Consider the following 288,358-nt stretch of genomic DNA (forward strand, 5'->3'; position numbering starts at 1 on the left):
TGGGCAGGAGAGCACACAATCATCTGAGTTATTTTGCTTGTCAATAAACCTGTTCGAAACTGGACTTTGACTGGTCGTGGTTCATTCGTGCCAATAGAACCCACAGTGACGGGAAAGATGCATGTCACAGAAGTATTCATTTTCACTGAATGCAACAGCATGTTCTGTGAATCACAGGTGGACAGCACAGTTGTTTTGGAGCGATGTGCTGGGGAGCTGTCACCACGGTAGTGCAGGCAGGTAGGATGAAAAAAAGAAGGTGAAAAAAGCCTTCCTCTGCTGTGGGGCTGAGCTGTAATGCAGTACTAGAGAGAAGCATGAGGACGAAATTGAACTCCATTTGAGATAACACATCCCACCCGGAGCTGTGATGCAGCTATGGAGCACATTCAGCCTCACATATTCAGACTGTGCAATGATTTATGCCCAGATGTCCCCGGTTGGCAAAGTGCCTGCCAGCACTGTCTGCATGAACTGCCCTGGACTGCTTTCTGATTTGTAAATGTTCTACCAATCCGTGCGGCATTTTAGCGCAGTTGATCTGCTGTATTTCAGAATAATTATGTATATAACATTGGCTAATTTAATACCAACCAAACCACTGGTTCCTGTTTGAACAAGTCCTAGTTACCATTGCTTCCATCTTTATTTATCAATTTGTCTTTTATTATTTGGTTTTACACTTTTGAAAATTATAAATATTATGAACTGATAATTTGTCTCAGGTTTTTTTTTTTTTTTTTTTTTTTTTTTTTAATTATTCAATACATCAGACCTGGTTATCCTGTACACCATTTTTTTTTTGTAAATGTATGTATGATTGAATAATGCTAGGGGGCACTGAAAATAACCGATGTTCACAATGACAGCTTTTCATTTGAAGTGAAAGCCTTCTACAAAGACTTGTATGCTGTGAACAATGCTAAATACCTACTGTGGTCTTTCAAAGATAACCCATCAAAAGGCTTCACAACTTACACCTTTTTCTCCACTATTAGAACATTCAAATAATTGGCAGTTACTATTTGAGAGAGGTTGCTAAATTACTACTGTCAGATGAATGGCCTAGCTGACAACAGATGGAACTACTCACCGCTGGTTTTACCTATGTGCCTCTCTATATGTCTTTATGTATGTGTAAAATAAATATCTGACTCATAAAGGCCACACCACAGTCTGAGGTATTTAAATTCTCCAGACTAATCTAGTACGGGACAGTTGACTGATGAAGTAGCCTATGGCTTCTTGCAGGACCTATGAATAATTTAATAGAGTTCCATGTTTAATAGGCTCTGTAATGGAAGAGGAGTGGTACTACTTATGGTATTTCACAATATTGTTTACCAGGCTTAGGTCTTGCACTAAATCATTTTGAATAGTTGTTGGATACCATTCCAAATCTTCTTTTGTCCGTCTGTCCATCCATCCATCCATCCATCCATCCATCCATCCATCCATCCATCCATCCATCCATCATCCATCCATCCATCCATCCATTTATCCTCGCTCGATTCACCAAACACTGCAAAAATGCAACATCTCTCCAGCCTACTTAAGGCTACATTTCCACTGCTTCATATTTTCATGCAACCAGAGATTCATGGGTCCCCTCATCTGCTGGAAGTAGCTTATTCACTGGTGCGGACTGATTTATACACCGGATAGAGGAGAAAACATTCACACACAATACACTTTTGCTACATGGCCCTTTGTAGTTGTTGGTGAGGAAATGGAATCCAGCTAGAAGCAATTGTAGCACTCTGACACATTGACTTCTAGAATTTATTGTTCTATAAGCTACACAGAATGTAACATAATAGAATATAAGTCATGTAAAGCAAAGGGTTGGTATATTGTGTGAATTTTGTCTGTGAATAGGCAAGAAGAGATAACGTGTGGAAAGCAGGTAGCGCTAGGTGACTCACTGATATTAGAACTCTTACCAACTGGAAAAAAAAAAGGCTTTGGGAAAGACTGATTCTGCAGTTTGGAGTGTGAGATGCTGAGGTGTGCTATTTGTAACTTAATTTCACATTGAACCACTTCATAGTTCTGACCTGACGCATGTCAAGTGACTCTAAAGACGAAATACAGTATTTGTCTAAGACATAAAAGCACAAGTCAGATGAGGAAATTATTGTAAAAAGATGCAGGCACAGGCAGCCTAAATTAGGTTATTCAGGTTCAATTGCTTCACTTCGGTTTTTCAGGAAGACCTTGTGTGAAAATATTGGGAATAACTTAAGCAGGTTGTAAATTCTCCAGTCAGAAAGTAGTAGTTTCTTATTCCCAAACGATGAGCGATCATCCACAGAATTCAATGAAAAGCAGCTCAGATGCTACTCGCAAAATGGCACTTGTTATTATAGCGCCACCATGAGATCAGTAGATGTCATTTTTGTGGCCTGAGGGAACCTGGTGGTTTGGTTGCTGTAGCTCAAACGCTTAACACTTATTAAATAATAGTTATAATATTGACTGTAAAATATTTCACTGCAGTAGCAGTGGCAATTTTTTTTACAGATATGTTTGTTTTTGGAATCCTTGCAAATGACAATTTATAGTACACCTGAAAGGATTTTCTATCGATTTGCAAGTTCAATTCAGTGAAATTGATCCATGAGATATTTAGAAGGAAAAGACAACAAAATAATCTTGACAAGTTTCATTTTATTCTCACCTCTGTTTTGTCCCCAGTTTAGGAATCTAACATAACCAAATAAAGGCTTATAAATGAAATAAGCATTCTGCCTTGAACTATTTCTTTCCATTATGTCAGTGTAGGACGCTGCCGTCATTCGTTTTTATCTGAGAAGCAGAAAGGTCACAGATGTATCATTGGCAGTGTCAAAATGCCCTCTTAGGTTGTCATGACACCGGATGCTAAATACAAACCACAGTCTTTCTTTTATGTCATTCTGACGACAACAACAGGGTCTTGCAGCACATTGTTGCAGCCCACGCATAATAACATCGCCAGCAATGTATCACTCCCTGCGCACATATCGATCACGCCTGCTCTCAGTAGCAAAGGTTAAATTTGATCCCATTGAGAAGACCTCAGGTCATCTCAAACACTCACAACCATATTTAAGGGCAAAAGATTAATAACTGCTTTATCTGTTGAGTCACTATGATTGGCATGTCACAGTGAATGCATTATGCATTTTATTTGTTTTTATATCTTTAAATTACATTTCAACATCTTTATGATCCTATCTGTTTTATGTGAAACACTGTATGTGATTTTTTTTTGTTGTTGCTGTGAAGCATCATGACCTGCATTTCTTCTGAAAGGTGTTTTACAAATTAAGTTTATTATTGTTTTTATTATTAAATTGATTTTTTTTAACCTTGCACCAGCCTGCAGAGTACATTATAATGTCCTGGGAGTGTTTGATTTTAGATTTAATGAGCACACAGATTGTATTCTCCAAAATGTAACCTGTACTGTCTCTGGGATCTCTCAAAAGTAATCTGTTGTTATAAAAATGTAAGGTGTATATATTCAAAGCAGAATGTATTCTTTTGTTAGATTGAAAATCAAGTCCTTCAAGAGTCTTTGACTCTTATTGCTCATAGAAATCCAACTCTGTCCATACGCATACAGTACTAAAATACCATATACATTCTGTATATTCACCTAAACACTAAATATGCATGCGGGAAGCATGGAGCAGTGGGAAACATTGATTTTCATGAGAAAATATTCCAAATTAGAACGCCTGATCAACATCAGGACCTGTGTTTTTGTAACCACTGGAATGTGTATTTGCAATTTCATCATCAACCTAAAACTTGAGCAGAAAATTAAATATTTTGTAAAAAAATTTGAGGAACAGAAAGCAGTCATATGGAGTCAAATTTGGGGAGTAGCCGTGGTGGGGAACGATGACTGTGTTGTTGAAGGAGAGAAAATCATGTGTTTTCAAAGCGTTGTGAGCGGGCATGTTGTAATGCTGGATGACCCAACTGCCATTGAATATTTTCCATTAGACTCCTCAGAAAATCACAGTGGAATTTGGTATTCACAGTTTGAATCTGAAGGATGAATCCATGGTGTGCAACCCCGTAAATGTCAAAGAAAACCCATTTTATTATTCTCCTGACCTGACCTGACCTGACCTGACCTCTCCCCAGCTAGTAACAAGAATGCCTCTCAAAAGACCTCGTTTGGCTCATTGCCACACTGCTGTGGGCTTTGGAAAGCATTCCAATGGTTGCTGTGTTTGACACAAAATGTAATGTGTGCTCTCTGTCCACGGTGAAATTGCAAATTTGCACAAACAAATTGTCACAAAAACACATGTAGCAGCGGTGCTGATGTTGATCAAGTGAGGTAACTTAGTCATGACGGTTGGTACTTCTCCCTGCTCCCGGCCCTGCTCCTGGCGCTTTACTGTGCTTATCTCCATTTTTGCGCAACAGTTCAGGTCTCTGAAAATGTTGATCTCACTTTTTCTATGAATTTGTTTTTTTAATTTTGCCAACTAGCACATCATTTGTCATCAATATACCTACTTGAAATTATATTAGGGAATTGTGAAATTCAGTTCAGTTTTTAGAGGATTGAAAATACACTTTTTTACTTTTAACTATAGACACAAAATGATTAAAATTGAATAAAGTGAAGTAAAATGAGAATTCAAAGTCACGTTGGGCACTGGTCTCAACGTTTCAGTGGTTTATTTTATATTAAACCATTTTAATAATTCATCAAATCAAACTGATTTGTACTAGATTTTAGATGCATGTTTTAATGCTGCGACTTGTACTTCAATACTTCTCAAACATGCACACGCACGCACGCACGCATGCACACGCACACACACACACACACACACACACACACACACACACAAGGTTGGGTAGGAAAGGATCCCCAACTGAACTTGTTCAAATCCTCTACTGATCTTTTCCAGACACCCCTGCGTCTTCACAATCCAATCCTTAGTTTGACTCCTCTGCACCTCTGAGAGTGCTAATCTTTGAGTTTTACCCCCATATTGGTCAGGGTGACTTTAAACATCCGGAGGCTCTTGAAAAAACACCTGGCCACCTGAAAAACAACCTCCAGAAGAAATATCCCAACATGACAGCTTTTATTTTGGTTCAGCAACCTCAGGGATAGCACAGAGTCATGCCAGGTCTCTTCACACATGCTGTGATGTGGAGACCTGGCATGAATTTCCCATATGTAGGGAGCTTTAACAGGGGCAATCCTCTTGACCATCTGGCATTTAAAGCAGTGTACTCCCTCACTGACTCAAAAAAAGGGCTCCCTTTTTGATCAAAACGGCTTTAGAAATCCAACTGTTTCCATCTGAAAAACACATCAAATCTCAAAAAATATGTTAATTGCTTTGAACCCTACAGCTAAAACAATTCCATGCATGGCTTAAGTTTCTGAGAAAATCATCTCGTTTTATAACGCATCTGATGCTCACCATGGTTGATTCCGCTCCACAGGTAACTCAACAAAAATAATACAGCGCTTATATACAGCCTGTACCCCATTGACGGAACTCAAAACAGCCACACTGCAGTATGTTATCAGTCATTTATTTACTACTCTCAGTAGAAAACATAAAAACACATTCCAACAGATCAGAGAACAGTGACAGGTGCCAGAATTAGCATCTTTGCAAGATATTTCGTGTTTTAGCTATTGTAGTTACGTAAACAGAGGTCTCACAAGGTTACCCTGTCAGCCACATAAAGACAATTAACAAATCAGCCTGCTGATAACTTTGATGTATTGAAGGATTTATGTCACCGTAAGACAGAAAAGGCTCTCCATGAATTTATTTTTAGAAAGTCTGTTTACTCATTTCTTTTGGAGTTCTCAGTCAAGGAAAGCAGTGTGGGATTCTCACATCAGTGGCTACATATGCTCCACAGAGATGCTTTTGAAGCACCACTACTTTATTAATGAAAGGTTTAGAGCCAAAATACATTCTCGCGCTGCAGGTCTTATAAACGTTTCAGACCACTCAGGTTGGCTCGGACAGGTTTGCCAAGCCGTTATCATCCCAGGGAGTCAAATACTGCCGTTTTGTCACATCCTGCTGGCATGTCAGAGATACATACGAGGTACTTTAGGCTTTGGCACCAAAAACAATATGGTTAAGTTTAGGAAAAAGACCAAGGTTTAGGTTAAATGTGACAAGTGACTAGTGACAAGTTTATGTTACTTTATGTATGTTACATAAGGGAAATACTTTTGTTTTATTTTCTTCTTTAATTTAGGCCTCATATTTTCTGCTCTAAAGACTGTACAATTACACCCACTGTATGTTATTTTTATTCCATTTTTACGCATGACGTAAAGAACGTTAATTTTGCTTTTGGTTCGAAAGGTGCTAAACAGATCGACGGAGTATTCTCTACACGGAAATGTGAAAATAAATATATACTTTAAACATGCATTCCTACACAGGTAAAATGAGAAAACAACTATAAACAAAATGGATGGAAATATTGTTTTCTATCAGCTTATTAAGCTTTTAAATTAGTTTTATGAAAATAAGTAAAACTCCCAGTAGCATCCCCCAGAAACCATCCTACTAATGATACCCAACTGGACCACAGTGATTTTCAACCCACTCACCAGCAGTGACCAACTGGAATTTGCATCCTAAATTATCTGTGTTCTCACCATGAACTCTTATATAAATCGCTCCTTTCTGTTTATCTTTCTCTGAGCAGCACACAGCATCCGAAATAACTGAAGAGCACACCTCAGCTGCAGCAGACAGAGGGCTATGTGACCATTCATCACCACTAATAGGTCATAGTTTGCACCCTGACGTTGGGCATACATCACTGGTCAGGCAGAAGGGCCAGGGAAAAATAGAAGAGGCTTGATGGTATAGTAGGAGTCTGTTGAGATTAGATTATGTGATTTCATTCACAGGCAGACTGAGTCTAAAAACATCTAAGAAGAACTGGCACACCTCACTTCTTTTTGTTTTTAAGTTGCACAGTATGAAAAAGAGGAAAATTAACTTGACAGATGTGGATGAAGTCCAAGGCAGCTCAGCTCTACAGAATATATGCTTGTCACAGAAGAAGCTTTTCAGGATTATTATATGCACCAAATTCACCTGGGTTGGGGTTTCGGAAGAGCTTAAACGTGTGTGACACATGGTCAGGCTCTTCTTGAAGCGAACCCATTGAGTTTGGTGTTCTACAATATTTCTCCCCTGCAGTGGCCTGTGGCTTTCTTCAAAGTGCTGTCATCTTTTCTTTTCTCTACTGTTGAATCAGATGAATACAGTTACCATCAAGTCCAAGGTCCCATTAAATTAATTCACTGTATTTATTCTACTGGATAATTAGGGTGACATACAGAATTTGTCTTCTGATGTGTATCATATAATCAGATAAATTGGAGAAGATAAACTCGACAGCAGCCTGTGCCTTCTAAACCAAATGATTTATGTGACTTCAAAACTGCCCGTTTAACTGCGTACCTCAGATGGAAGGGTACCTTTTTCCTCACCTTGGATTAAGGATTCTCTGTGTTGATGATTGGCTGAGCCCAGCTTGTATTGACATCCAGACAGGTACCTGCGTATTATTAAGGTTTAATAAGACTCTCCACAAAGTTCCTCATTAATAGCTGCCCACAGGGCACACTCGAAACCTTTGCATAGAAAGGGAAGAGAGCAAGGGAGCAGCAAAAAAGAGTGGGTGGGGTGACTTGAAAAGCGTGAAACGACACTTTCATATGGCTCTACTGTTAGAATACTAACAAAGCTGGACACATGTACGTACATGAATGCACACTACACATTTGTAAGCCGACACAGTCCTTCTCTGCGCTGCGCAGTAATCGACTGCCTGTGAAATTTCAATTCAAATGCCAACCAATTACTTCAATTCAAAGGAAAGACTTTGAGACTCTCAGTCTAAATATTTGAGCAGAGGGAGCAAGTGGAGTTTTTGGAGTAAACACATTCTCTGTTAAAGCCTGGTAATGTAAGGGTATGTTTGTGTGTATGTGAGAGTGCACAAGACTTAGGACTTAGAAATACCGTAAACATTAAATCAAAGGAAAGAGTTGTAAATCTACCCTCCAGATACTCACTAACTGCCGAACTCTAAAAAAAACCAAAACATCAACTGCACAGCTTCTGAAGCTCGCAGTAGCGGAACTTTTTCTGTTGATCATGTTCTTGTGTTTGATTTTGAAATTCTGGGCATTTTTCTAACCCTAGAAAAAAAACAAATCTGACTGTTAACCAGTTTACATTCTGAAGATTAATTTAGTCTTTTATTTAGAAAATACTCAACGCTCACATATCTCTAAAATAAACCTCCACCTACCCTCTGATCTAAAACGTTTTATGGTTGGATTACCGGGGAGGCTTTTTGGTGATGTGCACTGAGAAAGCGTCCCTGATTGTAGGGTGAAGGGAAATATTTCAGGAGTAAACACACCATAGGCCTTAAAGTTGAGGGGGAAGCACTTAAAAAGCTCTTCTTCTTGGAGTCTGAGATGCGTGAAGGGTAAAAACATGTCATGCAGTTGAAGTGCTGGAGTGTAATAAAGACAATTGAAGGTATGAACATGTCCATTTGACATTTTGAGGGGTAGGGGCGATCAGAAATAGCCACATCCCCTTTGTGTCTGTTATGCGTGGGAACTGGTGTTTCACAGACACTATAGGGAATCATTCCCTTCAATAACTCCGCATGTGAAAGAAGAATGAGTTGCTCAAAGGAGAACTTACTATTTAATACTGTGTATACTGAAGACAGTTTTTATATATAGGCAGTACTGCTCTAGGTGACAAACTGCTTGAAAAGGCAACTCATTCACCTTCTTTCTAGGCATGCAGAGTTTGCTAATTAGCCTGATTTAAGTAAATGACAACTGAAAACTTAACTCAAATGCAGACACAGTCAGGTATAGATTTAAATAAATTTAAAAAAAAAAAGGTCTTTTTCACCTGCAACTGCTATGTTGTCTAAATTCACAAAGGTTAATTTATTACATTCTGCTGGGGGTTGAACGGTTCAGAATTTTTTTGGGGGGGGTTTTGTTTTCACGGTTTTTTATTAGGTTTTTTTTTAGGTTTATGCATTTCATGTAATTGGCAAAATAAGTTAACAACTGTTTGCCTTCACAAAATTCTGGACAAGAACATGAATGCTGAACGGTTCAGAATTTTTTTGGGGGGGTTTTGTTTTCACGGTTTTTTATTCGTTTTTTTTTAGGTTTATGCATTTCATGTAATTGGCAAAATAAGTTAACAACTGTTTGCCTTCACAAAATTCTGGACAAGAACATAAGGAACATAAACATAATTCACTCTCAAATCTTAATTAAAAGAATCGCTTTTCTAATTAGTACAACCCTAAAACATAGCTTTGCACTTTTTGTATAAAAAAAAATGCCAAGATTAAAGACATAGAGGCCATCAGCAGCCGGGGGATGTGTCTCTCTTAAGAAGGGCGTATTTGCAAAACAGAGCTTTTTATCTCCCACTCTGAAGTGATGCAGTGGGCAGTCGCAGTTTGGTAACTGTCATTATCCCTGGAGGTCTATCAGCCTTGAAGGCTGTGTTGAAAAAGATTCGTTGACAATTCCTTGTTGTGTGTGTGTTCATAAAGTTTGGGAATTACTGTGCAGCTGAAGTGTCAGTATTATCATGTGCTAAAGTCCCACATCCTCCATGACTGCATAGGGCAACACATGTTTTGCTATAAAATCCCAAGGGCTTTAGTTTTCAATGAATCTGCATTGAGCGGCTGTTTAAATGCTGTGGAGAGAAGTTGCTTTTTCCTACCCAACTCTCTCCTTTCACTGTCAAGGGACACACTGGGGTGATGTTTTTTTTTAAAATGATTCATCATATTTGAAGCATTACCGGTAGCATATCAACACATGTTGCACAGGGCTTGCAAAGCAGTAGCCGTTTTATACCACCACACTTTTTTTTTCCATCATCATAGGTAACACTAAACCTGTAAAGCTCCCAAGTTATTGGTGAAATGCTTTTTTTTTTTCTAATTGCAATTAAAAAAATGTTGTCTTCGCATTGCTTATAGCATATTTCTGTTGAACCGAACAAAACAGACCCCAATCCTGACCAGTAAACTGAACTGGTTGGATTTTTTTACTTGAATCATTCTACCCTGTAGACTCCACTGTATGTCCATGTTTGTTTTACAGCCTTTAATGGCTACATCTGTTTTTGTCGAGTTGAAAAATAATTACAAGGCGACGCTGGCTTAGAGTGCATACTTTATGATGACAAAATATAAGACATGCTGTATGACAACATTACATACAGTACATACTACTTTTTGAAAGGAATATGTGTTTATTCTAGGCTAATACATGTATATCCTTTACCTCCCCTGCAGTTTTTTCCCCCCTCCCCTTAGACTAAATTTCTAAACTAAAAAAAAAAAAATGAATTGTGAGAGAGAGATATTACACGCTATTAAAAAAAAAGCAACGACAAAAAATGTCTTTAAATAAATAAATAAACCACCCTATAACTTTCTTCATTGCGATGGGGCTTTAGTCTATTCAGGGGACAGACCATAGATGCAATGTTGTCAGACGGGGTTGAGACTGGAGTGCATAGAGTGTGTAGGCGTGTGTGAATGACAAACCAGAAAGTGTTTGTTTTTAAAATGTCCTCTCCATCTCACCAACTGAGTAAAATATAGTGCGATGCCAGTTTTGCTGAGAACGTCTGGACATCACATCTTGAGAAGACCGTAGACAGAAGAGAGAAATGTCATGCGCATAGCTCACCTGAAAAGGCCAACACTATTTCACTGCACTTTTCTTCAGATCAAACCCTCATAAGAGCACCAACATTATAACAAAAAGCCCTTTTGACAAAACAATGTGTTATTCCTTAACCTTGTATTACCTGAAATCAGTTTAACTTCTGAAACGTTATTCCTTGCTCTAAAAATCCATCTGATATTATCTATTCTTTAATTTAAAAGAATTCTGTTATTATAATTCTGATTACAGAGAAGTTTATATGAATAGAAAACATGAGAACAAATTTAAATCTCTCAATTAAATCTGTAGGCACGTGGTAAGGACCTCTCAATCGATATTTTCTTCTTCCTATCAGTTCCGGGCGAGTGAGCATGGTAGTGGCATACTATTAGATTATTACAAAAGCAAATCAGTCAGCAGAATAAATGTGCTTGATAAATATGAGTCTGGCTAAAGGGAATTAATAACCGCGGCAGAGCATTACATACAGTAGAAGCGGAATTTTCATCACTTTTGCCCCGTCAGTTCTATTTGTGTGCAGAAATCTGTCTGCTTTACTGATGGCTGGTTGTTGTACATCATAATTCCAGCAGACATTGCAAAGAGGGTAAAATTACTCTCTGAAATTATCTTGAATGTCTGATATTAATACTTTCTAACAGAGGGTAGACAAATGTAAATATACACGCGCAAATTATTACTTCAAGGTTTATACTGACTACTCACGGGTCATTAAAGACTTCAGAAACTTGCCTTGGTCCCTGCCACTGTGGTGAAACTGTAGGGTGCAGGCATGTGCACTGTAAACCAGATGTGTGCTTGATCAAGATGAATTTCTTTATCTGTCTTCCATCGACAAAGACATGGAGTGATCAAGCACAGAGTTGTATGCTTTTCAGGGCGCTGTGAGACTGAAAGTGACTGGGAAGCCGGGGGTTTAAAAGAGCTGAAATGGCACGGACAAAGCACAAAGAATCACAAAGTATAAGTAACATCTTAACTATTGACAGAAGCCGCCTCCTCTATTTTCAAAAACGCACAGTGGCAGCATGTTTAACTTGATTTTCCATTAATTTAGCTGACAAGCAGTGTAATTTAAAATTGGTGAAAGAAACATTCTATTTGGAAAACACAGTTTTGTTAACTGTCAGGTGACAATGGGTAATTTAAATAGTGGCAGTGCTTCATTTTATTATGTTCCATAGTTCTACACACGATGATATATGTCTAAATGCCAATACCCAACCCTACCTGACCATTTTGCTAAACCTGAGACAAGGTCTAAAATGAGCTCTGACTAACACATTTAACATTACAAAACTCTCCTATCACTATTGATAATCAGCTGAAGCTTAGTGTTAATTGAGTGAGCAAGTTCAGTTTTAACAGAAGACTGCTTTGATTGAAGGATGAGGGTCACATTATTCTACATTTTTGTAGTTTTAACAAATCACACGAAAAGTTCAAAACCAACAATGTAGTAATGCATCGTATCCTTACTGCTAACTTAACCTTACAACACTAGTTCATAAATACATAGCTAAATAATACAAATAAAAAGATAACCTAACTAATTTAGTTTGTGGCCCAGTCAAATCACTTGTATCAGTGGGTCGAGTTTATTGTTGGTTTTGGTAATTGGCTACAATAAAATAAAGATCATCACCAGTCTTATACTTTAACAGTAATCCTGATTGATGTACACATAAGACAATAGTAGTACATGCAGAGAATGTACTGCTCTATAAAAAGGTTTTTCTGACATCTGTACTTAAAATATGCCAAAGCTTGCAGAGAAATGGTAACCAAAGCTGCTCGACTCATGGTTTCCTACACTGTGTTCAAAGGAAGTTGAATAATCTATCTAAAGGGTCTTATTTTATCTATAGGGAAAGTAATTGAGGTCAGATAGTATAGTGCAGTCAACATTACTGTGTCCGCTACTTTTTGTAACTTCAAACACTGACTATCAGACTATAAAACACAAAATAGAAAGTACTGTACCTGAGGTCAAACACATTAACAGAATATGAATTTGCTATGCAAGCTGCCTGGGTAAGTAATGTTTAGGCTTCAGGGATACTACAAGGCTTTCTGATTAAATGTGCTCATGCGTTGTGTCCCTGTTTCCACCATACAGACGAGGACTTGGTTAATAAGAATGCACTGCCACTCTCTTGCTGATTCTGTGGATAGTGTGAGACAACAGTAAATTTACATTCGGCGGTGGCAGATGTTGTCATACGCTTAACTTCACTTAATCACCTCTGCAGAGTCATGCAAAAAAATATCTTATCTCGATCAAAGAATGACACCTTCTGTTCCCCAAACCAAAAGGGACGCTTCCTTCCTTCCTTCCTCACCGATGGGAATTATTTGTCTCTGACGTCTTTCACTGCTTACTGCAGACTTCCTGAAGCCAGACACCTAACTGGGCAAAGATTTAATGACTAAATTTACATACATGCAGTCTGTATTGATCCACATAAGATCCCATACTCAGTCAGCAGATTCTGAATCACTACCATTAACATTAATGTCATAACATGCCACTTTCAGAGACAACCCTGTAATAGCACCACAAACAACTTTAATAGCATACTCAGCTTTTAGCCATTTTACGTACAAAACAACCTGCAGTGTTGTCATCGGCTCACATGGTGTAATATGAGGATCCTATATAAAAGTGAAAGGATTTTTGTTTTTTTAATTAGGTTTGTTGTGCTGGACTTAATTTACAAATCGCACAGTGGTTATGGAACAGAAAATGTCCAGTGGTATCAGTCAATATTCATTTTTTGCGACTTTTGAAGTGGATTTTTCTTTCTTACCCCCATTAAAATTTAAATATGTTATGGAGCCCAACTCCCCTTAAAGCTCCAGAAAATCAAATTAATCACTACTATGTAAGAATTAGAGTTTATGGCCAAGCCAATAGAGGTGAACCATGTCTGTAATTGCCATATAATACTGAAGCATGACTTGTTGGAAGTGAAATGTGAAAACTGCTTTGCCATCATTTTCTCTCATATATGTGATTTCATGCAAATGTTCTAAACCCTTGGAAAAAGAGGTAATGGCTCAGTTTGTATAATGACTTTTTGTGCCACATTTCATTACTGGAGATAGGAGGTGGCTAGTGCCGTTAGGGCCTTAACAGCACATAAAGGCTCAAAGGTTAGAAATCTTAAAATATTTTATATTTGATAAAAAAAATAGTTGATGCTTGTACAATGGGCATGCTTGTGACTGTAAAAATGTATTGCTGTTGTTTACCTTAAAGCATATGCATGCCATAAGCACATTCTAAAACAAAACAAAAACATGTTTTCCTTTTTACCTTTGATAAAAGCCCATTCTCACTAGTTTTCTGGCGGTCCATCTCAAAATATTGCCATCATTAAATGGAAAATAAGCCTCAAGAAGCTGTGTTTTTGGAAGCGTGTTTGTTTGATTGACATGCCTGTGGTGCAGTCAGGTTTCAGCTATCGTTGGGGGAGGATGTCACATTTAGGTTTTCCAATCAGATTGAGTCAGATCCACTGCTATTAATCCTTCCCAGCTTGTTGAAATATGGTCACTTCTGGCTCCAAATTACTCTGAACTAGCAAAATGGTGACTGCCAATACCTGAACTCGAGTCTTCATAACGGCAGTTCCAGTGGGTGACGTCAGTGTTGGTTGCCGCTTGTTTACAAGCGAACACCAAAAACTAACCATTCACATCATCAGTTAGCTTGTTTTAGGATGGCCACGCCCTGCTGGCGAAAAAGTGAATTGCAATCTTTTTTTTTTTTTTTTTTGTCAAATCCAGGTGAATATGATGTTTGATTGCAGCGTTATATCTTGCTTAAGGTAGAAATCAAACAAGCCAGAGTCATATTATTCAGTAGTTCATCTACACTTTAACAATAGCATCATGTGGACAAGACTTTTCATGTTTATCTAATTTGTGTCTGAAGGTGTTTGTTTTGTCCATCGTTGTGGGGAACACCCTGTGCAGTGTAGCTGTTTAGGCAGTGGCGTACATTTAAAAAAAATCTCTCTATCTCTCCTCTGGTCAATCTGTCAGGTTGCCTGCTTGTGTCAGGCTGTCGTGTGGCAGCGAACGTGTGAATGACTGATCGCCGTCTGAGGTGCGTAGAGGAGGAAGTGCTGCCAAGACCGACCCCTCTGTGGCAAAGGCAGTAGTCGTGCACGTCAATCAGAGCTCCCCGTGACCTTGTGTCAATTCAAACAGCTCCACTGCTGTAACACAGAGAACACGCCCATTCCTCCACAACGGCCAGCAAGGAGGAGGCTTCTTACAATAGATTAAAGTCAAAGGTATACGGTCTGTTTTACTTCAACTCCCTGATTACATGTTTTACATATTACAAAAATACGACCCTTTCCGTCCACAATTCAAGCACACCGCTCCCCATTTATTTAGCAGTTAATTCAAACTTGAAATGATGGCTCGAGGGTGCAGCCCTGATAGCAGTAATTAGCTCTCATGACCACACATTTTGCTATTTGGTGTTGAAAACTTGTCTCCAGAAGGACAACAGTTGTTTTAACCAGCTTAAAAACCATCCAGGCAGATTTTACATTGATATAACACATTTTGTTGCTTCATTGCTAATGATCCCAGGAGGTCACTACTTGAGCATCGTGCCTTTTTAAAAAAAAAATTATCATTAACATGTGCTTGTAACAATACATAGCAAAAAACCAACAACAACAATTGTGGCATAGGCAAGCAGAGGAGCATGAGGCTTTCAGAACTACTTCTAATATTTATGTTATTGCACAATCATTGATATAAGATTTGCTGCTGGATGATGATCCTGATAATAAGTCAAACTTAACTGCCACACGTAAACCCAGCTGCTGTGAAATGAACAAAACAAGGTTGCTTAGCAACAACAGATCACTTTTTTTCCCCAAGGGAGAGCAGAAATATTTGTTTTTTTCAAACAAACCCAAATATATACCCATGTTAAAATTCATTCAAATGTTGCTCTAATCGTTGAATACACGCAATTATAGCATAAAATACCAAAGGCGAAAACGTGAGACTTGGGGACTTCTGTGTATACTGTAGCACTCCTTTTTATGCTATGTGTAATGTTTAGAAATATAGGAGAAAGTTTAGTTCAGACACTTTTGGGGCCCTGTGGCCTTTTAAGGCCCTGGATGAGCTCCACACCGACCCACACTCCCACCTCTACACCTTTTAGGCAGCAACCAGACGGAAGCCCTTAGCTTTGGATTAGATTTAAGAAACCAACAAGGTTTGAGATCAGCTGCCTCCATCACTTCCCTTAACATGCTGGCATTATTAGACAAAAGCCAATAATATGACAGTGTTCTCTTCCACACTTATGGATTACAACACAACAGCAGCTATCAAATGATCTAATATAATATGATATAATGTGTGGCTCTGTCCCAAAATTATATTGTACAGTCATTGGAAACTGCATAAACCAAATATTGTAATTTTTCACGTTATTTAGTAAGACACCATTGAGCTCAAACACACTGTACATACCACAATGGACTTTACAGTGCGACAATTGTTCCAAAGTTCGCCCCTCCCAGTTTTTTATGCCTCTGTACTGGCGGCAGATGTAGCTGGAGGTTTCCGGGTGTCTGTCTGCCCTTCCATCCATCCACCGATCCCATTATTGTGAACAAGATATCTCAAGAACACTTTGAGAATCTTTAAGTCTAAATGTTACTGTAACCTCACAAAACACATTTGAGGCCATAACTCAAGAATCCATGTGCTAATTATGACAAAAAATTTCACATAAATGTCGAATAGGATGGAGTAGGCAAGTGATGACATTTTATATCCAAAAGGTCAAATGTCAACTTCACTGTGACATCAAAACGTTCTGTAAAAACACTTCTCTTTTCTGCTCATTATTTATTACCATAACTCAGAACAACAGCGGAAGGAGAGATTGTGACCAAATTTCACATTTGATTCGATACTGAATTGGTGACCCTAATCTTGGTGTCCACCTTGAACAAACGATGATTGTGTAGATCTTTTGTGCTGCCAGGTTGGAGATTTGTTTGAAGCATCCATGATTTATATTTGTAGCTTTTTTGCAGCAACATCTATATTTTAAGCATTTATCTACTTTTAGTCAGCTTTATTGGCAAAGCATTTGAACACACTGAAGGATTCCTTCAGACTTCACCACATATATTATATGTCTGGGCAGATGTGGACATAAACTGCAACTTGAGTGGTTGGTGGAGGCATACAACTCCAAGGCACTAATTGTAGTTTTTAACGACCGTGTAAAGCAAATTAAACAAACAACTAAAAATGAAACAATTAAGAAGAAAACCAAAGGAGCCAAAGTTCAAACAATGGCACTCACAAAAATAGAACCCTGTTTCTAAAAAAAGTTGGGATGCTGTGTAAAAAAAAAAACTGAATGCGATGATTTGCAAATCATGTAAATCCAGATTTGTTTTAAAATAGAACAAAGACAACATATCAAATATTGAAAGTGAGACATTTTTGTCAGTTGTCTGCTCCTACTGTTTGCTCCTCTGTTTTGTCCCCAATCACCTCTCCTCATGTTTTCTGTCTTTCCCCTGTCTGTTTGTTGTTGTGTCCCCATGTGTTCTGTGTCCTCCTCTCCCTGCCTCCTGTCACCTCCCATGGCCACACCCCTCACCGGTCTCAGCAGCTGCTACCACTCTCCCCAATCACAACCTGCAGGTGGCTGATTCCACTGATCACTTCACCAGACTATATCTGCCCTGCCCCTGCAGTCATCATGTGTCGGTCCATACTGCGAGTTCCTGCTAGTCACTGCAAGTTACTGCTGGATTCTGCCAGTCACCCGTCCGTCACCCGTCCGTTCCTGTTCCCGTGGTTGTGGCTGCTCCAGCTCCGGCTCCTGTCCCTGCTCTTGTTCTGCAACCCGGTTAGTGCTCTCAGTAAGCTCTACTGGACAACACTCCTGTCCTACCCGCTGTCCGTCCACCAGTCCTGCCAGCTGTCCTACCCGCTGTCCTGCCAGCTGGCCTGTCAGCTGTCCTACGAGCTGTCCTGCCAACTGGCAGGACCGGTGGACGGACAGCGGGTAGGACAGCTGACGGGACAGCTGACGGGACAGCTGGTGGGACAGCTGGTAGCTCGTACCAGACTGTAGGTACCACCTGTGTTCAATAAAAACTGTGTTTTGAACTTGTACCCGAGTCTGTGTGCCTGCGTTTGAGTCCTGTTACACCTCACCTCGTAACAATTTTATTGTTTTATGAAAAATATATGCTCATTTTGAATTTGATGCCAGCCACATGTTTCAAAAAAAAGCTGAGACGGGGGCATTTTTACCAGTGTGTTGCATCACCTCTTTCTTTTACAATACTCTGTAAATGTTTGGGAAGTTAAGTGTCGTACTTTTTGTTTCATAATGCAGTAATGTCTTCAATCGGATTCTGTTTATATTTTCATTTTACATATTGTCCCAATTTTTGGGGGTCGTACACAGTTGTAACATTTTTACAAAATAAAACAATAGGATTATAATCCTCCAATAGGATAATAGTTGTCCAACACTGATCAGTACTAATAAACGACATATTAAGATTTTTCAATAAATAAGTCTTGGGAACAGAGACAAAAATACAATAAATAACGCTAAGTAAAGAAAGTCTGATATCAGTTTACTTTATACAGCAGCAACAGACTCAAGATTGGCATAGGGATTAGTTGACATGACTTGAAGGATATAATCCGCCGTGATGGATGTCAGGGCAGTTAGGTTAGAAAAGTTGTGAGCAAGGGAGCGTGAAAGATGGACAAGGTCCAGCGTTTCTAAACAACCCATCAAGAGAGGTAAGGCAAGGAACCAAAAATGACCCAAAACCCTCTCTGAAGGGAGGACAGACAAATTCAAGACTGTGATATTGTGAGCATGAATGTATGTCTCTAAACTTTCAAGACCTACAACATACATTAGGATTTAAGGAAAATGGGAAAATGGGAGCAATCTTTAGTGTTGATGGCAATATACAGCTGAGTATCATTTGCAAAAAAGGGAAAATTAACAGTAAGCCAACTCTGTTTCAAAAATGTTGCCTGAAACAATTAACACTATGTTCGATCAAGTGGATTGCATTCATACATTGGTATATTTAAAGGCAATTTATAATTACATTGATCATTGTTGCAAAAGAGTAGCTGTAGTTGTACAACTAAATAAACCAATACAGTAAATACAATACAGAAGTTTACTACGTGGCATATCTTACACTTGCAAGAAGTGAACCAGTTTCAAGATCCAATCCTTTTTTTCTGATAGAACTTTCTGAAGAGGAAATAAATGTTGAACTCACCCTGGCTCAAGTTGATGTGCTTCACAGACCCTGACTTGTGCTCTTTTCACTATATTCAGCAGTTTGGGTATTTTAAGATTAACACATGAACATCTTTCAAATTCAGGCTGCCAGCTTTGGGTTATTGCAGTTAAATTATGTATTCAAAAATTCAAACAAAATTGTTACATTCACACAAACCACATGGGAATTTGAGAATCAGGAGCCAGTGCAATTCACTATGGATGTATGTGGCATATGTGACCCTGATATATGAAAATCTAAGTGTATGCACAGACTTAATAGAAGGGTTTGTCCATTTGTGAGCTGGAGCTCTGGTGTTATGAACACCAAATGCTGATATTTCTTCCTTATACATTCTTAAGAGCTCAGTGAAAAAGACTGGTATGCAATAAATTGCCTCTGCATTACGAACAAGCCCTCCTATTCACACACACACACACATACACAATGTAATGCAATGCCTTGGTAATATTATATGACTAAAGAAACTATCTTTGGGAAAATAACTGGATTTTACCCCCCCAATATAATGTCTCTGAGGGGCGTAGGGAAAGATTAATGGGGTAAATATGAAAGACTATTTTTAGGTCTCCTGGACTGCTTAGCATTGAGTCAGCCTGGGTGCTGCTCCACAAACTGTGGCAAACTAACATCAAATCTGATGAATCATGCTTCACTTCTTATATCCGTGTTGAATATGCAACTTGTTGATTGGTGTCTTCTCACTCGGCTTCAAAGCTTTGTTTCAAACTGTGGAGTTGTTATTCAGCATTGTTTAGGTGAATGAAAGGCTATAAAGAGGTGCAGTGACATATAATCTGCAGATAGTTTCAACTGGCATGGTTTCTTTGAAGAAGATCCTACTGCCTGCAACGAGATAGAATCAAATCAGCAACGATTATCAAGCCATGGTACTTTACAACCCCTTCTGGGGACTGTGATCTAGCTTTGGGCTATGGGAGTCTCAGTGATATCTGAAAGCCTTTTCTTCCAACATGCGGCACAGGATGAACAGACGGATAGCAGCTGATATAGTTCAGACGTCTGTCAAATGGGCAAGATAACCAGGCTTGCCTGTAGCCTGAGCTAAACAGTGGGGCAGTGTTACTTGATATGCATTGTTTGAATTAATTGTATTGATTTGTGGGAAGCAACAATGTTTTATTGATATATATATATATATATATATATATATATATATATATATATATATATATATATATATATATATACACACACACAAGGATGTTCTACTATGAAGCAGGAGTAATGCTTAGGCTTGATTTGTCAAGAAATCTTTACACATTTAAGCACATATAAATGCACCATATCCATAAACCATATCCAACAGGACAGACAATAAAGGGCCCAACTCAAAATGAGGTCTACTGAACAATAATGCAACTAAAGCTTAAAGATAACTAAACACACCTGACCTATAATGGAACACAAGGGGTATACATACACCGAGGCTAACCTAAGATAGCGACAAAAAAGGGTATTTTCAAAAATAATGTCTAATAAGTCTATAAGTCTTAACACAAATTATCAAAGTAACTATCAAAGTGATAAGATTGACAAATAGAGATTAGCTTTCTACATAATTACAACACAAAGAACTTCTTATTTTAGAATTTTCAACAGTGTTCCCCTCCCTTTATTCCAGTGTTGGTCTCTTCCATTTCCTGTTTGCTGTGCTTAAGAGGCCAGCTGTCCCACAATCATGTTCTTTATTGGGAGCTTGGCAAGAACACAAAAGGTGAGTATTAAATGCGCATTAAATACACAAAAGACGGAATTTTTACTCAAATGTGTCCAACCAATTTAGAAAACAAGCTGACCTGAATAAAGTATGTAAGATATGAAAACAAAAGACCTTCTTTAGTCTCCATTTATTTGGAAATGTTTGCGTGTGCCTAACTTCCAAAGTAATACTTACAATGTTGGATATAAGCAACTGGAGCCACGACATAGATTTATAGACCAACAGATGCACACACCATATTTCAACTGTTATGTGGTGTGTCAAATAACCTGATATGTTAACATAACAAACTGAGATGGTGAATATGCTTAACCCTATACTTGCTTCTATACTGAGATCTGCATGTTAGCATTGACATTGTAAGTATGTTAGCATGCAGATATTGCATTGTTTTCTTCCCTGTTTTAAAACCCATCTTTTTAACTGAACAACAAAATCAACAACAACCTGTGAATGTTCTCAATCATCCAGGTCATGGTCAATCTAAGACTAAAAAGTCCAGTTGCCTTTGGATAAATTTAGATACATGCTAACATTGGCTTATTAAAACTAAATGTGTGGGTAAATCTGAAAGAAATATCATTAGATAAACAGTTTTGGGTAATTAACAGAGAATAGATCATTGGAATTTTGTCATAGGATCACCAAAGTGATTGTAATTCATCCTGATGGCAATGTAAATTGCCTAGGCCAAATTTCATGGCAATACTTCCAGTTGTAGTAATTGTTTCTGTCAAATCAACAAAATATGAACCTCATAGCATTACAGAAGCAAAAGTCAGAAGATCACCAAAATCAGCAGGATTCTTCCTGTGGGTACCACAGATGTCTGAACCAAATTTCATCACAATGTAACCAATAGTGTTGGAGCTTATTTTCAGTCTGGACCACATTGTTGGACTGACCAGCCAAGATTGTCATCCATGGCTAAAAATAGCAAATGTATACAAGTTGTATATTATACAGTATACGCGTGTAAAACAACTAGCTAACATTTATTCAGGACTTGACTTGCCAGCTTGCTTATTTTGAGAAGCATGTTCAAGACACATTTTTAGTTTGTATTTGCAACAAGGTGCAAGTAAATGAACATGTGGGTCACAATGACCAATACATATAATTGTTTTCAAATTCAGTGCCGACATTTCAAAAGGCATCAGCATGTTCACAATTAATAGTTTAGGTCATAACCCTAAATTGGCTGAAATACATTTCCAGGTGGCAAAGACAGTGATCAGTATTTTAAGCAAATTAAAGTTAGAAATGACTCGGCTTCTCTCAGAGAAGGTTAGAACGAGTATTCATCTCAATGAGTATTTTATGTACAGCCCAAATGTGCAATGTATATAAAATAATAAACTTTTATTCACAAAACATTAATCTAGCACATGATTTGTTTGTAGATCTGAGGTTGACAGTCTGAAACCTTTAAAGAATGGAGGAATAGACTTCTGGGAATTGCAACAGACATGAGTAATGTATGAATATTAACAAAGCTTTCAGAAGTCAGATCAAACTGAAGAAAAGTAAAAAAGTACAAAAAAAAGGGGGTGCCGTGTGAAATGTAGTGTTTTCAAACAGAGCTTTGTCTGTTCTACTTTATAGATACCAACGGGAGAAATAGTGGCCAGAACTACCATAAAATAAACCACCATGCTTAAATGCATTGGAGAGAGCGAATGCAAGTAGAAGGTACTGGCTTGAAACGCACATCGTAAAACACATGATGCACTATTGATTTGGGCCTCCGGTTGCTCTTCTCTGATCTCTGAAAACTGAGAAGTGTATGTCTGGCAGGTGTGCTGATTTTAACCTGGGGCCTGCAGCTAACTTCAGCATGGCTAAGTAAATACTTCAGCACAACTATAGAATATAACTAGACAGAGGAGCTGAAACTCAAGGTTACTTTTGCTTCACTTTGTATCAACATCAATTTATTGTCTTAATCTCTCATGGTATCTCAATCATTTGCTGTTGCTTGATAATAGCAGCCCTTTTTATGTTTGACCTTTAGGGCTAAATTGTCTGTTGCTAGTGTCTGCTTTATAATCAGAATCATGAAGCCTACTGCTGGTTGTACTTGATTGAAAATAATTGCATGTACTTTTAAATTACAATATTTGTAAGTAGGTTAATGGTCAGAGCTCTGTTTCTATTGAGCCGAGTTTTGTGAATCGGTAACTCTTTTTATATTCATTGCAAGTGTGTTGTTTTAATGTATTTTTATCCACCATGAAAACTGGCCTGCAGGGATAAATAAAGTTTATTGGATTTAATTAAATTGAAATGAAATGGCCCTGCAATGGCTAGAGTGAACCTTCAATAAGCCAGGGCCTCTCTAATTTGATGCACAGCACAGACAAATCTTTAATAAATTAAAAAAAAAAAAAAAAAAAAGTAATGGATTTGGTGTGTTTGTGTTGGGCTGTAAGAAAGCAGTATTGCTTATTTCTTAATATTGGCAAGCTTTTGGTTTCAGGTAAACATTGTCATAGTCATTGACCCTTTTTTTCTACACTTGTGCTCTTTAATACTTTTATTATTTTCATGTTTTGGCATTTTTTCCCTAATATTTGTTAATCTTACCAGTGGCTGCATCATACTATCAACCTTCAGTTGGCATCTCTGCTTATGCTTTATTTATGCCCTGTTTGTGTACCTTTTCATTGCCTTGATTGTAAAGTATTTTACAAAAGTAAAATAAAAACATAACAAAAATTTCTTACTGTTTTTCTTTTTACCAGATTTAATATGTTTTCCTGATTATCTAAGAGGGATGCACATTTTTTGCCTGAAATTGCTCCTTACAGGCACTTACCACACCTGCCTTACATACATATATTAGTAGTTGCTCAACTTCTTTGTGTCATATTCAAATAGAGAATTTGAAATGTATGCTGTACATTTTTTAACATTGCTTCTAGACTTCTTTGTTGAGCACTGTGGCCACCCAGTGGGGGCTCACTGGGGAGAAAAAAAAGTCACAATTTTCTGTTATCACTATATGCTTCCTATGCTATCATGAGAAGAAATTCTGTTTGGTGGACTGAGTTGTGTGAATAACTTATACAGTCCATGAGGCTGATATGGAAGCAGCTTTAAAGCTGCTTTTACCCACAACTGTTATTTTTGGGAAAAGAAGGGACATCCCCGAGGTGCTGATATGGGATCATCTTTAGAGCAGTACTCTCCTACATTCTTCTGTTTGGAAATGAGGAATTGTCCATGGGGCTGATGCGGGATCTGCTTTGAAGCAGCTTTCCTACAACCTTTCTTTTGGAAATTAGGAGTTGTCCGTAGTGCTGATTTTAGATCAGCTTTGAAGCTGCTCTCTTCTCCGGTCCTCCATATGAAAATGACGAGTTGTCCACAGGGTTAATATGGGATCAACTTTGAAGCAGTTCGCCTAGTTGGTTTGGAAATTATGAGCTGTCCATGGTGCTGATTTGGGATCAGCTTCGAAGCTGCTCTCTACTAAGCTGCTCTCTACTACTCTAAAATGGCGAGTTATCCACAGGGCTGATCAACTTTGAAGTGGTCCTCTCCTATAACTGTTTTGGAAATGAGTGCTGGTGCTGATTTAGGATCAGTTTTGAACCACAGTCCTATGTTTGAAAATGAGGTCCATCGTGCAGATTCGGGATCAGTTTTGACCCACAGTCCTCTGTTTGAAAAGGAGGAACTGTCTGTGGTGCTGATTTGGGATCAGCTTTGAAGCTGCTCTGTATTCCTGCCCGCCATTTGAAATGGTGAGTTGTCCACAGGGCTGATATGGGATCAACTTTGAAGTAGTTCCTTTCTACAGTCAGTTTGAAAATGAGGAGCTGTCCATGGTGTTGATTACAGATCAGTTCTGAAGCAGTTTTCCAATGCAGATGCTTCAAGCTACACAAGATCAATTTCACAAGTTGCCTTCTGTGTGTTACCTGAAAAATTGTATTGCAATCCAAGCGTGAATGCGCTGTAGTCTAAGCACTGCTTGCAGCAAAAATCGCTATAGCAATGAACTAGAGAAAGCTGACCCCTTTCATTTAGGTTCACCAAAAGTAAAAAAAAAAACAACCTCTGTCAGCCATTCAAATATCTTTCCTTTTTTCTGCACTGCAATTAGTGCTCATTCTTTCTTAGATACCGTTCTTCTGTGCAACTGTGCTCATGGAAATGATGGAATTGGCTTTAACAAACTCATATTGCTGGTTCAAAGACTCATTGATCACACACAAAGCACAGTAACTGTGGGACATTTAAGTTTTTCACAGTGGGTTATTTGAAAATGACAAGCTGTCCATTGTGCTCATTTAGGTTAAGCTTTAAACAGCTCTCTCTCTTTCAGTGAGCTATTACAGCTCTCTCCTTTAGTTTTAAGGAAATTAATTGTCCAATGAAGCTTATTTAGCAGCGGGTCAGGTTTTAACCCACTGAGCCCACTATTACAACACAGTTTGACACTCATAGCTGCTCTGTAGTGAACATGTAATCATGCTAAGTTGATTTACAAGTGCTTTAAACCATGTTGTTTAGCTGAAAAACAAAGTCGGGGCAACTGGGTTTCCACTGGTTGAAATCGTTGAGACTATTGGTTTTAGAACTGTGAAAACACAATATTGAAAATGTGAGCATGACTGGAATCACATGAAGAAATGGCAAAAAAGTACTATAACTGTGGGAGGGAAAAATGTTTTCTTTGGAAGAAAAGGTATTTCTTCAGTGACCTTTGACTCGTATCTTCCTTTAGAGTCATTTCCAGCTGGAAGTGTAGTAGTGCTGAAGTGTCCTTCTAACACCACTGTTATCTACGGCCCTTTTACCTATGGTCCCTAACCCCCCCCCCCCCCCCCCCCCCCCTTGCTCTCGCTCTCTTTCTCTCTCTCTCTCTCTCTAGCTGGCATGTATTGATCTGCTGCTGCTTGTGTCTTACAGTACTATATCTACAGATATTTATGTTTGTAGCTGCTGGTCTCCGGTTCCCATTATGGGCTTGAGTGATAGGCACGGGCAGTGTTTCAACACCTCGCTGCTGAGGAAAAATGTAATATTCAAGAGACCTGTTCTTAGTCAGCACTTCCACCCCAAGAGCTGGCTGTGTAAAATGACCAGGGACAGCAAGTATACTGAAGCATAGCATAAAGGCTTAGGCACGGGGGAAAAAAATGATTACAAGGCAAGACATTAATTAAATATCTTCTTCTAATATATGTTGCGGCTATATATCAAAAATATTTAGCTGCAACAAATGTTAAACCAAATCAAGTGTTTCATCTATTTTAGATGCATTTAACATTTGTAATCCTTACCTCATAGAGATCAATTCTTAGTCTGAAGTGAAATGTGGCTTTTTGGCAAAATACATCAGATTAAAGGGCATTTGCAGCACATGTGTCAGCTAATGATGTAGCATGGAAATCAGCATTTAATTCAATTCAACAGTCGTCACAAGTTAACACTGTTCATCTAATAGCACCACAATGGACATTGTCAAATAACCTTTTGGAACTCCTATTGCAATGTGATTATTTCTTGAAGTTTAAAAACATCATATAGATTAAAACAATAATTGTGTGTAATCCACTTGGCTAATATAAAACCTCATAAACTCAAGTTTCTATATGAAATCTCTTGTGGATCTACAAGTTGTACTATTGATTTGTAACCTGCCAGTTCCTGCCTGGGATTGCCATTAATGTAACCTTTCCTTTTTTTTTTTTTCACTCTCTTTTGGCCCCCGCCTCCTCTTTCTCGCTCTCTCTGAATCTCTTTACCTCCATTTAGCACCTCTCTGTGAACAGCTTCTGCATGCTGGCTTTTAAAATCCTTGATGGTGCAGCAGCTTCCTAACCTTTCTAACCTTGATGACTGAGCCTCAGAGAGAGACTGGTTGTGATGCTGGGTTATTCCGCAGCAGAACCCTCTTCCTCTCTCTTTGTCTCAGCCCTTCTCATGCTTTCATATTCTTATCTTTTGTCGGTCACTTCATATTTTACGCACGCACGCACGCACGCACGCTGATTAACACGTGTATTACTTCGAGGAAGCAGGCATAATTGACATTTTCACTTTCTCAAATAGAAAATGAATCTGAATAACACCTCCAGACAGTGCACCACAGTCCACTCAAGCCATTCTTCATACCCTGTTTCTGTTGTTTTCTACCACTCATGCAGGTCATAAAAATAGGACTGCGTTTCTCCACTGCAGCTGAAAACCATGATGTTCCCTCCATTCTGCACTCTCTGCACTGATGAGAGTCAATGATTCAACAATGTACTTTCGCCACTACACAGAAAATCACAACCTCCACTTCTGTATGGGTTTTCCACCACCAAGGAATACATCTGCATTGTGGAGTTGAGGAAGGCAAGCGAATGATAAAATAAAAATTGAAAACAAAACAGGCTGCGGACTGTAAACGCTTCTTTGTCCATGCTGTCAATGCCTTTAGTTCTCAGTCATGGATTCGCTTTGTGTTTCAGCGCCCTCTTTTTGTTCTCACACAAACAAAAGCATATGATTATCTTCTGTCTGTGGATTGTGTTTGTTTAAGGTGCTAGTTTAAGGTGAAGGTACCCTTCTGTTTATCTCTTCCTTGTAGTGTTTACACACCTTTTCAAGCTGACAAGCTTCCATCTTATAAATTCAAAGACGTTTGCTGTGTATAGAAGTATCAGGCTATGTGTTGTCAAAGAGGAGGGCAAAACAAGTCAAACATGTCTTTTTATTTTTTTTTTACTTTTGTTTCTAACGCTCCCCACAACCTCTCTCTCTCTGTCCATCTCTCCAAACCCCCCCCCGCCCCTCTTTCATTCTCTCTCGTCCACTTCATTTGTAGGTTCCCTCCATCACCACCAGGGGCTTTCCACACCGCGCCGTGCCGAGAGCGGCTTTGCCGTTCCTCTCCCTGCACTTCTTCGGAACGGAGACTCCAGACGCGCAGCGCGGTGGCAGACCGGCACAGAGCGTCTGCCCCTCTAAATTTTTTTGGTCATATATATCTCACAAGGAATCGTATACCTTTGACTCCGGAAGAACCGGCAAGTTAGACACCCGTCACCGCATCCCTCTGCAACTTGTCAAGGCAAAGGCGTTTGTTTCCGCCGCACGATAACAAAGGTAGGACTTTGAGGATGTTTTAATTCAATGGGAAAGTTCACTGTGCGCTGGCATGCTCGCGTAACATACAACTCCACTGGACTTGTATAATGCCTTTAGGCATTGCACTGTGGGAGTTTTTAGTGCTTGCAATAGAGGGACATTGCTTTTATGCAAGACAGATTTTTGTGTGCTTATTTTTGTGTGAGCGTGTTTGGCTATGGAGAGGCGAAACGAGTACCTTTGCATTTTATCAGACCTTTGTTATCGTTATTTCATGGTTGAATACTACCACCTAACTTGTTGCCACTTGTAACACATTTTAGATCCGGTTAGTGCAGTCGGTAATGCGCGCTGCGCAGGAGACCGTGACTCCGATCACATTAAATCGTTTAGACCTTAATCAGACTACTTGTAATGATTGTACGGTTTCAGTAGCAGAACATAGTGTCCGACCGGTTACTCGCGCTGTGACAGGACTGTGCAGCCTTTATAGCGTCGCATACATTTATTGTAAGATCTCCAACACTGAGACTGGGCAGCTATAGTACAATGTGCGCATTCATTTCGTGTGACATGACTATTTTCCAGTGGTATGTCCGAGCTGTCTGTAATTATAAAAGTAAATATTCACACCAGCGTACAACACCAGCACCGACTTTACTAAATGAAATTCCAGGGGTGTAAAATGAAGACACGCACCTCCTGCACAGTGAGGTGGGTTTCCGAGGACTGCAGCCACTTGATGCGCCAACAGGATGGATTTGGGGAAGTTGGTTGTGATCCACTGAGCACTAAAGCCATGCTCTTGAATAAATGCTGACTTAAAAACATACATCCAAACAGTTTAATCAGAAAACAATATATTGGAATTGTGTAATAATCTCGCCATAATCCTTCAGATGCGGTTGTTGTAGATTAAAACCTCATTCTCATTAGAGAGAGTATAGAGCTACAAAAGACAGTCCGTTGTGCTTTTCTTTTTTTCTTTCTTTTTTCCTATTACCATCAATTACATTGGTTTTGTCATTTATATTTCATATTTTAATCATCTTTGAATCTTCATGTGGATCTAATGGATATTCACAGATCAAATTAACATCAGCAGGAATTTCTATCCTGTTTGTTTAACACAGTTTTGCTGGACAAGATCCAAATTTTGCGCAACATGCACATCTCAGCAGTTACTGATACCTGGAAATCTGCTTCTCTTCCTCTCAACCTTTTCATTGTGCTCTGTTGCCTCTAATTTCTTTTAAATTGACGTATGTTACTCAACCACACAATCTGTTTGTTGACAGTTATGACATTTAGATTTGGTTAAATATTATTTGACATTTGTCAAGCTCATAAAATAGGTGCTGATGAGGCAGGCGAATGGTAGCTCGTGCATGCATCACAGAAAACTAAATAGCTTTCCACAATCTCAAACCCTGTTTTCCTACTTCTCAACCACAAGATTGATAGAATTCTCTACATCCCAGCTTAATATTTGTTTTGTAAGAAGGCATATCCTTCATCTTTGTGGTTTCTGGATGAAATACAGCTTACTCCCAACAGGAGGACTTGTATGTGTGTATTTCATATTGCAGACCGTGATTTGTGACCTCAGGGTTACAATACACTTTAAACTTGAATATTACTCGGCGACCTTGGCTGAGGTTAGAGATGCTTAAGTTTACTCCGTCAAGGTGTCTACATTCTTGACTGTGTGTATCCTTGTGGACGTGAGCGAGTATATGCTTGTGTGTCTTTTTGAGACCTCCGGCTTGCCTCAGTTTACCATTCATTCTGAGCTAATTGGTGCTTGGGAAAGTTGGGAAAGAGAAATGCCCGTTGTCCCAGTATCCGATCAATGACTTTAATTTTCCAATTAGATGCTGATCTGTTCAGGAATCTGTCAAAGGGACAGGCGCTCTGAGTGAGGACCATGACCTTTATTGACCCTATATTTGGAAAATTGATTTTGGAGGTTACATCATAGGATGAACATTTGTTGGTGTTGAGATCAGCAAAATGTCAGGCAGAATTAAGGAAGAATTATGTATTCTTACATTATGTGAAACATTAATCAGGTGCCTCTCTAAATTTATGTTGACATGAAGTTTTCAAATCCCGTTGCAGTGTGATTACATCAGCATGTGTTGGTTGTGTACATTTTTTTTCTTTATCTTTAAACCCTCTCATGTATATAGCCACTGTGCATTGTGACATTTGTTAAAAGGCAACATTTTCAACTTGATTGACAGATATAGTCATGCACGCATATGTGTATACACAAACAAATCCTAATAGCTAGTAGGTGATACAGAATATGAAACATTTTCTCTATGAAAAGAAGGAAAAATAATACATTTGCTATCTTGCTGTCCATTACAGACTCGTATTTGCTTTGTTTCCTGGACTCCTCATTTATTCAGTTGGTGGTCTAACCAGCGTGTACATTACAAGGGCCATGTAGCAGTAACCCAGATGGCAGAATGGGCTGATTGTGATTTATGTACCAAAAGTGAATGCATTACTGTGAGCTTCTGGAGTCAGGGCCAATTCCAGGCAGGCATTTTCACACATTTTTCAACACACACAAATCATAGACGTGCAAGATGTTGGCTTACATGTACACAAAACTTTGTGTGTGTGCACAGTAAAAGCTCTATCTCTGACTTTGTCCCCCCTTTTCCCCGCTGTCTGTGTCTCCTTTTTTTGTCTGTCACACACACACACACACACACACACACACACACACACACTGCAGTTCTGAAAAATCGTTGAGATGAAGCAGTCCACTGTTGTGAGACATTGATTACCGTTTACCAAGCTGGCGCATAAATGTAGTGTTAAAGGAGAGATGGCTTGGATAGGAAGAGAGAGAGAAGAAATGAGTGCTGGAAAGAGAAATAGAAAAGAGGCAGAGAGATGGCAGATATGTGGCAATAAAGATGATATACGCAGGGGTAAACCTGGGGATTTTAATGGCAACAGAGAGGGGACCAATTAGGTCAACTAATTGATTTGGACTTGTGGTTAGGTGCTGTGTACAATCTCCCTCTACACACAGACACACACTCACAAACACACGTTTCCACAGTTGCACTCCTCACTTCTCACACCTGCTCTCTTGTCGGCAGTCAGGAATGGTCAGCCCTTAGTCACTTCATTACCCCCTCTAGGCAGGGAGTGCATCAACCATATTAACGCTTGAGCTCTGTGATGGAATCACTAGGTAGGTGGAGATAGAGAGCTGAGGGCTGTGGACAGGCTCCACAGTTGATTTTCCAGCCCTGTTTGCACCTGATTTCAGGGCTAGGGTAACAGGCAGCACTTTGATCCAACAATTTTTTTTTTGAGAACTGTGGCTTTGCTGAGAAAATTCACCAGTTTTTTTATGCTTTGACTTGTGAGGAAATGGGATAAAAATACAGGTTTTTTTTGTCATTGTCGGAGCAGTGTCAGAGCAAACTAGACAGTACCTGTCAGCAAGTCAATAATGCAATTCACATCAATGTCATGTTTAAACACCGGTCATTCAACTTAAATGTAATTGACATTTTTGGGTAAGCTTGTTTGCTTTCTTGCAGAGAGCTAGATGATTGGATTGAAGAGTCATACAACTCCCATGTTTTTATGCTAAATACAATACCAGAAGGTGATAAGCTTATTTTACCTTCCAAAGACTGAAAACGGGGGGTAACAAAATGCCTGAGTCTGACCATAGGTCAGAAATACACTGACTAGCACCCCAATTAATTACTAACATCCTCATTATTTAGTTATTTTAGTATTATTTAAAATGTTTTAAACATTTGATAAAAACATTTTGTAGTTTGTAGTCCTTTCAGTCAAAAATCAGAAGTTTAAACATAATGAAAGTCCGGCCCCTTGTGTATCCTCAAATTCTGTTATTTTCTGACATTTAGACAGTTCAAACCACCACACAATTAAATCCCCAGCATTTTTTCAAATGGTTCATCTGGTATATCGGGTGGGTGCTTTTGATGGTTTTGTTGATAGTGAGAATACTTTTTTTTTAAAACAAAAACTGGGAGGCCATTACACTGGATAGATTTCTAAAGGTCGCACATATACAACAAAGAACTACGCATCAAGAGCAGAAAATGGACACTGACAAGATTCAGACAGATGCTGAGTCCATCTGTTCATATGATGCAGTAACATCTGTTATGGGAGCAGGCTCTAAAGCCATTTAAAGCCAATGAAGCTCAGTTGAATGGAGAATTCAGATCAAATCTGAATACATGCTTTTAAATGTCTTGTTAATGAAATTGTACATATGGGCAGTGAATTAAAATAGAGACTTTTAAAAAGACTAAAGGAATTGCTGAAATATGGACATTATTTTTCTATCAAAACTGTAGTAATGTAGAGGATCAGAAGACGAGCAGATATTACAGGCATTTTTTTAAACACTGAAACTTTATTTCAGTGTATATGCGGTATAAATATAAATATTGAAGTGTGTTGTGGAACACAGTGCTAAACCATTCTGAATGCAATGACAAACATGTTACAGTTGACGCACAGTCCATTGAAGATAGTTATAGATTGGTAGTTAATGGTCAGTTCTCCTAGTGTGCTTGTGTTTGTTCGGCGGTATTTCTACCGAATGTGCATGAATCCCATCTCTGGCGACGGGATCCTGGTGTACTGAGTGCGCGTTCGTTGCTGGTCTGCCGATCTATGTTTGTGCCTCTTGCTCTGGAGTGGGAAGAACAACTGCTTTGTAAACAGGCAGTTCTTCACCTGGATGTCACGGTTCACAAAGACTCTTCCTCAGAGTCTGCCATAACCCCACTGGCAGAGCTTATGCGGTGGTGTATTTCTGCATCAGTGTCGGCTTTGGAGGGATGAAGGCTGCCAAGGTAGGGAAAGTCATCCACATTGAGGCTGAAATATTTGATATGTATTGAGACACACAAATGCAGTGAATCACCACACACATGTGCGCACACACACATATACACAGGATTTTTTTTTTTCCTATGGAAGAGATTAAAATGAACAAAGGATTAGAGGTGACGTGAAGAGAAATAAGTTATCATATTGTTTTGTTTGCTCTTCTCAAATTCATGCATGCAGCCCAGTGTCAGAGGAGGCTTTGAGGTCATTTTGAAACGTAAACAGTCTACTCTCAGTAGACTTTTTTCCCTGCTCAGTAAGTAACTGTAATGTCAGTAAATATGAATTTCATTCATTTTGACAGGGGGATCTCAGATTTTTTTTCAGCTCTCTTATCTCCATTTATCTACTGGCAGTATAAGGTGACATTTTTGCAGACTGAAGATGCTCATTGACAATGAGTGTCCCTGAAATTAGATTTATGATGGGCTGTCAGTATCAAAGACTTACAGAGGGAGTTGGTAACAGCCATACTAGAAAGGACCTCTTTTTGTAGTTTAGATGGCCTACAAACTAGACCATGAAATGCTTCATTATTACAATATGCTTTTTTAATAAGTTCTCTTAAACAGAATCATTTCCAGATGATAGAGTGGCAGATAGGAATACCAGATGTCTTACATTTGTGGCTGGAAATGCATTTATTAATATTTTATGAATAATGCGTGAAATTGAATTTTCAGTGGTTTCAAAACAGTGTGTGTAAGTGAATGAATGATTGTTACCTAAGCTCCTTTTCCACGACTAGTAAAAACTCAGCTCGACTGTATTGAACTCTCTTTTAGTATCAGGTACTCTTGTGGATGTAATTTCCCCCTCAATGTGATGTGTTGTTACTATAGCAATGCCACATGAAACAGTCGTGACGCCATCTTAAGCGCCACACGCGCACACACTAAATCATTTTCACTATTTCAATCGCTAGACAACCCCTTAATTGAACACAGTATGGTTCTAAGGTGAATACAACAAATAATTGTGGCTGCTATAGTACTAAGTTAGTGAAGGGAACCAAATGTCACGCACCGAGTGATGATTTTCGATGACAAATCAGGGGTCACATCCTCCTCTTTATCTGCTCATCTCAACTGGAACCTACCTCGGGTAGTACCAAAAATACTACCTGATAATATTTACCACTTTTGCCCCATTGAAAACCAAATAAAGCAGAGTAGAGTTGAGCTGAGATGCTACCGGCGATGAAAATAGGGGTTAATAGTTAAAACTGCTGCTCAGAGCGAGAGGGATCTCCACTCCCGGGTATCATCCAATTGCCCCAGTCAACCGCTATAGTTCAAATCCATGTGTGTTTGGTTGATTCAAGCCTGCAGATTGTCCATAGACATGAATACGAGTGCAAACAAGTGTCTGTAAGTCCATCTGTGAACTGGCAACTTGTCAAGGGTATTTTCCTGCCTTCTGTGCAATCTATGCTGGGACAGGCTCCAGCACCTTCTAACCCTGAGCAGGAATAAACGGATAAGACAATGGATGAATGAACAAATATTAATACAGAATTTGTTCATAATTTGTCAAAATTACTCTTCAAAGCTTTTCAGTCAGTGTCTGGTAATGCAGCCTAGCAACAAGCAGTTGGCTCCAGTGAGTGGCCAATACAGGCTTTGGCTACTTTTCTTTGTCTTTGCCTTTCTCTTGCTTTTCTCATTCTCATCTCTCTTTGGCAGGATTTTAATCTTGTAGCTCATGCATACTTCTAGCATAATGATGTTTGGTGTGTCCCATGGAACTAATTGTCAAAAGATGGTTATATTTTGTTTGTGTGGTTTGTCAGAAGGTAAAGTATCTTAAGTGATTTTTTTTTTTTTTTGGAATGAATAAACAGTAATTTGTAGAAGTCATAAAGGTGATGCAAAGTGGATTAGATTGTATTGTGTCACATACCATAGTTACAGCAATGGTCAATTTAGAGATCTGTCATAATAAAGGAAACGTATGAGCGGCTCATAAAGGGTCTTTTCACTGTGTGCTGTGTAGCTTTAAACATGAGGTGATGAAAAGTGTAACATGACAGTATTTGTGCAATTCAATTTTTGTAGAACTCTCAAATTTTTTTTATAAGGCACCCACACTTTTACCATTTACACTGAAACAATGTGATTTCTGGTGCGTGGCTTTACAATACATAACTGAACTAATAATGACACTGTAGGCAGTGTTATCAGTTTGGTGGCCATTTCCTCTCCTTTAATTCAACAGCAATTATCTAGGAATTTATTAAAGGCCTAAATATACATGAAAATGGCTGATTGCTTGTAGAGCAGTGCAGTGTAGCCTATATATGTTTATTTCACCCCAAATAAGTATTTACCCATTCAACTGCAGTTTTGTCATTGTTGTTCCCCAGAAGTCAGCCAAACTCTGCCATGAAACCATGACGTCACCCATTGGTTTGTGAACTACGGTTTTGAAGCCTCAAGATTGACATTTTTGCCGTCACCATTTTGGGTGTTTGGAGTATATTTGGGCGAGCTGGGGAGGAGCAAGCATTTGATCTGACTCTATATGATTAGGAAGCCAAGGAAACAACCCCCACCAACCTACAGGGGAAACCTGACTGCACCACAGGCCTGACAATCAAACAGACACGCCCCCAAAAATATATAATTTTAAGGCCTAATATCTGATTATTGACGTGCATATTTTTTTAGATTGACCACTAAAAAACTAATTGGAAGGAGTGACTAGCTAATGACACTGACTTGAAGAAAAAAAATATTGATTTCATGAGGGAAGTTCAATAAGAGTCTATGGAGCCAGGGCCTTTTAGGAGCCAACTCCTAGTAGCCTTTGGTGGTATTACACGTCAAAGGAGTCTCCCGTTAGTTTTTTGGCCCGAAAGCTACGTCCACTTTTATATATAGCCTATAGTAAGGTCTCATGTTTGTTGCCACACTTCCCTGTTGTGTGATTAGCTACTAGTCACTGTTTTGCGTGTCATAGAAATACAGTTGTGTATTGGTTGCATTATAAAAATATTTGCCGCCATGTGAGCCGCCGAATAAAGGGGTTAGTTGTGCAATGAGGCACAGTGTGCAATACGATACGATATCTTACACTGTTATAATCTATCTACAATAGTTTCAGTGTTTCTGGACTGACAGAGAACAGCAGGTGTGTGGTAAGTGGCAGCTTTAAGAAATGTGTCTGCAGTCTGCATGGTTATCACTTCCTTCGGGCAAAGTAATAACTCTTATTCCAGGCCTTTTTGGGAATCCTTGGGAGTGGAACTAAGTTGTTTTCCAATGTGATGCTGTTGGCACCTCGCTGAGGCATAATGGAAAAGACATACTAAAATAATTGTGGATAAAGTGATACTGAGCCATTGAAGCAACTTTCTGTCAGGCATGAGAGAATGACTGCTTCACAAAGTATAATGTGATGCAGGAATAGCAGGTTTGATTGTGCAGTAGAATGTTTCTCTGTGGGAAAGCAGGAGATTATTGAATAGTTTAGGTATGAGTGCTTTAGTTGGTGTTTGCTCACTCTAATGCTGTTTTCTCTTACTACCACCCACTAGCTCAAAAACACCAAAAAGGATAAAATTTTTCACGTTTTTATGCGTTTCCTGAATTATGCATCGTAAATACACTCTTGGGCACAGTTGTACATTCTTTCTAATGCTATTATCTTTTTTCTGGCTAACACATCTTTACACTCGTGCAAAAAACAGACATACACCAACCTGCGGGCTGAAAAGTGCATTAGCATGTATGCACGCACAGATACACAACTCACACAGTTGCTGAAAGGTTCAAAACAATTATTCTATTTTCTGACTTGGGTAAACAATTTGAAACTTTAACATGCATCGGCCAACCAATTTGAACTCAATTGAAACATTGCTTCAAATAAATACCCTTTACTGCCCTTAGAAGCCATTCCTTCACAAGAAAATCTTCATGGCCATCAATATGACTCCCTTCAGGCTTCTCTTTGTGATGGTACCAACATGCACTGGGGTCAGTCTGCTTGAGTAATCGCCCTGCATCACCGATTATGATCAGGAATCCATCAGTTGAGCTGTCTGTGCTGGACAACAAAGCCTTCAGCTCAACATACCAGACAAATAGCTGATAATACTGAGTTATAACTCATTTTCTCACCCTCTCGGTAGGAAAACCATAATCTCTGCAAAACCTCATAATGTAGCAGCATTCAATAATAACCCGCAGACATGCACCCAAGCATGTGTGACAAAACTCTATTGTTAAGAGGTCATGAAATTTGTATATAATCCTTACGGTTTCCTTGGAAGCAGACTATGTAAAACTTGCATAAAACCTAAAATTTCAATTATTTCATAATGTTTCAATACTGTAATTGTTCTGTGAGTGTTTGATATTCTCGAGTGACTATACACAAAAATCAATGCTACACAAGCTGCCTGAAATGTCACTGAAATTAAGTTAAATTAATGGAAATTGACGTGTAATGTGGGACATTTTAGCAGCTTTTGCATTCAGGTCACTGTAATTAGATATGATAAGTAAACTCCTTTTGCCTTTTCCTAAATGAAGGGGCTTTGAGATAAAAATGCTCAGCTCTTACATTTGGAAAGTGTGTCCATTACAGCACCTGTTCTGTAATAACAGACATTTTAAGATGCCCTTTTCTCTTGTGTGTTGACTCATATCTTCCTCTGTATTTTTTGTCTAGATTTCTGTTCTCTTCGTGTGCTCCCAATCTCTCTCCAGCTCATCTCTGACTTCATAATTCTTCTATAATTTGTCCTTTTCTCTATCTCCCTGTTATCCACATTGGCTCAGCAGTTAGAAATGCTGCTTTACAACAAGAGGAGTTCAATTGTGTCACCCGGCCTAGTTCTTTCTGTGTAGAGTCTGGATGTTCTTCTGTGTGCATGGGTTTCCTACTAGTGTTCCACTTTCTTCCCACAGTCCAAAGACATCCAGGTGAAGGCACCTGTTAAATTCCCTGTTGGTATAAATGTTTTCTTTTTTTCTTCTCTTTGTCTACTTTCTAATGCATGCTGGAATATGCTTCAGCCCCACAAACCCTGAGCAGTAGAACCTTTTTAGAAAGTGGATGGATGAAGTGTATTTCTGCTTCTTTCTATTGGTTCTTTTGGTCTCCTGCAACAACCTGCAACATTACCAAGATCATCAGCTCTGCTGAGCTTAGACCATCATTTGTCTGCTTAATGACCACTGAGGTTGAGTCCCAGTAATGACATATTAAGGTTTATTCCACTGTCCAATTTAAGCCCTTGTGAAAGAGTGGGGCCAATGATTTTGTCTGCCATTTAACCGCCGCTGGTATCCCTCCTCTTTCCAACTATCACACCTCAAAATGTAAAGTCTGACCTGTATTAATACCAACCATTTCTAGTTTCTTACTTAGTGTGTATGTTAAAATGTGTATAGATGTTACTGCATTTATTTAACAAACTAGCATGCATTGCTATATTCACTGGTGACCTATGAGCAGGATAACAATTTCAGAAACGGTGGTAGTCACAATATTTTGCTTCAGATGTAAAATCCAATCCAGTCAGTGGCAGATTTCAATTTAGTCAAATTTGGATAACTTTTACTCACTGTGTTATGCTTGTTAAGAGTATATATGAAGGTAGTAGTATTTAATCAACATTAATATTGGTAATTATCAACTCTGAATAATATTCTTTCCTAATTTAAAGGGATTAAAATGTAATTCTAATCACTCCAATCCCCAATGTGCCCTTTGTCCATTTGATATATTAAAATGGATCATTGCATGCAAATTCTTGTGAAGATTGCATTATTTTTGCAATGTTATATAACTGACATTAAAGTTACTTATTAGACAATTTGTAAAACAATTTTTTTTTTTTACCAGGGAGAAAAAAAAGGAACAAGGGAAAAATTTGGGCAATGTATGAGACAGTATGGCAAAGGGAAATAGGGTGACAATAAACCAGTATGGAAATTGTTCACAACAAATGAAGTGGTGAAAGAGAAGGTAACGGGAGTAGCTTCAGAGAAACTGTTTTTTTCCCGACTCTCCCCATTAATGCTTTTGAACATTCTGCCGTATTTGAAAAAGCCAATTTTCAATCGAAAGAACATTTCAAACTTTAATGTAGATGTATTGATAAAGAAGTTCAAACATAAACACTAGCTGCTCTGGGGAGACACAAATGGGAGCAATGTTTTATATATATATATTTTTAAATATTACTTATACTTATTAATTTGTCTGTTTTAAAAACATGAAAAATAATAAAATATGAGTACAATTAAGGACAGCCAAAAAGCCCAAAAAACATTTTCAAACAATTATCTGACCTACACAGATTTTATAATTTTTTTCAAACAAATGAGCAGTTAAGTCCCAATGTCATAATCACTTTGTAGCAGCACTTCTTTGTTTTTAAGGTAATAAAAAGAAACCTGACAGGAGGAAAAAAAACAATATCTGAATCAGATTGAATCATACTGATGATTCCTTCAAGTAAGTATTTTTTTCAATTCTACAAAAAACCTTAAATCTCTCTGAGGCTCTGCCAACGAAGTAAGTAAGGCTACAAAGCAGATCTGCCAACACATTTTGGAAAGTTCCCTCTGCAGTGAGCTGAGGCTCTTTTTGCAACAAAGTGTTGACTAGCCTCTAAAACATAGATAAGTTGAACTTTTAGACGAAGATTCATGGCTGTGTGATATGAAATATCTTTGAACAGCCGCCATGGTGGTGTCATTTTGAGCAGGAATGTTACTCTCTTACAGGAACTATGCAGCCTCAGAAATGTTCAATACTCCATATAAAGTAAATGGTACTTCACTTGTACTTATACAAGGTGATTTTTGTTGTTGTTTTAAACCACAGCTATCTAAAAAGCCCCGGTGTTCATACATCAAAAGAGGATGTGTCATACTCTCTATTGTCCTCTTGAAGTGGATGGTGTTCGGCTGGAAATTAAAGAAGTGGCACAATATTACCACAGTGGTGCCTGCGACCATAGCGGTAAATCTAAACCGTAGAACGGCAGTGCAGTCTGCTATTTTTTACGTAGTGCATCTATTTATATAGTGAGAGCTCATTTAACAATATTTTAGGAGACCAGGCTCACATATGAATGAGCAAGTGCATATGCCTCTGACAGCACCAGTGATTATGGCTCTACCAGCTTAATTCACTGAATATCCTCAGGAAATTATAAGCTTCAGTGGGTTATGTGGTGTAAGTGTTTGGGCGTATTTATGTATTGTTTACACATTGCTGAATTTGCTGTGCTCACATTATCTGTCTCAGAGAATTTATGATATGAAGATGTCACATCTGTTTTTAATGGTGCACAGCTGCATGCACACATATCAGTAATCCAGGGGCACACTGGGATTTGTACTGATAATACATATCTTTGCAAAGATTAAACCCCTATGCGTGCATGTGGCTGTGCGTGTTGTGGATGTATGTTCGCGTGCACACCAGAGTTGCTACAGTTCTGGGCCTGTGTCTCCTTTTTGTTTCTGCAGCATAATGGGCTTTGTAAGATAATACCCAAGAGACATAACAATACTTCTGAGCTAGGGGATTGTGAAGCCGTCCCAGTTCGCAGCGTCGCTTTGGCTCCAAGCATCAGCTATGATTGGAAAAGCAGGGAAACCTGGATTTACCAGCAAATTATATTAATCGCTGCTGTGGTCCTCTTTACTTCATCATCTCCTCTCTCTTCAATCACTTTGCTCTCAGTTTCTAAGGTATTTCCTCTGCACCTTCTAATTCACTGCGACAATGACAGTAAACGTCAAACTAGGTTCACACTCTGCAACATTTTCTTTATTTCAGCAGAAAAGAAAAGAGACCGTGGCAAGATTTAGCTGTGTACGCTACTAGTACTAGTAATGCACAACCTTTTCTTCCTTCAGAAAAAAAAAAAATGCTGGACCCCTTCATAAACTGTATATAAAGGTGGACGTAGTTAATCGGTTTGACAAGTGAGACCAATGGGGAAGTGCCATTAAGTGTAACACCATTGGCTGCTGGGTATTGGCTCCAAAAAGGCTTGGGCTACATAGACTTCCATTCAACTTCCTCATGAAATACCAAGTCAATTATTTTTTTCCACAAGTCATTATAGTGTCATTTTCAAAAGTCACACCTTATTAGTTTTCTAGAACATCTAAAAATATTGCCATCATTAATTTGCTATTACATCACAAAAAGCCAAATATGGTCTCTTCTGACTCCAAAATATAAAATTTCATAACTGCAGTTCACAAACCAGTGGGTGATGTCATTATTGGTTGATGCTTGTTCCACACACATTGAAAACACAAGTTACACAATGATTTGAAAAGTATTTGATTTTACCCTCATGAGTATAAGCTTAAGTGTTTTCAGGCTCCAGTCTCCCATTTCAGACCAGCACCTCCAATCTGCCAATCTTTAGAAAACCTTGCGCTTACTTAAATGTTGGCATATTTTTCCATCCTTTTGCAAGCAGAAAAAATACAGAGTGCAGGTATTTGTCAAATCAAATTTGCAATCAGTATCATGTATATCTGAACAAAAAAATTAAACATTCAAAGTGAGTCAAAATTATGGGCTCTACCAGTTAGCAATCAATTGTTTGTTTTGCTCATTATAAAAGCACAATGTGTAGCAAGACACTTGAGTACAGACTGCCTCAATCAATATTTCAGTTTAGGGCTCCACATTTTAACACAACTCGACTCCTGAGCACTGGTATCAAGAGTCCAGCTGCGTCTTCGGCCAGTAGTTGGGGTGGCAGTTAGGTTCAGCCCGCGATGAACTGCTGCTGAGTCAAAGTTAAATAGAAAAAAAAAATCCACCAGTGCCAGCAGTTTGGACTATGTTGTTATGTAACTCAGTGCTATGCGTTTATAAGTATGAAATAAGTGTTTCCCATGTTTATATGGTAGATAAAAGTAGCTTGTATATTGTTAGCCGCCAACAGAAATTAGAGCAGAGGTGGTTTTAGAAAACAGTTTTTCAGACCCTCACCTCCTTGTTAATCTGTTGTAATCTAAGTTGACCTTTAAGATATATCCATGTTTTGTTTTTGTCCATACAGTATGTATGTAGGTCAAACTTAGCCATTAGCTATGTTAGCTTCCAGCTTTAAAGAGGGTACAAAGGTTTACAAACTGAATGATCTGCCAGATTCAGTCTATTATATTTTAAGGATTATGTCAGTGACCAGACAGCAGAAAGTAATACAATATATATATATTACAATTAACCTATATTACAATTAAAAAGATTAATGTTGAAAGTTGAAAACATGGTCCATTTAATCAGCTATCTACAGCTGAGGAAGTGGCCTGAAAATGTAATAGTGCTGCTAAACAGTGTTGTGCTACTCTGTTTAACATCACACTTTATACTGTTATTCAGTGGGATAAAAAAAAAAATAGGGCCTGTTTTTTTTTCTCGTTACAGGTTGGAGTCATCAAGTCTGCTTTCCTTTTCACAGCCTATTTGTATTTCCACCTGTTACATCCATATTTAGTTCAGCTTTATTTTTAACTGTATTTATTGACCATATAATCATTGCAACTGGAAAAAGACTTTGTTGCAGCCCCAGAAAAACATGGCATGCCAATTTTGATGAATGTGAAGCAATGACAAACTGATGTTAATATACAATTTGAATCCTGTGGTATTTTTGTGTTGATCATTTGCTAAAATGCTTCATCTAAATTAAACAATGCCAGTTTTCCGTTTCTCTTCAAGAAAGAAACATTTCACTTCACCTTGCTCGTTTGATATCGGAGTCACTTTGCTTTTAATTATTTAGGTCATATACTACTTTGCAAGTTCAGGTGAAGACTTTTCACTTGACTTCACACATTTTTTTGTTTTAAATATAACCATGAATATCACTTTAAACAACTAGATGTATAAATGATGGCTTTGGCACTGAGGTGTATCAGGCTCTTCTGGTAATTGCTTTGCTATGGGAGACGTTGCACTCTGGAAGACATTGAAATAGATAGCATAATTCTTTTTTGTGAGGGATGCACTGTTTATTAGAGATCTATCAAATGAGATGGGTATTACACAGCAACTCTACAGTCCCTGGGTTTATTTATCGCCCTAGCTTGATGCTTCTAGAAGGCCTGTAATAGAACTGATAAACAGGACAATTATGCTTGGAGCTGCTTTAGCTTGTATTGATAAGGACATTTGCCACTATAACATAAACCGCCTAGCCTTCATTTCACATGACAGGTTGTAGTTCGTTGAACCAGCCAGTTTGCTTATGCAGCCAATTCGAATACTAAAGAGGCAGACAAAGAAAGGTGATATCACCAACTAGCCCTTAAGCCTGTTGGTTGTCCAGATTTTTGTGTTTGAAGCTTTAGTTTTAACCGCCCAGTCTGCATTTCATCCATCCCATTTTTGTTTTAACAATACAGTCACGGAGCCTTTCCTTCATCCCCTTGTCTAACAACCGACCTCTACTTCCATTGTCCGCCAATGGCTCAGTGGCCAGCATTGTCCCATCACACTGTGTTTGGGTTTTAGTCAAACCTTTCAAGTGTACAAAATCTGTCAGTCAGATAAGCATTCATTTTGCTTCAGAAGTCACAGGACCGAAAAATCTTCTCACACCAATTTGTGTGTGTGTGTGTGTGTGTGTGTTTTTCAGTCCAGCATTCAACAACAACTAAGAGATGGTAAACAAACAGTAAAGTTGACATTTTCAATCATTCTCTCACTTTCAAGTTTGCATGTACTTTTGACACTATAGGTGCTATCATGTGTATAAGGCATTTGATAGGAAAACACAATGAATGAGAGTTGCAAATCTGTTATCATTTAGTGTTTCTAAAAGTACAGCTAACGCATGTCCCTGTTGAATCTCATCCTATGAGCTCCTTGCTCATCTGATCATGACTGGACAAAGCGCTTGACTGTCAAATTATGCTCTTTCCCATCCCATTTCATTCTGTCTTCTGCTTGCATGTTTTTGCTTTGTAAGTGTAGTTTTACGTGTTATCTGATGTTGGTGGCTTCTTTTCACGCTGTGCATTGTTCTGGCTTCAAGATTGTAATTACAGTTGGCAAAAATGAAATGCTTTTCAGTGAAATATTGTCTTGTAAGCTTTTAGACAGACCTTTGCTGTTGGTTGCAAGACTGACTTGAATTAGAAATGATACGCTCCTCTTGAGTTGACTGAACTTGAAAATGTATTGGCCACCTACTCAGACTCGTATGGACTTCAAAGAGCAGATTTGTTTGAAAGGTACCCAAGCTCAAATCTCCAAAGTGAAGTAGCATAATTTTTGCCTTTTATCCCCCATATTCTTCCATTGCAGTATTGCTGTTGGGGATGTGATTTGACAGACAGGTTCCAGCTATGAGTCGTTGCCCTCCTACCTGCATATTTAGGGAGGATTACCTTGCATTGCAGGTTTTATATAAAGTCTCAGTAATGGATTCTCAACTCTGGATATGTGCTCATTTGTGTGTGTATCTGTGTGTGTGCGTGCTTCTAAAAATGTGCAATGCAAAAACAATGAAACAGTGTGTGTGTGTGTGTGTGTGTGCGCGCGCACTTACAAAAATGTGCAATGCAAAAACAATGAAACACTGTGTGCGTGTGTGTGTGTGTGTGCGTGCGTGCGTGCGTGCGCCTGCGCGCCTGCCTGCCTTTGTGATGTCTGAAAGGTTTCGGTGTCCATAATGACTGGTCTGTCAGTCTGGATGGGTGCACATGCACCTGTCATAGTCCTTTGAATATGCTCGCTATTGCCAGCAAGATAAAGCAGAGTTTCTTGGGGTCATTTTTGTTTGCTTGTAGCAGTAATAATGCTCTACCGCACATCAGGTAGTGGCTGGTTCCTTTGCCTGGGGAGTATGCATGATGCCTGTGAACACATTTTGTCGGCTCTTCTTGACTCATCAGAACTTGTATCCTATACAGAGGTGATAGCACTGAAGCCAGATGTGTATTAAAGAGGCAAACCAGTCACATATATTGAAACAGCCTCCAAGAACTCACCACAACAGGTGGTTAAATTAATCTCAGCAATCTGGAAATCAGATGAATACACTTGTGTTCCTTTGGGTTTTTATTTTTTTTGCAGCTATGGGGAAAAGAATGTTATCAGCCACACTGTGATGGAGAATCTGTCCCTCGGTTCGTTTTGGTCATGTATCAACATTTAGGAGGTGGAGGTGGCAGATAGTGAGGAAAGCAGGACTGATGAAAAGAGTGTATAGGGAGTCAGAGGTAAAATGACAAATGAGAATGTACAGTAAATGTCACCTGGTGTAGCTGGCTGCTCTGGATTAGCAGAAGACAGTTTGAAACCACCGTAAAACTAATCTCTGTCTGTGATGAGATTGTTTGTGCCAATTTTCAGGATAATCTGTCTGTGTGAACTGGAAGTGTCGGTTCAGTATGACATTAATGTATTGTAAGTTGCGCATTTACATGACGGTTTCATCATTGCTGAAATAAATGAAGGAACATTGCAATGCTAAAATTATGTATATATTTCTTGAATTACTGCAACTTAGTTGATAACCCTCTGATATACTCAATACTGCACGGCCTTTGAATCCATACCAAAGCACTGCTTCTAATTTATTGTTAACCCTAATCAGATTGACACAAGATATATGTGTTATGAGTCACCCTGATGATGCACTTAATCCAGATGGCTTTTGCTGTAACACCAGTAGCACAGAAATGTTTCATTTTAACAGGACTGATGTTTGATGTATAGTGCAACAATGTGTCCATCAACAGGCCAAAGTAAAGCAAGAACTATGGGAAAAGCTTTCACTCGCTTTTCAAATCTGTGTTGTGTCAAGGAAGAGCTATTGTAGTTGCTCCAAGATTGCACCTCAGGGACAGAGTAAAAAAAAAAAAGAATTAAAGAAGAGGTGCAAACAAGCATGTTGTGAACAAAAAGACAGCAGGCAGTGATAGTGCTTTCTTACCAACTCAGGTGTCAACTCAACATTTTTGAGGATCAAACTGTCCTTCAACAAGAATCACAAAACTCAAATACTAAACTGTGATTGCAGAGCCTTTGCAAATTTGCTTAGTAAACTGCATAACTTTGATGAATACGATCAACAAAAGATTATGTAAACAAGCCACAGGGACTTTAGAAGCTCCAGGCAGGGCTTTGAGTTTTTTGACCTGGATAACAGTGAAGCTGCAAGTCTTGAAAACCTTCATGCATCTGCTTTTTTCGGTACTTCTATGACATCCTAAGAATTTGACATAAAAAAAAATCTTAAAAACTTACTTTGTAAATTATCACACCAACTGTTGGTTGTTGTGTTGGTTATACTTTGAGGCCCAGTACCCAGATGTTTGCCGTGGAAGAGAAAGAAGTGTCTCCTTTGCTTTCTTCGATAAAGCCATATGTCCAGTGTATTTAATCCAAATATTTCTAACCATTCTCTCATTTTATTGATGAAAAAACAAATGTCAAAGTAAAATGCATCAGGCTCCATTACCTCCTTCTCATTAACAATCTCTCTTGCACATTTCCTGTTTCTGGTGTGCTGGCAGTGAGAACCTTTATGAATCATTGGCTGTTAATTAGACATTGACTATTCCAGTCACAGCAGGAGTGAGGGAAGGGGGCAGCTGGGAGTCTCAGGGGGACTCAGACCCGTGGCAGATCCATTATTCATGGTTCACCCTGGGCTTGTAGCGAACACTGACACCCGACCTGCCTAAATCAAACAGGGCCAGTGAGTTTAATGCCTCTTGGGAAATGCAAGGCTCAGGTAAAGGTGTGTGTGTGTGTGTTCGGAGGGGGAAGGGGGGGGGGGGGCAGGGGCAGTTGTGGGGGTGAGGGTGAGGGTCAGATCAAAAAGGAAGGGAGGCAGGGATGATGGGAAAAGACGGAATGGCCCTTGTTCTTACTCCACTGGCTCCTGCTTGAAAGCTGTCAGCACAGTGTAGCTGCTGTATCAGTGTCATTGCTTTAGTATGCTCTTTCTTTCTTTCTTTCTTTCTTTCTTTCTTTCTTTCTTTCTCTCTCTCTTTCTCTCTCTCTTTCTTTTCTTTATTGTCTTCTCTTCTACTTTGGTTATGCCACTAGTTCTTCACTCTATTTTAGTGGATCTGCTTGCCACTTCAGATGTGGGAAATCTCTCAAATGTATATATAGCGGTGTGTTTTGAGAAAAGTTTGCCATGACAACACTGCAGCATCAGTAGTTTACAGAATATATGTTAAAATAAGGGAAATCGGCAAGATCTCACTGGTATCCTCTCTGTGTCATTGCTATGCAGGAGTGTTAGTTGTAAGGCTCCATTCAGTCCATGAGCCAGAAGGTGACACTGAACTGAAGCCAAGCGCTAAATACCCAACAAGGGACTGATTGCCTTGCCTACACCAGCAAATAGGGTGAGTTCAAATCGCAGAGAGTCTGAGAAAACTGTTACTGGTGTCATGATAATAACAGATCAAATCTCACTTGCACAATAATTCTTTGAACATGTACTGTATCTCATTAAACATGCTCGTGTTCAATGGCGAAAAATCTGCATCATATTCACGTACAGTAAAGGGGTTCACTGGCTTCATGAAATAAAAGCCATCTTGGAATTAATTCTCTGCTTTTGATGTTACTGAGCTGGAAAAAAAAGACCTTACCAGCACACACCCTTAAGATAAATTTCCCCTTGATAACTTCTGCCTGAGTGTAACAGGTCATTACCGCCTTGTTTGTGCACGTCTGATTTTCCTTGAGTAATTGTATAAAGTCAGTGGAAAGCATAGCCATGGCACAGCTACATTAATATTATTTTATTTATTCTCTGTTTAGATATGGGATCTAATAAATCCAGAGACTGTTTTACTGCGTTCGTACATGGAACACAACTCATTTCCCACAGACAAAGAGCCCCCTGAAGTCCCTTGTAATTACCCACAGAGATGTTGAGTTGTTGGGTTGCATGTTTATCTCCTCCACTCGACACATCCCATGGGCAGCCCCTTCCTGTTCTCACTTCAGACTCCTCAGTAATGCACAACATTTTCTTTGATCCTGTAAACATTTCTAATCTAAGTCAAATTTCCAGAATTTACTCACTAGATAATCATCAAGTTGTTTCCACATAAACTGACATTAAAATCAATAGTCAAAGCACATAGTTGTAAATCATCCACAAGAGAGAAAACAAGAACGTGTACTTTATATGATATTTACGGTTTGACTGGTCCTTACATATTATCTGTTATATTCATAATTATTGAATAATATACACGTCAACACTTGTGAATTCTTCATCCAAGATGCCATTTTTGTATTTCTTGTGTGTATCACTATTTAATGCTTTTTATATACAAGGCGGTAATTTTCAATGACTAAATACACCAAAAGGACTTCTCGTTTTATGTCTTTTCTATATTGACAAATGTTTTCCATGCGTTTTCTGGAGCATTCTTTGGGAAGATAGCCAGTGGAACCTACATTTTTCATCATATTTGCAGTGTATTAACTATGTTGCTTCGATTTATGTTTTTTGAAACATGCAGTTGTTTAGAGCTTCAACAAGTCACATTCAAGAAAAGTGCTTTTGGTTTATTTATTTTAAGTGTTAAAATTTTCTCGTATGCCACGCAGACGTGCAGCCACAACTGTCACACAAAAGGCTGAGGAAGAAAATGGAAAAAGCAGTCAGTGTACCAATGGAATCTAAAAGAAGAGCCATTTTTTTATTTAGTTTTTTTCAAAAAGATTCAGATAATTGTTTTATCTGGTAGGTTTACAATTGCAGATCGCTATGATGAGGGAAACATTATCTTTCATAGAACCAGGGAAAGTAATTTTCAAGCAATTTTGGATTTGTTGACTAGAGGTCAGTATTTAGACACACTGAACAAAGCAAAAAAAAAAAAAAAAATAGCAGTGGTGCTGCCCTGGCAGGTGCTTCAATCTCTGCTTTGGCCAGTTCAAAAAAAAATGAGAAAAAAAAGACTCTTCTCTTGTCCTGTCCTCTCCTCTCCTCCTCCAGCTTCCCTCCTATGCCTCCTTCCATCCATTGGCAAGCCTCAGATTAATGCATTTGACAAACCACTGAGCAAGAAAGGGCATTAATAGCTACTCAAAGCAGAGGGCTATCATGGGAACTCTCGTTGTGAGAAAATTACACATCTTCAGACCCGCAAGGCAGTATGCAGGGCTAACAGAACATTTCTATACACTGTTTTCTAAATACTCTCTTGGTCAAGCCTGAAAAGAGAAGAGGCAGGGGAGACTTGGACTACAACTGGCAACATGAGGCAAGATGAGGCAAGATGAGGGGAAGGGGAGAGTTGTTCCCTGAATGAGGATAGGCCGGTGTATAGGCCTCTGCTTCTGAAACAACCAGTCCACAAAGGCCTTATCACCAAATGACAGGATGAGCCAGCCTACAGCAGCAGACTGTCAATGAAACTGTTCCATTCCTCCGAACACACCATGGATCTCTAACAATGTGCATACACAGGTTTTTAATTTTTTGTGTGCGTTCACCCAAGCATGAGTGCATGTGTGGCATATACTGTATGTGCACACTCGTGTTAATTTCTTCATGCATCTACAGTAGCTGGATTTAAAATATAAACACTTGCCTAATTCTCTCGTGGTTAATTTGCATAAACTTAAGAGCATTTTTGCTGTTTGTTTGATGTTTTTTTCCACTATTGCTCTTGACAAATGACCACAAAAGGCTGCAGTGTTTACTGGTGTTGAAAGACAGTGTTTTGACAACTCTATGACCTTCAGCACGTTTTTTCCCCTGTTTTTTTTTCTAGAGGCATAGACACTTAAGATTTGAGGTGAGAACAACACACAGTTAGTTCCAGACTTTGAACAAAAATAATGATCAAAATGATTTAAAAAAAAAATGAACTAGTTCCAATTGCATGACACATTCAAGGGAATGGTGTGAATACATTTAACTAATTAGCTTTCAAAATAAGAACTCTGCAAAACAAAACACTGTCCCCATTCCTACCCCCCGGTAATTTGGAAAGAGATTTGTGAGTTTGTCATTTTAAAAGATTATGGTGTTTTTAATTAATGAAAAATATGCAGTTACCTTTCTAATAATGCAGGTTTTCAGATTTTCCTAAAGCTTATACACATATTTGGAGAATACTGCAGGTAGTTTGGCTTTTTCTTCAAATAAATCTGGGCAACAAAGGCTTGTTCACCACTGCAGTTATCTGATATTCACTCAGTTTGTTTTTATAGGGTTTAGTGGCACAGTCACAACAGAAACACTATTTAATCCTTGTCATTCATCACCTTAATAATACATGTATTGTCAATGCAGGGACCTCTGTGAGTGAAGCTGTCAGTAGTTAAAGCAACCACCTGCCGACCAAAAAAGAAGAAATTAAATATTTACATTTCTATCATATGTAACTGCTGTATGCTGCTAAGTGAAAAGTGAGGGTGTGAAGGTCAGCGTCGTAAATGAGCCTTCAGCATGTCAGACTGTCATGCTAAAGATGGAACATCACATTCCATCTCACATCAACACTTCACTTAATAATGTTTTTTTTTTGTTTTTTTTAACCTTAACCGCTTTTTTGTTGTTGTTTCTTTTATGAGTTACCCTGCACTCACCATTATTTTATCCTACAGATACATATCCAAGCACAGACATGACGGGAACAATCAGTGAAATCATTTTGTCATTTTGTTCAGTGGCAACAATGAGAGTTTGTTATCTTGTTACTTTATCCTGTGTGAAAGGGTGGTCTACATTTGAGAAGTTTTATATTTTGAATATCTGTACACGGCAGACTAAATTTACATTTGCACATTTGTGTATTCACACTGCTGGATCTCTCAAGTAGAAAGCCTTTTGGCACAAATAATCATTTGCACATTTGTGGCACTTAGATTCTGCATTCATCAGTCTCAATCTCTAGATGAAAACCTACAAAGAGCACATATTTATTTTTCGCCCAAGTTTTCCTTTGAAAGTGGTGGCAAATTTACAATCGTAAAACTATAATATCAAATGCAGACTGCTTTGTTAAACACTAAACCACTATAAGTAACACAGAAAGGATTGCGCATTTGTCACATCACAATGCCCTGTTCATATAAATCCTGTATCATTTGCACCACGCCTTACTTTCAAAATAATATTTATTAACTAATTAAAGGTTTAACTATCTTGCTTTGCACAAAAAAAAAAAAAAAACTGTAATGAATGACTTGAGTGGCTGCTGCAACTGAGAAAGCATTATCATTAGATTGTAGTTACCAGTAACGCTCAACAATTTGATTCATAACTGCTCGCATGCCCTCCAGTGTTGTCCTTCATACCTGTTTACTAAACACCATTTTGTTTGGCCTGAACAATTCCCATAAACAATGCCTGTCCTAACATCACCTCCTCAAATATGAGTCCCAAAATAGTGAATACCCATTACATTTATGATTACAGTGGGCTCAGCCAGCAAAACGGAAGGCTGAAGGTAGATGAAGAGAGAGGAGATGGAAGGTTAGTGGTATTTCCTAATATAAACTGCACCTGAGTCAGGCTGCGAAAGATGAAAAACATTCAATTTTCTGTACCTGATTGAATGTTTGAGAACTAGACTGTGTAAATAACATTGGGCAGGGTGTATGAACGCACATGCTAAAGCAAATATATTGTCATGCATACCGTGTACACCTTATAGTGGGGGACTAACAGTTCTGAGAATACTTGCTATATTCATTAAAGTAGTGACTAAAGACATAATTGTGCTCTTAAAGTATACTGTGTGTGTGGGGGTGTGGGTGTGGGTGTGTGGGAGAGAGGCGAGGCACAGGAAGATATTAATTTGAAGCTTCATTTAGATGGCTTTGGGCTGTTGACGGGTTGAGGAAAAACTGCTTTTCTTCTTGAGTGAAAAAAAAACAACAACTAAAAATGTCACATGCACGCACATACCCTATCACGGACTCACACCAGTACACACTAACATGTGAATCTGTGCAAACAACACACAAAGCTGCACACATGAGCACACATCCAGGCACTGATCTGACAGGTGAGAATGGCTTACAGCTAGGTTAAAGGGGGAAGCACACTACATAAGCAGGTCACCTCTCGTGGGACACAGCAATTTTTCAGTGTTGCAGAGAGCGAGAGGGGGAAAAAAAAAAACAATGCAACCTAATGAATGGGCACAACCTGGTGGTTTCAGCTAACGGCTTGACCACCTCTGTCTTTGATTTTCTTGCAAATGGTTTCTTCATTAAGTGCTATTGTCCACTTGAAAAACACTGCGGCAGCCTTAAGAAAAAATAGCTCTATATAATCTTGTGATAAAGATATGAAACGTTAGTAAGTCGTATGACCTTCCCTTTTTAATAAGTTGTGAATGCAGATAGTTTGTTTCTGAGAAGCTTTGCAAGATTACAGAGCTTGACATAATGTAAGTGGGTTGCATCTTGACCATGGCCTTTTTTTTTTTTTTAAAGTGTGTGTATGTGAGAGAGGCAAAAAGAGAGAAACATCTACCCTGTATATGTCATTATTAGTCCAAACCATCTCTCCTCCTCAAGCAGTAAGAGATTGTATCTTATGCATATTTGAAAAAAAGATGGTATAACTGTAAAAGGACAAATAATATAAAGTATACACTTTTTTTTAAGGTTGAACTTGATGAGACTACATTTGACTTTGTTGTTCTGTAAATTAACACTAAATATTCAATTTTTTTTCTATTAATTTTCTATACAGTATTAATTACATTAATCAGATCATAAGGTGGCACTGTTGTTGTGCAACCTCCATGTTTACACTTTGTTGTTAGATCATTTTTTTCATGCCTCACAAATTGACTCTCACTTATGGAGGAATGTCCATGATAATTGCACTAAACATCCAAATATTTGTGAGATGTTAAATGTTATTTGAGAAGAAACAAACCTCCCTTAATTACATAATCAAAGTGCTTTTCAGGATAAGACCCCTTTAGAGTCAGACTGTGTGCAGCATGTCTGTTACGGCACGTTGCTGCCACAAACGGTAGAGGCTGAATGGACGCTGCTCATGTTCGACTCCTTTGTTTTATAGATTCTGCCGTCAAGACTGCGTCCACTAATGGCTACCACTCAGTTAAAACATGGTCGAACCGGCAGGAAAGTCTGAAAGACCTCTTACAATACATCTATCATCTTCTTCATAATGTGGCAGCCAACGGAGCCACAGCCGAGGGAATTTTCCCTCCCAACAATGGCTCCATTTGGACAGGTCGATGAATGGTCATTCAGAGCACTGCTTTTCTCTTTAGAAAGGTTCAGGTTATTAAACAAAAAAACCCAGATAAAAGGGTCATGTGTCAGGCGAGATGTGTTTTAAAGAGGGAGCCTCTTCTGGAGTCGACCAGTGCAGTGGATAGATAGGCAGCGGGGCAGGCTGTGATTAGTCAGGCCTGGGCTCAGAATGCCTTTTTGCCAGTTCTTAGACACATAATGTGAGCATAATGATAAAAGTAAGCAGCCGTAGTCATGCCGTTGCCATTGTCATTTTAGAGGTAAAATATCCTTCTGAAGGAGTTATTCAAACCATCAATATCCAGGTTTTTTATGTGTATTTTCTCACTTTAATCAAATTAAAACAGCGCAATTAAATGAGACTTTACACATATGGGAAATTAAACGATTTATAGACACAATTTTTGACAAAGTTTTCAGTGCTGACTCAGACTCCGGAGACAGCAGGATCAGCTGGTGCAGATCAGTGCTGGCCACTCTGCAGGAGGGCGTCTGAGCCTGGAAGGAGTCCTGAGTCCCCTGGAGGTGGGTGGAGCTGGGGTGGCCGTGAGTGCCTGCGAGGCGAGCAAGAGGGACAATGAGGAAAAAGTATATTTCAATACATTGTGTTGTGAGAAGCAATAGAAGGTTTGATGCATGCTAGGATTGGATGAATGGGAGGCAGGAAGAGAGGTGTGAGTTGACCTGCTTCAGTTTCATCATTGTAACAGTAAAATTTGACAAATAATAAAAACATGGCATTGACACTTACTAGATTTTTTTTTATTTTTTTTTTTACTGTTGACAGCTTGACTTCATAAACAATATTAATGATTTTCTTTGCAGTAAACGTTGAACCTCAGCTGCCAATTAATCTCCTATACAGACTGTCTAATATTAGGCGTGTTATGTGACACTGTAAACCAACCACATTTGATACAAAACATAAGAGGAAAACAAATTGAGCTTATATTGCTACTTATTGTTTTTTTGGTTTTTTTTTAAGAATTCACCAGATAGCAAAGGCAACAATGCTCAAATGCAAAATGTTCTTGTTGATTTACTGTTGTTTGCTTTTTGAATGTTGTGCTAAAGCTTCAAAAAGCACATTGCTACTCAAATTATGTATACTGATATGTAGTCAGTACATTTATTTGATTTAGTTTGATGATCTAATGTTTAGTTTGCCCTGTGGTCTTTATTCTCCTGCCAATGTCTCATTTCATCAACTTCATGCCCCCTTTTTCTGTTTAACAGTGGAAAATGGGCATTATTGCTGAACCTTTAGGTGTTTCAGAGCAATTTTTACTGCGGTGGAATCTGTAACGGCCTTAAGAAAATGTTTGCAACTTAATCTGACTGTGTATGTGCAGCAAATGCATTGGCTATCTTTTTTTCTCTGTTGTCAGTGTAATACTGTCTTCATTAGGGGGCAATATGCTCTCAGGTAGATTTAGTGACAGGAGCTGGAGCTAATGGTGCTGGCTAAGAAGTGGCATTCTCTCATTAAGTGGGAAGATTTGTCTGAGTTGCCAGTTAGTTGGAGGACATTACACAAGGTCAAAGCCTCTGGCTGCCATGGGGAAATAAGTGAAGTAGAAAAGAGGCCAAGTGGACAGGCTAAAAGACAAGATGCTTGCTGTGCTGTCTGAAAGCTCCTATCCTCTCTGACTGGCAGGGCTTGATGTGAGAAGAGTTTGAAGTTTGGACTTTGGTTACTGCTGCTTTTGAACTCGGAGCTATTTCTGTCCTGGATGGTGTGTGTCTGCCTTGGTCCCTGTGTCTATTTAAACTGACTTTGCTGACCATCACCACGGGGTGAGGCGGACACTCTTCCTTCCACAGGGCTTACAAGGGTTGCTCGCAGAATGGGAAATCAATAATGTCGATTAGCCGAGCATTAGGATGGCCAAGTGGTTTTAACAACCCCATTGTCATTCCGCCATTTTTGTACAACAGTTTGTGGGCCATTCTTTCTTCAGTCTTCAATTTTCAGAGGGCTGAGGAAGATCGACAGCTACAGAGATAGAGACACAAAGACAGAAGGAGAGAGGAAGCCCTCAGACAATCAAACTGGAAGCACATTTCTGACACATGTCTGCTGTTCGACAGCCATTCACAGAAGCTTTCAAGATGTATTATTTTTCCAGACCATCAGCCCCTGAACTGAACCATAGTTGTTTTCTCATCAGTACTAAGCACTCTGTAAAATGTTACCCTTCACCAAGGAGACTGAGCAGATCTCCTAATATTACATTGTACAAAAAGTAAACTATTTTAATTTTTTTTTCTCATGAAATGGCTAACGCTAAAGTCACATTTTAGGTATTTTTCTTAAGCTATCCTATGCAATGTTAAATGAAAGAAAAATCATAAGAAATCTCAAAATTTATCAGATCCAAAAGATTGTTCCCAAGTCAATAAACCAGAGGATGCTACTTTTGACTTTAAATGTGATATTTCGATTTTCCATGTTTCAGCACCATTTAAAGCCGTCTTATATTTAGGTTAATTAAGAGTTAATTAGTTAATAATGGCTTTAATAGGCCTATATTATATATTGTTCTTATGCTTAATCTGCACCAGTTCCAGCAAATGAATGACCACATTTGTTTTGTACTACAGTACCACTATCAGTCTCAGACTGGAAAAAGTGCCGCGATATCTGAAGAATCATCTGAGTCTATCTGGATTGGAGCTATACACGGGTGTGAAATTAGAGATAAGGTGTATAGGGCAACCTCCTACTATCTCTAACTCTGGGAGACAGTAATAAAAGCTTAGTAATACAGACCATGCCTAAAGAGAAAAAAGAAACAAAAAAAAAAAACATTCAAAGGAAAGGAGAAATAGCGTCTCTTGTTGTACCATATTCAAGATGTTTTGCCATCAGACAAATAATTTCAAAGATCTGGACCAAAAAGAATAGTTGACATCAGGTAGCTGTCATGCTTTAATATTTGGCTGCTAAACATTTACATTGATGGTCATCCAGAATGCCACTGCTCTCATAAAAGCATCACTTTGAGGTGTCATTTAGCCTCATATCTGTCTAACAGCATCACATAGATCATCCAGTTTTGTGGTTACATATCTGCCAACGAAATCCATCTCATACAGAGAGGTTAATATAAATGTAAATCTGAATCTTAATGTCATTGCTCATTTTCACATTGCAGTCCAGTTCTGTATGTTCAGTGTGCTGCTGTGCTTAGTGTGCACACTTGTGTAACTTAGACAGAAATCCCAGTTCCCTATCATAAAGGTGTGTGTTATTTACTATGGGTGACTGAGTTGTTCATTTTTTGGTAGTGAACTAAATGGATTCTTTGTCACCTATAATTTCTCTTAGCAAAGGCATAGTAAGTGTTTGGAAGGTGATCCTCACAGTAATGGCTCAGCATTTCTGTTGCTTGTCTTGTGTACATTCATTGTTTGTTCACTGAATATGAGATTCTGTTATACAGTATGTTTGGAGATCAGTAAGTTTATTTAGGGGCAGATAGACAGGTGCATTAATCGCCAAATATAAGACAGATTGGTGGTGATCAAAGACTAAATGGCAAGAGAAAGAGCAGACAGACAAAAAAAATTAATGGCGCTTGTGTGAGACATTGTGAGACACAGCATCGCAGCTGATGAAGTTGAGCATCTCTTCACTTACTTCAGCAGGGAGCTGTTTTTAAGAAACCCTGTTATCACCATCAACACTTTATAGGTGCAGTGCCCAAGTGCTTTTTTCACAGCGACTATGCCAGTTCAGATGGTTTGCACCGATTATTTTCCCTCAGAGGCCTCAGAATGTCACAACAGAACTCTGTGTTGACAGTCTGACTGTGGGGAACAAATTCACGCTGCACAATCCTGCGAATGTCAAAGAAAATACACCTGGTTGTGCGTCTGACCTAATGCTCCTTTTTCCATCTTGAACAGTGACGTTCTGCCCCTCAGAGTCACAAATGTTACTCAAAACACCTCTTCAGGTCCATTGTTTCAATGCCGTAGGCTTCTTGAAACATTTCAAAGGCCTCAGTTGTGGATTTCCAGTGTTTGACACAAATTTTCATGATGGTCATTTTCCATGGAAATCACAGGCAGAACTGAAACACCACTCACAAAACCATGTTTAACTCAGGTGCTGATTTTGATCAAGTGACGAAACTTGGAGGACTTACTCACGAAGATTACAGCTTCTTTGTTCTCAGCGCACGCGACAGTAATATAGTAATATGCACCATTCACACGCAACAGGAGCAGTCTCTGAACTATTCAATCCACCCATGTATCTGACTCGTACATTTTTCTAATAGAAGCTATACAATTGGTATAACATTTTTGATTTCATTTATTCAAAGGTAATTATAACAGGGGACGATAAAGGACTATTGTTCCACTGTTTCAGTGGTGGTTTCTCTCTTCTAGCCTGCCATTTTCTGAGGCATCTTCAGCCTGAAAGATTTTAATGAGGTCTTACTGGGAGCAACAGGGTAATGTTTGCATGCTCGCACACAGAGACTTGGGGTGTGTGCTTTTGAAAATACGAACAGCAATGGTATCAGGGGGTACATGCAAAGTGGAGGAGTTTACATCTCTTGTATTTAAAAAAAAAAACATGAGGTCTGACAGATTGGTAAAATAGAAAAATAAAAGCACTGAAATACAATATAAACCTGAATTATATCAATATCTTATAACAGGCATCTGGTGATCCTCTCTCTTACTTTTTGTTTTGGTTCCCAACATTTAACACTACCTACTAAATGCAACAATGTAGAATTACCCAAAATGTCAGCTCAAACCAAAGACTGTATGTCTTGTGACGTATCACCTGAGTAAAAGACTTTAAGTTAAATGTTTTGCTTATCTCCCCCCGTCAGTGCTTATGATCTTTATTTGGATGAATATGGTGTCAGTTTTTGAAATGTGTGAAAATTTACCAGCATTTTTGTAGCTGCATCTCTATTTTGAGACTTGTCTCATCCGTGACACTTAAATATCAGCCCTAAACATTTTCAGTCTTCAGCCTCGCTGTATTGGATAGACCAATTTAACAGGGCTTCACTTCAGTCTGGCTCCATACACAGATAAGAATAACCCGGAGCAGCTAAAAGAACCTTTTCCTTTCCTTGATCGTGTTATCTTAAAGGCATATTCTCTCACTTCCACCGGATACTGTCATGTTTCTCAGCACATGTTTTATTTCTCTGCTCTGCACAGGGCAGCCCTAGAGAGAGGCAAAGGAAATTACCCCTTCTTTCTCTGTCTTTTTGAGTCACTGTAGAGCTCTCCTATTCTTTTTTTCTCGATAGTAAATAATGCTTTTTCATTGCATGCATGCGTTCGCTCAATAGTGTTTTGAAAACATTTTATAAATATGAGGAGTTGTTTGGAGTGCAAGCTTATTTCAAACTTAAATCTCTTGGTCTTGCCCCTCCCCTTTCTTCATTCTCTTTGATATGCAGGGAGTATACACAGAGCTGATTGAATTTGTATTCATTTTTTTCTCAGTCTTTTTCTTCTTTGAGACCTAATTTCATGAAATGCATTGACATTACTGAATTTCGAGTGGTTGATAACCCAATGCGCCAATCATTTACCCTTGATGTCTTCTGGTGAATTTTAACTTTTGGCAATCGCGGGATGGTGGAGAAGAAGAGAAGATGGCTGATTAACTTCGATATTTGTTTTGCTTTCTAACTGCTCTTTGAAGTGATATACACACGAGATGGGGATTCTTACAAACCCTCGAGAGTTTCTAAATCTTCCACTGTAGATTCATTTAGTTAACATGCCCTTGAAAATTTGAACTTTCCCAACAACACAGACTTTTGCACTTCAACGTCTCCCAACAGCCCTCCCTTAGATACTCATATTCTCCATGCATTCTGGTTGCCGACAGTCACGCTCACATTTTGTCATATATAAAAAAAAAAAATGTGACGAAGCACACAAATACACACTCGCACATTGCGCACTGTTCAGACTTAACCACACAAAGAAAATACATCAATGAAGGTTATGTCAAAATTATCAGATTTGACAGCTTGTCTGTCATTAGCATAGCTTTTGCCTCACAAATCAATACATCTCTGGCCTTTTGAGTCACTTGTGGAAGTCGGATGGTCTTTGAAAATGTGAGTGAGCAGAGTACAAAACACAGATTGCAACAGTTAGTTGATAAGAAGGCTTTCGAGGCTCATGAGTCTGAGGGTATATTTAAATATGGGTAAAAGGATACAAACAGTGCCACACTGGGAAGCACACAGTTGCACATGCTCTGTTTCTCCCACATTCTCTCTCTCTTTCTCTCTTTCTCCCTTTCTCCTTTTCTCTCTCACACACACACACACACACACACACACACACACACACACACACACACACACTGAGTCATAAGTTGCTGTGTTTTTAGCCATAGGGAAGTCCTTTATCCACATAACTAGATTAACTCACAGTGAGCTCTGATCAGCTTAATTTGGATTCAGCCTACTTAGCCTTCCCTGGTCTGCCTGTCAGTCTGTTTCCACGTTCATCTGTCATTCTGTGTATCTGAATAGCAAGACATTTGCCTGTGTGTCTGTGTCACTTAATTTAACCGTCTCTGTTTCGTCTTTAACGAGGATTACCACCGGCAAGTTATACCTCCACCCATTTTTAGCTTCCCCCCTTTTTTTCTCTCACAAAGCTCATTTCAAGCACAGTTGTTTTCTTATTTTGTGAATAACATTAAAACATTTTATTTTTATTTTTTTTTACAATAAACAGATGAATGTATTAAAGCTTTTGTTTGTTCCAAAAATAAGTATACTTTCTTCAGGGATCTGGTTTTTCCCTTTTTTCAAACTACATGTAATGAACTCATTCTGTCTTCATGTCTTGGCAGAGTGTCAATGCAATGTATTGACTGCAGTAGTCTCTCAGTGTTTTTTGGATTGCAGAATCTTTAGTTTTCTCCCCAGGGACTGACTGACAATAAAATAACACGGGGAGTGTGAAAGCTGAATTTCTTGAATACATATCTGATCTCCAAACAGTCAATATTTCACAGAAAATCTGGCACCTTTTACATCACACATTTTTTCTAACAATCCACACCAATAATTGAGTTAAATCTAAAGTATGTTTGGTATAGTTTAATATTCTGTTAAACTCAGTCACCCTTGACATGGTTATCATAAATCAGCATAATCATTCAAAGCAGCTCTCCGGCCCAATTAGAAAGTTAACTTGAATAAAGCAAAATGCAGAGTAAAAACAGCCAGATATCACACAAAATACATAACAAAGGTTATTTAGTAATAGTTTTGCATACAAAGTAACATAACATAATCTACTAGATGATTAAAAATACATCTAAATGCAAGGTACATTGCAGAAATAGATATAGTCAATGTATAGTAATTATTTCCACAACTTCTTTGGTCTTCCTGTCAAGGACAATATGCTTGCTTCTATTTCCTAAAAGCTTATTTGTCTTAATGTTGATGTCATGTAGCTCTAGATTCAGAAGTTTGCTTAAATTAAAGGAAAAAAAAAGTTCAGATAACATTCAAAAAAATATTCAACTTCCATTTATATTGTTGTAACAGCGGTACCGAGATGACAGAGTTTGCCATCCGGTATTTAAAATTCTCCAGCTGAACTAATTATGATCTGTTTGTGTCTATTGTATACTCAGTGTAAAGCTGTAAAGTCCATCATGCTTGTATGGGAATGTAAGGTCAATGCTCATGAACCAGTTTCTTTGATGATCACCAGTAGCTTTAGGCCTGTTGGTTAATTAATCAGGAGAGCACGGCCTTCTGGGCTGAGAAGATACCAACACGAGTGGCGAGTCTTAAGAGTCCCATTAGAGCTCAGCCCGTGTTCATTGAACTAAGGGTACAATGCATAACCATCAGTTTCTTAGTCTAGTTGGGGATGTTCATTACTGTGATCTGAAGGAAGACGGCAAGGAAAGAGCAAAGGGTCAGGAAAGGGGTGGACACAAAATGGGAGGGGAGCGAGATAAGGAGACACGGAAAGGATAATTATATGGAGGGCCAAAGGAAAGGTGGGAACAGAAAGTGTAACGGGAAGCATGAGATGCTGAGGAAAAGAAGGGGGATAGAAATAATAAGGGATGGAAGGAAAGTGGGGATAAGCGAGGAATGGCGGAGAAGGAGGGGGCAGCCAAGAGAGGGCTGAGTGGAGCTGAGGAGGCGCTGGGCCTGGGGGATTGCTCTGCGTTTATCCTCCTCTGCAGCAGGCTTCTGAAGCACTACCTCAAGAAAAGACTTTAAAGCAGGGTGGCTGCTGCTCTGTGCTGATCTGTTAATACCCACAGATACATGAGGCTTCGCCATAGTACTCTGGGGGTGGGCTGGAGCGGGACAGTGTGTATGTGTGTGTGTGTGTGAGTTAGTGTGTGTTTTTCGTTCTGTGTTCAAGGATCATATCATATCTCTACAGACAATATTCCGTCCCCACCGTTTGCTTGCCCTAACTCACCCGGAGACATGAAGTTACCAGAGCGATTAAAAGATTAGATTGGGCTATCGTGTGGCTGTGTGTCAGCATTGTCACCCAAAGCTGCTGCTGTGAGGGTGAGACAGGGAGGTAGGAGGGATATGACTATCCTGTTTTAAGATCCTGTATAAATAGACTCCTGCCTCTTGGGAATTGGTGTAAAATACCCTCAGAGCCACAATATGTGAAAAAAAAAAAAAAAAAAAAAAATACACTCCAGGAGGTGAAAAAGCTGCCTGGGGATTTGAAATGGATGCTTCATAGAGGACCATGTCCTGTGCTCTCAGGGGGGGCCCTAATAATTAATTCAATGAATGTAGAAGAGTGGGTGATGTGGTAATGGGGAAATGTGAGGATCACTTTACTTGGGCTGAGCTCTCCTTTATTATAAGTGAGTTTTTACTGAAAATGTGAAATTATAGTTTGCAGTTTAAAAAATGTTGTTCATGTAAAGTCAAGTGTGTTAAAATGCTCTTTCGAAACTACATACGAGAAATAAAAGTGTCCCATTTGGCAAATCAGGATAACATTTTTACAGGCTGTGTAAAAGAACACTCGAGACCATTTTACCATAATTAATTTCTGCTGGACAACATGCTTTCCTCTGCTGCCCCAGCTCTGTTTTCAACACTTTTTCCTCAGAACAGAGCTACTTCTTGTTTTTGTTGTTGGAGAAGAGCCTGCAACTAAATAGTGTCCTCGACCAGACAAAGGGATACATTTTGCTAAGTTTGCACATTAACTCCAGTGCTCTGTCTCTTGCTACAACTCCACACTAAATGTAACTCTGGCAGAGAAAATGCAATTACTCAGTGGATTTAGCCAACAATGACTTTATTTGACGCTGTAAAGGTGCTCTCACCTAACTCATCCCTCATGTGATTAATTTTGGATGATTGATTAATAGGATTGATAATAAATAATATGACAGGGAAAGATACCGCTAAGTTTTAATGGACAAACACATTGAGGTGTTTAGATTGTGTGTGTGTGTGTGTGTGTGTGTGTGTGTGTGTGTGTGTGTGTGTGTGTGTGTGTGTGTGTGTGTGCGCGTATTTCGGTTAAGGTAAAGAGCCTTCTGATAATTGCTTTTATTTAAGGATAGCCTATGCCAAAGTGAGGGTAAGAATTGGAGTTAGAAATACAGCAGCCATGGTTAGTGACAAGAGACAGTAACAAGAGAATGTGTACATCCCAAATTATATTGTCCACCAGCTCCGTCTGCATCATGTTCAGTCTCCCACATTAGCCACCAGAGCTGATTTCCACCATTTAAGTCAATGCTTCAAATCCCACCGGTCGTGCCACGATATATGTCAGCAGCGTCCCAGAAGGGGGTTGGTGCTACGCTGCTCTAAAGATAGGCACTGGGTTTATTTTTTGACAGAAGCCGGACAGATATTGTGACAAGCAGATCGGCCGGGCATTAAGTCAGACAGAAGAAAGCAAAGATCATCTAATCAATCTTCAAAATAAAACAGGTGCAGACTTGCAATTGTATGTATTTGAAATAGTTACAAAATAATAAGGAGGATTTAACAGTGAAAACACAGCAAGCTATAAAAGCTTTTTTCGGTTTGCTACAGTGTAATGTAGGAAATAACAAATATCAACACAAAGTAGACTGAAAAAGAAACCGTTTAATAATGTTTATCTACTAGAAGCACAAGAATCAAGAGAAAATCAGCAAATCAAGAATAAAAAAAAAAGGGCAGAAAAAACACTTCACTTCAGTGAGGTAAGCTGTGCAGTGGACGCAATGTGATATGTACTCTATGTACAGTTTTCTTACTAGTCCTTAAAATGAGAAATGTTTTACAACTACATGCCAACCAGTTGAATAATAAACAAATGGTTTGTAAATGATTTAAAAAAAAATCACCACCAATATAAAAGACAAAACTATTACAAATTTCTATTTTGGGGACAAGTACATAATACCTGCAATGACACAATTCCTTTTACCATCATAGCAGCAACCACAAAGGAGGAAAAAACAAACGAGTAGTAGAACAGAAAGAAAATAACAATGGAAACCATTGCTTGTTGGTGTTTGATCAAGATAAGCTCAGAGATTCAGCATCTCTTCTGGACCCAGTGCAACTGTTCAGCAATAATCTCTTGAAGATTCCTTTTTGTTTTTCACCACTGTTTGACTTTCTGTCAAGCTTGACAAAACTAAGCCCGCTTACACGTTTAAACATTTAGTGTGTCAATTGTTTTGCATCGCAGTTGTTTTCATTATGAATGTGAGGCCAAAAGAGTAAAAGAAGCAAAAGAGGAAGATCGACACATCCAAGTAACTCAGGTTTAAATAATATATCTTTCGGATGTTATTTTAATTTGTATCGACCCAACAAGTGTTAAAAAGGACACAACTCTTGAACACAGTGTTGTAGTCGTAAATGGGCACAGTTACACCAGACATTTTCTTTTGTGTCATTCACTTTAATGGATTGGTTATGTTTAGTTTATTTTACATTTTTTCTAATAGTTATTCAATAAAAAACAAAATAATCTCATTGTTTATACAACTATAGTCTTCTCTTCAAAAATATGTTCTTAGTGTTACTACTGCTAGATGGTGGCAGTTATGCACCTGGAAATTGTTTGTAAACTGCCATTAAGCAACACAAAGGCAGATCATGTCACTATCAGGCATTTGTAAAATGTGCTTTCGATGCTGTAGGAGAAACAGGAGAACCATTAAAGCAACACTACAATGTTCTCTGTGGCAGTCCTTTGAAAAATAAACAAAAATGAGATTCATTCCAAACTCTGCCGGGGAAAGTTAGGATATCATAAGTCCACAGCTGAGCAGAGTTATTTGAAAGCAAAGCACCAATCACACGGTCCATCCACAGATCGACACTCAATGGTTAGCTTTGTCACCAGACAAAGTAAGTCTGATGTTGGACATGCAGAGCAATCATGCTTCCTATCAGATTTTTTTTTAATGTTTGTTGGCATTATTTGATCCCCAGTTTAGCACGAATGAGTCTCTTTATCTGTGTGTGTGTGTGTGTGTGTGTGTGTGTGTGTGTGTGTGTGTGTGTATGAGAGAAGATCTTTGAATAATAGTCAAATAGTTCCCAGCCAATATCAAAGAGCATTTTTGCTTAAAAGGCCCATTATGAGTAAACTATCGTCTGTAGGTGTCTGCTTGAGTCTTTGTTGTTTCCTATTGACCCAGGCCTCTCATCCACTTGATCAAAATTACCTGTATTATTGGTTAACAGGCTATTAGAATGACTTGGTTAACCAGGCATGTGATGTTACCCACAGCAGTCTTTAATGATTTTGTAAAGAACAGCAGCAGGGGGTCACTGCTCTGTCATGCATACAGTAAACAGAGCGTCTGCAGCTTGTCTATGTATAATACACACATACATTATTATCTATTTTAAACAACTGTATAAACAACGGTTTAAAAGAAAAAAAAAGAAAGTAAAAAAACCTGAGACAATTTTGTATATCTCAGCCTCAACAGTAATTAAACTATTCAAAGTTAGCATTTCTTGCCAGGTTGTTTTGGACTACAACAGATTCAAATAGGGTTCATTATATTGTGTACACCCTCTATTAATACATTACACTTTACAACTATTAAAAGAGATTTACCTTCTGCTGTGACAAAACTGACAATACATGGCATTTCCTTGAGCTTATAACGCTTTTAAACTTTAATAGCTAGATATTTTTCCCAGACTGGAATTTTCTGAAGAGTGATATCTGACTATATCAGTCCATCAATCATGATTTGGCTCTGCACAATCTCGCGAAGCCTCTTCATTGGTAGTTGTCCCTAAACATTTTAGAACTGCAACCTACAGTAAACGGCACAGAGCAGAGAGTGGTTGTTCATGAATCAACCAAACAACCATCTACTCGGTTCAAATGACCTCCATTCCAGCTCGTCGGGAGAGATTGTAAATAATGTTGGACTGAATTAAGAGGCCTAAATCCTGGAGCTTCATCTTGCTGACAGAATATGTGGCTTGTAACCTGGACACACACTTACAGGGCAACTGGGTTTCAGGGGAGACTCTGTTTTTTAATACCATCATCAGGACAAAGTTTGTGCGATTAGACCAAAGTTAGACACTAATTAACAGTTAAATAGCTGCACAGCAATCTCAAGGGACCCCTGCGTCTCACACTCAAGGTAAGGGAGGAGGGGCAGTGGGTCAGAAGAGGTTTGGAGGGGAGGGGGGTGGTAGATTTAAACCGGGTAATTAAATGTTTGAGACTCCTCCTCTTCCACTCCTTCCTGAAGCATCCCTCGCTCTCTAACCTTCACCCCAGATGAAAATGGCAGTTAATGATGGTGTTTTTTAAAACCACTTTAGCGCCTGTCCTATAGCTCAATCTTGTTCTCTCCAGAAAGACCACGGTTTTTCTTTTTTTTTCATCCTTTTTCCATCCTGGGCCCACATCATTTTTCTCTGCCTTCCATTAGCAAATTGCTTCCCCCTCTTGTTTCCACCTCCCCACCTGCCCCTCTAACACTCCCATTAAAAGTCTAACAGGGGAATTTATTCATTTAAACTGGAAAAAAAACAAAGAAGTTCACTCCGGGGTATGTTTTGTTTTTCAGAAGTCGGAGAGGAGACAACGAGCTCGAGAGAGACTAATGTTGGATGACAAGGTAAAGACAACCTGAAGGACCTGAGAGCCATCATTCGCGGCAGCGTGGCAGCAAGGTCATCTGGCTAAGGGATGGTGAGTCTGTTATTTGCATATACCGTGGGCCATGAGGTAATAAGGTCTGCTCAGCTTCTCCATTTTAATCATTTTAAAAAGTGTTAGGACAACCATTAGTAAACTGACCAGCGGACTGTTTAATTTGCCCAGCTATTATCTACTTTCATGCATGTGTTGGCATGGATAAAATAATCCTACACATCTTGTTTTGGAGAATAAAAAGAGGAAAAATACTTTATGCAGGCTGTATAATTTTGTTGTCATGTTGTCCAATTGGTGTTGAGAACAACCATTGAACATTCATTCTAGTATTACATACAGAAATTGGTTGACAGGCCATAAAATTACAGGTCTGGACTGAGAAACGTGGTTCTAATAAAGAAAACTCCTCTGAGCTCCTCTCAAAAGTACAAAAGTGGTGGTATTAAGTCTGTAGGTTTGTCTGAGTTGCATATAGTCACAACAATAATCTCTTCCTGAACAAATACATTCATTACATTACATTTCATTTAGCTGACGCTTTAATCCAAAGCGACTTACAATAAGTGCATTTCAACCATGAGGGTACAAAACCCAGAACAACAAGAATCAAGAAAATACAATTTCTTCAAGAAAGCCAAACTACAAAGTTCTATCAGTAAGTGTCATTTTAAGCGCTACTAAAGTTCTACTGTTCAAGGTGAAGTCTGAAGAGATGTGTTTTTAGTTTGCGGCGGAAGATGTACAGAGTTTCCGCTGTCCTGATGTCAGTGGGGAGCTCATTCCACCATTTAGGAGCCAGGATAGCAAACAGCCGTGATTTTGTAGAGTATTTAGCTCGCAGCGAGGGAGCAACAAGCCGATTGGTAGAAGCAGAGCGGAGGGAGCGGGCTGGGATGTAAGGTTGGACCACATCCGCAAAGTGCTGAGTCAGTCAGCTTAGAGGCCTCACAGACTGCTCCTTGTCTTAATATGTCTAGTCCTGTGTCAGGTCTTTGGATATCAGGGTTAATATCTAACTGAAGGATCCAATCTTCAAGATTATGTGTTTGATTTTGTTTACACCATCTGCCATCAGATGTAATTGAATGTACTGCATGGTATAATCTGATACATCCGGGGATGATGTTTTGCTGCTGATGTCGTGTGTGTGTGTGTGTGTGTGTGTGTGTGTGTGTGTGTGTGTGTGTGCGTGTGTATGTGTGTGTGTGCGCGCGCTCCATAGCCCAAAGATATCCTTAAGGAATCCAAAATAGCCTGTAGATGTCCTGCAGGAATAAGCCCCAGCCTTATTGTAAATCATGCTCTCTGAGCTAAAGTCTTAAATCATTAGCATGATATCCCCTACATTTGATTAAGGTATTGAAGAATGCTACACATCCTAATGAGAGTACTGTAGGTTTCTATCCATCACCATGTCCAAATAGAGCTGACTACACTGACAAAGGTTTTGTTTAAACATCAATATTTTTATACTGCTGCTGTAATTTGAATAGTTATATGCTTTTTCCAGATGATCTGTGACGTGATTATTACTATTATTAAATGATGCTTTTCAGTTGTCTCTGAACATTTGACACAGCCGTCATCATATCAGACTCATTTGATACTTACATTTGATATTCACATTAACATTTCAGCACAAGGCTGCCATGTAGCGTGATGAGTGAGCAGGTACAGTAGAGTGTCAGGGTCAGGCTCAAGGACATTTTGAGATGGCTCAAGGCTGTTTTTGTTACATAGTGGCTCTTGAAGTGATTAACTTTCTCCTGTTACAAGTGAATGCCCTGTCTTGCATAATACTTTGAAGCAGTATTTTCAATTCTTCTTTTAGTGATTATTCTTTTAAATACAAACGCTTCAAAGAAAACAGTTGGTCGATTTACTGAGAGTATTTGCGTCACTGATATAAGGTGCAAATCGCTGTATTTAAATGAGGGGTTTGTGTGTGTTAAAGTGATTCCAACAATGGAAAACAGGGCGACCGCAAAAGGAGAAAGAAATCTGATTGCATTGAAATTAAGAAATATAAATATAACAAGAACAAAACGCTTTATAGCAGATTATCAGCAAGAAAGTCAATACTGTGGAAAAAAAAAAAGGCGGAAAAAAAAAAGGCTTAATAATAAAAGGTCGGCAAATAAAACAGTAGGGGCGGTGGATGAGATGCCTTTGACAAACACCAATCAGCAGGTCCAGATCTTTATGTAATGAGCAGGTGACTTTTCATTTAGTGTCTCGCGAGTGCTCGGGAGCCTTATGTCCCTGTGACTTTTCATTTAGTGTCTCGCGAGTCCTCGGGAGCCTTATGTCCCTGTGAATTCTGTGGGACACATTCAGCACCTGTGACAGCACACCTGAATAACGGGACTGTGTGGGATGTCTAAGCAGCGATACGCTGCGATGACCCAGAGGCAGGACGATGCTGAGTCGTAAGAAGTTTTTTAATTGCTGGTATTTTGTGGCTCCTCCTTGTTGTTGGCTGTCAATCATCATTCAGTTCATTCCATAACTCAGAAATGTCATCGCTGGACAAACGATATATCTAAATCATGTTTCCCTCTGTCATCTAAATTTTTTTTCCACAGGTGTAAAACCACGTATTGTTTGGTTTCCCCGCGTCTACTTCTAACCACAATAAGAGCAGCCATATCTCCACATTTGCGGACTTAATTAATACGAGCCTTTCAGTCGTACTAAAATACTAATAATACATTTCTACTTTCAAGTTTAGTAATATCGTTGCGGGTGCAAAATTTTGCTATTTGCATTTCCCCTCCCAGTATGTTGCACCTTCAAGTAGAGACTCCCAATATTGCATATGCATTCAGCCAAACACGCAAAATGGACAACTTGCACATTTGAAAGACACAATCTTCACTGCACATTATTAGTAGATCAGCTTGGAATTTTTTTTGCGGGTGGTATGGAGTTTGCACACAGAGACCTTTGGTAAATCAGGCCCTATATCTTGGTTGCTTAATCCTCAAAAACACAGACGTGGAAACAATACAACTTGTGGTTTTACCAGGATCTATGTGCTTGACTACAGAGCTGCAATGTCAAAGGAACTTTTTTGGACAGCCCGGGTTCCTAAATCAAAAGTCTGATTAATGTTTACAAAACAAAATGTTATGTGACTGGCAGTTTTTAAAAATTTTATTTAACATTTAATGTTAAAGCTTATGTGGTGGTTAAGTGCAACTTCTAAAGTGTATTTAGGCATGACAGTTGCTGAGCTTACAGTTTTATCATATGAATTGCTAACAGCGAGCACGCACTAAGGATTATACTATTGACAAAACTGAAAACAATAATCTAGAGCCTAAATCAATTTACTTTTAAAGTATGGTTACAGCACGATGGTTTATAAACAACTGCAATGACAAAGCATTTCTAATTTCCTACCATTGTGATTCATGTCTCTGACCGGCTTTTCTCTGTAATAATTGTGCCTGAGGCTTAACATGCCACATGTATTTAAATCGATTCATCAAACCACAATAACAGACAAAACATGCCTTCCCAGAAGCAAAACTGAAATCATTAAAACCGGTGGACTTAACATTAACCTACTAAGGCCGTGACATTATCCTGAGGTGAACTGTGTTTCTGTGAGAACTCCATAGGCTGTATATAAAAATGTACAGTACGTAGTTTCCAAGTCTTATGTGACTTAAAGTTCAATACCACAATAGGCCACAAGAGGCAGGCTCCAATAGACTCTTATTTAAAAAGCATCAACTTCTCTCGTGAGATACAAAGTCAATACCTTTTTTTCTATAAGACATAATGGTGTCACTCCTGTTGGTCAGTGTTCTAGTGGTCAATCTGAAAATAATTGCACAATTAATTAAATAATAGGCCTTTAAAGACTGACATTGACAGCATACCTGATTTGACATGCCATTGGAGTAGGGTTACAGCAGTATACCGGTATTACTGTATACCATGATATAAAAATAGATGGCTCTCATATCATGCACAAGTGCGTATTACCGTAATTGAAAAAAAGAAAGCAACAAACGGAGATGTGCTCCTGAGTGTTGCGACTCTCCTCTCCTTCTCCACTGCCTGCCAGACAGAAAAAGTGATTAAAATCAGCCGGGGATATCTTTGGACATCTTAAAAATGATCGTGAGATTGTCCCCAAGGACGGATATCCAGTTTGCCAAAAATGTAGACGCAAATGACCCCAAAGGCAGAAACACATTCAACATCTTCATGAATCCCTTCAGAGATCAAAGTATGTGTCACGTTTAAAACTTTAATGCCTAACAAAGATCGTGTGATGTCAATCATAAAATGGCTATTGGAATTTTTTTCCCACATACTTCCATAACTTTTTAAATAATCAGAGCACTTATGATGCACTTCAAACAATGTAACTGATATTACCAATAATAATAATAATAATAAAATACCATATGCAGTGATACTGTCATACTGTGATATTTTCTGAGACGGTAATCATAGTTACAAATCTTATTCCGTTGCAACCCTACATGGGGGACAGTCAGGTTGCCTGTATAGGTAGACAGGCAGTGTAGTGTTCTCATGTTGTCAGTCAGATCCATCCCTCACTCCACCCCAGCTCCACACTCTCATCCACTTCTGGCTCCAAAAAAACATGATGGTAACAGCCTAGAGTAGAGGCTTTAAAATGGCACACTTTACAAACCAATGGGTGATGTTAAATGCCATTATACAAAAAATGTAACATCCAAAACCGGCAGCCCCTCTCACTTTGTTGCTCTATTTCTTGTCTGGGAACAGTAACTTTCTGGGTATCTTGACTTTACTGTGAGGTTGCCATGCGTGCAACGCAATAGCTTGTTTTTAGACACTATGAATTTTGTACAAAGTAAACAAACAAGATTGCTGAACTTCAGATGTGATCTTGGCTTTTTTTTTTTTTTTTAAACCTATGGACAGAGGCAGGCTGACTGTTTATCCCTGTTTTTACTGTCTTTATGTTAAGCTAACTGTCTCCTGCATGTAGTGGTACTAAACTTCAGCGGTATCAATCTACTCATTTAATACTTGGCACAAAACTACTTCTGCAGGAGGAAATGCATTTCATGTTTTTATACAAGGTTCAGCAACAGCTTTTCCCATCCTACCCCCCCCCCCCCACCACAAAAAAACAACAGTTACAGTACATTTCAAAGCAGCATCATCGGAAATACAAAAAAAAGAGGATGTTTCATGTGAATTGTTGTAGGTTTTTTTCACCGCCTCAGAGGATCTGCAGTTCAAAGAGGTAGACTAGTGAAAAGTGTGTCACTGGTACCAAGCCAGGATGAGGTATTACTAGCTTTAAATCCTTCTGCACTGATCAAAACCAGACCCACTGCACACATAAAAAAAACTTTAAACAACACAAAGCCCGTCACACGCACGCACACACACACACATTGATGACAATAGCTTGAAAGAGTATCATAGTGTAATCTACTGCTGACTGTCATCTGGCCTGTGAACTAGACCACAAATGTCACTATGTGCTCACAGAGGCTGTAGTCTTGTTTTATTTTCCCTTTCTGTAGAGCATTTATTTTTGTCCATTTATAACTACAGTTTTATCAATAATGCATCAACAAACAAGGCCAAAGCATCGAAGATGTTGTTGTTATACTGTGGTTGGGGTGTTCTTGTATACAGTAATTCAGTCCTTGAAGTGCAGTAGAATTCTGTTGTTTAACATACATTTCATTGTACTATTACTGTTTAACAATAAATTAATATTCAAATGTAACCCTTAGGAAGAATTATGCTTTTGGGCACTGGAATGATGAGATGGGAAGTGCTCTTTAGAGTGGTTGCTCCAGCCCCTGAGGTTTAACAACGAAAGATTTGGATTAACTTCTTAAAATGAAAATACTTCTGTTAAGTCTGCATGTCTGAGTTGAGGGTTTTTAGGCTTTTCCAAGGGCTTTTCCAAATCTCAAATTCTCACAGTTTAGTTTTGTAAAAAGGTGTAATATACAAACTTAAAAAAAAAAATACGTATTTATGTGGGTGACTTTGGCCATGTCAATATTGGTTTCTGCCATAACTATTTTGCGTATACTTTGCGGGCTCTCTGAAAGTGTATGTGTGTTAGAGTGTGTTTTAGTCTATCTGACTTCATTTGCTCACGCTCATGTACGTGTATGCCTCCATATGTCTCATAATCCGGGAGACTGGCACACATCATACCGTTGGGAGCTAGGGAATTCAGAGCGGTTCTGCCACATTCATCAGTCTAAAGAAACAGAAAGCGAGAACTTATGTGCTAGTGTTTAGCACATTACACAAAATAAAGAAAGATTTTGCCTGTGCACAGGGAACAGCTTCCTCACTGGATGAGGAATCTGGTGTGGAGAAGATTCAAAAGGACAATTTTACACCAGCTTATGAGGAAGGGAGTGAATAGAGGGCTGCACACTGCCTAGGGACTGCTAGATGTTACACAAGGGAATCCATCTGCATCAAGAGTGACCAATGGTGGAATGATTCTAAATTGCCACTGAAATGTTTTTTGGGGAAAAATGGTTGCCAGTTTAATTTGGCATATCTTCCATTACCTTTGCCAAGGTGGTTATGTTATCTATTTGTCTGTGTGTTATTAGTTTGTACGATATCTCATAAACTACCCCACACATTTCAATCACACTGGGGCATACATCTCCTGTTCACATTAATATCTAAATACAGGATAAAAAAGTAGTGCAGATTAAACATTTTGAAGATACCGCTCCTACTGAAATAACACCTATAAAGAATAAAGATCATTGAAACTTGCCAGAGATGCAGTCTGAGGGCTTTCTAATAACTGCACACATTACTGCAGAGTAGTGTCGAATGGGCAAAGACATGATACCATGTTCTCTACAATGTAATTTAACATGTTACGTAACACAAGTCAGTTATTACACGACATTCAGTTTTGGCCTTTTAAAAGTTTAACTCCTTCCCTGTAAAAGCTTCCATTACGACCGAGTATTTGTTTATTTGTTATTATCACAAAGCATTTACTGAGTCTCTTAAGCTAGAGTACTTTTTTTTTCAACAGAGAATTGGCAATGTCAGCCATGTAATAAAAGTTGGATATGATATATAATGTCCAATATGGAACCAGCAGGCTGGTCTGGAAAGCCTAAAAACACTCACGCTCAGGTACATACTTTATGGCATGTGTCCTTTATGAAGGTTACCAGAGCAATTAATTTACTGTCAGCCCTTAACAAATCCAGCGGGAACAGTGAGATCATAGTGAGGTTGAAATTAAACAAAAATAAAATTACAAAGAAATAGCCACAAAGCAGAACTACAGAAGTAACACGGTTACCGTTGGAGGTGGTCAAACTTTCTCGAGCAACAATGGTGCAAAGAGAGGGGATGATTTCATACTGTAATTCAAATATATAGCTTCAGAGGGCTGATCCCATAAAAAGCAATGAAAACACACCCTAGAATGAGACCACTGTGTGTTCAAACCTTGTTATCCATCTCCAGAGACACTGTGATTCCATGGCAGATGGGAGAGGTGAGAGGCAACAGCATAGTGCACACTGATCATTACACTGGGAAAACTGTGTGTGTTTGTGTGTGTATCTTCGAGATTGAAGCAATAGCTGGTCTGATCATGCGGTGTGTTAGCCATGGCAGGTGGCTGGCAGTCAGGCATGCTCCAATATTAAATCCAGCTCCTGTTGTGTTTATTGATCTTTTATCTTTTATCAAGTAACAGACAGGGCCTTTTGTTTTTGCATCTGTAAACACTAGTGGTGGTTTCAGGCTTTGGAGTTGATGTAGACATTGTAAATGATAACAGAACAGTAAATATATGGTTAGTGCATACGGAGTGTACGTGAAGAATTTGCCCTTAAACTTGCTGCCACTTTTCTTCTTTAATTATAAGTCTTCCCGGGTTAAATGCTGGATATATCAAGATAGTTGACTAAATTCAACAAAGTCTACCACAATACAAAGCAAGCTATTATCCCTTTCTTGTTTTACCATACATGCTGTTTCACTCATGTATTGTACTATAATTAAATGCTCTACTGAGCTATACAGCCAAGCCAGAGCCTCCCATGATTCTTACATTCAAAGCAATAGGTTCCCATCCTTGCTCTTGGTTTCTAAAGCTTTCCTTACATTTTGCAAGCTCCTTCTTTGACTTTCTTCTCCATCTTGAACCAGCAGAAGAAGAAAAAAGTAGAGGGAAAAAAAGAAAATCTACAGTCATAAAGCTGGAATGTAAAATTCTGTTGGGTGCTGCCGCCTCCTCGGGTGCAATAGTGAACTAAGGAAAGGGAACCTTTGAAGAAGCAAAGGGACTTTTAATGAACAGGGCCGTTATTGATCTGTGGACAAAACAGTCGTTAATTATGTGTGGGTGGGTATTTAATTGAGGGAGTGAAAGGGGGTCTCTGCTTGCTATGCTAATGCATGGTCAAGAATTAGGAGAATTTGATTGAGTCCTGTGCCATCGGGGTAAAGGATGAGACACGAACGATCATTCCACTGATGCCACTAGATCGTCCTCTCTCCCTCTTGCACTTGTGTCTTTTTTCCTTCTATCTCTCTCTGCATCTCTCTTTCTTTGCCAAGTACCACTTGCTGTGTTATTCCACTGTTTCTTTGTCTCCAAATTAGAAGGAAATACCCTCCATCTACCCATATTCCTAAACTTTGGGTTGTCCTTTGTCATCTGTTCAGCGCAGTCTTGCAAATCTTTTACTTTTTGACTTGTATGAATGACAGCGGTGAGGATGTGTCTAAAGCAACAGAGAATTTGGAAGACAAGCATATTGAGTCAATATGTTGTGTGTGTGTGTATTTGTCTGTGTGTTTATGTATTATGGCAGCCTTGTTTCTTTAGTTTGTGCAGTCTAGTGTGTCTTTTTGATTTGTAGTTGTCAGTCATAATCAGGCAGCCAACTGTCTCGTAGCTCTGCTCAGTGAGTCGTATTATGTGCAAGCAGAACTCTTCTCCCTCTCTGCTGACTGTCTGCGTGGACCTTTGTAAAACTGAAGGTCATTTCATTCAAATGATTATTCCGTTTATTTACCAGGACTGAGAAACAAATCCAAGTATTGACAAAACATCCCTTGTTGCTCATGCAAAGTGGAAACATTTCAATGAAATCACCTGTTGTTTACAAAGTTGTATCCTGTTAAATGAAGGCTTTCAAGCGCACACAAACCTTGACACTTTACACAAAGGGTCATTTGGGTTACCTGCGTGGAGAGCAATCAGAGGATTTTGAAGTCATCATTCGCAGTGTGGTGTGCACCATGCTATAACCCCCATCACTCACATCACAGACACTTCGGTAGATGAATGGTGGTGTTTAACCAAATAACTACACAGTATAATCCCTACAGGGGATGAATTGTGTTGCTTAAGCATGAGTGTATAAGCTCAGCATGACTTCGATTCTCATTAAAGGAGGCTTATTTATCTCTACACCTCCCAAAGAATCAAAGCTGGCGTCGTCAAGTCTTTGGGCTGGCAGTAATTACCATACCCATCAAGTAGCTTTTATAACGCCTGTTCTGTGTCATAAGAAAGATGTGCAAAGCTATTACTCACTTTTCACAGGGTGCAAGTACTGAATGCATTCTCAAAATGGATTTCTGTAAAGGGAAGTTCAAAATATAGCTTTGCCATCCTTGCCTGACTTGAGAAAAGGGAATGGTAATTTGTAGTTGTAAGTTTAAATCTCTTTTTAAATGCAGCTGTGCTTTAGCGTTTGTGAGCACCAAGTTAAAAAAAAAAAGTTCTATAAACTTCTGAGATTTTGCTGAATAATACTGGCAAAAAGAAACATAATGCACAGATTTGAGAGGAAAAGTTTCATGTTTAATTTCATTTTTCTTTATTCTGTTTTTAACCACCATTTAATTAGAATTATCAAATAGGATGGATATGAAAAAAAAATATGCAAGAAACAGAATGCAATTTTCTTTCAATCCACACCAAAATAAGTACGAATTTCAAAATGTAGCACACAAAACACAGTATTGTAACAATAAATGACCATTAATGTTATGACTACTTTAAGATCGTCATTGTTTAATTTTGCTGTATTCTTATCAGCTCCAGGTCCAACAAAATTATAATTTAATGTCATTTTGTAAATTAAATCTATGTATGCCTAATGGTAGATAACCTAATTTGTTAAGGTATTGTGCAAATTCAACATTCTTTCACGTGTCATTTCCACCATTAAGTGTCCTATTTGACACAAGCGATTGCAGGACCATAAGTCATCCTCCAACGCACACTTTTTCTCTGTGCTGAAAAAATGATCACGGGCACTTCATAAATAAACTAAGTCCTACTGGTATGAATATTTTCAGCCCTACTTTAAATTTCAGCGCAATTCCTGGGAGTGATAGTGGAATGCTTGATAAATATGGGCACTGGTCCTATATGATGAAACGCAAAGCAACTGCCTCAGCACAGTGCATCCAGTAACCAATTTAGCATATGAAATGATAAATCCATTTATTAGCCCTAGTTGAGCTATACCTCTTTAATAATGCAAAGATAAGATATGAAATGTTCATCTCGTTTCAGAGTCTGGTTACAGAAAATGCCTTTGCTGATAGTATTGTGTGACTAGGCATAATGCCCCATTGCTACTTGGAGGGCTATTACTGTCATAGTAACCCAACAGGGTATCATTAAATGGCTAGCAGCTGTGACTATTTGTTTTTTTGCCCCATAGCTGTGTTTGTGTGTGAGCATGAAGAGGAGAATGTACATGCTCAAGTGTGCAGGCTTTTCTGTGTGTGTGTGTGTGTGTGTGTGTGTGTGTGTGTGTGTGTGTGTGTGTGTGTGTGTGTGTGTCATGCATCTGCTAGTGTAGCATGTATCAAGTGTGCCTTTGTGTGTGATCTACAATGCTCTTTTTCTCCCAGGGTCCATAACTTACAGTTGCTGTATGATGAATGTGTTGCACTGTGGTATATGTGTGGCCTTAAAATGAAACGGTCTGTTGGCCCCTGTGGGAGCATATTGTGGTCAGACCATTACTGGTTTGGATCTATTGATGGTTTGTTTGTTTGTGTGTGTGAGTTTGTGTATTCCATTGTTTTGTTTTGTCTTTTAAATTAGGTGTACTTCCCCACCAATTAAACACATACTGTAATACATGGGATTTTTAAAGTTATGTACAAATATTGCCTTTTTACTTTTATACGAGGAAAAAAAAAAAAGATCTGTATTTAGGTTTCTCTTAAAGGCAACCTAAATGTGTGAAAACCGATTTTTCTCCAGGGGAAAAAAAAAAGGTTTCCCTTTCCTGTTAAAATGAAATACAATCGATATCAGGTGGAATTAATGCTATTTTTTTTTTTTTATCTAGCTGAAAACATTCCACCTGATATTGGTGTGTGGACATACAAAGCAACCCCAGGGATTGGGGTTTATGGCTTGTATCCAATGCACAGACAATATTGATCTCGTGTAACCTCGACCGTTGTCATACCCCACCATTATCAAAGTTTTATTTATTGCGTGGATTTAACAGATCTTAACCCCATTCACTTTATATTTACATTATTGCCTTTACATTTTCATTTTTTGTTATACTTGACTTTTATAAATTTGATCAAATTTAATAATTTTGTCATTACAAGAACAAAAGGGATATTTGCAAAAGTTACTGGCAATTTAGATTCATAATCCCATCAAGAAAGCATCTTATTGGTCCCAGATTCTCTCTGCGGCAGATGTTATGGTTCTGATCTCAACTTTATCGATGCAAATTAGGGCTGTTTAAGTCAACTGGTGATTACACCACTGATGTTATTTCATTCTACTACTGTGCAGTGAAGAAAATTAATTGATAAATAAAACATATTGATGGATATTTTACTTTTAAAATCTAAAACGCTTGCGATGTACTGTTTTTTTTTTTTTTTTTTTTTAAATAGCCTGACATAGGTGACATCAAACTATTTCAATCATATTGACTGCACAGACATTTAGTGTCGTAACATATTTAAATAAAACTTCTACATGGTTGAAAATCTGCCTTTGCAGCAGAAAAGACAGCCAAGTATTAGCCATATTATAGGTGTAGAGTGGATTTTCCCTGAACAGTCATCAATTATTTACTTGTAATCATCATTATTTGATCAAACTATTTTTCTATGCTTTCTCGTGAATGTGACATGCTGTTTCTGTGTGTGAGATACGTATGAGAGATTTATTCATATCTGTGCACTTACTGTACTCGTGTGTCTGTCACTTATCACTCGGTAGAGCAAGGCTGAGGTCAGAAGCAGCCAGTTACTCACTGCCTTGGACAGGAAAGGCAACCCACACACTCTACTATTACCTGAACACCTTCAGGGCTTTACAGTCTCTAGCTTAGCACAACTGATAAACCATTCTATTTCTCTCAAGACTGCAGGTGTCTATCAGTTCTTAGCATTACGAAATCTTTTGTTCCTCCATTTATTAAAAGACAGCATCGATTTGAAATTTCAGTTGTATTAGCCATTTTGGTAAACGGGTAACAATACATGACTAATTTCTGTTTGGTGTAAAATCAGTCTCCCTTCAATTATCGATGCCTTTGTAGCTTTCCTTCTTCTGTCACAAAAACCTCCTGGAGCTTGACAAGAGATTTTCAGTTTCCAGTAGCAATCTCTGCTAGTAACCCCAGCCTACCAGGATATAGCATAAGACCATTACCATTCATGGGAACAACAAGGCAGAGCAGAGTTCCCATAAGACTAACAGCAGTCTTGTCTCATTGTGTTAAATCAGCTCCATGCTCTGTTTAAAGGTAATGTTTCTTGAAGCTTTGCTTCCCTTGTTTGAATTTTTGCGATCTGTGGAAATGTGTTTTCTCTGAAGTACGATCAGGCTTATGCTAATGCTTTATTTTGGCGAGGTGGCATGGTAAAACTTGGAGGACACTGATTGCTTGTGTCCTCCACTCTAATGCTCTTGTTAATTCTTCGATGAAGTTGATTGCCACATTCAGATGTGAGGAGGGGTTAGAGAGGGAAACTGTTAGCGGTGCAATGACAAGTTCCTGCGAGGGCCTGGCATTAATTCAGCTACACTGGGTTGGTTCACTTCTTGTCTTTGCCTCTCGCTCTCTGCCTCTTTGCTATTCACCCTCTCTCCCTTTTTTTTTTTTTTTTTTGTCCCTCAACTGCTTCACATAACGCTTCAGGAATTAAATTAGAGCTTGCAAAATCTTCAGACATGCTTATTACCGGGCTGGCATTGTTGTAATGTGTCTGACCTTGACCTGTTATGGATTAATCCAAGCAGACAGGGCTGAGCAGGCTCCCCAGCTGATTCCCATGCAGAGCACAGACACCAGTTGTGTTTACCAATCTGAGATGGAAGAGGAGAACAAACAACAAGTACCCGCTCCTCACTCAGGGAGTGCAGTACAGACTCCACTCACACTGTCAGACAGTGGGAGAGGAAATATGTGACACTGCATCACTGTATATTTTAATATGAAGAACGGAGAGTCAGATACATCCTGGCCAACATGTCCATGTGGGCTACACTTGGTCTCAGTTGGTCAACTCATATGGACTCCATAAATGTCTGGTTTACAAAAAGGGCCATGAGCAAAAAAATCATCCTCATGATTCACATGGCTTTTGTCTTCACTGTTTGGGCCAATGTGAGCTACCAAAAGTGTGTAACTACAAAAACGTCCTTTTACGAATCTTCTTTGTCTTTTTCTTCCTTTTATCCTCCTCCTTCTCCTTCTCTTTCTCCTCTTCCTCCTTCATCTCCTCCTCCTCTTTTAAAAAGCTGATGATGTTAATGATCAGAGATGTACTTTGGTCCTTAAAACATAAATGCATCTGAACTAGTGATGTGCTCAGTTTTCTTGGTCCTTTTAGACACTGAAGCAGCAGTTTTCTGAATCATATGTCATTATTTGAGGGCTTTTACAGGGAACTGTGAAAAACACAACATTACAGTAGCTGAATCTACCAAAAATAGAGATATGTGTTCTTTTTCACTACCTCCTTTGGATACAGATTCTCCCATTTGTATTGTATTTTGAGTTAGTAAGGGTCTGTTTTTGTTCCTTTGTCAACGTCACTGTTGAAAATCTATCACTGCATCGTGGTTGCTGAGTCAGGTTTTCATCAAGGACAAGATGATCTCATACTTTTCTTTTTTGGCACCAAAATTGTGGTGTACGGTAATAAGAAAAGTTTTTGTTTGGCATCAACAAAGTAGGATATATTTTCGATCCTTCAATTTCCACCTTTGCTTTTAATGTACCGTACTAAAACATAGAGAACAGTTTCTTCTTCTTTCAAATATGGTGTCTGTTCCTTTTCCATGAAGGCTGAAAAAGCACTCTATACATCATTTTACACAGCAGACGTAGTCAAGTAGGAAATACATTCAAGTAAAAAAAAACATCTGAATCAACACTCCCTGAACTTGCTCAGTATAGCCCTCTGTCCTGTATGGAGTGCGTTTGTTGTGTCTACAACCCAATGGCCACAGATCCCTGTCAGTCTGTCAATCTGGTACACTACAGGAGGGAAGCAGATAGTATACAAGCAACCACTGCTCCACTGCTTCACAGACACACTAAGGCATAAACTTGTGAAGCTTTTTCACGTTCTGTAAATTATTGTTTTGAAAGTGGTTGCCAGAAAAACTATATTTTCTAGTATTGTCCTTTCTCTATTGCACTTTTCTATAAATGAAAACCTCATCTTCATCATTGCTATTCTTCTCACCTGGTCATCCATGATTACATTGTGCTAGTTGCATTCTCTCTTTCTCTCAAACAATCCTGTCAAATGACAGCACATACAGTATGACTGTCATGTAGTTTAAAATCCTCAAATTAAGTGCAGGAATTACTTTAATCGCATGCAGAAATAATACCACAACAGCACTCAACAATATACAATTAAAAATGCACGCTGCTCAAATGTTTATCTTCTAGATGAGTTCGTATTACTTAAGTGCACTTACCACATACGCAGACAAGTGCAGAAAAACACATTTTAATAGATTAAAAGGAGATAGATTATCAGGTGGTGTTCAGCAGAGAGTAATGTGGGTGTAGGCGTGGGATGCTTTACCTTAGCTGCGCCGACTGTGGCTCACGGCTTCAGTTTTCTTCGCTGTGATAAACGTATGTTAACTCGGCTGGTATTAGCCTTTGCACTACCACTCTGAAGGGCGGACCAATCAGCTGGCAGTGTTGGTGGTTAAAATATTTTGTCCCGCCCCTCCTTCACTGGGATTGGACAGATGGTGGCAGTGACGAGTGCATGCAAATCGCCACATGTTAAGCATTCAGTGCAGAATAAACGGTCAGCACCTCGTCAAGCTACTGCTGTTCATTAAAACAATTTTAAAAATATGCTGTACTAAGGAAAAAATGCTTTGGTGGACATTTGCCATAGGTAATTGCAACAACTGCAACTGCAAACAATTCCCTTTGGAGGGTGCCCAGAGCCATATATTCACTGGGTGAAATTGGGTTCTGGTTTGCACCAGGCTTCGGATGCTTTGCCTGTTAAGGACGGACGTATTTAAAAGTGCACTAGAGGCAGGTGAAGATCATTATACAACATGCTCATCACACAGTATATAGTCTAACCAGCATTAAGGCAGTAGGTTGATTAATTAGTACAGTCCCATTTGTAGGGACTTTTTTACGCTACAACAGGGCAAAGCAATAAAAATGACAAATAAGAGGTAGTAAAAAAATCTTAAATATTAAGAAAAAAAATTAAATGCACATTATATACAAATAAAAATAGAATAATATTAAATTAAACTAAACAACATTGAAATGAATTAAACAAACAAACAACAGTGCAACAGTGTTATTGTTGTGTGAAAGATTTGGCCAGAGGTGTGTGATTGTACAGTCTGATTGCAGTGGGTAGGAATGATCTCCTGAAATATATGAATACATAATATGTGTGAGGTCTGGCTGTCTGTTGGTAAGCATCCTTAACTAAAACAAACAGAGTCAATTCTTAAGTGACATGGTGATGATTTTCCAAAAGAAGACCATATACTCTGCTTCTATGTAGGTCATTTAGTTCTCAAAATCCTCTGCTCTCAACGGTGCTAATCGCTTGCCTAAATTTAGTAATCCTATTGGCAGTGAGGGCAGAGATTCTCTGAGTTTGGCTTCTGCAACACTTCTGAGGAGCCAGCAGAAATGTTGTCTTGCTGGTTAAGCTAGTTTGACGATCTTCAAATGTAGAAATAGATGAATGAGTTTAAACTAAAGAGTTTAAAGTTATTGTGTTGTTGTTGTTGTTTTATTGTTATTCATTGTTGACAAGGTCTGTTCCACATAGAGGAAGTTACTGCACACTGAACAAAATGTATTTTGACATTCTACCGCTCTTTTACAGAATGTAAAATAAATGGCAAGAAGAGATTAGATGTGGTTGTCAGGCCACTGGTGTAAATGAGTGGATGTGTAGCACATGAAGTGGATGAATGTTGGTGTGAAAAATGATTTGAGAGCTAAACAAAGCACATGGAGAGACTCCCTGAGAGGAGGGGTTTTGTAGCACCTGACTACATTGTGCTAAGATGTTCTCAGTTAGTGGAAGGACTTGACACCTGTTCTTAAACATGCTAACATAAAAAGAATTATAGTATAATAAGACATGAGGGGAATTCAGTATTCATAAATTCGAATGCAGGCCTATTCAATGAATGGGTTGCTCGTCACGCAACACACTAGATAACGCTTACATACCTATTGGCCCGTACGTGCAGGTGTGTGCCATTGCATGGGGGAATATATCTATTAGCATTATGCTGTAAGTGTGAGAGTTATTTGTAATCATTAATTGACTAAATATTCTGTGTATTCCCAGTGATCTTCCTACGCGGCCATGTTCCTTTGACGTTGAATAGCCTTGGTCTAATGTAACTCAATGTAGTATTACTTTGGGCTGATTAAAGGGTATGTTTTTGGACTACAAAAGGTGTTTAGTGGTGTTTAGGTGTATGATGTTTAGGTGTATGATAGTGCTGATGATGTTTTGTTCATTAGGGTAGTAAATAGTTGGAGCAACGTAAAGCCAACTGTGTGGGTCAATGTGGTACAATATTTGTGTGATGAGATGCTTCATTTCAACATGAGGCAGTTCATAAACCGCTCAACAAACACATATGGATTTTGACAGCTAGCTACAGTTGAGGTATTTCAAACCCAGTATCACACCAAAGCGTGTACTATACCCGTCAGTCCACTACAGCCTGATGTTTCAGTGTCATGTTGTACATCGCAGATGAGTCCAAACCACGTAGTTACATTTTTTTGTTTTAAAGAAAGAAAGAAAAGCTTAAGCACAAAAATGACTTTGTTAAGGTTAGGAAAAGATTTCTGTAAAGAAATCCACTTTGTTTTCTCTCACAACCGAACCCCAGTCTCCTGGGCGAAGGTCATGAGTTTGATCAATCCAACCTCCCCCAACCTGCCTCCCTCCTTGGTTTTTTATCGCTTTTGTACTCGACCCAGGTCATATGTGCAGGTACTTTTCACACCAAGGTGAGGAAAAACATGACACTGACACAGTATCCCCCTGTGGACTGACGTATTACATACTTTAGCATGATACCTTGCTGTGTATTTAATGTGATGTCATCACCTTCACATTTTTCTAAAGGTTTAACACATCGTTTGTACTTGTGCCTAGTTGTAACAAAGTGATTTATCTAACTTCCGTACTCGACATAAAATCACACTGTAACCAATTTCTATAGTATCATGCTACACACACACACACACACACACACACACACACACACACACACACACACACACACACACACACACACACACACACACACACACACAGTTCAACATGATCTCATGTGAATCAAATCATAAGTTACTATCTGAAACCAGAAGGACATACCTATCACTTCTGGCATTTGCAGCCCACCCACACATGTTCTTAATGCATTCATCCTTTTTCCATGCACTTTTAAATGCATGTGTTTACCCAGAGTCCAATTAGTACAGAATATTATTTGCATTTCCAGTATGCCAAGTCTTATCTTTATTCCTTTTTCGTTTTCCATATTTCTGTGGTAGAGTTATCTCCCTCTCCAGTCGTTTCCGCAGCAGCCAGCAAACTTGAGTCCCTGACCCCTCATTTGGACTCTCGCTTGGCCCCATAGCCCCCTATTAGCCCTAAAAGACTCTTTCTCTTCTCTATCTTATATTCTGCCTCATTGTACATCTCTTTTGTTGTCTTTCTCTTGCAGTAACTGCACTGCTTAATCCTCTCTGTCTCACTGTTTCTCTGATATTTCTTCACCACATTTCTGTGTCCCTGTGTCTCTGTCTCTCTTTCCTTGTCTTTGTCTCTGTACCTCTTTACTCCCTCAGCACTGTTTTTGTGATTGGCAGCTGGAGCTTGACTGCAGTAGAGTTAATAGAGAATAGAGAGGAATACCTAGAGGATTTACAGCTGAGTGGAGACGCACAAATAAGATAATGACTTGGGAATAACAATTTCGCTGCACCGTTTGGGAAGGCAGTGGAGAGAGAGAGGCAGAGACAAGGGGGAAAGAAAGAGTAGAAACGGAGAAAGAAAGTCTCAAAGACAGTGAGGAAGAGACTAAAGGAGAGAGAGAGAGAGAGGCAGACATAAGTGAACAGATTCCAGGGGCGGCCAACTTAACAAGATTTGTGTAAATTGGAGAAAATAGTCCGAATCCCTGTGGGTTTTACGAAAAGATAAAGCTTTGTATTTTTAGACGAGAAGCACTGATGAACTAAAAGAGTTATTTTCCTTCCTGATGCATGTGTTTTGATACAAATGTGGATGATTGCTGACCATATCTTTTGTTTCCTAATAGGACACAATAAGCATTTTGAATATTAATACTAACTTGCGTGTGTGTGTTTGGCGTGGGCCGTCTTTGCATTTGTCTTTTATTTAGCTTTGTTTTGTGTTGTTTACATTCCTCATTCAAAACAATGGCTAAGTACCAATATAAAGACATTTTTTCCCACAATGAGAGCGGTGCCTGGTGAGTAGAGATAACCCACAAAAATTCATAATGCCTTTAACTTTGTCAGACAGGAGTGGGTCACCCATCAAAACCATAATCTACAGTCCTTTGCTTGTCAGACTTGTTGGTTGAGTTATAGAGGCTGGCGGCACTCAGAAGGCCTTCTTAAGGGCCCTAATCTCAGACTAAAGACAAGGGACTCTTGGTGATATCATTTTCCCCCTCTTGCTTCATTGCTCTGTCCCTCCATCATCTCTTTGACATCACTCAACGCTCAACAAAGTAGCTAATGAAGCAGAAGAGGAGAGAATATTTGCCCGGTAATTAAGAAAAATGAAAGGAAGTGGAGTTTGAAAGCTGACATGGATGCAAGCGATAATTGTCCTCTCCTTGACGTGGGTGTATATGCATAGGCTATACTTTTTCAGTAGAGTCTTCCCGTTTGAAGCTCTGAGTTCTGTGTCTATATCTCACAGTTTCTTTCTCACCACATATCCCCATCTGCCCCTGTCTCTCTGTCCCTCTCCTCAGCTAAGCTGGCATTTATTTATTGCATATGTCAACAAATGTGGGAGCTTAGGTGAAAAATGCAACTAATATAGTCAGCCATTTTCTGTTGAATGAGTTCAACTTAAACAGCCGCTTAGGTTCTAATCATTTTCTTCTATTAGGAGCAGGCTGCATGAGTTATGTCTTTAAAGGTAATTTGTTTCAGGTGTTTCCACGAATCTTCAGGAATGCTAAATAGGCAACCGAGTTCAAAACATCATATCACCTCCTTAAGCCAGTTCTGAAAAAAATCAACATAAAAGTCTAATATGCTGACCCCGGATTAGTATTATACTACTGAGTATATCTGTATGCAAAATCTTGGAGCTGTACTAAATTGCCTGTGCACAGTAGAGGACATTTCCCTTTTGTAGAAAACACAGTTTGAAGTCCTGCAAAACTGCTCAGAAATGTACTATCACTAAGGGGGCCCCAGGTACCAATTTTTAGGATGCCCATTATATGTGGATATGGACTCATTACTTATTTCAGACACTCAAACACACATAAAACTGGTATGAAATAGGTTTCACTTTTGTGTAAATGCTGAAAGAAGTGCTATAAGTCATCTGGGACTATCCCTGTTTGGGCTTCAGGCAAATTCTAATGTTTTTTTATTTTTCATTCTAATCAGAAACTACCCATCTGAAGTCAACCAGAGGATTTAAAAGGGAGGAAGGGAATTTTTTTTCACTTCACCTGGCCTTCATTAGAAAGAAAGATGGAGGGTAGATTTGCTAACACCAGGGTAAATAAAGTTGCAATTATTTTGCTAATTTACATTTTAACCACTGGAAAAAACAAAACAAAACAGTGGATTGGGATTCAAAATGCCTTTCAATGTTTCCAATTGTGTTTGTGTTTTGAGTCATTCTCTGGAGTCTTCCAGAGAGAAGAGAAACCTTAAAATGTTGTGTTAAGGGTACTTTATAAAGTACACCAAGTGTATAGAAACACATTTTAATAACTAGTTATGACCTGCTAAAATGTGAATTCTAACTGGTCATAAGTAAACATCAGAGCACCACAGATTAGACTAAATCCTTTCATGTTTCTTGTTTACAAATTTAGTCAACAGTTACATGATCACAGGAATCACATTGGTATTTTTTTTTAAAATGTTGTCTGTGTTTTTTACAGAGGTATATTTTGGCAATTGAAAGGGGAGGATGGTAGAGAGACAAGCAATTAATAGTGAATAAAAATCCTGAGCACATTATTATAACCCAAAGGCAATAGTGTGGTATTGTAATCTCTATACTGAAAAGGTTTTAAATGGATGACTAATTATCTATCAAGATTAGAATTTGACCTTTAATTTATACATTTATTAGCAATATTTCCATATATTAATTTAGCTACATTTAGCTAATTTCAGGGCATTAGTGTGGAAATTGTGTTAATTTGTTTTTCTATTTTAAAGCCCTTCAGTAAATAAGACAAATATATCACAGTAATTTCAACAGTTTTTCTCTTCTGCTCCTCCATTCATAATATGTTATCCTTAAAGCAGCTTATGCAAATAAATAAGTGTGGTTTACAATTGACAAAACCATTGTGTGCGGTTAAATGTATATATTTAGTATATAGAAAAGAAAAGTGCATCAAGAAAAACAGATAACAAACATTGTTGGCAATCTACAATAGAAACAAGATTTTTTTTTCCAATCATTGCAGATACACACTCTAAAATACATTAATTTTACTTCCTGACAAAGTCCAAGAACCTAACTCTGTTAAATTTAACCCCCGCCTCCCTCCAACACAGCCACCGTCCTCTTGCAGGTCCACTTCTGGCCTCATGCCGTGATTCTGATTGACTTCTGATGGACGTTATTCTTTTTATGATGGTAATAATAACTTCAGTGCTATCATAATGATAGTAGTCATATCGCTGGGAACTCACTTTCCCAATGGTGTTGATGGCCGTGCAACAACCTCAGCAGGGAGTGAGTGAGCTACCTTCAAAGGTGTGATTTACCTAACTGCAGGGAATTGTGACATGTTGGCGGCTGTCATTTTCTTGGTGAATGTCTCCTTTTTGATCCTGTAGTTCAATATTAGTGGTGTTACCCAGCCAGGTGCAATACTGAGAAACCTTTTTACCTTTTGAGTGATACTTTGAAAAATAAATGTGTGCGAGGATTACTCATGTTATTAACGTAGCTGAGCGCCACCCAAACCAGCTGTATAACCTTCTTTTATGTGAACAATAACAAATTGATATACTACACACACATTTTGTATCACAACAGCTTAAATTCAACAGCTCAACCTTTGCTGCACTGACACGGTGCTGTGCGGACAAAGTTGAATAAAGCGAGGGGAGATTGTCCAGTCAATAATGGATCGCGTTGATAGCATCGTCCTCTCGTACAGGTTAAGAAATATGTAGATAAAAAAATACTGAAATGGATCCCCAAAGATACTTGGTCAGCCGTCAATATACCTGAGCGGCCCATCCGAGTAAGTCTATAGTCACTGCATATTGTTCGACCTTCAGCGATCTGTTTAGAACTGGCTGGTGGGCCACTAATAGTTCACGAGCTATGGGTTGGAGACCCCTGCTCTAAAGCTCTTCAGTGTTTTGTTTTTTTTAAACTCCATGTAGTATCTCATCAGTCTGTCCAATATCGCCATTAAAACAATCTTGTCCATGCACTTTATTGCCAATTTGGATTAGACAGAGAAGGAAAGTTACACACAGCTCATCTTGACATTAATATTGATCATTTCGCCAGTAAACGCCACTACTTCGCTCAGCTGCAAATTGAACCCCAGCACTCATCCACTCCCCTCCTCCCTCCTTGGACCGCTTCCTGCAACGTCCTGGTAATTTTCATGCAAAAGATGGCCTTTTCTGCCACGAGAAGAATACAATGAATAGATTGATTAGGCAATATCGTAATGGGGATAGGGTAATGAGTCTGTCAATCATACAGTGTGAGAGAGAAAATACACCTGGACAGCAGAATTACTTTGCTGGTAGTGTAGGCATGGGGAAGGGGTGACGGAGGGGGGCCGTAAAGGAGGGTATTAGGATGAGTCGAAGAAGATCACTGAAACAGAAACTCCTTAGGTTAAGCTCCTTTTGTGTGTGTGTGTGTGTGTGTGTGTGTTGGGGAGGGAGGGGGGGGTATTTTTTATCGTTTAAACCATGAGGATTGTTATTGATTTCAAATAGATTTATAAAATGCAGAACTGTATATTTATTTATTCATGTTCAAATGTTGATGTCGACCTAAACACCCAAACTGCACATCAAAGCATGAACCTTTTGAATTTGTTACAACTGAAATTAAGAGCTTTAAAATCCTCTCATGAAAACAAAGGCTTCCCGCCGACAGGAGTGAATAGTGGCATCATTATTTACTGGCAATAAACTGCCAAGTAGGCATCATGTTTTGCATGTCAACGTCTTTGTGATTATTTTCACATTATTTCTGGAATCTGAAATAACCCGGGGCTCTATAGGATTCAATATTGTGTCATAATCATTTTTTAAATATTTTTCAAAAATTGAATAAAAAAATAGATTAAAAGTGAATAAAAATAAATTCATAGCAAAAAAAAAAAAGCGCAAAGGCAGAATGTACAATAAGGTTATATAATCAATGAATCTCTTTTATTGCGTGGGATTGCTCTTCTGCCTTTTTTCCAGTTTCAGATCTAAATTTTTCAGTTCAGTTCTGACACAAAGATCTCACATGGGTGGTGTTACAGTGTTGTGTCCCCATTGGTCAGTTATTGTTGAATGGTAAGGTCAATGGACTGGAAGTGCAACAGGTGGTAAGCCTTTAATTATGGACCTCCCCATCACCTTTTGTTTTCTTATAACTAGCAATCATCCTTTAAAGTACGAATCCTGTAGTTTATAAGTACCATTGCTTTAATCAGCTGCAGGCTAAAGCTAACGTGATATCAAACTGAGAATATGAATCTCAGTGGTTATGCATGTGCCGCTTTCGCTACGCCGGGCAGGTGCATCATGAATATTCTCAGACAAATAGTACACTCACTTCATTTAGTTTGTCTGAATTTGCCAAAACAAACAACATTATTTCAATTAATTCACCTGCCAACCTATCAATATGTTTATTTGTACTTAACAATTGTAACAAGTTAAAAATGTCTTTTAGAGTGAAAACTAATTCTGAGAAAGAGAGATTGCTAAGGTTAAATAGTATAAATCTCACCAGTTATCCCATCTGTCCAAAAATAGCTGGCCAATGGTAATATGCAGTAGCGCAGTAATACCCACCCACACAAGAGCCTAGTGTCAGGACTGAAAATAAAAACTTTAGCATCAAAAGAAAGAAATTCTTAACACAATGCAGCACTCTTGGATAGTTTAATTTTAAGGTCATTTTTTTTGGTGCTTTTTATTAATTTTTCATCGCTTTTCTTTCAGCTCATTCTTGGAAGATTTTGTTCAGTTATTATGATACAAATGTAATTGTAGAGAGGTTGGAGGTCACGTGTTGAAGTAGTCTTTTCCATCATGCACCTTGCTTTTAATTAATTACTTTCCACAGTAAATATGAATTCTGCAAAGCCATACATACATCATATATGTACAACTGATAAAAATGCCATCTGCCGTGCAAAGTAATTTCCAGTTTGAACAAGTGTGTTATAAACCTAAAAGGAAAGAAACCTTCTCTGTGCCATCCCATTTGTTTTGCTGTTGGGCATAGAGAGCAAATTCTCTCGTATCTGAAGCTGAAGCAATTTGTTTTATTTGACTTCTCGCCCCATAAACTGTCAACCCTGGTTCCTCTAACCCAGAAGAGGTTTGCTGCAGAAAACAAATGGACGTTGTAATGGCCCTCGCCAGCAGAGTCCACTTTTGGGGTGTGATCTATGTATTTATCCAAGAACGTTTGCTCTGTTTATCTATGACTGGGAGGATAACTAGGGAGTTTCTCCCTGTGCGCCTCAGTGCTTGCCTTTATATATTTTCATGGATCTCATCATTTCCTCAGAGGGTTATTAGAAATTGGTAGCAACCTGAAATATTTTTTGGGCTTCAAAAAAGCTATTACAAAATAAGTTCGGGGCAGTTTTAAAGGTGCGTTTTTCAGATAATGGTTCTCGTACTGGTATGCATGTGTCTATATATTCTGCAAGGAGACAAAGAGAGAGGCATTTGTGTCTGTGTGTAACTATGAAGAAGTGAATGTTCAGCCAACTATTGATTTTGGAAAAGGCTCTCACTGAGATGATGAGGAGGTGTGTCCTGTGAAGTGACTATTATGTGAAATCAGTTGCAGGTTGGCTGATTTTGGTGTGCTCTATATTCATTGCTTCCAGCTCTTCAAAACAGCTTAGGCTGCATCTCCTTAAGATTCACCCAATTGAATTCAAATTCCCTAGATTAAAGAACACCCCACAGCCTAAGCATTGTTTGCAGATGTATCCACTACCATAATTGTTTCAGCTCTAAAAATAATTTGAAAGATTTTAAGTGATATTTGTGTAGAAAGCTACTACTCCACTGTACTTAAATCCTTAATGGACGTATGGGATAGTCGTAATGCAGAGCAGGTACAGGAGATGTTCACTGTTAACGCTGAACACAGAGTGGGAGGGAGTTTTTTATTTGTCTGATGATGATTCAGGATTTAAAAAAGAAGAAGCTTATAGTTAATTAAATAGTAACATAATAACACATAATACATTACCTCTGCTGACCTATTACTTGTTTATATATTTTTTTAATTAGGTAGCATTTACTATTCTCATTGCATTACATCACAATCACAACATGACTGTGATACAACACATTGAAGTCAAAACTTCAAATCTATTCAGTACTATGTTCAAGGAGTATGTACACAGCCATAAATGCTTCCCAGTTGCTGGACAGCATTTATGTACATGTGGAAAAAAAAATTGAAAAAGCCCTCACACTCCATTTTTGTAAGTTCACAAAAAAAGCCTGCAAGTATTTAATAGGCAAGTCTACATGAAGTTATGTCATGTTAAAAGTAAAATATTGAATTTTAAGCTCTCTGCAGATGACAAATCTGTCCCCAGCAGCAAAATTGTGCCAAAGAACTTACAGATCAACATGAAACTAATATCTTGCGATGCTACATGTATTGGTAGGTATGATTCAACCCCTGCCTGACACGCTAAAATCCATTTAGTAGAATGTAAATGCATAGATGTGTTTAGAGACCAAAATGCAGCCCATGTCTACAGTGTATCAGACAAATTCTGAACATAACACAAGTAACAGGTGAAGGCTGGTATGACTTTTATAAAGTGAATAATGTGAGTAACTGAATGAATCTCATTCAATGAATTACTTTTCTTGTTTAACTTCCTTAACACTGACATTTGAAAACCCATAGATGAGGATTCAAACAGCCTGTGTCCTGGCTGTTGACATTTGACATGAACTTCCCTCTAATTCCTGAGCAGCTACATAATAATTACTGCAGTTATACAACCTGTCCCCGGGCTTGGAGGCTTGACCTTTCCCGCAAATAACACGTTCATCTCCCTTAATGTGAAAACAGGGATGTCATTTTCTATTGTGCACGCCAAACACAACAACACAGATGTCATCTCGCATCAACTGCATGTACTGTGAACTTGGATTATTATCGAGGGCATGCATGTGCCAGGGTTTTGTAACTTTTTATATGTGATGAAGAAACCCAAAGTGGCAACATCCACAACAATAACCTCACTATACTCACCGTAGTGCACCCATGTTTCTTAGGTGGTGTGTTGTTCTTGTCTTTTTAATACTTTCTATTTTAGACTCTTATAATTATCCAGCCTTGACCACCTGGGACTTCGAATGAGAGGCATTTGAAGAGGTCTTCACACACAATTTCGCAATCACAAAGACACACACATACAAGTCGGGTTTGATCCTTTCTGACCGCAATCTGGCCTACACAGTACCACACAGTGCACAGAGTAAGTATGTACGGCCACACCATGAAAGCATTCGACATGTAGAAATGAACCTTTTGGAAGAAAAGCAAGGCCACATTGTGGTGCAGCGTCATGCTTGCAATAGTGTGTTTTTCCTCTTAATAAGACAACAAAATCTCAGATGTTCTTTTCACACCTATTTTCACAATATGCCATCCATTATGGTCAATGTACTGACCTTTTCTGGCAGAAGAATCCACGGTACGTAGAAGAGGGATAGCTGTGTACAGAGTGCGCCTTGTTTTTACTTTGTACATATTTGCTCCTTACTCCTTACCTGAGGTTTGAGGCTGGCTGTCATCACAACATATCGGTTCTCTGGACTCAGCCAGCGATAAAGAGGAAAGTAAAGTAAACATGTGGCTTCCCCTTGAAATGTGTGCTCCTCTGAATATATTAAAAGATTAGAGATTGTATGTAACATGATTATGAACAAAGCAGCTGAAGTGTGATCACAGTGAGGGAGAGAGTAAACAGACACCGACACACACTTACAGACTCATACACAAGAGACGGAAAAAGGTGAGAGATAAACAGAAATTATGAGATGGATTAAGAGATTACTCCAGAGCGAGATTTCTTCATTAATGAAAACAAAACATGAGCAATATACTTTGCAGTGAGAGAAATATCGAATGTGAAAAACACTTTTGCAGTTTTGAGGCTTTGCCAATGATTTTAAGTTATGAGAGCTCTGCTGAGTAAACAACCATGGGACTCAAACTGATATGTTTTTACCTTTCAATAGATAGATTTCAATAGATTAATTTAAGTGTCAAAACATGATATGCTTGCAAACCATAATTAAGTGTCTTATTTTTCTTTTGTAAATGTTTTTCATTCCCAACAAGAATTAATGGTTCATGTACTGCTATTATATAAAACGGTTGAACTGCAAAGGCCAAATCAGTCGCTCCAGTAAATTCCAATGTTGCAATTACAATAATCAATGGAAATTCTGCAAAATATACAGGAGCTTACAATTTCTAAAAACTCTGGCGATTTTTCAATGACAAATGTCATCAACAGAAGCTCTGCTCAAAGTATTACAGCGTTAAGTTGTCTTTCCAAACAAAACTCGCTTTATTAACAAAAAAATACCATCAGCAAGGCTCTGCTACCTGTCCTCTCCCCATCAAAACTCTGCGCTAGCTAACCAGAAATACTCCAAGTGATGGGGTTTTTGGGAAATGTGGTGTTCTCACTGAAATGAGGCATGCTGTATGTTAATTATATATATATATATATATATATATATATATATATATATATATATATATATATATATATTTTTTTTTTTTTATTTTTTTATTTTTTTTTTTACACACAGCAAGTTGGAAGAGACTGCACTTAGTTTTTGTGCATACAGTAGGGCTATTCATTTAATTAATATAAATTAAACAGTATTTAGATCAAGTTATTTATTTCATATACAATCCTGTCGTGAAAGTATTACTAGGTCTAGTCATATATTTTGCCAAAGGTTATTATTTCCTCTTTGACATAAAATGGCCAATAAACTAAGCCCTGTGTCGCCAGACAGCAGGAAGTAGACAGATAGCAGCTGGATTAGTCTCCTCAAAGCAGTTTTTCTTTTATCTGAATTCTGAACTGGTCAGGATAATCTTTTTCCACATAGAGGGAGTTCATGACAGGGCACTGACTTTGTGGTACTTTAATGAGGTCCTTCAGTGGTCTCCCAAAAATCCTGCTTCTAAATGATCTAAAATCTCTTCTGTGAGACTCCACTTTACTAATTTACTAAACCCTTCATTTTTGTCAGTTCAATACACTTCACTCACTTCGCACCAACTGGTGAATATATCATGTGCTGGTCACAAATGTGGTGATTCTGATTTTGCTTAAAGACAGAGGAATGATGAATTTACAAAAAAGGGAAAATTGGATGATGAAATGTGCAATGCCGAATTTATGTGTCTATTGTAATAATGTCTAAAATTGCATGTTGTTGCAGAATATTTCATGTATAGCAGTGTTTTAATCACCAGAACAGACTGGACAGGACACCGCTGCCCATGGCAGAGTATGGCCGTTTATAGGGACTCCATGCCAAGTGCGCCTGAGGCTAGAGTGCAATAATGCACAATTCCATTGCTGTGAATCACTCCTGTTCCATGATGCATCAAGCCTCCTTTCATAAAAAGAGCAAAGAAACCTGTCATACTCGTTCTGCAAGACACACAACTAGTTGGCGTTATGGCAGTCCATCCGACTCGCTTAGTTTCGTATTTGCATTGGCTGGAAGCAGCTCTGAAAGGCACCAGTGGTCTCTAGTTGTCCTAAGAGGGTCCTAAGTATAGTCAGCCTGGAGCTAAGGGCAGAGTCAGAGCAATGTGTTGACAGACACCAGCGCTCTTCTACCATCCTGGGCCCATGTGCACTGACAGCTGTCAACTACCTTCGCCATCACCTGTCTTTCACCGAGACACACAGATACACCTACATGTATGCGTGAATGCACACACTGGCATGCTTAATATTTCCTTTGCACACAGGCACACGTGTACGTTGAATCACACACACAGAGTGACCGCGTAGCAAGCTGGGTGAGGCTCTTAGCCCAGTCCACCCCTTCTTTTTTATTTGTATCATTCATATGCTGCCTCTCTCTCTCTCACTCCCTCTTTCTCCTTCCTTCTCTCTCGCTCTGCCAGCCAAAGCTGGGGATACTGAGCGCCAGCCACCCGTGAGATGAGCGATTTAGTAATTGTGCAGCTGGCAGCCCAGGCATGGGGGCCTGTGCAGCAGTAGTGCTGGACACTGTGGCATGTATGGGCACAAAGACTAGTCCAGTAGAGAGAGAAAGAGAGGCAGAAATACAAAGACAGACAGGTGGAGGCAGATAGACTGAGAGAATTTAATGGAACAGGGGTAGTTCTTGAAAAAGAAATTTAAGGGAAATTAATGGATGTGAGGACAAAGCGAGAGAAAAGAGAGAGTGGGTGCAGGCTCATCTTGGTATGTGGGTGGAAGCTTTTGAGTTTTGAAGAGTAGCAGCAGTATTGGCATGGGAGAGAGGGAACAAGGGAGAAGGGGGGGGGATTGTAGAGATTTGAAGAGAAAGAGAGGAAGTGAGGGATGGGGGTGGAAAAGCAGCAATTAGTGTAATTAGGAGAGCAGCTTTAGCAAGGCACTGACAATATGTCACCTCTCATTATAACCCATAAGCAAACACAGTAGTCTAATTCAAGGCAGCACCCGTTCTCTAGACAGTTCCCTGTGTCAATGCAGATTTTGTTCTCCCCTGTCACGCTTGGCTACATATCATTGACTTGCCAATACAACATGGGCTTTGGATTCAGAATATAGAGTCCAGTCGAGGAGAGAGAGAGACCCAAACAATAAGAAGGTCCAACTAGCATGCCGCTGAAGTGCGGGATGTTTTGGCAGCCAAACAGAGAGGAGTCCTAACCCTTGTTAAACTACAGTGGGTTTGATTGATTCAGGCAGATGAAATGCGCTCAAGGTTTGTGCAGAGGTGGTTTGAATGGAGAATTATATATTGAACTGATTTGGAATTATTGTTTGGACAATTATGGCATGAGACCTGCCTTAAGCTTTAAAACTTTGGACACATTTCCTTGGACATTTTAACAGACTGTGTTTTTACTATATATGATTATACTTTGAATATAACGTTACTTTATATCTACATCTTTTTCAAAACAGTTACTGATATTATCTTAGTCGATAGTGTGAGACATGATTTTGAAGTTGCATTCGATAAGAAAAATAAATATGCCACTGCAGCTAATGAAGCTATGATTACCTAAGACAACAGGATGTACAGTGCAATATATTTGTCATTAATGAATATTCGCCTGAGTAGCCAGCTCATCATTTCTGTTCATCTCTGAATATTTACACAATTTCCAGTACTCTTGTTTTCATGGCAGCCCTACTGTACTCCAAAGCGAACTTATTTTTGTTTAAGCACCTTTTTTTTTTTTCTAGTTTGTTCATCTCCCTGAAAATGGCCCATTCCAAATGTTACCGTTGCTCCATAAACATTTACAGAAACGGACATGTTTTCTGTTGTGCCTCTGGTTCTTTTTTTTCACCCTTCTGTGACATGACACGGGGCTGCTGAGCCAAGTGACTGTGACAAATTGGGATTGGAAATGACAAAATAGGCTATTTAATAAGCATGGCGGAGGGGATTGGACTCTGGTGTCGGGTTCACTCGAATAAGCAGACTGTCTGAACTCCTCCTGGGCCCGGCTTTGATGGCAGCTTTCATCCATCTGATGGGGAGATTCTGGCAATGGAAGATGGAGCCGCGTATGTCTCACTATCTACAGTGTGTGTGAGTCTGTTAAACTGTGCATGCTCGTGTGTGTGTGTGTGTGTGTGTGTGTGTGTGTGTGTGTGTGTGTGCAGAGGGATGGTTTTGAGTAAATGCAAAATCAGTGCTCACATCAAGGCACGGATATACTGTGGTGAGTGAGTGGGCCCCGGGGGAGTAAATGGTGCCATGTGTTAACCTCAGGCTATTAACTTCCAAATATAAACTTCTTCCCTCAGATAGTAATCACTTGTGCATTTTTTTTGTTACCATTGCCCCTGAAATGAGAAGCTGTTACTAGGAATGCTGCTGTATCCCCTAATGATACTTGCTTCTCAACTGAGTTGTCACATTATTTTGGTGCTGGTGGGTGCAGAGAGAAATGTCAATATTCGTATAAAGTATGCATAGAAATGTGAAGAAAACATGAGAACAGGTTAGAGACAATGTACACGTGTCTAAAATACAAGGTTCATTTATTTGAAAATGCTGGAAATACAACACCAAGATGATACATTTTATTTTAAAGTAATACAAGATGTATCTAAAAAAAAGATAAAGGAGTGAAAGAAAAATAAATACAAACAATCAAACCTGCAGAGGGAGAAGACTGTTGAGCAAACAATGAGCAAACACAATGGACAGTGGCTGGCACAGGACAAATGAGGTGAAAGTTGATGCGGATGGGCAGACGGCATAGAAAAGGTGCAAAGACAGAGTAACTTAGGAGAAAAGGAGGTAGATGCCAAAAGAAAAGACAACAAAACAAGGTGACAAAGAGAAATCGAAGTGAGCGGAAGGCTGAAAAGCAATACGTTTTAGAACTTGTTGACTGTGAGTTAGACACAGAGGGACAGAGGAGGCAAAGAGGTGAACAGAATATAGAAAGAGGCGGTGAAGGACGAGTGAAGAAGGGAACTGATGGTTGAATGGGAGATGGAGGTAAAAAAAAGAGTGAGACTTTGTACAAGCTTGAATACTTTAACAAAATCAAACGTTTTGATACATTCTCTGCGCATATTTGTGTGGGAAAGTGTGTGTTTTGTGTTTTTGCGTATTTGGGTCCGAGGGAGTGAGTGTGTCTATCTTCGCATGCAGTCTTTTTTATTATTATTATTACACCAGCCTCCCAGGAAGAGAAAAGTTTCGGCCCAGCAGGACAATGTATTTTTGACCATCTCCAACACACACTAATGTCTGTGAAAACATAAATTATGAATTAAAGCGTGACATTTTCCACTAATGTGCAAATTTATCCCTATAAGAAAAGTATTTCCCTGCTTCAAAACATTGCATGGTTCAAAATTTGGTTGTAGGCTATAATTCACAGCTGCACTGCACTGTTAGACCCATCCAGCTGAGCTGTCAGTGACTCTCATGTTAGAACTCAGACCCCTACTTTCTACTGAAAGGAAGAGCTGACTACACACTCGATGCCTTTATTGCAATGATCTGGATGGGTAGATGGGTTTGCTTACCAGTGAAACTTGGTAGAAACATGTGGATGCAACAGCATCACTGTTCAAGCTTTACAGCTTTGAGACCTTGGAACCACATCCGCTATGTTTACCGAAGTGGTCGATAAATATAATGGATATTTACCTTATTCCTCAGTGTGTAAACCTCTCTGATGGCTTGTGTTGTAATACCCTTTGGTCTTGCCGATTTTTTTTTTTTAATATATATTATCCTGACCACAAATGTCAAAAGATTTACAAAATGTGCAAAATTGCCCCGACATCCATTAGACAATTTGTAAGATACTTCAGTCTAGTCTTCTGTTGAATTTTATAGGTACTTTATTTACACAGCTCATTTCAAAAGCAAAGGCAGCTGAGAGTTCTTTACATACAGTATGCAAAGAAAAACATTAAGACCTGTAATGCACTGATTGGAATTTCTTTATAAATCTACCAATAAAAACAGGAATTTCATGTTACTCGTAGGGCTTTTTACTCAACTGTCCTGCCAGTACATTCAGGGGTCTGATAAGCTTGTGTCAGCTACCTGCTTTGGCAGCTTATGTTGCAGCACGGGAGTATGTGTTTGCAGTAATTGCTACCACCTTAAAAATGAGCCAGTTTGATCTGCTTCACTCTGAAGTCTCAGTACAAATCACTGCAGAGATGGTTCATCTTTTTCAAGCCAAGTTAAAAGGTGTTTTGCTGAAAATAATAATAATTAAAAAAAAAAGAAGAAACAGCCTTGTATTTTTTGGCCCAGTAAATCACAGTACTTTTATATATGCATTCCACACAAAACTTTTTAAAATGGCATCTAATCTGATTGGTCAGGGTAGGGATGATAGAGAAGAGAGGGGGCTAATGGCAGAGCAGAAAGGCAGAGATAACAAGCTTATCACAATGTGAAAAAAGTTGGGGGAAAAAAATGGGTTTGGAGACAAATAAGCCACTGACCAGTTGGCCGACTCTTCAATCTCATTCTGGCCCATTTCAACAGGTAATCCTTCCTGATGAACACTGAAGCAGCTGCAGGAAAATTACAGCAACAACAAAAAAATGGCTAGAGGTTCCACTAATTTCTCCTTCATGTCAGAAATTTGTGTATTGTATGCTATCATTTGGTTAGATACATTAGTCATATTGAATGAACTTGTGTCATTTATTTTCTTCAGTAGGAATTTTATATATTCTTCCTTTCCTCCTTCATTTTGTACTGTTCCCAATCTTTGCTGTAAACAATGCGCAACAAAAAAATACAAAGCTTCATTTGTAAAGCTTCATTAACCTTGCCTAGTCATAGCCAACGATTAGTCTATTACAACTAAATACAATCAACAGTTATACAATTACAATGCTAGGCAACTGTGAGCTTCAAGATGCCTGATATAATTAAGCCAACAATTGACAGTATGTAAACAATTGCAATTTCCTTATACCTATGTGCTCTAAAAAAAATTTAAGAAAAATAATTACAACACTGACCACACAAACATGGGCACCATCAGATGGAGTGTGATTGAATTATTTAAGTGGGCCAATTTAATGCACGACAGTCATGCAATATAACATTATTTTCTGGCAAACAGCAAAGTGTTCATTTACTCCACAACATAATTGCTGTTTAAATCTTCTGCATTATTATACAGAACAATATACTTTACATAATTTTACAATGTGACAATGGCATCATTGCTCGCTGAACGGTAGTCTCTTTCATAATAGAAATGATAGCACTCATAATAATATTTATTTGCATTTTTAATCCCTTTTAAAAACAAATATTCTGCAGGTTTTTGCTATGTAGTTCTATAATATTCATATTTATGTTCAAAGCAGCATGTCAGCCACTAAGGGCAGAAGGCCACTGATTTGAACAACTTATGGCATTGTTCCACATATACACACACACACACGCAGGGCACATTGTGTGTGTGTGTGTGTGTGTGTGTGTGTGTGTGTGTGTGTGTGTGTGTGTATGTGGTAATGTGTGTCACAGAGACACAGAGGGCTGTCTGCTGGTCATTGGCCCCATGCCTATCAGTTTGCAGTGATCAGTCTTGCCTGGCTGTCGTCTGTCCGCTGCCAGCTGTCAAAGGGCTTGCTCTGGGCATGCCCACTGATGAGAGGCTGCAGCCATGCTCTAGAATCAATCCAGCACTCTAATAGGTCACGAATGGCTGCACAGTGTTTGCCAATAGCTTTGGACTGGAGAATGAGCAGAGGAGGGAGTGGAAAGAGATAGAGAAATGAGAGAGAGGTACATGGAGAAAGATAGACACGTCAGCCACACATATATATATATATATATATATATATATATATATAAAATTTTTATACATATATTAATTTTTATTTATAAAATTTGTATACATATATTATTTATATATATATATATATATATTTTTTTTTTATCATCAACAAGTTTTACTGCCCACTGCTAGAAAAGAAAAGGTCAGTAATTGACATGCCACTAATTTGCATCTGCCCGTGAAAGCTTCAGACTCCACTGTAGTGATGGCCAAGTTTCAGTGAAACCAGAACACACTAACATAAATCTCCCTTTTCCTCTTTCTCTCTCCAACTCATTAGAGTTACCCACTTTTAGACCTAATTATAAGTAAATGTGTACACACTTAATGAAATTCCCTCAGTGGACAAGCAGAACAGAAGGAGAAGGAGATTCATGGAGGAGTTTTGATTTTGTTTGTAGATGCCAAGCAGTTGGTGTTCAGCAAATGTTGCAGTTTGCAAAGCAACTTCTGGGCCATTGGTACACACAGAAAAATATTTGATACAAATGCCTTCTAATTAAATAAATTCAAACTGCCTGCCGTACTGTTAAGTCATGTACTGTAAGGGAGCAGGGAAAGTGTAGATAGGCAAAAATGAATTAATTCTATCCTATGCTGTTCGCCTTTGAGGCACAGAGGAATAAACACTATGTTTTTATTTCTTTGAAGTTATCACTCCACAGCTCTCACATATCTAATTGGAAACTTGAAAAGACATTTTTTTGATCAATTTAAGTCAAGCGAGGGACTTCAGATGAGTTTTCTTTTTTTTTTTTTCTTTTTTTATCAACTGTCATTCAAAGTGCCACAAGAGACTACTTACTTTTTATCTTACTAAACATACGTATTTGTGATACATCTCAAACCTTAATTTGAACTTGTGTTGTAGTTGACTCTTCCCTGATGTTTTGAAGCATTTAGCTGAAGTTTCAATGCTTCATATTTGTCTAGTCTGTTTCTGTAATGAATGTTGAATGTGTGCAAAATAGAATTGGCCTGCAAGAAGTGACGATTTGGACATAATGTACAGAAATTATAACAATGAATAATAAACTGTGTCATGTATGTGTCTCTTGAGTGACTATGATCTGCCAGTACCAGGCAGATTATCAGGCACCTGCTTGTTTGTTGTCAAAGTTTAGAGTCCACTGTGTAAAAAAACCTAGAGAGAATGCTTTGCTGTGTCTTTGTAGCTGAAAAAATGAAATAAGAGCCGGGAAGTCCAGACAGATACCAAGACACTGCTCAACAATGTGTAACCCAAGCAAAATGTTTCCTAATCTATCCTGATTATTGTAAAGTAAAGAGAAGAATTAGCACAATGCTACATTGTTCACATTGCGAGGTAATCTACCTCTAATGTATCTGTATTTATTTGGCTAAAACTGTTTTTTTTTTTTTTTTTATGATACAGTATTGCATTAAGGAATAAACCTGTCAGCTTCTACTGAGGGAAGACACACTCTTACATAGCTCCTTGCACCTTAGCAAATGGTGGAGAGAACATTGTTCATATCTGCAAGAGTTTGGTGTCTCTTGCTGTAGCCAGCGCACCAGGTGGATAGGCTAGTCAGAGTCTTGCAGTCAAACACAATGTTTGTATACAGCGACTGTGGAAACATCTAAATGTTGGAACTGGCTCTTTGACATCACAGTGGTTGTGGCATGGCTCCAGAGGGACACAACTCTGCCGCAGTAGAGAACGAGAATATTGTGTCATCCCCACTGCCAGGGAGTCAGGGATTGGCCGTTATCCTCTGTTGGGGCAAGTGGTGGATTTTAGAGAGGGGCACAGGTCAGAGTCAGACAAGTGGGTGACATTCTGCCACTCTGATGTCTGAGCAAAGCTCCATCTGAGGAGAATGCTGGAAATAGGCCTATCACTGCCAACAACCACACTCCCACAGTTAGTGAGCAAAGGCAGCCGCATGCGTAGTGCCAAGGCACACAGCACGGCACTGGTGGTGGTCTGCCATGCCAATAAGTCAAGGGCATGAAGGGGAGAGTCTGTCTCTGTCGAGAGACAAAGTTGTCCTTGTCTCTTCAATTGTTTCTGTGGCATTCAGTGTTGTGTCCTGCAGGAAAGGAAAGTGCATGGGGTCAGAGCAGTCATTTCCTGCCTCAGAGGGCTGTTAGGAGGTTTATCACTGATCAGCTGACCATGATTGTACAAATTTCACTTAATGTTCCTGTGGTCAGATGAGGTGAGATGGTGGTTATAGGGTCCTGTTAATGGTGCACATCTGTATAACATTAAGCCAGGGTTATGTCATGTTCCCATATTGGGCTACAATATTGTTTTTTTATTAGAAAAAAACTAGGGGTATGGCTTTGGAAGGACCAAGAGGGTCTAATTCAAAGGAGGATATTGACCCATATAAGATTCTAAAAGTTATATTAACCCTCTGAATTTTTATCCAGCACCATCATCAGGTAAAAACTTGGCCAGTGCTTTTGTATATGACCAAATATCTGTTAAACTTATGACCTAACCATCAGCTTCAGCTGTCCTTTAAGTTTAGTGCAACTATGTTAACATGCTAACACATTGAACTAAGATGGTAAGCATGATACATTTTGTATATGCCTAATACTTGCATGTTAGCATTCTAACATTAGCATTTAGCTCAAATCACTGCTCAACAAATTCCTGAATTTATAGCACCACTAAGGATCATCATTGGTCACCTTACAAGCATCTCATCATGTTTATGTCATGGCTACTCTGGTTCGTGAAGCACATTAACCCTTACATCACATGACCGAATAACTTGGAAGTACAACAACAATCGCAATATGTAATGTGTGAAAATCTCCATTTAGTTCTTCCATACAAACCCCAACTGTGCTTAAATGAATGAAGAGGTTTAAGCTGTTTAAGTTGCTCCTGAACTGTTTGCTCCGATTGGACACCCCCCCAGAGCAGTTGGTTTCTAATACCACGGACATTGCCTTGACCAACAGTCTGAGAAGGAATTATTTCCGGAAGCTCCAAGCTTGCTACCGGGCAGGAGGAGAGTGAGATTAGAAGTCCTCTCCCGAGCCGCCGAAATACAATAGGTTAAACCACCTGCTGGCCTGAGGAGCTTTTCTTCGGCTGGTCTTGCAATCTTCCTCACTGGAGGTTGTATGGCCAGAGACGTACTAAATCTTTTTTTTTTTTGTGCTGTTTTTGTCATGTCATGTCATGTTTTGCCTTTTGTTCTGAATAGTTCAGAGAGACCATTATACACAACGACAGCCACACATAACACAACACCATATGTTTCATTCACTCTTTTGGTCTTTGACTTGTTAGTTATTTATTTCCTTTCCTTTTTGTCTCTCTCCTTTAGATCTCTCTGTTCACCCCTCTCTCATTCTCTTTCTGCTCCGTCAGCTCCGTCTTTCTGACTAACCTCTGTGCATGTTTCACAACAGCCAAAGACCGTGTCTGCCACCCCCTCCTACTCGCCAATGTTTGTCTGAAGTATTAGAGGGGTGTTGCCTCATTGGATAGAATTAATTGATTAATACTTTTATCCAATTAGTGTTCCCTCATGCAATTAATCAGCTGGCTGAGGTTAGGGCCGCTCCATCAGTCGGACAAAAGGCAGACAGATGCTTTGGGTCTAGTCTGTGATGAACAATGTCCTCTCTCTCTCTTGCTTTTCCTCTTTCTCTCTTTCTCCTTCCAATTTTCCACACACCTGGTCTGCTGTCCTGTTTTCAGCAGTCCGCCCTCACTCTGCAGCTGATAGCACATTGTTAGAATTCTTGCTGAACACAAGAATCGCTGGTGGAAAACACTTTCCTCCAGATAATCCGAACAAAACCACCACATGATGGCTTTTGTGGCACAGGAACTCAAAGGTTAAAAAAATGTTAGAATATTTTTTTTCTTCCATTTATTATTTGAGGGCAGTGACGTACAGTAAACATATTGCAACACATTCAGTAGTATTCATAGTATCAGGCAGAGATAAAACATTACAACATCAATAATGTATAACAATAATAATATGGGTACTGATAAAAGTCAATGTTGAAAAAAATTATGCCTAATTTTGCTGCTCATAAAACTCTTAAAAGTAGAAAATGTCCACATGCAGCGACAATATCTTGTAACAGCAATTGTCTCTTCTGTCTTACAGATTCGTCCTTCTTCCTCCTTTGAGTCACTGACAGAGCTGTCATCATGGTGAAAATAATGGAGCACCTTTGAAGAATGAACTTATCAAACCAATGGATTGTTTTGAAGGGCAAAGCCAACAAAGATCAACCATAATCACCAAGAGTAAAATCAGTTGGCCTTTTCTTTGTTCAAAGTTTCTGCCTCAGGAGGTAAAACCAGCTGTTACTTTTCAAGGAACCGGACGACAGAGGAGGCTTCTTTTTGGAAAAATGAAATCGTGTCATTTCTGGACAATTTAGTATTAATCCACCTAAAACACAAACCAACCATTAGAGTTATCATGCCAAGAAGTGGAATTGGAAGCACTGCAAGAAGCAAAAACAAGTCAAATGGATGGAAACCATCACTCTCACTCTTCATGAGCATATTTCCTCAACGCCATTGTACCCTTGTTTCCCCCCACTGATCAGTGAAAATTGAGTAAAATCAGTTTTTTTTTTGTTGCCTTAAAAAACCTTTAAAAAAATTCAAAAAGTAATTTTGTTTTGGTCATACTTAAAAAAAAAAATCAGAACTCTATAAAGTGGGGCAGATACTATGAAGAATCAGAAGGACTGACCATGATGCTGTACGAACAGGTACTCTCCAGGTGGTACAGATCCAATATGCTCCGTGACCTGCCCTGTATTCAGCAGATAACTTTAGATTGATTTGTGTTCGCATGGATTAACTTTCAAGTTCTTTCACAAAGACATTCCAAATTTGCCCTGGTGGAGTTGTATTTGGTATCAAACTACAACTGAAACTCTTCCTGTCTGCGCGTATCTTCTACATTGCATGTAGACAGAGGAAAGCTTTCTTTTTTTTCTTTTTCTTATTTTTTAGCGAGATGGCTCCTTTTTGGACAGCAGGAGCTTGGACACTATTGGCAGCATTGGGTCTTCTTAGCTGCTTTGATTTTACCTGGTGTGAAGCCACAAGGACTAGTGGTACAACATCTACAGGGAGCAGACAGGAAGAAGGACCCTCGTCACTTGAACGAGTTAAGAGAGGATGGGTGTGGAACCAGTTCTTTGTGGTGGAGGAGTATACCGGCACAGAACCTCTATATGTGGGAAAGGTAGGGCATTTAATCTTACTACGTAAATATCTTAACTTTGTGAATAAGTTGATTTCTCGAACTATAATCTGGAGATAAGATAATCACAAGACTCGCAAGAGTTTCGATTTTGCAACAGTTCATATACAAACACCGAAATAAATGGTCTGTTGGGTCGTTGCCTTCACGTTGGAAAGGCAGGTCAGCTGTGTAGCTACGCATACACCGTTACCACAGCAAACAATGCAGAAAGTTTAGTGGTGTCTGGGCACAACAAATCTGACCCGTTCACTTACAAATAAAAGTGTGGACAGTCTGTCCTAAAGATCTGATTTTAGAAACAAAATTTCCCTCAGTCTGAAAAATGGCTATTAATTCACTCAAAAATTAAAGAAATTTTGTATGACAGATTTCCAAGTTGTTAAATTAGTGCAGATGTTTTCGGTCTACAGGATGAATCAGTCATTGTATGATGTTTTCTAAATCATAGCTCCGTGTGGAGCAGATATTTTTATAATGAGCAGTCCAGATCAGCTCTCAAAGCAAATACTGTTCCTGTGCCCACAGGAGTAGAGTAAATATAGAACCCAAATATACATATACAGCAACACAAATAGGATTTCAAGGGCGGACATGCTTTTACAATTTATGTATGAATTTACGTTTCGAGGAGATTAATATGTAGTGACACAAACAAGCTATTTCAGAACACAATTTGTTCTACAACAGCACAAGTTTCTTTTATTATCATCTGCTGCTTGTATTTCAGGCTCCTAAAATGGTTCAAAGGCTCACATATTTTATTGTATTTTATCATATCTAGATTTGTGTGCAAAATGTTTTGTAGACTCTGATGATTTGTGAAGCCAGAAAAGGTAAATACAACCCCTGTAGCAAACAAATCTATCAGAATGGCACCAGCCTCATTTTCAAATTCTAAGATTGCCGATTGTTTATGACCAAATATCTGCTAAACTAATTACATACCCATCAGCTTCAGCTGTCCTTTAAGTTTAGTGCAATTATGTTAACATGCTGACTTTCCTTAAGAGGAGCCCATGATTGTTGAATGTTACCACAAGGTTTGAAGAATTCCTTTTGAGAATTCTTGACCTGCTTTATGAGTCCTAATGCAAGCCCCAAGCCAAGGTTACCCAAGTTTGTGCACAAGCCACATGTACAGTTTTCAGTAAATAAAATAAAAAAGTAATGGCAAAAAAATTGCAGCAAAAATTTGCTGCAGCAGTTGTATTTATTTATGTTTACTTCAATAAGCAAGACTATATGTCTTTTATATGGAAGTGTATGAGAATGTCACTACTATATATACTGCAAAGCTATACTCTTCATTTATGTGATTGCATCGACTGACAGTTCCCAATAAAAAATGCTTTAATTATCTCTATTTATCCAGTTTACACAAAAGAGAAAATTTGTAAATGTACCTGGATAAAACTATGATTCAATCTGTGCTTTAGCAAAAAAGTCAAAGCTCATCTACATTAAAGACATTTGTCAATGGTCTAATTATGCACCTCGTCTAATCAGTAAGCACAAATGGTGCTCTGTGCACCTTGGCATTTGCATTGTAGGAAACAAATGCAAATTGGTCAAAATTGTTGCCAAAATGTCTTCATTTGAAGCCAAATAATTACTAAACAGACACTAGTTCTAAAAACTTAGTTATAAACGGAAATAACTGCATTGTAGTTGCTCTTATGCTCCTGCCAGCTTTTCACCTGCAAGAGCTTGTCATCATGGGTTTAACAGTGAGAAGCGATAATCATCAAGTCCCGGTGGTTTTCTGCAAAAAAAGTTACTTCTAAAAGCAGCTATATCGGCAGTAAACAAGGATTTAAAGGTTTTTCTATTGCCAGTGAATGCACTGCTTTGTATCCATTGCCCAGATAAAAAATTTTCCCTGTACACAGTCCCCTGTGTTGCACGTTGTATTGCATGCTTTTGCTGAGGAAGCCATGGCATGCCACCCATATGACCTTATACAAGTGCACAGCCATAGTGGTTTAATTTTTGTTTCACCCCAACGTTCCAGATCTTGTTTTTATCTGACAAAAGCATCCTCATTGTTGTCTGATCCACTAGCTGAAAACTGAGCACTTGAACTTGTGAAGCAGTTTTGCCCGAATAGGCTCAAAAACGAGTCTATAATTAGATTAGGATATTTCCCATGACATTATTTTTGTGTCTGATTCACAATCAAAGGTTTTTGTGACACAATATAGAGCCTACCTTTGTAAGCAAAATTTCAAGTCAGAAACCAACAAAACTGTAAAGGATCATTTGTTTGCAATCCTGATAATTGACAGTTAAACGACAAAAGGTAATAAGTACTGAATCATAAGTTGTAATCATTCATCCATCCATTATCTATACCTGCTTTATCCTGAACAGGGCCAAGGGGTGGGGGTGGGTGGGTGGGGGGGGGGGGGGTGGAGCCCATCCCAGCTCACCGCAGGTTTTTGAAGCATTTCAAGGGTCGCCATTGCTGAAAAATGTTATGTGCACTCTCTGCGCAAGTCCATGGTCAAATCTCAAACACCTAAGTACCACTGCTCACAAAAACTTGTGTAATTCCTGTATTGATAAAGCAACACAACTTGGAATACTTACTCGCGAACATTATCGCACCCCACTGCTCTGTGCATTCATGGTGCTGCACTCCATTGGGGAGCAGTCCATAAATTTTTTGAAGCCTTTTGTAATTCATTTGTGGTAAAAATGTTGTTTTGCAAATAGCCAAACCAATCTTTACTAGGGGATAATTTAGAAACCCATCCTGCCTTACTGTCAGAGGGACTATAATTTGCACTGTTCCCTAGAAAGTTCCTGTTCCAGGGCTCGTACTTTTTGATGACCTTGGAACGCGTCTGCAGAAAGTCGCTCTCTTGTCAAACAAAAGCCTCTAGGTTGCAACAACTTATGTAAAAATGTTATTCTCGCTGTAGCCAAAAAGCATTAAGAAGACATAAATCGTTAATATCTAACTCTGATTACTAAACCAGACATAACTAGCCATAAATACACAGCAGATCATAGCTACAGATACTCCAGGGTTTTTTAGACCCCTTTGGCACCTCTGCCTCCAGTAATGACATCCAGTGTGTTGTGTGTTTTCCTATGTGTTAAAGGTATGTCTCAAACATTACCACTGCCTCTTAATCCACAATTAGCTACTTTGTCCAATCTTTACAGTTCTGTAGAATCCATGGAAACTCGGTGTGTTTCTCGTGGTTTTTTAGTTCTTCGAAATATTTGGTAACAGAGTGATGACAGCCTCTGCAATGCCCTTCTCTTTGATGTTGAGGACAATGCCTTGACACCAGAAATGTGATCACTGAATGTTATTTTTCTAATGTAATTATAGATAATGAGTATATGTCAAATCAAATATTTTTGCCATCATCTCAGTGGCATGTGTGCATTTGGGAATGTTTTCGCCTTGTTTTTTTCCCCTCTCTTCTCATTCACATCCCATTCATCAGCTGTTACTCAAACGAAGCTCAGTGAGTTGATGAGAGCGGACAGCATGTACGATTCAATCGCTTTATATCAGACGCGATATGAAAAGACGGAACATTAATGCAGACAGAATGAGACTCCGCAATGAGTCACACGCATCAATCATGTGATCCCCTTGTTTCTAATCAATTAGACATGGAAATTGACCAGCTAATATTGCATCTGCATATATTGATCTCTCTATTCTTACAAATGAATAGAGATGTTCTCTGCAGCGGGGCCCAGTGTTGCAGAATAATTATCCTTTGACCATTGTTTGTCTGCAATTGTGACTGTGATGCATTCCTGCTGGCAGGACCAACAACATACCCAACAGGCAGCGCTGTCTGTCTGCTGGGACACAGAGGAATAGACAGAACCGAACTGAGTGATACATGAGGAAAGAAATGAAGGAAGAGGGAAGGCTGCAGAGGGAGAGTGAAAAAGAGGAGGATTCATACATTGACTTGTGATTCATTACAGGACAGGGTGCCAGGGAAGGCAGCAGACTGATATGAAAGAGCTTAAGGGAGCTTGAGGGAGCGACACAGCAGGAGGGAGACGAGAGATGATTTTATTAATAAAATTATCTAAAGTTATTGCTCTTCATGGAACTCGGGCAGTGGCCAGTGCTATCAGTGCCATTAATGGTGTGTGTGAGTGTGGAGGGGACTGTCGGTGTGTAACTCACACACGCACAGATGAACTCTGCTGCATTTTTTTTGGTATCAAGACTTTAATTTGAGCAATGGAGGATTAAAGTCAGGCAGTGTGCTTCTGTGGTGAATAATTGCAATAAGCTTATTTTTTGCATATTACTTTAACCCAACTCAGCAAACGTGTTAAGTTTGCTCTGTCTTGAACTGTAGCTGCCACTTCTCTGTAAATAAAATCAGATTTACTAATGAAATGCTCTGCATGGCGTTAATCTGCTAGTTTTGGTCAGTAGATTTAGATAAATGACTACTGGTGCACCTGAATGATCTGAAAAGTAGATTTCTTAATTTCCAACTGCTTTTTAAAAATGTGTTGTCAATGAAAGGAAGAGAACTGAGGACACAGGGCAGTTTTTTTTTTCCGCAGGAGACAGAATTGCTGTTGAGTCACAGATAGTCTTAAATGGATGTTGTTAAAGTAATGAGAGGAGGCAAAACTGACACATTCTTCTTCTCTGTCATCTTTCTCTCTCCTCTAGTTTGACAAAAGCTGCCGGGAATACATCCATTGTGAGGGTATGCACCCTCACAATGGATGTGGTGTGTGAGTTGGGCTGTGTGTGTGATAAAAAGAGTAGTTATTATACTTCAAGTGGTTTGTGTACAGTTTCAGAGTGTTTTTCTTATATCCTTCCAACTCTCTGAGATATATATGCAATATGTCTGTCTCTGCGTGAACAGTGAAAAAGTGCTCGTACATTCCATGTCCAAAGAGCTTTTTTGTTCCATGTTAACTCTGGAGGCCAAATGAAACATGGATTCCACTCTTTGTTCAGAAAAATGACTTTATTTCTATGGAATAGCAGTTTGATGGATGGTGTATCGTGTCTGTGGCGTTGGTTTTGGCCGCAGCAAGTTTAGTGGACATACAGTATGAAACACTGAGTTTTATAGTTATTGTTTTTGTTTTGTGTAGTTCTTGTAAAAAAAGGCAGGTTGTTAAAAGTAATGTAGAAAGGTAGGGCGGAATAAAAGTTGTTGACATTTTTTAATGCATTGGATATTTTTCTGGTTTAGTAACGAGTTTGTTAAGTTGCACATGATACTGTTCGTCTTGAGTGGCACAATAGTGATATTGTTCATGTATATGAGTGAGATGAAAAAGTGTTTGATCAAAGACACAGCCAATCCAGTAAGAGAAAAAAATGCACATACTCTGCATGTTAAGGCAATTCTCCTCCTCGTAATGATCCAAGCTAGTCAAAGCTGTGTCCATTTCAAACATCACACGGCTGTCATCAAAGAGGAAGAAAAAAAGAGACACTGTGGAGCTATATTTCCAGTTTTCGGAGGACAAGAAAGCCTTTTGTTTCCTCAGCTTTGTCAAATTTTGAGATTATTTTGAAAGTAAACTCTTAGACAATGTTATGTTTTCCAACATGTGTTTTTTCTCTCTCTAAGCTTGTCATGGTCACCACCATGACCAGCTTCATTTTGAGTTCTTATTCTGACTTTTTTATCTTTCTTGCCACTCGGCTATGCTGCCAGTTACTCTCCCCTCTCATCTCTGGCCTTGTCTCTTGTCTCCCATGGTCTGTACCTTTCCACCCCATAGCTGTCTTCCACTTAAGCTGTCTCTGATACAGTCACCTTGTTAACACTTTGAAGTTGTTAAGATCAGAGAGCTTGACAAGTTGCAGTGAAATGTGGCAGGTCCACTCCTGATTACACAGACTTAAATATAAGACAGCCAATTTGCTCCCACTTTGAAACCCTCAATAAACGAAAGATTCAGTGCTGCCCACATTCTGCTATCTCTACTGCAAATGTAAAATACTGCTATTCTATTCTATTCTATTCTATTCTATTCTATTCTATTCTATTCTATTCTATTCTATTCTATACTAATCTATTCTAGTCTGTTCTGTTCTGTAATAGGTTTAAAAAAAAAACTAAAAAAAAAAACAATCTTTCAATACCCCATTTTTTCATCAACCACTAGATTTTGTATATTATTTTAGTACGAGTTTGTGCTTGAACATACTTTTTACATACCTAATGTACAAACTTAAAAGAGCTGACCGGCGAACTTTCCGTCACTGCATGTGAGTCATATGTCATCCCCTTCACTAGGTTAGCCTATAGTGACAGCTAGACACTTTGTTATGACCTAAAGGTGATTTTGACAGGGCATCAACAACCTCACTCTCCCCTGAGTCACCCTACAGCCCTCCACTGTAAACCTTAAGGCATGGCTGACTACTACTTGCATCAAGTTGAACTTAAAGTCAGCCACTGAATCATAATAACTGTTTAGCTGCAGTGACAAATTCACACTTTTTAAAGTAAGTTCCAACTATAAGCTAGAGATACATGATCAGTTATTTATTGTATGTTACTATTTTTCCAAAGAGTTATTGGTCACTGTAATCATCGTCCCTTAAAAATATACAGAACAAAGCAGTATATTGTATTATGTAAAAATAATTGTTCAAAATCATTGTTCTTTGTCTTACCTTACTTCTTGGAACTGTTGCTCAAGTCCACATAATTTTTTCAAAGATGTAAACAGGAAGTATGATGAATGTGGCTCTATGGGTTACTGTTAGTTAATACCTCAACCACGTCCGACAGCATTATGCAGTATATATTTTTGCCTCACCTCTCTCCCTCCTTGCCTCCCTTGCAACTCTCCTAGATCTCCCTGAGGAAGTTTTAAAAAAAAAACCTGGGTTGACATAGTGATATATGAAGTTAGTGGATCCAAAGCTTTCTCAACATGTGTTGGTTCCTATCAGTTTTCAGTTTCACATAGAATTTAAGTAAGTACAGTAAGATAAGAAATGAAATGAAAACTATCCGACTGCAACAACACCGATTTGTGTGTTGTTGAAGGACTGTAGGCTACTGACCAAGATTTAAAAACACTACTTCATACACCTGTAAGAAATGTGTGCCCCCGCCTTTAAATATGAAAACATTATATCCACTTTCATGAAAAAGTAGCACTTCATTTCAGAGTAAAAATGCCTTGCCTGCTTTCCTGAAAGGTGCTTCTTAAATGTTAGTAGTTTCTTCATAGACTGGGACCAGCAGCAGTGGCCAGCTTGAATTTAGCCCAATGGATTCCCATGATGACTCATTTTTACTGTGGGAAGAAGTACCACAAAGCCAATTGAAGAATCTCAGGCTGCAAACCTTACATGTTATGCAGCTTAATCTACTCCTCTGCTGTCTGTGCTCAGTATAGACCAAACTCTCATAGTTGTGTTAGTTGTGTACTGCAAATTATGCTACTGGAGTGGAGCTTCCTGAGTTCCTGTGGGTATTTTGATCCTTTTTCCCTATTGTGAAAATGGGTCATGACTAGAATCTGGTGTTTGTTTCTAAAGTCAAGCTGATCAAAACAGCTGTTTTCTCTACTTTTTATAATCACTTTTCTTTGGGGAGACTCTTTCATCATCAAAAGGCAGATTTTGTGTAGATTATTGATTTCAAATATTTGGTGTTAATGTGGGTCTCCTGTGTCTGCTTTCAGTGTTTACCCTTTTCAATACCACTAATCTGGCCAATGGAAATCGTACACATTGAGCCCAAAACAAAATTCCAGCTGGATGATCTAAAACATAAAAAGCTCAAAGAAATGCATCAATGATTTCACCAGTAAAGCAGCTGTGACTTTTGTTTATGCTCAGCAGTGCTGGAGATTTTGTCTTCTCTATCTACTTCTCACATAAATTTGTTGGGCACGTTTTGCACTCCTGGTTATTTTTTGCTAAGCGAGTGACATCCTGGCTCTGACCTTTAGTTTTCACAGAACAACTTAGCTAAGCGCTGTGTGGCTGTGTGGCTGTGTGGCTGTGGCTGTGTGTGTGTGTGTGTGTGTGTGTGTGTGTGTGTGTGTGTGTGTGTGTGTGCGCGCGCGCGTGCGCACTAGATGCCAACTTGAATCACTCCAGTGAGGATAGACTGACAGAAGGATGGGTATGGGAAGCCTGAGGGGGGAGAAATAGCATCACCCCAGCAGAATGATGAACTCACTGTATGAATGTGTGTGTATTTCTGTGCAAGCATGCACAGTAAGTAGCTGTGTGTGGCCTTATGCGCACATGTACAGTAGGTAGGAGCTTGCATGCATGGTGCCAGCATTTGTGCAATTGAAATAACACATGATGACAACATTTCACACACATTTGTCTGCAGAATCTAACTTGGACATACAGAGAGAGTAAGAGTGAGACTGTGTCTGGGGGAAACATATCCAGTGTTAAAAGAGCACTTTTATTGCTCTCACAGTCTGGACCAATGAAACAATTTTTTTTATTGTTACTGAAATATTGATACCACAAAAGTATTCTGCAGTATATTTTCTCTGGCTCTTCATGTATTTGTCTTCAGGATGATTTAGAGTGTTGAGAAAAGGCAAAAACAGACAGATAAAAAGGGAGGAGAAAATGGATGAGGGAGGCAATATCAAGGCACATGGCTTGCATTATTCTGTGGTTTTACGACAAATACTTAATGAAAATCCCCGGAAGGATGATAGAAGCCCGTATTTAATTAAGCCTTTATAAAATATTAACCAGGGAGGCCGGGGCGATTACCCCTCTCCCCTGGTCTGCTCAGTAGATTGAACCACAGTTACACTGCATAGACAGCTCTGAATTATAATTTCAGATAGAAGGTGAGTGTGTGTGTGTGTGTGTGTGTGTGTGTGTGTGTGTGTGTGTGTGTGTGTGTGTGTGTGTGAGAGTGTGAGAAAGTGAGCAGGTCTAATGCTCACTAAAGAGCCAAAGGGGAGGTTTGGATGGGGGACCAATGCTGCTCCTTTTTGCTACCTCTGGAATGTCTTCTAATCACATTAGGGGGAAGCATAGCTCTGATTTATAAGGGCTCTTTTAAGTTCACTTTTCAGCCCCAGCACCTCTATGCCTCTACCTTCAACAATCTTTGAAATGACTTTGATTCCCTAATTTGGGCGTCACGTCCTGTGAAGGGCACAATGTGCAGAAAAGGTGTAAATCATCACGAGATCTGTAGACTCTTTTTTTTCCACGTCAACGATGATGGCTGGTCTGTAGGGAGCTGGGGAAAGACCTTAAACTGCATTCACCATTGGGGCATAAGATATGGGAAGTGATGGAAGAAATATGCAAATACATTTTTTTCATGGTTAATGACAAAATGTCATTTTTTTGAGAGTCACCAATTACACAAACTGTAATTGTTCTCAGTGGTTGGAATCAAATAGAAAATGTGTTGCAAATTGTGTGACATAATAATCTCAAATCAAGCCTGACTGAAGTATGGAATTTCTGCCATGCGGCCAAATAGGACTGTAATCCCTGTCTGGGTTTATTCACAGTTCGATTTGATCAGCCCTGATCTCTCTGTCCACTGGCTCTGAGTTGATGACTTCGACCCCTTCACAGTCAGTGCTGTGGGCAGTTGTCATGTGGGGTTCACTGACAGCTCATGTTGTCTGTCAAAATGATCATAAGAATGTAGAAAGTTTTGCTCTAGCCTGCCTTCAATTATACTCCTTCAAATAGTACTTGATATTAATCTGAATACATTAATGCAGTTCTTGCAAAGCAATGTCTGATAAAGGGAAAATACTGAGGCTGCAAAGTTGATTATATTACATTTTAATCTCAGAACCATGAAGTATTAAAGAAACATTGAGTATTTACAAACACACCATAATCATGACTCGTGCTCGGTTTTGTTATGTTTAGGTAATAAAAGCATTTTGGTTTGGGAGAGACCTTGGTTGTGATTACATGTTAAAATATGACGTGTGGCCTTTTTTGTGCTTCAAGTAACTGTTGACTTTTTCAGTATCTGGCCAACCTCCTTGGTCAACAAAAAAAAATGTCCAAGGGCTGTAGGTACCTAAGCATAGCCACAAAGCATAAATCATGCTTTTGTGCTACAAGCAGATGTTTTGGAGAAAGCAATGAAATTAAATAAATTCAGTCAGTGAACAGCTCTGCAACTTGAAAATAACTTTTTCCTCAATAAGTTGACAAACAACATAATATGGACAGCATTACTGTACATTTGAACAATATTGTAGATTCTAAGTTTTACAATAACATAATTATTTGGGTTACTATTGAGTTGATTTCACCAATGTAATGAAATTAACCATATATACATGTATGAGGTATCTTATTGTATGAACTCACTGTCCTTATATTTACTCTGCATCATTTTACAGATCCATACAGACTCTGACGAAGGTGAGGGCAACATCAAGTACACGATTTCCGGAGAAGGGGCAGGTTCCATCTTCATCATCGATGAGCTGACAGGAGACATACATGCCACAGAAAGACTGGACCGAGAGGAGAAGGCGTTTTACACCCTCCGTGCTCAGGCCCGGGACCGGCTTTCCAACGACCCTCTGGAACCAGAGTCAGAGTTTGTCATCAAGGTCCAGGACATCAACGACAGTGAGCCCAAATTCTTGGAAGGTCCCTACATCGGCAGCGTGGCGGAGCTGTCACCAATAGGTAAGCTGAAGAAACATGTAGCTGGTGCAGTTAGAAAGGGGCCATCTGGGTAGCTGTTTTAATGCTTCCAGCTCTGGATGGCCCAAAGGGGCCGATACTGCTCAGAATTACCACATATATTCCAGCTATTTTCATGATGCATAAGTCAGGTCTGTAACATAGTGCTTTGTCCTGGGCTCGAGGGAAGCTGGAAAGTGCCAAGACAAGCAGTATGCTAAAATTCTCCCTATATTAGAAATGGAAATATGAAAAAGCCGACATATTAGATAGAAATGTTTGATGAAAAGAGGTTTGGAGTCACTGAATTCACTTTGGATAGCGGGAAGCCGGATAGTGACATGGAGCTGTGACCTCTCGGTTGGAATGAGAAGGAAAATGAATGAGACGGTGCAGTCATACAAAAAACAAGAGGGAGGCAGACAAATTGCATTACTTCCAGATGAGGCTTTGTGGCTGTGTTCTGACACACTGTTAGGGAGCAAATAAAGAAGGGGGGGGGAATAATGGAGTAAGAGGAGCATAAGAGTGGTGCTTCAGAGGAGTAGATAATAGCGAGGGTGCAACCACATTTCCAGCGAGGCTTTTGACAATGACAACACAATGCTTTTAATCTTGACAAACATGTTTTTATTGTGTGCAACAGTATTAGCGGCACCCCATGGCAGCTTAAAATCCTCAGCAAAATGGAAAAGACAGGTGAATGAGTGTGTCAGGGGCTTCATTAGCATGGTATTAATGTCAAAGACACAGCTGATGTTTAATAAACAAAATTCTGTTTGGCTGCCAAGCGCTATCACAATGGCACATATGCTCAGAATGTTATGTGTGATGCTGGAATATGTGTGTGTTCATGCATATGCAGTAGAGGTGGGGGTGCTCCTTGTTTGAGTGACTCCAGGAGTGGTGCAAAATGCAATGGCTCTTCCCTGTTCAAGCCTGATTGGAATTAATTCCTGCTTCCTCAGCATGATCCAAACCATGGGCATTTCTGCCTACAGTGCTCTCTGAAACTGAATGGTGTGCGCGTGTGTGTGTGTGTGTGTGTGTGTGTGTGTGTGTGTGTGTGTGTGTGTGCGTGCGTGCGTGCGTGTGTGAGGAGTGAGAGGGAAGGGCAGAGAAAGTGAGGGAAAGAGCAAGTGAAAGGTAGCAAAAACAGGGGAGGTATAAAGTAAATGGAAATAATGCATAGTTTTAGAAAACGATGCAAAACCTTAGAAAGCATAAGAGAGCTATTATCTCCTCAAGGAAGAGAGAGATGGAGTCATAGAAGCCACGTTTAGTTAATGTTAGTTCATGTAATCTTAATGATCATGACCCCTCCACCTCTGCTGCTACCCCTTGTTCGACCCTGTCGCACCTCAGTCAAATTACGCACTAAATGAGTGTGCAGTTCATGTTTTAAACATCGTTGTGGAGCACTACTCCTAATGAGGTAATCTACTGCTTAGTCAAGCATTCTGCTGCCCATGTCCCTGTTTCCTTTCTTTCTGCTGTTCTCCTGTTGAACATCAACTGAGACTAGCAGCATTTTTTTTTTTTTTGGCATGTCGGTGATAAGGTCACAAGCACAATGACGATAACAAAAGGGAGTGAAAAGAGAAGGCAAAAAAAAGATGCTGGACAGACTTGCCTGACTGTCACATGTCACTCAGGAGCTCATGGGCTTTTGCTGCACAATTCCCTCTTTTAAGAATAAGTCAAACAGCTGGGGAATCTCTTTTCTTATTAGGCTTGCCCTTTTATCTTTTTCTTACTGTCAGCAAATTACAAACTAACAGGAACTGACCCTGATAACAACCACAGCTTTATATAGCTTATTACAGACACATCAATGAGCCATGCCACTGCAATAGGTTACATATTCCTTAATTATGGTAAACATGTTTTGTTTATTTGGTTACACTTTATGGAAAGGCTACACGAATTATCATGAATTAATGCATGAATTCCTTATGATTTAAGCATTACTTCATGCATTAATACTTCATAAGTCATCAGGAAGTAACAGATAGTAAAGATCAAATGGTTCACCACTTCATGATAAAGTCATGAGTTACTAATGCTTAATAAATTATGGGCTCTTTGCAGCTGAGGTTCAGTGGCCCAACATTTTCATTAATCATTGACGATGTACTCACCTGAGTTAATATTTTAATTACTGTGTTGTTCATGCATGACATCATGAATGAAAGACGTTGAACTCGTGTTGCTTCCTGATGATTTCATGAGGTAATAATGCATGAAGTAATGCTTAATTCATGCAGGATTTCATGCATAAATCCTTGATAATTCATACACCCATAAGTGAAGTTTTACCATTTATTTTTTTTGTCAAATCCTTGTACACTTTCCTGCTGCTGTAAACATTCAGTAGCACGCCACATTTGTAATAATCTATGGCTAAAAACTATCCCCAACAACGGTACGTATTTTGTTTAGAAATGTCTCTATATTTGTGTTATCTGTTGTGAAAGATCCTTTTTAGAAACAGATGAACATGGGTTTGAGAATTGGAGCCAGAGTAGGTCAGATAGTATTGAAAGAGGAACAGGTGTTTTTAGTCTTTTCATCAGATTTATGAAGAATATTTTCAAAGGCTGACCTTATTGCTTTAAAACAATGTTTTTCTAAAGATCGAATAATTTCTTCAGTCTGGGACTTGACCCTTGATCTTTTGTAGCTCCTGTTTTTTTGTGTTAGCTTATTTTTGATTTACTGACTTATGGATATTTTAAAAGCGTGCTGACATCTGCTGTGTACTTCATTCAGCCTTGTTCTTGTTTGAACACAGTATACACTCCAAACTTGGTCAGAATCAGCATTTTTTTCTGAAATTTGAACGAAGCTCCTGTGATGTGAAGCAGGGTTGAGTTTTATGCCTTGATGGAAGCAGGTTGGGAGCATTAGCCACAGTGGTGATGTGCTCACTGTGCTGTTTTACAGCCAACCATATCGTCAGATCGCCTTGGCACACGTGAGGCCATAACAGTAAGAAAGTAATCAGCAGTCAGTTGCCTGAGGCGTATTCATCTTTACTTATCACTCCTGTCATGTCTCCCACTGCCCGTCTTTGTCATAGCCTTACAGCCTCCAGTCCTGTCTGTCTCTTTCTACCCTTTTAAAAACATTTCCTGTCTGTCTGTCAGTCTTGCCTGCTTGTAGGTCTGCCTGCTCAGCATTTTCTTTTTCTTTACCAAAAATACACCTTTTGTACAATGTCCGTTTGTTTTTCAGGATTGGTTAATGAGAATATATGGTAAATAATGGGAGGGGCAAAATTAATGAAGTATGAGGACCTGAGCTGTGTGTTGTCCTGTGAAAAATGTGTGGCTAATGAAATTGCAGTCTTAAATCAAATTTGCAGGGCATGGGTGATTGAATGTTGCTCAGAGAACCATACATGTCTTCTTGTTGGGACAAAGGAGGGAGCATGGTGCCACTCTGCAGAACCATAGCTGTGTCCTCTGACTCATAATTATAAAGACTGTGAACGATGGATTTATACAGTGTCTAGGTAGAGGACATCCTAGACTGAACACAACCAAAAAAAAAACACAACCACGAAGCTCACTAGAAAATGTTGCTTAGTCTGTATGTGTAATAATTACAGCCAAAACATGCATTCAGTTTCTATGTCAGATTCCAAAGTCTGTAACTTTTGGTTTTGTTGAAGCAGACTTAGGAAACTGTGTCATCTGGAGGTGAATAACTTCAATGATAAATGTGTTTGCTGGCTCACTTATCATCAACAACAGTAGGGCATATTTTGTAATTCTAAAAATAAAAAAAATAATGAATTAATCTTTTTGATGAATCTCAACAGTGTTAGTGTGGAACTTCAAAAGTTTTCAACTACTACAATACTTTTTCAGCACATTCAGCAAAGGACTAAACTGAATAATATTACAGCGGGTCAGTGTTTAGCCACACAGCAAGAAGGCCCTTGGTTCAAACTTAAGCAAAACTAACTGGGGTCTTAGTTTGCAGGTTGTCCATTGGCCTTTGTGTGTTGGACTGGCCACCCTGCCAGTTGTTTCCATGCCTCACTCCCAGTGAATGTGTCATCATCAGATAGAGGAGATGAATGGGTAAGGCTGTTGCTCAGTCAGAGAAACACATTGCCTCCGTGAAAAGATGCCAACATTTTACTCACACGGTGGTGCATTGAAGCAATGAATCCTCCATATCCCTTTTGTTTACCTTCCTCTCTTTGTCGGTGCTAAGCACTAATGACAGTGAATGCGTTGTCCCTTACCCTGAATTTTGAGATGCACATAGATCAGTAGTATTGAACTCGGCTCAGACAGCAGTAATTGCTCACCACTATTAGTCTGTGAATGTAATGGCCCTCCTCAAAATATTAAAACCTTTTAAGAAGAAAAGTTGCACACATTCTTCACTTTTGTAAAAATGCAGCCCCAAAATACCCAGATTTGTGTACATAAAAAAAACACTACATTTTTAGGAAGGCTTTAGGAAAGGGTTGAATTAAATATCTGAACTGTTTGAACTCAGCAAGTTTTGGTATGGCTCCAAACTCTTCAGCTGTCTTTAACATTAGGCTAAAACTGTTTCTTTTTGTTCGCTGAAAATTGCATATGCACTCCATGCGTATGTGGGCATACTGTATTGTGGAAAAAAACAAAACTGTTTTATTTGATACGAGCACAATGCAGTTACAGTTGCCTTGTATTGGTATTGGTATGTTATTTTGGCTTAAAGGAGCTACAGATGTATTGTACTCTGAAATCAAAACTTGTCCATTATAGGTCTATTTGATTAATGGATGCTCACTTACTACCCAGCAATTCATCTTTCTCTTCATGGCTCATCCTTCTCTGTATTTCCTGAATAAATAATAGACCCATTATTAATGTAAATCAGCTGCAAATGTTAAAAGCTAATGTTGCCCCATGTCCATTTGCAAGGTAGTGTTAGATCTACAGGTCTGTCCATTAAAACATTCATCATTCCATTATAAATTTCATCGAATACGTTTTTGGCAAACGGCCCTCTGTCATCCTGAAAGTCCGAGTAACATTCATTGAGTGTACTTAACTTTACAAAATGGGTTAAGTTACAAAAATATGATTTAAATATGACAACTTTAAATGTGAGAAGGGTTTGGCTTTTGTCATTTTAAATAACACACCATAAATGTTAGTAGTAGGTACAAAATAATTCATAGACAATTATTAAAGTTATATTAATAGTATATATACTATTGTGATGTTGGTGGGATAAAACTAATCATGTTTGTATACTAAATATTAGGGTATAGATGAGTGGTAACAGAGGAAACAGTGGCTCTGTCCAATGATTAGAAAAAAAGAAATCTGCCCGCTGGCAACTCTAAACTTCACTGAATAACACATTATATATTTTATGTTTAAGAAATACAAAAAACACAATGTTAGAATGACATTGTGTTGAATGGTCCATACTGAAACTGTTTATTATGGCTCAGAGATTTCCTGAGCTGTGTCTGAAATCGCCCTTGTTTAATTATTCATTTCTCACTATATAATCGACAATAGTGAGCAGTAAATAGGAATTTGCACCTCAAATCATTGTCATTTTACAGTATGTACATTTTTTTTTTTTTTTTTTTTTTCCCAAAACTGTCAATCTCTTTATTTAAGAATGGAACCAAAATGTACAGGTTATGAATGCCATCGTATAGCTGACAGTATAACTACATTATGTTTAGTTTCGCAGGTAGTGGTGCACTTGCAAACAGGTACACCACTACACCACTGTGTAACAAGAAAGGAGTTTCTAGACAGAGCAATGCTTCATCTGCATAAAGGCTGATTTTGTTTTGAGTGAAGATAACTTCTTTATCTGTGTTATTAATGTCAGTAAAGTGAATAATAATACGTCCATGCAAGTCAGGGTCTTTGTAGGGCTTCGAGAGAAGCAGGACTGTTGCCGTATTCACAATTTCCGCAAATCTATGTTGAGTTCTGTTTTTATTTTGAAATGGAAAGCTATCATGTCTTGTTGTGGTTGTGCAGTTGAGAATACATGTTGTGTCATTCATAAATTGGGTATGTTGGCTTGTTTATTAGTGAAATACAGAACATTTGAAATTAGAGCTGTTGTCTTCTGTTCAAAATAAGTTGGTGTAGAACTCTAAAATCATGATTTACTTTGAGAATTTCTTATTTTGTTTCATAAAAAATGCCTTATTTTTTTTTTATTTAATTTAATCTGCTCTGTTTTTTTGTTTTTTTTAAAAGTTGTTGATATTGAAAATTGTAAAATCTGAGTCTGGAAGGAATTAAGTTTTCTTGATTATATGATTTAGTTAGAGTTTGTTTTGGTAGTTTCACAACTGTAATTAACAGGACTTACAGATGCTTGAGATGTGATTGAGTGAGGGGAAATTTGGCTTTAAAATGGTGCACTCAAGATTACAAAACCCACTTCACTGAGAATGATCAAATATTTATATGATGAAAATGATATCTATTATTAGTGTCTTTTAACCTTGAGTAGCCACATATTGATCTTCAGCGTTTATATCTGTAAGTGTTTATAGAAATGTGTTGTTACACCACTGTTTTAAGTAAGCATGACTGTAGAATATAACATAGATAGGAAAATAACTCTCCCATTTTGATGTTGCTTCAAGCAGTGTGCATTTAATAGATCCAATAAATGTGATAAACAGATTTTGGACTGATAATACATTCATCTATATCAGCTTTTACAGCTCATATGTTGATACCAGGTCACTTGCATAGGATGGCGTGTTGAGCTAATGTTTATGTTTTGGAAAGCCTCATCATTAATATTTGAATTGAATCCATCTCCGTTCTCTTTTGGTTCCCCAGTCATAGTAAGTGTTTAAATATTTATATAGCTTTGAGCCAAGCCTCAAAACTTTTAAAAACGTAGAAGCTCAAATAATGTGAAACTGGTTTGCTGCTAGTCTTTGACAATACTGCACATTTGTATAGTTTTGTATCTCCTACAGTGAAGCAGTGCATGGAATGAGCTGTTAGATCTAGCACATATTCTGAGGAGACATTATTGGCAGTGGCACCCCAAGCTAATGCTTATGCTCCACACGCCCAGCTAATATTGAAGTAATAAATACAGGCCTTTTCCAATTTGAAATCAGTATTACACCGTGTTACAACATGCATACTAAGAAATTCGCAACTCTGTTTTTTTTCCCTGCCTATATGTGAGCTGACTAACAAAGTAGCACAGTTTGTTTGATATGAAACCATTCAGTCATTCAGCTATCTTCATCTTCCACTCAAAGGTTGTTCGAAAATGTGGCTATAAGAGTGCTGCTCCTAGTGGTGAAATCACAACATGGGTGAAAAGTTTTCCATGCAGATAATCCTGTGATTGATGTTGTTCCATTAGAGAGGACCTTAGGACCTTTGAGTGGCAGAGATGTGGCGCGACATGACGTCTGTGTCGTAGCCTCTAAACTCAGGTGACACTGACTGACAAGTCGCAGTGTCCACGGAACAACAGGCAGGCAAATAGCAGTCTCATAACAGACTTTAAGCTGACCACTATCCTCCACTTTTATCTTCTAAGGACACAAACTGATGTCGTGTAGAATTACTGAAAACAAAAAGACGCAAGTCAAGTTTAAAGTAGCATCACAGCTGCCTTAAATTGACATTTATCCTATTCTCTATCAAACACACAATTTAATATATAAAGTCTGGTTGGAGAAATCGACAAAGGCTATTAAAAAACAGAGATATGCTTTTGGACAATTCCCTGCACTTTCATCTGTCATTGTCTGAGGCGTTCTGCCATTTCTCCATATTTCAAGACATGCATCTCAGTAAATGCCACAGCACGCTGCATTTTAATGATCATTTTAATGTTTTTGTTTCTTGCTTGCTTGGCCAAATATTTACTTCAAAAGAAGCCTTTTGATTCCAACTGTCACAGAGTTTAAGGATATCATGACGAGTAGCCAGTTCCTAACAAAGACAACACGGGCTGATGTGATCCTGCAAAAGACATTTAGTAGACCGGTGCCTCTTAAAAAGTGAGGTGTAGAGACTGACAGGAATGGGAGCGCAGAGAGCAATATCGGAAAATTATTGTGGGATGTATTTTTTAAGTGTATTCTTGAAGGTCATTGCCCTGCCTGTCACTGTGTACAAAACAACTGGATTTAAATAATATTTGTGGAATGTGACACCGAGAATAAAATGGCAAAAAGACAACCTTATTAATAATGGTGTAAAAATGTATTTTTAAATACTTTTTCTTGACATTCATTATTGTTTTTCCAAGTGACCTGAGTATATACAAGAGATTATAGCTTAAAAAGCAAAAGAAAGCCATCTTTGTTTGAATGAATTCAACAAAATAAACCAGGCACGAGTACCTTTTTGGACCAAATAAGCAGCACGTCTCCCTTCTTTAGTTATTTTCTTTTTTATCTCTTGACCTTTACCTCTCCCTTTTTACTCACACTCTCCCACAGTCAATGCAAGAGATAAATCCCACACTCCCTTTGTAAGTAATGCAAGAACTCCACAAGGAGATTAAAGTAATAATCGGCCTTCCTGTTGCTCTGGTCCAGAGAGGTTGCCCAAGAAGCTGCAAATTGGTGCAGTCACCATTAAGAACGTTCGAGCCTGTCATGCTAGCAGTAGATGAGACATTTGGAGCAGCAAGATCACAGGAGAGAGCAATGCGACAAGGCAAGAGCAACTTGCAATCAATATTCTCTGCCAACCACCTTTATGTATATGACCAGCAACATCCACCATTATGCGCTCAACCACGGTGCTTGACATAATTGATTTTGGCTGAGCTGTGTGTGTGGTCATGTGTATGAATCAGTGTATATGTAAGGGAGGGGGAAAGGCAGAGAGTGAGAATATGTGATTCGGTATGTGAAGAGGCATGGAAGATGTGTATGACAACAGCAGCGCAATAGATCTGCAGTTGTGAAATTGATTAAGAGCTTTTACCTTTTTCATTAGAGATGCAATCAAACACAGAAGCACGGACACAGGCTTTAGTTTCTCATGTATTCAACATCAAACACTGTGCAAGGAGTAGACTAAGTCTTAAACGGTGCTGATACATGCCTTCAGATACACAGATTATCGTTTATCTATAAATGCCGTTTAATATACAGTAAAAATTTGAATTCTTTTTTGGTAAAAGTATAGAAAGTTTCCTCCAAAGAGAGGTTTGTGTACCTTAACTTTGAGATCAAGTGCTACCAGCTTTCTCTTACTTTTCCTCCAGTGACAAATGCTTGACAATAATGAGAGGTTAAGATTTAAACTTGACATGCCACAGCTGGCCTACAATATTGTCTACAAAACAAATAACGATTCGATCTATTAAAAGGCACAAGTTCAAGGGCTACCAAAGATTAGATTTACAATCTCTGTCAGGAGAGATGAAAAATATCCCTAAATCCTTGTTGAGATCTCGAAGAGGATCAATGTGAGCAGGCCATTGGCTTTTATGACATGGCAGATTTTTCTTCCTGTTATACTTCATTCTCTCTCACCCTTCGTTCTCTGCCTCACTCTCTCGCCCCTCCGCTCTCTCTCTTGGGGCATTTATGTGGATGAGAGAGGAATGAATCACAGTAGAAGTAGTGAAGAAATAACTTTTCATGTGAAAACACCTCAGCTTTTATGGCTTTACTAAATGATCCATAATGCGGGCAGGGAGCACTCAGTCCTGCAGATTAAGGCGGGTCGGAGCGGGAAAGCAGCTCAGTGCTGCAGCCGTTAGACCCCTCCACTGAAGCTCGCACCAGTATGACACCAGCTGAGATAGGCACAAATCTCTTTTACGAGGCTGCCTCTTAAATAGCTGTCAGTCTAGTGTCTCACACGTGGCACACTCCTCCAGCTCCCCTCACAGTAATTGAACCATCTCTCCCAGAGTGCTGAAATGGTGTGGGAAGCCATTCCGACAGCCTGTGTTGATACCATTAAACCAAACTCATACATAAATCTAACTATATAGCTATCGTCACACACCCTCCGCCAAATCCTCCACGCCCCAGAAACAACCCGGCTAACTCCATTTCACCAGATGTGGTCCCAGGGTTAGTTTTCATCTGAATATTATTTACATTATCCTTCAAGGGTTGTTGTTCACAGCATAAATATCATTTGCTACACAGACTATAATATTACGGGTTTTTTTTTTGGAGCAACTGTTGCTTCCCGAATGCTCTGAGCACCAAGACAGTGTTGTAGCAATGTCAGAGGCCTTCTTTGTTCCAGTAAGACAGCCCATTAAATACAAATAAATCATTTCTAAACTGCTGTTACAGATACTATAATTATTGTACAATAATTATTGTAACTGTTAGTTTATTTTTTCGTTTATTTACTTTACATAATTAGCTGTGAATCCCACCTACCCTTTAGGATTTTTAAGTACTTTAAAGAAGACAACAGTAGAATTAGAAATATTACCTAAATATAGATGGAAAATAATGTGTAATAAATGGTTAGCTTTTAACCCCAATTACTTACCCAGTCAGTCAGAGGATTAAATTAATAACATATCCTCATTATAGTTGCACAGCAATGAGCCTGTCTCGCCCTTCGTGGTGAGACAAGTCACGAGACACACATTGCTAAACACTATTGGTCTCCTGAATGCTCCAATGAACCCTATTAAAACAGAAAAATTATAATTTTCTCTCATAATCTAATTATTGGACTGAAAGTCAGTTGTGTTTCATGTGAAAATGTGCATTTAAAAATTTGCACAAAGCTGACTTTTCTTTCTTACTGTTGTTTTAAAAGTGAGTCCCACAATATACATATCTATACATTAGTTGACCCTAAGCAGAGGCACTAAAGCAACTGGCTAACTTATTCCACAAGAAATACAAGTTGGCTCACACTAGTGACAAAATCAAGAAGCTCAAATGTGCTTATAAGAGAAAGTCCTTTGTCACCAACTTATTCACATTGGTCACGTTTGGTTAGAAATGTGTCATTTCTGTTGCCTCTATCGTATAAGAACACCCAAGCATGATGTCGGAATGTAATACAGTAAATATCCACTTTTTCACACTATAGGGTCAGATAATAAACTAAAGGATGTCAGCAAAATAATTTAAATGTTAAGTTACTGTTCAAACATAAAAAAAAATCTTAATGCAACAACAACAGGGTATTTTCAAACCATTCATTTTCATCAAAAATGAGGATATATGAAGCATATGATATCAAAAGGTTTTTTTTTTAATATAACTAAACTAAACAAACTCATCTCAAACAAATGTGTCCATGATGGGAGACAAACCTGTATATTTTGGTAATTAAAGTTATTATTGCTACAGTGCATGCTGTCTCATCTGAGAGCAATTAGTGATTGAGGTTTTATTTGCGAGAGAAAAACAACTCTTCGGATAATGAATATCTGGAGCTTCTATCCATTAGACATACTTCTGCTGTTACTGCTATATGCATTACATTTCAATCTGAGAAAGTCAATAATTTTTATTGAAGTCTCACAAGTCCATCAACAGTCGAATCTGCTTAAGTGACGCCAACCACGCCAACAGACGCTGTAAGTAATGACTTCTCCCACTGAAAACACTGATTCCCGGCCAAACTTTAATAAGAACCCAAGTGCCACACTCACTGCCCCACTTCTCTTTTTAATATAAACACAATAAAGAAGCATTTGCATTTATATAGTTCTTCCAAACAATCTGACGTTGCTGGCAGCCAGTATGCGGAAACAGCTGAGCATCAAACTGATTGTTACCTGGGGAAAATTACGACAAGGGGGTAATCCCTTTGTTGGACCCACCCTGGGGCCAACCAGGTAGGAGGAATTAACAAACCCCTGCCTGGTGCCAGTAATGAAAATGTGTAGCCCCTATACAGCCTGAGGTTTTCAATATGATAAGAATGATATGTCATCCCCAACTGGAATGTGGCATACCTTGATCTTCTAAGGATCGGGTAGGTGTGTACTTTTGGAAATTTAGAATAGGCAATGACTGCATGGTTTGACTACGGATTTTAATTAAAAGCTCATTCTACCCTGGTTAATATGCAGTGCTTTAAACACACTGGGAGCTGCAATATATCAGGGTTTAACAAAGAGCCACATAAGGTTGTTGACCAGTACCAGAATTCGCGATTCCACTGGTGGTGTGGAGAAACACTGATCTATATGACCGTCCATTCATTTTTGCATGTACTATTGTTCATCAGTTGTTTCTTAAAGATTCATTGTGTAGGGTTTATGGGATCTATTGGCAGAAATGGGACATAATATTCACAGATATGTTTGAATTAGTTGGAAAAAAAACAAAAAGAAAACGTGTTTTCGTCACCTTAGAATGAGCCATCGTAAAGCAGGTCCACCATGTTGCACTGCCATCTTTTCAACAGTTGCTCAGAAGGGACAAACCAAACAATGGGCTCCAGAAAGGGCATTTCATGTTTTTCTTGGTCACCGTAGATTCTCCGACACACTTGGGAGGGGAAGGGTAAAGCGAGAGGTTTTTTTTTTTTTTTTTTTAGATGGTTGCACTCTGCAACTTCACTGCTCGATACCACTAAATCTCACACTACTCCTTATAAGATAACATGTTTTTTTTTCAGAATTAGTAACAAAATGGAATCCTTTCATTTGTTTAACCGGCATCGTACACGAGGCGGAGCGATTCATCGTGCACGAACGCCGGCCAGCTCCTGTACGCATACGGCGAGAACAAAAGTGTGCTTTGGGTGACAGCAGCGGAATAGTGATCCGAGCCATCTGATTTAATGGCTGGGTGCCTTAATGATAATCCGCCGGCTCCCCCCCCCCTTCAGAGCTCCAACAGATGACAGGAAACAAACAGTGCTCTGACACTTCCCGCTAATTAGCATCATTAGCATACGGTCATTATGGAGCCGGACAGTAGCATGACAGGGCTCTGAGAAAGGCTACGTTGGTGACCTTTAGTGGACAACACCAGCTGTCAGTAATTACCCGTAGCATTGGCCGAAGGGATGGAGACACAGACTGACTCCTTGTCCTTTGAGGAACTGTGGTGCCTAAGAACAGTTCCCTTTTTTTTTTTTTTTTTTTTTATCTTCCTTTTCCTGTAAGTGAATATATTTATATAAATAATGTGCTCACATGCTGGGAGACAAGAATGCAGTTGTTTCATAACCTAAAAAACAAAAAATGATGAACCTTAAAGTTTTAAAAGCTTTAGGCTGAGATTTAACTAAAATCTGTGACTAAATGTGGAGACACGCCTGCGTACTTGCTGCCAGAGGCTTGTGTAGGCACACTGTTGACAAATGTGCTACACTGAATGTGAAATAATGACTTAAACACTGTTGCTCTACAAATCCTAGTTTTAAGATTTCATGTGGAAATGACTCTATTCTCTGTATTCTCTGCCTAAATGCCAGTAATCACATGGAATTGTTTGATGTAGATTTCTTTAGCTTCCAACAGTCTTTGAAGATATAATATTGCACAACACCGTGTTTCCTTTCATCTGTAAATGCAACTTCTGTGCCGATTAGGCAAAACAACTTTGAGCACAGGCGTAGTGAAAAGGTAATTTGAAACATGAGAAAATGTGTTTGGAGAAGTATTTGTATAAAGGTGAAATAGCTACCTGCTGCGGTGGTACCGAATGCATTAATCTTCCTCTCTCCTGTATGATCACTGACAAGTACACATGAACGCACACACAGGTGTGTGAACAAACTCTCTCACACACACACACACACACACACACACATAACTGTTACTACATCTGCGAGTCCCCCTCAAGGCATTTCTTGACCCACAACTTTACCTTTCTGCCTAACCTGTAATGATTACATTGGCCCTAACCTATAACAAATCTAAATTTGATCCATAACAACATGGTGTAGCCTTTTAACAGCTACTCTAAAGAGTGAGGACAGGCTAGTATGGAGGAGGTCTGAAACTCGTGTTTGTCCTCGCACAGATGGAACCAGCACCAGTTTCACACAAACTCTAAGAAAACACCCACATCCTTGAGTCTAATTCAAACTCACTTTTTAGAATTTCACCACTTGTCTAAAGTATCCCCAGTGGCCACGTGTCACAAAAGTTGTTCTTTTCTTTTTGTGACGTTATGTTCTGTTTGTTCAACAGGGACATCCGTTATGAAGGTTACTGCATCAGATGCTGACGACCCTACATACGGCAGTAGTGCCAAAGTGGTGTATAGTGTGCTGGATGGAGAAACGTTTTTCACCGTTGACAAAGACACAGGTAAGAAGCAAAACAAAAACATTCAACCTCATAGTTTGTTTTTTTCAAAGATTTGCTTAAGCTCCATCTTCTTACAACAGTACCTGAAGCAATCTAAAGTTCAGAGGCCATCATTTCCAAATCAATCGTAATTTGTGGTCAAAAACACAAATTCAATTGGCCAAAAGCAAGCAATTTTATGAAGTTTTAGCCAATAATTTCTGGCTTCAATCACTCAAAATACCACATGGCATAAATCATTTGAAAACTCAGTGTTTAGTGCCACATTCAAATATGGAGTATTCTTGAAGATTTACTTTGTCTAGTATGTAGGCAACAGGCAAGATAAACATAAAATAACATACATGTTAATTATGCATGTATTAAAAGGCTTTATCGTTACCATCCAATGTATTTGTTTAGAATCTTCTAATCAGACTATCAGACCAAATGCACAGTAAAGAATACAAATTAAAAAATGTTTTGTCTCGCTATAGTGCCAAGACTGTAAGAGCAGAAAATGTGCCTAAGTAATCAGCTATATATTAGAATCCTGGCTTATATTTCCACCACATTCAGATTTTAACTTTTGAAAAATCTCCCCCAGCTCTACATTGGAGAACGATCTATTCTCTACTGGTGTGGAGCCTATATAAGTGATATAGCCTGACCCACAGTCTTTCAGGAGTAACTTAGCAGCAATGTTGCCTCCAAATGCCTCCACCCTTCCTCCTCCCCCAGGGAAAAGCACTAAAGTTTTAATGATTCCTTTTTTGGTCTCCACCACTTTGATTTGGTCAGCCTATGCGCCTGGATGATAAATGGCTCTGCCTTCGTGGGACTAGCCAGGAGACTGGATAGTTTATTCCAGCCTCTGCCTCACGACCTCCCCACCCTCTTTCCCCATCTTGTAGGCAGACAGGCCAGCCTAATAGGTGCGAGTCAAGAAGGTCAAAATAAAGAGGAGACAGACCAGCTGTGAAATCTGCCTCATTAATATCACTCGCTCACCTTGACAACTAACTCAATAGCAAGTCACTGTTTTCTTCTGTCACTGTGGCCGTGCTGGAATTGTCTGTGGTTGTTTTCGAGTACCTGAGTCAAAGGGGATATTTTACAAGTACTGAACCATACTCTGTATGTAAAAATAATTATTTATTTCCTTCAAAAGTACACCAAATCACAATAACATTGTATATAAAAAATGATAGATAATTGTGCTGTTTACATGTACGTGAAAAAAAATAAATAAAAAAAAAAAAATCCTATTTTTCTATTCTATTACTTATTATTCAAATGCTATGTTGCCAATAAAAACTCAGCAGTAGAGCAACTACAATGATAAAAAGTAAATAAAAAAAACATTAAAAAAAACACCTTTACCTTTCTTCCACAAGTGCAGTATCAGATATCAACTTCAATGTTTCGAAAAAAAGGGAATAAAAATCGGACTCACCTGTATATGTATGGATATTTTTCATATCCATACATAATAACAATATCCATCTAACATGCAGTACAGTCTACAGTGACATGGAGCACTACAGAGTCTGTCTATTGGCTTCTAATTGCCTTTCATGCCAGCATGTGTGTTCTCTAATACACCTCAAGCCTCTGCAATTGCATTATTGCAGCACGCTGCTGTGTGCTTCTTAAGATGCAAAACACTAATCTGTGGTTTCACCGGCTTCACATGGTTCCATGTTGAATGATTGGCTTTTTGGTCAGTGCTAACACAAAGCCAGTTACCTCTACTTCTGCCTCCTTGCCAAACACACAAAGGGGAAAACAAAAAAAAACATGCTGTGTGTATGATTGCAGTTGTTGAGAGTGCAGAAGAAGTGAAGTTTTTGTGTTTTTCCATGCCAGAGCTGTAGATTTGTCCACTGCAATGTCAGAGGGCAATGGCACCTCCCGTGAAAATGTGAGTGCAGCAATATGTATGGATCATCGGCTTCTGACAGTGCGCACACAACGGCAGAGAAAATGACACGGTGTCAGCCGCAAAAGGCAAGCTGATACATCAGCCTGCCAAAACGACCTCTTTTCAATTTTTATAGTCACCGTGAAGGCCCAAATGGCAGGACAGGTGATTTTGTAAGTACACAGCAGAATTGGATATCCATTGTCTTGCATGATTAAAACAGAAAGACAACTGATGTGGAAAAAAAATAATAAAAAAAAAATTGGAATGTCATAATTTATTTTTTGTATTAATGCAATGACTTACTAGACTGAACCTCTATTTCACAGCTGGTATACACGATTCTATTACCCAGTTAGATTGGTTAATATTGAGGATACGTGACATGCATTGGAACATGGAGCACATAGACTTAACTGGCTGCATTGATACAGTATGTAGACTGAGGCAAATATAGGAGCTACCATAATGTTTGAGAAGTGGTGCTGTGTACCTGTTGCAGGTTGGGGCTTTACTCTGGACAGCCCTAATTTAGATGCATTCTCTTTGGCCTTTGGTACATGAAAGAGAAGCATGACATATGTCTCCCCCTTTAAATACACTGCTGCATGTACTGTATTTTGGCTCCTGATAGAACATGGCCCAGGGCTAAATGTGACTGGAATCAGTGAGTTGTATATCCAACACAATGCAAACCTCTGGGAGTGAGACAGCACACCAAGACCTGGAAATGCATCAATAGACTCTGATGTGAAAAATCCCAAGGGGTAAAGTGGAATTATATTACTACTGCACAGTAAAGCAGCCAGCAACTGATACTGCTGCTGCTTGGCCAACGAGGAGAATGTCTCTTTTAAATCAAGGACCACCCTGTCCTGGTTTCTGAGACTGTGTGATATGGGTATAAAAAAATAAAAAAAAAAGAGACCACAGTACTGACTTCTTGTGCAACCAAATGTAAACTTCACACATTCTTTCATCCAGTATTATCCATAAATCTCATCTAACATAACCTTTTATGAGCCCTGCTCAGGCTGATGACAGATAGCCACAAATGGCTTACATTCATTTGCCATGGTGACCAAAATTGTTGATCAGTTCTTTGCTGTTCTGCTGATCTTCAGCTGAAGGATTCGAACTGCACTTTGACATGTTTTAATAGTTCTTTAAATTGGAAAACTACCATAGCTTATCTCAGTCAAAGGCCTGTTTTTAAATGACCACTGAAATGTAACAGAATTTGCACTCCCAAATAAATGAAACTTTTACATTGGCTTTGCCTCTCTGTGATTCCAAACTGACTTTTTGCTTTATATTACTCTCTCTATGTGCTTTGCTTGCTTTTTGGACATCCACTACCCAGGCTGGAGCACAGTCCTACCACCATGGAAGAGCTCTAATACCGCTCAGGGTGGCTGTGGCATGCCTTCATTCTGTCTCCATATATTATTCAATTTAATACAGCTGAGCCATAAAATGGTGTATGTGCAGAGGTGCAAATATGACACGATCTTCCCCATTCAGCCTGTCTGAGTGGGAAGAAATGGGATGTGATGCACTTGTGCCTCCATAATATAGTACTAAGCAGAAGTTGATATTCAAACTGAGAGAGGAAATATAGTTGGTTATTGCATAAGTGCTAACCACTAATATAACCTTTTCAACGGCATCCCTCACTAACTACTCTTCCTCCCTCTCTCTACCTCTCTCCTTCAAACTCACCTCCATACCTCAATCATTAGGAATCATCATGACCGCAGTGGCAGATCTGGACCGCGAGACGCAGGATCGTTATGAGTTGGTCGTCAAGGCAACAGACATGGCAGGACAACTGGGTGGTCTCTCTGGCTCCACCACGGTGACCATAGTGATCACAGACGTTAATGACAACCCGCCGCGCTTCCCACAGAGTGAGTATATTCCACACGTTGTCTTACTTTAAAATGAAAAAGAGGAGGTGAGACAGGACAAGAAGGAGAAGACAGTTGGAAATGTTTGAGAGTGTAGAAGAAATAAGTGACACTATTTTGACTGAAAGCAAAGACAAAGAAATTAAAACATGAAAAAAGACAGACAATATATTTTGTATCCTGCGGGCCAGTGACACCAATAGGCAGACGTGAATGACTGCCGTGCCGTCCAAGAAAATCATCTAAATTAAATTTACGGACGAGTTGAACCAGCAGCCCATAACAAAGTAGTCCAATGTGGAGAATTGATGCATTCCACTGCACATTTGATCATTCTTTTTAAGCAAGGCTCACAAGAGGATTAAATCAGTGCAGCTGATTGTACAGTTTAATGTTATGGGTTTATGATGGTGAGTTGGTTTTTGGGCTGAATGGTTTTCACCATTTAGTGTGGCTTTTCCTGCACACATGCTCAACAGGTAAGCTTAAAACTTGCTCCTAAAAATCTTTCCTAACCACATAAACACACCCAATTCTGTTGAAAGACACCTTTTTTTTTAATTAATTAATTAATTTATTTTTAAATCAAACAGATAAAGAGTTTGGACACTGCACATGTTGCATTCTGGATGTATAGCACCAACACAAGTACATTCCATGGACTCATAGTTTTCCACCCTTTTTTGAAATCATAGTTCTCTAATACGTGACATATTATCCTGCTAAATGCTGGTCCTACCAGGATAATAATTAGATGCCTAAATAGAATAATCTATACCCTTCTCGCTTTCATTTTAGCTCTTTATACTGTCCCCTTTTTGGATATAAACCAACACCATAACCCATAACATTATTACTTTTCTTAAAGCTGGGGGTACAGCATCTGACAGTGTGGTTGATTGTATTTGATATGTCTCCACACACCTTTTTTTTTTTTATAGCTATATAAATCCCTTTTTCATCTCAGTAAATCATATTTACCCAGTCAGAGGGATAAACCCTGCAGGATTACAGCAACTCCACTGTAGGGTACGGGGAATAGATGGAATTTGGAATGCAGTTTCGTAAATAAGATGCAAAGGAAGATGACATATGGTATATGGAGGGACTTTGATGTTTTCACATAATTTCCCTCTGGGGAAAGGAAGAGTTTAATCTTCTTACTTTTCATCTTTATATCTAGTTCATAATGATCTCTGGCAGATCTTGTAAATTTCCCTTCATCTGTTTTGTTATTGAAACAGTACCTTCCGATTTGATTGACAGCACATTGCTACTTATGATACATTCTTTAGTATTCATTATTGTAGTTTAAATACAATTACACATTGTATGATCTCAATCAATTTGTATTGTAACAGGGACATTATGTAAATACAGTGTTAATTCTAATAGAAAAGGCAAATATCTCAGGCTCATTATAACTCAGATATAGCAAATGGTATTGATAATATAATGTAAGAAATATTTTTTCTGCAATTTTATGTAATTGTACAGAGCAGTGTATGTGAAGTCTACCTGTTGATATTCTTTTATAATGTCCCATCCCAACTTCATTTTTCTGTCTATTACCCATTTCTTCCCCTTTTTACTGACACTTATTATCTCACCCTGTTTCTCTTCCCACTTTTCTGTTACACTCCCTATCCCTCTCTTCTACCAATATCCTGACCTCCCACTCTTTTCCCATCTGTCTTTCTTCATCTTTCCTCCACTGGTGTTTTTCCTCTTCTTCTACATTTTACCTTTGTCTTCCATCCTTCTTTTGCACTGTTTTTTACACCTACATCCACACCGTTGTTCATCTATTTTCCGTCTCCGGGGACCTTCCTCCTTTTTTTTTTACCAGAGATGTACCAGTTCTCGGTGTCAGAGGGAGCTGCTGTGGGGACACCAGTTGGACGCGTCATTGCCACAGATGCAGACATGGGAGAAAACACAGACATGAGCTATCTGATCAAAGAGGGAGGGGAGCTCTTCAAGGTCACTACAGATGTGGAGACACAAGAAGCTGTTGTTTCCATCAAGAAGGTAAATCAAAGCAGCGCTGCACCTCTGTTATCGTAATCTGTTAATTCAATTTTATTTTTTACCCAGCAGGAAAAAAAACAAATACACTGAAGTTCACCTATATAAATTCAGATCCCACTTTTTATTACAAAAACAGTGTTTGGCAATTATGTTTGTATTTCCCCCAAAGCAAGAAAACAAGCTAAACAATAAGGTTCCACCACCATTGGTGCTTGGACACCTAATAAACTAACTAAGAGTTATTTTCTTCTTGCGCTACAAATGTTTGTAAAAACACAATTTTGCATGCACACTTATTAGAAATGAGCAGATTGTATTTTGTGCTGAAAAGGCATTACTCGAAAATCAAACTAGTGCCAAGTATGGACGCCACATTGTCTGGAAGCAATGCATTATAATAATCTTTAAGGATTGTTTCAAGCTTACTTGTCACTTATAGCTCTCTCTGGTCTCTCTATTAATTAGTATAAGTGATTGGGCTTCTGTTGGTTACCCTCCAACAAAACCTGTTTGGGTATCTGTTGGCAAAGTGTATATTTTTTTTTTTCCCAGCATCTAAGTCTTTCTCCTCAGTGAGCTGAACAGCTCCAAGGCCTTGTCTCTTTTCAGGAGACAGAGAAAGAGAGTGGATTGGTCTTTGATGATTGATCATCATTGTTTGCCCACTGACGTTTGACATGTTACTGTCAGTCTCTTCGAGAGTTGAACTTTTCTCAACTTTTTGCTCTTTGTGACCGAAAAAAAAGTTAATTTCTTGCAGTAGCAACTCTTCATTGAAATACACAGATGTCAAAGGTGCTTCTCCTGAGTGACACCTTCTATTCTGAATAGGACCTCATGGCAAAATGAACATGTTGACATTGAGCCAGCAGTAGTGTTTTGTTTCACTGGATACTCAATCATGTGACTGTGTTAATCATTCTAGCAGTTATGGGTGATTACCTGGTTAGATGGTGCTACTACTACAACACCTTAAAAGAAACTTGAAAGAAGAGAGACTAACTCTAATGCACTGGCTCAGTGACACCACCGATGGCCAGTATCTATATTACAACAATGTATGCTACTACATCAGTATTATTATGATTTAGCTTCTGGCCATCAGTGTGACTACTAAACACAATCTCACTTGCTTGTTTTTCAGCCGCTGGACTTTGAGAGCAAACAGACACACAATGTAGTTGTAGAGGCAGTAAATAAGCACGTCGACCCTCGCTTTGTGGACCTGGGCTCTTTCCGAGACCAGACCATTGTTCACGTGAGCGTGTCGGATATAGATGAGCCACCCATATTCCAACCAGCAGGTGGCACTATCATGGAAGTCCAGGAGGATGCCAAAGTAGGAGCGCTGGTTGGCGTCATCACTGCCAGGGATCCAGATATGAAGAACCACCCTGTCAGGTATGAAAAGCGGTCGAAGGCTAATTTAAACTAAAAGAAAGAAGTTTACTTACGTCTCTGATGGTATTTATGATCCCAAATCCTGCATTTTGTGTGTTAAAGCAATTATGGTCAACACTGAATTGCAAATCACTGCTACTTAAAATATAATGGATAAACAGGATAGGAGCTTTATCGAGGAGAATATTGTTCCTGACACAATAGCACTCAGGATTTACTGGTGTACAACTTGTGATTTGGTTTGATAATACTATTAAATGTGCTTTAAATAAAAACCTGTGCTAAAAATATAAAACTAAAGAAAAAATTAGGGGGATTATTAAAGTAGAGTTTAAATACTAAATGTGCTCAATTCCTTTTTGCAACGGTAGAAAACCTAATAAAATATATCAGCCAAAACAATGGCAATAAAATATTGCCATTGGAAAGATAGCTGCACTGCTGAATATAATCACATTCAAATCAAACATTCCCATGACAATGATTATCTCATTGTATGTGGCTTGGATGGGACACTGAAATACGGCATCCCGAATCTTCCGTGTTAGTTTACCACTGTAAACACATTTTTATTGGAAAAAAAAATTGCAATATAAAAAAATGTAACTTTAAATAACTATAACTTACTAGCTGCACGTAGATATGCATTTAGATATGCAATTTAATGTAAGTTTAGGAGCAAAATCGTTTTTTCTAACGATTCCTATTTAAGATGGAGTAAAAGCCCAAGCAACAGTTTTTTTTTTTTTTGACCTTTATTTAACCAGGTAAAATCAATTGAGAACCAATTCTCATTTACAATGATGACCTGTCATTTGACTTGTGCAATCAATGAAGGTGCACAGAGCATCTCTATTTTTCTCTCAGATCACTACGTGTGACAAAACAATATCATTCGGTAATCTTCTGTATCAAGGTCTTCAGTTTATATGTCCCCAGAACAGCAATCATAGTGTGAGGGGGAATGTAGATAAGGGCGACGATAGTCTCACTGAGAAAGTACACCGACACATGCAGGGCCTGTGCAAATCACCCCGATTAAAAATGCATGAGACTCAGAGTTTTAGGTGTAATAAAGTACAACACAATGTCAGCGCTGTACGTCTTTGTATTTATGTGTGTGCATGTGTTTAACCCTCCTGTTGTCCTCGGGTCAAAATGACCCGCAGCTGTGTTCAACCAAGTTCTATTTTATTTCTATATTTTTATATTTTTTGGGATCATTGGTCATCATTCTTTAAAGAAACCCTCACAGCCTCCTTGTCACCAAGGATCCCCAAAAATATGAAAATAAAATAGAACTTGGTTGAACACAGCTGCGGGTCATTTTGACCCAAGGACAACATGAGGGTTAAGTGAATGTGTGACGGCTGAGGAGAGATTGGCCAGGAGCCATCGACTCGGTAAAGCGATCAAGCACATGGCCTTTGGCATCAGGCAACACACCCTCTTTAAACTCTGCACAATGATACACCCTGAGCACTGAGGTTTTAGTATGAAAATGCATGCATTGTTGATGTGATCACTAAGACCACCTTTGAAGGAGACACAGTCATTATGCCACAGTGGAAACAAGCAGCAAATGGCACTGTTGGAACACTTACTTGCATACAAATTTGAGGTTCTTGAGTATTTTCATTTTAAAGTATTTCACACCTCGACTCCACTACATTTATATGATGGCTTTTGGTACAATTATATAAATGAGTGCATGATCTAAACCCCTTTTATCCATATTCTGTTTTCTGCACTAGATCAGTTTATTAGTTCTTTTGACATTATGTACAGCTGGGGAAGTTATTAAATTAAACGGTAAATGTAATGTTTTAGTGCTTTTTGCGCTTAAATTTTGAGTCCTGTTTTTGATTGGTTCTCTTCTTTCAGTTCGCACCACTTACCAATAAAAATCAATGTGCAGTGCTCTAGGCAACCACTCACAGTCAGTTGGCCATGTTATTGGATTAGACAAAAAGATAATTAAAAAGAGTCAATCAGAAACCAGTGTCAAAACATTGACTGTCTGTCTGATAATTCTCTCATCCCTCAGCATGGAGTTGACCTGAACTCTGGGCTCTTTTAGTACTCTAAGATACTCTTACATTTTAGAACTCTTTCAAAAGTAAACTTCCCAACACTGATGTATTATTTTCTACAACATCTAACCATTTTTCTCCAGGAGACCTGGAGAATACTGCCAGTCGGCATGTTTGTTAGCGAGGCCTTAGGCGCTTATAATGCCCATGGCTCATTATTATGGTTTATGTGGGCATGAGTAAGCCAGACTGTGTGTGCGCGTGCGTGCTTGTGTGCACATACTGTACATACATGTGTGTGGTAGCTGGACCGGAACTAAGAACAAAGAAACCTTTTAGCAGATTTTTGTTGACTCGCCAATCTTTTGAGAGCACTGAGTACCCCAAAGACGGAAAGATACATTTGCGATTTTTTTTTTTTGAGAGTGCACAATAAAAAATTGATGTTTCAACGTCACTATATACAGTAGCCACATGCAGTTCAGGGACCCAGCACTATTAGGGTTACAGGACCTATAGCAAGCTGCCTGTGAATGCACTTTTAAACATAATTCTTCACCCCTGGTCATTTTTCTAAACTGCTATTTCTTAATGTTGCAAAATTTCATTTCTAAGCCTTTAAGATGAAAATACAGACACCTGTTAATTAAACCACTTAAAGTCTTCTGTGATGGACTCTTTTTTCTCTCAGCATCTACAACTATATATTTATTTATGTCTGTTGTTACAGGTTCTACATCGATCGGACCACAGACCAGGAGATGATATTTTATGTTGATCCTGTTTCGGGTGCCATCACATTGGGAAAAATTCTGGACCGAGAGACTGCAGGCTGGCACAACATCACTGTGAAGGCTGTAGAAGCAGGTACATTGCTTCTTATTTCAGTCTGCGCTTATCACACAGAGGATGTGTTCATATTCATACAAGAGTGAAATATTCCTTTTTATCATCATGAGGCTTTTTCAACTTGCCAAACTTTCTGAAAGTAGCTGAAAATACTCTAGTTTCAACACGTATGAAAAATGATGTCTACCATTTGCAATCTGAGCCAAAATGAGTTGTTTTCAAGTTTTGTTTTGACATTTGGTTTTGATTTGTAGATTGTAAAATGTATCAAATAAAAAAAACATGAAGAAAAAAAGCCGCCATGATGAGTCCAATGTAACGGCAACAAATTGAATAAATAAGACATAATAAATTGAATCATTCACAATTACAATGAATAGAACAGCCATGTATTCTCCTCTCCCATATCACAAAAGGAAAAATTAAGGGAACAAAACCAAAACTTAGACAAGTGGCAACTAAAGTTGCAAATAGATGGTCTAAGCACCTCTCATACTATATTTAGGTCAAGTACAGGACAACAGAATCAATGAAGGAAAAAATACAAATAAAAACTGCATTTCTCCGAACAATTTCCTGCCTAATTTGTAAAACACGAAAGTTTGAATTGCCGTAGTGATTGGCTAACTTTGTCTACACCCAGTGCCTGCCAGTGATGGAGGCTGTACAAGCTGAATTAGCTGTCCAACACTTACAGACTCCCTTCAGGTGTGATAAGGGGTTACAGACAAACTCAAACTGCTGTGATCATTAGCCACCAAGCTTTTGGCACATTTTCAACAGCAGTCTGTTGTGGCTTTTATCTTTGTAAAAAAAAAAAAAACACACACAAAAACAGGGTAAAGGAAAGTAATGCATGATAGAAGGGCACTTAAATGGACGGTAAGATTTTGGAGTAAACAACTTTGTCATCAGAGTACAAGACGCACTAAGTGTCCTAGGATGAAAATGAATGATCAACTTAAATTATACTTAAATTCTATCATGAGTAAAGTTTTTAAATGTACAATATTCTGTATCATAATGGCCTGAATTTGTGTAAGATATACTTTTACATATTGTCACATGCCCTGATACTTCACAGGTAACAAACAATAATATAATAACAACATTTAAAAACACAAATTACGTTTTTGTTTTTAAGTTAAATTTGTTTGTAATTCTAGACTTTGTGAGAACTATCCCTGTATTTTGAAACAATGACAGTTTCCAATTCTTTTTGAATTTTAGTATTTTGCAGGCCATTTGAATCTCACATTGCATCTTTACTATATATTGATCAGCCTGCCAAGCAAAAATGTTGGTCACTCATGCAGGACATTATAGTCCTTGGTGGTAGCCATCCATGCACTGTTCACTGTCTGATACCAGAGGGAAAATATAGTCATCATTTTATCGCATGTCCTTTGAGCTGACAAACCCGTTGCAGAAAGTGAATGAAGAATGAGATGACATTTTTCATCTCATTGGGTCCTTTTGTCACAGCTAAGAAAATGAAGACTGTAATAACTTGGGGAAGCTGGGAAGTCATTACTATAACATTAGAAGTAAACTTCAAAAACAAGGAGGCCTGGTACTCCTCACTTTTTCAATCTTATACAGATCAAGTGATTTTGGGATTGTAGTGAAAGCAGAGGAGATTGGATTCCGCATATAACATGGTATCCACTATTGCACAGAGAATGAGAAAGAAAACAATGCTATAAGCAAAGCTGATTTTAAAACATTTTCATAGTTGTTTCTCTCTCATATTTCCCCAGACTGTGATTATTCCAATAATCAATACAGTCTAAACTGAATAGTAAGCAGTCTCACCCAAAACAAACATTAAGACAAAATTAGACTTTCGCAATTCTCCCACAACAACTTAGGCCCTTTTGTGCTCTGCCTCTTTGTGCTTGGCATTATCTCATGGGCACATTTTAATGTTAATTGAACATTTAAAGCGGCCCTACACCTTTTCAATATCAAACATAAACACATGCCTGCACTTGAAAGATAAAGCCTCACATTCCCATCCGCGGAAAGATTCACACAGAGAGTCGGTGGTCAACGCCATCAGAATTCCCATCCAGAAGGTTTCTTTATCGCCTGTTAGCTCACAGAGTCCTGAGAGCTGCAGATGCACAGACAGGAGACGGAAAGAAAGAAAAATGTTGCAAGGAAGATGGAAACAGAGTGGGGGTTGGCAGGCATATGCTTGTGAAGCAGTTAGCTAAGTATTTTAGGAAAGAACTTCATTTTCTCCATAATGATTTTGTTCTTTTTTTATTTGGGCACTTCTGCTCATTAAAGCTGGAGAGCCACAAGGTCAACTTGTCTGAGGACATTGTTAAAACTACAGTTTTGTGGCACAACCTTTAATTATCCCAGTCCATTACTAACCTTTGAACTATTGTATTGCCTGTGTATCAGTATTGGACAAGTCACAACAGCTTCATGACAATGCTTGGTGTCTGTGCCCTCCGATTAACCCCAGCTCCAAAACTGCAAAACACTCTAAATGTCAATTACAGCATGTGTCTCTGGACTAAAGATGTTTTTCTACAAGTGCAAGTAATGTTCTGATACCCCACCAATCAAAGATAAACACACAGAGCATGTCTTCATCCAATTAAAAGGTGCATCTACTTGGGCAGACAGTGTCTCTGTAAAAGAGGCAACAACCTCTCGTCTGTATAGTACTTGTCTCCCTTCTAGAAAACATGGAACTTCCTGAGCACAAGAGGAGCATTAAATGCGCTGTCATTATAGCCAGGGTACTCGTAGTTCCTGACAGTCTTCTCTACAGAAACGTATCAGGTTAAGTTGGAGTGACATATAATTTTCGAGAACTGATAGCAAGTATGATATCACCTTGCAAAACTGCCTTTTTACCCAGACAGCTGGGTGGAAAAACAGAGCATCACCCTGTGGGCAAAAAGATACCGAAGTAGCTGAAAGTCTTTATCTCCAGCACTGTTGCCGGGAAGAGACAGTTTCTACAGCATAACTTTTTTCTCTTGCTGTCTGGCAAACAAATGCACACTGTTTGATTTGTATGCCCTAAGAACATCTGCATCTCCAAATGTATCATACACTTGTTAAAACATGGTGAAAAAAGATAAGTGTCTCTTTTTAATTAAAGTTGGGAAACATCACAGAAAAAAATTACCATAAAAGCAAAGCAAAAGGGGAATTTGCAAAGTGCAATACCTGGGTCAAGTTAAACTAAGAGGCAAAACGAGAGCACTTTTGGTTTAAAAAAGAAAAAAAAAAGGTGCAGAACAGTAGATTATATTTTTGTAAATTACACACAACAAAAATGTCAATGTGCTCTGTTTGGATGAAAGTAGTAGATGCTGTTGCATGTCTGACAACAAAGATGGGGAGACCTAATGCATAATCAGGGACCAGAAGTTTTGACTTGGATGAGGTGTTTTTTTTCTTTTCAGTTATGTAATCACTCATATGTCCTTACTGTCAGAGTAGTTGCTGAGGCGGAGGAGAATCTGAATCCTCAAACAGTTGTTTAGTGTGTTTTGTTTCCCTGCACTTTGGTAGGTTAACATAATTCATTTGTCAAACAGCAGTCATGCATAGTCTCGTCCTTGTGGGGAGTTTCTGTTACTCCAGGCCATAAGAGTTGCATTGCATCATTCCCAAAATATTGTAAATATGAATGATTACATAGACATGCCACTGTCCTTATGGTTATTTACATTGTGTTGTGTAGTAATGTGTTTCACAGAGCTGCTGACAAATATGAAGTGAACTTTTGTTTTGTTGCTTTTCATCTATCGATGTGATGTATCTTCCTCTCTCTCTCATGGAGAATATTCATATATCATACATTATTACACTCAGCATCACAAGGACGGACTGCTACCATTCATCAGTTGATTCTTGAGTGGTCAAGATAAATACCACTACCGTTACATTCTAAATACTATCCATTTAAACCAGCAACATGACACTGTGGTAGGATTGTAGGCATTTTTTTTAGTCCAACATTAAAAATGCCAATAAGGTAAGTCAGGTATATAGTACAATCAGTTATGTTTACTTATTTTTAAATGCAGAACATCATGTCAGTTTCAACATCAGTTAAATTTTTGGGCATTGTTAATTAAAACTGCTAGTTTGCAGTAGTTTGGAGGGAGCATCTCGAATAACTATCTGGTTTCATTGAAAATAGACATATTCTTCATTCAAACAAAAGAAATGGAGAACATTTAAAGCAATGATAACAAAGGATGACAAAAGATGACGATTTAATTTAAACATTATGATTCTAAATGGAGATTAAATATCTCTGAGAAGAGGAGTTTCCAAACTTGAACAGCAGCTCTTCACCAAAACCAAAAAGTATCATATCAATTAAGTGGAGAAGCCCGTTGACAGTTTTCTGTCACCAGCAGTGGTAAATTGGAAGAGGTTGTGAGGTTATGATGACGCTTGCTTATTTCTCATTTCTCAAACCAAAAAGGATTCGATTTCCTTTCTGATGAGGGTAGCTTTGTCAGCAATCCCCAGTTCTATTGGAATAATATAGACAGGAACACTCTTGTCTTACATTGCGTCATGTCTTTTCTAACCAGTGGACAAAACAGCTCATTCGTTTCACTTTGAGAATATGTGAATATCTCAAAAGGTGAGCAGGGAAATGTTGCTGCCAAATTGGTCAAAGTCAGTTAAAGTTCATTCAAGCGGTCACAGTCTTACACGGACTCTAAACCTCCAGCATTAACACAATCTCAAGGTTAGACTGCAGCAAAAGTTCACAAGAAATGCAAATGTGAAAAGGATAAATTAAATATTCATCAAGAAACTTTTCCTCAAGACCTCATGTAGTATAGATTGTGTTAACATAGGTAGAATTGAATGTTTTCTGCACTTCATTGGTGTTCAGATGGAAAGTCTAAATGTTGGTTTAGAGTGATTGTTGTTTGCATTTTATTTTGCTTGTTTTGTCATGGAAATTAATGAAAAGCAGCCAGCATGAGCTGTGTGCTCACGTAAAAAAATAAATCAATGCATTTAGAAACATGAGGTGAATTTCCTTGGTGAATCAAATTCCCAGTCGCTAAACCTGTTTAATCTGGATGGTGGTGAGAATGATTTTACTTATTTTGTTGGCTGAATATTGTAATGGAAATGAGTGACTCTCAAAGCGAATAGGAATCGGAGAACTTCTTTTTTTGCTCCTCGCTTGCCTGAGGGCAGTCATGGATAAGCACATAAATCAGCACCTGAATCTTTGAGCTTTGTGAACATTTTGTATATTTAAAAGGGTAATTGTTGAAGTGCATTTCACTTTTTCATTAAGCATGTCCTATGTAATATGATGATTTTACAGAATGTTTTAAATAACTCAAAGTGTTCAGAAAGCCTTAAGAACAGGGTGTCTATAACTGTCAGTTCTTTAAAAAAAAATCTCAATCTATACTAGATAGAGATATTTTGGATTGACACTGGTGAGTTTGTGTTGTATTGGAACTATCCAGCTGAAGAAAAATGACACTAATACTTTGTAGCCTCGGTTCCAGCATGGACCTATGGCTAAGCAAAGAGACCAGAAGCAGACACTGTTGAGTACAATTGTATCCTCAATTTCCCCCCCATAACAAAAGTGACATTTTAAACCAAACAGTTTCCATCAGCAAAGAAGATGAACCATTTGGTCACAAGCAGCATGACACTCCTGACAAACACCTACACACACGCATGCAGTTACGCACATATATGCGGAGACAGGCATACACACTTACATCCTCTGTCTTCCCTGAAGTTATGTCAGTATTATTCAGTGCCTGAGAGACAGTCCCTCAGTAAGATTCTCAACATCTGGTGTGTGCGGCACAAATGCAGGGCATGCCAATAATCTGTTGAAATCCTTTTATTCATCCTCTATATCTGAAGACAGATTTAGAACAGCGCCACTTGGTCCACATGAATGAACCTGTCTTACTGAATAACTTTTTTTTTTCCCATGGAGAGCATTTGCGGTGGGTGGGAGCGACCCCTTCTCGCATTGTTTCATCTGTTTTCAACTCTGGGAATTGAAATGTAAAATGTGAAGCATCTGATGATTGCTGGTTTTCATTCTGGCGCAGCGGGGACAGCAGCATAATGTGAAGACGAAATTAGAAGAGGAAGAAGAGAAGAGATATCTAGCACTGGTGGAGCTCTCTATGCATTTATGTTCTTGCTGCTCTGGCAAAAAGCAGTCAATTAAAACCCGGCATTGATGTGAGGATTATGCTATTAGTTGAGACTAGCATTCTCATTAGCCGCTGTGCCACTGCTAGACAGAACTGTGTGAGGAGATAGAGGGAGAGAGTTTGAGAATATCTCTGCTATAGTCTGATGATCATTTGTTTGCTCTGCTGTCTCCGATAAAACTGCCGTGTCTTTTTCTTCTCCTTGGTCTGTGACCTACCTATGTTAACTGGGGACATTTCTGTCGTCTGTCTGCTCATGGGCAGAAGAAAAACTCTGAGTGTCTCTGAGTTCACCTATAGTTTTCCATTTTAATTTGTAGATGCCGGAACTTTAGGTTTATCCTATATACAGTATCATACAGCTGAGTGTGGTGGAGATTTTTCTATTTGAGCAAACACACCAGCAAACATGTCAGTCTTACAGCCTTAATATCTTCTCCAGGGAACAATATAACATTTTTTTTTTTTTTTTAAATATGGACAAAAATGTGAAAAGAAATGACAGTCTATGAAAAACAACTCCGTAAAAAGAAGTTGAGCATCTTTCTAAGGACCTCACTCCAGGGCCATTAGAACACCAAGCGGGAATTACAGCCCAATCAATACTGGATTTTGGGGCTGATAAACTATTAAGGAGTAATACAAATTATGATATGTTGACTGAAATGTAGTTATGAAACACCTGTCACATGATATATGTATTTTACAGTTCAACAATAAGCATTATTGTACAAAATGACATCGGTGCCTTAAAACAGTTTTCGACAACCTATACGCCAATACCAATATATTGCTGAAGGCCAATACCAGCAGATAAAATCAGATAAACAATAAATCTGTTAGGCTCTAGTGTCAGTTATCATAAACAACAAGTTTAATCAGTAAAGCTATCAGTTTTGGGGGTTTTTTTGTTTGTTTTTTCAGCAATCAAAAGCGTAGTTGCCCAATATTTTCTTGAGATAGCAGATCAAGAAATGCTCAAGGGTCCTTATGTATCAGGACTTGTTTTGTATGAGCTGTTGTAAGAACTTGTTTGGACATTTTGCTCAGATTTCCCAGGGTTAAAACACTTTACAGAACCTTTTGGTGGCACAAAAAACAAAATGTTTACAAAGGCATAGTTAGATTTCGTAGATTTTTGCCAGCACCAAGTTACAATTGTCAGTTTGAGATTTATTTTTTCCTGAGTAAGAAACAAAATGTTTTTTGACTGCATATATATATATATATATATCTATTAGAAATAATAAGTACTACTTTAAACTAACTATTCATTAAAATTACACACGCTAATCCGGTCACTTAACAATGTTAATTTAGTTGAGTGCCTCACTAATTACTAGTCATTCTTAAGAGTGCACTTAACCAGCTGCCATATGTGTGTAATTACAACATTTTAAATCTGTTCAGTGGAACGATTTAAACTGCAGGGATTTATGTGTATTTTGCCACTATTGGGTAATTGTAAATAGCTGCATGTTGTTACATTTTCTGTAGGGTGCCACTCAAATGAGTTAACTGGGTGGCAACAGCTGCGTATGTTGATTTATTCATAAGCTGTGTACTCGAATTAACCAGGATATCCAGATCAACACTGGAAGCAACCAGATCACTTATTTAACACCCAGTTATGTTCTCGCGTGCTCATTTTCTTTTTCCTGCTTCTAACTCACACTCTCATGCACACACACACACACCAGGAACCTCAGGCTCCCTTCTGTACTGTACATAAGGTTTTATGAGCAAAATGGAAACTCCATCAGACATTATCGTATGATTAAGAATGGGAATTAAGATTCAAGGAGAAGTCGAGCTAATTTGAAGTGGGTTTTGATTGTGTTAATTATATAATCTTCTCCACTCCCACATTTACATTGTGGCCCATTAAGAAAAATGTCTTGAGAGTGCATTGTAGTGTTACACTTCCTGTTTTATCTTGTTGGAAATGGCATTAATGGATTTGCAATTTTGTCAAAAGCATTTATTTGTCATTATCATTTGCTGAAGCATGCCTCTTGCACTCAGACTGTTAAACAGCTATATACAGTATTGCCATTATCAGATAGTGAGGACCTAGAGACAAAATTGGAAACTTTGGTGCCGTTTTATGTCACTCAGTGGGGCTGAATACTGTTATTCAGGTAATGGGTGTAATTTGCAGAGGCATTAATTTAAAGCCCTTCAGCAGTTACTCACAATACCTAACTGCCTGCTTCCTTGTGGAAAATCCCATACATCTGTGTAGTGTCTCATTCATACTGACGAGTAGCACATCAGGAGTATCATCTATTGAGACTTACACCTTGTCTACACCGACCGCTTATGGAAAAATCAGCACGTCAGCAGCATTTTAGCAGCAGCTGCAGTCCTCCGTCAATGTCCACACGGGTGCATTGAGCGAAAGTACTGCTCTGTGTTCAGTTGCATTTTGGCAAGACTCAACACAATCCCTGTAGTTACATGCAAGTCTGAAGATAACAGGCTTGAAATGTAAAAATATGCTTTGGGTTGCAGTTGTGTGCGTAAAGTGCAAATGCAACGTGGGCCGATATGAAGCCTGTGCAGACAGTTTTACTGGTTTAAGTTAAAGCATATCTCTTTCGCATGACTGAAAAATGTAAGTGAAATGCCTCTGACGTTGGCACACTGCAACCATTATCAGAGCCTCAGTCATTCAGTTGCCAGGCAATAGTTTTATGTGTTACAGCCTCACTTTTACTCTTCGTGATTTGTTTTACAGTTAAATAAAGCTAGAATGTCATGAAAATATATATCTGACACAACTCTTTCCACAACTCTCGTGTCTTCTGTGTTGCTCTTCTGCAGATAACCACACAATGGCGTCCCACTCAGCAGTAAGTATTCGGATTCTGGATGTAAATGACAATCCTCCTGAACTGGCCACACCGTACGAAGCCTCAATATGTGAAGATGCCAAGCCAGGCCAGGTACGTTTTACTTGATACAAAGCAGATCATTTCATTTTGATGGAAAGAATGAAATGTTTATAATCATGAAGTCCAAATGAGCTGACTAAAATTAATTCATGATGACTGCTTGCTGAGCAAGAAGTTAAAGATGTAGTGCAGATCAAGTTACTGTAGCTTCACAGACCTATCTTCCATGTCATTAGTGCTAATTAAAATAAAGGCAGGAGTCAGGACATTACCAAAACACTATTATGGTTTATTAACATTATAAGAAAAGCAAATTGCCACACTGCCACCAAGATACACATTAACTGTGTTTCTTCAAGTTCAAAGGCAAACCAGCACACAACGTACACTAAGGGCAACACATTTACTGTTGTACGAAACTAAAAGCTCATTATTGATGTAAAGTTTACTGAGGTGAAATCGGATGTGGGTAGTATAATAAAAAAAATCTAATATAATAAAAAGATGTTTTATAATCCCATGAGGGCCATGAAATAGCACCCTTTATTCAGGTCATTTATATCCTAAATGGTTAACAGATGAACTTTGGGAAAACAGCGAGGGTAACCAAAGAACAAAACTGTAGACTAAATTAAATTCAACAATGATTTTTGTGTGCATTATTACCCAGCACCAATCAAACATTGGGAGTCTGTGCGATTTATCAAGACAAAGGGCAATACTGTGTTTTTTTTCCAATCCAATCGGAGGCCAGGTCTTTCCAATGATCCCCATTAAAAATGGACAATGTCATTAAGGTGTTTTATTCACCTTACATAGCCAACAGGCCCTGGACTGAGTTAGACCCAATTATCATGTGCAGAGCAAAGGAATAATTAAAACAGCAAGGCTTTAAATTGGGGCCTCCATGCTAGAAGCTGCATTTACATGTGTAATGAGGCTCAGGCCTCTCCTCCCCTTGATCCACAGACTCTTAACCACTTATAGCCCCCATGTGCCTCTGCATTGCCGCCAGTCTGCATCTTTCTCGAACGTTTGTCTGGTCTGATCTCAACCCACTCCCACCCCGCTCCCTCTCCCATCTGTGAGAGACCACATTAACCTTCAGCTCCTAATCACACAGAGATGATTAGTCTTCCAGCAAAAAAAGATCATTGCTGGCTCACAGCATTGTAAAAGAAAAGGTTTTTTAATGTTCTCATTTGAGAGAAAGGCGGTGAAATATTTCACACTGTAATTAAGAAACAGGAGAATATGGCATCAGCTTTGCTATATCTATATTTGTCTGCCTGACTCTGCATTGTAACTGTCTGTGTCTACTGTTTATCTATCCATCCATCCATCCTTTCGTTGGTTTGTTCTTTATTCATGATTGTCGACCTATAAGAAGCAGGCAAATGACAGGAACATCTGAAAAAAAGGTCTTAGTTTTCATGAACTTTTTTGTTCTCGATTTTTCAATCTCAATTTTTGTCTTGTTTCTACAGTCTCCTTTTGTTTTTGTTGTTGTGGGGAGCTCTGTCTGAGCTGGCTGCTGGGAATGAATGAAAATGTTTCAGCCTTGGGTCAAAGGCTTTCCAACGCTCATTTTCTGCCTCAGGGGTAACCACTCGGGGCCATGGGGAAAACATTTTTTGTCCTCCTTGTTATTTTCATAGATAATATATATATATATATATATATATTAAAAAAAAAACTGGTTTCCTGTAGTTGTTGTCAGTCACTGAATCCTGAAAAATAGAGTGAGTGGTGTGAAGCAAGTGTTTTGGGTATAAGGATTTCCAGCGTGTTGAGAGCTGATATCTGTAGTATTTTTTCTCTGATTAATGGTAAAGATGGAGCCTTTCTTTTGTGCAATGTTTGCTTATCAATGAATATAATTTTGATCCAAGCTAACACTTTCCCTGGTTTTCTTAAACGTGTCGTGTCAAGAAACACCAACGCATCGCTCTCTTTGGAATGACATGAGGTAGAGGTTGTGTATGTGCACTGTAGCTCTGGGGATTTGGAGCAGAATAGTTGATGTCATACAGACTTTATGAATCTCAATCATTGATAAATTGATGCATATTCTCATCTCCTCATTCTGTCTGTGCAGCACAAACTCGGTGCCACTTTCTAAAATAACAGTAACATGTTCTCACACACAGTGCAAGCACACACGCACACACACACACACACACACACACACACACACACACACACACACACACACACACACACACACACACACATCTTCTGATTCAGGTCTATTTTACCATGATCTTGTTATCTATAAGAAATTACACAAATACATGTGTAGATATACTTTTGACGTAATATTTAGTTACATAGGGTTAGCAATATGTTTTTATGTTGGTGGTCCCAATTTGTTAACTATTGTGATCCATGCTGTCTTGATTGATTCGTACAACACAGACTTGGCACAAATAAATGAATTACAACCAACAATATATCCACATCAAACATGTCTGTGCATTGTCAGACTTTAATACAGGCCAGATGTAAAATATAATTAAAAGATGACTAAAGCAGTGGATAAAACCAACATCATATGGAATTAAAAGACTTCCATTGAATATTTCATGAATTAGGATGCAACCAATTATTGTGAAGGATTCCAGTCTTGTACAGAACCATTTTCACATGGTATCTGCATGGAATAGAACCAGTAAAGGTCAGTAATGTCAAATTAAATCTCACCAAATTATCTAAGTTGCTTATCTGAAAGCAAATGTGTATATTTATATTTGTGGCAAAACTTGTATTTAGGACAGTGCATATACAGTGAAAACATCTGAAAAAATGTAGAAGCTTCCTATGGAGTGTAAAATTATTGTTGGAACAGGTTCCCCATTTTTAAGCATCCCTATGATGCTCTCTTACCGTCTAATTTCAATGTACACAATATCAAATTTGCAGCATTCTGTTGAAGCAAAGGGGTGTAGCCTGATATGTTGAGGCACTTTGATGCCTACTGCTTCCCAAGATGCACTTATTTATTCAGTAAAATAAGCTGCCAAAAGTGGAGCCCAAGAGGTATAAGCATCAGTCGACAGATGTTTGCATGTAAAATGAGCTTCAATTTTGTTGTAGCTCCCCAGAATGTTGTTAATCAATTTAGAAACTTGGACGGACCGACAGCTCCCGGAAAAGGGCATGATTAGGTTCATTTTTCTTTCACCTGGAATGCGGAGACGTCCAACACTGGGGTGCGGCATCTGCTTCTGGACTCTGTACTGGACTGGACCGAATGTGGCTCATTAAATCTGGTTTCTGTGAAAAGGAAGTCTGAAGTGAGAAGTTATTGTTGTTGTCTTACTGGTTTTCCCTTCCTTAAAGGTCCGTTACAAATTGATGAGTGCCCATATAACACCTGCTATTGTTTAACTGAATTGACTGTCAAATTACTTGGCTCAAGATTCAAAACTTTTTACAGAAGAGCGACCGTTTAGTTCCACGTTGCCATTCAAATCAGCTACAACCCACTCGTGAGGTATTATTCGTGTATGATTGATAGCAGAACTTGGTTCTGGCTAATTATACGTAAACAGTAAAAAAAAATTAACCTTCAGTAAATTATTCAGTTGAGTTGTCAGTGGAACAACAAGGCACATACCGCACCATTTATCTATCATTTTCAACTGAATGTTGAATGTGTGTTTATTTGCTCTTTCTATTTACCTCAAATTATGTCAGAAAACCTCCGGCACATGCGACAGTGAAATTAAGACATGCATGCACACACCCACACACATGCTGTACACACACAACCTTCACTGTCACACTCCAAATGTGTCAGATCAAACCCAGGTTTACTAAGCTTATGAGGAGCGTTCCATTGTCTCCTGTTGTGTGCTGTGTTATCGCCCAGTCTCGCTCATGGAGTGTCAGCGTCCTGGCTCAGGTCTAGCTTTTGGTGGAACCACAGAGAAAATCAGATTTACCTAAGCCTTTTAACTGCGGTTGGGTTTGATCCTATTTGAGAGTTGGCAACACAACCTATTTTGTTTGTGTTTAGAGGGAGAATGCATGTGGAAGGAGGAGGGGAGGGTTGGCTGAGAAGTGAGTAAAAAAAATGGTTGACACAGACTAAGCAGCCTTTGCTTGGGGACACAGTTCAAGCCAGGGCCATGACACAAATTGTCAAATAGCTTCTCACCTTTATTTAATGAACTTGTTTAGGATCTTATACAGGTTCCTATTCAGAGATTAGGTCAGAAGACAAAATATGAAACTCACTGTAAGCCAGGAAGAGAGAGAGAGAGAGAGGTGCGAAGAAAAAGGCACAGATTGGATTCACACTTCTATCATGTAGAACACATGTGCAATAACCATGCCAAAAATAAATGCATTCTTAATCCATTTCCAGAGTATCAGTTCACGGTTCATCTGCACAGTCAATACACTTAAACTATATATATTATACATACTTACACAGTAAACGTCTTTTTAAGTGCAATATACATTTTTGCCAAAAAAGACACCTGAATAGAAACTGAAATTCACAAAGAAAGAAAAATATCGCTTAAAGTTTTTGTCTGTGCCCCAGGAGAAAAAAAGTGGCATTCTGTTATCAGTAAGGTGTAGTATGATGTAAGAAAGAAACAGATTTTTCACAGGCATGGCTGTTTCAGAACTGATTTTTGCTTCTTCCTCTCGAAATGCTTTATTATTGTGTAGCTGCCATTAACCCTTTCATACATTGATTTAACTAAGAACACCTAACCATACAGAATAAAACGGTCACAGCACACAAACACAATGTGATGAAGGTGGCTAGAAGAGAAACATTAATTAATTAGAATATGTCATACTGGAAGGAATTAATTATATCAAGAGTATGAAAGTAATTCTGTCTGACATGTTTATGTCATATCTACAAAATATAGTAGAGGAATGTGTTCTTTCCCAACAAGCTAGTTTAACAACAATAACACCCTTGGGGCCATTTATGAAAGTATGATCGCATTTAAGAGCATCTTGAGAAGAAAATAATTTTCTTTCAGTTAAACATTCAAGAAGTGGCATATTGTTTAATTCAAGGTATAGATTCACAACACCCTGGCCAATGTTTGATTTGTATCTTTTCATGATTATTTATTTTCTGCAGTTTGTTTTAATTTCAATATACTCTATTCAGAAACAATTTTTTTATGCCATCATGCATCTTTAGGTTGAGTTTTTTTCATGTCTTTGAAGTTTTCTTAGGATTAGACTGGAAGTGAGTTATTGTGTCATTATCAATGACTGTAAAGAGAGGCAGTGAAGGAAAGTGTTTTTTTGCTGTGGACTATAGACTCCCTCAGACTGCCCCTGTGCACCACACACACACACACACACACACACACACACACACACACACACACATTTTAATTTTATGCTTTTTAGGACTGTCAATGTAATGTATTCCGTGACCCTACAACCTTAATCCCCAGAAGAAATATTAGGCACCTAATCCCCAACCGCTCTCCAGGCATTGATGCTTCCCATTGCCCCGGGTGTGTGTGTGTGTGTGTGTGTGTGTGTGTGTGTGTGTGTGTGTGTGTGTGTGTGTGTGTGTGTGTGTGTGTGTGTGTGTGTGTTTTCACTGCTCACAGAGAGGTTAAATGCAGAGGTCAAATTCCTGTATGATGTTGTGTGCAAAAAAAAAACATACATGTAACATCCTGGCAAAACAATACAAAAAAACTGACGTTGTATAACAAGTCATTTTATCTATTTTAGTTTTCATTGTTTACAAAGTAAGGAATGACTAAAGCAGAAAAATGAAAAAAAGAATTAGAAGATTCACAAAAGGCATCAAGCTTTCATAATCTACTATTGCAACCAGTGGCGGTTTGTTAATATGGGGTGCTGGGGGTTAGCTGAAGTCCGGCTTCAGTTTGTGTTGCTGCCATCAAATTCAAAATGAGCATTTATTTTTAAATGGGCTTTAAAGGTTTTAAGATGTGAAGACGTTTTACCACTGTATGATTATTCAGCCATATAGTTAATCAGGTAAAAATAATGCAAATCTAAGCGGAGAGTTGTTATTGTAAATATAGTTTACAGAATGAAATCCCGTCTTGATTTCTACCATCCTGTCCTGATTTAGCCCACTTTCCCAATCTGCTGCACCTCACCAAATGACACGTGAGCATAATCTTTGCCTCTCAGCCTGTTCCTCACCCACCTTATGGTATTTATCTGACTGAATGCAGAAGGACAGATATCATATAGTGCCATGTGTGCAGAAAAAAGGCTGGGTGAAAAGCCAAATACTATGGCCTGGGGTAACAGAGGCCTGTCAGCTCCGCCATGCCATCTCACAGCTGGCTGAGTGGGTCACTGCGACAGATCACCTCAGTTTGGCCACAGCCCCGCCAACCTCCAACCCTGGAAGTCAGTTTGAAATAGCTAAATGTTAAGCCTGTCTGAAACACACACACTCACGTTACATGCACATTAGCGCTAAGCTTACTCACCTCATGCTCATACACAAAGGATATGAAAACAAACACACTCAGGCACACATTAGACGTACAGAAGAAGTGAGTAAAAGAAGTAACAAACCAACAGAGACGAGGAAAAAACCCAGACGGACTCGCAGTCTTGCCAGACAGTATTTCATGAGTAGAAGACTGAGTGAGTCATCTGTTCTACTCACCAAATGCCTCCTCCTTTTGTCTCATAAATGTTAATGTTGAATCAGATAAACCAGCAGTCTAGACAGACTGGGATATTCAGTGTTTCCAGCGATATTTATTTAGATTAACCCTAGTCATGTCAGTGTTCATAATGTAAGGGTGCACTCAGTGGAACTTTTGACATCTTCCAATTGTTATCGTCCATTTGGTGTTTTAGTGGTTTAGGCTTAATGATGGATGTCAGTCAATCTGAAATGTAGATTAGTGTTTGTTTTCTCTAACTACTGAAAAATGTTGTGCAGTTATACTGTGGCAATATAACAACAACACCGTAATGTGCCTTTGTGACGAGTAGGGCGCTGATGTGCAACTGGGAAGTGGGAAAGTTCAGACCTACGAGTGGGAAAATGCACCTGGACATCTGTCGAACTAGGAATAGAGAAATCTGAAAAGTGGGTTTGACGTCACTTGACATGGCAGTGTTTGAGGTGAAAGGAAGAAATGTACTTACTCCAAGTTGTTGTGTAATATGTAAATGTAATTTACAAATCTTTCAAAGCATTCACCTTTGCTAATGTGAACTTATCAGTTTAGTTGTCGGAAGAAAAATGTCTTGCCTACCAGAAACATTGTGGCTTTTAATCTGTTCCTAGCATTTTTCTTTTGACACTGTGGCCCCCATAAACCATTAAAACAGCCATGCTGGCATAGCAAAATTGAATCAAGTTTAGAGCAATGCATTGCGACATTTTAATTCCCCACTGGACACCATGTGGATGTTTTTCCCCACTCAAAATAATGGATGCATTTGAAAACACACCTGTGACGCTTACAGTGCATTCCAGGCTTCAGAGATGAACCTCTCACCGCACATTTTAAGTGGTGGTGTGTTTATTTATTTATTTATTTATTCATTACCTTCCCCGCTGCCATCGTGAAAGGGTTCATTTTTGCTGCAAATGAGAAAGCCGCCTCCCTCTCACAACCTTCACCTTTCCGACTCCTCTCGTGCAGATGGGCTGTACGTTTGGGAAAGTCTCCTCTTCTAGCTTTCCAGAGATGCAAGAGATTTAAGGGGGTCAAGAAAGGGGACTGCTAGATAGAAATCTAATTAGGTGATTGTGCTTGAGGGAGCTTCGCTATAGCTGCTCGATAAACTCCCACACACTCGCTCTCCTCCTCTCTCGTTTCTCTCTCCTACTTCACTCTCCCTCAGCACTCAGACGGCACTCACTCCGAGATGCTGCCTGAGAGTCCCCTGCTGAGGGCACCGTCACAGAAAGCAGATCATGTCTCTTTTCCTACATGTTCACCGCTATTCATTCACTCTTCAAAGAAAGGAGTGGATTCATCCCTCGGTTTATAATAAAGTCACTGCTTAGTGTCTTCTCTTTGCTCATTATTCTTTTAGACTGAAATAAACTTGACAAGGCTTCAAAGTGTGATGAGAAGAAAAGATCAGTCCTGATTTGGCATACAGCACACTCAACTGTATTTTTTTTTTTTTATAGTTTGCCTAGAATGAATGGATGATGGTTTCCGCTTCATGTCACTGTATCATATATAAAACCATAAACACATTTTTCAACTTGTTTAGCCTCTACACATCTTCCTGATCTCCTTTTAAACAAAACAGAAGAGTTTACGTTCATGTTATTTTTGGTTTTATGTTCAGTTTTGTTACTCAAACAACTGGCATAATTCATCTGGTTTATTGCATTTTAAAACCATGTACCTGTTTATATTCAAAATGACAAAGTAAACACTACAGTCCTGCAGTATATTGGTAGAACGTTTACAGCCTGTTTCCTGCATATTACAATCATTTGCAAATACTGAGCATAAGCAAGTCGAATATTCCTGCTTATTAGAATAATGTTAAGAGTCCAAGCCGTACTGTAACCAATGATAGTGAACACACACCTGCCGAGGCTTTTGACACCCGTAATATGTATTTTTTTTGGAGCAATGGCAGACCTTGGTGGTGGGAAACAGGACAGCAGTGCAACCTCACATTATATTACACACGTCTTACAATTCTTATACAGCAATGTAATGTAAACCATGTGTCTTGGCATTACATCTGTAGTCTACAAAGTCAAGCCCTAACACTTTATATCTGAGATGTCAAGTAATGATATTTATTTGTTTCTTATGTAGGGATACAGGCAGTGATTCCGAGTTCATTTCCTTGTCTTTCTGTGTTTCTCGAGTGCAGAAGGAGGAAGCGTGTTGTTCACCCTGAAATCAGGCCGTAGCATTTTGTAATTACAAAGTAAGCCATATTATCCCAAACAGCCTCCGTGAGCCGTGGGTATGACTAAGCCTGTTCTGTGTCTGTGATGACACGTCAATGCTGAGGAGCTGTTTATTGTAACGGTACAATTGTGGCCTGGAAGTGTGCTTGGTAGTAGCTTAGTCACAGTATTGCATAGTCACCACTCGGCCTCATAATTCAGAGTCGTGTGCAGTGCTGTAAATGAGTCTGTTTCACAAGGAAGGCAACATGAGCTTAAAGATGACACAATAAAGCAGATGTCTGTATGTGTAAGAAAGGTGTGGAGTACAGTAAAGCCACAACATTATTGTTTGAATAATCAATTTGCTGATGGATGCTGAATGAATGACATTGTCCTGTAAATGACAAGAATGAAAGGGGGACGCTTTGGATGAGATGAATAGAAAGGACATGGAATCTGAGGAAAAGGAAGTTGCAGTGATGAACAGAGGAAGCACGCTGAGGAAGCCTGCAGAAAACATCAGCAGACTAAGGGTTCAGGCCAGTAAACACGGCTGCGTTTAACATTTTTTAAGTATCCTGCTCCTGAAAGAAGAGACTGCTACTGTAAGAGCTGAGTAATGGTTTGATATATTTCCCTTGATCTTATCTGATGCCGTGAGCTCTTGTGAAACCAGACAAAGAAGTTACAGCCTTTGAACAACCCACTTTAATCATTCTGAGAAATGCCTCACTTAATAGTAGTTCTGGGGTTGTTTGTCATGTGTGTCTCTACTGATTTTGAACAGCGGTTCTGAGCCATTCACTTGTGTCTGTGTGTGTGTGTGTGTGTGTGTGTGTGTGTGTGACTTTGACCTACTGTAAGATAAAACTTGTCTTCCATAACAGCAAAAATACCTCTTTATGGGATGCAGTTTATAAAAACAAACTGGCTTCCGAAGCCAAAATAAATGTAATAGTCTTGGGGTGGATTTAAGAGAAATTACCTGTCTCACCCGCTTTTTCCAACCATTCGCAACTCACTTAGTCATGTTTTATTAAATATATTTTTTGTGATGCATCTTCCCCCTCTTGAGTTTGATATGATTCCTTCTCATTCAACTCGCTGATGAGTGTTGGCCATTTAAATTGATAATTGAAGAATGTAGAATTGTTCAGAGGGATGCTCCTTTGCAAAGACAGGAAGCCCTTTAAAATAGGCGAATGAAAATTACTGATTGCATTTGTTGTGTTAAAAAAGGCTGCGTTTACTGGTAAAGGCTGTCAGGAGAGGAATGAACTGTTGCTTAACAAATAAGTAAGAAGTCAAATTGGCTTAAAATATAAAATATAGAAAACTGAAACTCCATATAGTCAGGCAGCACTCAGCTTTTTCTGTAAACCATGATAAAAAATTATTTATTTTTTTCCATCTGTGTTTAATGCTTACTGTTTTGTGTCAGACAACACAACAGCAGTAGATAGTGTATGTGTATGCAGCTGATGAAAGGGAAAGAAGGGACACAAGCATACATACATTCACGTTAAAGGTTTAGTTTTAAATGTGGTTTTAATCCTCTATGCTCTGTCTTTTGTGAAGTTTTAAAGATTTTCTTCACAGGTTAGAATAAAGCGTTGCCTGATTCACATTCACGTTTAGTTTTAAATTTAATGCTTTAAAGCTTATCCTTTACCAATCAAAACATCCATCATCCCTTTATGCGTACACGATTCTTACCATCCATGTGTTGTCGAGGATTTTTACATTTTAAGTACTTTTAAAACAAATTTGAATGAATCCTGCAGTGCTGTCTGCCTCTCTTACAGTTTATGGTTTTCAACAACACCGAGGAGTAGATTTGTTTTGTTTTGTTTTCTAGTAGTGAGTATGCAGTAAGCAAAGGTGAAGAAAATCAAAGTAATAAGAATGTGGACTCACAGTGTACGTTGTGCATTGGCCGAGGAAACAGAGCCTACACGTGTGGTGTAAAAATATCATTTTTCATCTTGTGATTTGATGCTGGCTGCAGAGTAATAGGATGAGAGGAGGATGAATTGTCACCGAGACCCCCGTGTTGAGGTGAAAGGATCTCCAGGGGCTGTTTGATGTCTGTTCAGCTCACAGTGAATCCTATCTCACCTTATTGTGTCCACATAGGGTTCTCAAAATTGGATCACAGTTGATTTTTATCTTTGAATGTGGATTACTATTATTGCAGTCATACCTAGTCTCTGTGTATTTATTTTTTGTTCCTCTGCACATTTCCATTCTGGCTTTACTCCTTCATAGAGCAATATGACAACCTCACAGAATGTCTCTGTCCCTTTATGTTCCACAAAAAAAAGCCTTTTAGTGAGGCTTTTTATAATAGTTTTGCATTTCTAACATTTATAAAAAAAAATCATATTGCTGTGTCAACTTTCTGGAGTAAGACATTTTTATCTCCTTGCGACTATAGCCCCTTTGAACTACTCTTTCAGACGAAACTTTCTCAGTCTGTAGCAGTACACTCGCTCCACCTCATCCCCTCATGAGGCATCTGAAATGCAAAGTGCTTTTTATATTCATTTTCTTGGTCCCATTGAATAGATCTAAATGATAATCTAACCTCTATTTCTTCCCTTATTCTGCTTGTTTTGTTTTTTTTTTGTCTTCAGTTAATTCACACCATTAGTGTGGTGGACAGAGATGAGCCACAATCTGGACATCGCTTCTACTTCACCTTGGCCCCTGAAGCCTCCAGCAATCGACACTTCACCTTGTGGGATGTCAAAGGTGAGAGGGCAGTGATCCTATACTTGGGTTATGGGTGAAGAGGCATATTTCAGTGGCTGTGCTGATGACATTTGCAGTATAATGAGGTTGTTTTTTTGTTTTTTTACCATGATGGCAAAAGCAGGAGTCTATAAGACCAGTTGTTAAATATGCTGTAGGGTGATCTCAACCTTTCCTCAAGTAATTGTCAGTTTGAGAGTCTGGCCAAATACTCGGGGGCGTTTTGCAAATGTAGACCTTAAAATAATATTGATTTTGTTTAAAAAAAACTAAAAAAAACTGCAGCTCCAAAAACTTTATAAAAATAAAAAACTATTTCAGTTTCTCAGTTATCTCTTTCAGGTGCCAGATGGTTGACATTTTTAACACAGGACAAGTGTTAAGTTCATTGCCAGAATATTTTGAAAATCATAGAAGGCTTTTTCAAAGTGAAGAAAAATATTGTATTTTTCTTGGATTTAACATTTGCCTCATAATGAGGCAGATATTTTTGGAAGGGTATTATTTTTTGGATAAACACCACCTGCTCTTGTCCTCCTAGCAAAGTGATATTAATACAGAGTAATACATGCTGCCACACGTCTTATTCGCTGTACTTTCAAAATAAATTTTTATTCCAGTTTGTTTCGAGAAATTTATTTGTATGTACAAACTGCGATGCCAGGCTCAGCATTTTCCTCTACAGTAATGAATGCAGTTTGAATGCATTATCTTTGAAATAGTACATGTGATTTTTCTTAGATTGTCAACATAATAAAGTCAGAAAAATTGAATTGAACACAACATTTATACGTACCTGCAAAATGTAAGGAAAAATTGAAATCACTCTTCTCCCTTGTGATGACTTTGTTCTGTCGAGAAGATGAGTTTTTTCATGCTTGTCTGTTTTTTTTGCAAGTGCGCTTGCAAATCCCTGGTTTAGAGACTTGTACCTAAGCGAATGTGACGTCTGGCTAAATCAAGATTGATCTGACACCAGGAAAATGTCAGGGGTGCAGCCGGAGCCAGGGAAATGTCACCATGTGAAGGCAGCTCGGGCTGCTGTTGTCCCGCTCATATGCATGTGAATGGAAAGGCAAAAAACACAAGCCTTGTGTAATGTACAAACACACACTGTATATAAAAGGGGCATATGTGGGTAATAGGGAGAATGATAAATAGTCAACATATACAGCATAGTCTTACATTTAAAATTACACCTTCCTCCCTATTTCCCTAACACACATCCACACACAAACAAAAATACATATTTGTTTAAATATTCATGTAGTCGTGCCCATAAACACTACTGCAGTCCCTGTATATATTTTGGTAAAAGGCAAACAAAACACCACCCAGTCTTTTTATCTTCCTACCCCTGTTATTTTTTATTTGTTTTTTTTCCACTCTGATGTCTCTTTTCACGGACACATTTGTCAACCTGTCACTTTCAATCTGTCACTTCTTCTTTTCCTCATCATGGCCTCACATTGCGTTCCGTCTCCAAGCCTTGACACACAATGATGAAAAGGCATTTTTTTTTCCCATGTTGCTAAACTCTTTGACGCCGTTGCTGGCAGTCTGTAAAGCAAATCTTACCAAATAAAGTTTTGCTGCACCGTAACAAACTGCCATCACGTTACCTGTAAAATGTTTGACACCGTGCTGAAAGAAATCTCACATAATGCAAAGTGAAAGAAAGTTAGGAATTAATATTTGGTGAATTACTTTTACTTCGAAATATTTTATTTATCTATTTTTTTGATCGTGTTATATTTTCTTTGTGGTTTGGTCAGTCAGTCATAAACAATTCAAAAAAATGTGTCATTGCAGGACTCCAATAAAGTATTAGTATAAATAAAGTAATAGTTCTGAACAGTACATACAATATAATACATATTATTTTAGTGTCTATAAGGTTTGTTGGCAGTGTCATGCAACTACGCTTTTGTGTTGATCTGGATTTCTAGTAACTTTATTTGCTGCTTTAAGCTACAGTAAAAGTGACTGTTGGAGGCAGTTTTAATCTTACTTTATGTATGGCCACGTTTTCAAGTTTATTGGTTTTAATTCAAAACTCCATAATATACTACTCTCTGTGCTGTGTGTCTGGTGAGAATATTTTTCTAAAGCACACAGCTGTGGAAGAAAATGCTGTGTTAAAGTCAAAAGGACAAGCTCAGGGGTGTAACATTCCCGTACATAAACGGTAATATGAAAATGGTTGTACATGTGCCAGAGGAGCTCGAGGGCGACGTGGATAACAGTGATATATGTTCCGGGAGATGGATTACTTGCTATCCTCTATGCAAGTCTACCCACAAAGCCACTGTGACTCTATTTGTCAAAGCCTCGTCCTGTATTCTGCATTACATTTATCTATGTCTCTGGCAGAGAGCTCATATATACACCGGTGGAGTTTAATTTCAAACAGTGGCTCTCCCACTTATTTTCTCCCCTGCTTTTTTTTTTTGCTTAAAAAAAAAAAAATACGCAATGAACCTTAATGGCATCAGAACAGTTTGCTTTCCTGGTGAAATCATTTAACCCTAAGGTAAACTTGGCAATCCTGACACCCTTTGTCTGGAGTCCTTGAACTACTCATTGTGGAAAATTGATTATTCTAATAGGAATCGTTCTTTGTCCACTTGTAGTCTGTTGAGCGCTTGACCATTTCTGGAAGAAGTTCCTGTACTTTCATTGTATTCAAAGGGTAAACATCTTCCTTTGTCAAGTGTAAAGACTTAATAATTATGATTTTCCCTCACGTTAGAAAGGTCAAAACGGTTTACATGATCAATTCTTGCAGTTTTTCTACTTCTTTGATCGATACAGTCTTGAGTTCAAAAGAGGAAAAACAAGAGGGGTGATAAAAGCTCTAACTGCAAATCTATGCAGTGTGATAAAAACCAGACATCAGTGAGCAGACAACCGAGGTATTGTTCTTCAAATGTCAAGACACTGACCTATTATTCTTTGCTTTATTTTGTCTAACCTCCCCACCACCCCATCCCCTCCTCCTCCTCCTCCCCCCTCCTCCTCCTCCTCCTCCTACTAACTCCCACTGCCCACCCAGAAAACACAGCTGGCATCCGGACCCAGCGGTCGGGCTTTAACCGCCACGAGCAGAATGTGTACTTCCTGCCTATTCTCGTGGTTGACAGTGGGCCTCCCTCCCTGAGCTCCACAGGCACCCTGACCATTCACGTCTGTGGCTGCGACACAGGTGAGAGCTACTGTAGGAGCTGCACCATTACTAACATTATCATCACTGTCACCTTCTACATCAGCAGCAGCAGCACTAAAAAGGTCATCTACATTGCATTGTTTTGGTCAGAAAACAACTCTTATCAGCTCATATTTGTGAAAAACAAAATAACACATGGCCACAAATCTGCAGACAAATGGCCCTCTATAGAGATTTCCACCTGCTAAAAAATAGAATATATGCAAGATAAAAATGACAGTTTTTATTCCTGATAAGACAGTGCTTAGTCCTCGTCCACTGAACTGACACAATACCTGTGCTGAATCTGTACACTGAGTGCTCATTTTTCTTTTACAACACAGAAGGAGCCATCCAGTCCTGCAATGCTACCGCCTATGTAATGAGTGCGGCCCTCAGCCCTGGGGCACTGATAGCACTACTGGTCTGCATGCTCATCCTTATAGGTAAGCAGATGAAAGCACAAATGGATGTATGTATGTATGAATGGATGTGTGAGGGACAAATGGATGGGTGTGTGATGGATGGCAAGATGGATGGATAAGCGCAAATCATTAGTGTTGCTTTTCTGGGGTCGTTGCAAAGTTCAACTACTTCAGCAGAACCACCAGGAACTTTACATTCAGCAGTGGTCTGTACTACTAGTAAAAAGTTACCGAAAAGACACAACTCCATGTCTTCTGCTCATAAAATGATACGACCAAGCATGTGTCTTTAAATCGATTGACCACTTTCAGACGTTATCCATATTGCCTGAATGAATTTGCACATGCAGTGGCAGCAAAACAAAGATAAATAACAATTAATGACGCTTTTTACATCTTTCTGTCATGTTTCTGTTGTACATTTTGTTGCTGCTTTTATGAGGAGAGGGCTTTTGTTTAAATAGAAGCCCAGATGATGCCTGGTTTTATGAATGATACACTATCCAACCACTTTGATCAGTGGAACAGAGACGGTGATGGAGTGAATGGGACGGAAGTGTGTGTGTGTGGGGGGGGGGGGGGGGGGGGGGGGGGGGGGGGTTAGAGAGAGCAAACAGGCAAAAGAGCTGCCTCAGCACTTGTATCCCTCTGGAACAGCAGGCTTTAAATAGACAAGGCTTTCCAGACATTTGTGGATTTTTATACAGAGACACGCGCACACACACACGCACAATCGAACATACACATGCATGCACGCACTCACCCTGTCAGAGAGCAAAGATGTTTGGTATTGTCATATTTGAAAATTTTATGAGTTCACTTTTCTCCCTCCCCCCCACTGTACATCTTAGCATCCCACTCCTTAGTGACAGCGAGAAACGACAATGCTGTCACAGTGTTTTGTCTCCCCCGCTCGTGCCTCTGCACATTTCACAACGTGCCGGCAGTGAATGATGGATGATGTGACAGTACGCAGCTTTAACTGTGACTAACATTGCTATCTATTTCTTTTCAGAGCTTTTTCTAATGAGAGCTGTTAAAGCTCTGTCTCCATTAACCAAAGCATATACTGCAGTGAAGTTCAAAAGCAGAGCATCATTTATTCATCATGGCTTTAAAAGCCTCAACAAAAATGTTATGTACAAATCTGAGGCAACCTCTGCTGGGTATAAAAAAAAACAACAACAAAAAAAAAAAAACTGTGTTTGCAGTATATCATGTTTTTGGTGTTCTGGGCTAGATGGCATCCCCTCAAAAGCCTGAAATGAAAACAAATATATCTTTGGCCCTTGAACTAGTAGGAAGCTAGAGCCTGTGCAGAGGAATAGAGCTTCAGTGTAAAAATATATTTTTCATGGCAGCCTTATGGAAAGAAAATATTAGGCAGTTTTTCAGGCTTCCTCTGATAATGAAAGGATGTCATGTTGATTCCAGTGGTGTCAGTGGCTCTAATCTGTACCAATTCCATGCCACTCTGATTGACTGATTGGTAGAAAATGGACTCAACATGCTTCATCAGAGCTCTGAGGGACACAGCACCAACCTCCTGCTAGTCATCATATTGGGATCAGGGGGATAAACAGAGTTTTCACAACTACCATGTGGTGTGAATAACAACACAGGAGCGAGGCATGGGACAGTAATCTTAGTATCTAGACTGCATAATACTTTACCACATACTGTATGCACACACAGAAATTGCTCACGCATTCTGCACGAATCTACATGTTTAGACAAATCACTTCACACCTCTTAACTGCAACTCAATCCATTCTCTCGATGTGCTGTTGCTGTCTTCACATTGTCTCATCTCTCTCTCTCACACACACACATACACACACACACACACTCCACAGACACACATTGACTACCACAACAAACAGGCCAGCACTCTCTCTCTCTCTCTCACACACACACACACACACACACACACACACACACACACACACACACACACACACACACACACACACACACACACACACACACACACGCGCACACACACACACATGCACTCCACAGACACACATTGACTACCACAACAAACAGGCCAGCACACTCTCTCTCTCTCTCTCTCTCTCCAGAGGCTGGACCACCACTATTACATCAATTGTTGGATGATGAGAAAAATGAAAACAAATTTCTGCCTAATTATTTTACAAACAAACAGTCCCTCCATCCGTTCATTTATGGGCCTGATGTGATGAATCCATTCCACTGCGTCGCAGCATCTGCATGCATCCATTCCAATTACCTCCCATCTGCTTGTGATGAACTCCCGTGTGGGGGCAACCAGCGTAGCCCAAGGGTAAATTAACTGTCTTGTCAGGAGCGCTTATCACAACATCTGTACACGTGGGGGACCAGCTTTGTCTGTATAGGAGTCAGCTCTACACAGGTACATATGTTCCCTGCAAAAGTATATTCTGTACAAGGTGTTGTGTTTCCTAAGGCATGCTCATCTCCTAGTTAGACAGTTTGTCAGTGGTTTACAATTCAAGCTTCAGTTTACCTAAAAGGAAGTGACACTCGTGTTATCAGTGAGGAAGGGGTTGACAGAAGTGAGATTATCTGATTGTCCTTTCGAGCGCCACATAATGTGATACATTCTTTAACAGTTTATTGAAGAAGCGGCTGATCCGAGCATGAGGGAGTTCACAACATCAAGTTTTTTACCTCCTAATACTCGTCTCATTAGTGGGAATTTCGAGTAATTGTCTTAGAGCTTGTTTAGTATGCATGGCAGTGTGCGTGCACCGCAGTTTACCACAAACCATGACTTTTTCTTTCAATCCCGTGGCAATTAATTTGCCCCATTCAGGAGGAGAAGAATAAACACAATAGTTACAAACACTGCTTCCCCAATGGAGCCCGGCAAAACAATGTTAGAGGAGAATAACTGTACTTTATCAGTCAAAAGATACTGCATGAAATCCCCATTCACAATGAGCAGGGCTTTTTAGTTAGGCGCAGCTCTTTAGGCAATGAACACATGGGGTGTTATCGCAAGTTATTTCTAGGCCATTTATACCAAATGAAGACAATTACCGGGAACACCAACAAGTCATCGGGGGGTATGGGGGCCACTTTACTTAGGAAACAAACTGAGTTGTGGAAGGAGGTGAATGAAAAAGTGAAATACGGTGTTTTATAGTCAAATCCTGCCTTCCAAGGTCACTTGGGCTTTTGCATACCAATTTATTCGCTTTAAAATCTTGTGAATTTCCAGTACACAGCACATTAGGGCCTGACATCGATCTAGTTTGACTATGAAACAACGTAGCCATATCTCATTTTCACAATGTATGGATGGGGGTTCTGGATGGGTTCAGAGCATCAAACAATCTGTGCCATCCGAGACAGCACAGGCCCCATTATAATTGATTGTCTTTTTTTATCTCTGTGGGCTTGTAGGCATTTGTTTTAGGCAAGAGGCTAAAGATCTGTTCCTAAAGATACATGGTGCCTACTGGTTAATGATCTATCTAAATGCCCCTCCCCTGGCATCCCTTTAGAGGAGTTTCTCATTGTGCCTGCTAAAAGGCAGAAGAAAGGAACTCTGCTTGTGGTTACATGGTAATGCAGTCCATAACTGGCCACAGGAAACAAAATCCAGCTGACAGTATTTTTCTGCATTTATGTTTTAGAAAGAACATGCCAAATTCAAATGATATTGTTAAGTGGGAAGGCATTAATAATCATCCACATTTTGAGTAGTTATAAGCAAAAAACAAAACTTGTGTCCCATTTTACCATATTTGCTGTGAATATATTTTTGCTTTAAGTTTGATCCATATTCTTAATTAAAACAATAGGCTGACTTGCAATCCATAAATGCAAGAGTTTCGCAGTAGTTGTTAACTTATCTGCCATTTGAAAATGTCAATCAGCTGCCAGCTATTATAGATTTACACACAAAAAAAAACCTTACAGTATAAATATTCAAAATTATCACAAAATCATGGTGTGAGATGATGAGTAGAGAAGTAGTCCATCCAGTTGGACGGAAGCTGGTTTGATAATTAAGTCAAGAGCCCCTAAATGCTGTTAAACTGCAGTTCACTTGTTAGTATAGAGTAGGTTTTTAATCATTTCATTAAATTTCAGTAATTTTTTGTATTGTAATTAGTTTTTCTCTTCTTTTTTTATTTGATAAATGAATGTCTCCACAATTTTAATAACGGGAACATTATTATAAGATCCTTTTCTAATTTGATTAATATGTACGTTCTATGTGTTTACCGTATACTGCGCATCAATCCATGTGCACATTCCTCTGCTAATTAATTAGTTGATCAAAACGATTGCTAGATTGCTGTTTATTCTACTATTGAAAATTGAATTGTTAATTATCTCACACTCCCCAGTTTGCATATTTCATTACTAAGTGGATGTAATGTGTTTTTGTCATCACTGAAAATGACATTTGAAATAAATGTGATAAAAGTTTGAGGGAGAAGGGTGCAGCCCTCAGGAGGGAGGGTGGGTGTCTGAGACAAGTGAGACTTGTCTAATCACAAATGTGGGCAGTGATTAAAATAACTAAACTGAAATTAAAGTCTCATTGATTTATCTGTGCATACAGCTTTTGTTTTCCTCTCGCCTCATTAGTTTATAATGTGATTCATCTCAATTGTTTTCCTTTTTTAATCCGCGCTAAATTTTCTGTGTCAATTTTCTCTTTTTGGCAGCGGTTGTCTAGATTTTTTTTTAAGTCCAAAAAGCAGAAGGTCTTTCTTTCACTCGACTTACTATATAGATTGGCCACCATTAGGCCTTTTGAATCATATTTCTGGGCAAGGCAATCAGGATTGTGGAAAATCAATGCTCATGCATTTGAAATGTAAAACTTGATAATATATTATCTTCTCCTGTTGTGCCTTTGCCCTGAGAGGTGAAATGAAAGTTACAATGGGTTTCGAAAAGTACTTGCAAATCCATCATGCACGGGGCATGTTTGACGCACTCATTAACTATAATTATTTTCTTTACTACAGCTGTGTTCTGTAGGACTGAATGCCTTGAATCTGGTATGTTGCTTTTCTTAATAAAATGAAGAGGGATTCCCTTTTTACACTCAAGCTCTTTAAACTAAGCCTGACAATTCATAATCTCTGTCTACGGTGCAGCCAGAGTTTTAGAAGCACATATTTAAAAAAAGATCTGGCTGTAATATGGCTATAATCTTACTATTGAGGTCAATCTGACAAATTAATATTTAACCTCTTTACTGTGTTGTGCCAAAACATGAGGGTGCAACACTTAAATATGCATATCTCGGTTTTATTTGTAAGCCTGCTCAGCTAACCTGTGCATATTTTACCATTAATGTGGAATTACAACTGTGGCCTCTTTTTCTCTGTCTCATTCTGTGTCCCTCTCCGTCAGTTCTTGTCTTGTTGATCCTGACCCTGAAGCGCCACAGGAAAGGCCAGAGGATGGCAGAGGACGAGGAGGACATGAGGGATAACGTCATCAAGTACAATGACGAGGGCGGAGGGGAGCAGGATACTCAGGCTTATGACATGAGCGCTCTGAGGAACCTCTATGACTTCCCAGAAGCCAAGAGCTGTGACTCTGGCCCGGACATCCGCTCGCTGCCACAGTGGATACAAGCAAACCGAGTGGGTGGCGGTGCGGAGGGAACTGCAGCAGCGGCGGCGGCAGACTTCTCCCTTTTTAAAGGCTACATCCGAAAGAAGGTGGAGCAGGCCGATGCTGACCTGTCGGTGCCGCCGTATGACTCTTTCCAGACATACGCCTTTGAGGGCACCAGTTCACCTGCGTTATCACTCAGCTCCATCCACACGCTGTCCACCACCTCGGAGCAAGATTTCTCCTACCTCAGCGACTGGGGGCCACGCTTTAGGCAACTGGCAGGCTACTACGCTCCAGGAAACCCAGAGGAGGAGGGGTCCTAGCACAGTTTCTCCTCTGCAGACTGACATTCAATCCCCCTCCTGTTCCTCCCTCCCCTTCTTTGCTGCCTCCTCACCCTCTGGCACTCTTGAGATCATCAGAGATACACTGCGTACTTATTAAAGACAGAGTACCACTTCTTTGTCTCGCTTGGAAAACTCCCAGTCTCAGACTTTGAACTCCTTTGAGAAAACTTTGAGTTTTTTTTTTACACTTCTCTGTTTGTTTTTTCTGAGTTTTCAGACTTCAATTTGAAGGTTCTTGGGATGATATGAGAAAAAAAGAGAGTGAGAGATATCTAAAACTGCCATTTAGACATGTGAAGGGAGAATTTGTTTCTCCCCAAATGAAAGCCTTTATTTTAATCTATGAAACTTGATTCCAGAGTCTCAACAACAGGGGTAAACCATGCTAAGGCAAACTGTCTGAAAAACATGTATTTATTCAATGGAGGAAATATTTATGTATTTATTTGTTGTTATGTATTTATTTATTTATTTATACCAGGATCATTGTAACAATGGACTCTGTTGAAGTGCTATTGAAAAAGTGAGGGGAGAAGGAATTAAAGGCAACATGAAAGAAAGAAAGAAAGAAAGAAAGAAAGAAAGAAAGAAAGAAAGAAAGAAAGAAAGAAAGAAAGAAAGAAAGAAAGAAAGAAAGAAAGACAGACTGCAGTGGCAGCCGACTTCCACACATACTGGTGCAGAGATGACATCTGGGTCATATAAAAATGACATTCTGAAAAATATTTGTATTTATTTTCTATGACTACTTTTGTAAAATAAGCAACTTACAGATATATGAAAGAGGGAACAAAGGGAATGAAATAACTGCAGATGTCAACAGCTGCCAGTTCAGTCTGAATGGCTGAGAATGACACACTTTTGCTGAATTTTGGTGATTCATAAAAAAAAATGTTTTTGAAGGTCACAAACTGAGGACAACTGTGTGACAAAGGTTTCATTTTTTTATCCTTTCCCACAGCCACTTTTAAGGCAATAAGGCACAAACCACAACACTTATTTAAGACAAAACAAAATGACTGTTTCATGGAATTGACTGGTGGCCAGCTTTGTCCCACAGGGAGCCAATCTTCATTCCAGATTTGTGTGTGAATGTGTACAATATGTTCAGTTCATTTTATATCCTGATTTTGCTTTTGATATTTTTATCTTATTTTGGGAAGGGGAGGGGGAACTCGTAATAACAAAATGGTTGTGTCTAATTAAAGAGGGACAGATTTTACTGGGTACCATGAATGGACTGGTCACATCCACCTGATACTCCCAACCTTTTCAGTGTTGACCTTAACTTGCAAATATATGGAATATTTGAAAGAAAAAAAAGATGAAGACAAATAAATATTTAATTTTTTTGGTAAAAAAAAACTTGCATCTCACTGTGTGCAATAAACTATAATTTCTCAGTGAAGTTCTCTTTAAATGAGATCACAGTGAAAGTAAATAGAGCATCTGTGTTACTAATTATTGTTTGCCACTTGTTTGCTGAAGATGTCTTCTGAATTATGAATAATTGTTGAGCCAGCTTTTGTTTACACCAGGGGTAGATTCAGGGAATAGTCCTAGATGGAAACAAACAGACCATATGACAGGCCACAGCTAAACAAAGACTCTCCTCTCAGCATGTCTCCCTCCTGGCTGCCTTCTGCCAAACTACTGTAATTGTCGTAGTCACCAGAGGATGCGGAGGCAATATGAAGTTGCTTTCATCTTTATGATCTGCTGCTAAAATGGCCAGTCAGACAGCGGCCGGGATTCACATTCAACTGCGTTCATAACTTGTTTTCAAAGAAATGTCAGCTTTTTTCGGTCAGTAGTAGGTCTACTGCAGCCCGCTGATAGTTTGCTGTGAACTGACATTGAACTGTATATCAAACATAAATTATCCATCAGTGCCAGACAAAAAAAAATAGGCTTTATCCAGATTTTTGCTGTTATTGAACTCAAGTTGCAGAAACTTAAAAAAAACCAAAAAAAACTACTGCAACTGTTACCCTTTGTTTTGTCTATTTACAAGCACAGGAGTGATGCCACAATTAGCAGCACAACTTGATTTAATTGTGTTGCTGTAGGGATTTAAATTTTCATGAATTATTTGAACCACCATCTGAAAACTGTATAATTAACTAAGGATAGGTACGGGTCGTCTGAAAAAAAACCAAACTGCAGAGTAATTACGTTAGCTGAAAGAAGAAACTAAAATGAATTTTACTATTTTAATCCCATTTTACATTCCTGCCTTTATCAATATACAACATACTCTATTATCCTGTATCGACCTATACTGCATCAGTGTTTGTATTTATTTGTGTATCTTTGCCAAGGAGTGGTTTGGACATCCATTATTAATCACAGCTCTTAGCCTAACAGCATTTACTAACTGACAAGCAAATGTTATAGTCTGGATGGATATACACAGATGTAGGTCAGCGTGAGCTCCATGGTCACAGTCATAACAGGGAGGCTCTAATATAAACATATCCATTTGAAGAAAGTCTGTACAACACATTGTTGTTTGGATGGCCACAGGTCATGTGACTAATACTATAATGCCGAGGTTAAGCACATGTTCAGGGGAAAAAAGCTCCCCTGGTCACTTTATACCTTCCCTTTCTTAGCCTCTTATTCATCCTCTGTCACTGTCAGAGAAAATGTCACTCCTTAGTGATGACCTACAAATGTGAACATATGAGTGTGTTGCCATAAATCAGAACCTTTCCCTCCAACTCCAAGGGCAACATTAGGCCCATCATTAGTTATGCAGATAGACGTTTGGTGACTGACAGTTCTCTAGGGGGATAGCTTTGTGCACATTTAATATCCTCTTCTGTTCTCTGTACTTCACAGGGTAATGACAATTGATTAGACATTGGGGCGGTGGGGGGGTATGAATGTGAACTGCAGAAAATATCAATCATATATAGCCTAATAGCATCAGTTATTTAGTTTTCAGACACACTTTAAAAAAAAAAAAAAAAAAAAAAAAGTGCTCACCTTCAGCAGGGTAACAACAAATCCATTTAGCAAAAGTTCACTGCATAAACAAACCAGACTTACACTGCAAAGCAAATGCAGCTCTCTGACAAGCTGATGTAATAAAATGAGATGACCATTACAGTTAAATGCCCACTGACTTCTTATAAACCTGCTCTCAGGTCAATAACTGGGAAGAGTGTGTATTATTCTCAAAATGACACCGTTTTCATGCCCAGACAAGCATTTAATTCAAAGCTTAGATATGTTTTTTGTTTCCATTGTTTTTGTGACAGTACATTACCTGGGCCTGCAACATTTTTTTCAATTTCTATTAGAGAAAAATGAATAAAAAAAACATGTATTTGTATAGTTCTTTTAAAACTCTGAAATGAAACAGCCTTGCGCAATCAAACATGTATGACTAGAATAATACAAGATGAGGGAAACAAAAAAAAGGGAATAAAGGCAACCAATAAGAACAAGCAAGTTATTTTTTTAAATGCAGCACAGCAGGAGCCTTTACCAGCATGCTTTGGGTGAGGCAGGCTACATGTTGGGCAGGCCCATGGTTTTTCACAGGGATAAAACATAAAGATGGACCAATGAGCAATTACTAAAGCGTCTTCAGCGAACCTGCATTCCTTTGGATCGTGGAAGGACCCATAGCACCTGGAGGAAACCCAAGAAGTAAGGTGGATGAAATGCAAACTCCACATAAAGTACCAATGAAGTCAAAGAACACCTCTACTTTGAGGCCAGTATTGCCCCATCAAATGACTACACTTCTACAAAATAGGTTTAAAAACAATAAGGTGACATTGAGTCGGCTGTTGCCAGAGCTCCTTGGGGAGATTGTTCCAAATCACAGGTCCTAATGGAAAAAGTTCAAAGGTCAGGTCACCACTTCTTTTATTTCTGAAAGCTGGAGGGTCAGAGGCAATGCACTGGCTCACAGAAGGATGAAATATTGTAATGCGGTATGGCCAGCAGCCAGACCTAACTAGGTCTTAAAGGTGATCAGAAAAAGGTAAGTTGGAGTAATGATTTAGATTTTTGCTATCTGGTGATTTATTGATTGATTAATAGAGAGAGTAACGGTAGTCAAAACTTTGTAATCTAAACAAGGAGAAAAATGGCATAAAAATGTTCTACAGGCAACTTTTTTTGACATTACGAAGTGAAGCAAGACATTAATGGGAATTGACAGGTTTATACAGATTTGTCCTGCTTTCTTCATTTTTCTCAAGGTAAAAGTGTCGCCTTTTATATAATGGATTAGAGCACCCTATTGACTCATGCACGAATGTCTATCCTTCCTTTTTTAGACTTGTCCTTGATGTCTGGTTCAAGTGAGTGTCTTGCCACCATCAAAAGCCCCATCAGTGTACGAGTATTATCTACAGAACTCAGAGCAAGCCTTTAGAAGAAACTCTCTTTACACAATGATGTAGTGGAATGAGTGGACAGTGATTATTGCCTCAGTGAATGTTTGATATGTAGGGAGCAAGAGGATTTTTTTTTTTTCTCAATTTGGTTTGTGTCATCATAATGAATGCTGACTCCACGGATTTATGATAAAGCTACAATAAACATCTCTCCCTTCAGCAACTCTCCTAGGGCTCTAAAAGTTGTTTTCCCAACCAACAGTACGAGGCCAGATTTTTCTAAATTAAATTTTTTGCCTCTTTTGTTTGGTTGGTTGGTATGGTGCACAGGTGCACATAATTGCCCAAAGCTTTACCAGATGTTGGCAGTTTGATCCTTACCAAGTTGGATTTGTGAGAGGAATAAAGAGGTGGATTCTGTCTCTTTCTATTTTGGATTTATTCAATTCCATCCCCAGTAAAAGTGTCTCTGCAGCATAATTGTGTTGTTGCAATTTAAGTGAAAAAAATCTGGTCCACCGCTTTAGTTGTTCGTCTGGTCTGACCCTTGCTAATGCCCTGGTGGTTTTGACCACTAGGGTATTTAAAGCTGCTGTTTCTTTGGTGATGTTTTTTTGTCTGTGGGCTGAGGGAATGCTTTTTGCCTGTTTTACTTTGTAAAATCAGCACAGTGAAAATACTGAGCTCTGAATCATGTTTCTGGATTGTTCTCTAATTGTTGTTCTAAAACTCCCAAATTTGTTGGCCACATAAACATATCAAAAGGTTGAGGTGGGTGATACAATTTTACACAGTTAAGGGTTAAGTGATGAGACACTTCACCTTGGAAATTACATGGAGCACATTTGTGGCCCGCACAGTGTTGGTTGCTCACATAAATCACCAACAAGCATTTCTCTTCAAAGACATAGTGGAAGATTAAGATTCTTCGAAAAGCTGTACCTGCCATTAGTTTTGTAGCAGTCAATTTAAGTGTGCAGACCTGAGTTAAAGGTCGGTGGTGACTCCTCTATAACTCATTGTGCATTGGCAGTGCGGCAGACACTTGATTTGATGCTGTCTGTTAGTACATTTGAGTCTCCCTCTGCAGCATCTCTGTCACTTTAAATAAAGGAGGACATCTTACTGCGGCCTCACTATAAAGTGTGAGTAACATGAATGCAATAGTCTGTTGACATGCAGCTTGTGTGCGTGCTGTGCATTACTGCAAAGCTTTATGCATGAGGAAAAAAGTACTAAAAGACAGAGGACTTAATATTATATTGTGATATAATGTACAAAAATATCAGGTCGAAAAACCTGCACAGTATTACTCATGCAGCTTGTTTCTGTGAAATCACTAGAGGAAAGAAAATATTACAAATATGTAAAACACTTGTGATCACATGTGTGATTCTTTTAACTATAAGCCAAAATTGCTGGATTTTTTTTTTTTCTTTTAATTTATTTGTGACTAAGAACAACATTCATCAATCTCACATAAAAGCAACCTGCATAATTGTATTGGATACAAATATAACAATTAGCTGCAAATGTTTCTACATAGTATCAGCTTAAGTCATTTATTCTGACAAAGATGTTATTTTAAGCATGCAATATTTTATTGACCTAATGATCACTTCTCTTGATTGATTCCATTTTGTGGAAAAGCAATCAACTCCTAATTAACTTCAAGTTGTTTTTTTTTATAATTTATTTTCACAATTTTGTCAAAGATTACTGAGCTACATACATCTCTAATCTTATTTCATCTGAAACTGCAGAGGAAATCCTAAAAGTTTGCTTGATTCCATTAGCAGTATTGTTACTGCTGCATCATCGGCTTTGCCCATTTTCCCAAAGTGTAGATTGCATTAATTCTCTCTCTCTCTTTGTGAATAAGATCAAAAGTGTCTGAGCCAGTGTCATCTCCTCCCTCTCTTCCCCTATCCTCTGCATTTCACGCTCAATGGTCCTGGTACATTTTTCTCCCATCTCATTCCTAGATCTAAATAAGCCGGTAAACAGTATAAAACCCTCCTCTTGTCCTTGTGGCATTTTACCATCCTCTTTGTTTAAAAATGTAAGTTGTTCAGTGTTTCCTGGTGTGCTTACCGTAATCAACAGTTCTTTGTTATCTGGCTGTGTACATTTATGCCTCAATTCAACCATGAGAAGCCAATTTTCCATTATTTTCCTTCTCAAAACTGTTGGCCCAACTCTATGCTGCCTAAAGTAGGAAAAATTCTTTAAAAATAACCAGCTGACAAATGCTTTATATGTATGATACATTTTTGTCAAGTTTCATTCAAGTTTCCATAGATTCCTCTCCACTAAAACAGTATTTAGTTCTCAAATGGCACATGCATTCATGGTGATGCAGGAGAATGAAAAAGAGCAGAATATCACAGATCAATAAAAACATTTGGTGGGCAAAGAAATTGACACATTTCAGCCTTAAGCCACTGTCAGGAATAATGGAAGAGAATTCTCTATGTTAGAACTGTTGGATCTCAGTGCAGCCTTTTGCTCTGGAGACCACAGTATCCTAATCAACAGACTTAGGCACGGGGTGGATATCTCTGAGTCAGCCCTGTGGTTCTCCTTCCATCTCTCTGATAGGGCTTTTTTAGTTGCTGCCAGTAACCATGCCTCCCCTTCTGCAGCCCAGTCGTGTGGTGTGCCACAATAAGCATCCTTCCCCTTTGGCACGTAGTACATCTTGTTACTGCTATGCAAATTATGTTTAGCTATACCTTATTTCTTAACCCTCAGATTTTTTTATTTTTTTTTATTTTTTTCCATGATGGTCTAAATGCCATTAGAAATGGGATGGCTAATTATTTACTACAGATCTATTCAGATGTCCCGAAGAGCCAATTCAGACCAAAAATGATTTAAAACTAACAGCTACTCAATTCACCAGTCTGCAACATTCTGAAACCTAATTATGACAAAATTTCAGTCGGATAAAAGTGATGACATTTTATATCCAAAAGGTTAACTTCACTGTGACATCATAATGCTCCACAAAAAAAGCTTTTCTGGCCTTTATTTTAGTGCCATAACTCCAGAAAAGAAGGGAGATTGCACACCAACATCCATATTCGAAACATCGTTGTCACGGCAACAACTTTGTGTTTTATCAGAATCAGCTCTAAACTATGTTGTTCACATGACGGCCGCGTCGCGTATCCTGCATCTGTTTGTGGCGTTGGCTGTGCACCTCCTCAGAAATTGAGGCAACGCGTACGTAAGATGCAATATACACATGACCAGTAAGGCCGGTGTAGGGGCAGTATGGAATGACGGAAATATGGAGTAGGGATGGTGTGTCTCCCTGTGGTCCCCTGTGAAGTCGTGATCCCCTCAGTTGTCACCATGCTTATCGTTTCCATCAGGCAAATCAACATGTTCTATTGTATCGTTTGTTCTCTGGTGTGCCTTTGAGTGGAGTTGTCCATTATGACACAGAGTAGAGAGGCAAGTATTTGAGCAATCCTGTTCATAGTGCAAACTGTTGTAAACTTGAACATGTGGTTCAAAAGAAAGTATATCTGCAGCCTTAGTCTTCACTGCATACTTTCTAATATGAGTATGCACAGATATGGATTTAAACTGCAGCTTGGCTGGTTTGCAAGGTGGAAATTCTAATTTAATCTCCATTTTAATTATTATTTTCATACTTTGTCCATTTGCCTTGTGTTTTATCTTGCATTGTAGAGCACTCAGTCTGGCCTAGAAAAATAACCTTTCTTAATTACTTAAATTGAATCATGTAATAGTTGCTTGTTAGAAATTGAATGGGAATTTTAGATACCATTCTCTACTGACAAATATATTATTACACATGCTGAATATCATTGGTATAACATTTTTAATAGATGGCTTGGTCGTAAAAAAAAAGTGTCACGGATAACGCTGAAATTTCACAATCCTTTGCACCTTTCTGGCAAGATAGCAAAACAATCTAACTGCCAAGTTTACATAGTTGAACGGTAGCTTGATCTACTTCATCTCTTTCCAAATGCCCTTGAGACTTCTTTTTTCTGTGGCCTTGCTTTCTGTAAGGCTCAGCCAGAGCTGTTTGATGATACCTACCCCTCTAACAACATCACTACACCTGAGCTGACATCATCCTAGCTACCATAAATGTTTTCAGAAAAAGAACCTCTCTTGTCACTTAACGGGAGGACCCTTGAGGCATCAACCTTTAAAAATAAAATGAAATAAAATGCCACGTTGAAAGAGCTGAAGGCAGTCATGTTTGATGTCATCATATGCCCCACAACAAAAAGCTACTTTTGTTTGCCTTTTAAGCTCCATACAGGGTCCAACACATTCTGATCCAGTCCCTGCAACACAGTGTGCATACTAATATAATTTAAACCAAGCCAATTAACCATCACCTTGCAAAGCCTTACCCAAGGAGACATACTGAGGAGGCCATACCTACAAGTTGTCTTATTGAACATGTAGTACTTCATCAGTGTTCACATATAAGAATAATAGATAAATGAATGGGTGTCTAGTCAGTTGATCTCTCTACTAGGAGGTATTTCAAGCCTGAGCTTCTTATCCCACGTGGAGGTAGACCGAGTCTCTCGTGCCTAAAGCTGTACTGTATTAGTCTCAATGTATTATAAGGAAGACACATATGGGGCATATATCAGTGCATGCAGAGGTGTTCTTCAACTATCCTCGACAATTTCTTGCCCCGGTTGGATCAATTGTCCTCTAAATAGAGATCGTAATTCCGCTCAGGGTTGACAAAGTACCAAACTCGTCAAGGGCAAGGGTAGAGCTATCGTCTTTTGCTTCTCAAAAAGTGTCTTCGATGCCTTTGCTTTTTGTTGAATTGCTCTGTAAGTCATCTTGTTTTTGTTGTTTTAGACCCAATTTTGGGGGTCATGATTTATATCTTTGTGGATACTAGACGTGTTATTATCCCACTTGATTGACTATTCAAACATTTATAGTGACCCTGTCAACAAGAACTACCCAACAACAATGACCAATCTCTTGAAACTGACATACAATATACAGTAACAATGCTACGTACACTCCAATTAAATGGTAACTGAACCATGATACTAAAGGGTTTTACTGCCAGTTTGATAAGCTCGCCGGCACTCTGTTTTTACACTTGTGCGAAAATTGGCTATAAAATGGCATTTGGTACAACAGATGTTGTTGGGGTTAAGAGAAACTTAATGTACAAGGCGTGTGATTCACTTGTGTCTCGCATGAATGAGCATTGTGAGATCAAAACTTTGCCATGACTTTGTCAATAGAAAAGTCATCAATGCTGTGATGATCCATTGCTTTTCAACCCAAGGCAATATTCTAAGGTCATCTCAATAAAAAGGGCTGAAGAGGCTACTTCAACACTGGACCTAAGAGGGCGGTGAGTCTCAGCCTCACTCTTTGATTAGAATCACATGTGCTTGCATTAATAAGAGACAATCTAGTTACGGTCATTCCAATTGACACGTCCTTTAATTAGAAAAGGAAGAGATCCTGTTTAATTAAAATAATCAAAAGGGCTGCAAAGGGTTTGCAAACCATCTCATAACTGACTAGCTGCGGCCCTTCTGGTTAGATTTTGCATGACCTCAAGTGTCTGAGTGTTTTTCCACACAGTTCAAAAATGTGCAGGTAAATTATGCTGTAGATGTTAGTTATCCATATTAACTGTTGACCCTGTGATTGACTGGTGACCTGTGTACACTCAGTACAAGATTGAATCGAATACATTTAGAGTGCAGAAGCTTATGATTTGAATGGAAGAGAAGCCAGTTCAAAGCACAGACCTCAAACCCGCTGGAGGTTTTTTTATGACACAATACTCAGAATATTCGTTAAAATGTGTAAAGATATAGTTTCACATTTTGGAAAAAAAAATAATACTTATTAACTTTTTGGCAGTTGGGCATTAAGATCGATACTGTTCTTGTGTCTGTGCGATAAATACAGAAGTAGTTTCAGCAGATAGTTAGCTTACCTTTGCACAAAGGCTGAATAAAAGGGGAAACTCCCAACCTCACGTTGTCCAACTGTAACAAAACTTGAATTTTTTTCAGGTAATTGTTAAATCGTATAGTAGTTTAAATGTGTTTCAACACCTTAATGTTGAGGGTAGAATTTTTAATCGAAATGCTGAATAACTTATTTATTCATGTCCTTGAAAGAAGTCAATTCAATAGTCAATTTGTACATGTGTAATGTAAAAACACAGAACAAAACCTCAGTGTCCAATGCCGGCTGTGCTCCAGGGCCAGGCAGTACTTTATAGCGATATCTAATGTATTTTTGAAGGCAGTTATAAATTGGTGGAAGAGGTAATGTCACTAAAGTCAGACTCAAAAAATAATCCTGTCAGGATTTAGATTCAGGATTGTTTGCTCATTGACAGTTGAATCTGACTAAAGCACATCCACAAAGTCCAAAAGGGAAATTATTTGTTGAGTGTTACACTCATAACATGAAAAAGTTTTTTGTTTTTTTAAATGCTTTCACTTTTAAGAAATGAATATTTACTTTTTCAGAGAAATACTTAACATTTGAAAGATTTCAGGAGCTCCTCAGAAAAAAAAAATGTATTTTTGTGCCTCAGTGTCAGTATGGAGCTTTATTTCTGCTTCAAATAGTGTGTTACGCTATATGGAAATGTATTGTTGACATCTCCTCTCCAGTTAGCTCTGACATTTCAACTATGAAGAGAGGAAGCAGACATGAAGACTTGGCCTTCATACGTTATTAACTGCACGGCAGCTGAGACGAGTTGCCCTGGTGGACAGAGACAGCAGCTGATTTCTCCGACAGTCAGGTAATCCATCCACAAACAATGTCAATCAGAAATCCATTGATTTGAATGTATCTGCAAACAATACTGTACAATGTCTGTTTATTTTGTCTGTGATGGTCGATCCATGAGAGAAAAAAGTCTCTATCCCAAAATACATGCGATCAATGGTTTACAGCAAAGCCAATTTAGCTACCTTCATTTTACTAATAGAGTGTTTATCCACATCCCATTTCCCCCGTCCCTGCTATGTTTATGTCAACATTGGCAGGATATTGGGCTCGGATGTGTCAGAATCAAAAGCAATCCCACACCTCAGAATGGTCCCCAGAACAGAGATATAAAAAACGAACAGAATAATTAGATGAGATTCTTTGTTGAAGGTTGCCAAGCATTACCATGATAATAGAAATGTAATTAGTAATAACACCTAGAAAGTGGAGCTTGTCACTTGGGTTTGCGACATTCTAATTCCCTTCTTTCTTTCTTTTTTTTTTTTTAAAACCTGTGATTAGACAATTTGTGGTGTTGTAAGGCTCGCTCCGACTTTGAATGAGTCTTTATAGCTTTGTCGAATGAAATAATGTGAACCGCCTATCTGGGTATTTTTTGTACGTGCTGAAATTATGGGTTTATTGAAGCTGTATAATTGCATTTTATTGTTTCTTTCTTTCACCTTTCCCTTTCTCTTGTGGCTCATACCCCATCCGCCCTCAGAGCAAAGTCCGTTTTTTTTTTAAATTTCTATTTCGCTTCTGTACAGCAAATTTGATCTCCTTTCATTATGCAAATCAATTTAATTTCAGCTAAAACCTGGACAGTGCAATTGAGGGAGCCTAGTGAGAAAGGAAGATGAATTAGAAAAAGATGAAAAGGAAATACAACAAAATGCATTTAGAATGAAGCATTAGATTTACCCTCAATCTAATTTTAATAGATTAAACCTCTCCAGTTTGGACTTTTTGTCCATGAAACAGTTCAAGTTGATTTAGGTTGACACCTGTTTTGCCCTAAAACAACTGCATTCCTTGGCCAATGTCGGAGGGTGCGAGGGAGATTGGAGCTTTAGGATAAACTGTCTCAGTGATTACCCTCTCTGTCTTGTACTCTAAGTCAACATTATAAATCTCAGCAGAGACAATGGAGCAGTATCAGCCAACTCTAAAAGCCAATTACTTTTTCAGTGACCTGGCTCATGTAATATTTACAGCGATATAGTGGGTTTTACTCACTTCAAGTCTCTGAAATTGTGATGTGGATATAATAGAATTATTACTTTAGTTTCAATATTGGTCTACATAAAATGGGGCTGTTGCTCCAGTGTGACAGGAAATGTTTTACAGCCACACAAAGACGAGACAGATTTTTTTCAACATTTTATATTAAGTATAATGTAGTTTATTTTCTTATTTTGCATATCAAGGATTTTCTAAAAATATATTTTTTTTACTTAGCTTTGATGTTAATTTAATGCACATCACACACGCTTAGACAGTCTGACATGTTCATCATTGAAATTTCTTTTAAATTGCTGCTTTTCCTTCTACGCTCTTTACAAATACAATTACTATCACTAAAGATTTCACAATCAAGTAGTTCGCTAAGTGATGTGAAGGCAACAGGCCAGACCCCATGGTGAGAAGGTTGCAGCTCCTCTCCCCATGGAACCATCCAACAAGTGTGCGCATGCTTTGATTTTTGTGTTTGTATGTGTGTTTGTGGGTTTAAGTGTGTCTGTATGGGGCTACACAGACACTGGGATGAGTACAAACTCTCTCAGCTGGCCCAGTCCCTGCCCACGCCAAGCTGCCCAAAGCGCACACGCACACGCACACACACACACACACACACACACACACACACACACACACACACACACACACACACACTCCAAACACACATACACATACACTGAATGCCATTGGCAAGGTTATTACTCAGACTCATGTGTCCTTACAATCTCCTTCTGTTCTCTGCTTTCTGATTTATTCTTTTTGTATGAAAAATAATGAGGACGTCATTGCAAATACATCAAATGAGCCCAACGTCATTTCCATGAGTGTGGGAGGATTTGTATTTTAGCAGAATAAAATAAACAGGGTAAGTGCACACTTATAACAGACATTAATTTGGTTTTTTGCTTGTGAGGAATCTCTCTCAAATGAAACAACACTTTAGACTCCAAAACCACCACTGAATCAACACAGGACAATAAATCTGCATATTGCCATAATAAGCATCACAGATTCACGTGTAAAAATTGGCATTAGGTAAAGCTGTCTAAACTTCCAGTTGTCTTGTTTCCCTCTGATTCTCCTTAGTCACCTTATTCAAAACAAACAAACAAAAAATACCTATAAAATGCCCAATGGTTTGTCACCGGGACATATTGTGTGTTTATGGTATTTGTGGCCCTGGTTTGAGTCAAGACCAATTGCTGCCAACTCCTGTTTCTTGGCCTTCACTTGACAAGCTTTTCTGCCCAGGTTTTTGAGTCACATTTTCAGAAACAGAGTGTTGTGCTACCTAAATAAAGGTGACTGGTTCTGTGGATCACGCGTAGATTAAACCTTGTTTTGATGCTACTGTGATCAACAGCAAAGTCAGAGTTGACCATTTCTAACTAATTATCATATCTGTGGTGTCAGTGTCATTCCATCGCACAATAAAGATGCTTATCAATCAAACAAAATGTCAAAGTGGATGATTTGGTATTTCACAGTCACATATCCATCCACAGCGATGGGTGCTACAGACATTACTAAACAAGTTGAGGATATATTTGGATTCAACACATTTTAAATGTATAAACCTTTTTTACCACCCACATTTTGACAGGTGTATTGATGATGGTTTCATACTGGGGGGTTCCTACTTTTGTGCATGTTGGTTCACTGTCATGGCTTCCTGGAACACTTAATAGGACTGAGCCATCATTAGTACACCTGTGGTTTTCCCACAATGACAAGTCAAAAATATCTGTTGTGAAAAAGGTATATTTCTCATAAGAAACATTTTGGGCTCTATTTTAAAAATATCAGCACATAGAGATTTATCATCTGGACCCAAAGTAAGGCGAATGGTTTAAAGCAGCTGTTGTACGTCTCTTAGTTAATCACCGGTGTGTTTTGGGCGTAACATGAATAAAAGCCAGGAGCATTTGCGACTCACCGGATTGCTATTATAATGGCAGATTTTCCAAGAAGTAGGAAAGAATCCTTCTCTGCAGAGGAAACAGAAAACAATAATCTTTTACACTGTAATATTTTCTATTCATATCTAGCATGTTATTTCACTGCTGCATGCCCCTGTGTGTGTGTGTACAAGCACCCACCTGTGTAAACCATTGACTTCATATAAAAGTGAACATAGCTTCTCGGTCTGAAAAATGAGGCCAATGTAGAAGTGCCCTAAGCTGCAATACCACCGAGTGCCACTAGAGGTAGGCTCCAAAAAGCCTCCGGTTCCATAGACTCCCATTCAACTTGTTTCATGAAATACGAAATCTATAAATTTTTCCACTTGTCATTTTGGTGTTGTTAGCTAAAGTCACCCCTTTTTATTAGTTTTCTGGCGGTCCATATGGAAATAATCCCATCATTAGTTAGAGAATAGGCCTCTTGTTTTAGGGGGCATGTCTGATTGACAGTCCTGTGGTGCGGTCAGGTTTGCGTATTATTGTCAGGGTTTCCAATCTGATCGAGTCAGATCCACAGCTCACTCATCCCCATGTTGTCTAAATTTGGAATTTTGCAGTGAAATTACAGGTACACTAATTCACAAGATTGATAAACCTTTCAAAAATTGTAGCAGATTTGCAATTTACTTTATTTCTTTAATTATCACAAAAATGGTTTATAATTTCAAGCTAAACCAAGAAAGAATGACATTGTTGCCTGTGCTTTATACCAAAAATCTTTGAACGGTTCAGCATATATAGTGCTTAGATGGGATGCTGATGTCAAAAAAATTATACAAACTGTGTTGAAAACAACGACAGTTTCTACATCCTATTTTTGCTCATTCTGTTGGCTGCGCCTGACCAACAGGTCGACCCAAGGGTATCGTTTTTATTCTTACTGTGGTGGAGACATCTGCTTCAAACTGCTCACAGCTACTACTGCAGTCTTCACAAAATCACTATGTTTTTAATGGAATACAATTGACATGACATGAACAAATGTTGAAGTAGTTTTAGTTTTCCAGTGGCAATCTACATGAACAATAATGACTGTCATGTCAGAATGCTTTCATAAAACTGAAACTTCCTCAAGTCCCAAAGTCTTTGAGTCTCTGAGGCAGATGCCATCATATCTATATTCAATTCACAATGACTGGTATCCTGTTGCTTCTCCAGTCATTGAGTCAAGGCTGCTGCAACATTTGTTCTATAGATGAAAAAGAGCTTCAGAAATACAGCTTCCGTTCCAATGATTCAATTATAAGTCATTCTGGGCTTATTTGTCATTTAGACACAGAAGAAAAGTAAATTATCTTACCTCAATAGAATAATAAAGTTGTTGTTGTTGTTGTTCTTTTACACTTGAATAGTTATGTGTTAGTTATGCTTTTTAACTTTTTCGTTAGTTTTGATTTTTTTTTTTTTATGCACCACTACACCAAGACAGATTCCGTGTACATGAAACTGTCTTGCCAATAAATCTAGTCCTCATTCCCGTTTGTTCATTTTAAATTGTGACATTTTAGCATTGGCTTAATAAACACTTCACAAAATTGCTTTCTAAATTATTGTGTAATCTTTCAGTTCATGTGGACAAAACAAATGTGAACACAGAAAAATTAACTACTAATGATTACTTTCTTGAAGCTGTCGGAAAAGACGAGTCATTAGAGAAGGATTTAAATGGACTGATGTCTAAACTCTTGAATACGTTTATTTGGTAACCTATTCCTATTTCTCGTAATGGATCAAAATCCCCTTTACCATTGGAATTTATTTTAATCCAGTGTATGTTTAACAGGACGCGTTCATTATACACCCAACTAGCATATACAGCATTTGCCCTTTGCTGAGTAAGCTGGTAGTGCAGGAGAGCAGATATGCTACACAATTAATTACCCGTGTTTGTATATCATTAATTTTTATTAAAGCCAGCGGCAAATGTGAGTGCAATGATTCTCTCCATGCATTGATAAAACAGATAAACAGATCATTAGCCTTTTGCAGGTCCATAGAGAGAAAATAATGCACTTGTAGAAAGGTAAAAAAAAAATTAAAAAAAATGAACTATAATCAATGTTCTGTGATGTCCTCTAAATAATTCTGAAATGAAACATAATGATGTCTGGATACAGTCCTTGGCTCAGAAAGAGTGGACCTCTTGAAATCAGCAGAGGCAATCAATAATATGCTTGTCAAAGCGGAAGGGTTGGTTAAATTATGGACAAATACCAATCATTACCATTAACTGTGTGGTTCATTAGACAGTATCCTCCATATAATTTAATTAATTTCAAATGCCTCTAATAGTGCATGTCTTTATTGAGAGATATCAGTCAGTCAGCTATAAAGTCTGCAAACTGACCCAATGATTTTTAGCCAAAACCACTTTAAGCTTTACAATTATTATTTCTGATTCTGGTCTATGCAGGTGACTGACCACTTATACTCTGGCAATGCATCACTAGTTTACTGCTGTTCTCAAACCAAAGGAGAAGCTGTTGCTTTATAATGTAAATTGATTTTTTTTTTTTTTTTTTTTTTTTTTTTTTAATGGTGTGATGCTGGATCATCTGCTGCAGAGGAGGAATTCATTGCAGTATGACATCCAAGGTATAACCAAAATTAAATATTTTGAATAATTGTACTATAGGCACCAGTATATGAAATACTGGCAACTCCATCTTTTACCCAAACAGCACCCAAAAATGTACCTCTAGCGTTCAGTGTTAGTGCAGCTGTACTAGTAGTCGCAGGGGCTTGTAATTGCCATGGTAAGTGCAAATAAGTGCAATTATCAAAGCATGGTAATTGCCTCTCGTCTCGTCCCCCTATCTCTGTTTTTCTTTTCCGCACTCTCTGTCCCTTCCCTAATGATCTTCTCATTTTGGTAGACAGATCTGCTGCAGATTAGAATCTGGGACCTGGACGACAGCAGAAATAAATAATGGTCATTAGAACGTGTTCAACCAACGCAGCACCGAGAAGTAACTTGCTCATTTCCTGCATACGCGAAGCCTCTATGGCTTTTCTGCTTCTTTTTTTTTCAACGAGATTTATAGATGAGTAAAAATAGGGCTGTGAATCTGATTTATCACAACAAAGCTCTTTGGCTGGATCTCTCTGCCACAGTGCCCATGGTCCTCTGAGGAGAGCTTCACCTGGCATCCAGCCACCAACCACTCCATCTCATCCTCTGTCCCTCCCTCCCCATGTGTTTTTATGGTTCTGTGGCGCAGAGCTAATTTCTGTCAATTTCGAAAAAGCACTCTGTTACACAGTGAAATGGGTCTCCGAAGAGGTCATAAGGGAGGAATTTTCTGGTTGATGAGATGTTATTCTGTGTCAAATCATTTGTGAGATCCACTGTGTTTGGCAACAAATATTCTAACTTCCAATTTTAATCATGTCGACAAAAAAATATGTCATATTAGGCTACTTCCCACAAGCATTGGCAAAATAATCAATAAGGCATGAGCAGGGAATTATCAGTATGATGCTGTTGACAAATCCTCTTTTTATTGCAATACAGTATTTGTGCTGGAACTTACGCTGTCTTTTGTTTAGCCAGGGTCACAACATACAATCTATTTTTAAAAGCATTGTTGGCAATATTTAGTTATACTTATGGAGTATGCACAATATCCGAAGATAGCTTTTGATATAGCCTAATACAGACTAAAAATACTTCAACTTTGGCTTTTAAATTGAGGACTACAGTAACTTCTACATTATACCGCAGAATTGTCATTATTGTTTTATGACAATACAGGGAAATAAAAACATCTTTCAGCGGCTATGGCTGATCCAAAGTCGAAGCACAAGAGACATATTTGAGAACATTTTGGTCAAAACAAAACAAAAGCTTTAGAAAAGATTCCACCCAGAGTATTGAAATTTCCACCGGTGTGCTCATTTAAAATGGAAAATAAAATCCTTATTGCTTTGGTAACCTTAGCAACGCTTTGCTTCCAATACCAGTCAATTTACCGGATGGTGTTATTTTGAATGTGAAAATTATCATGAATACTGGTGAGGAGCGTAACACAGAAAAATATCAGATTTTTAAAAAACTGAATTATATAAAGAGAAAAACAAACAGCTCATCTTAAATGCTGTGACATAAATTGTGATTTTAATGGAGTCAGTCAGGACAGATTAAAAGAGATGGAAATACAGCATTGCTATGCCAGACCCAGGACCATTTTTTAACAATAATTACTGTCAAATTACTTGTTATGCTTTTGTACTCTATAAAACCAAAAGTGCACACTCTGCTTGAAAGTATGGTAAAATAAGACCATAAGCCCAAGAGCTGAGCGGCTTAAAGCACCGACATGCCTCTCTCAGCTGCCGACATGAGATTTGACATGACACCTTACATGTTTGCAAAATCTGAAACATTGCTGTTTGTGGATATGCCAGCTGCAAACAAATCCAACAGGAGTCAGAGGGTCAAGGTTATGTTCCCTACCGTTTTTATAGATTTGTTTTTATACACGCAGCCTAAATATGTAGATATCAAATTAAATGTTATTTAATAACAACTTAGAAATCTACCTAAATGTGGTTATTTTCTGTTGCTTCCAGCATTTCATCAGCAATAAAGGCAAAAAGGGATTTTCTTTACCTTAAAGCATTTGAGTGGAGGAGTTTGTATGTATGGCTGGGAATTACAGACACATCAAAATACATGGCTGGTTTAGTCCTTATATGAGTTCCTCTATGATATTGCTCCAGGTGGCATAGTTTTCTTCCTTATTTTACAGGGGGGAATACACATGTTGGTCGTGTTTTCTTCAAAGTTTTTTTTTTCTTTTTTTCTTCTCATTACACCATCTGCCATTTCAAGAAAGTCTGAAGGATTTGAGAGGAGCAGGGAGAACAGGCGGCACAGCATCCCTTTTCATTATTTTAGCCAGATATTTAAAAAAAATACAGTGTATTTCCTCATGAAAATCCAGTCCTGTAAAATGTGGAGCGGGAACCAGCAAACACTGCCAATCTCCCAATTTATTTTGTGGTTCATATTAAGCACAGAACTATTGATGTTAGAAAACGTCGGCATTCATATTTGTATACCTAATCTTTCTCTTTATTTTTTAACCAAGTTACAATCATTCACTGTACAATTTGTTGTTTGAGTAATTGTTTGGCTAATTTGGAACTTAAAAAGGACAAGCTGTATGTCACGAAACAACCAGCTATGTGCACATGACTCCAGTCACATACTGACCCAAGAGAGTGCAGCAAGGATAAATGTCTATGATAATACAATTGGTCCCATAGCAACAAGGAGGCAGTTCCTTTTGACTAGATAGAAGCAAGGGGACGGAAGTGTATTCAGTAAATTAATTGAAAAGACCCTTCAAAAATAGGGAATAGAGAGATGTGTGTAGATCCTCCTGTGGGGAGATGTATTGAGAAAACAAGCGAGAGAAAAACTAATTTGCTTTCAATTATGTGTCAGGCTATTGTTCCATAGACAGTTTGATATACCATTGGAAGCTTGGGACTCACTCATACGTGGGATCTCTTCAAATGTTGTTTTCTGACAATATTCTTCTTATGCATTACATTAGTCCTGCAAAACAACTTTCTAATTAGAGGATACACAAATATTCAGACATATGCAAAAAATATTCATTTTATTGTGTGATGTGCAATATGTTTTCTACTTGACTGGATTTGATTTTTTTTTTGCATAATTTGATGATTTGTTAATATATGAGCGAATCAATAATTAATATAGAGAATTAAATAAAATTATGATATCAGTTTTAAGTATTTCAATCATTTATTTATGTGGTATAGTCAAAAAGTAATCAGCAATCTATAATGAATCATATTTTTAGTCTGACAATGGATTGATGGCTAGTTAAACACAACAGTTTCATACATAATTTGCAGCAACATTAAGCTAAAAGGTCATTATTACTTGACATTTTAACATTAATTATCGCATTAGGTGATTTGCTTGTTAGGTTGTGTTTCCATGAACCTATATGCACATCAATTGCCCATGTACATATCAGTAACAGAATGATTTGTGACAAGTTGCAGGTGTTTGCTTTTGGCAGATTTCCAATGGACCAGGCCAGTGAGTTGGATTGAACCTGTCAAAATGTGGTTATAGCTGCTGTAAAATAAGGTGGTAGCAAAAAAGAGGTTTCAAAAAACAGCAAAGTAAAATAAGCAAAATAAAATGAAAACTAATCACAGAAGTATATCACGTTATAGTGGTGGAACATTTCAAGGTAGACTGGCAAATTTGACTAATTGAGGCAGAAGATTTCCTGCCTCAATAAAGCCCAATAAAAATACGTATTGTACAATTTTCAAAAGGAGAAAAATCTAGTGTTTCATGATGACTACTTTCCCCCATTAAGATTGTGATTTTCTCCTAAATTCTGGACGGATGTGGCAACATTCACAAGCAACACTTCCCTTTAAAGATGTCAATCCTTGTCAGCTGTTATTTGTTTGAAGCTTTTGCCTTACTGGGCCTGCGACTATGTTTATGGTTTGACAAAATGTATTTTGTTATCACGAAGCCAGGAGTGCAATATATTGTATTTTTGTATTTTCCTTATTTGATAGAAGAAAAGTGCACATTTCACAGCCATACAATATTGTTTTAGCGCAGATAAAAAAAAGACGCCCTATATGACTGATCATCATATGACTGACTAATCATTACAGTTGTCTTCCCAGTATTTACTGAATCAATATAACATCTCGTCAGGTCTTTTCCTGCATTGTCTTTGTTTATAAGTCGGTGGCATGCTCTTGTGGCGCACCATATTTTCTAATTTTCTCCCTTGAACAGCCATCTGACATGAATCTCATTAAAGCAAAGGTAGCGCAGGACAGAAAGGCTGAAATATCAGCGGTGAGCTCTATTATTATAATTTTTCAATCACTGTGAAGATTGATATGTTGGAGGAGAAAGTTGTTTCTCTCTCTCCATCTCCTTATCTTTTGCGTCTCTGGGTCTGACTGACTCCTCAGGCCCATGAAGAGCCCGGGTGGCCCCTCATTAAACACATTCTGGATTACAGCTCCTGGCTAGAGCTATTTCCAACAACATGCTAGTGCATTGTAATGAGCCTCTGTGTGCTGCGCAAACACACTCAATCTCCCACTTTAATCACTGAGGAGGAAATAGGCTACTCCTCGAGCCCTCAACAGGAGCAGTGAAAGGAAAGGGGGATTTGCAAGTTCCTCCATCCTCTGATGACATATAATCTCCTTGGGAGATGAGTGTTCTGTCTTGCAGCTCTGATTGACATGTCTAGCATTATGATATAATGAGTTATGAGCAAAAGCTGGGAGAAATGCCACAGCCAGGAAAGATGAGGCTGAAATGGTTCATAGGGTGAACAATGATCCTTCAGCTGTCTGGTCATTCTGTTGGCTGTGTAGCTGCAGATCATCTGTATGTCAAACAAGTTAGGAGGCGATTTAGGACATCCTGTACAGTTCATATGGTGTCATCTTCTTGACACACTTGATTATACTCAGGTTTAAATTTACAAAAAAGGTTCTTCCTTCAATAAATATGATGATTATTGATAATAAATGAGACAGTTTAAGGCCATAACTGCAGTAAATCCAACTACTGTCCCATCATTCCTCCACTCCAGATTCCTTCAATCGACCCCCAAAAGGCTCACGGAGCCGCCTTATGTATTTAAAAATATATATATATATATATTGTCTCTTGTTCTTCACAGTTTTTCCTTAGAATTTAGCATTTTTAATTTTACGTTAAATAGTCTACATACTCAACAGTTTTACTTTTTATTCTCGAAGGCTTTATTTTGAAATCCAGAACTACCGTTCTACTGACATTTACTCACTGGCAAATGGTTATTCAAATTTGCTTTTTCATTTGCATATTATCAAATATAAAATAGCCTACTTTACTAAATACGTGATGGTTATTATTTACTGAGATATGTGCATCCATATTGTCCAGTACGCCCAGCGCATCGTCATTTCAAATTCAATAGGCTATTTAATCAACAGCCACTGTCAATCCATTGTTTTCTCTCTTGCATCAGTCCAGAGTTGTCTCAATGTAAAGACTATGAGGGTATTATCTTGTTTAAAACTGAGTGCACCAGTAGTATAAGCTAGCCAGCACGTCTACATAATAAACCGTTTTTATACCACAATAACAAAAACACTTCAAGCTATCTTGCCTGACATTTCCAGCCCTCTTGGGGGCCCCCTGGTGGACACCAGGCGCCACAGCTGTGACGGAACCAATGTGAACTGGAACAACTTTTTCCACTTTACCAACGGTAACAGATACACAAAGCGGCCAAACTTTTTTTTTTTCCCTGCACCATGCTGTGAAGAATTACTGGCAGCAAGTTATGATGCTGCCAAACACAGTATATTTCAGCACGATCTCCAGAGGAGTCAGATAAGAACGAGGAAGTATGTGGCGGATTTCTCGTTTGGCTTTAGCATGCTAAACCTAGACTTATTAAAAACAATAACAACAACAACAACAACAACAACAACAACAAAAAACACAGCCTGCTGGCGGAGTCTGCCATGGGACAGGCATTAAGTGCTTTTCAGTTCGTGAAAAAAATTAGTCAACAGCAGCACGCCAGCGTTCAACACCATGTGCCAAGATAAGACAAAAATATTTAGTTTACAGGTCAAGTGTCAATAATGCGCTCCATCAGTGCAGTCGAGCAGAGTTATTTGATATGGTAGAGAACTGAATGAGTGGTATTTTCAGAGTTGCATGCCGTTTTTTCTTTGTAGATTATTTGGACATTATTGAACCACCTAGTTTATAGTCTTGAAAGAGAATAACAAAATGACAAGGCATGAAGCAGAAAGAAAAAGAAAGAGCGATTTCCTATTCGTTGCAGGTTTATATAGGCTACAAATGATTTCATATCTATTGAGGCATTATTGCCTGTAAGTAGGGAACGCACGTATTAGGCAGTTATCAGACATTACCATGAAATATAATGTAAATTGATAGCTCTCATTTTTATCATGTTCCAGATGTCAAAAACTTTGACATCCAAGAAGAAAGATATGGAGAGCGCTCACATTTTGGGATTTTACTGTATTTCTCTACAAAGGAGTATATCTCCAATTGGACTGCTAATGTGTGGAATTTTGACAGTGAATTAATCAGAAACGATGCCATTATGCTCAACTTGCTTTGATTTAAGAGCTCTGTTCAGGCAGATAAGAAGTAAGGTTGACTTTTGAAACTATCCGTTGTAAAAAACACCTGCTTTTGGCATTTATTGTGATTGAGGACCTGTTGCTGTCTCCTAAAAGCTAATGATGGAAATACAGGAGCCATGACGAATGTCTGAGTCATCTGTATATGTACAACAATATGCAAAATGAGCTTTGTGCTCTCCATTGTAACAATATGGCAGAGCCCTACAGCAACATCTGGTGTGATCATTTTTCATCACTCTGATAAATCTGTGGTGATGCGGGATGATGTTCACATAACTCTGACCTTACCGGCACAGTGTTTGGTGGAATAATTCATGGTAGCCTACTATAAATATGTGACTGGTGGATACAGAGGAGGAAGAATGATAGTTTTATTAAAATACTAAATCCAACAATTCGCCCATGTTTGAAATACAAAAAGAAAAGAATGGGAACACACTCATGTCCATTTTCCTTTTGCTCTCCAGTTGACGGCAGCGTTTGAGTTCATTTACAGCTTGTTATGATACGGCTTGAGTTGTGGGCTTTGTGTGTTGAGAGGCGGCCAATATAATCTGTCTTTCAAACAGGGATTGACACAGGGAGGGAAGCGGAGGAGAGCAAGCAGAAGCAGGTATGCAGCCTGCCTAACCGGTGGCTGTATTACATTCCACACAGGCAGCACTGGTGATGGATTGATGCCAGCTGGAGAGAGGCAGTCTTGAATCAATTAAGGTGAGTCCATGAAATTGAACAGAGTTAAAAACTGGAGGGGGGGTTGTCTTTTTTTCCTGGTAATTTGATCAAACCTGTGTTGACTCTCGAACCCCTAGATCTAATGAGTGATAATGGATTGCAATTGCATTACTGTGTGGTGACACAAAAATATGCATTACAAAGGTTACTGTGACATGGTTACTGTTACTGAATTTTCCTTGTCCATTTCCAAAAGTTACGGGACCTGGAAGAGACCTTTATATATTTACTTGCTCAGTAATGATAATATGAATCATCAAATATGAGAATAGTGTAAAAGATAGAAAGAGAGTACAGGCACTGAAGCAGATTCTGCTGTTCCTCATTATTCACTCACTTCTGTTCTCTTTGCCCTCTGATCAGAAGATAACATTGTGATTGACATTTATTAAGGTCAATGGTTAATTATCGGTAACTCTTCACCTTTAATTACGCATCACTGGCATTATGTACATGCTTATTTGCTCGAGACCTCAATTGATTCGACAACATTTCTTATGCAAATTGGGCAACAATTATCTTTCCCATCAATGATGCAGGACTTGTTTGTTCCTAACGACAATGTTTGCGATATTTAACGTGTCATTAAATCCTTCCCTGTAAGGATGCTGTCGGGGTGACTGCCCTTCCATAGCCTCTGTCTGCTCCTGCCCTTATACACACTCGACAGAACAAAGCCAACGCAAACTTGACCTCAGCCACTTCCAGCAAACAGGGAAGGGCATGATGTGCCTGCATGCACATGTACCATATATGAACATGTGCGCATACATCCACATGCATGCTGTTTTCAATTACATTCTGGTTCAACAGAAATAGGTACAAAAGGCAGTACATGAAATTGATACCTACAGCACCAAATGAGAAGAATAAGAATAATTATCTTGAGAAGTCCTTGAATGTGAAGGTTTATTCCATCAAAGCATCATGAAAAAAGTGAAAATTCCACATCAGGGCTAATTGGTTCTATAGAAATACTCAGCGCTTGCATTTTCATTTCAGGTGATTTAGTTTGATATATTTTAAAAGGACTCATTCCAGAGCACCTGTTTGGCTATAAGAGTTGAAGAAGTTCATGTTAACTGGAGTTGTACAATGATTTGTAAATTGAAAAACTGCCTGTGATTTATGAACATCACAACCAGTTTCTCTGGTGGGAAGAAGTGACACTGTGTTCCGTTAACAGGGAAGGTGATGGATTCTGTCACCTTATCGGATGAATCTACGTATATGGGTAGATAGGTAGAGGGCAGATAGACACTGGGAAGTGTTTATGTTTGTTTTACCAGGGCAAGAGAGGCAGTATATGCAATCTCTTTACCTGCTTGTGTGTTGAAAGGGTAGAATAAACCGCATAATATGTTAGAATTGCCAGGACTTTTTTTTCCCTCCAATTCAGATTTATTCTTTGAATTGCAGTTCATTTTAGGTTTTTTTTACTTAGTTTGAGGACATATTTGCTACTGCAGCAATAATAATAATAATTATTATAATAATAATAATGATAATAGTACATGGTCTTTCTCTCACAAGGCAGTATGTGGATGGCTAATTATAAATGCCAGCGTAGAAGCCCACAGAGCTTGCCAAGTTTATGAGAGTTCACTGAGCCCTCAGCAGAGTCAGAGCAGCTCACATTCTGCTCTGAATATAAAATGTTAATTCATGCTGCAGGGAATCCAGAATTGGGCGAGAGAGCAGTCGTATTGCCGTCGTTTCTCCCCCTCTCTCTGTCTTCATCTCCCTGTCTCTCTCCAATTCTATCACTGACTGCATGCTCTTCTATCGCGGCACTTTGTGTTCATTCTCCCTGTTTGATACATTTCCTGTTTACTTGAGCGCTGCCACTGAACCGATCCATTCCCCCTCTGTCTGACCACTTGGCGGGGCGTATGAACCACAACCCCTCGGGCCCTCACACTCAATTTTCACAAGAATCCATATAATTTACGGAACATAGCCATATACTACACCAGCAAATTCACCAACCCCTTGGTAGACTAAAGAGGCTCAGAGATTCAGGCAGTGGTTGTCAAAAAACATTAACATGTAATGAGAAACATATCCTAATTGGAAATAAAAGGGAGGAAAAAAAAATGCTGGTTTAGACTTTCGTAAGGCAAAGCGTAGAGTGTATCTACTGCCTCAAGCCTCGCCACGAGTCAATGAGACATTTTACTCATTAGGAGTGTAAGTACATAAGTAAGTACAGTGTGTTTCTATTTGCCAAGTCAAATAGTGCAGAGGTATAATGTGTTTTGGGCAAGATGTGCAATTTTTTTTCACTTCAACAAGTCCTGAATTGGTCAACTGCAAATGTGAAATGTGTTTTATATGATCGTCCCCGTGTTTCTATATCACGCAATCAGATTTCAGTTATAGAAACAAATATTTTAGTAAAAACTGTCCTCACATCAAACTGAAGTCGGTCCTTGATTAATACTTGCAAACTGGGATTAAAGAAACAACTCTGTGCCCTCTCATCCTGCCGTGCACACACACACACACACACACTGGATTTGACATCTGAGTGTAAACTCAATCCCTTTGAGAAATTGCAACCCACTCAACGTCATAGAAAGTGAATTTCATGGTTAACTGTCTGCCAATCTCGCACCTCTTCCTCCTTCATGCAGCTTTCAAGAGTGATTGATAGGATTCAAGTCATCCATCCTGGGACTATATGGCCTTTTGTGAGCTACATTAATCTTTGGTGCAATTACGGCGTACAGGGCAAGGTCATGTAAATTTAATCAGCCATGCATGTAAACACCAAAACTTCATCCTTCTGTCATAGCTGTGCCCGTCACAGTCTATGACAAGAACAATTACTACAACTGGAGCCGGTAAATGCATGTTTGTCTGTACTTGTTTGTCTACCTTTTTTTCCTGTGTGTGCATAGATGTACACACAGAAGGTCTACAGTGTTGAGGAAACAAACTGTTCATGTATGTAGTCCTTTTTGCATGAGGTCTGCTAGTTAGTTTACAACATAAGGCAGGTAGGAAGCCTTTAGTACTAACACTATTCATAATGTCCAGCAGAGCCACACTAACTCTGGAAGTGACAGAGTGTTGAGTTTGCAGTCCTCTGACAATGGTAGTCAGCCTTCAGCTACTATGAAGGGCCACTAAATTGTGAATGTGTACAAGCTTGTGTGTAGGTGTGTGTGGGTGTGGAGGAGGGGTTGTTGTTTAAATGCACATGGGTCCATTTGCGTAATCATTTCATATTTATTAATAGAGTGGTGGAGAACAAGATTTAATTAATACTCAGGAACCCAGTCTCAGAGCATCTTGAGTCAGACCGAGCTCGATCGTGACCCCACTGACAATCGTCACAATGTGATCACAAGGCCAGCACCAAGCATTTCTTATAATCAATCCCCAATCTATTTGTAAGGACAGACACGATTATGCACGCTATCATTTATTAAGCTAATACTTAACTAACCGTTGACATACTTCTACTGAATCAACAGATTTGAATTAGATGTAATATTGACTTTGAAATGATATAGTCCCACTTCCACACACGTACAGACGTTTTAATTCCTTCATACTATATCATTGCTTTATTTTGATGCCCATGGCTTTGACGCTGCCGAGCTACAGTTAAACACTTTTAGCTTATTGTGTCAAACATGGCTGGACAGTGTATCAGTATTGGTACAAGATATTGTCTTGAATTTTGGATATTGTAATATTGTGATATGGCATAAGTGTCGTCTTTTAATGGTTTTTAAAGTCCTAAATTACAGTAGAGTGATGTGATTTTCTGAATGTACTAGACTGTTGTAGCTGTTCTATTACCTTCCAATATGCTTTACATTTCTTCTGCTCTACTCTGCCCAGGTGAAGGAAAGACTCTATTGATACTGCAGACAATAGAGATGATGTGACACAATACGTGACGTGTTTAGTGCCTATTATTCATCATAAAAGGCTGACCTCTGACACTACGCAGCCGCTCGCTGTGAGCACAGCTGCAGCTGCTCTGCCTGGGTGTGATGGGTGAAGCTGTTGCTGGATATATGGTTATTGTTGGGACTTTAGATGCTTTTATTTGAACCTGCTGATCTTGTTTGAGTGATATGTCATAAATACACCACAGGAATACAGTAGCTTCAACACAGCGCTCAGCCAACTCAACCATCTCTGCACATACACAAGTGCTGCATATATAGTGTTACAACTATTACAAACAAATGTGTCAGCAATAATTTTAGCAAACCGAGCTACACAACAGCTATAGTCATAGTGATGGCCGTGTCCTCCCATGTGTGCACTCAATCATAGAAACAGTCTGTGTCCGCAGCAGTCAGTGAGAGAGCTGAACCTTCTACCATTGTTTTCTTTCTAAATGCAACAGTGCAGCCACAGATGAGGGTGCATTGACTATCATTGTAGTCACAACCAGTGACGGTCTACTATAATATAAGATACTACAGTATATCATAATACAGGTCAGCCTTTCTCCATGGGTCAGAGGAAATGCAAACGATGTAAAGCGGTAATTCAAAACTTATTGGAAGGTGATGCCCTGCTAGTCTTCAAAAAAATTATCTCAGGGGCTCTGTACAAAACAACTAATTGTTGCATTTTGGAAATGCTACAACAGGTTGCACAAGTTCATAATCAGAATGAGCAATCACGTAGGAAAACAATGTGCTGGTTAAACACAAGTTCTTACAAATAATACTTGGTCAGTACATAATATTAGTCAATAGCTCTCAGTTCGGTGCTTGTTTGATAGTTGTATTATTTTCTACAGAGTAATCACAGTAATTTACTATAGTAGGCAGTGCATTAATTTGAACATCTGGACATTTATAAATCATAATTTTGCATCATTGCTGCTGTTGGACAGCTGTAATGTTTTAGTCTAAAGATAAATAAATAAAAAAATACAGACGCTACTTTTTATTCTATTGTGAGCATTTTAAAGCATGATATATGTAAGTTCCCCACTACTTCCAACAAATTGAAAAATATTTTGAACACACCCAATTTGATATATCTAAGAGGTGCGATTGAAAAGTTCGGAGACTGTTCCTGTTCAACGGCAATGGAGAAAGCATTCAGCGCAAGTGACCTGAACTGTGATAGCAGTTGGTTACGCTAACATGACAACATGCCAACTCAGCACGTTCTCTCACCAGCAACAACACAACCGTTGTTTTCCACCCCCTCTACTTGCCTAATTTGGCTCCCTGCAACTTCCTTCTGTTCCCTGAAATGAAGTTCAAGCTGAAGGCTTGCAGTTTTGACACTGTGGAGGAGATCCAGTCCAAATCGCAGATGGTGCTTGACGCGCTTACAGAACTTTTCAGAGAATGTTCCAAGTGTGGCAGAAGCACAGTGAGCACAGGGAGGTTTTTTTTTTTTTTTTTATCACTACACATGGGGACTTTTTGGGGGGGATGGAGGCCCGATTGAAATCAGGTACAGTTTGTTGTCGTTGTAGGCGCAGTCTCTGAACTTGTTGGAGTGCACCTCATATTTCAGAAGACGTAATAACTGGTTAAAATATATTGCAACTGCAGCTGAAAGAAAACTCTTGATTTTACAAAGAGGATGTCACAAACCAGCATCATAATTTGGTGGGAGACATTTTTCTGGTGAAGATACTGATGAGATGGAAAACTGTGGCCATGCTAACTCGGTTTATTTGCATTTTCTCTCTCGCTTCCTCTTCGTGCTTCCAGCTTTTACTCTTTCGGTCAAACCAATCACATTTTGCCACAACCTCTGCAAGCCAATTATGTTATTGTTTAAACATTTAAAACTGTTCCCTTCTCTGCTGCTGTCCGCTGTCTTTTCAGTGTGAGATTGGTGCAACGCTCCTCTGCCACATTCGCCTCCAGTTTGAACCTAAACCAGCATCTGGTAGACCTTCCACTGACCTCCTATGTCCTGTTCCACATCACATCCATCATCAGACACTACTCTTCATCCTTTCCCCATCACCACCAGTGACAGGACTCCATCCAGGGGATTTTCCTGTACTGCTCATGGAATGAACACCACTCAGTAAGTATCAAAAAGTCTTTTTACATATTTCCATCTTCTGTACACACTAAATCAAATAAATTCATGAATCACTCTTTAAACTTCTCTTAATCTCTAAAGATCAAACTGAATCATTGCTTAACCATCTTTTTTTTTTTTTTTTAAACATATCTCTGAATAACATTTTTTCTTTTGAAGGATTTACCATCAGAGTTGCATTTGCATTTAAGTTACTATCCTTGCATTTGTTATATTTGTATGTATAAACAGTTTTATGTTTGTTGTAGTCGAAATCACGAACTGTAGTCTTGAAATAAGTTGTGAAATGATCAAACCTCTTCATCTCTGGAGGTCTCTGTATAGCCGAGTCTCCCTTCATACATCTTTGTTTTTCTGCAGTACTCATCTTCTACAATCTTTAATTCATGCTACTTTAATTCCCTCTCTTGCGTTTGCTGTATTCCATCTGCTTTCTTTCTCTCCTCTTGCCCTCCCTCTTCCTCTGCTGCTCTCTCTAACTGCCTTTGTCCTCTGTTGTCAACCTTCCCCTGAGACAGTGTTGTCACTTCTCTTTAGTCTGGCTACTCACCGAGGCTGCGCAGTTGTAATGGTTTTAGACTCCAGCTAAACCTTTGGCTAACTGTGATCAGGGAAGTACGGGTGAGAACAAGGGAGATAAGTGGAGAAAAGAATGGGAGGTGTGTGTTTGAAGGCTGGAGTCATCCACACAGGCAATTAATGACTTTGAGGACAAACCTCTGTCTTATGTCTCTGACCCTGGGTTATGCATTTTCTTCTTCGTCACCCATTTTCAACTTATTTTCCTCCTCTTGTTTTGTATTTTAAGCAGTTCCTAAGGGGACATGAATGCGTTTGTGGAGTTTTTTCCCCTTATCTTTTTTTTTCTTGTCTTATCAAAGAAATGCATTAAGGGCACAATGGTATTACTGCCCTCTCCCGCTTTTCTTCTTTCACACGGTATTTCCTGTGACAGTGTGGGCCCCCTTACAATGTGGCTTTTGGACATGGTGACTGATGAAATTGCTTAGTCTGAATCACTGGCTTTGGGCTTCAGGCTGTGGGTGGTGAGCTGTAGAAGGTTACCATGTCAGAGATATATAATACAAAAAGGCTTCCCTTTTAACATGAGTCTCTTCTTGACATTTGTGCGCCTAACACATAAATCCATCAGCAACCATATTTAATTAGTTTTTTATTCTGATTTAAAGTGACTTGTATTCAGTATTCTCTTTTTTTTTTGTCATTAAAAATGACTGAATTTCTGGTAGCAGTGTTTTTACTCAGAAAATTGTTTGGGGGAATCAGCGTGATTTGTGTACTGTCCAAGTTGTCTGTTGAATTTTGCAGCACTGAATTTTATAGTGTTTTGTAGCTTTATATTCCCCAGATTAAGGCACTGAAGCATTAATGTATGACCCGCATGGCATCGTAATCATATATTTAAACTGATTAAGAGTTAATTTTGATATCAGGACCTTAGACTATTTTTTTTTCCCTCAACAAATTAAGATATTATTCACTGTTTCAATATCCCAAATATATGCTGGTCCTCCTGAAGTTAACGAAACATTCCTGCAACTCACTCATTTTGAGTGTGTAAAACTTGATGCTGCTTGAAGTACACACAGCTCCACCTCGTCTTGCGGTTGCTAACTTGAAACTCAAACAGGCCATAACCTGCTTTCTGGCATTTTTGTGTCTTTTAAACTTGGCAAACTTGCACTCACTCAATTCAATTCTGAATTGTTTTCTTAAAAAACAGTTAACTAAAATAAAGCTGGTCACATGGTACAGCGTGGCATGTATGAGCTATTGAAGGGTATCTTCATTGGCTGTGTGAATATGATACTTAGTTTTTGATTTGAAAAAGATTGGCTTGATCGACAGCTCTATTTTTATTACATTTATCATTTATTAGTTATTTGGTAGTCTATTATTTATTAAGTTCCATCTGAAGTTAAAGAAACCTTTTTACATGCTTTATTAAGTTTAAATCACAAAGATATTTTGAGAAAAAATATTTTCATCTTAAAATGTTTGCAGACATTACTAGGCCCTGCATACTTTCAGCATCCCTGTGTAAAAACTGCAGGCCACATTATCACATAATCATATTGTAGATGGGAATATTATTAGCATTACATGTAATCTTAAATTTAATAACTTTAAAGAACGTATCTTATCAAGGTCTTAACAAGGTCTTTTCTTTTCTCCCATTGATTCTTTTTTTTTTTCTCTCTTCTCCTCACATGTTTCAAAGACGTCTTAAAACAGCACTATTTTGTATGAAACTGATTTCTCTGTCTGTAAAATGTCCTCAACCAAGTATTAGTTTGCCAGAGATTTGAAACTGTACATGCATGATGTCCAAAAAAATCTGAGTTTATGTGACCCACTGACTTTCTTCCCATGTGACAGTTTATTGGTTGTTTCAGCTGATACATACCGAGACCAAATTATTTTTGACTTCCTGTAAAAATATTTTAACACTTTAATGATGTTTGCAAGAGGCATTGTCACATGTCATCCGCTCTGTGGTACATGTATTCGTTAAACCTAGCAAAGCTGTTCTCAAAAGACAGCCAAGTTTACCCTGCAGATGTAAAAATAAGAAGAAGGGAGGAGATTTATTTTATTATTTTAGACGAGACAGAATCTTTGCTTCATAATCCCCTGCGCTCCTGGAAAGGTTTGAGACCTTGCTAAGCCTGTAATCTCTGCCTCCCACAACTTCACAAAAGTCAATATGAAAGACCAATTACCAGTATAAATACAACACATTTCCTGTCTTGTAGATACTGTACATACAAGAAACTGGTATGTAGGAATGAGGCGGAAATGGGGATTTCCAAAAAACTAGAAAGAATCTGTGAACTGTTTCTGCTCCAAGTATTGTGCTTCATTATTATGATAGTGCTTTATTGTGTCTTGTATCGCTAAACAGAATGGAGTGAAATGTGGGCAATTTATTTTCTTCAAATATGTAATAGAGTTTGGTCTTAATACCAGAACATTAATCCTCAAAATCGGATCTTTCAAAATCAGATCTGATCTTCTCCCTGTGAACCTCTTACAGTGTAATTTTTATCTGCCCATATTTCCTTTGTCTCTGTGGACACCCTAACCCTGTCTGTTTAATTAAGTAACATTAGCCTCAGAACACAACTGGGAGCCTTCATTAAACTCCCACCATTATGCAATTTCGACATCACTTACCACAAGAGCTCCTTCAGCATTAGGGTAGCTGGTTGCTCTCTCCAACAGTTTGTGTGTGTGGTGGGGGAGAGGATGGGATGCGGGAGGGGGGGGGACCCAGAGGTAAAATCAAATCAATAATTTCAGGCAAGGGGAGCTAACAAGGTCTATCTAGTGTTGTGCTCTGCTTCTAAGTAATGTCAGGGGACAAATGTGTAGATTCTCGCAGTTAGCCTGTCACGTGTCTAATGGAGTAGTAGTTTCACTCGTTCTGTGTGTGTGTGTGTGTGTGTGTGTGTGTGTGTGTGTGTGTGTGTGTGTGTGTGTGTGTGTGTGTGTGTGTGTGTGTGTGTGTGTGTGTGTGTGTGTGTGTGTACTGGAGCGTAAGGTGAAGGCTTAATCAGCTTCAAACTTCCCACTGTTGTAGCCATTCAGTGTAAAGTCTGCTTGGTAAATACCCTTAATTGGTGATGTAACATCTTTTTTGTAGAGCCAAGCAACTTGCCATCAAGCACCCACAAGTGCAGCCTTTGCAACACAAAAATATTCTTTATTAGACATGTATCACAGGACAAAAAAAACATTTTATATTTATTGCATGGCCATTCTTTGCTCCTTTTAATGGTAAAAATGTAATTTGAAATATGGAAAATGGAATTATTATCACAAGCTTTTAAAAAAAAACTTGTAAAAATACTGCAGGTTTCAGGTATTTTCTTTTCTACTTTGTATCACTGCGGGCCTTGTATAATTTTTTATCTCGACAGAAAATAGAAATCCAACAAAAGAAAAACAGAAAGTGAGATACGGTTCTACGAGGTCATACTGTCCTCTGACCTGACAATGGAAACGCATCAACAGTGCTGATTCACTGACTGGCCGTGGTGTTTCTATTTGTGTGTGAACCTAGTCACTGGCAAGTCGATTTCTTGTTGGATTGGTTAGCATTTCCTGCTTAAAAGGGTATGGTGCTCTTTTAATTGGAGTGGCTTGTGTTCCTGTCTTTGTTGATAAGAAGAGAAAATATGTTGTTGTGCACTTGAGAGGTACTGGTCATCTCTTAAATTAAGTTGTTGACCCCTTCTGTGGCCCAATTATTTGGATGTGTCTCTTACTTTTCACTCAAAGGAGAGACAATTACAGAAAACATTTAAAAATAGTTCTGAGCTAAAAAAAAAGATTTGGTGTACTCTGTCAAAAATTACAGGGAATTTAATGGTTAAGGCTCAATAGTTTGCATAAGTATTATTCTTTGTGAGTATTGTGCAATTTTCCACTCATTTTTAATGATCATTTACTTATCAGTAAGTGTATCCTAGATTTTGTTTTTTTTTTTGCCGTCATGTATGTGTTACATAGAGGCCATTGAGATATATATATACATATATAAAGCACAATATTAAAAGTAATGTATGGATACATCTTGTGTGATTTGCAATTACATTGAGTGCCCTATATGATGTCAAAATCTTTGCAACATGTTCTCCTATCATCCATTTTAATTAGAGCCTGTTTCAAGTCTTTCTAGGTTTTGCTGTTATTTAAGTCACTCTGCGTTCCACTGCAACAACTTCTCAACTCTCCTACTTAATTGCTTTGTTTAACAAAGTGGCAATCAATCATACCATTCACTAGTTACCTGTCATACTATCCATCCGTGAAATAGATGAGGGACACCATTCCATCTTTTCTTTCAACCAGAGCATTTTTCCTTTGCTCTAACTATTTTTTTATAGTCAGTGAAGAGAAAATGTGAGGATTTTTCATTATTTGTTAATTTTATTATGTCAATCTTCATTCTGTGCTTTTTCACTGTTCACTCTCTAGTAAATGATCATTCAAAATGAGCTGAAAATTACAGACTACTCACCGAGTCCTATTGCTGCTAAAGCTAGCTCAATCAGTATTCACATAAAAGTGAAAAGAAGATGAAGAAAATGATATTCATTACACCTTCATGTGTACGTTTTATATACAAGTATTTCTACAGAAAAAAGGGAAAACTATATTCCGTTGTATCAATTACAATAAGTTATGTTACATATGCATTATCTCTTAGGTCCAGTAGAATTTAGCTCCTTCAGAAAATCCTGATAGTATACAGTGTCTAATAGGGCAGGAGAAGGATGTGTTTCAGGCACGGATTTGGGGAACTTTATCATTTGATTAATGGAGCATTGATATGCATAGCTTATGAAATGAAAGGCTAGGAAATTGCTTTCCGATCTTGATGGGCTGATAATGTGAATGGGAGGGGGGACTTGCCTAACTCAGTCAACAGCACCTGTCATTACACCTTTGGTCCCTATCAGCCCAGCGATCTGTCTTCTCCTGGTCCGCTTCAGACGGGGTAATCTCACAAAGCAATTAGGACTTCCTTCTTCTCCACACTGTATTTAAATGGCAAATTATAATGTACCCCTCCTCTCCAACTGTAGTAGAATCAGTGGCTGCATTTGGGCATTTCTCAAGATGTTTAAAGAGTGGGGAATAACCATGGCTCATTAGTTTTGCTTGAGTACTGCTGCATGAAACACTTACATATTACAGTATTGTAAATTCAGAAAACATTTGTAAGTCTATGTAACATGTAGTAATGATTCATTGTGCCACTGATTTTTTTTTTTATGTATTTATTCAGGTGGACATTTAAGGGAGATTTCTAGCCCAGTATCAGGCCAAGTGTGTAATACACCTGTCAGGCCATTAGAGGATACCGTGTCAGTGTCACGTTTTGCCTCACCTAGGTGTGTACAGTACATGCATGTATCATCAGGGTCAAAGAAGGAGATCATTTGATGGAGGTCATGTGACAAAGGGTTAAATGGAACAAACACAGGACATTTACCCAAGAGAACCCTTGTTTGAGTGCATGAGAAAGCAAAAGTCAACTTGTGTTTCTTTTTAAGTAACAAATTTAAACGTAACGCATGTAATGCATTGTGTCGTATTTGAACCCAAACTATGATCTTTCCCTCAACCTAACTACATGCTTAACCATCTGGATTTTGCTGCCTAAACCTAAGGCCCCTTACTTTTCACGCTTAGGTGAGGCATAGCGAGACACTAACACGATATCCTCCAGTGGACTGACAGTATTACAGGTTTGGGAATTTTACTGCTGATTATGTGGATAAGCAGTTTCTGCTGTCAGCGACCTTCAGATTGAGTGAAACAGTTTAGCCACAAAAACAATTAATCTCATTGGGGGTTCATGTGAGTGAAAGCACCTGCAATGTCTTTAAAAAAACTAAAAAAACAATCTTTACCAAAAATGGCCACATTGGTTGTTTCTTGACTTCCCATGCTAAATATTATATCTCTTTTGAGCAAAGGCAGAAGTAGTGTGACATTGCTTTATGGCTCCAAAACCTCTTTGGAGACATACAATGTCATGCAGTTTTTATGAAATTTGTTGACTTCTAAAATGTGTAAACAATTACTACAACTTTAGCAACTACTGGTGGCTACATCCCCATTTTTGAGTCACCATCAGGAACTATATTGACTTTTTGAGATATTTTAGTTATTATAGCAAATTATATGTTATTGGTGTTGTGGTTATATGATCATACACACGCACAGCACCAGGTTACAAAAACGTCACCACAGTTGTGAACACCTGTCTTCTTCCTGGTGAAAATCATAGTTTCCTTGCGTATAATTTTTAAGAGGAAGTCTTCTTTGTCACCTACTTCTTCTGTGGAAAATCCAACAAAAACTAACTGTCAGCAAGAGGGGTGCAGGTGGGAAACTGGAGCACAGATGGTTTCATGGCTCTCAGTAGGTCAGTCACTGTCATTCCAGCTAATGATGGTGCTGACTGGCCAAAGCAACATGAGGTACATTACTACTTTCTATTAGATGTGACAAGTGGACTGAGCCACATACAAGCATGATTTTACCCTTTAAACATGCAATTAAAATACATAGGAAAAGTGTGTCTGAAGTCTGACAGACGGATGTAACTATGGTGACCAAAGACCACAGCTTAGTGTGTACTGTAATTTTAGATTTTAGAATATCTAGTATGCATACAGAATCGAATCAAATACAATTGAATTGTCAACAGGGTTGGACATTTGCCTTCAAACTCAACAATATCAGTAACAAAGTTAGTCGCACAACACATGAACCCTTCATAGCTATGTCATACCAAATGGTGTAATGTTCCGTCATTACATTACATCTCATTTCGCTGACGCTTTTATCCAAAGCGACTTACAATAAGTGCATTTCAACCATGAGGGTACAAAACCCAGAACAACAAGAATCAAGAAAATACAATTTCTTCAAGAAAGCCAAACTACAAAGTTCTATCAGTAAGTGTCATTTTAAGCGCTACTAAAGTTCTACTATTCAAGGTGAAGTCTGAAGAGATGTGTTTTTAGTTTGCGGCGGAAGATGTACAGAGTTTCCGCTGTCCTGATGTCGGTGGGGAGCTCATTCCACCATTTAGGAGCCAGGACAGCAAACAGTCTTGATTTTGTAGAGTGTTTAGCTTACAGTGAAGGAGCAACAAGCCGATTGGTAGAAAGTCAGTGAAAGACATGGTGGGAAAATGTCTTGAACTCTTTTCTGTCACTTTCAAGGCAGGAAACACAATGCGAACATATTTTTCCCATGGTTCCACTCCAACATGACAACATCCATCCTTTTAAGATGAAAAAAATGCTTCACTTTAAAAATTCAAAACAACTTTATTTGGTCCTTTGAGGACAAGTGTGTACAACAGCTTGTATCACAGACAAAGTATGAAATAAACAAGGAAAAAAAACACATTTCTTTTTATACTGAAGTGTAATGCACTGGAAATATCAGCAGTGATATTGTAAGCAAAATGAAGAGTTAATTTGTTGTTGATTGTGTGGTGTCTCAACTGTAATAACACCATTAATCCTAGAGGAAGCCAGCTGTGTGCATGCAGATTGTTTTGTTGAACTATATTAATTTCAGTCCACTTCTTGATATTACCTTATATTGACGTGCTAAGGATAACAAACAGCAAACTGAAGTGAAGTAATCAGATATGGAGAGGATGTTTTTAAATGAGCTTTGCCCTTTAATGGGCTCCATAGGGTTGTCCATGTGTCATGTGAGGAAATGCATTGAAATTTGTATCTACTTTTTCCTTACCATTATCAGTAGTCAGTTACATATCCATACCAACAACGTCTGTTTTAGTCACACTATAGGTAATCTTTTCAAAGAAATCCCTGGATTTAAGATTTGTTTTTGTTTTGTTGTTTTTACAAATTGATAATGGCAGAATTTTTTTTTTTGTCATATAGTATTAACATGTTCAGCATATGTGGAATTTATTAGGTTGGAAATCAGCTCTATACAGTTTTACTCTTATGACAAAACTATGAAACAATGACTTATCTGAATTAGCATACATTTAGGGGGGTTTAGGATCATCGCACATCATACAAAAGATCCCACAACACTGTGTTACTCAAACATTATGCAAGGTAACTTAGTACATAATGCATAAGTCAAGGTTGACTTTTGTAGGTATGCGAATAACTGTCTCCTGGGTGGAGGTCCTGTGTTGGAGCCATCCAACCACCCCCAGCCTACCACCTTATGCAGACCATGTCTCTTCCTATACCTCGTCACCCTTTGCTCCAGTGATAATTACTATGGTGACTAGAAATCACATTTCGGAGGTTTGATGAAAAGTTCTTAGACTGCTCCAGTTGTGTGCAAACTGTGACGTGCAAGGAACAGGAGGATGCTATACCCCTAACGTGTAAGTGTTACAAATTGTGTCACTTAAGCGATGGTCTGATGCGTCTGCAATTTTTCCGTGGACATGACCAGAGGGCACACAACAAAGTCACACCACGCACCATGGTTTACAAAAGCATGTTTAACTTGGGTGCTGATTTTAATCAAGCGGCAAAACTTGGAGTATTTACTCACAAAGGTTGCACGGCACAGTGCTGGAGCAGTCTGGGAACTTATTGATTCATCCTCTAGGCTACTAGTATGTGCAGTTTGCTGGTAAAAGTCCATATTTATGGATCAGATGTGTGATGACAACCAGTCTGATGAGTCAGATTTGGTGTTGTATGACAATTAACCTAGAAATGGTAACTGTTTCTCTCTGTAGAAGATCTAATCCAAATCTCCCTTGCCAGCTTGTACTGGTGCCTTGCTCTCTTCCCGTATCTTAACCCAATACTGTATGTTACAGGTTGGTGATGTTACTGGACTGTTGGGTCCTGTTAGAAACAGGATTGTTAAAGCCCTTAAAGTGTAACGCCACAATTTGTGCTTCTGAGAATAACCCGATTGGTAGGCTTTCTCAGATTTTCTACTGCCCCCATCACCAAAGTGCAGTGAGTTCGCCCACATAAATGGACAGCTAACTATTGCAGATACACTATATCCCCACCCTCTCCATGTCCTACATTTTTCACATGCCTGTGTGCGCAGGTGGCTAAGGACGATTAGCTGAGGCATGCATTCCAACCACTGAATTTTTCAGCTTCAGCTCTCTATCTGGTGATTGTCAATCTAATCGTCTTCCTCACTCTCTTCTTGGGTAGCTAGAACATGTCCAGATTCAAGCCTTGTTTTATTTCTGCCTCTTTTGGCTCGTTGTAAGTGTGTCTTGCAACTCTTGCAGTTTTGCAGTTTTGTCACTGATGATCGCTGGTTCTAAAGCCAACCTGATTAGCCTTTCTTTTTACTTACTCAAACTGGCATACTACCAAGATGCTACACCAGGACAAAGCTAAAGGAAAACAGATACATAGATAGTGTGCTATAGTTTTGGAGACAAGCAGCCAATGGTCCATTGAACACATTAATATTTGTTGTTTGTCTCTGAAAAAGGATGCGAAGGAATTACATCTGGATGAAAATTTAGCTGTAAAAACAAATCAAATAATCAGACTTGTTTTTGTAATCTGTGACCAAGCTGAAATGGTTCAGCCTTAACACTTCATCCTTACTAATTGAGGTGATGATCCAGATTCTGTACCTCCTTGCATTAGTGTGAAAAGTTAAATTTAAGTTGTGAACCATGTGTCTTTCCATTTTTACCCAGCTGGGCCAAAACATACAGCTGATGCTTTTTTCCATGATCTATGATATACTAATTTAGGATAAATAATGTTCTTTACAAAAGCCTTAAATTATATCACTGTTGTGATCTCAGTTACACTGGCAATCTGTTTATGCTGCATATAAACAAGACTTGCAGTTATTCCCTAATGGGCAAACTTTAAGTTGATGGCAGACAATAGAAGTCTATCTGAAATAATGGAGGGTATTTTTTAAATATATGTAGGAGATTTTTCATTTAACAATTCAGACCTTTAGGAAGAGTAGGATGATGTCAGAACTATTTAAGGCTCTCTGGTCAGATGGGAAATGGTCACACAGGAGTTCAGAACAACACGTGTTTTTCTGTGATTAGCCATGCAAGTGAGGAGGTTAACGCACTGTTGTGATTGTTAGTGTGTGACCAAGGTCCTACTGTCAGACTTCCTGTTATAGTCCTAGTATAGGACAGATCAAACTCAGTGTCTCATTTTATAGGAGGGTTATTGCTATAGCCCTGCTGTTGTCATCCAGAAAAACACGAGTATTTGGTGGGACAACATCCTCTATCAATGGCTTCCCTAAACCATTTACAGATCACTGTTATACAATAAAAGACCAAGGGTGGAACAGTTCAAGTAAAGAATCTGACCCGCTCGATTTGCTGGTCAGGGTTTAGGGCATGTCTTTATTGTTCAGTTTAATTGAAATAGGCATGAGCAGAAAAAAAAAAAAATTCAAATAGATGTTACCACAAAAAAAAAAGCCTTACACCCATAACCCAGGGAAACATCTGCTAGTACCTTTTGCTTTGTTGTATGGGAACGTTATGGGTTTAGTGTTATCTATGACCATGATGGGAAAACATGGATAAAACATTGACTGTGACACTGCAACATGTTGCTCATGCTAAAGACAATACTTCCAATATGATGAACCATTTAAAAGGACAGCACCCCAGTGGGTTCCTTGACAGTGCAAGGGACATAGTGTCATGTAGGATAGAGCAAATCACCTCCGCAGCATTTTAACAGCATCTCAATGCAGATTTCGACAGCAGGAAATCCATAACTTAAGCATTGGGGGTATTATAGCAAAAGATGTGTAACCCTATGCAGTCGTGGAGGATGTGGGATTTTAGCATATGATAAATACCTCAGCGCACTGTGATATCTCCTCCTGCAGATACTTAGGCTACACAGTAATTCCCAAACTTTAAGAATACACATGACAAGGAATTGTCCAAGAATTGTTCAACACAGCCTTCATGGCGCTTACTACAGACAGCTAGACCTCCAGGGCTAATGACAGTTACCAAACTGTGACTGCTCACTGCATCACTTCAGAGTGGGAGATAAAAAACCTCCGCTTTCCAGACATGCCCTCCTTAGGAGAGACACACAAGTGATGTGGCTATATTTATTGAAAAAAAAAATGAAGCTGTATTTTTGTTTGCACTAATTAGAAAACCTCCACCCATCCATTATCTATACCTGCTTTATCCTGAACAGTGTTGCTGGGAGCAGGAGTGTATCCCAGCTCACTTTGGGCGAAGGCAGGGTAGACCCCGGACAGGTCGCCAGTCCATCACAGGGCCAACACATAGAGACAGACAAACAAAGCCCATTCACACCTAAGGCCAATTTGGGATCACCAATTAACCTAAGATGCATGGTGAGAGGAAGCCGGAGTACCCAGAGAGAACCCACGCAGGCACAGGGAGAACATGTAAACTCAGCACAGAAAGGCCCAGGCCCGGATTTGAACCCGTAACATTTTTCACTGGGAGGTGACAATGCTAACCATTGCATCACTGTGCCGCCCATGACTTCTTTCTTTTATTGAACTTCATCATGTTATGTTCTTTGCCAAAATTTTGTTAAGACCAACAGTTGTTAACTCTTTTTGTTAAGTACATGAAAAGCATAAATGAAAAGAACTGAACCAAAAAACGTAACTGATCCATAGATTTTGTGAACCGTTCCACCCATGTACAACACTAAAAATGATGAGGTTTATGAAATAATGTTGGTTTGGGTAAAAATAACTACTTGTTTTGGCTAAAGAATGACTACTAACGTCAGTTTGTTTGATTTGTTGAACTTGAAATTGTATGGCCTCCTCTGTAGACGTAAACCACCACCACTTCCAACTTTGCTGTAAATGTACAGCAGTCCTAATCCCTGTCGCCAGTATGGGGCTTTGTCAGTTGAATGTAAACATAATTATATTGGTTTTCTGGAATTTGCTGTAGTGTCTGAAGTGTTTCTCTCTTTTTGTCAATACATTGTCACTGAAGATTGATGGATGCTCTCGTAAGTTTTGATGGCCTGATAGTCTTGAATATTAGTAGCTCATTCCAAATAGCTGACAAGTACATTTATAAGTGGTATTGTGATAGTGGAGAGCGGAGTGGTAGAAGCCACAGAGCCCATTTTAGGGCTTCACCTATGGTCATTGTGCATGGGTTATAATATGCACTGTATAGGTATAAACAGAGCGGCGCTTTCCATGCTGTAGGGATAAATCTTTTGACATGACTCCTGGGTGGAAGCTTAATCTGCAGGCAATAGAGAGGAATGACTTTTCTGCTTGGCTGATTAGGCCACAGCCTGCTGGCCCCAGAGTCTTGTCAGCTTCTGAGTGCTCAGTGTCTTGTTTATAAATAAAGTTTTTTGTGAATATAATTTCGTTCAAGCTTTTGACATTGCCAGTGACATCAAAGTCATTCCTTTTGGCAAGCCTGTGCCAACTGAAAAAAAGTGTTTTCATTGAGAAGGAGTGTACATAAGCGTGGCCATGCATCTCTGAAAACTGTTTACCAAGTCGCTCAAACTGACCTCTGTGAAAATGCTCACTTATCAGACAGGATCGTCTGTGTCATAATTGAGACTCTTAATTCTAAATCAGCTCTTTTTTATAATATTTAATTAAGAAAAATGTCTTAACTATATAATTATCATTTTCTGCTTTCAACAGGGAATAGGAAGGGTGGTGACAGAGGATAATGTAATCACATTATATGTGTGAAAGCCTGTGTGAGAACATCAGATGTAAATTCAATGATACAAGGCTTGTGCTTGGACAATTGGATTTTGATTGGCCTAATTGACAATTACCATTCACCGGCATGTAACACAGCCTATTGTTCAGTGCATGAGATACATTTGTTGTTAGAACATACAAGACACTGTGAAAAATAACAGTGACAAACATCTGATTTGTCCTTCATTATGTGCTGAATGTGTTTGTCATCATTAACATCATGATCTGAGGTCCAGAAAAGATGCTGTGCGAATTTGTTTCAGCAATCTTTTCCTGACCTGTAACATAACTGTAACATTATTTTTCATGTTAATGCAAAATCATTTTTTGTGACTTTGGACACATTAGATGCAGTTTAATGTTTTCTTGAGAGGACATACAAAGCACAATGTGCGATTAAAATGTTGTGGGACAACACAGTAATGTGCATGGATGAAGGAAGAAATAACGTCCGTGAATATTCAGTGGTATACATTTTCATTGCTTTAATTGTATAAAGTCAACAAGACAACTACACCATTTGCAGGGGTTGTTTTGTAATACTTATCTAAAGTGTTATTTGTAATGGTAATCCATTGTTCCATTACTTCACAGGTAGGTTTTTAAGTGCTTACGCAGACCGTGAAACGAGTACCAGACTTATGTCGTTTGATTGCGGTTTATTGAAGAGATGTAGTTGAACAGGATGAAGAAAAACATACTGTTAAATCTGTTCGGTTGTGTGGTTCTGCTCTGGTGATTCGTCTGCTATGCGGTCTGGTGAGAACTGTGCTCTTTCCGTACCCGTTCCCCCCCCTTTCCTGTTTCCTGTGCCCTGTATATACAAAACCCACACACACCCGTGTATGTAATTACTGCCACTAAGTGTCCAAAAAATAACATTGCAAAACATCTTACAAAATAATGCATCATGCCAATAATAACAAAAATAGCTCCTACAGTTATTGTTGGATGTCAGTCACAACACATTCCTGCAATTATTTTACAATAAAAGCCTTGTTAACAAATGAAGGGTTTCTGTCTACTCAAACACTAAAAGAATTTTAATTTGAAATGGATTCAGGGAATGTTGAGTTCATACTAACATGCAATGCAGGAACTCTAACAGGGCAAATATTAGGGGACCAAAAGGGAGGGAGGGTCATTTTAATGTGCTCTGGCAGCACTACACCTATGGTGAGGCATAGATCAGGGCAAAGGTGTATAACAATTTCTAAAGTTTTGAGTGTTCACAGGATCACAGTGGCCTCAATAATTGTGAAGTTTGAAGAAATTTGGAAAAAGCAAGACTCTTTATAGACTTGGCCAACCAGTCGAACTGAGAATCAAGTAGGTGACTCTGGACCTAACAGTCACCATTGCAGAGCTTCAGAAGTCCTCCGTAGAGATGAAAGAAACTGCCGGAAGGTACAACCGGCGCACGTGACAGCCCGTTATGAATATGCCAAACTGCACTTAAATGACTCGAAGAGCATGAAAAGGATTCTCTAGTCTGATGAGTCAAAAAATTAATTCCAAGCACTATATTTAGTCAATATCAGGCACTGCATATCACCTGGCTAAATACCATCCCCATAGTGAAACATGCTGTTGGCAGCATCATACCTTGGGGGTGCTTCTTGGCGGCAGGGAGAATAGGCAGAATAGAAGGGAGGATGCATTCTGCCAAATGCATACAGAGGTCCTTGAAGAAAAAAATGCTCCAGAGTGCATGCAACATGAGACTGCGGCGATGGTTTGCCTTTCAACAGGACAATGAACCAAAGCATACAGCCAGGACAATGCTGGAGTAGCTTCAGGACAAGCCTCCCTGTCCTTGAGTGACCCAGGCAAAATCCAGACTTAAAGCTCTCTGAACATCTGTGGAGGGACCTGACGATGGCAGCTGAGAGATGCTTCCCATCCAATCCCATGGAACTTCAGAGGATCCGCCATAAAGAATGGGACCAATGGGCTCAAATCCACATGATCAAAGCTTGTAAAAACGTACTCATGAAGACTTGAAGTCGTAATGGCTGGCAAAGGGGCTTCTATGAAGTATTGAATTGCGGGTCTAAAAACCTTCGTAAATGAGAGATTTCGTTTTTTATATGCAAAAATATCTAAAAGCAGATTTCACTTTGTCATTATAGGTTATTGAGTGTGGATTGATGAGCAAAATATAGATGTTATGCATTCAAAATGAAATCCAGAACATAAAATATGTGAAAGTCAAGGGGGTCTTAATGCTAAAGAATTATTAGCATTCTACAATAATACAAACATTCTTAAATGTCACCATCATAAGTGATTGGCACATAGCTGAAAAATATTATATAATGTATTATATTTCTAAAGTGGAGAAAGGGAAAAAACAAATGACATTTTACTCTACCTTCCAAGTGTGAACACTTGCCAAACAGGGAAAATAAGGAAGGCAGAAAGTTATTTGAGTTCTTCAACCTTGCCACTCTTGCTGCTGTCAAAACATTTATCTTCTTTTTTTTTTGTTCAGTGCTCATTAGTCTTGATCTAATTTTCTTTTTCTGTGCCCATTCACAAAAGACATCCAATTACGTGTCAGCTACAGTTCCTCTTGCTTACAACAGTCTGAGCTCAAGTAGACTGTTGGTGATAAGAGAGCCGGTGGACTGAAAAGCATACAGTAACTGATAGGGACCATAATTTTAAAACGAACAATTCTTATGCATCTTATGAGATTCTGTCTGAACTATTATAGTTTATAGGTGACATAAGAGTTTGTTGTGTTAACTGGGAGTTTACTGTGTTTCTATATATGATACTGGGTCATTTGTATACATGTTTTCTATTTACCTTTTATCATGGTGCCCTTAGGTCAAAGTGTGGCTTATTTGATCTCAGTCAATTATTATTTGGTGTCTGGTCTGATATTTACTTGATCAAATCTTCCTGTTTACACATTAATGATATACACCATTTCATACTGGTGTGGCTTAGTTTATCCCTCAAGATTTATCTGGTCATGTAGTAACCTTCTGCATACTAAATGTGTACAGTATTATGTCTGCTGCACATTAGTTACGATTTTTTTTTTTTATAGACTATCATGCATTTATACATAGACAGGGACAAATAAGTACAATGTCTGGTGAAAACTGGCATGCCAAATAAAAGACATTTCTAAACTATGGAATAGCATATTAAGTAGAACTAACTGATCTCTCTTGACAGAATCTATTAGTAAAACCTTGCTTCCACAGTGTTGCTTAGTCAGCTGCAGCTGAAAATAAATTTGGAAAAATCAGTCGAGTGCAGAAAGCAGTGAGTGGGGAAATATTTTGATGTGTAGTGCATCAATTTGAATCTTGCAATCAAAGTAGGTAAGAAAATTATTTAATATGCTTGAAGTTTAAATCTTACCTTTTAACACATTATGCTGTCATTTAAAGTCACATTTTCAGTTCTTAGAGCACGGCCATATTAGTGCTTAAAATCTTGTAAATTGGTGGACAATTTAATATATTAGCAAACATATCTAACAATATTTCCCAGATGAACACTCACGAGACATAATTACTAATCAGTTCAGCAATGCAAAACAAAGGACAACACAAAGGAGGACAGCAGTAATTATTGAAGGGCAGTTTTATCCTACCAGTATTCAGGACAGTTTTATGTGTGCCATTGCATTACAGTGCTATGCTTTATGGGGTATAATTAAACTTAAATGGGGAAATCACATTGCGATGATTTTGTCTTGTAGAATATGTAGAGTTTTGAAAAGTGTATCTCTATCTCACACAATGTTATTTCAAATTACATTTGTAAACTGTAGATATTTTCCTTATTGCTATTTATCTGATCAAAGTATGAGTGGATAGCCACTATAATAATAAGTTTGATGCTGTCAAAATAAGAGGGACACATGGTAGGGTTTTTATCAAGTAATTTTTAATTTACTGTCCCGTCATTGCATGAGTCCTAGCTCTTTTTTGAAACAGTGTGGCTGAACACATGGACCTTGGCTGCAGGTCGCCTATTACAGTAAGAGTCTCTGTCCAACTCATCTACATGTGCAAGCTACAGAAAAGATGCTATCTTAAGAGGAAATGAAAGTCATTCTCACCTTTTACTAGCATTTTGAATAACGAGAGTGAGACCTCATCATTCATAATGACACTGATCATCTATAACAGTTTCAGATATGATAAAAACCCAACCTCGTGCAGGAATAACCTCTTTTCCAATTCTGATTTCTATGGATCTCCTGGTCTTAACCTTGAACAGTGACAGATAATAGGTTTGTCATTGGAAAGCTTCCTCCTTCCCACATAAAAACCTTTAAAAGAGATATATCTCTGGCCTCATGCTGATGAAGTATGCAGTGTTTTAGGATTATATCTCGATTTATTCTCATTTACCTTCCTACGGGTCTCTAATTTGAATGACCCTGACAGGATCATTAAAGCAGAAGTTATCAACTTTGCCTGTAGATGTGTCCTTAGGCACAGCATATTGGTAACCATTTTTACTTTCACATTTACCTGGTAACTGTCCTTTTCACAAGCTGTGGGTTCCTGGTACACTCACTGGTGGGGAATGCTGATGTTTTGTAACTACACCCAATCAAAGTGTCTATCCTGCAATGATGCCGTGTGTCAGTTACTTGATAACATTTCATGGATTTAGATTAGATGTGAGATAATGCAAATATCAGCAAATATCCTGCTTCTTTAGGATATAAGAATATTTCATTTGACACCAAGATGTCTCGAAAAACTCTGACAAGCATCAATTGTTGCTTCAGAATAAGAAATTACCACTGATATGGGTGGAAGATGTGTTTCTCTTTTTATTAGTTGTCACAATTATTATTACAATCATAGTAGACATTATCTCGAGTGTTTATAACATGGTATTGTTTGTTGTAAATATTTGGCTAAACAAATGCCACTGTTTTTGTAATTTTAGTGGTCAAAAATCGAAAGTCTCTGTGAGTTCACCTCCATTATTCAGTGTAAAGGCAATATGTCAGGAACACTTTCAGAAAATCTCTTCCAATGTGTCACAAACAATAATTGGGGCTAAAGGATGACTTGAGAAGTCAAACAGTGGTGAAACATTGAAGGTCAAGTTCACAGTGAGTTTACATCCATTTCCCATTGTGAATGTGGTATCTCTGCCTTCAGGGAATGTCCTACAATTTAGCACAACCATTTACTTGGACTCAAAGATAAACTAATTCGATTTTCGGGGTCAAATGTCAAGTTGGCACGTGAGCCCAATATCTTATGGGTTTCGACAGATATGCATGTGTAAACTACAACTTGAGTGGTCAGCGTAGGCGTACTCTCACTAGGCAGTAGTTCTAGTTTTGTTTAACAAAATTATTTCTCTTTTTTTAATTTAAGGTTCCATCCTACTCTTGTGCCTCAAATGATCTTTTCAAATAAAAGAGTTGAGACACACTAATTTTATTGGATAATGTTTTTGGTATAGAGAATCAAGGGATTTGGGGGGTAATAGTATTGGCTACCAAATTTTAGTATTGCGACAACCCTTGTTAATGGTAGACTTATTTTTTTTCTCCATACTGCAATCCTTTTGGACCGTTACTCTACTAGTTTGAAGCTGACAACACAGACCACACAGAGATTTGGCTCCCTTTTTTTAATTGTTATTTCTTATCATCACCATCAGCCAATGTAATTCAAGAAGTAGTAAATCTCTTAAAATGTTGTGGGTTGTTGCTGTTTTTTTCTGTTTTTTTCTGCAATACAAGCCTACTGTAGTATCCTTGAGCTTCTGCAGAGAAATTACTCGGTCAGATAATTGTATACTTTACATTAGCTACTGCAGGCTTCTTATTACTAAATATATGACTACTTTTATTTTTCTGTAACCGAAATAAAGAGAAGCTCCACAATACAGAGCATACAAATTGCAAACTACATGCTGTGCAGGTGTAAAAATGGACTGAATTCCTAAAATAAGTTTAACTCTGAATAAAAAACCTGCCAAAAACAAACTAGTCTGGTATGAAGTTGTGTGTTCTGGTTATTGTGTTATCAGGTAATTGCAGACTTTAATGTGTACATTTCCAAATAGACCAGTTACACTTATTTTATGTCACTCTATAGTAACGCTGTTTGTACACCCACTGGTGCCTTGAATTTTGCTATCTTTGCCCTGATCTCTTTTTCCAAATTGTCCCTAAATATGCGCACACATGCAAACTACACAACGTATACAAATTAAATTAACAAAAAAAGCAAAAGAAAATAAGTTTTGCAAATGCCCTAGTTGTTCCTGCTATTTCAAGAGTAAAACCTGTAAGGGTATCTCATGCAATTTATTTTGGTTTCTAGAACATTCTTCATTTTGTGTTTGAATCTGCCTTTCGTTGCTTTAAAGGTTGGAAGTGTCAATGCTTGAATTTGTGTCTCCTGGCAGGTTTGACATACTGTATAAACAAGTCTTAAACAGATTGCCACTGGAAAATTCATTATAATTTTAAAGCAAACCCCTCTTGACATCCTACAGATTTTATTTAGATAGCTAAGACAACAACAACAAAACAGTGAAACACATTTCACTGGTGAAAAAACTCTTTTCTTGTGTCAGTGTTGAGCACCATGTCATCATTACTTTGCTCTAATCAGAACATTCGTGCAACATTTCGAAGGCACGGGCAAATGAATTTAATTCAGCTCAGGCAGATCCTTGCCCATTTTTTTCTTCAATCTGTCATATTGATTGGCAGCAATAGATTAATGCCTTTTCACTTGTTCCTTTGAATCAAAATGAATTTTTTTTCTGAAATTGACCTTTGCTAACCACGAGAGCCTCCTGAATTAAAACCAGAGGTTGGCTTGCAGTTTTCTTGATGTAGGAGAGCTTGATGGTGCTCCTTGGGTCAATTTCAATCAGTACAAGCCTCAGTAGTTCAGTCCGTTGGATTAGTTGCTTTTTTTGTTCTCTGCCGCTGTTTGCTCTATATTTCACTTATTAATATATAATATTATGCCTTGAAATTGGAGTTTATAGCAACTCAGTATGGAGACATTTCCTACCCAATCCCATTACAATGCTCATACATCACACTGACAGTGAATTCATGATTAAAGAGTTAGGATATGGTGATTAATCTACTTTTAATTACTCAATCATCCTTGTCTGAAGAGTTGTTTGAGGTGAACATTTTCTACCTGTGACAAAAGGTGACTGATCTATACATTTTCAAAGATGGAATTGGATCAATAAATATTAAGACATGCAACATATTTCAAAAACAGTGAGTCTTTTCAGGTTTTCACAATCGTTTTTTTCTTTTATTCATAAACGACAATTATTTTAGTGTTACAGAATGTGAACTAAAATAAATCAAGTTTCTCAACTTATAGATCTACTTGTAAATAGTTTAAACTAATATCTAAAAAAAAAAAAACGAATTACTACTAAAAGTAGTATATTCATTTTAATGAGCTCTGTTTAATTTTCCCTTCAAAAGTATTCCAAATAATGATGTGTTTCTCTTTAGTTCAGACATTTAGGCTTCTGTTTTTTTTAGAGCAGGAACAAATTGAATAGTTAGCTGGAAGTCAACTTTCTTCACTTGCTTTTTCTCATTTTAAAGTTTCTTTAAATGTCAGAATTATTCCGTTTGTGTGTTGTTTTTGACAAAGCTCATTCAAAAGAGGGGTTTTAATACTGATCTAAGCTGTTGTTTTGTTGGTAAAACTGTCATGCAGTATGTATGACAGTGATTTCTCAATCAATTAGACAATCAAATTAATAGAGAAGCGACAAATGAATATAAAGTTGCAAAGGGTTTTCCAAAATTTTAAACATTCTGGAATTTTTTTTATAATGTACACAAGACACTATTTACTGTTATGTATTTACCATTTCAGTTATTAAATTTGTAACAAATGCCTTTCTGAATTCACTCTGGCCTTTATCCGTTGTTTTTCTGTCCTCAGCCCACATCATCTTGGATCAGTTACAGTAGCAATGCGTTGCTTCAACATTGAATAAACACAGAATAACTGCATTAAACCCACAAAAAGGCAAATCCTGTCTGGGTGTTGAGTGTTGATAATCTTAACCTGCCTCCTCAGAGAAGATCACTGCCAAAGAAGTGTAAGATTAAAACTGTCAAATGTTTAAGAAGCAAATGGAAGGCCTGGTTATTGAGAACAGTGTAACGCCCAGTGTTCCAGATAACTAGTCATGTGTGCTCGTTTCTGGTGTTAAAGTAAATGAAACCTGACAAACTTCTTTAAAGTTCATTCAAGTTAATTCTTTCATTAATGAAGGCGCATGGCTTCCTCAGTGATATTACTCATCTGGCACATGACACTGTGGGTCACTTTTGGTCTAACTTTATTGTAAACCAATATTGTAAAGACAACAGTCACTCTCTCCCTCAAGATGAAAAATATTGAACATGGTCCTCTTATCCATTTAACATGGTCATCTTACCATTCTTGTACCTCCAAAATTACTTCAAAGACAGTTTTAAAGCCATTCATATGAACATCACCTGATCTTTTACACTTACAGTAAAGTCTGGATAACTGAAATTTCTTGGTTCCGCTTAGATGAAGATAATGGTCATGGTTAAAAGAAACGAACACTGAGTATTGGTAGGAGACTGAATGCAAAGCGCAGTTTCTAATCAAAGCGTCACACTTTGTATATTTAAACATCTCCTTTAACTTATATCCTATGAGGCCTGCCTTTGCTTCTGTATGTATATCATAATATAAATTTATGATAAGCCCATAAAGAAAACTGCATGGTACATTTAAGATAACCTCCAAAATTGTACTTGCATATTAGACACCTGGATGCATAAGTGAACTAGCAAATGTGTAGTAAATAAATCACTTCTTGCCATTTCTGGCTCTCTTCCTCTGTCCCGGCCCATCCATGTGTATTTTCTTTCTTGCAGCAGTTCCATCAACTTCCACACAACTACAATATGCCTTCGTTGATGAGGGAGAGTATACTGTACATGACAAGATGAACATGACAAAAATGACACGCTGATGCCTCCTGATCATGTCATCTCTCCTACAGAAGGTAGTCCACCTCGAAGCCCTTTCATGATTTAGACAGGTCCAGTGGCCAATTGAGACAAGTGCACGTCTGATATAAACTACCATCATGCCATGTTCTCGAGAGGACAGTCCCAAGATGAAGGATTTTAGAATCAGTCATATACTTTCTCTTTCTCATTCTTGAGTCTTGCTTTTAATGGAAAGGCGTTTAGATTGTACCAAGGGCAGCAGCCTACCTCAGGCCACCTTTATCTGTCTATCTGTAGCATTATCTGTATACATGTGTGCATACATTTCTTTTGCCGTGTATAAGCAGACATTATTCTGATACTATCTGACAGCATCTCAGAAAATCCTCACTCCGCTATAGGCCATGGTACGAAGTCTTTTCTGTGTATTGTACACAGATAAATGACTGAGTAACACTGATTTCAAGTACCTTCTTTCGATAAAGGTAAAATTCAAAATGAGATATAACACTTGCATATTATATTATCAATCCTTTAAATATAATCAATATAAGACATGGAGATACATAAAATATCTAAGGCTCTCACTGTATTGCAGATTTTGAAGAAAATAATATTTTCCCTGCCTGAATGGAAGCTTTGGGGTCTTCTGTCAGTCTGTAGCCATTACTGGATGTCTCAGTCTCATGGCTTGATTGGCATGAAAATTGCTGTGCATGTTCTCTTTCACAGTGGTTAGGACATATAATTTTAATGAAAGGCTGTTATTAGGTTGTGTAGAATCTTAAAATGTTTTGTTTTTTTGTCACAAATTACATGAATTAGGTGTTGTGCAAACCAGTGTGTGGTTTTGTATTGTCAATATTGCCAACCTCAATAAGAATCAACAACGTTGCTTTTGAACTCTGGAAACGTGTATCACTGTATTATGTTTTCTCTCGCCAGATAAACACAAAAATACATAGACCATGCACTTCACATGTTCAGATTCACACATTAGGCCTGGAACACACTGCCTGCGTGGCGTGAGCGTTACCTGTTGCTGCGTGGTGTCACTTCCTTTTGGCGTCCATATTAACGGATGAGAGCATCCACACTGCCCGCTGAGACGTGCGTCTTAGCTGCATCTCACGCCTCGCTTGTGCGTCGCGTCATTTATATAATAGACCCGATGCCTATTTTTCATGAGTGCCACGCACGGTTCGCATCTAAAATATACAGGGAAATGATCTGTGATCACGTTTGTACTGCATAATAATCGCAAAAACACAGTGTATGCTCTAACTATACCATGTAGACCAGGGGTGTCAAACATACGGCCCGCGGGCCGCATCCGGCCCGCCAGGGGGTCCAGCTCGGCCCGCCGGATGACTTTGCTAAATGTGAAAATTACAGAAAGACATACATTGCATTTCTATGAGAATATGGAGGTTCATGAGTACAAACGTTTTGTAATTTTTTTAATCGATCCAGTAATTGCTTCAAAGACAGCGTAAATGCGACGTCTGCTCCGGAGGCAGAAGCGCTCGCTGCTCGCTTTGTGACGCGTTTGACGTCAAACGTGTCACAAAGCGAGGGAATCTGCAGAGGAGAGCCCAGGCAGACAAACAGTGGGCTGATGTCTGAGTTTTTGGTCTTTATGTTTCTAGTTTATTGTAGAAAGACCTTAAAATAGGGTTTATCATCCAAAAACCTTCACCAATGATTTAAACATAGAGAAATATTGTCATTACGTATGCGTTATTATGCTATGATTTTACTGGTCTGGCCCACTTGAGATCAAAGTGGGCAGTATGTGGCCCCTTAACTAAAATGAGTTTGATACCCCTGATGTAGACACTTTACCAGGTACAGAGCGGGTTGTCTTTGTCTCTCCTTTTCTCTCTGTGTCGCTCCTCTGTGTCGGCATGAGTGCTTGTGTGTGCATGTGTGTTCCGTGCATAGACAAAAACCACGCACCTGCTTTTTGGTTACAACTCATCACTTGTCAGACCTCCAAAATATCATGCTGTCTTGTTTTGTAGAATATGTACATGAATTGACCCTGGACGACGATGTAACGTTTTTTTGAACTTTTATTTACGTACCGGTGACATACAGGCTCTGTTAGCAGGAAGGCGAACTTCACACACACTGCATCTGCATAGACAGCCTAACGTTGCCACTCTGGACCAATCATAGTTAAGCGTAAGCTCATCAGCCAATAGGAATGGTTGTAGCCATGTCATTACCGTGACTGTTATCAACACATCTCATTAGTGTATTCTATGCAAACATTACACATGCTGATGGCCATTATCAAAGAGGAACTGTGGGATCTGCAGCCACAGCACCGCAGCTGACACGCAGCCAGTGTGGATACACACACACGCAAGCAAGCTGCAGCTAAGACGCGTCAGATGTAACGCACACGCCATGCAGGCAGTGTATCCCAGACCTCACACCACTCACTCACTCACTCACCAAAAGCTAGAAAAAAAAAAAAAAAAAAAAAAACTTACACAAACTCACTATGAGCTATGTACTGAATAATCCCTAAATGTTTCTTCTTTTTTTTTAAACTCCAACTTCAAACCCCAACATAAACCTTTTATAATTGAATCTGTAGGCTGTGGACACTTGACTATAATGAAAACACAGATTGTATACACTCTAACAGATCCAGGGGTATTGAAAGGATGAAGAAACAGTATTAACTAGGGAAGAAAATGCTTTCCCTCTCACCACAGAACATATGGATCGATAGTGGACATGTGGATTATCCTGCAAGTCTGTTTTCTGGTTTCTATTAGCATTTTGATAACATGCTTCTTCTTCCTTGATTCCCTATTGCAATTCAAAGAAACTACTGCAAATCTAGGCTCACTACATCCACAATTCTTTGTGCACGAGCAAGCCACAAAGATGATCTACCTACAAGCCAATGGTTAAAAGTAATTATATATGCACAATATTTGTTGTGGCGTATGCTTTTAAATTATATACATTGTAATTACACACTGCTAATTTGTTTTTGAGTTGCAAACATTATGGAAATTGAAATTGAAATGAATCTTTACTTTCATTCAAGTTTTACTGGGCAAGACAAAAAATTAAGTGGAAATGTGGTAGGTGATTTTTCTTACTAAAGAGATAAAAAAAGTTTTTTATGTGTTTAAAATCATTGTTTCAATAGCAGTGTGCACCATGTGGAGCAACAATTTACACCTGCAGGCATGGCTCAATTATAGCCCATTACACTGGTAATATATTTTAATGAATATACAGCCTCTGTCCTGATTATAAATGTCACATTAAGGCAACTAGTTTTTATATATTAAATTAATAGGGTTTAATGGTTTTTCTAAGCTTGAAAGGAGTACAGAGTCACATTTTAGATTCTCTCAGATGTCTCTCCAAGCTGTGGTATAGCTCTTCTAATTAGATAGGTGTTTCTGTGCTGGCGGTATTGCCAATTATCACAGTGACAAAGCACAAACATTAATAGGGGATCGACTGGAACCAGACAGCAGCGTCTAGAGCTGCAAGCCTAAATAAGACCCCTTGCAGACAGGTCATAAAGCCAAAGGTGAAATCCAATTAATTACTCTATATCGGTGTAGATAGCAACACCGAACAATAATTATTATACATTTGTGCATCTTAATGAATGTGACTGTAATTAACCTGCAATGCCTCAACCCAAATCTGCTCCTAATTAATGCAAAAGATAAACTGTCTATCAAATTAACTCTCCTCAATCAACTTATGCCTAGGAAGCTGTGTGTACCTGATAGTGGCATAGAAACTCTGGTTTAACTTCAGTAATTAAGATATCATCTTCAAAGCATAGCCCTGGGCTACACTGTTAGGTTATCATATACAAACATCACCATGCTTTGGTGAAATAAGGTCCATGCTGGCTAGCTTTAAGTGCTTGTTACCATATCATTCACAAGACCTGAAGAGTCAAAGCAAGGTTTTAATAGTTTAGCAGTGCTTTGTCATGTACTGGATGGTCAAGTAAATTAAATATACTCTGTCATTATAAGTTTACTGATACAATACCTTTGTTACTCACTTAACGAATACTTCCCTTGTTGTTTAAAAAACTTTGGAAAGCTGAACATGGTGCTAGAATTTTGGTGGGTCTGGTGAGTGTGACCGATTAATCCGTTCTGATGGTACAGCAAATAAGATACTAGTCGGTCCTTTAGAGGTATACCGTGTTAGTGTCCCATTTTTCCTTACCTAGGTGCACACACATGTATGGCCAAAGTCGAAAATGGAGTTAATGTAAGTAAGTTAGGTATATATCACTACGTACAAAACATGACGCATTGGACACATTTCTGATGAAGGAAATCTCAGCCTGGAACTCACACTGGACAGAATATGGAACAGATGCAGCCCTTTAATGTGGATACCAGCTTGTTTTTTTGTACTCTCCTGTTGCATTTTCAACATATGTTGACAATATTTCAAATATCAGAGTATAAAAAAACAAGACAAAACAAATTCTACAGATGTGCTATGTTTGTGTCTCTCACACTTGGCAAAGTCAAGTTACCATTTATGATACCCAAACCCTGAATTCTGATAAATGGAGTGAGTGGCACATATCCTGTTTTATAGAAATACTGTTGTGACTTCGAAGTAAAGGCAATTTCTATGCTTTCAGTATAATGTGTCTGCTGTTGTTGTCTTGTTTATTTAATTTGTCATGCTCAGTAATATACCATTTATCAAACAGCTGCTTTGCGTTGCATGTTTTTTCTGTCTTTTATTCACTCTGTTGTTTCCTTAACTGAGGGCAAAATTGTGAGTCACACAGAGGGTACCAGATGACAGGGTTGGGGGAAGTCCTCTCAAAGTAGATTTATGAGCCAACATTGTAGTTACCAGAATGGTATGTCAGTGTCCTGCGCGTGCTTTTTCACTGCTATGACCACGTGTATGGACAAAAATTGCTGTGTGTAAAAAATGCTTCATCTACTTCTAAGACCAACCTTGACGCACAGAAATTACGTTCCCATACAACTGAATTGCAACAGCAAATACATTTTAAAGAAAACATAGCTGTAACCGGATCACACTTCATATAAATCTTTTGTAATTAGGAATGGGTCATGATTTTCAAATATTCAAATAGTCATTCAAGTATAAAAAATTTAATAGTATGACTATTATACTTTCTTATTTCCGCTGTTTTTACCAGCACCTGGTTGTAAAGCGTTACTCCTCTCAGAAGGTGTCAGTAATGCATTTAAAAGCTGTATGCCAACCGCAAACAAACAACATACAGAAAAGAAAAACCCATTGCTACCAGGCTCCGGAGCTCTGCGAAGTAAAACTGTGTATCATCATTAGATTAGATACCATAGTGAGAACAGGAGAAACATGCAAAGACGACTGCAGCCATCAAAGTTATGTGTGAAACTCCTTCCAAAAATATAAAGGGATGAGGTGCAGCGCAAACTCTGCAGATAACGCGAGCAAGTCATCAGTCTACTCCAGCTAAACACAGTCATTAGAGTGAAGCCGAGGGTAGGGGCTTAATAGTTGAATAATACTCTTTTAGTTTTGAGTGATTATCAAAAAGTATGTTTGCTTGAAATGCCCATCCCTAGTTGGAAGTTAATACGTTTGGCCAGTTCTAAATACACATCGATAAAATGTCCTCTGGTGTCATTTTACGAACAAAATATCCTCAGTTACCTCATCAACTAAAATGACGTTATAGTGTGCCTTATTCAAACTGTTATTAATGCAGAATTTTGCTGCTGGTGTGTTCATGATTTTACCTGTGATAGCATTAACTAAAGCAAAACCTTCCATCTTAACAAACCGACTTTATCCATCTGGCACTGCAGATATACTCTAAGCTTGTTTGAAAATGGCTGTGCTGCCTACAGTTAGATAAAATGAATAAATTGCAATCCGAAACTATACAGAAATATATTATCAATGTATTTTTGTCTGTCAAGGAAAATAAGACATTTCATGAACTACATCTCATCACCAATGTGAAAAGTGGTTAGAGTGTAGATTTAAAAACACAATGTGATGCTAAATCAACAAAACAAGGAGTTGTTTAAGAATACAAATAATTCAAAAAGACTGTGATAACGAGAGAAAGAGACTTATCGTGTCTCATTTTCTCCAGTCTTTGCATGTGAATGGATCTATGCGGGTCATTGGTCTTGTTTCCTCCTGGCCCGCCTGTCGAGTTGAATATATGTAAACTGGCCTTGCCTGCGGCAGCCTTTAAAGGATATCAGTTTGTTGGAGAGGGAGGGCGGGCGGCGTGCAGGCCCAGCTGAGCGAGTAGTTGTGTGGGGAGGGTGAGGGGAATGGCGGACTGGGGCGGGGTATTACGTCCCCCAGATTGAGCACAGTCCCTCGGGATCAAATTCCAACGTTATGCGTGCCTGTTGACTCATGTGGACCTTTTCCAGTTGCTGTTCTCCGGTAGATGGGGACATGTGATGTGGGTCTGTATGTGTGTGTTTGTGGATTTGTATGGCAGTACAACTCTCTGCAGCAGTCGCTTTCACCTCCGTAAATCAGAACAGTGTATAACCGTGTCACTGTAGTTTTCTTTATCATAATACAGGTGAGAAAAGTGACACTCAGATGGCAAAACCTGTGGAGGTATAATTACTCAGGTCACAAGGTTTAAACAAGTTCAGTTTTCTCAGGTGTTAGACTGGAAGCACAGTGTTGTACTTTGGCCTTAGCATTAAACAGTACTGTTGAAATTTGCCTTCAGCAACAAGATGGATTTGTTTTTTGATTTAGTTTACTGCACTTTGTCAACACTACTTCATTCTATACTGATATTCAAGTTTTTATTTAGAGAATTTTATTACCTAAAAATATTAGCACAGTCATATAACATCAGGGACTATTTCTTTTTCTAAGATATCTGCTTTTTCTGCATTAACACTGCATAACCTAAGTCACGTGGAGGTCATGAACTGTTTGTGATCTCTGAATTTTTTATAATAGTGTGATGTAGAGTTATGTACAGTGTGTGCATCTGCTGTGCACTGTATTGTGCTTTATGTTGTTAAATGTGTCATTTAACCTTTGACCCTCCCATCTTAAGTGTTGCTGTCTCTCAGCCTGCCCACTCCAGTCCTCTAATCAGAGTTTCCAGCCCTGACAGAAATCCTGTCACAATCCGCCTGCTCAGAAATGGCACTCGCCTGTTTGTCACCCCTATTCCAGAAAAGTGTGAAAAACTGGAGGTGACACATTCTCACCATCTCAGTTCATCTCATCCCCTTCCTCCCGCTTCCTTCTCGCTGAGTGTGATTAGCTGTGAAGAAGAGGAGATAGTAAGTTGTCCTTGACTGCTCTTGCAGTTAGACCAGTGTTGAAATGAAACAAAACCTCTGCCCTTAGACAAAGGCGGCGTGCTTTAATTACCCTCTTTAGAAAAGCACAATACATTTTGCATAGCATTTGTTCTTAGGAAGGAACTGAGATTTATACAAACATTTGTCTTTTTGCTTTCTCCCGAGCTGAGAGATTGTGATAACTTTGCAAGTTGCATACACAAACAATAGTGTCTTTCAATATCCTTGCAGTTATTAAAAAACAAAACAAAACAAAAAACAGTTTCTCTATTCTTTCATCTTTCATTGTATGAAGAGTTTGCCCAAGGAAACGAGTGGCTCTGAAGAAAAAACTAAGGCCATGCTGAGAGAGTAAGAAGAGGGGACTGATTATGTTGCTTTTCCAATGTCAAAACTGTGGATATGGTCAGAAATGTTTTGAACAATCTCAGCTGTGATGTCATGGCAACTGCAATATTCTCACAAGACATGTTCAAAAACACCAAAGAGGGGCAAACAAAAGAAAATGTGGATGAACCATCATCCTTTTGATTTGATTTCAAGAGGACAGAAAATACATAGATAAAAATACACACAAAGAAATATTAACTTAAACTACTGCATCTCAATGCATGGCTAATTTCCAAGCAGAGATGTTAGGATTGACTTGACGTTTTTGATGACAGATTTTAGTTCTACTGTATATAAATAATTATATTTCCAATTTGTTCGATGGTTATTAAATACAAGAAAATGGCACAGCAATGACAGAATGCACAATAAGTAAAGCCTTGTGATATACTGAAGTTTATATGAAGTTGAATAGTGGTGCTATAAACTAGCACCACTATTTTTAAATGGTAAGTGTAAGATAAACACCTCCAAAATAGATCATTTCCTGGAATGACAAATTTTTTACAAGTTAAAGACCAAACAGGAAAGTGCTATTTCATGTTTCTGTTAAACCTCATATATACCCTCTTACACAGCAAATTCACATCTTTGGAATAAACTCTCTCTGAGTCAAATCAACTATTTTTGCTTGTACATGTGAGACCATTATACATCACATAACAATAACACTGTTGACTATGTTTCTTGGTTGTTTGTATATAAAATATATAGATATATACTGTACTGTATATACTGTGCATTTTATATTTTATATTTATATTTTTTACTGCTATTTTACTGCTATTTTATTGCTTTTCTATTGTTCTATTATTATCTTATTGTTTCTCTATGCTGCTGTAGCGAAAAAATGTCCCCTCGGGGATTAATAAAGTAACCTAACCTAACCTAATCAAATACACTCTCAAGCAGAGTGAAAGTAACTGTTTTCTTGGAGTTTATTTTTTTAACACTTTTCAGGAATTGAACCTGAACTCTTTGGGAGTTAAAACTCAACTCCCATGAAGAGTAAATTTTACTTTCACCTTGAGTTGTTTGAATGTGAACTCTTTCAATAAAAAAATACTGTACAGAAGCAAAGTAATGAAACGCAAGTCACAGTGAAGATTTCATCAAGTTAATAATATGCATATTAAGTATACATGTCGGTGAACAACATTCATTGATAGATCCGATACAAAGCCGAGGACGTTCCCTCTGCAGGAGAGTCGTTACGTGACTGAAATACAAAATAAAACACTGAGGAGCACGTTTTGGCTGGTTGCATTTACACGTTTTGGCCGGTTGCATTTACACGTACACTTAAATATCTTACAACTCACGACATCCATAGTACACATGATGAAACAAAAAATGTATTGCTGTGTAATATTTATGTACATACTTTGATTATAAAACAAAAACTCAACTCCCATGAAGAGTAAATTTTACTTTCACCTTGAGTTGTTTGAATGTGAACTCTTTCACAGTGTTAACAGTCAACACTTAAAGTGTATTGTTTGACATTTATGGAGTTAAAATTTCATCACATTATAAAGGTTTTAGGTAAGACTGACAAGATAACAACATATTTGTCACAAATTTATATTTAACAATTATATACACTGTGATTATATGCAGTGTAACAATTAATGCTGCATGAAAACTTTGTATAACAAATTTTAAACTAACCAATGTATAAGTGCCACTGTGATTGGTATATATGTTACGTTCCTACCTTGTACACTTATGGTTTTGAATGAAAGACCCTTTTTATTTATCATTATGTCTTCATTGAAATATTAATGAACAGCATGTTTTAACAAAACTAAATATAATTTCTGCCCATCACTTAGATTTAATTTGGTTGCTTTATTCTCAAAAGTTACGAAGAAATAATTAAGGCATCCTGGGAAATGCTAATACAGCAACAAAGCTGTGCAGTAAACACCGGGAGTCGTGTTGAATCGTGTTTCTGAACACTCAGCGAATGAACACCAGAATATTACCCACCAAAGACTAACACTGAACACAAGCTGTAGTCTACCTTAAAATAAACTCCCAAAATCAAACTCTTTGTTTAACTCCAGGATATTTCACTCCAGAAATTAGCTGTTTATGCTGTATATATAACTAATGCCACCTCTAATTGTGAATGCATTCAGATTTTTGAGTTTATATAACTAAAGCCCCCCCCTACTCGTTGTGATGATACTGTTTATACTGTGCCTCCTCGTGATTCCAGCTGACCTCAGAAATGTCTAATGGAAAACCAGCTAATGATTAAGACAACCAGAAATTATATCAGGGTCATCATAAAACACAGCGTGGTGTAGCGCTTCAGTAAGTAGAAGTAATATGAAGAAATGTGTCCACATAACCTTCACAATGGAATTTGGAAAGAATTTCTTAGTTTAAGTTTTTCTTGTGCAACCGGGAGAAGCTCTACACTATAAAGAACCCCTCTCCAGCTCTCCGTATCTTTTTTTCCAATCTTTACTTAAGGACCCATCTTCGAACCCACCATCGAGATGTGGCTTAGATGACCTTTACCCACTTTACTGCCAGAACACTGTGAGCAAACAGCTTTGCAGATGTTAAAAAGAGGCTTTCACAATTCGCTTAGGAATGGGAGGTCTCTTGTGAAAGGATATGCTTTTACCAAAGGAGAACAATATCCCTTAGTTATCAAAGTGCTCAGACATCTCGCCTTTTTACACAGAAGACGTGTTTAAGATGGGGTTTTTTTCATGTCGGAAAACTGCCAAGGCCTCTTGCTCAGCTGTGGAACCCTTGGACCACATTTCAGTGTATTAATGTAGCAGATACATAAACCTTCATTTTTACAGGTCAAGTTTTTGCCGTTTTACAGTGTAGCAATTTTCGTTTAATTCCTGATGCCTCTGTATACAATATCTCTTTTTCTAAATCTGTTAAAACACGATTTAATTAATCCTATTTTGTAATGCTGATGCATTTCGTCCATATGAAAACTAACATTTCATTTTTTTAATTGTCGGAGGACGTCTGCTGAGATGCCAAGACTTAGACCCACGTACAAGCTTATCATATGACAAGCAAAACCAAAAGAGATTCATTAGGCAAGGTAGTGCACTTGGAATATTATTTTAATGTAATTCTGAAATAACTCAGAGAGACATGCTAGCCTTTGATTGGGAAGCGGCCTATCTGAGGGCTCACATCACATTCAAATATTGCACTTACTGCCAGACAACGAAGGTGCAAGAGCTGATCAGATTGCTGACACCAGTATGTTATCAGGGCTGTCAGGTCAAAGTTTTGGATTTTAGATGGTTCTCTTTTCTCTGTTGCCTGCACTACACAGCACATACAATAGAATTTTTTTCCATGCAAAAAGGTTTGGTATGTTGTAGAGCTCCTTCTCCTATCTCTAAGGCTGAGCCTATCCAACCTGCAGAGGAGAATTATTTCAGTTACTTGTTCCAGCAATCTCATTCTTTTGGTCACTATTCCAGTCTCGTGAACATTTGTGAGGGCTGGAACATAGACTGATTGGGAAATGGAAAGCTTTTCTTTTGGGCTAAGCTCCCTCTTCACCAAAATTGTCCAGCTTTACTGCTAACGCCTGTCAATTTCCTGCACCATCCTACACTCACTGTTAAACCAGCTCCCAAGATATTTAAACTCCTTCACCTCAGGCAGAATTGAGCAATATATACTGTTTTTGGCACAGAGCAATTGCCTTAGACTTGGAGGTGCTGACTTTCATCCTTGCTCCTGCATTTGGCTGCAAAGCACCCCAACGTATGCTCCATGTCAGTCCAATGTAGCAAAAAGAACCAAATAATCTGCAATTAGCATAGAACCAATCCTTCACCCCATAAACCAGACATTTTCCTCCCCCTGGCTTTGCCTTGATATCCTGTCCATGAAAAGCACAAATACGAATGGTGCCAAAGGGACGACCCTGGTGGAGGCCAAAACCCATTGGAAACGTGTCTGACTTTGTGCCAAGAATACTGGTACACTCTCACTAGAGTTGTATAGTGACCAAATAGCTATGGCACTGACCCTGCAACGCCATATTCCTGCAGTACCCCTTAAATAACCTGTTTATAGGTCTTCTCCATGTCTGCAAAGTACATGTGGACTTAATGGGAAAACTCCTATGACCCCTTAAGTAACCTCGCTCGAGTGAGGAGTTTGTCCACTTTTCCACAGCCAGGGCAGAATTCGCATTACTTCCTCTGAATCCGAGATTCTACAATAGGCTAGAGGGAACTCAGAGTAGAGCTGCTGCTCCTTCACATCAAAAGAAGTCAGTTCAGGTGGCCCTGGCATCTGACTTTTCCTGGGCATGTTCAATTGTTAGGAGATATGTCATTTGCCCTGGGAAAGTCTTGGGTTCCCCTAGGAGGAGCTGGAAAACATAGCTGGGGAGAGGGACATCTGGCCAAGTTGCTCAACCTGCTGTCTATGTCTCAGCCTCTGATTGAGACACCAGCAGAAAATGAATGCAAAGCTATAATTTGTAGACATCCTACCATCACTGAATTTTTTTTTTTCACTGGCTAGTACACTAACTTGCCAGTTGCCATTTGATTTGAAATGAAAACCTCTACTTCCCTAATGTCAGCAACCTGCCCAGTGTAGAAAATAATATGAGCTGATGCTAGGTAACCCTATTAGCTAGCGTTTATTAGCAAGCTAAACCTTGGCTTTCGTCATCTTGTGGCTACCAGTCAGGTAACTAGCAAGAGTAAGCATGAAATGTGTGGAAATGTGAAATTATCAGTTGAATTTCAGTCTAAAACCACATGAATAGGTCACCATTAACAAACGAATAAAAGCAGGAAATTGCAGCAATCTAGAGAAGTAGAGGTAGGTGATTAGAACCCAAATGCATCTTCAGGGTTTCAGGTGAAGTCCTAATTATGAATTATTAGTAGGACATATAGGGAGGTATCAGTGTTACTCTTAGTGTGTTGAGCAAATATTGGAAGTAGACATATTTGGTCATAAGTTTATGTTGAAAATCATTTACATCAAAACAAGTTAGGTTTATACGATTCTATTCACTCAATATGTAAAATTGTCCTCAAAAATAAATGCAACCACAAGCTTAACCATATATTTGTGTGTATCTTAATCAGCAATGGCTCATATAATAACACTTAAGAAACTCACAATTCAAGTGAAGAGGCTGCAGATGAGGTTCTGGGAGAAGCACAGGGACATTCAGGGCTTCTGGTGAGATCAGAGTGGTTAGTTGTGTCCTTCCCATTGTTGAGCACAAAGCCATGCCCTTGGTTTTACTCACTACAAAAGGTTCCAGATTACTAAAACCAGGCAGAAAAAAATCAAACACAGGGAGCAGGGTGAGGGCGAGTTGAAGGTACGAGGAAGATCAAAATAAGGTCATAATTAAAAAGGGTATAATGACGACATTAAAACTAGACAGGATAAATTGATCTATAAAGGGACCCAAGAAAAGGACAGAAACCCCAAACGGTGAAAGTCTACTTGTTATGTGGTGGGGTGTTTTTCCAGGACCCAAATGCAAGCTCACAGACTCAAGGTTTTCAAATTCCAAAAATACAGTCTTTATTGTCCAAAAAAAAAAAAAAAAAAAAAGCTACAAACCAAAAAGGTGGCACCGAGCGTGTCCACTTTACGTCCAGTCGGGAGGGCAACTCAACCGACAGCTCCAGGGGGACACGGGTAACAGGGCAGCCGGCAGACCAGCGGAAGGGACGGCGTCAACAATCCTCCAAGCCGGGAGGGCAACTCCACCGACTGGTGATTTTGACGGGGGATATCCGCAGGAGACACAGAGGCCGGAGGAACGGGAACAGGAACAGGACTGACGGAGAGCTGACGGGGAGCAGACGGAAGACGGACGGAGAGCACACAGAGGACGGACGGGTGGCTAACAAAAATGCACCGACAACCAGAGTTGTGCAGGGGCAGGTTACATATAGTCTGGGGAGGTGATCAGGGAGATGCAGTACACCTGCAGGTGGTGATCAGGGGTGAGTGGCTGCATCTGCTGGGACTGGTGAGGGGCGTGGCCACGGGAGGTGAGTGGCTTGGCCACAGACAAAGACAGGGGACACAGGAGGAGAGGTGATCGGGGGCAAAACGGAGGACAAAACTGAACTCCTGACACTACTCTGCTACAACCACAAACCATTCTGCATTTTGTTCATCTTGAACTTGTCATCCATCATTTAAATTGTTTGATTGATAATAAAATACACAAAAACTTGGAACATTAAATCAATCACAGATACTGTAATTATTTCAGTAGAGCAACTCACCAAACAATACTTTACAGTGCCAAATGCCCATTAAGTTGTAGTGAAATGAAGTAATGTGGATCTGTGAAGTGAATTTAGTTCAGTGATTTGTGTGCCTAAGCATTTAAGTAGTTGCTTAAAGATGCTTATATGACCCGGCTGCATTCTGAGAACTGAGAAAGGATTTATAATTGGGTTTTAGACCCTGTACAAATTATTTCATGTTTAAAGGCTTGAATTTAGCAAATTGGTTTGACTCATTGTATTGAAGAGTTTTGCATATTAAAACACTAATTAAAGCAATTCTAAAAGGCTGTAAATCCGAGCACCAATAAAAGCTTGTTGAGTGATTATAACATGCAGGGATTGCATTACAAAAGTAAGCCAGGTGGAGGCTTAATGTACATTTGGGCTCAGAGATTTGAGTTCATAGAGAGCTACAGCAAAAGACTGAGCAGCAGCAAAGTATGAGCAAGTGAGTCTGCCAGCTTTAATGGACCATCAGGTTGGTGATGGCAACCCAGATAGTCAGTTGACAAATTAGCTGATGCAGAGCAACACACCAGTTATCTGGCTAAGAGAGGTTCTCAAACTTTAAATCATTACCCGAGTTTTACCAATTTAATTATAATAATAATAACTTTATTATATACCATTTTTCAAAAAAACAACTTAGAACGTGCTTTACATACATTTAAAACACAGTAGGCAACAGTTGATAAAATATAATGATAAAAATACACAAAATAAAATTAAAACAATAAAACAGATAGTGAATCAATAAAAGTGAAATCAACAAAAGCAAGCATTTATTCTGAGAAAAAGTTCATATTTTTGATATATTCTGCAAATTTGATCATGTCAAAGATGACACATTGATAACAAGGATCTAATTTTAAGAATAAAACTGGATATCAATTTGATAATAGTTATTAACTGATTTTCTAGTTATCTGGTTAGTAATTCAACTCTGTAAAAACCTGTATGCCATTGTATTTTTGTGCATGCACCTTACATACAGGGGGTACATAGTTCCAAAGACTTAGCTCTATTAGGTGGTTTATGTTGACATTTTTAACTTTACCAGTTCTTGCCAAAATAGGAATTTGGCTGGCAAAGCACAGCGCTGACAGGGAAAGGGTCTTCTCTGAATTAACACATGCTAGCACCTGTATCTGAGGTGCTCTTCAAGTATTGAAGATGGTGCCAATGTTATGGACCCTGAGTGGGTTGGCTTCAGAGTGCGATACAGAGTGAGAGGGCAATGAATATTACACTATATTTGGGTTAGTTGTCATGGTGATAATTCTCGTCTCCCTCTTGCCCCAATGTATGTCATTCTTCACCTACCCACCAGCTGCCACAACCACATTTCCAAACCTCAACCATCACCTGATGTAGTCACCAGTCCACTGAACTGTTTCTCATTCCCCAGTCACGAGATTTAATACACTATAATGATTTTATTCTATACTCTTAGTTTTTGTACTTTTTGAATTAACGGAAATAAATACAATGGTGAATATAAATAGTTTTTTGAGACCTGTATAGGGGTCCTAAGGTGTGCTATAAATGTAAATAGCTTCTCCAGTTCATTTGTATTGGTATTGCACTAGTGCCCATCAACATACTCACAATTAAGACAATTTACAATATACAGTCTTGACTTGGTTCAAGTTTTGTACCAAATTCAGATCTAAATTTCATATTTAAAAACTATTTACTTAGCTGAGTTAACCATTGACATGTAGAGTTCCCCAGGGCTCATTTACTGGGTCTTTTTTTATTATTATTTTTTTTTTCTTCCCAATGAAATCACTCATCAATATTATGCAGACAACACCGGAAATTACCTCACTCAATCACTATGAAACGACAGTATCATATTTTACTTTGTTTGTTTTCATTTCACCACCAAGTTTGGGGTGACCATTTCCCCTCTTACCATTTCCCACATTTGACCTGGGAGGTTGTAGTAAGTCATGGTGTCCTCTAATACACATGGAGTCACCAGCTGCTTTATACCACCTGCCAGCAAGGAGCATACAGAGGTACACACTATCTGCCCCAGATTTCACCAACTTCCACAAACTAAACTTCATGAATCATTAGTGCAGCACCAAGGACAATTTTAATAAAGCATGCTTATTTTGAAAGTGTTGATAAATTGCTGGTACCAAGTGTAATAGATTGTTGTCCACCTGTCGAGTATGTGAGATATACTTACAAATTCAATTATGTTTGATTGATCTTTTCAAAGTTTCAGTTGAGGTTTTCTGTACGTGTTATTCTATGAGAAACTCTGTCAAAGATTTCGATTGACATTATTAATAACACTACACTTTATGAGAACTTCCAGCTGTAACTTTTTATGAATAAAAATAGAAATGTAGGAGCACCAAAAGTTTACTGAGAATTAAAATATTGTAAAAAAAAAAAAAAAAAAGAAACAGCTAACATTGGGACATCGAGGACAGACCAATCAATAAAACAAAGCTATACACACCAATATACATATACATTACAATATATTTCAAAGTCTTATATTTCCCTCCAAAGGGTCCACTTAAGATGTTATAAATGCATTTCTTTAATTACTCAATCCCCACCCTTTAACCTTCCATGTCCATCATAAATGGTTTTAATGGAAAATGACACCTTAGTTGTAACTGAAGTCAAGATGATGAGACATTTTAGGGTCATTAAAGAATACAGCGTATGTTGGTATACACTGCGGCCACCAAATCCTGGGATTTAGTAGGAAGGAGAAGGAACATATAGATTTCTACCATTACTGTTACAATAGTCTGCATATTACTTTTCCCTGAAGACACAAAAACTGGCAAACAGCACCATTCAAATTTTAATTAACTAAATTTAAAGAGTGAAAGGTTGAATTGCAATTTTCATATCTATTCAGCAGAACCAGAGCTCTTCTCAAAACTATCATGAGACTGTAATTTCTCATCTACTGTGTTGAGAGTTGTCTCTTACACACAATCTTATAATCACAATGTGCAATCCAAATATACAAATAAGGCCGTCCCACCACCAAAATTTAAAAAAAAAAAACAAGTTTGGAACTTGTGAAGGATTTATTGGCGCTTGTGTTGGACTCGTTCTGGACGGGTGCCGAAAATTCAGTGTGTATGTGAGTTTTTCATGAGAAGCAATAGAGAGCACTGACACTGCCCTGGCTTGATCTTGAATTCCTTCTGAACTTTTTTCATGGGCCACTGCTTCAGGAGTTGAAGAGAAAATAGAGTGTTGCTCTTGCAAATGTCTGTTATTATAGTCGAGTATTTCCAGGCCCTTTTCTTTCTTTATACAATTAAGGGCAAAAATCAAGCAGTATTCCTCTCAAATGATGGAAGTTATAATATGTGGCATATTGTAGAAGGTAGAAACCCAAATTAATTGGGAGCTTCCAAAATGTCACAGCATCATCTTGACTAATAAACACTTAACAGTAAGTGAAATGTGGATACAATTTTCTTTTAAAAAAAAAACTTAAAGATGACAAACAGAAGGTTTTTATTCCATACCTCCATGTGTTATTATGTGGTTCTCCAGCACAAACAAGTAATAAGCATGACATAAGCATGGAGATGACATGACCCAATTTTATAGAAAAAAGAGAAAAGCAGAAGACAGAAAATTCTTATTTGTTCGTACTATCGAGTGGAGAATAAAAAGAATTACACCTTTTCATTTCTACACATACTGTAAAAACTTGTTCAAGGCTCAACTGCAAGTTCAGGCACATCCAAAACTTTGTCTAATGTAATGTTACAAAGAAAAAAAAATATGATTCCCCAGATTGCACTTGCACACACATTATGCCCAATGCCCACAAAGTACACATTCACAGTGCTACTGCAAATAAATGGGCAGAATAGGCCCCTTGAATTTCATTGATTTTATACCTGTGGAAGTAAAGACATGCCTTGTTTAAGAAAAACAGCAATCTTTAATGATCTCTGAACAAATCATGAGCCCATATAAAGTGTCTGGACAGTGTAAATAACTGCTCAACAAATTGCAAATAACATAGTTGAAGAATCTTGCTTCAAAGGCATCTTCATTATTTTTGTTTTGCTTGACAACTGTTTATTGTTGCTCCCGGCCCGTCAAAGGCTACCTGTGATATCGCCTAGAATACTTGTACTGCCGTGCTGACACAAATTTAGAGGTAATCAATCAACCTTTGTGTTGCTACACAAAGCCTGTCTAGAGGATTATGGAAATCTAACAATGATGCTGTCCTTGCACAGAGTACTTTTCACTTTCCTCAGTAGATACATAAGTAAGGAATTGTTTTTCTACTCAAAAACACCAACTCTATTTCATGTAAATGCAAGATCAACCAGGACCTTCTGATTACTGATTCTCGCTTTAATAGAGTCTTGACAAGTACACACCTTTGTTGTTAGATTGGGGAACATTTTCATTCACATCCCAAAAATGTAAGTTCATAATTTATTGACAACATTCTTTGCTAATTATTCTACATTCCAGAGAATTTAATAATAAATTGGCACAACATCTCCATAATCTAAGTCACAGGAACATAAACATAAACAATGAGACAGTAAACCAGAGAGTGAAATCACTGCAGCAATCGACCTTATTTATTCAGTATGCACAACAAAGATATGTGTATTTAGAAATATTCTATAGCCTTCTATGGCCCATTTTTCGCCTTCTGAAGAATTGCTCTTGCACTTTTGAAGTGGACTTACTAAAACGGTCATATTCAAGTCAAGTCAGGTTTGTGTAAATTGCCCCAAATTGCAGCTTTGCAATCTGTACGACATGTAACACTATACTTAAACCTTGAAAGCCTTTATACATTAAAAAAAAAAAACTTCAACATATATAAATGCAGAACACATTAAGTGCCTTATGGAAAAGAATAACGAGAAACAGAAAAAAATAATTAATATATGATTTAGATAGCAAACTGGAATATAACTCTGTATAAATGAATAAATAAATATTATAAATAAATATTATCAGTATTAGTATTCATTTAGTATCATGTTTTTTGGCCAGCTAACAAATGTAATCGCTTGTCATTGCGTCCATAGATATGGATATGTAAATATTGACCAGTGCAGCTGGAAGATTAAAATCTGTTGTTTCAACATGAGAAACATAGAAAACAACAAAATTAATTTCATGTATGATTGTTAAAAGGAAGCACGGTTTTGATCTATCGCACCATTCAAAGTGATTACCCAGCTCACATCACCCAGCCATTTACAGTGCAGTACTGTCTAGGGGGAATATTATGTTAGAAATTAACCATACTCAAAATGTTTGCCTCCTCAAATTGTCAAAATTAAACTTCACAACTTTGCTCGAGACCTTTAGGCTTCCTTGAAAAGTATTTTTTTATTTATGATTCAGGTAACCGATTAATACCACAGCTATATTTATTATTGTTGATTTATTATTGTCCCAGTGCCACTTATATACAGTGTGAACTATGCATATGAGGAATTGGAGACATAGAAAACAATAATCCCAAAAGCTATCTTCACACAGAGACCAAAATTAATATTTATCCAAACGCTATTAACAGTCTCACATATTCATTTGGAACAACATGCTGCACTTGGCTTGCACATCAAAATTGTAATTGTTTAGGTACCAAACAAATTTGCATGCTTGTCCATGAACAGAGTGGCATTTTCTCATTTGGCATTTGGCTAATCAAGCCACAGTGGTAATGTCATAGCACGACGGCAGCTTGGCACGATCTACTATTTGGCAAGTGGGCACAGGGAACAAGTCATATGTGCGTGTGTTTGTGCGTGTTTAATGACTGTTTTGAAAGCCTGCGGACTAATAATTAATGTCTCCTAGCTTAGAATTGCCACTTCTGTACCTGTGCTGGATCAACTCCAAAAGTAACTTCTAGTTATTGATTTTTATTATCATCGCCCAAGACAACATCTTTTGAACCAAGAAGCTATTAGAAATGGATTTCACTGTGAAGAGCTCAATTGCACAATGAGTGTCTTTTTCTGTATTTGAATCAAAATGGAAATGAGGAGTGGTGACCTTCAATAGCTTGCCTGAATCAACTGAAACAAGTTCAATTTGTGGTATTATATCCAAGAAAAAAAATCTCATCTCAGCAGCAGGTTCTGTGTGGTCCAGTGCCTAATTCAAACTGAGATGAAAGTGAGCTGTTTACATTTTTCACTTGTAAATGATGCACCCTTGCCTTTGTGTCTCCATTACACCATTTCTCACAGGGAACAGGGGATGTGTATGGAATCCATTCAGAAGTTCATTCCAATTAATTTTGTTGGATATGTTTTCATTTCACTGCTTATTCTGTCCTGGGCCCTTTTCACTTTGCATCACAAGACACACCGATAAGTTGGTCAAACTCATTTGAAATTTGCTTGATTGAGTCTTAAAGACTCAAAAATGTGTAGTTTAACAATTTACTTAAATAATACACATAAAAATGAATTGGAAATAGTCAAAGAACGTATAATGTAGTACAGATAAAAGTTAAATTTTGACACTGGTTCTCTGCATTAATAATACATTATTTATACCTTCTTTCTGTACATGGTCACTGGGGGCTTCAACCTGTCCCAGCTAACTTTGGGCAAAGGTGCGGTACACCTTGGAAAGGTCGCTAGTCTATCACAGGGCAATACAGAAAAACAGACAATCACTCACATTCAGACCAATTTAGAATCACCAATTAACCAGACATGCATGTGTTCGGACTGTGCGAGAAAGCCAGAGCACTGGGGAAAACCATCGCAGGCACAGGCAGAACATACAAAATCCACACAAAAAAGGCAGAGCTGATTTCAGTTTCAGTGAAAATGCAGTCCCTGAAATCCCCCTGGACTCCAGACACTCAGGAGAAATATGTTCACAAAATGTTCTTTTGAAGAAACATTACAATGTCCATGCATAAAAGAGTCCATATCTCTTTTGGGTTTTCACTGATTGAGCGAGCGATTTGAAAGGAATCCTCAGTGCTGTCAAGTGTGCAGCTGACCTCAGATAAGATATTTGGTTTGGTTTGTTTTTTGCTTTGCTTTGCTTTTTCTTTTTTAGGTTTTTTTCACAAATTAAATTACATAACTGTGTCCTTTAAACCTCCAGTATGCATAACTGAAATGCTCAAACAGAATACAATGTTGCTTTACTTAGGAGGCTTTATAACGGCTTTATAAAAGCCCATTGACCGTTTTTTTAAATTTGACATATTCTCTCCGACTGAAAACTAAAGTCAATGCAGAAGCGCCTTAAAGTGCAATACCACTAAGAGCGACTAGGCACTGGCTCCAAAAACAATTCTTTCCCCAATAAACTCCCATTAAAAAAGCAGCAACTTCACTCCTTCTGATCAGTGTTCTGGTGGTCCTTCTTAAAATAATTGCATAAATAATTAGATATTATGCCTCAAAGAGAAGTATGTTTAGAGGCGTGCCCGGTTTGATTTACATGCCTGGGGTGCTGTCAGAGGTTGGAGGAAAAGGTTGGCGAGAATAGTGTCCTTGGGTTCTCAGTCAACATCTGGCTCCAAAAACCCAAGTTGGCTCAAGGTTTATAGAACAGCAGTTTACAAACCAATGGGTGACGTCAGTGGGGATTTCCACATGTATTAGCCCAAAGCTATTAAGGCACTGGTCTATCAGAAACATAAGCCCAGGCCAAGCGGACTCTTAGGGGAGTGGGAATTCAATTATGTAATCATACAGGGGTACAAGTAGCAGCATGAGGGAGGCTGTGGCTCAGTCGGTAGAGTGGGTTGCACACTAATCGGAAGGTTGGTGGTTTGATCCCCAGCTCCTCCTGTCCACATGCCTAAGTGTCCTTGAGCAAGACACTGAACCCTAAATTGCTCCCGATGGTGTACCATCGGTGTGTTGTAAGTCGCTTTGGATAAAAGTGTCAGCTAAATGTAATGTAAGCAGCCAGCCGTTTCACAGCAAATAGTCTACATTTATTTTAGTTATGTTAAATTGCATTTTATATGTTGCATAGAGGACTACTAGATAATCTTAAATAACTGGCCTAACAACTTAACAACTGGGTAAATACACTGAAGGGTGTCTTTATTGTGTTGTAAATAATTGCTGTTGTAATTTAAGAATCCCACTGCGTAACAGACTTAGTGGTGTAAAATCTTTGCAACACTCTCCCTTCGGTTGTATCAATGAGACCAGTCCATTCTCAAACTGTCTGACTCTCTGCCAGTGTTGTATGCCCTTTACACTGCATCAATTAGTGAGTACATTTTATGGGCCATTTAAACTTGGCTCAGGCAGTTAAGATTATCAATGGTGGAGCTAACAGTATCTGCCCTAAAGAGAGGGCACTCCCCTCGGGATAAGCCTGCCTGCCCTTCCCCACAGAAGCGGATTGAGATTCAATTGTGGAGTGACATTCGCTTTATGACAGAATGATCTTGGTATTCACAACTGGGCAGAAATGCCCCCCTGTTTAAATGAGGGCATTTTGTTAATTGTGAAGGAGAAAAAAGCAGATTGGCATTTGTCTGGTGAGAAGTAGGGCATAATCAGGCAGATCGGAGGCTGAGGAGCGGCGACAAGGGCCATTATGTTCTTCCAGTGCAGACACTTCAGAGGAAATGATAACCAGAGCTTAGAGTGACAGAGTAATATCACACACTCCCCTGCACGAGGAGACACATTCCTTTGCTGACGAGGACAAGAAATGAAAAAAAGCTTTGAATTTAAAACTTCTATTTGAAGGCAAATTGATGGTCGCTCCGAGAACTGCCGACGACTCCACGTCACCCTCCTCCAACGATATTAACAGACTGTAATTAATCAAAGTTTTACTTTTTCTAATTGAACCCAACTTTCGATTTGCCGGAAATGAGAACCCCTGACATTGGGTTGTGATGATTTCACATTATGCCAAAGACAATTATGTGCATGTCAAGAGTGTTGTATTACCACTCCTAATAACGGCATGTCCTCTTTCAGAGCCACTGCGGTCATCTTCCATTACAAAAATACTCTCCAGCCAGAAGAAGTGTGGGTGGCAGAGATAACATGGAGGTCACTGCAATGGCTGTCTTCACCAGTCTCCCAGCATTCACAAGGAAACTCAAGTATGTGGTAAAAATAAACCTAGAAAATAATACATTTGTTTTGTTTGTAAAATTGTAAGCACTGATAGTGGAACCGGAAATATGTTTCTGAAATTTGGTCTCAGCTTTAAAAGAAACATCATTTTGTGATCAGATATTTAGTAAGTACATCTAGGAAGACACTGCAGCTCAATGTATTCCAGCTCTATAATCTTTCTAAATTTGGCAGATAAAATACAATTAGATCAATACAAATTTCTTACTCAATTGTGTCAAGCATTATGCAAATAAGACCAGAGGGAAAGGAAGCAATGGAAAGAAACTCAAGTCAAGTTTCACGTTCATACAGGAAAAAAAGAAAACCAATTGCAATACAAGCTCCCAGCTTGAAAGCTAGAGAACGATAGTAGTCACAGTGCCTTCAGGATCAGCTTTCTCACTTGTACAAAATTGTATCTATCTTTTAAATAGAAATTTAAGAGTTATGTATAATCTGATTATGGCACTGCTTGCCTTTTCTATAGCTCCAGGCATTTTGGATACTTAAAGGGCTATATTGTATATGGCATTGTCTTTTCTAACGTGGTGTTGACAGGAAAAGGCATTTCCACAGCCCATAAAACTTGTGGTTTGTCAAGAGGTGTCAACATCTGAGTAAGTGTCATTTGGCTGTAGGCAACTAATAGGACAGTAGAAAAGTCCAGTCTTCTACCCAGTTAAGCAGCTAAGGTCTCTACTGTTTACACAAATTATGTTAGGTCAGGCTTATCAGTTGAGTACTGCAGAAAGATGGTAAGGGATTGACATTTTAAAAAATCCCCATCCTGTATATGTTTGCAGAATTAACTAAATCAAAGTTGGTTGAATATTGACAATTTGTGGGCTATTATGAGTAAATGAGGTCTATTCCACTCTAGACCTCTAAATTGTTGAGAACCCTATGATATGGAAAAAATATATTTCCCATTGCTGCTAAAATGACAGATTTTCTCTTTTTTGTTCAGAGTGTCTCTTTTAGCAATTGACATTTTAGAATGTTTGATATGAATGTGAGATGGAGAAAAAGCTTTCTAAGTGACATGAATCACCTAGTTCAATCTTGAACCAGGCTCTACTGCTATTAAATATTGGAAATCCAAACGCTTTTCGGCCTCTCTTTCAAACTTTCATTTATTACCTGGAATTTGAATCATGTCTACTAAGAGACGATGCAAGGGTGGTCACTAGAGCAGCTAGTTGCACAGCACTGTGACGTGCACGGAGGAGAGAGAACTTTTATGAGTTAGTATTCCAAGTTCTTCTCTTGATCAACATCCTCTCTTGAGTAACGTGTTTCTGTCAGCAATTGTCGTCCACGGAGAAATAGCAAACAATCACTGCCATTTCTCTCTGTTTCCCAATGAGATCCCTGCTCAAGTTTCAGATGCATGGAGAAAGCGCCCGACCATTGCTCACAAACATATTTATAACTCAGATGTTGATTCATATAATTAAGGCAAGAGCTCCTTTGAGTTACAAGTGACAGTTGACTAGCTGTCCTTCGGTTTCAGCAACCATGCGTCATTCAGCCCACTTCAGCACCACCTCTTTGTACATTTTTGGATTATCCTGGAACAAGACTGAGTCAGGAACTACTAAAATGGCGACAGCTTGAACCACCTAGAACTGAGCAAGTTCATTTGTTTATATACAGTCAAAGTAATTCTCCTGCATAACTGTGAAATACAGTTTTGTACTTATTTACTATCTATAGTGTGTCATGTCCTGTCTTGTTCCTTTCTGTTGAAGACTGTCAGCAGAGCTTGTGAGCAGGAGTTAGTATTTTGAGTTCCTCAGACTGAAAAACACATTAACTGGAAACAATTCCAACTTCATGACACCTCAATTTGACAGTGTGTTTATTGCAAGTGGAAACCCAGTGTTTTTAAGCCTTGAGGCGTTTAAGCCGTCGCCATTTTAGTTTTTTGAATCTAGAAGTGACCATATTTGGATGAGGTGGGGTGGAGCGAGAGGTGTATCTGACTTAAAACCTGCGGTCACTATGCTCACTCACCTGTATCGGCAACCTGACTGCACCTCAGGCATGTCAATCATACCAGGCATACCTCTCTTTGAGGTCTAATATCTAACTAATCTTGTAATTTTTTTCAAAAGGATCCCCAGAATAACAATCTGACAATAATGACTTGTGTAAAATATTATTGACTTATTGCCAGCTCCAAGCAGCCGGATGTTGCACTTTAATGCACTTCTCCACTTCACTATGGTTAAATGCACGTATCTTTATGTGTTTTATTGTAAGTTCTGTGATTTATCAAAGGAAATCCTTCCGATTGTTCAAAAGCCTTCATCATAACTTTGCCAGGTCTAGTGAAATAAACAGAGAAGTTGGAAGAGTTCCTCTCTTATTTTCTTCACTGTCCATGAAAGCATAAAACATTTCATTTTCTTAAGGCTAGTATACACTAGACACATTATTGATGTATTATTATTGATCCAAGATCTGATACACAGCCATTGTGTCCAATAATGTCCTGTCCCCGCGGTGAAGAACAGTATGCTCCATTTTTTTGTTTGTGTGTACGTTTGACAAAGTTACAGCTTTGGAAGTACTATAGTGAAAAGACAACTCAATACAAATTTCATTTATTGTGAGCTAATGAATGAATAATAGTAGACTGTACAGGCTTTTCTTTCTTTACTTTTTTTCTTTAACTTTTATGTTGTGCTATAATGATGGTGTTTTCATGAATTCAGGCTGTCTGAGTTAAGGTAATGCCTAAAACACATTCCATTTGATGGATGAATCACAGAAAACTGAAGCAAACACAATAACAATATGCATTCAAAGAAGCTGCTTTCTTGGTGCATCTGGACTATATTGCAGTTGGTGGATGCTACAAATACAACTGCAAAATGCACCAACTGAAAATACACCCATTCCAGAGCAATAAGCAATAAACAATTGTGTGAAGCAACCATGTATAAGTATGTTAGTGTTCCTATGAGCATATCATCCAAACACAATGTGGAGTTGGAAACATATGGAAACAATACCAAGAGGAGACATCCAGGCTTCTAACACTAGAAATTGGACTGTTATTGCTATGTGACCTATGCTTCTCAGTCAAGATGCACTCATCCACTACACATTGGATGTTTTCAGCTCAGTAGTCCCCTAGCATAGAGAGGAATGATCAATAAGGCCCTCTTTTACTGCTTCACTTCACAACTGTCTAGTCCTGCAGCTCTGCAATAGTTTGACATGCACAAAAATTGAGGTAAACAAACTTAAAATGGCAGAGGTGAGTTTCAAGAGCCCAACAGGCAGCTTCTTTTTAAATATTTTTCAACTTTGAGTCCTCGTTCTCCTCCTCCTCGTCCTCCTTTTCAAACCCTTTTTTTAAATGTTTTACTGTCTCTCAGTGGTACACACATTTTTCAGAATGTTTTATTTTTCAGCTGTACCACCAGACTACTTAGTTCTCCTCTCTTTCCATGTCAACACTTATATCTTCTCTTCATAAAAAAAACCGCGGGGAGGATAATTTCCGTGCACTCTACTTCACCTTATTCCTTTGGACAATTCCTCTGTGAGAAGATGTCATCCACGATTTGCACTACCTTGTTCAAGATTTTGCAAAGGCGATCTTTTCAGTTTAGCTATATAGTCTTGCTGGGCTCACAACTGCAGGCTTTGATTTTTTTTGACAGACAAATATGGTTTCAGGTTAGAACAGCACTGTAACATGAGGCATTTTCTCACCCTAGTTCTTCATAGTCTGCTCAGCCAGATCAGTATGATTCACTATGCTTTCGTGACATACCATGAAACCTACATTGGCAGTTTGCGGTGGCTTTAACAGAGACTCCTGTGAAAACAAGACAGGGCTCTTATTTGGGCTTTCCAAAAATACTTTGAAATGTCTTCCTGGTGCCAAAGGAAAGACATGAATGGCATATTACTCATACTAGTATTGCTATGGCTATCATTTAACAATATATCACGCAGAAATATCAGTAGTTAATGAGATAAGAGTGTAGAATGACCTGATAATTAATGAATTGTTTATGAACACTTCCTGAAAAACTCTCTATAGCAGATCCAATAGAATAGTCTGGGAGGTAATATTATAATGAATCATTAGGTAATTATTAGTTCATAAACATCTGTGAAATTATATGGCTATCACTCTTTATAAGATGTCCCTCTTTAACTCTGAAACAACCTCTGATTGGCCCAAACTACATTCATTACAACTAATTACGTAATAAAATAGTTAATCTTTTGGTGGTTCTCGGATTAAATAGAGGACTAAGTTGTCACTACTCAGCACTTTTTTTTACTCAGGGCTGATTTGAACAATTAAATTTTGATTTTATCGTAGGGGGGGGATTTTTGCCTTTGATTTACATCCTTGCCAAAACTGCCTACAGCCCTAATTTCCTCTCTTTTTCTTTATTTGACATAATTATCACTTATTTAGTCAAGATTGGATAATTTAATAGATTTTTCAGCCAGTGAAAACTATTATTGGCCTGAAAATTTAAATATGAAATATTCTAGAAAACAAATAATTAAACAGAGTACTATCTATCTTAATTGTCTGATAAGATTTTCCTGAATTCACCCCTTCTCATTCATCTGGAGGACATTGTATACATGTCTCCTTTTCAGCAACAAACTAAAATGCACAGACAATGATGTGACTATTATTTACAATATTCAAGGGCAAATACATGAATCACACACTTTTGTGACTACCGTTGCAATTGCTTTTTGCAAGTGCATCCAAGTATGACCTGACTGCTTGTTATATGCACTTAGACTGTTGGCATCTGTGATTAGCATCATAAATTAAACTGTATACCATAGAATAAATCCTACCATTTGTCCAGGAGTTGTTACTATGAACATTTAGAGTGTCAGTGTCTTTATTTTCTTGCCATCAAGCTATCATTTAGTACTTTTTTTTTTTTTTTTTTTTTTTTGGTGGGGTTTGCCTTATTCAAGTGTGACAGTTCGAGATAATTTTATTGTAAAAACCTAACATTTGAGTTTTGTCCAGAGTGGGGAAGTGATTATCTTTAAAAGAGGTTAACTTGTGTAGCTATAGTTGCTCCAGCTATACAGGCATTGAGAGAAGAGCTAAGAATGGCATTTGTTTTAGTGATTTGTCAGTTTACTGCATCTATTGAATTATTGATTTTATTAATTTATCTTTTACTTCCAGCATATGTTCACCTTTTGTAAATAAATCTATATTATTTGCATATCCTAGTTGCTGTCAGAAAAAAATGACTATCAATGATTGCTGAATATAGTTGATAATTTATTTTAAAAAATCTACTGTACACGTAGTAGACATACTATCGTACACATGAGATGACCAGATGTTTGTTTAAACACACTTCATGATAACTACAACATATTACTGTGTATGTGTCATTTTCTAATTACGTAGCTGCTGCTGTCAGGTACTGCACCAGTAGTACTGCACATTTTTCATCCATGGGTTCATACAGAACAAATTTAACATGATTTCCATACTGTCTGATTCCTATCTCGGAATTTGAAGAGTGGAACGGAGGCACATTCACACGAGCCAATTCATCTGTTTGAACAATCTAAAGCCCCTCCTCTTGAATACGTTCTTCAATGCATGCTAAAGCAGGCTCCTAGATTATCACTATAATCCAATATTGTGCATGTTTCCCATGTTAAATTGTGCGATACACAGAATAACAATTTCACATCTTGATTTGGCAGTGTATCATAGGAGTAAAGTCTGTGGGGGAATAGAGTCATTTGTTTAGAAACAGTGCATGAAACCACAGGGTATGGAACAAATATGTGTTTGAAGCTTTTGTGCTTCTATGCACAGGACTGAATTGCAGTGTTGAGGGTTATGAGAATGCACTAAACCCAAAACCTTCAAGGCTAGAGCAATAGGCTTCCTCTCAAAAGTGATTGCAAAAGAAATGTTTTCATGTTCAAAACTTAAGAGTTAGGATTCAGATGCTGCTGCATCTGCTGTGACCTTGTGGTAAAAACATCAGCAAACTAACAACTACTCTTGAGATTATTGTGCCGACTTTAGGTTAAGTCTCACAATACCATGCCTATGATTCCCACATAAACACACCACGCACTGACATTAGTATATTGAAGGCCACACGGAAATGCGTAGTTTGCCACTGACAGATGTTTCTAGTATAATTCAGAGAGGAATTTATTATTTTCATCTGTAGAGTAGGGGAGGCTTTCTGAAAGGCTGAGTGTGCGTATTTGTCAGAGGGGAAGTAGGCGGGAGAGAAGTTCAGTTTACCTTGCCTTCTTAGCGTTTGTGTTTGTGTGTTGTGTACTTCCAAGCAGTAAAGTGCACCATATTTGATCATGCATTTCATAATCATTAGGTGAGGCCCTGGCAGTGGCACCGGCCTCTCACCGGAGAGTTGCAGTTGTTTATCTGCTTGTGCTTTTGCAGACAGCTGTAAATAAATGAAGAAGGAGTAACTCCTGGGGGAGTAAGGGAACACTCACACTGGGATTTGCTGACTAGTTTTGTCATAATAGACTTGGTTCTGCTTCTCTTTTTTTTCCCCTCACACAGCTTTTTGTCCTTTTTTGTCCAACTTTCATTTATTCATTCTTCATGCAACAACTTCTTCTTACATTAATTCCAGTCATGGTAATACAGTTTCCCTGATTAATCTTTCACCCATTTTACTCTACAGAAGGCATTGCAGCACCCTACTTATTTAATTTGAGAAACGATCTGAAAGAAATACTCAGGATAATAAATGTTTTCTCCTATGGGACACTGTTTGGTAGAGGTGGCATCCATCTTTGTGGAAGTGCAACCCCCTAAGTGATCTGGTTACACGAGTGCATACATGTTGTCAAACTGCGTAACTGCTGGTCTTGCAATAACTGTCGGGAGCTCATGCTACACATTTGAATATTATGTTGTATTTCTGCATCCTTCATGTTATATTTACATAGATAACACACATTTAATGGCCAGTAAAAAAAGGTACGCTAAAAAGGGGTCGCACAATCAAACTTCAAATAAACAATAAATACTGTATGAGAAGGAGGTTCTGCTTTATGGATAGAGACATCCAAGCTATATCTGCATCTGCACACAAAGACATTCCTTCTCACAATTAACCGCAAGAAGGTGGAGCTGATGAGGATGTCTCTAGTATGGCAAACAGAAAGGCTTATTCACTTTTAGCTCCCACGTTACAGTTAAGCTTTGCATAGTCCTAATCCTTATTGTCTACAGTTAATGAGTTTCTCTCATATTGAGAAACATGCAAATGGAGATTTCTGGTTTGGAAACTGCAATTATGGAGGAAGCTAAGGGATATGAGACCCTAATTATGTGCTATCATTATTGCCATGGCTACTGCTACAGTTGACTTAGTATGCAAGAGTGGAAAAAAGTAGTTTGAAATATTATGCAATGCAATGGTTGCATGTGATATAATAACTGAAACATTAGAGGAAAAAAAGGATACAGCAAAAGTTATTGAGCGCAAGTCTTTTGTTTCCACTCACATGATGATGGAGACTACAGCGTTACTTCCCACTGACGTTGCACACAATGCATTTTTTAATTCTAATATCATTGATGATAATAATACTCAATTACATACAATGATTAATTCAATTTTTCAAGGTACTCTAAGGTACCTTACACAACCAAGAAGGATGAGTTAGCACAGGACATAATTTATTCAGTAAAAGCAGTTGTACAGGGGTGACATGGTGACGTGTGAATTATAAATCACCAACTTGATATTTCATGTTATTGAATTTTCAGCAAGTTGTCCTTAGAGAAGAGGAAAAAATGTGTACAAAGTGAAAGTTATTCTGAAAAATGTTTGAATCAAGCAAAATAGGTGCAGTGACAAAACTGATTTGGTGTCATACTGCCTTGCAACTCTGCACAAAACACAATGTTCCATTGTCATGGAAATTTGACACTATTGTATTCACCTCTCAAAACACCAACGCAACCCGTGCCTACAACCATTGTGGACACTGCCACATTCCACATTAAGAAACTTACTTTTGTCAGCTTGTGCATTGAATTTAATCTGTTTTGATTTTCCCGCAGACCAACCATGCAAGCTCTGTGAATGCCATCATCTCAAAAGAGCTTAGTGGGCAGAACTGATATTTGACAGGGGATAAAACACAGTCTTACAAACAGAATCTGTGCACTACTTCTAAACTGGCATGCATTGTGTTTGTATTCCCTGTATCTCAGTCTCCCTTGTTGTATTCAAATGAAAAGATGATGTTTATCACAGAATAGCAGTCCCACTACAGGATCTTCTGCAGTACCAGCTTTGTGTATGGGCATTTACTCGCACTCAAATTCATGCAGAGGAGGGCTGCTCAGATATATGATTTGTAGCCATCTCGCTGTGCACTTTTAACGTCAATGTCATCCACCAGTAGATTTCCCTCAGGGCTTAACTGATTTGTAAATGGTGCAGTTCACCCCCTTTTGTGCTGCTTACAATGTGCCTTTGAAAAATAGAGAAAAAATTATAAGTTCTATTCCCTTTTATCCCGCAATGTGCCACTCAGTTCACCTGGGGAAGTGTAGCACTTGCATGATAAGAGGAATGTTGAAAGAGAAGCCGAATTAATTCAATATTTAAATATTTTCCTCCACTACTCTTCAGTGTTGCACACTTAGAAGAGACTCAAAAGTGTTTTGCCTGACATTTTTAGTCACACACACACACACACACACACACACACACACACACACACACACACACACACACACACACACACACACACACACACACACACTAAAGATATCACTTTACATAATGGTTTATGGTTGACTGTTAGCAGTAAAGCTTATTGTTATACTGAATATTCATCTATTAATTATTCATCCATTTCTATATTGATCTCATGAAGTAATTAATCTAAGGCTCAAGCCCCATCCCAAGAATCCCATAACATATTAATCACAGGTATAAGCCACAGCACACCCGTGGCGTTGTCTGGTGACACAGGCTGTGAGGGTGAGAGTGAGCTGGGGCTTGGACGTAAAGGAAAAATGAACCATGTAATATGAGTGAGGAAGTCTTGGATCCAATTATTGTATATTACAACAGGGTCAGAATGTTCACATCAAACTGGAGGACTTGACCTGTGATCAGAGCTGCACTGTGGCACATCATCGGCACATCTTTTAACGTATGCCATTGGGCCACAAGATTTCATGCTTACTATCTAGCTCACACATCCTCAGTCTTTGCTGCCAGCCACAGTGTATAAGTGCAGGGGCAGCTTTTTCCCCTGAGATGCCTGTGGTGAGCCAAGCCGAGTCACAGCCAGAGCCAAAGGATTCTAGGTAGTTGAAAGCAGCTTTTCCATCACAGCTACCTTCAAAGACCAGGAAGCCATCCAGAAGGACATAGGATCAAAGGCCCAGAGAGCTCTTACTAATTAGTGGGTGGGAATCCTGTAAATTCACCATAACTATTGTCTACCACTGTCACATTTGTGATAGCAAAGGTAGACCAAAAGAGGCTATAAGAGGATGTGGCAGGCTGAGAGAGGAAAATAAGTGCGGGAGAGAGAGAAGGACAAGATGAGAGAAAGGATATGTAGTCCCATTGTGTAAAAGTGAATGTACTGAGTGTGCGTTGCTTTGTCCCATAGCGAATGCCATGCGTAGGTGTGCACCAATGTAAGCTGAGAATGCAAAGTCAACGCACCCCCTTCTCCTCAGTAACAATATCCCACCAGGCGGTGGTAATCTCCGTCTCAGTCACTCTTGCCAGGCGCCACTTCAACTCTGATCACATTGTCAAGATAGAACACCAAGAAATTAATTATTCGGTGCAACTGATACCAGTTCTGTTTAAAGTGGTATTTAGCACACCTTTTTATAAATTGTGGAGATAATGTCCAAATGTATAACAACTTTCTGCAATTACTAAGTGTTCACTGGATATAATGACATATAGCTGAGGCAAAGCTGAACCACATATTGGTGCACTGCAAGAGCACAACATCCATTAATAAAGAAGTTATCAGAGTAAGTGATAACATTTGATTTAAATGTTTGTTTTCAGTTTTAAAAATATATAGTTGGATCTATCTATTTCAATATTCATCTCATCACACAAGTGTTATCCTTTCCAGGTACCTGGGTATAACTCCAATAAACTGAGCATAAATAGCCCACTATTGGACCAACATCGCTTTTGTTTCACTGTGAGGAGGGTCTTCCGTAACAACTGAAGAAAGGTCAGTATTGACCAATCAGGCAGTAGCTACACCACAAGAGCGCACCAGGCCCACTTTTCTCCCGTCTACCTTTGAGATAACTGAAGCGAAAACAAGGTACCGAGCCAGCCTCACACCTACACATACACTCACAGAACTGTAGTTTCATCCAGGTAATTTCTACAATCTAAAACTGAAGGAAAAGGCCTTTAGGAAAAAAAAGCTCTCCAACTGAGTCTATGTATGGATAACAAATCTGAACCAGACCCCTGATTGGGTGGAATTGTTTTTTGTTGTTGTTGTTTTAGTTTAAGAAGTGGGATAATTTTCTTAATCCATATAGGAACATTAAATATTTCTGTTTACCAGAAATATACAAAATCACCAAATGTGGAGAGTCATGGTTTTGACTGAACATGAAGGGTATACATTTGAATCTGAAAAGTAACTCAGACAAATCGAATGGAGTAAAAATAACAATATTGGTCTCAGAAATGTAGCAAAGAAAACGTATAAGGTTGAAAAAAAAGTAGTAGACTAAAAGTACCTCATATTTTTAATTAAGTACAGAACTTGTGTAAATGTACTAAGTTACATTCTACTACTGGTGCAGAACTAGATGGCGCTCTCTCTAAAGCAGCATTGTGCTAAATGTGTCATAATTTTGGTAAATAAGGAAGACCACAGAAAAATATTTATAAAGGGACAGTTCTCCTTGTACAGCTTTGAAGGACTGTAATCCACGAACTAATACATTTTCTGAAAGCTAATGTGCAGTCAGTGTGCAAAACCATGTTTCCCAAGTACCACTTACCACTGTAGACAACAATTTCTGACTGTCAAGCCAACGTTAGCATAATAATGTGTCGGACTTGATGTGACGTCACCCTACGAGGCTAAGCAAAGGCAAACTTTATTTTTGAGATAATCAAATTAATATGAACTCTTTTTACATTACTGTAATGTGATGCATATATGTCATAAGTATGGTTGTTATTAAGATGAAATAAAATGATAATTTTTTTTTGGACTTGTTTGGGCTTTCAGCAAGATTGCTGAGTACCACCAGGTGGAGCTTCATGTACCAATGGTGGTACCTCGGTGTGGCGATTACTGAGCTAGACGTTAGACTGTCGCTCCAATGTCCTCTGATCCACAACCCATGGCAGAAAAAATACTGGCTGACAGATGCAAGTCACTGCACATGGGAGAGGTCACCTTCTCGTAGTCCTTCTCAGACTCAGTTTCAAAGCGGGCCTGACAATTTGTTTTAATTTCCCTCTGCAGACTTGTGGTTTCCCCTTCCTCCTACGTCTCACGCCTGGGGTACGACCAGACTGGCAGTGCAGTGGTGAGCGTTTGTCAGCACAGATTGACTCTTTTGCCCCATGAGGTGTCGATACGCTGCACCTGACAGGCTGCTGGCTCTGCGCAGTTTGCCTGGCTTGTTAAGTCTGACACTTACAAGAAGTGACTGGGTGAGAACAGACACAGAGGAAAATCCACATCTACAGCAAATATTTGATGATGGGATTTTCGTTGGATTGCAGATGGAAGCCGATGTTGACATTTGTGTAACATCTGCACAGTCTGGTCGTCAGAGTCTGTCTCACTCCCTGGTTTTTATCTCTCCCCCTCCATCTGCTTGCTACTTTCTCTCTGTGTTTGCACACACTAGTTCGAACACTCTTCTGGGTTAAATAATTTTACTCTGACTTGAGAGTGAAATACAACACTATCAGAGTTAGAGAGAAAGAAAGAAGGAAGGAAGGACACCCGCTTGTTGGGCTTCACAGGGCCTCATATATCGGATATAAATGAGCAAGTATAATTTCACGTCTCTTTTTGTTCATGGAACATTTGTGTTAAAACAGCCATGTTTAAGAGTCATGCAGAAAGTATAAACATTTAAATGCCAGCAGGGAACATATGACGGAATGTATAATTTGTCCTTTTCATTTGGGAAATCAGCAGACTCTGAACCAGAGATCATTCAACTATCTTTGTGCTGAGCTATAAGGTGTCAGAGAGAGGATAGAGCAACGTATGAAACCATCCACATGTTTGAAAGAGGAGTTGAATTGTGAAAACAGATGAATTGAATGCAAAATCACTCCCTGTAGTGAGCTGCACAAACACACTACAATCAGACTTTGACGTGTGGAAGGGCAAAAAAGAAACCTTAAAACTGAGTAGTGTATTTTTATTTTATTTTTATCCACAGAGTCTGGGTGGTTCCAGTGGGGCCATGAGGACATAGTAATGACTTTAATGAAGAGGACTTGTTCTTAATTGAGATTAGATTTCTGTTTTATCTAGCTGCCACATCAGGGATCCTTTAGTTCCAGTCTGAATGGCGTCTCATTGTGGTCCATTATGTGGTTGATCGACCATGTTAATTTAAACTCCATGCCATCAGTTAGCTGGTATAATTCTCACACACTACAGTGCAGAGCCTCTTTGCCATTAACGTGTCAGAAGGTGGAGGACATTTTTTTTTTTTTTTGTCAGATTTAAAGGACAACCAAAGCCAGTGTTAGTGTGTGTGTGTGTGTGTGTGTGTGTGTGTGTGTGTGTGTGTGTGTGTGTGTGTGTGTGTGTGTGTGTGTGCATGTTCACAAAGTGCAGATACATGTTTACAACGATGTTTCAAGTATTGCCCTTTCTCACTGTGTGGCATATAGTGATAACATAGCAAGCATTGTTGCTCTTTTGGAGCATGCTCATGTCTCACATGGTCAAACATGTGACCATGTTGGATAGACTGTATGTCTGACAGCTTGCGTGTGCTCCACCCCCATCCCCCTTCCCTCCCCCCCTCCTTCATGGCAGGCTAGCAGAAAGTGCCTTTTAGTGCAATTACATGGGTTTCTACACATCAATTAGCAATCCAATTAAGTCCTGATGTGATGAATAGTGGTATATAGGAGTGGAGGAGCTACTGATCTTGCTAATAATGATTTTGCCGATTATGCTGATCAGTCAGTGGCTAAGAAGACAAACACCTCAAGGTCATCAATTAACACACAGAAGTAGCGGTAGGAAGAGAGTCAGAAAGGCTGATACACAATGTTATCACTGCAAAATAACAGCAGTGTGAAAGTTATAAATGGTTTGTAATTTCCACGCAATAGAGATCCTGATGGATATTTCCTCATGGTAAAAAGCACGGTGCAATGTTTCAACTGAGTAGTCTTCATCAGGGAACGACTTATCCATGACAGCTAAATTAATAATATGTTTTTAGCCAATTTCTGAGTTGATTAAATTAGAATTAATGTACTTAAGAGCTATTCCAACTTCTTAGTTCAAATGTGGTTTCCAGTTCATTTGTCATTTTCTTGTAGCAATCTTTTTGTATTTATATATGCATGTGTATTTAAATTATACATTTTATTGTTAGTGTTTTTGCTCATTTTACGCAACAGTATATGATAGTCTTAGGGGTCGTGGACCAGCTGCACACTAATGTTAAAGAGGCCTATTGCACCATCAACCTCCACGCTCTTGGAGGATCAGACCACAGCTTGGTCAACTTTCAGTGCAGGTACAGACCTCTGGTCTCCTGTCAACCTGCAAACGTCCAGATTGTGAGTAGGTGGTCTGAGGAGAAATATGCTATACTCTAATACTGCTTTCATTGCACTGACTGGGATGTTTTTCTCATGTCCAATGGCAAAGACAGAGCTACACTGGAAGAATACTTGATTGATTACACCAACAATTGATGCAATCAACTCTGCTCTTGTCAAAGCACTCTGCTGTTTCCCTGGCAACAAGCCTTGGGACCACAAAAGAAATGAACTGCTAATTGAGAAGAAGAGGGCGATCAGGTCAGGTGACAAGGAGGCAAAAAAGAGGGTCCAGAAACAGCTGTCAGTGATTATCACACTGGGAAAAGGGGGCTTATAGGAGGAATCTGTTGCAAAGATAGAACCACAACGGCATCAGGGAGGTCTGTTGAGCCATGAGCACCATCACTGGCTACAAACCCAGCAGTCAAACACTAAATAGGAACAAAGACAGAGCTAACGAGCTGGAACGTTTCCTCAATAGATTTGCAGCCTTACAATAACCACACTGATCAGCAGCCACGCAGCAACAAAGACATCTTCAATACACTGACCATCTCTGCTAAACAGAGGAGGTTTGATGGTCCAAACAGCATCAGCCCAAGGGCGCTGAAGGCTGGGAGTTAAGGCCAGCTCTATGTTTGGTTAAAGTTCTTCTTTAACCTTAGCTTACGTGTGGAGAAGGTCTTTGTGTTGTGGATGATATCCTGCCTTGGTTCCTGTATCGAAGAGGGCCAAACATCATGAAAGAAATTAAAAGAATGGTCAAGCCGTAATTGGAGCCCCCATAGTTCGCCTACCAGCTGGATGTCAGACTTTACATTGCCAGGATGTCACCATTCCTGCACCCACCTGGACAGGACAGAGTGTGCTGTCTCTGTCAGAATCAAGCTCTTTGAATTCACCAGTGATTTTAACAGCATTCAGCCTGCCCTGTTGAAGGAGAAGTTGACTGCCATGCAGGTTGACTTTTCTCTGGTGTCCTGGATCGTGGACAACCTTACCAGTCGTCCTCAGCATGTGCACCTTAAGAACTGTGGGTCAGACACAGTAGTGAGCAGTACTGGAGTTCCACCAGGGACTGTCCTTTGGCCTTTTGTCTTCTCCCTGAACACTTCTGACTTCAGGTACAACAAAGAGATCTGCCACCTGCAGAAGTTCTTCAATGTCTCTGCAGTTACTGGATGCATCAGAGGGGAGGATTTGTACCAGAAGGTGGTAGACAGTTTTGTGGCCTGGTGTGAGCTGAACCATCTGCAGCTCAGCCAAACAAAGGAGCTGGTGGTGGACCTCAGGAGATATGGGACTCCTACTACTCCTCTTACATTTAGGGGAGAGATGTTGGAGATGGTACAGGATTACAAATACATTGGAATCTTCTTGGACAGCAAACAGGACTGGACCATAAACTCTGCAGTTCAGGACAATCTGCATGCAGATGTGGAGCAGAGGATTTTGTCATGACATCTCTCAATCATGGTCAGTGTCTTCCCCCCTCTAAACAGTGCCCTGATTTTCCAGAGGAGCACATTCAGCCAGAGACTAAAAATAACCAAATGCTTCAATACAAGTCACAGGAGGTTCTTCTTTCCTGTGGTCATCTGATGAATACAATTCCTCCTCTTTTCACCGAAGTTGTAGAAATGTACAATGTTTACAATTTTGACCTGACCAACACAGATGAGCAATTTCCTTATGGGGATTAATAACGTTCTTTGGATTGTGATTCTGATACAAGGTTCAATATTAGCATGTGGCTGAATTTTTTTTTCTATATAACATTTAACAGTTCATCAAGAGTTTAACATACAATATCATTGGAACTCCCAACTCTGTAACTGGTGGTAAAATCAAGTTAAAAAGATGAAAACATAATTATTCAAATTCATGAGTTAGAATAAATTTTTAGCTGTTTCAACCTTTTCCTCTTATGCCACATTTAGAGCACCGAGCACCTTGCTAATATTTGTAGGTTCACGCACACTTGGTTACTCTGGGCCACTTGTTAATTCTATTCGGGTCAGTGACTTTAATGAATGAGATTTAATTCCCTTTTAATACTCTTTCCCCTCCCAGTCTGTCAAGCTCTGATTAGATATTGTAGGACTTGAGCAATGCACTCCCTACAAAGTGTGGTTCTGGGAAGGGAGGAGTCTGACAGAGAAACACTATGTTTACTTTGTTAGGAAACTTAAGATGTCTGACATTAGCATGTACAGTTTCAAATGCAACCTACATGATATTGCAAAGGAGACGTTAAGGATATGAGACTGAAAACTCAATGAAAAAATTTAATTAATATGAATTGATTTAGAATTCACTTTACATTTCTGTGCATCGGTTGATGAACTTGGGGAACAACTACTAGAGCTCTCTGTGATGATGAGCCTTGTTTTAATGTTACATACAGATTTTACATATTGAGGATAAATGGTAAAAAGCTTTAATTTCATTATATTGGTAAAAACATGAACTACATCTCTGGAAATTGACCCATACTCTCATAGTAACTGAGCCTGCACAGGATCAGTGTGGCCGGACCTTACATGCACCCGTGTGCATTTGTTAGTTTGTCAAAAGCTTTGACATATGAATATTCATAAATTATATTATAAATATTTAGTGCTATGTCAATGCTTCAGTGCTTTTGTTTGTTCTCTGGCATCTGTGCAGCTTAGTTAACAAAAAGACTGCATACTATTAATATGTTAAAGCATTGCAGGTCTATACATAATGTGTGGGTCAAAGGCAGAAAACAACATGTTGTACCATTTTCCATTCGTAGGTCATTTAAAATACCTTACATTGAGTTGTGCTGTTCTTTTTTACTCAGTGAGACTCAAAAATTGTGGCAGCATTAACACAATGATTTGTTTTGACTGCAATATTGCTTTCATGTTACTCTACTAACATGTTATCTCGATAAAGGTGTGAGTGTAGTTACCAAACAAACTGATAATTTTAGTAAATGTAAAATGTTACCACCACAGAAACTACCTATCCTGCATTGACCCACAGAATAAATGTTAAATAGGTTATTTGATACTAAACAAATGTTTTGACTAATCCATTGTCCCAAATGTCAACTACAATTATACTGAGTCATTGTAAACTGTAAACCTGATATAAGCATCTCACACACACCAGAAAACATGCAGTGAACCAAAGAATGAAAATTAAATGGGTCATTGGATCCCAAACAAGTGTATGGTCTTGTCCATATGGCTTAAAGTACCACAATAACTCCATGCACAGTATGTGTGTCCGTATACTTGTACTGCTCATATTTGGGGCATGACGACCTCTGCCCTGTTTGCCACTCATCCATTCATTTGGGTCATTGCCTCCCCTACCCTGCCAATCTGTCTTGTGTAAGAGACTGTTTACTTTGGCTTCTACTGACAGTCTTTCTCTCTTTCTCTCTGGCAGTGAGCTTCCCTTTTTTAGGTTCATTCCGATTGCTTCATCCATCCCATTCAATTAAGGCATCGGCCTCACTTGTATTGAAGGTAAGCCTGTTACACCTGTCTGATGCCCCTTTGCTCTCCCAATCTCTCCCTGGTGCCCTCTAGGAATATGTTTGGTTATTTTGCCGCTTTTGTTTTCCTTTACTTTGTTTTCATGCACACAACTTTCAGACTATCACAGCTCTACCACAAAAAATACTTAAAGTTGCAAACAGTTTGTCTTCAATCTTTGTAATGGCCCTACAGGCAGGTTTGTGACAGGGGACACAAGTTATTATACTTAGTCGCACCTTGGGAACTCACCCCCCTCTTGTGGACAAAAAGCAATATCCCATAATGTTTGGGGTGAAGTTCTGAGGTTCTATTCACTGACCTTCTGAGAATCCTCTCAGAGAACTCTTAACTAAAAAATTCTATCAAGGAGTCCAAGTTTCGGAGTGATTTAGGAAAATTCTCAGAGCAACTTGAGTCAAGCAATTTGGCCGACCAGAGTCTTCGCTGCTACACTGCTGCATTTTTCTAGTTGCCAAATATCTTAGTGTTGTGATCACTTTTATTTCTGTTATTGCGTTGAATGATAGATGTGAGCGTGTCTTTAATGAGATTGACCACAAACATCGTCCAAGCGCTATCTAATCTGTTGTGTTTCATTAACTAACTGTTATTTAGTGTTTGAAGACTGTTTCTCCTGCCTCTTTGTTTTTTCTTTCATTTTCTCCTCTGCTTAAGAAATTCTTTATAAGCCTTTTAAAATTCCTCCTCATTGCTCCTAACAGTTTTTCGCCTTAGGAGCTCCCTAAAGGCGTAAAATTGTTTGTTTTATCTTTATCAGGATCTAGTATTTACTTTAAGTGGAAATTCTTTAAGAAGAAAGTCTTCATTCTAACAATTGTATTTGATTTTTGTCACTAGAAGCAAATCTTTGTACTGAGAAGCTTTACGAATACGACTCCTGGTTTATGGTTAGGGTTGGAATAAATCTCAGGGAAGTGAGTCAATGTATTTTCCTTTGAGGTGATTAAAAGACAACTCAGTGTCTGTGAGTGCCTGTGAGTGCGCAAATTATGTCCTACCACAATGTAAATCGTTGGTCTGTTTGTCTTTGTGGTCCACAGCACTAAAGCCTGGGGCAGGGCTATACATCAGAAATAGACCTGTTGGATCTTCAAAAGTTGATCTTATGTGTTTACAAGACTTGACTTGAATTTATTTCCAAAACTCACCTTTATGTATGTTTTACACTATAAAACCAACTGTTTTCATTTGTTGTCCAACTAGAGCAGATCAACATTATCCTACTTCACATTGCTACAAGTACAACCTGACCAATTGTTAGGAAAAGTGAAAATGTAGATTACACACTATACATTGCTGATAGTCACAGTATTACCAGATTTAAAAATAAATAACTGTTAACAACTGGTTAAAACATTTTCATCCTCATCTTAATAAAACAAATTATAAAATATAAAATAGTTTTGCACCGCATTTCATTAATCATAAGGTTAAAAAGTACTTCCATCTCAAGCAACTGTCAAATATGAAATAATTGCTGTAACACATTAGACAGCATTACAAGTTTTTTTTTCCTCCTCATTAACTGACAAAGTACTCGGGCTTTAGCCTAATTAGTTTTCAGTAAGGCACAGTAATCACTACATTACACAATGATGTGGGTTTTCAACATGAACTTTGCTCCTTACATACATCGCCTAGCAACATCATCATCATCTACAGGCCAGTTTACCACGTCAGGTCTCTCAGAAGTAACAGTGGCATCTGGCAAGCTTTGTAGCTATAAATTACATTTCCCTTTTCACTGAGACATGTTTGTGTAGATTTAAGTATTTATAAATATTTGCTGCATGTTTTGTCTCCAGATGACATTTAACAAATCAAGTCTTTCTCTCAATTGTCCTCTCCTTTTTAGAAGGTATCTCATAATTTACTTTGCGTTTCTGATTGACAAATCATATTGATGGGCAAAAAAAAAATTCCTCTTTCATTCCCTATATATTTGATCATTTTTAAAAACAGGGTTCACCTTTAAAGTGTACCTTATTTTTTCCTTTCATCTCTGTCTGAATGTAGAGTTTCCCTTTAACAATCCAACGGGTGTTAATGAGGTAAGAGTAGTCACATTTGATGAATGCCAAATGGCTCAAGAAATGTTTTTTTTTTTCCTATTTGTGATCATAGACTCTCTTGTATATATTGCTGATAAATACAGGACAATTGTCAAATTTTACATAAAAGCAAAGAGAAGTACACAGTGTCCAAAGATATAGCAGTAGTACTTCTTAAAATAATTGATGTTTATCTTTTTACTTTTACTTTAAATATGTTACGTGTTCTAATAGTCCCATTTTCAGTAATTTATATATTCAGTCTCCTTAAAAGTCAAGTGATGCACAAAATCAAAATGGTAAAAAAAACATTAACAGAATACCATTACAATTCATAAAATATGAATGAGGGGATTGGGCGATTTTTTTTGGGGGGGGGGGGGGGATTTTATTCATCATTTTAATAAACACTCTCCAGCGGGGACGAGATTAGCATAAGCCTGTGGAGAGACCTCTATAACTGATACTGCCCTTGACCACAGACAGTTTCATCCCTATGAATGGACTGCTGTCTACTGAAACATTCAACACCTTCACGCAAAAACTTAAAGAAACATAATAGCAGTATAGTTTCCCTTTTTCAAAAAAAAAAAAAAAAAAAAAAAAAAAAAAAAATCAGTCTCTTTTTCTGAAGCAGTAACATTCAGGCTGATTTTTACATCCAAGATAAGAATTATTATTTTTTTCCAATTATGTGTTCACTACAACAAACACTCTCCAATTTTAATGTTCAATTTCACTACCAGTAACCAATAGCCTGCTGTTTATGCTTTCCTTCTTTGCAGTCTCCTTTCGCAAGAGTGCCTGAGGTTTGGACTCCCATATAGTGGTGTTGTTGTAAACTGACCATCGCTGTGTGACATGCAACGTTGCAGCAAGTATGTGAATTTACCAATGAAAGATCTTATATTATTATCAGTCATGCAGGTAGGTAAAGCAGTGCAAAACATCCAAATTCCAGTAATTTCTTCTTCTTTTATTCTTGGCTACACTACTTTTAAATCCCCTTGCGTGTTTTTGTGGTGTTTGTTTTCCAAACAACATAAAATAAATAGACTTACGAGTAATATTGTGTGTGTGTGTGTGTGTGTGTGTGTGTGTGTGTGTGTGTGTGTGTGCGTGTGTGTGTGTGTGTGTGTGCGTGTGTGTGTGTGTGTGTGTGTGTCAAAAAAAGCTCCATTATCCTTTGGATATCGAGAAATGCTTGAAAATCAACTGTGTATGTGTCAGCAAGTCCTGTACCCCAAATGACAATATAGGTTGTTTATCCCTTTGGATATGATGCGTACACATAAATAAAAAAGTTAATAATAACTTACCCTTTTATGACATGAAAATGCTAAGTTAAAATGGTTTGGTTAGGCACAAAAACAGCTTTCTTAGACTTCTGAACATGGAACATAACTTTGCAGTTAATAAAAAAAGATTATTTCGTTTTCACATTGTTGAGTCATATACCTATTATTGACTAGTTGACAAGGTAAAGTCTAGTACAATGCAACAAATGCAGCAATGGTAAATCTTGTGTTTAAGATTTTGAAGTCCATCTCATATAGTTTTCGCTTGTACAGGAAAGTAAAAGAAAACGTCAAGCAGAAAGATATAGGAATCATCTCGACTTGTTTTCAAGGGCAGGCACAAGTACATTTCCACAGTGTCAACATGTAAATTGATAAGAGGTGGGTGGATGTTTCACTGCCACAACCATGGTCCTAGACATCTTTTCACAGGTAAGTTTGCGAGTACACGCACCAAGTGTTGGAAATGTCAACAAGCATCAACGCTATCTTCCCTTGTTGAAATGGGAAAGGCATTATAATTCTCAGGCTTTCTAACGATAATACTTTTTGTGGTTTCTGTCATTTAATAAGGTCAGATGTACATGATTTATATATATATATATATGCTCTATAGCTAAACTCAAATGCAGTATTGTCCCTGGTTTAGAGTCGAGAAGGTGCTTTATACCATAAAAGCACAGTGGAATGGGTTAGAAGCAGCTGGGTTGGTGGTATTATGTGGGGGTGTACATTGCACAATGGGGAGGCCATCCATCAGGGAGACTGCAGCTCGCAAAGGTAGTATCTTTGAGTGTGCCGCCTGGCCCCTCTGCTGCACACACACCCTTAACTTATTCTGGTTATAAACAGACACGCACAGACACACATGCACCTTCAGAAACTAATTCACATCCATAACAGCATGGACAAAATATAGAATTACCACATGTAACATGACTTGAGTTATATAGTAACTAAACCAAAATAAGATTACTTTCTTATAGTTGCCATCCTTTTGTGATTTGAGTCTGTTGTACAAATCTGGTTTGGTCAGTTTTTTCTAAACTATTTGAGTTGGGTAACTATTTTGAGGACAGAGGCACCTACCATTTAGGTGCTAACTTTTTTTTTTTTTTTTTTTTTTTTTTTTGGGGGGGGGGGAGTAACAAGATCAAAGAGAAACAATTCATTGTGTAGTTCCTATTACCTCTCATATCTACAAATAATAAATAAACACAGAATAAAAAATGTTTTGCCAAAATATGACAGCTGCCATTTGGAACCTTATTTTACGGAGGCCAGTGGCCAAAGAGACATAATTCAAGATAAAGAGATAATGATTAAGGAAAAGAAGAATAAGTAATACAGTTTTGCCTCCCTTCTTAGGTCGATTTTTGTTCTTCATTTCCCTTTTGTATTTTGTATTCTTCTCCTCAGAGTCCTCACATCCTTCCTTTGTGTGTTTCCTGCCAGACTGTTAACCCCGCCCTGATAGTTTCCACTTATGCCATGTTACTTTTCTGCTTTCTCTTGTCATACCTCTACTTTTGCCAGCTGCTTGTTGGATTGTCTGCAGAACAACTGCCTGACCACATGTGTTCTGAACCATCTGCTAAGTAAAGACTTTCTTTGATCCAAATCTTGTCTCTAACTTGTGTGTCTGAGTCCAACGTTTGACTGTTACAAGTTTTACAGCTTTTCACTCCTGGAGTAAAGCTGCAATAACTGTTACTATAGGCAAGCATTATACCACTGTATATTTTATGTTACTTTGTCCACCTCTTGTAGGTATGCACATGTGCATACCCAAGAAGGCACACACACCACCCATCTCTCCAGGTCCCTTTGGGGCCACTTACACAATACCCAGGGCTGGGATATAAGCATTTGTGCCTCCATAGTGATTTGTGAATAAAGCTGACCTACTTTTATGTTGATATTTGATTTATTGTTTGATATTCTTCTATATGCCCTAATTCTTTCCTTTCTTAAATAAGAAACATAACTGTTCAAAAATGTGCCTTTATGTAACACTGTTGTAGGTTAAATATCTTCAGTTGTCTTCATAATTAAATTAATTATTGACCTGAACCTGCTTTGAGGGCTAATTTACAGACTCTAGAGAGATGTATTTAGCATTATTACAGCTTTTTTTTTTTTAATTGTCTTTCTTCATATCAGTTCTTTTCACAAAAATATGTCCATCATCGTTCTGCCTCGTGCTCCCTTGAAACCATATTTAAATGTGTTTGATTTTATGCTTCTTACATGCACATGGTGTATGCATTTGTGCATTAGTTCGGACACAAGATAGGGGAGGTAAGTCAGGTATTATCAAGTTATCAAGAACTCACTAGGAGCTTCATTTCTATGATCAATCTTTGATTTAACTACACGGCCCCGTGATATAAGAAAACACATCTCGCTGTCGTGTGGCATGCAGATAAGACTAAGGCGAAAGATCTCATGAATATCTACTTTATTAAGTTTTCATGCATATTCCATTATTCATCAGATGAATTATTAAAATGAAGTGATCTATGTTCTTCACTCTATAGATCCAGCACCTTTGCCATAAAAGTATGCTCTCTACGACCGTTTAAATTGCATAGGGACAGAGATGGTATAAAGGCTGAGTATTTATGGTGACCACATTAAGAATTGTGTGAAGCGTAATTTAGATTAGACATTGCTCTGACAGCTTGCATGAGAAAATTACTGTAATAATGTGTGAGACATTGAACCGATGAAGCTCAACAAAAGTACAATAAGGAAGACCATATGTGTGCTTGTATTGTGTATTTATATTGTCTCTGTTTTTTCAGTGACGGATCAAAACAATCTCCTTCACCATTTAAACATCTGCTTTTTAATAGAACCAGCGTCTATGGTTCCTTCTACTGGCCTCATTATAAGCTTGGCTCATCACATCAATCCAGATCTTCAATCGTTGCCCTTTACCCATTCTCCACCACCGGTGTCTGGACTCTTTAAGAGGATATTCCCTGGACAACGTAGCATAACTGCCCCTTTACAATGATGAGGTCATGGAGTGGTCTAATTGTCAGAGATTCCACACAGTATCTCCTCTACTTTTCCCTACTGTACACTAAGTCAAATAAATTCATGCAAATGCACTTTAAGCCTCAATTGAATCTTTCCTGCTTGAAGTGTTATTTATATGGTATGTGGTGAATAATAACTATTTTGTACTTTGTTTAATTTGTAATTGGCATATTCAGTTACAGGTTAAAAATATGTTCAATTCTAACCATGTTCTTGCCATTTCATAGAGCAGTCTGTGTTTTAGGCAAGACGCTGTTCTGTAGCCAAAAATTCTCATTCTGTTTTTTACAAATCTGGCAATTTATGTCTGGTGTCTGATAGGTGCCATGTATCTTTAGCTCTAACATAGAGTATAAGTCTGTTTCTTGTACCACTGAATATCATAACTTACCAGATATGGGTTTCTTAGACACTGCATCAAAGTTATTCACAACTTCAATAGCTTCATACCATTTCCATTCCCACCCAATTACATTTGTCTGACATGTAAATACTTGTTAATTTTTCAAGAATATAGTTTTTCTTACCCTTTCTGTCCAGTGGAAACCATGTATCTGTAAAATTTTGTGATTTTGAATTTGAATCTGTCAGATAAACTGAGTGATTAAATGTTCCTTTATGAGTTAAAGAATAAATCCTTCTTCTAAAGCTTAATAAACTTTTTTTTTTTTTTTTTTTTTGAAACTCGGATTTTCTGGAATGCAGTGTTTTTCATTGCTTGTTGACTTTTTTTTTTTTTTTTTTTTTAAATAAGTGGTTCTTACAGAACAAACACAAGGCAAACATCTTATGGAATATGATTTACCAGGACATAAAGTTGTTAAGATAAGCACAACCTTTAATAATTACAGCACTAAAATGCACATTAATTTAGCTATAATATTAATTTAAAAGCGTGGTATAGGCTATCATAAGAAAATAGAAACAGGGAGTAGGCTATTTCCAGCACAGCGTTTACTTTTATTTTTGATACTTTAAGTACATTTTTCTAATACTACTTGAATACTTTTACTTAAAGGCAGTTTTGAATGCAGGACTTTAAATTGTAGTGGATTATTTTTACAGCGTGGTATTAGAACGTTTACTTTACAATAAACACGAAATAAAAAAAAATAAAAATAATAAAAAAAAAAAATCCTTGTAAGTCTCGCGAGAGTTTGTCAGGGGTCAGGGGTTAATGGTCGTCTCGTCAGAACGTGGACTTGGCTAATGTAGCTAAGTTAGCCTGATCACGTGGAACATAGTTCAAAAATGTAAGTTTCCGGTAATTGGGAGTTTCATACACGTGATTTAAGAACTGGACATATTTATGCCGCGGATGCATCGACTGGATTGAAGTTAAAGACAAAGGGTGGGCCATAAAGAAGTGAGGCTTTCCGCCTGGGACATTTTTTTTTTTTTTTAAATCGATACGCGGACCTTAAACAACCACAACAACCACAGACGCTTCGTCCTGCACGGACAGATCTGACGTCATCCCCTCGGTAAGTCGGCCCTCCTTTATTCTATCTGAGTTTCTGAGGTAATATGGGGAGATGACATGCCACAAAATATAAGTGTTTTAAAAAAAAAGTATGCAACCTCCACTCTGGTTGTAGGCTTACTTTAGAGGAGCATATCTGTTGTATTATTAATACTATGAACAGATAAATGTGGCCTGGTCTGCTGGTACTGTGGCTAGTTTTTTTTTTTTTATTATTTATTTATTTTTTGAAAACTGTCATTCAACTCTTGGAATGTTTTTTTAAGATTGTTTCCTGAAAACTCTGAACAATATTTTTTTATATTTCATTGTTTCATACTTAAATTTGCATTTAAGAATAACTTGAATTCTGATCATGTAGCTCCAAGGATGATTTGTAATGCCTACGGGTACGTTGCATTTCATTCAAATGGTCTCCACAATCTATTACTTTCGCATATAAGAAAATATTTACTGACAGAAAGCCCGATTCATTATTCCACATTGAAAAAAGTCTCCGAGAATGTGGCGAGATCTGTTAGTTTAGTTATATAAACACAGTTTGCCTTTGGGTTTCAATTTTCCTCATATTATTTTTCATCTATAGGAGCTCACATTAATTTCAGTTATCTCTTTCCCAGTTACAGTCTTTACCCACAACAAAATGTCTGTCAGCTCTCCTCTCCTCTCCTCTCATATCAGCATAATTAAAGTAAGACAGTATTGCTGTGATTATCACAGTATCCCCAAGGACAAATGTCAAAGTACATCAAGGACTTCAATTAACCATTAAATGAAATATAGTGACTGTGATTATATTTACAGGAGCACATCAAAACTTTTGTGCATGCACTCTGGTGTCTGCTGCCACTTTTGTGCCAAATGAAAGGGCTCGTGAGAGATTTCAGTGTTGCGCAGTGTAACTGCTGTCATGATGTGATATCAAGCTGCTCCGGACTGTCTCTGCTCATTCTCAGAAATGTCTTCTCATTTATTCGGGAAGGTCTTTTTCTCTGTCTCGCTTATTTTCCCCGACTATCATGCCTCGATTTTCTCACAACTTCCTTAATATTTTACAAAATGGCCTGAAGGGCCTTTACTTTGCTTTGCTGGCTCATTATGTATCCTTTCTCTTTTTTTTTTTTTGCCCATCTCTGAAAAGAGCTCGACTTTTAGATAGCACCATTGGCCTTTGATTTATCGTGTAATAAATATCGAGGTTGAATTGTAACTGGTGGTAAAGGATTTCATCATCGCTGAATGTCATTTAAATGTCGACGTGTACAGTACTGTGAGTGTAAAAATTATTTTTGGTTATCTGATTTTGATTATGGCATGTTTGGATTTATTTTGTTGCCATAGATTCTTTTTTGTGGAAGTACACTTGAACAGTGTTTGTATGGCCGCGGCTGGCAGCTGAACTGACTGTAGGAGGGTAGTCCACCTTAGCCAGATCTATTTCCACCGCGCTGTGATGGCACTGGAAGTGAGACAGTGTAAACAAAGTGCTGTTGGTAACTGCAAGTTAAGGACACAGGATTTTGTTCGCAGTTGTGGTGAAGAGTACGGACTTTGTCATTTGGGCAGATTTAGGTAGCACTAGTGTTTTATAGCTGCGGTGTGCAGGCTAACGACAAACTGACTAACAGTAAACTAGTGGAGAGGGTGAATGAAAGTGAGGGAGCACGATGTTGGTTAACTCAATAGCTGGTATCTTAATTACATTAATTTAAAGCACAAATTGCATTCTTACACGAAAGATTGATGTGACTTGGGCTGTCACGAACATGACATTTTGGTTGTATATTAATCATCATCCAAACAATTGCAATTAGTGATTTCATTGTATTTTTCTCATGCAGTTTAAGCCTGAATATAATTTGAAAATACACACAACAATAAAGTGCACCTTGTGAAGGGGACGAGACATTTATTGGCTTTGAATATTTCAGCATACAAAAAAATGCTTTAGGCTTTAAAAAAAAAAAAAAAAAAAAAAAAAAAAAAATGTGCAGGGCAGATAACACATCAATAGCAATTTAAATATACTAAGCCTATTGCTAAATATACAAATAATTTACTGGCGACACCAATAATTACAATACACTTTTCAAGTTATGGTGGCCAGATTTGGACTCGTATTTCATAAAACTATAGCAGAAGTAGAGGGTGCAACGAGACGACGTCATAAAAAAACCCGTCAAACCTCAAATGTGGAAAACTGCCCTAACGCACTAAAAAATATGTTTTCTTATCTTCAGAAAATACACCAGAAATAACTGTCCGTGACTATCATTTCACAGTATTAAATTTGATATATAACTGTTTGCTTTCAGTGTGCCTTGGCATAGTGCAACTTTTTTTTTCCTTCTGCACATTACATGCAGTAAAAATCCCCAATGCGTGTGGTTTACCTGAGTATTCTGAGGCATCATCTCTCAGGGTTTCGGTTCTCCTTTACTTCAGTATTACTTTTAAAGACACAAAAACAAACTACAAACCAGTTACAATTTTTCAACTTAGCGAGGAGTCTGTCGTCCAATGTCTGAGCGGCAATATCAGCTGGTGTCTCTGGTGAAAACTGAGCAACTCTGCCAAAATAACACACCATGAAAGACACTGCACACTCTGTTACCCAAGAAACTGTCACAATAGGCTGGCGCAGAGAACCCCCTCTCTTGCTAACATGCGTTTCCCTAGTTAAATTACTCTTGTAAGAAGGCCCAAAGATGGAGCTCATCACATCACAAAGGGGGAGAAACCAGATAGTAGAATTCCCAGTCCGCAGTTTAGCAGAGATTTGAAATAACAATCCCCATCAGGGTTTGGCAATGTTGGTTAACTTCCCCATTCATTGAACAATGGCACAGAGCTGACTCTCCCGAAGTATTGAGCAGCGTCAAGGGACAGAGCTCAATGGAATCAGCCAGAGGGATCTCTCACTTCTTAAGCTTTTCAATAATATGATCCCCTCCTATCTATATTTCCATATGGGATCCGGCAGGCAGGTGGGGGCCGAGGCAGCAGGTTTTCAGACAGATAATTGATTCCCGTTTTTAGCAAGAGGATCGGGGATGTTGTGGAAGAGCGATGAAATGGCCCTCTTCAAAGCTGCAGCTTTTAGGCTGTAAGGCTACATTATACCTGACTCAAGGAGAATCTGATCTTTTATTCTTGTACAGCTCTCTCAGGTGTTAGAACGCATGAATAAGCTATGGGCTACAAGAGTTCTCTGGTTGCCATCAGACAGCAAGACAGACATTCAGCAGAAGAAGGGGGGTAAAAAAATGAATGTGTGCAATTTTATCTTTCTCACTTCTGTTTCCAGAGTCAGACTATCTTGCTCACTAGACGTATCAATTAGAAGGGTGTGGTGTTGTCGGTTAAAATGGGGACGGAAAATAGGAACCATTTAGGAATATTGTATCAGACATAAATGTCACAAACAAAAAACACAGTCACAAAGAATGGTTGTGGGCCTTATCACTAACACAAAATATATTCTACAGGCGCCAGGCTGTAGGACCGTAAGCTATCAGGAGACTGGGTCTCCAGCCAAATGGAGTTTGTCCCCCCCCCCCCGAGTGAAAGAAAGAGAAATGCCATGCAGGATAGATGAATGACAGATGAGTAATTTCCATTTATGAGTTTGAGAATGCTCACACTGATCTGCTGTCATGTCGCTCCATGATTGAAATGTGTTTGTGTGTATGAGCTTATGTGAGCAACACAAAAGAGTGGAAAAGAAGAAAAAAAGAAAAAAAAAAAAAAAAGAGAGAGAGGGAGAGTGCGAGGATGAATTTTTTTTTTTTTTTTTTTCCATTGGCTGCATTATTCTTCTCGCCATAAAATTTTCCTTTGAAGCGTTCCACCCTGTCCCGATTATTCAAGCCAGACTCGGTAGTCTTTCACCCTGTTTACATCATGGCAGGTGTTTTTTTTTTTTAAAGTACACAGTACTCCTCCTCCCCTCCCTTCCAGATGTCCGGGTGCTTCATTCCTTTTCACAAATGTAAAAAAGGGGGAGAAAGTGCTCCTGAGAACATGAAGCAGGATTAAAACCACTTCAGTTGAGCCGTACAACATTTCCAGCCACATCCAGTTACAGGGTCTCCTGCATAACTTAACATTTACATCTCTGCCCACACACATAATATATCCACTCCATGCACACTCTGAATATTCACACAGTGGTTTCAGTTTGTTTGAAAAAAGACAGAGGCAAGTCATTTCTTTCAACTTTGCGCCGTACAACCAGCCATAAAACACTTGCTCCGAAAGACTTAAAGTTGCCCCAGCAGACATAAGAACTACTATGGTAACTCTTCATTAAATACTGCAAGAGCAAAACCCAATGAGCCAGCTAACTAGGTAACAGCCTTTTCTTTCTCTCCGGACCTCACAAAATGTTACTTCAGAACTAATGGCCCATGCAAGCCAGCTAATTAACTATCTCTTTCTTTTAACTCTGTTTGAGTAAAGTCGATGCTTCCACTCCGGTGAACTACCTGTTGAAGTAGCCAACTTCAACAGGTAGAGCTATACTCTTCTCTCTTCCCTCTAACGTAGTCGCGGTACACTGCAGTTCTCATAGCAGGTCAATTACATATAAGCCTAAAGAAAATGGGGCTATACTTGGGGCTCCATTGTTGAAGCCCCCATCTTGTGTCTATAATGCATTCCTGAGGGAAGATACGGGCTTAATTGGCAGACTGTTGAACAAAACCAATTGCAATCCTCTCAGTCACCTGTTATCACATTACTGACTTTGGAAGAGAAAGCAGAATATTAATTTTTCCAAGCAGGATTACAATAACATGTCTAAAGAACATTTTCTCCGTCAGGCAGAGCCGTTGCTGGTAGCCTGCCATGAGTCTTCCGGCTTTACCTGCTAAATGTATTTCAATCTGCCATTTCTCAGCACAGCCAGAGAGACATGTAACAAGTCATGTTTCTCTCCGAAATGGAGTGAACAACAACTGCGGCAAGAGAGAGAGGTGATTGCTGAGAGGGAAATGTCTGAGCTGTTTTAATTGGAGAGAACGTTTAGCAGACTCCCTCACAAACATATGACAACTCCACCTGTTCTGTTGCCTGTCTCCCCGGCTTGTGTTACAAAACGGTGTTGACAGTACTGCCGGAGAATTTGGATGTTTTCTTGACAGGAGATTTAAAAACTAACTGAAACAGTTGCCTTGTCAAATCCTGCATCAGAATCCTCAAAATGTAAAACCAATAAATCAAAGTTATACTTTTCTTTGAAAAGGTATATTTGTATATATTGATAAATTTGCAGTTCTGAAACAAAGGCCAACCTTTTAAGACCAGAGGAGCAATTGATTTCCGTTGTCCAAGACTAATGTTGAAAATGATCTTCGGGAATAGGTGCTGTAGTTGAATAGAAATAATGTGTTTTTCTTGCTGATTACAGCTGCAATGTATTATATTGATTCACTTTTCTCCCTTTTTGTTATTTTAGATGGTCTTGTAACAGGTGGAAAAATACTCTAGAGACGCATAGAGGACATGTGCTGCGGCCATCAGAGATACGGTTTCACAGATGCACACACAAATAATGCTGCATCATACTCTTGGTGCAGTTAACTTAATGAGATGTGTGACTACAAACTCCACCAGTTCCATAAAAAGCACAAAGCAGGTCAGATGACACAAAAGTAATAGCCATGTATTCCACCACATTAAACAGAGGCCTCAACCCTTTTTCCCTCAAATGTTACACATCAGGTTCACCGTCAACGCAAAAGTACAGCGAACATCACACTATCACACAATCAGTAGCCTCATCTGCGTCGTACAGATTATGATAAATGGAGTACACCATAAGAAAACTGCATACTCTGAACTACTCTGCACACACTGCCAAATATAGGTTGCAGAATATAGGCTAGTTACATGTACTCTGAACCCCCAGAGACTCTGGAATAGCCACAACCTCTCCTCCGCTTCTCAGAATTGTATAGAAAGTGAAGCGTAATAAGCTTGTCAAGGCATATGTTCTGTACATGATTTGTTTTTTTTCTTCTTAACATTTGGTGCTGAAAGGATTGGACTCCAGACAACAGTCTTCAGAGAACTTAACGATCATGCCATCTGGAGGCAGGGAAGTGTTGTAGCCACTGATATCGATCATCTTTTTACACTTTACCGTCACAGATGGTTCAAAAACAAAAAAATCACCATCTGGGTGCAGGTGTTGGTGCTTTGAAAGTAAAAAGCAGCCACAACAAAATGGCAGCAAAAAAAAAACGTTTGTCCTGACACTTTTAAAGTTTTCAATAGTTAGGAGGAGCTTTAATGTGTAACACTTTCAGGGGTTAAAGTAGCTGTGTGGCTTGGGGGTGGATATGCGTGTTAGTGTCATTTATGCACAAACAAATGAAGCCCCACAGGCTTGAAAGGTTGAGACAAAATGTATAACTTTTCTGTTGTTCTACTTTTTGCCTTCATATATGTAATTATACTGCGTTTTTCACCTACTATAAATGTATAACATACTAGTATGAGTATTGCTTTGGCATTTTTCTTCATGGTTTCTATTTCACATGAATAACTGTTCAAGTAACAGGATTTTTTTTTTTTTTGGATTGCAGCACAGAGCAGTTTGAACAAACGTCTTGGTCGCAAACACCATAACAATGCTGCCATCAAGTGGTCAACCGTCATTATTACAAAGTCTCATCATCATTCGGCCCTATGGTCTTGCTCATAACCATCATCATTATTCTCATCATCATCATTACAACAATATTACCACTAACAGGACACCTCTTCTGCTTTGGTCACTCCCAGCACCGGCTATCCTGTATATTACTACGTACCTTTTCCATAATGGGTCAGCGAGAGGTACGTGCCCAGGAGTACAAACATCTAATTTACATGTTCTTTAGAGCTGCAGGTGCAAGAGGGACAGAAAATAAAGTACGCTCATTAATGGTGGCATTAATTTCAGTGGGTAAGTATGGGCCTGCATGTGGCTTCTACAATAGCTCTGTCTGGCCACTAGATGTCACTGCTCACCATTAACTCAGACCATGTCTGTTTCAGAAGGTACACCTGCACTTCAGTGCTGTAAACAGGCAGCATGTGGAGACGGACTCAAAATTACAAACAGAGGATCAGCTTTGTTGTTGTTTATGAGCCTCCTCCATGATGCAATCATAAAATCAATCCCAGGTGTAGCGAAAAAGTCTGAGAGTGCTCGTACAGGAGTCGGCAGAACTAACTACATTTAGACAAAGCTGACTGAGGTCCTTATCTTATCCCAAACATGCTTTCTGCCCACTTCATCCTTAAATCTCTTGCAAGAACAAAGTTAGTTTGAAAAAAATTAAAACTTTGATTTCTTTCAGGGAATTTTCAGTTGCTTCACAGCCACCATTTTATATTGAAGGTGGAGGTTTTGACATGTGGGTTAGTGTGAGCCTCATTTGCATTTTACAGCCTGGTGCCTGTGTTTCTGTAGGTACACAGTACTGTACAGTGATATAATTCTCTTTTGATACACGAGACAAGTATTGCATTTCAATTGCTGAGCTTTGATTGTTGATTTGTTTACAGTGAGATTCCCCTATAATGCGGACCTGTTTAACTTTTGGGCCTCTACTTATCTGTAAACCCTTTTTATAATATCCAGTGGTGGACTCGTATAGTTCATTAATATGACATCTAAAGTGCTTGTTTACTAAAGAGTCCTTCATTTCTAGGATGTTTGGAGGTGATGCTGGCGTAAGTTTTTCATCATATCCATCATCGATACAAGAACTTTGCTCATATTGATCATTAGACAAAAGTTGTGTACATGTAGTAGATAAGAATTGGTTGTATGATTTTTTTTTTTGTTTTGATATTTTTTTTTTTTTTTTTTAATCATTCAATAACGATGCAATTATCATATTAAAATATCCTCAGCTGACCAGCAAGCCAACTGAAAATGTTTAAGGATTTTACAGTATCTCCTGCAACTTGAGGTTGTGCACGTGTGTGCTGTGTCGGAGCTGAGCTGTTGTTGGAACACACACACTATAAAGGAGAAAAGCCCAGCCCACTTCTGCTTTGTTTTGTCTCCACCGGGCCAATACCTGGTTACTGTATTCAGGCCTGGAGCCGTAAAGAGAAAGACAGAGATACACCAATGCTGGTCCAATCCATCTGGCCCTGACTTGGTCACTATAATATGCCCTGAAGCTGAAGCCTTTAAGACAAAGGTGAGGCCTCTAGCTAAACCTATAGTCACATTTATACTCGGGGAGCTCACTCAGTTTCTGGAAGCGAAAATAATGCTCCAGTCAAGCTGTCTTCTCTGTTGTTTTTCGTCTTCCTCGGCTCTGATTTTCATTGAAGTACATCAAAAGGCTCTGTTTCTGTTTCTCTCTCTGCTTGTGTGCAGCACAATGTGTTTGCACTCTGATATTTGCCAGTGTATTGTTTCCATTCAAAGTCTGTTAGAAAAGGTTTGTTTATATATTGCTGTTGTTCCATCTCACTGTGGTGGACTGATGCCGCCATTAACACTATATGATTCAAGGTCTTTCTGCATTTTCTGAACGGCAACTTTTAAAGTGTGGGGCTGAAAACACACGCTGGGCCTCGGCAGTGTACTGTGTTGTGGGTTTCCTTTAGGGCCAGAATCTAGAAGTGAAAGTACAGACTTTGTGAGAAGATATTATCTCCTGGGTCTGTTAGTTATAAATAGTTCTCCTTGGTTCTATATTTCACCTGCAGAAACTGGTCAACACTAACTATGTGATACGATACAGTAGCAATAGTCTCTTTGAGAACGTGCACAAACATTACTTAAAATGTATAATTATAGTGTTAAGCTCTTTTTGTACATAAAGCAATGGAGTCAAAGCAACAGTAACAGTATTTTCAATTTGTGAAGAAAGATCACACCCAATAACAAATGAGACAAAATCTTAGTGGTATTATACTATATATAGTATAACTGTATCTGAGGCAGAAGTAAAACCATGTTTGACATCCTCAACTTACTTTATATTTAGAGATATATTCAAAATATATATAGACTTTGAAACTACATCAGTAAAAAAAAAAAGAAAAAAAGATTCATATTGTTGGTACAGTTTGACACTGTTTAATTCCTTTACAGCATTTTGAAAAAAGAAATTGTCATTCACAGCAGTTTTAAATTTTTGACAACAATTACAGACCTGTGAGCGAGTTAATAAACCGACTCTTTTGATGTTCAAGTGTCAAAATGTATTGCATATCAAGAAACTTTAGATACCTGTAGGAAAAATGATTAAAAGAAAATAAAAAAAATTAAAAGCATTTGTTAATTAGTGTATAAATAACAACAAAAACATGACTGTTGAGGTCTAATGTTGAGCTATTTTTTTTTTTTTGCTTTGTATTAATTAGCATCAATACTTGATCCAGCAATTTCTTATTATTACAGGAATTGTTTTAGTTAAGCAGCTGGACAATTTATTTTACCCCAGTCGAATATGCATGTTGTCAAAGGGCAGCTGCTTCCCCTTTTTGATGTTAAAAATATAAAATTAGACATGGCAATAAAATAAATAAATAAATAAATAAAATGACTCAGTTTCATCAACATGGTCCTGAAATTGTGGTAGCAACTTGCGAAATGTCCAAAACAGCAGTCGGTAGATGAGCTCTGACATTGCTGCATGTGGGACACAATGGAAAATATTTCCGTTCTAGTGTGGCCTCCACAGTACAAGAGCAGCACAATAGACCAGTTACAGCCCTCCTGCTCTCATTGCTTAGACCATGACTGAACCACAAGTGTGCGTGATGTTGGATGCTTTGATGCTAGGCCTGTTTACATGACATAATGATGCCCATGCTGTCAGTTTAAAGGATTTCCATTGTCTCCATTCCCTCACAGAAGACACTCATCAGAGATTCACAGATGTTCTGTTTGGTGGTGGAAATGTGTCTCATTATCATGGGTAAAATGATATCAATTGTGAATTTAGCCTTTATGTCAGTGTTTATTGTGATGTGTGCTCTGGAAACAAAAAAAACATAAATTGAGACCATGCAAGAGAGAGAGAATAACAAAAGCAGATATTCTAAAGAAGTTCTGTGCAGGATGCAAGATCTTGTGTGGTGTGTTAAGGCCCTGTTTGGAGCCTAACTGTTGAGAGTTGTGTTTACTATAGGTGGAACAATTTGTCAAACAATGACACAATAAGTGGAGTTTTAGACAGCTGTGCAAGTATGTGGCTTCGCTCTCTTTCTCTCCCTTGTCTTGTTCTTTTGTAGTCATGTGCCCTATATGTGTATACAAATCTCTGTTTGTATGTGCATGCGTGCCTACAAACATGCATATCGTATGTACACATGTTCTCCATGCGGTATTCTTTATGGGAAAGGCCCAACAAGTGTAATGTCTTTAACGGGAATGTTTAAAACAACATTCTCGACTGCAATCAGGTTAGACACGTCTCATATGACCACAATTTGGGACACCACAGCAGACTGTTTAAATATTCTTGTCTCCGTTTTTTGATTTTTGTTAGATTTGCACAATTTTCAAAAAACGCATTTTCATCTTATTAGGATGTGTGTGCAGCCATTTATACCCAAATGCTTCAATTATTGATTAAACACGTATGCACACCAAACCTTGAATGACAAGTGCATTATAAAACAAGCTGTAGTGTTAAGACTTCAATTTATTTTATCTTTAAACCATGCTGTGCAGTTTGTGTTGAAATATGCTGACAAGTCATATTTGCTGTTGTAGAGGACTTCTTTTTTTCATTTTTTTTTTTCAAGATATTACATATTGGGCTTTGAGTATAATATTTTTGCCTTAGTTGGACTTATCTCTGTCTCTGGGACTGCTGAATTTTCTAATTTAAATGCAGTGCACTGTGTTCACAATGTTTCTTGGTGCACTACATTACCAAGTTATTATGAAATGGTGAAGTACATTCTGCATAAGCATAGCATTGTTTTCATTTTACTCTTGCCCAGCCATAATAAAATAAATTTAGATTTAGATCAGTGTGTCTTTCTGGAACAAACCAACATGCCTACTACTCTGTTCAGAGGAACTCCTCTTCTGCTCACCATTTTGCAAAAGAACGTGTGGAACAGCTGAGGTAAATGCGAAGGAGATTTAAATATTTACTGGGGCCAGGGAAATTATATGTAATTAGCTAACGACAGTGAGAGGAGTTCAGAAGAGAAGCTCTGGTGTCACAGGACATGTTTTGGGCCCAAGGCAGTGGTGGGATGAATCGGACTCCCGAGTCCAGTTCCAGCACTTTCGCTCTGGACCATGACAAAATAGATATATGTAAAGACAAATATATGTATAATATCATAGCTTTGTTACCTGAAATATATTTTGGAAGATAGTTCTTGCTCATCTCCCTTGTTTGTGTTTTTCCAGAAAACATATACTACTACTATACATCACACAAAAAGACATTGTTGCTAATGTTAATACTTTACTTTCGTGCTGGTGGTGTATAAACATCACCATCTTAACTCTGTGCTTAGAATATGAATATGAATGAGGGCAAAATTGTTTATTAATTCATGTACATCTTTATTTGTGGTAGACAGGGGTAAATTGAGCACTTCCACTTCCAGAGAATGAGGAAAGATGTTAAAGAAAATGCAAAGATGATGGAGAAGATTGGCGCAAAGAGGAGAGGAAAGAAAAGGAAGAGGTTTTCATGGAAGGAGAAGGCAGAACACGAGGAAGAAAATATAACATCATAAAAAAAGAGAAGCGGCTAGAGATGAAATGTAAAACAGGACCATAGAGGTGTGAGTGGAAAGTTTGAATAACTTGGCTGTCCCCAAAACATTCCACAAACAATATGTGGTTGAACTAGATTCCATCTCGGAAGCATACAGTTGTGTAATTTGCAGAGCGTTATTTTAACAAACCTCACATATTTTGGGAAAATATATACATAGTCTTATGATTTAAATTTGGCATGATGGAGCATGAAATTAACAAGATTAAGATCAACTCAAGCAATTTCAGCAGAAACAAATCAAACAAACCAAGCTTTTGTATTCTAGCATTAAAGGATTTAATAAGAGCAGCTGCTTCCATAGAGAATGTTGTGACTTGTTTGTTATACTCTTGCCTATCTGACACTCTGAGTTCTGTTGAGTTTCAATCTCACCGCACGTTTTATCAAATGGAAAAACAAATGACAAAATGCAGCAGAAAAAGCCTGGTTCTCCTCTAATGTGCAATATGTCTGCTTACCTCCTGGGAAGCAGAAACAAAGAACTATGCTTTACAATCCACCGCACCAGTTTCCTTTCAACTGTCACCCCATTTAGTCTGCGAGCGGACCTCTGATGGTGAAATGTTGGACAAGAGTCCCAGCTTTTTTGACAGCTCTGTGGTGGTTGTGTTTCTCTCGCTCTCACTCTGTCTGTAGTTGTCTCTCACTGCGGCCTCGCTGCCTCTAAAGTTCCTGCAGATGAAAGGAACGGAAGGAGAGGAACACACACTGTGCTAAGTGTGTGTGCATTCTTAGTGGTTTCCTCTTTTCTGTGGTGCTATTTTTATACTTCTGATTATGCCATCTAGCAGTCAGAATCAATGACAGATACAGAGGCGTGAGTTCAGATGCCTTGAAAACCTTGGCAGCAGTTGAATGTCATCTAGATTGACTGCCATGTGTGGCAGATGCTATTTTATAGAGGGTGAATCAGTCGGTTTCAGTGACTATAAAAGTGTTTAGTAAAGTTCTGAGTTTGCACATGTGCCTGCTCAAGATTTATACACGTTGTGAAATATGGCAATAATCAGAAGTCAACACAATGAGGCATTATTACAGTTCCTCATTTTACTGAGTCACACCAAATTGACTTTAAATTTATCATGAGTACAATTAAGTCATTGATTTGCACAGAAAACTCATTAGCACACTAGCCCCAGGCCATTTCAAAGCAATGGGAGTCGTTCTGTGCCACCCTTGCTGTAATGTGATCAGTTTCAGCCAAACCGTGCACTCCCTAACAAGTTATAATGTCAAGATATGACTTTACACAGATTCTTTGCCAGACATACAATAATCAGTATACTGCGGCAGCAGTCATGGTGGTATTACATTCAAAAGCCATGATCGTGGTACTGCAGATTTCCATAATTCTGATTCCTTGATCTGTACCCATCTGTGTATCTGGTGGCTTGCATGCACAGACCGTCACTGTCATTTGTTCCAGCATGTCCTAGTAAAGACTCTTTTTGCTCTCTGGGAACGTAAACCACAAGAACCCCCTGGGGGGATTGAAGTTCTTTTACATTTTAGGTAGTTAGAGGTCAAGGAAAGCAAAATAGACAGTAAAATTGGCATACACAGAAACATGGAAGAAACTGAATGGTAGAGAAAAGGGGAGACGCAGGGGAGGTATTTTAGTGGAAACACGTTTTTAGTATGGGCCTGAAATCTTTCTGAACAAACAGTAATTGGAAAAATATGAAGGGGAAATGGTGGATTTAAAAAATAAGAGCCTTTTTTGTTCTTCTGTCACAAATGCAGCTCCTTCAGTTCCTGAAGCCTGCGTATGTCTCCTTTTAGGGACTGAATAGAAACATTGTATTGACTTAGACCTCTTCAGATTTTGTGTTTTCAGTAATGTTGTTTTGTCCAAACTACTAACCACTAAGTTTTAGCGTAAACATGGAACTGTTTACGAAAAAAAAGATGCTTACAAAAAAGTGCTTTTTAGACTTATTCGTTTTTAATATGATATTTGTAGGACCACATTTAAAAGATGGAGAGAACTAAGGGCCAGTTTTCAACAAGATGCTTTTCAACTTGCAGCTACTTTCTATTGGCCAATATGCAACACTACAAAACTCGCCAATTTACACCAAAGCCACGAAAGGAGAAACATGAGATTGAAACTCCCTGTAAGTGCTGGTTATTATGCCAGGCTATAAAAACCAAATATCATAACCTCTCCTTCTGTTTGTTTCATTTTTCTTTGCACACATAAAATAATTTCTGCCAAAGAAAAGCTGCAGAAGCAGTTTTGCTCCAGCTTGCGTTTCTCATTCAGTGCCTGCCACTCTTCCCACAGAAACAGTTCCCTAACAGCCGTAAGACTGATTTACACAGCAGGGGTCATTAAATGTGCAACCAAATAGACACTTATGAGCCTGTAAAGCCACCTCATTGTGTTTGCCCTAATGGCTTCCAAATGGCCAAAGATCATCTGACTATGATTTTCACATCAGTTTATTACATGTAAACAAAGGCACAGGCCAGCAGACCATGAAACCCCATGTCTTTTTTTTTTTTTTTTTTTTTTTGACGCGTTGCTTTATCAGTCCAGGATGAGGAGAGAGATACAGAAACAACAGAAGAGAGGTGTGACAGAGTCAAAATGTGGGTTAAGGTGTGTCTGTGTGTCTGTGTCTGTGTGTCTGTGTGTCTGTGTGTCTGTGTCTGTGTGTCTGTGTGTCTGTGTGTGTGTGTGTGTGTGTGTGTGTGTGTGTGTGTGTGTGTGTGTGTGTGTGTGTTCATGTTCATAACATTACTGTCACATTTTATCCTACATCAGTATACACACATTAAACATTACGTAAGAAAGAAGATGGCTGCGAGCTAACAAATGTTGACTGAAGGTAAATCATTTTACTATCAAATATCCTCACAGTTCCCAGTGGTAAGGAACACTGAATGACAGCATAACTGTGCTTGTAAAACAAAAACTCCATACGATTTCTTTAAGGAGATGGAAGGAGCTTGTTCTTTTAACAGAAAATGTAAGAATTTACGTACAAAAACATAAATGATCAACTATTTTAGTCCCTATTGTTGTTGTTTTTGGGAAGGAAAACCAGTTTTAAACATTCGAATAAAAAAATTCAACAATAGATGGGCAAACTTCTGCCCATTTACACATCATTTGTGCCTTCTGACCACCTGAATAGAAGAAGCCCGATATTCACTACCCCTTTAGCTTTGTTTAGGTTTCCACCAACTCCTAAAGAAAACATCTACCTCATCAAACTTCTAAAAGTCCCACTATGGTCACCAGAGGTTTCTTAATTTACTTGGCAGGTAGTGTATGGGGATTTTGTATAGCTCTTTCCCCACAAACAGCTGCCTGTGGTGGCTGGAAATTATATTGAGGACAGCAGTGACACTGGACCAAAAGAGCCAAATTCTAAAAACCACTGTGGGATTTTGCAGATATAGTAAATAGTTGTGCGTGAGCCTGTGAGTACATGCAACACTGGAAAGCTTTTTCTTAATTTTTGATAAAAACATTATTGCAGCTACCATACAGTACATTTCATCAGTGCGCATCACTATCATTGGTAAGAGAATAGGGCATTTTAAGATATAGTCACAACTATTTTATGCAATACATATAACATGCAGGGTATTCCCTCATTGGTGTACACTGAAAACACCTTCCACCATCACTGGCAGCCCACACATGTAAATCCACACACATGTACAGGCACATGATTTGCCTGGGCCTCCAGTGTGCAGTGCAGCAGGTCAGACAGAAGACTACAGGTGACATGGTTAAACCTGCAGCTCCTGCTTTGGCTCCTCCTCTCCCCTCTCCATCCTGCATGCCTGCAGGCGGAGAGGGCGGCTCAGGGCCGACTCATGCCGTGCCAGAGATTCACACCGGCAATTTGAGCTGTCAGCGTGCTCATGAATCACCTGGCAAAGGCATTATTACTCGAGAAGATTTATTGGAAACACACAGGCTAAATTTTCATACGAAGGCAAGTGGAAGAGCCCCTGAGGGGTTGAGCTTGTGGGTGGAGAATATGTGGGAAAGAGAGCCGGGTTAGGAATCGGGCTGTTGAAGAGTTTGAAGCTATATAAGTGGTTCAAAGGCATGATTGTGTTGTGGTGCTCTGGGTTTGAGGAGATAATTTTATCATTACTAAGAGTGACTTAACAGCCTCTAAACACCTGATACATATTTTCTC

At 38.5% G+C, this 288,358-nt stretch overlaps 1 protein-coding gene across 1 annotated transcript; it reads left to right on the forward strand.

Moving 5' to 3' along the window:
- The first annotated feature begins 27,763 nt into the window (after positions 1-27,763).
- LOC138197154 (cadherin-22) lies at positions 27,764-174,722 on the forward strand. Its single transcript, XM_069147732.1, has 14 exons — positions 27,764-27,982; positions 66,201-66,325; positions 105,004-106,104; positions 116,482-116,776; positions 130,904-131,023; positions 134,669-134,836; positions 136,686-136,867; positions 138,012-138,268; positions 141,032-141,168; positions 150,180-150,301; positions 161,756-161,873; positions 164,929-165,078; positions 165,423-165,524; positions 170,892-174,722. The coding sequence occupies exons 3-14, from the start codon at positions 105,874-105,876 to the stop codon at positions 171,422-171,424; spliced, it is 2,415 nt and encodes an 804-aa protein (XP_069003833.1). The 5' UTR covers positions 27,764-27,982; positions 66,201-66,325; positions 105,004-105,873; the 3' UTR covers positions 171,425-174,722.
- The last annotated feature ends 113,636 nt before the right edge of the window (positions 174,723-288,358 follow it).

Source organism: Embiotoca jacksoni, unplaced genomic scaffold (genome assembly GCF_022577435.1).
Source record: "Embiotoca jacksoni isolate LCO1_2020_lvr unplaced genomic scaffold, fEmbJac1.0.p SCAF_1, whole genome shotgun sequence".
NCBI lineage: Eukaryota > Metazoa > Chordata > Actinopteri > Embiotocidae > Embiotoca > Embiotoca jacksoni.

Bases quoted from the DNA above. Each gene is read 5' to 3' on its own strand.
- LOC138197154 (XM_069147732.1), top strand. From the start codon at position 105,874: ATGGCTCCTTTTTGGACAGCAGGAGCTTGGACACTATTGGCAGCATTG. The intron at 141,169-150,179 runs GTACATTGCTTC...GCTCTTCTGCAG, and splicing joins TGTGAAGGCTGTAGAAGCAG to ATAACCACACAATGGCGTCC. The intron at 150,302-161,755 runs GTACGTTTTACT...TTTTGTCTTCAG, and splicing joins AAGATGCCAAGCCAGGCCAG to TTAATTCACACCATTAGTGT.